Source organism: Heterocephalus glaber, unplaced genomic scaffold (assembly GCF_053883595.1).
Source record: "Heterocephalus glaber isolate CG9 unplaced genomic scaffold, H.glaber_assembly_v1.0 deba00001610, whole genome shotgun sequence".
NCBI lineage: Eukaryota > Metazoa > Chordata > Mammalia > Rodentia > Bathyergidae > Heterocephalus > Heterocephalus glaber.
The window spans coordinates 29,869,087-30,106,458 of NW_028258381.1; the positions used below are offsets into that span (position 1 = coordinate 29,869,087).

The 237,372-nt window shown below is 40.4% G+C and overlaps 1 protein-coding gene across 7 annotated transcripts; it reads left to right on the forward strand.

Moving 5' to 3' along the window:
• The first annotated feature begins 10,833 nt into the window (after window positions 1-10,833).
• Amph (amphiphysin) lies at window positions 10,834-226,957 on the forward strand. Of its 7 annotated transcripts, none has more exons than XM_087195818.1 (22): window positions 10,839-10,983; window positions 112,356-112,436; window positions 139,072-139,126; window positions 146,130-146,224; window positions 149,224-149,319; window positions 157,425-157,532; window positions 159,448-159,533; window positions 172,028-172,103; window positions 172,677-172,759; window positions 175,601-175,739; window positions 177,160-177,288; window positions 184,817-184,933; window positions 188,593-188,616; window positions 190,522-190,545; window positions 190,789-191,310; window positions 193,229-193,261; window positions 197,326-197,379; window positions 201,552-201,677; window positions 218,174-218,383; window positions 219,618-219,851; window positions 220,552-220,653; window positions 225,722-226,947. In XM_087195818.1, exons 1-22 carry the CDS (start codon window positions 10,915-10,917, stop codon window positions 225,827-225,829), a joined length of 2,571 nt encoding a protein of 856 aa, XP_087051944.1. In that variant the 5' UTR covers window positions 10,839-10,914; the 3' UTR covers window positions 225,830-226,947. The 7 variants fall into 7 exon arrangements, with proteins under 7 accessions (XP_004840321.1, XP_087051944.1, XP_004840323.1 ...); XM_021254557.2 differs by lacking the exon at window positions 190,789-191,310 and adding an exon at window positions 21,815-21,853 and having other exon boundaries at window positions 10,863-10,983; window positions 225,722-226,957; XM_004840264.4 differs by lacking the exon at window positions 190,789-191,310 and having other exon boundaries at window positions 10,834-10,983; window positions 225,722-226,957.
• Window positions 226,958-237,372: the final 10,415 nt, after the last annotated feature.

Genomic DNA, 237,372 nt, shown 5'->3' on the forward strand with positions numbered 1-237,372 from the left:
ATAAACTCTGGTATATGTACCCTGTAGAGTGTGTGAACCAGTGTTAAGCAAGAAGAATGAGGAAAATCTCATTGACCTTAAAGAAAGAAATTTCTAGAATATATCTTAAGTGAAAACTAAGAAGGAATTCATGTAGTATGTTACCTTTTGCAAAAGAAAGAAGAGAAAATAAAACATAAGCATGCACTTATAATCTTGCAAAAATGAATAGGAATGATGACACAAAATGTGATGAAGCTGGTTACCTAGGGGAGGAAGATGAGAGCCGAGGGTTGGGGGCTGGGGAAAGTGTGACCTTTCACTGAGGATGCTCCCCCACCCCCAATTATTTTTGCAGTTCTTGGGATTTAGCCAAGACTTTCATACTAAACTACATTCCCAGTCCTTTTTATTTTTTAAATTTTGAGACAAGGTCACATTAAATTGCTGAGTTGCCCAGGATCAGCTCAAATTTGTGATCCTCCTGTCTCAGCCTCTGGGAGTACTGGGATTACAGGTGTGCATTACTATGCCCCAGCTGAGGATGCCTTTCTATACAACTCTGACTTTTGAATTCACGCTAATGTACCATTAAAAAATAACAAAGATTGGGGAAAATTCCAAACCAAATGCAAAGAGTAAATAAAGAAATCTGTCTCAAATGAATAAAGTAACTTTTCTGGGGAAATTTTGAAATTTTTTACTTAGGTAGAAATACATACTATATAATTTACCAGTTCTACCATTTTTCAGTGCGCAGTTCACTGGCATTACATACATTTTCATTGTTGCATAACCATCGCCATCACTCCCCTCCAGAAATCTTTCCCTCTTGAAGAGCTGAGACTCTGTCCTTACTGGAACACAACCTCATGTTCCCAGTCCCTTGCAACCTCCATTCTACTTTCTGCTTGCATGAATTTGACTAGTCTAGGTATCTCATATAAGTGGAATAATGCAATATTTGTCATTTTGTGACTGGATTATTCCACTTAGCATGTTTTAAAGGTCATCTACATTGTGAAATGCGTCAGAATTTCCTTTAAAAACCTAACTATATCCCACTGTATGTATGTATTACATGTTGTTTATCTACTCATAGACATCAAGGGTGCTTGTATCTGCTACTGTGCATAATGCTTCATTGAACATTGGTGTGCATGTATCTCTTTGAGAATATGCTGTAAATTTTGAGAGGTGTATACCTCGAAGAGAAACTACTGGGTCATATGGTAGTTCTACTTTTCAATATTTTTTGAGGAACTGCTATACTATTTTCCATAGTGGTTGTAACATTTTATGTTCCCATCAAGAGAGCACAAGTGTTTCAGTCAGCTTTCCCATTCCTGAGACACTATACTCAACACTACAACTTAGACAAGGAGAGGTTTAATTTGGCTCACATTTTAAGGGGATTCCACTCATGGTCTCTGGGTGCAAGGTAGAAAGATCACGGCAGAAGGACTTGACAGAGTGAAGATGGTTGTTCCTGATGGTCAGGGAGCAAAGCAAAGAAACAGGGCCAGCGAGGAAGGGGCCAGGGACCAGACACAGACCCCCAAGGCACACCTCCATGATACACTTAGAACCCCCAGAAAGGTGCTCCACCAGCCCTCAAGCCAATCAAGTTGACACTCCACCCGGGCCACCGCAAGAATTCCAGTTTCACTCTATCTTCACCGACTTTTCTTTTTTAAAAAAGAGTACCCACTGTAATGGATGTGAGGAGGAGGCTCTTTATGGTTTGATTTACATTTCCCTGATTAGTTATGTTGGAGATCTTTCTGTTGTTTCCAATTGCTTATTGGGACTTTGTCTATCTTCTTTGGAGAAATGTTTATTCAAGTCCATTGCCTATTAAAAATTGGGTTGTTTGGGTTTGTTGTTGTTGTTGTTGAGTTGTAAGAATTTTTTAATATATTCCAGACAGTAATCCTTTATCAGATGTATGATAAACAAATATTTTCCTCGATTGAACAGTTTGCCTTTTCACTGTGGTGACAGTATCCTTTGATGCACAAAAATCTTTGGATATAATGTAGTTCCTCCAAATTTATTTATTCTTTATTCTCTGCGCTTTTGCTGACATACCCAAGAAATCATCGCCAAATCCAATGCTGAGAAGCTTTCTCACTGTATTTTCTTCAAGAGTTTTATAGTTTTAAGTTTAGGTCTTTGATCCATTTTATCTTAATTTCTGTAAATGGCATAGGTAAGAATCTAAATTCAATTATTTTCATGTGGATATCCAGTTTTCCCAACACCATTTGTTGAAAAGATCCTTTCTGCTTGAATTGGCTTGGTACTCTGGTTGAAAATCAATCAACTATATATGTAATGGTTTATTTGGGGGCTTTTTATTCTATCTCACTTAGTTATACATGTTTTTATTCCAGTACTCCAAGTAGTAAATGTTGAATGAGGTACAGTGGTGCCTTGGTTCACAAACACTTTAGGTTCACAAACAAAAATGTTTGGCAAAATTTTGTTTTTGTTTGCAAACTCTATATTGGGTGAGAAACATAACCAGGGGCATCTTTTCCCCACAAACAGAAATGTGGCCATCTTTTCTGAAATCATAGAATAAATTGAGTTCATGAACTGAGGTACCACTGTACTTTAATTCAGCCTAAAGAATCAAATAAAGCTGCAAACAAAACTTGAACTGTCCTTCACAGGCTTATTTGTTATAGTGGTCTGACTACTCTGGATTTTTTGGTGGGTATCATAGAATTGAGCAACTGAGTGAATTTAATAAGATTGCTGAGAGCCAGAGTAATATGGAAGATGTGAGACATACATATAGAATAGGAAGGTAAACCTTTGATGGATTCAAATTAGAGGCCTCAATATAAATTTAGTATATGTATATTATAAATTTATTATCTATGTATGTAAAGATGTATGTAAATATACACTATGTCTTTTGGAAGATCTAGAAACAATGATATTCAGTATCATTGAGCAAACCCAGAGCCCAGCACTTGGATTCTAAATAATATTCTGTACCAAAAGGAGTTAGGGGCCCGTGGAGATATGGCTTATTTAAGGGCTGGGGTAGGGAAAATACAAACAGCCTGGACTACCTTGTTGTGCTAGAAAATAAGTAAGAATGCCAAAAATGAGGGCATATAAAAAATTGAAGGGGGTCTTACTGGCAAAATCTGTGGTAATTTGAGCATCATGGCAATAAAAACCACGATAGATTAAAAGAAAAAGAATCCATAGCCCCATACTGATGATAAATATAAAATAAATTAATAAATACATGGGAAGAAGAGGAAATCTCTTCCATAGAGTAGAATGATGACTAATCAGTGCAGTAGCACTGAAGAAATTAGAAAAAAAATTAAAAGCTGTCGTAGTAAAAATAGATTGAAGCAACAGTCATCATGCCTGCTCCATTGGAGTAATGTATGGCAAGAAACAGGTAGACTCAAAGTGTCTCCCTGTAAGTTTCTTATTTATTATAAATGGAAAATGGTAGTTATACATTGGAGAAAATTGCTGACACAGGGGACTGTAGTGAACTTCACTAGGCAGGGGCCAATGGCCAAGTTCAAAGGTAAAAGCCTGGGTTTGAGAACATGGCCAGGTCAGTAATAATATACCATCAGAGCATTTCAGTGTGGGCTGGAGGCATGAAGATGTGGGCAGAAGATCTTGTGGAGAGGAGAAATCGGGAGCACTGCCTACTTCAAGAGCTCTGCTTCTGGCCTCAGAGAGTAGGAGACTGGTCACTGACCATATGTCCCTTCTGCAACCTGCAGCAGCCACCACCTGCCCGCTCCTTCAAGGTGGACTCCAGAACAGAGAGCTGGGGATCACCTTCACATGGTCCTTGGCCAGCATGCACCTGGTAACTGGTGGGCAGGATGCAAAGATGTCCCCGCCTGGGGACAGCTATGGGCCAAGCTTGGCATCCTCTGCCTAACGTGCCTCCTCCCCTTCCCTCTCACAGGCGCACTCACTGATACCTAATCATCCTGCATCCCAAACTATGTCTCAGCCTCTGCTTCCTGAGAACTTACTCTACAACACACTCCCTGCAAAGCTGCTGGTTTTCCCACTCAATCAAGAAGGAAAATAAGGGCAAATACATTTACAAAAAGACATTGTTTCAAAGGAAAGCAACAGATGAACACAGGGTGTTCTGATTAATGAAGATCTTGTTTTAGAAATCTATTTGTCACTCCTTTGGACTTCAGGGTAAATTATCTGAGATGAATCTGTGTTGGATTTCAAGGGCTGCTGTAACAAAATAACACATCCTGGGGCCTTAACACAACAACGGAAGTTTCTTCTGGGCAGTTCTGGATGTCGGAAGTGGAAGACGGTGGTGTCACAGGGGCAGTGGCTGTGTGCACCCCTTAGAGTTCCTGAAGAAACAGCTTCCTGTGCTCGCTTCAGCAGCACATATTCTAAAACTGAAACAGCTTTCTGTCCCCAGGTTCTGCTTCCGTTATCACATGGCCATCTTCCCTCTGCATCTGTCTTTACACGGCCTTTTCCTCTGTGTGTCTATCTCTGTCTTTTCTTCTTGTAAGCACATCATCCTATCAGACGAAGAGCCCACCTTACTCCTGTATAACCTTGTTTTAAATTACATTTTTTATCTGTAAAGATCCTAAATAAAGGATCTTTCTAAATAAAGTCATATTCCCATGTACCAAGAGTTAGGACATCAATATACCTTTTTAGGGGACACAATTCTATCCACAAAAGATTTGATTCCAGATGGGCCCAGTGAAGCCTGTGGTAGCCTGAACTTTAACCCTGATCTACTGCCATAACAGCGAGTGAATATTAATAGCATCGATGCCTGGGGTCCTCACCCAACTCCTTTGACTTCTATGGACTTGACTCCAAGAACAGCAGGCCGAGGTGCTTTAGGGAAGAGCAGGAAGGGGTGTGAGGAAAGTTGGGATGTGACAGCCAGTGGAACGTCCTGTGGGCATGGAGAGGGAAGAGATGCTCTGCAGGAGAGGGGGTAGGGGACAATGGAGAAAATGACAGTGAGTTCAGGCCTCCTGCACACGGGATCCTGGCCTAAATGGGATGAGGGCTGACAGTGAGCTGGCCTTCCCACTCAGGCTCTCAGCTGGAGAGACACTGCATCCAGGGCCGTCACAGTCAAGGTGATCTCTCCTCTCCCAGCAGCCACAGCTCCAAGAGCAGCTTTGGAAGAGTCCTTGTGTTAGATGAAGGGGAGAGAAGACAGCATTGAAGGGGCAGGTGCAGTCATGCAGCCAGAGGTGGGAGCATGGGGATAACTAGATGCATATAAAATCCACGTATGGATACAGGGAATCAAAGGAGTTTCCTTGAACCATCTCTGCCAAATCCAGACAGTCCTTAACTTAAGAAGGTTCAACTTACCATTATTCTTATTGTTATTCTTTTTTTTTTTTTTTTTGGTACCGGGGATCGAACTCGGGTCCTTGCGCTTGCGAGGCAGGCGATGGAACCACTGGGCTAAATCCCCGGCCCTGTTATTCTTATTCTTATTGGTATAGGGGATTGAACTCAGGGCCTCCATCCTGAGCCCTATGCCCGTTCCCTTTTTTATTTGAAGATAGTATCTTAGTTACTTTTTCATTGCTGAGACAAAGTACCCGACATCCAAAGTTAAAGGAGGAAAGGTTTATTTTAGCTCAGTTTGTAGAGTTTTCAGTCCATAGCTAGTTTCAAGGCAGGGCAGCCTGGGAGAGGGGCATCACAGAGGAGAAACAGTTCCTGGTGTGGTGGCTAGGATGCAGAAAGCTTTCGTTCTTTTTTTCCCTTTTTATTCTATCCAAGCTCTACACCAGGGTGTGGCTTCCTTCTTCAGTAAATCCATCATCCACACCCAGAACTACACAAAACCAATCAATCCAGTAGCACAAACCCATGATCCAGTCACCTCCTCATATCCCCACCTACGAGCACATGAGGCTTTGAGGGGACATCAAGATATAAGGCATGAAAGGTAGGATTTTGCCAAGTCCCCAAATTGCCCAAGTTGGGCTCCAACTTGTCATCATCCTGCCTCAGATTCCCAGATTTCCTATGTTGTGGCAAAGCAGAACGGCTCAGTGCTATAGGTAAGTGTTACAGCTTAGTGTCACAGCTCAGAGTCACAGCCAAATGCCACAGATCTGAGGCACAGCTGAGTGTTACAGCTCAGTGTTACAGCTCTGTGTTGCGGCTATCGAAATGTGAAGACTCAAGAATCTGATGGTCACTGGAAGAGGTGGAGAAAAACCTTTATTACACTGGCGGGCTCCAGTGAGAACCTTCTTAGCTACAGGTAAGGTAAGCATGCTCACTGAAGCAGAGGGGCGGAGTTACAGAACATTCCTCAAAGGGGAGGTGCTAACAGGACATTCCTGAAAGGTCACACAGTTCCAATAGTCACAAAACATTTTGATACATTGGGCAGGAGCCTGCCCAGCAGTACAAACTGTTACATTTCTGGAACAAAACATTTTGTGGGAAAAAAAACCATGGAGGCAAGGCAAGGGTCTGTCCTATTGTATAGTGTTGCTCTATCACTGAGATTACAGGTGTGTGCCACTATGCCTGGCTACTTAAGGTTTTTGACTTTAGGATGATGTGAAACTGTAGACCGAATTTTGAATTTGGATCTTTTCCTGGGCTAATTATGTATGATCCGCTGTCAAGATGCTGGACAATGACAGTGAGTCATAATTCCCAGGTGGCCCCAGATCAGGAGAGGAAACCATGGAGACCCTGCACTGCAGTGTTGCTAAGCTTCGATGTTCTATAAATTAAGGGGATTGAATGCATTTTCAACTCATGGTATTTTCAGTTTATGATGGGTTTATCCGGGGATATAACCCCATTGTAAGTGGAGGAGCACATGTGTATGATAAAATGAAGTAATCGTAAAGATTTTGAAGTGGACCATTGTTACAAAGCTGGGGTTTGTTTGTTCAAGCTGATAAAAATTGGCTCCTGATACAATTATCAGGCTACAAAAGCAATTAAGAAGGTGCTCTCAGTAGCACAGAGATGCTGATTCCTGCGTCATACATGGCATTTTTATAGCTTATTTGTACATGGAAAATAGTATATAATATTTGCAGGAACTTGTCTCCTATTTTCAGAAAGAATTGTGGTTAATTAGAATTTCTACTTTATTTCATTCCCTGACCTCTCAGTTGGCTTATAAGCTAGTAAGTGATGTTCTAGTAATTTGTTGGAGGGCAGAGAAGTTGTTTTGCATCTGTTTTGCATAAAGGCATCAAGCACAGTGTAACAATACATTGAAGTTATTAGACAATACGATGTCATTGTTTCCTGTAGTGGCCAATGGTTCTGTGTAAAACAAAGCTCTTGCCTCCTAATTGGCAATTTTGGGATATATTAGTGATGCATTATTAATGTAGCTAGGAAGTTGTTACTTTTAGATTTGGCTAAGTTAGGAAAGAGAAAGTGTCGTCATATAATAAAAATGTAGTAAAAATACATGGAACAACATTATAGATCCCTCACCTAATGTGAAGAGTTGACTTGGAATCAGTGCTTGACTCTTCACCTGAAATGTGTAAGATTGCCAAATTATTATTATTATTTTTAGAGATCACCCTAATTTTACAACCATGTTAACATTTGTGGAAAAAAATGAAAGTCAGTATGAGTTTTCAAACAAACAGGTAAGTATAAGAAGTAGTCATAATTTGAGACTAAAATTCCATTTAAGCTCAACTAAGTGTTTAAAGGGAATACTTCCTTGATTGTGTATCAAATGACATAAAGAACTCAATTAGAAAGCAGTTGCAACAAATTAGAATGTTTTAATATATAAATCACATTATATATGATGCTGTATTATAACCCTTATAAGTTTTAGCAAAGAGTTAGATATATTAAAATAGATCTAGGCATCTCTTTCCCTAAGGGTCTAAGATGGACTGATAGGAGATAAAGATAGGAGAAACTAAACATCTGCACCGTTAAAACGTGGTAACACAGGAGTAATTTGGGGCTTATTTCAGCCATTATCAAAACTGTCATATTTCACATTTTGACTCATCAACCAATTAAAAATACAGTTTAGAAAGAAAAAAGGTGAATCAGAAGTAAAAATTGATTCAGAAATTCTGCCTCACATGGATAAAGATCTGGGGCTGGAGTAGTGATGCTTTTGGTGATCCCTGGCTGAACCGTATTAAGTATTATTTGCTCTCTAGGCTTGTTCCAGAAATCGGAGAGAATTGTGGCTCTTAAGATGGATGGATGGGATGTGTCACATTTTTCCTCAACTGACTGAGGAGAAAAATAGAGCAGACAGATGAGGTACAAGCAGTTAAGAAATGGCGGACATGCCCAGTAATGTTGGGGAAGGGAGTGGACACAAAGCACAGTCCTACTTTTTTGGAGTTGGACAAAGCCACTGAGGTCCTCTTGTACTCCACCTCGTGCAGGGGGTTCTGTGGCTTGGCAGTGGTCTCTTAGACACCCATGGGACTCGTGGCTGGGCAGCCAGCACTCCTCAATCACAGACACTCAAATGATTAATATATTTAGGTCCTACCTAAGATTTTGTATGAAAAAAGACTCTACCAAATGGGATAAAAATGTTTAAAATCATTGTTTTTTTTCTCATTGTTTGTTGGTACATTTTAGGTATACATTATGATCACATTCACCATTGGGAATTTGTCCCTGTACATGATATATCTTGGTTCTTGTTTTTTCCCCCTTCCCCTTCCCTCCCTTCAACCCCTCCACCCCTCCCTACTTACAAAAAAACTGTTTCCATTTTTTCCTTCTTTTCTCATATTTTTTTTTCCCTCCTTTCCTTTCCCCTACCCTCCCCCACTTCCTCTTCCCCTGTGGACCTTAAAATCATTGTGATCACCCCCACCTCAACTCCCTCATCCCCGTCCCAGCAGCATTACTACAGACTTATGGGAAGAAACAAAGATCTGACAAATAAGCTACTTTGGCACATGTTTCAGGGATCTAGTCTATCTGCTTTCTCACGTTTGGTAAGTTATATTCATCTGCTCTGTTAGCATCTATACAGCTCCAGCAGGCCAGGCTTTCGTTTTTAAAGAGCTATGGGGGAAGTATTTATGGATCCTAGCTTGTGCTGGGCAGGATTGGTGCTCATGAGCTAGTCTCAAGCCTGTGTGCATTTCCAACAAATATTTGCAGAACATCTACGAAGTAACAGCTTAGTCAATGTTCCAGAGTGGCTAGAACGAACCACCTGGCAACCTGAAAATGGACACAGATTTACCCTTAGTAATGAAATGATTTGATAGTGGTTTGCACATAACTTTTTTTTGGTACCTGGGATCGAACTCAGGACCTTGTGCTTTTGAGGCAGGCGGCGGAACCACTGAGCTAAATCCCCAGGCCTGCACATAACTTTTTAATATGCTTGCCATGGCTTCCAAATAGAATTATCCAGAAATGACCAAACTCTCCTTTTCACTCACATTCTAGAACTACATCTGGGCATCTGAATAATAAGAAAAGCTAATCATTTCCAATTTCATTTCAAGAGATATTTGTTGAGTTCTGCAAGTGTGGGGGAGGGTATAACTGCAAGAGAGATAAAAACCCAGCCTGTTGGGAACTGATGGCCTGGGCTCCATAGAAGCAGAGGAAAAATAAATCTGCTTCTTGGAATGCCTGCTCCTGGCTTACCACAGTGGGGCTGTAGCTAGCCCATTGCCAAGGGAAAGAGGACTCTGGCCCTCCTATCATGAGTGATCAGGGACAGATATGTTGCAGAACATTCTGGTATGTTTCAGCATCTCAAGCCCTGAATCCTTAAGGTCAAGATTCCAAGGCAGAGAGAGCTAAGATTCTGAAGTCCCCAACTAGGGGGAGTTGACCCAAATTCCTGGTTTTTGAGCAGTCTTTTCCAGTGAATGTTGATCAAGGGAAAGAATCAAGTTTCTCCTGGCTTCTCTCTGTTTACAAGACTTCTGTTTACTAGGGATGTTGGAAAGCGGATGACCAACTCATTCTAGAATCAGGGAGGCGCTGCAAAGTACAGAAGAGTGATAATGGGGTGGCGGCTGCCAGGGTACCTATGTCCCTCAGGAAAACAGAGGGCCACTCCCTGGAACTCCCCCTGACTCAGGGGCTCATTCTCATCTGACCCGTTTCCTGCCTCCTCACACTGACAGGACAACTAAATGTGAACAGTTTGTCGTTGGTCAGAGCCTTCTAGAGCTCTGGGTAGGTGCGGACAGGTTCGTCCCTGTCACTGGTGCTTCTGCCAGGCCTGCGGAGGCCCCGGGTGCCTGGCAAGGCTGCTAGCGGGTTTGTCAGCAAGCAGCTGGTGAGGGCTTGGGTGGGCCAGTGGCTGTCAGGATTGTGGGTTTTTCGCGTGCCTCCTTTCTGCTGTGCTGGGACTGCAGAGGGGCCAAGGCGCAGTGCCTGCTGCAGGAGGAGGGTCTCTTCCTTCTTCTCTTCTCTTCTCTTTCTTTTTTTTTTTTTTTTTTTTTTTGCTCCAAAGGATCAGGACCCCCTGGGTCTGCCCCAGCGCATCTGAGCTGCTTGGGTCCTGCGGCTGCTGGGTGGCTTCTTTCTCTTTCCTGGCAGACATGGCCTGGCTTCATCCATTCATTCATTCGGTATTGGGGACTGAACCCAGGGCCTTCGCACTGAGCTACATCCCCAGCTCTATTTTTAATTTTGAGACCAGGTCTTGCTGACAAGTCACTAAACCGCGCAGGCTGGACTCGAATTCGCGATCCTCCTGCCTCAGCCTCCCATAGCGCCAGGATTACAGCCCTGCACACCACCGCGCCCGGCCGTCCTTGTTTCTCGTCCCCGCCCCGGGCGTCCCCGCCTCCGCTCTGTCACTTTAAGCCTCGTGGCCGCCCCTCCCCGCCGGCTCCGCCTCCTCCGCCTCCACCGCCGCCGGCCCCGCCGCGCGCTCCACGGCTCCGCGCTCCGACCGCCGCCATGGCCGACATCAAGTCCGGCATCTTCGCCAAGAACGTGCAGAAGCGGCTCAGCCGCGCGCAGGAGAAGGTCAGCGGCGGGCCGGGGCCGGGGCCGGGGCTGGGGCGTGGGGGCGCCCTGTCCTCCGCCAGGCCACTGCGGCACCGCAGACCTGCGCGGCTCAGCCGGGCAGGTGGCGGCGCGGAGCGCCGGCGCCTGCATTTTCCCGCCCGCACCTCCCAACCCCTCTCCCCACCCGCACCTCCCGCACCTCCCGCACCTCCTCGAACCCCCGTCACCCCGCGCCTGCACCTCGCCACCCCTCATCTCCCCCGGCCTCGCCCGGCTCCTCCATCTCCCCGCGCCTGCATCTTCCTGCCTCAGCATCCCCAGGCACCGGCTCCCGCAGGCGGCTCTTAGGGGTTTGGGCCGCACATCCGGGCGGGAGATTGCGGCACCTTCCTCCCGAGGGGATTTCGTGTGGCTGCTTGGGTGAGGTGGGAAGGATTTAGCAGAGAAGTCACCCCCAAAATTTCAGTTTGGACCAATGGAACTGGATAGCAAACAGCCAGCACCTTTAGACCGCGCTGTCCTGGGACCTGGAGTTCAAAACAGAATACACACTTTTGTTGTTGTTGTTGTTTTTGTTTTTGGCGTGTGTGTTTATGTCCCTTTTGATGTCAGTGTCCTTCTCTGGAAGGTCAAAAAAAAAAATGATGATCTGAACCTACCAAAGCTCTGGAGATTTCTGCACAGAAGAGTTGTATTGCATTTTTTAAAGAGAGCATGGTTTGGGCCCGTGTCGTTTTGCAAGCCCCTTGGTAACGTGGCGGTGGTAATTTATTTTTCTCACCCGGGGACATGCATAGAGGAAACCTAGGTCCATAGCTGGAGCAGTTGGAGGGTACTGTGCAGTTGCTGGGCTGGCCTGGATTTCCGGATGGTTGCCCCATGTGACAATGCCAAGGTCTTCATTTGTGTCCCAAGCAAAGGACATTTGCATTGTAGCTTGAGCACTGTACTTGAAAATGAACACGGCGGGTTGAGCCCCAGGATCACTGTGGTTGAACTGTGTTCTCTTTCCCGTGGCAGTAGTTTCTGTGCCCGGGTTACCTACAGGATGTTTGGCATTTTCTTGCTTTCCTGTCAGATTTGCAGTGTTGCTTACAGTAACAGTGGATTGGGTCCCCCTTTAGACACCGCTCAGGCTGCCTTCAGTTCCAGCCACCCTGGGGACACTGATCAGAAGGGACACTGATTCCTTTCCAGTCCGGGCCCAGAGGCTTGGTGGCTGCCGCTAGCCTCATTCTCTCTGCACACTTGCACACGCTGGATGCAGTAAGAGGATTGTATTTCTTTAAATATCTCCCAAGCTCATCCTGAACTCTGGGAGCCTCCTCCTGCTGCTTCGCTCTGTCAGCAAGCCGCTGAAAAACCAGGCTTTCTGCTGCCCCTTTCTGTCCCTGCCTGCTTGTCCAGAAAATAACCAGGGCTATCTGCTGGCTTTGGGATTGGGGCTGGATCTTTGGCATCATTTTCCATGGGCATCTCACCACTTGTAATTATTTATTCACCCCACCCCTATTAATTCCTTAAATCTTTGTTCTGAAGCTTGCTGCTGAATCCACTTTCCATCTCTAAAGGAATTCAGTGTTATGGTCTGCCTTTTCACATAGTAAATTATGCCTTAATCTAGGTCACCAGCTGTTAAATATGCCCAAAATAAATGAAAAGAAAATGTCATTTCTCTGACAGGGCAGTCAAGCCTGTATGAAGCGCTGCAAACTCGCTGCGGGCATGGTTCAGGTCAGGGGTGTGAGCTCTGCAGTTGTGGCTGGTGCTCTTTCTCCCAGGGAGGTGGGGGTCTAAGAGAGATCCTCTTGGGGCAGTTGAGTGTCCCACTGCTTCTGCCGGGTAGATCCTAGTACCCTGTTCCTGTTGCTCCTAGACTGGGGATTATGGAGAATGCAAGCCCAGTACAGTGTTCTTGGGGCCTCATCAGACTGCTCCCTGATGTCCCCTCTTTCTGCTTCTTCATCCTCTTCCTCTTCCCCGGGCCAGACTCTGCATGCAACAACTATATGCTGCGAATGTCTTTGTCACCCCTTGCTTCCTGTCCACCCCCTTTACCATCTTATCCCATCTACCCTACTTAACGGCCTAAGTGCATTTTAGCTCCATATGCAGGGCGGAAATGAACCTTTCAGGTGACTTAGGGCTTTTAATGAATTTCAAATACATGTTTCTTCTTATAGAAAGTCAATCAAGGTTTGTTGGAGAAAGAATGAAATATACATCTAAGCAAGAAAAAAAATCCAACAAATTAGGAATCTCATAATTCTACTTCTCAGAGCTTTGGCTATCACTTGATGTGTATTCCAGTATATCTTCAAATATATATATATATATATATATATGATTATACTATGTTTTTTGGTTATCTGTTTACCTCATTTAATAACCGTGATGAGCTCTTTATACTTGTACATATTTTTACATCACCTTTTAAAATGACTGAATTGTGTTGGAATGTGTAGATTTTAACAAATCCCCTTTTTTGACACTCATTTCTCTATATAAACTTAAGTCAGTGAGCAGACTCACAGGAAAAATGTCCGCACATGCCCGCAGTTATATCCTGACAGAAATTCCTAGAAAGCGTTATTGGTCAAGGGAATGCTTATATTTATTAGTGCTAGATTGCTTTCCAGAGAGGTGCACTGATTTCCATTCTCACTGGCCAACGACACACTTGCCAACTCTGAATGATAAAATTTAAAGCACTTGGTAGGTATGCCATTGGAAAAAAATAATTCTTGAATCATATCCTTTGAGTTTTGGAAAAAAATAAACATTTTTTGCATTCTTATTTTTTTCACTTGTGAATCATGGTGTTTATGTTTTGCCCCTTTTCTGTAATATCTCCAGTCTTCTTGCCTGTAAGGGCAAAAACTTTGTGATAAAGATTACAAACTTTTTTCTTCCTTTCCTATTTACTTTTTAAAGTATTTTTTCCTAATAAAGAAAATGTTTATGTTTTATGTATAGTTGCTTAAATCTATTGATTGGTTTCATATGGTTTCTCTTTTTGAGTCATTGAATCAGTCAGATCCTACAAGTGTCAGAAAACTCAAACTGGCTTCAAGAAAAAAGGAACTTAATCGCGAACAATTAAGTTAGCTGATAACTTATATTTGGCTCTTGCCTATTAAATTTAAATGCATTTAAATATATTTATATTACATAACAATCTACATATCTATATTTATATTAAATATATTTAATTATTACATATATTAAACTATACGTCTCTCTTCTTACCTATATAAATACACGCACACATGTGTTATCATCTGTCTTCCCTTGTTTCATTCTTTGAGATAGGTAGTCTTACTACCCTCATTCTATAGAGGAGGAAGAAGTTAGTGACATCCTGGGGTCACACAATAGGTTGCAAAGCTGGAGTCTGAACCCAGGCAGTCCAGTGCTTCCCTATGATATGAAACGGCCTCCATGATTTTTTTTTTTTTTTTTGGTACCAGAGATTGAACTCAGGACCCTGTGGTTGCAAGGCAGGTGGCGGCACCACTGAGCTAAATCCCCAGCCCAGCCCCTTGTGATTCTGAGAAGGCCACAGTTAGAGAAACTTCAGGCCTGTGTGGAATCGGGGGCTTACCCAGGTATCAGGGCCCAAGTGCTTCTCCCTGCCTCTCATCTGTGCAATGTGTATCCACTCAGCCCCAGTGCTCTGCCTTGTGGTGACAAGATGGCCTCCAGCAGCTCCAAGCCAGAGCATGTCTTCCCTTCAGCATTTCTACACAACTCTGCTACAGCTATCATTAGCCCGTATTGGACTTTGAGCCTGACCCTGGAAGAAAAGTCCCTGTGACCAAGGTCTCGGACCTGGATTGAACTGGGCCTGAGTCACAAGCTACTGCTAAAATTGAGGATGGAAGGGTTCCCCTGGGCTATAAGGACTCAAAGGGTGTTGTGGGTTAGATCTGGACTGTTCCAGAAGGGTCACGTGTCTAGAGACATGGCTTTTGGAAGGTGATTGAATCATGGGGCATTATAGCTGGCTTGCTGTTGGGAGGTGGGGCCTGGTTTGAGGCACCTCGGGTCACTGGGGTGTGACCTGGAAGGGTTTATTCTTCCTCCCTTTGCCCACTGCTTCCTGGCTGTGGGATTGGGCAGCTCTCCTCCTCTAGGGCTCCACTATCATGCTGTTTCTGCCTGGGGCCACCTGACCATGGACAGAGCTCTCTAAAAACCGTGAGCCAAATGATCCTCTTCTCTTTCCGGTTGTGGGTGTTTCTTATTGTGTCCGGTGACAGCAAAGTGACTGAGATAGAGGAAGGAGAAAGAAAACTAGAGTACAGAAGGAAGAGTGTATGTTGGGTAGCAAAATAAAAGATGTCTGGGTGGCATCCCTAAACAACCTTTTCCATCTGCTATCTATATAAATAACCACAATAAGGCAGTGACAGCAGTTGAGTGTAGCTCTTACCATCTCATGAAGGAGCCTGAACCAAGGCTGCACTTGTAACTATCCTGCTTTTTGTGGGGACGTTTAATTAACAGCCCTCAGAATAAAAATGTCTCCTGGGCCTCTTCTACATATGGGAGCTTTCAGGAATCTTTTCTAGCATTATTTTCTTTTATTCCCCCACTCGAGATGGTCCTGTTATTAGCCTTTTTCTGGTCTTATTTTTAAGGAAAAACTTGAGTAATGCTTTGGAACGTGGTGTGGCCCCAGGAGCCGTTGCCTGTTGCCTGTGGGGGGGATTGGAGACGGGAGCAGGGGTGGTTGCTGGCTGTCATCCCATGACTTTGGATAACAGTGCCTTCCTTTAAAGCTCTTTATTACCAAAAAAACCCCCACATAATTAATAATTTAATATTTATTTAAAATTAATGTATACACAGTTTTAAAAAATCAAATATTAGTACAAGGCTTATTAGAAATAGCAATCCCCTGCTCCTCTGTCTTCAGCCTCCAGTTTTGCTTACTAGAGGCAACTCTTTTTAACCACAGATTTCTTAGAAATATGCCTATATAGGTATTTATTGATCTATGTATCCTTTTCTGTTTACTGGACATAGGTAAAGATTTAGTTCTCTTACATTCATCTACTTCCCCTCCCCCAATATTATCATCAAAATCAATGATTGCTGAGAATTACATTTTTAAAGGGTTGAAATACACTTTTTTATTGAGTAGAACAATGATGGCGAAGCTTTTAGAGACCGGGTGCCCAGACTGCAATCCACAACCCACTTATTTATGGCAGAATGCTAACACTGCAATTAGATTATACCTGAATGCTCAGCGCTGAGGCAGTGTTGGGGAACTTGGCTCACACGTGCCACAAGTTTGCCACTATGGGACCAGAATATGCAAATAGTAGGTATTTGGCTGATGAGTTTCTATGCACATGGGTATCTGCAGAATTACCACCAGCTTGAGTTACAGAACATTTCTGTCATACCCATCAGTACCCTTGCCTCTCCTGCCCTTTGTCTTTTGAATATTAAATATTTTAAAATTTCGAGACACAGCCTTCCTAAATCACTAAGTTGGCCAGCTAGACTTGAACTTGTGATCCTCCTGCCTCAGCCTCCCGAAAGTACTGGGATGACAAGTGTGCACCATTATGCTGGATTTCAAGCTTTTTAATTCCTTTGCTGTCATTTTCCTGATAAGCACCTTTCCTGTATTTACTGGTAATTTTGTTTTCTTTTTTAGTGAAGTGTGTTACAGTCTTTTGCATGTTTTTTATTTGCGTTGCTTGCCTTTTTCTCGTTGATTTGTAGAAGATCTTAGTGTAGTCAAGATTATGAGTCTTTGTCAGACATTTTGTATTTTCTCCCAGAGAGTGGGTTGCATTTACCCATTCTTAATGGTTCCTGGTAATGAGTGGCTGTTTCAAACTTATGAAGTCCTGTCTGAGGATTTAGTACCTACCACTTTTTGAAAAAATTTTTTGAAATGGAGTATTGCTTATTATGGTTGGTCTCAAGTGACTCTCCTGCTTCAGCCTCCTAAATAACCAGTACTACAGGTATGAAGCTCTCTTCCCTGGACTAGCTTTTTGTTTTCTCTGGTGTTAATAATTGCCTTTAAAAAATTTTGCTCTTTTTCTTAGGAATTATTTAGAATTTTTTTTTGATTCATTAGATCTGTCAAATGCCTATCAATATTGTTATCCAAGGTTCCATAGATTAGAAATGAATGTAATTACTGTTTTCTCACCCTGGAGAAATCCCTTTTTGGAACTTCTGCCCTTTTGCTGTAATCTGGGATTTTTTTATTTTTTGTTTTTCCTGGTACTAGGAGTTGAACATAGGACTACATCTCCAGTCTATTTTTAATTTGAGACAGGGTCTCATTAAATTGCTGAGTTGCCTCCTGCCTCAGTCTCCCAGAATGCTGGGATGGCAGGTGTGCTCCGCAACACCCAGCAAGGAGTGATTTTTGTCCTAGACACACAGGTGTCATTCTGGGTCTTTCTTTGCCAGGGTTGAGGTTGAGGAAAGGCGTTGAAGTGTCAAGTCTGCTGTGACTTTTGGCCTTCAGGTGTCCCGTGTTGTCAGTGCTAGGTCCCAAGTCTGAGTGTGTGTGTGTATCTGTGTGTGACTGCAAGGAGAACTGGCTACTTTTCCATTGGTTGCTCCTGCATGGCCACTGTTTTGGGTATTTTCCTCTGATCTGATTTGTTTGCATACCTCCTGTTCTGTTCCCATTATTTGTAGCCAACTCTCCCATCCACTGATGCTGCTTCCCCTAGTTTTTGTGTGTTCATAAATTTTTATTCCTTTCCTGTTATTTTAGTTAGGATTTGGGAAGAGATGGAAATAAATACATGCATCAGTCTGTCATGTTTAACCAGCAGCCTTTTTATTCAAATATTTGATCCCCCTGGATTTATTTGCCCCCCGTCTTCTTCTGTCTGTAAAACCCAGTGACATTTATTTGGTCTTAATCCTCTTGACTGTAATGCAATATTTAAATCAGTGAAGCACTGCCATTATACATTTTCTAACAGGAATCAGGTAGCAGAGCAACTTTAGGTATGTGATAATACTGACCTCTCTAAGCATTAAGTTTTTTAAATAAGGGAGTTAGACTATTTAAATAATTCTATGGACCTTCCCAGTTTGATGTGCTCTATGTCAGTTTTTCTGTCCTAGGTGATTATTATATAATAATCTTAGGTGGAATTATTTTCATGCAATATATTTTCCCAACTAAATGGTGGGTGCATCAGAATAGATATCAAATATCTTGTGAATTGTTTTTATTCACCAATGAATATTGATGTGGCTTCCTAGGTTTTTCCTTGTTTATTTTCCACCCCTGGAATTGAATTGTCTTAAAGAATCCTCCCATGTTTTTCTTTCCCTGACTCTTGTGATATATGGTATCATAAGGGTTTCACTGTCACTTGATTTGTCATTTTTTGAAGGTAGTACATTAGAGGTAAACATTCTTATAGGTTCTGTACATGGTAGAAACAATATAAATATTAATTTGAACTGGGTGGAATTGTCATTTTTGGAAGTCATTCAAATATTGGCAGCATCATGTGGTTTAACCCCATACTAATTGGGAGGAATGGTCAGAAAAATAAGTTGTCTCCTTATGTATGCCTAGTTATGTGACATTTGTTAGTTTTTTGAATTGTTGGTTCATTGATGCTCATTCTCAAGGAGAAATGTGGATGGTGTGTGTGTGTGTGTGTGTGTATTAGGGTTCTCTGGAGGAACAGAATTAATATAAAATAATATATAAGTATACAAGTGTACAAATATATAAGGGGGTTTATTAAGTAGGCCTATAGGAACAGAAGCTAAGATTCATAATGGCCACCTGTGAGACCAGAGATGGAAGAATCCAAAATGGTGGTTGGTGGAGATCCAGAGGATTCAGTAGCAGTTTAAGGTTGAAAGCCTGGAAGCTCACTATAGTCCCTGGTGCAAATCTATGTTGTAAGCTGAAGAGTTTGCCTTGGAAGGCTGAAGAGACTGGAGACCATTGTCCAAGAGCAGTTATAAAGACCGGAGCTCCACCCCCAAAAGGAGCACTTCTTTCTTCCTTCCCTTTTCATTCTTTCCAGGCTATAAGCCTATTGGTTGGTGCCACCCACATACAGGGTGGGTCCTCTACCTTAGTTTGCCGGCTTGCATGTCAGTCATCCATAGATAGCTTTACAAATCTGCTAGGTGGTTCTTACCCAAGTCAAATTAGCATATCACCATTAACCATCACAGTGTGCATCTGTGTGTGTGTGTGTGTGTGTGTGTGTGTGTGTGCGCACATGTGTATATACATATGCAGGAAGAATGAGAGAAGGAACACCTTTGTATTTAGCAGATCCTGTCTGGGCCAGGAGCTTTGTGGGTAGAAGGGTAGCTTGTGTGACTGTGTTTATGTCTGAGGGCGCTTTGGAGACTGAGGCTCTAAGGCACATCAGGGTTTCCCCTTTTCAGATCTTCTGATCTTCTCATTTTACAAAGCTTATATTTTCTTCTGAGGTCTGGTTCTGTCCCCACAACAGCATTTGTTGGAAACTTAACCCTCAGTGAGGGCGTTGGGAGGGGTGGCCTGCTGGCAGGTCTGGAGGGCCTCTCCCTGTGAACGGATTAATGCTGATTCTGCAGGGGCTCCCGGCTGCCCATTCCATCTCCTGCTCTCTCTTGCCTTTCATCAGGGGATAACCCAGTCTGAAGGCTCTGGTCCTATCCAAGCCCCTCGATCCTAGACTTCCCAGCCTCCAGAATTATAAGCAAGAAATCTCTCTTCTTTATAAAATACTCACTCTCATATATTCTGTTATAGCAGCATAAACTGGATGAAAATACCTTCTGTACCACTAAGATAATTTTATTTTGTTGTATTAGAAACTGTCAAAAATAAAAATGAAAGTTAGGAGGGAATTCTTGGAAGAGTAAGGTTTCATTCTTCCATATAGTTTTCACACAAATGGACTTCTTTCTCCAGAATGAGCACAGTAGGGAATCGGAACTATAGGAAGCTCAGATTTTAACATAATAAAAGTTAACATTCTCCATTACAGCATCCATGGTGTGTGTGTGTGTGTGTGTGTGTGTGTGTGTGTGTGTATGTGTGTGTGTGTGTTTCATAAATCACATTTTAAAAATCAGCTTTTCAATGGGCCAGTTCATCTTATAGTGGCCCGCTTCACTAGGGGTATAAAATTAGGCCTCATATGATTGAATGTTCAAGTTACAGTATCTCTGTCCTATCCAGTTATTATGACAGTCTCTCATGGCTCCCTGGGGTTCCTATCTCTTGTGAAAAGTTTGGAAATATAGGAAGTTTCTCCTCTTTACAGGAGCAGTGGTTTTTCTTTGGCCTCACGGACAAGGGTCCCCAGAGGGCTCCAGCATTCAGATGTCATACTTGCCCCCGGGTGAATACTGCAGAAGACGGGGAGCAAAGTAGTACTCTGGGCTGGGTCTCAGGGAGACAGTGGGGCCAGGAGCCTCTGTCTCCAGGCTCAGCCCAGACTGGGTGCCTGAGCTCCAAAGGTGTGAGCCCCATCAGTGAGAGTCTTAGTGGCTTCCTCTTTACATGGAGCTCCTCTCTTCTGGAAAACTTGCCCATCATGCCAGGGTTCTGAAGTTAGGAAAGCTCAATCCTCAGCATGTACTGTGCCTGGCCTTTTCTATTTCATTCCATTCTTCCACTTTGAAGAAAATTCTGGTTGAGACGTACTAAATTGATTCGAAATATTTAATCTGAAAGACACTACCCTAAAAGACCAGTGATACTCATTCCTATAAGTTGACTTTCTTTTAGGTGATGTCAGTCCATTTGAAGTTCTCTCTCTCTCTCTCTCTCTCTCCAATGCTACATATATATGATTGTATATGTTCACATAAACACAAATGGTAAAGATTCAAACGAAAGAATACCGTACTGCAAAGCACCTTGGGAGAGGATGAGTAGTGAAGGGAAAGAATATTTTTTAAATGATATATTGGTCTGACTTTTTAAATTCTGGAAGTTTCCACCTTATTGTTTAAACACAGTTTTTAAATTTTTCTAGCCACTTCCAGTAGGAGTCCTCCGGAAGGAACTCCCAAGGAAGTAGGCAGGCTGGTGGGCTCCTGGGAAGGGGCTGAAGGATGTCAGCATTTCTTGTGTTGCAGGTGTAATTTCCTGGACATTCTCAGCAAGTGGCTAAAATTCATATAATGAAAATGCTGTTAACAGAGAGTTCAAGAAATTTACCCATGAAGGATGATAATATAGCATCATGCAAAATTAAAGCGATGGCAATTGCGATTTTTTGAGAACACATCCATTGGGCTGACTTTCAAGATGAAAATGCTGAGATTTCATTCTCATTGACTCAAAAATCTAAATTTAAGCATTCTCTTTGGCTGTACTTGTACTTCCTGCACAGATACTGAGCAAATCCCTTATTTGGAATGATTTTGTAGGAAGCCATAGATAAGATCTTAGTTTTAAAATATTTATTGTACCATAATTATAAACCAACTGTGATTACCCAGAAGCGACTTAGAACATGTACAAAAATCAGAAAACCACCATTTGGGACATTTTCATGTTACTCTCTGATGTAGTTATTTGGTTTCAAACTTAGTCTGTAAGTGGGACAAGCTTAAAATACAGTAATCGAGTGTATTAATAAGTATATGTGTGTTTTTTTTATGTTGAAGTGCCTATAATGACTTAAAATACTCATGGACCCACACGTAAATGGCACCTAACATTTGCTGGGTAAACGATGCTAGATTTGCATACTCTAATAGTTATCTATTCTGTTGTCTGGTAGAATTCATTCATTCATTTAGAGACAGTTATTGAGAATCTAATATGAGAAAGTCACTTGCAAGATAAAGACCTACCTAATTTTATTGCCTTTCACAGATACGTGTATTTTAGAATTGAAGACTTAACCTGTGTGAGGTAAGTCTTGTTACCATTTTACCAACAGCTTGGATGCAACCAAGCTGTCTTGGTTCCACATACAGAGCAGCAGGAGTTAGTGGAGAGATAAATCTTTGCGCACACTGGAAACTACATAGTTATTCATCAAACAGTCATCATAATGATTCTCTAAGGGGAAAATATGGCTTGGTATGGAACTGGGGAACTAACCTAGAGAGAGAAGAGTGGACACCTTTGCCCAAAGTTAGATTTTAAGGTGAGATCCTAAGGCTGCACCAAAGCCATCAGACAAGAGGGCTAGGGTAAAGATGGGTGAATTCAGGAGCCAAACCTCTGGCTTTTTGCCTGTATTCATTGTGCACCAGTAAGAGTGGTAGTGTAAAATATAAAAGCTATAAATATTTGCCTGATATGTGATATCTTCCATTACTTGGATATATAACTAGGCAAAGGGGATCCTAATTAGAATGGCTTACTGTAATAGCAATGCATCTTTATTGTGTTTATAGTTTACTGCCACATGTTGAAGGGCCCTTCTGGGCATACTGCCCCTGTGACACAGAGTCAGGAGGTTGGTTCAGCTCTGACCCATCCTCTGAATTGCCAGTCATACAAAAACCCCTTTGTACAATAGCAGTGAACTCCAAACCTGCCTATGTTCATGAGTGTGTTGAATGTCTCTTACTCCATCAGAATTTCAAAAAAAATGTGAAAATCTTTATGAAAAATTCTTTTTCGCCTCCTAAAATCCTTTTATTTAAAAAATGCATCTAGCCAAATCTGCCATTCTGTGGGTGGGAAGTCGTCTGCAGGGCCCTCTCCTCCCTCTATAAAAAAATTCTTAAATGTCACATATCTAGAAAGATTCTTGTCTTTAAAAGGTTTGATTGCATTTGGATTCTTCATATTTAACTCACACTTAATTAACTTATTATGGGCAATTATGGGCATGGCTTTGATTATTTTGCAGGAAGTGGTCCTGGACTTAGCAATAATCAGCTTGAGATGATTTGAAGCATAGGAAGAGTTTTAAATTGGAGAAGAGACTCTGGTTGTGGCAGAGCATCTTCTCTTCTACCTAATATTGATTTCACACTCTTAAACATGGTCCAAGCCTTGGAAGGCTGTTTGCATTCATGGTAGCATGGCCCAGAAGGGAAGGTGAAGAAGAGTGTGATACCTTTTACCCTCTTTATAATTTCTTAATACTTGAGTCATATCTACAAGAAATCCTGCCTCTGCTTTCAGATTTCTGTAGCCCAGGATCTACTTCCTTCCTGTTTTCTCTGTTCAGTGGGTTCTTCTTTATGTGTCTTTAGGAAAACAATTTCTGGACTTTCTTTGTAAAATGGTTGTACATGAGGGACCACTGCTGTATGGGTTGGGAACTGAGACCTATATTGCAGAACTGTCCTAGGGACCTACATTGGTCCATATTTACTCCTGTAAAGCATAGAGGAGGAATCTAGAAATCGAGTACTTCCAGGGCCCCTGTGGTTGGGAATACTTGGGGAGGGGACCAGTTAAAATGCATATTCCGGAGACTAGTTACAAACTTAGCAAATCAGAATCTCCCAAGACTTGAGGACTATATTTGAAACAAGTTTCTCATGTGGATCTAAGAGAGTGAAATTTCCATAGCACACTACTTTCAAGAACAGTGTTTGGTTGAGTTTTTGTAATGGTTATGAACTTGTATAGCTTCTTCAGTGTTATAACATAGTGGGGACAGAGGGGGAAACAGCAGTGGCTTACATAGGATTCTTTAAAAAATGCTTAAGAAGGGCTGCCTAAATTTCAAATAATTAGTCAGTTTTCTGGAAATAGAGAGCCAAATGGCTTCCTTCTTAGGAATGTTATATAGCATGGAAGGCTGTATTCCAAGTCATCTGATTCTATAAAAACCATTATAATTTTAAAGTAATGCTGGTTATGCAGCAGTAACAAAAAGTGCAGTAACATGAAATAATTGGCATAAAAACAGCTGTTTATTTTTGATAGGTAACAGGAAGAGATGGGGAAGTTTAAAGGACTTATTTATAATTGAATTGATTTTGTATACGTTATTAAAGGATGACTGAATAGTAATTAGATTGCTTAAAGTTCTTGGTGGACAGACTGGTCAAAACTCAGAAGATTTTGATATGGTATGGAGGAGCTCCTTTTCCTAGCAAGTTGAATTTTCTTTTCAATATTTTCTTGGGATTTAAGCGCCTATATTCACAATAGATATTGCTTCATAGTTTTCTTGTAATGTCTTGTTTGGTTTTTGAATCAGTAGCAATGTCCATGTGGTGTGAATGGGGAAGTGACCCCTCTTCTATTTCTTAGAAGATTAGTATTAATTCTTTTTTAAATGTCTAGATAATTCACCAATGAGTCAGTGTTGCCTGGGTTTTTTATATATGGCAAATTATCCATTGTTAATAAAATTTCTTGTGGTAGGTCTTTTTAGATTTTCTGTTTCTTTTGGAGTAGGGATTTGGTAGTTGTGTCTTTTCCATCTTATCTAGCTTGTTTGCTCAATTTGTTGGCATGTGATTGTTCATGGTTTTTCTTTATATTCCTTTTTACTTCTGTAAGGTCTGTAGTAATGCCCCATTTTATTCCTAATTTTAGTAGTTTAAGTCTTTCTTTTTCATTTTTTGGCCAGTATAGCTAAAGATTTCTCAATCTTTTCAGAGAACCAACTTTTGGTTTCTGTTTCTTCTTTCTTTATTTTTTTTTTTGTAGCTTTAGCAACTGTTTTAGTACACATACATATAGAATCTTAATCCTTTTACTTCTGCTTCCCCTCCCCTTCCCTTCCTCTCTCCTCCCTCCATTCTTAGATCCCTTTCCCATCTGCAAAAGATCTACCTTTCTGTTTCCTATCATCTGTCTTTTAATTTGTTTTTTAAATTATTTATGCTTTAGTTTTCTCATATAAAAAAAACTATGTGATATTTAACCTGTGTTGGATTTATTTCACTTAACATTAAGGTCTCAAGGTGCACTCATTTTCTACAAATGACTCAAATTTATCTGTCTTTATGGTTGAGTAGTTGTTATCTGTTGTTTTTTATTCTCTAGTCCATTTATTTCCAATATAATCTTTATCATTTTTATCCTGTTCTTTTTGGGTTTAATTTTTGTTTAATTTAACAAGAAGCTTAAATTATTTGGGGACTTTCTCCTAATATAAGTTATTTATGGCTCTAAATTTCTTGTTAAGCACAGGGTTAGCTGCATTTCAGTTTCTTGCGTATTAATTTCCCTTTATCTAAAAGTATATTCTCCTTTCTCTTGTGATTTCTTCTTATTTATTTAAGGGTGTTGTTTTATTTCTATGTATGCATTTGTTAATTTTCCAAATTTATCTTGTTAATGATTTCTAATTTCATTCACTAGTAATTGGAGAACATACTTTCATGTGAGTTCAATCCTTTTAAATTTATTGAGGGTTTTTATAGTCTAATATATGATCTAGCTTGTAGAATATTTCATGTATAGTCAAAGAATTGTATTCTGCTGCTGTGGGGTGGAGTGTTCTATAGATGTGTGCTAAGGCTAGTTGGTTTACAGTGTTCAAGTCTTCTGTTTTCTTCTTGTTCTCTCTAGTTCTATTATTAAAAAGTAAGGTATTGGAATTTTCTGTTTCTTCAATTCTGTCAGCTTTGGTTCAGGTATTTTGGTGCTGTTTTATTAGATACATATTTATTATATCTACTTTTTAGATTGACCTTCGTGCCATTGTAAAGTATCTTTATTAGTTTCTAGTAACAGTGGTTGTCTTAAAGTCTGTTTTGTTTGCTATTAGTGCAGTATTAGGTCACTTTTGGTTACTGTTTGCATGCCATATCTTTTTCATCTTTGTGCTTTCAACTGATTTGTGTCTTTGACTCTAAATTATATCTCATGTAGACAGTCTTTAGAGTTTTAAAATCTATTTTGCAAATTTCTACCTTTTAATTGATCCATTTAATAAGTGTACCTTTAATGTAACTACCTAAAAGATAGAATTTTTATCTGTTATTTATGTCTTTTTTCTTTTTGTTCCTCAGTATGGCATTTTAATCCCCTTGTTGTTCCTTTTAGCACATTTTTGAATTGTTTTCTTTGTGATTGCCCTGGGTTACCCTTAACATTGTAATTTGCAACAACCTACTTCAGATTAATATTAACTTAATTTTAGTAGTATACAAAATTTTCTCTTCTATAGCTTCATTTCCTTTCCCCTCTTTTGTTCTGTGATTGTCAAACAAGTTATATCTTTATATATTATATATTCACCAACAAGATTGATAACTATTGTTTTATGCAGTTGTCTTTTACATCAGATGGGACTAAAAATGTGTTATAGAAAAAATATCTATTTCTGCCATTTTCTACTGCATGTTTCAATAATATATTTTTCTTTTGAAAGTAGGTATATTAAGTAATAATTAGCTCATTAACTCAGTTAAAATGGTAAAGAAAAATTATTAGTAGAAGATGTCTATTGCTATTAGCAGACTTTCAAATATGATCCAAGTGAAAGCAAATTATAAAGACTTAGTGTTTAGCCTTACTGTAATGAAATGTACACTTAATTTTGTTAAATGGGCTAGATTATTGACAGGAGGTTTTACACTCCTCTTAATAGTTTTATAGTTCCTGGTTAGGAGCTATCAAATGTTATATATGACACCTCCAAATATGTGCAATATTTTATGAATGTTTTGAGACCCTATGGTTTTTATTAGATTTTCAGAAAAGAACTGGACCTTACAAAGCTTAAACATCAATGAGTCTTAATTACTAAGGGAATTTGTTTTGAGCTTAAACCTTTCCACCAACCTCCCAGAGGAGCAGGAAGGAGAATACAGTCACGAGTGCATGGTAGATCCATGGCACCAGGGTCAGTCTGGTTTTGGTCATTGTCCTTGTCCCTTGATGACTCAGGGTATCTGTATTGCTCAGGATTTAGTATTGTGATTATTTTCAACATGAACACGTGGTACATAGCCTCCACCACTCCAGGGTCCTCATCACATACCTTTACCATAATTATTTTTATCTGTTATTTAAGGGATAGTTAAATTTCTTAATTTAGTCCTTGAGTTTAATCCTCAGTAGGGCCTAGTGTTTTCCAGTTGTCCACCTCCACTGTAGGTGGAGATCTCTGTGTAGAGGTTGCCCAGGTGTAAGAGGAGGAAACTTCCATTAGAGGTGGCCAGGGAGAAGTCTCCACCCATCTCCACTGTGCATTCGATGAGACTCCCTAGGTTTGGCTATAGTGCAGCCTCTTTGGGGGAACACGGTAATATTGATAACCCTCCTGTCACTACTAGAGATTGCTTCTGTAGACTGAAACAGAAATACTTTTCTTGGAGCTTTTAGAATGAGACGAGACCTACATGGATTAAGTAGTGACTTTTCTTGTGGTGGCCACTTTCTAATCCTAACTCTGTAAGTTAGTTTCATTTCTCTTCTTGTGCTTTTCACAGTGTATATGAGACCATCTGCACCATTATCTTCCCAAACTCCACCTGCCAACCTACACACACTATCTATGCTCTGCACACTTCCTCTACACACCTGAGTTGTATGTGAGTTAAAAGTGGTGACCACACCATATCAGCCCCTCATTCAAACACCAAATGCTGATGGGTTCCTGAGAGACAACCATCCCTATCATAAACAGCCCTAACAATCAGTGGAATAGAAGATGCAGAAACAACTCCAAACGCACTCAGCCACCTTACCTTTGACAAAGGCACCAAACACCTTCACTGGAAGAAAGACAGCCTCTTTATAATAAGTGGTGCTGGGAAAACTGGCTTTCCACATGCCAAGATTAAATAGGAGAGAGAATAATTGGGATGTTCTTTCTTGTGTCTCTTTTCCTCTTATTTGTGGTGAGAAAGACTTTCTTCCTCATTCCTTTGTTCCCCTGCTGCAGGGCTTGCCAGGCTGTCCGGGAGGAGGGGGCAACTTCTTATCACCATAGGAGCAAGGGCTCTGTATGGGCTTCCTGGCTTTATTTCCTTCTATGTCCTTTGACATGTTAAAGAGAGAAAGAAAAGGTGATGAAAAGTTTGTACTTGAGGCATCATCTTGTGCAGTCTTGTTTGCATTAAGAAAAGCGTTAAGATAACATTAAGAATTATTATCTTTTAGGAACCATTATGAGCTGTTTGTACATATTAACCCATTTAAACCTTGCAAAAAAACCTATGAAGTAGGTCTATAATTATCTGTCATACAGAAGAAGAGATTGGAAAAGGCTTTAGAAAGGAAAGGGTTAAAAGGCATTAGCTTGAGATTACTTAGTTAAAGGTGCAGTTTGAACTTGATTTTCGAAATTTGGTTTCAGAGAGCTCATAGTTTCTGAAATGACTTATGACTTCACAGTGCAATGTTCATGGTGGCTTTTTTTGGAATGCTAACAAATTCTGAGTGTTCTGGTCCCCCAAACGGTCTCAGTTTTAAGTTCTAGCATATTCTGGATGGTAGGTTTTCTTTTCTGGTGCTAGGGTTTGAAATCAGGGTCTTCTGTGTGGTAGGCAAGCCACTGAGCTACACCCCAGGCCCGTGGGTAGTACTTTGCTACTGGAGAGTTGTGTTTGGTTTTCTGTGGTGGAAAGGGGAGCTCTATTACTTCTACTCTGGCATTTTGATGCCATCACTCTTAGGTTTTATTCCTTTCTACGTCTTTAATTGCTTTACATGTCTTGTGAGTTGTATCCCTGGAATCTCTGAGTTACCCCTGTCTTAACTTTACAGGGTTTTTAGAAAAAACTATTGAATTTTTATAAAGTGGAACAAACTAATGTGACAACCATTTCTTTTTAGTATTATGGTAGTTTTATTAAAGCAGCTTTAATAACCATGACCAAAGTCTTTCAGGATTTGGGATGATGAAACACTAGTACCTTGGGGTCTTGGTGTCTAAAAGGTGTCTTGGAAAAATCATAAAGAGTTTTTGAGATCTGAATTCATTTACTTTCTTACAAGATAAGCATCTTATAAAATACTTATGGCTCATCCTATATTGAGCACTAGGATGAGTAAGAGAAAGTTGTGCCACCAGAACACGACCTCACACACTGAGGGTGGGAGCATAGATGTGTGTGCCCCACCCAACTGCCCAAGAACAGATTTCTACAGGGGCAGATGTTTCCTAAGTCATCAGAAGCCTCAACCTGGTCTGTATTTGCCTCTTAGCAACTTGCAAATGCCAAGAATTCGATTACCACCCAATTTAAGGTTACTTCAGTAACTCTATTCTCATCTTCCAGATGTTTGTGCCTGAACTGTTCAGTCAGTTTTACAAGGGCCATCGTAGAAACCCTGTAGCCTTGTGTGATGACTCCAGTTCTTTCCCTTGCTACATAGCAGAGGTGGCAGTTGGCTTCCCAATATTAATCACTGTCTTTTCACTAAATAACACAAGGCTAGTTCTTGCTGAGATATGGCTCTCCAACTAAAGTTGATGTTTTCCAGCTCACCTGCAGCTAGATGTGGCCTTGTGACTAAATTCTGACCGACGGGAAGATGAAAATAGAGGTGCAATGTCTTCTAGGGCTTGCTCTTCTCCCTGCTCCACTGTCTTGATGTGGATGCCCTGGCGGGAGGTGGGCCTATGATCTTGACTGGGGGATGAATTCCTGCCATCCCATATGTTACATGTAGCAGGAAGGTGAGATAGGTGGACATAGGTCCTCTGTACCTTGGAACTGTTACGGCCTTTTGGGCTACTTTCTATTGCTGCAGAAGCTACTCTCTATGTAACTTCATTCCTGAAGCTAAACCTCTCGCCTAAGGTTTAGTTTGAACCATTCAAAATTGCCATTTTTTGGTCCCTCCAAAATTGTTAAATAGCAGTTTCATGCAGTTCAACTTAAAAACACGTATTCATGTATTTACGTGTTTTTTCATTGCGTTTCCAGCCTACTGTCTGAGGTGGCATACTGTGGAAGTAGATGGGAGTTTTTGGGAGTTGCAGAGATGACCCAGACACAGCGGGAAGATACTCTTAATTCAGAGCAGGAGTTGATGAGCAGATGCTTGATCACTGGAGATTATCCGTATTATCTTCGGAAAAGGTTGATCTCTGTAGATAAGACCTCTTTAGGCATTGGCAGGTATTTTTGTTTGAATCAATTGGAAGGCAGACACCTCAGCAAGACAGTGTATCTGTGTGGGTGGCTTTGAGGTCAGACTCTATATGGTATTTCCTCTTAAATTGTGATGTGAATGGTCCACCTGTATTGGGACATATCAGGTATGATAAAAAATACAGCGAATGTTTAAATTTAAAAAAAGTTGTTACAGTAAAAGTCACATTACCACTAATCCCCTTCAAAATACTCTCCCTTGCTTCAGACACACATCATTCTTGCCACTTTCTCAAGCAGTTCTGGAAGTTCTCTCCCTTAAATATCTTTCCTTGTACTCTTGTGGCTGCCTTGATGCCCCAAATCAGTTCTAAACATTGGCCTTTCATGCTCATTTTGATTTGGGGAAGAGCCAGAAGTTGCACAGTGCCAGATCCCATGAGTATTGTGGGTAAAGACACACCATCATGTTCTTACTTGACAGACATTGCCATAAATGAGGAATGATCATATGATACAGTGAATGTTTAAATTAAAAATTTTATTTCAAGGCCGGGGATTTAGCTCAGTGGTTCCGGCACCTGCCTCGCAAGCACAAGGTCCCAAGTTTGATCCCTGGTACCAAAAAAACAATAAAATTAAAAAAAAAAATTTATTTCAGTAAAAGATAACACTCCTTGAATTTTCTTCAAAATACTCAAGATACTGTCCCACTTAGCCCATCATTCTTGGCAATTTGTCTTTTACTATAATACATTAAACATTTTTTTTACATCTTTCCATCACCACTTGTATACCAAGGGTAGGTGGTGTGGATGACATGGTCAGGGGTCTATGTGGAGTTGGCCAGGGCACTTAAAAGGTGTCTTTGATAAAGATAAGCAGCAAGAGGATTTTGTAACAGTGTGGAAAGAGTTCTGGTTGGTAGGAAGAGCTTTGGCATTGGCCGGTGATGGATTTGAATCTGAACTTTCTCATTGCCTAGCTCTAGTCTTGGGCAAGTCTCTCTGAGTCTGATTTCACAGTAAAATGCAGAATGAGATGCTACTTTTTTTTCATCCTGCACTGAGAATCAGAGCTAATATTTTAAGTGTTGGCACAGTATGTAGTATTTCCATAGAATGTAAATGGTAGCTATTTTTATTTCCGTTGGATTTCAGTGTCCTTCTCAAGGTGGCAAATTTGTGCTATATTTATAAGTTTTAAGCCTTCCTTTAGAATAGATGACAAAAAAGAGGCTCTAAGTATATACCCCCCACATCTATGTGGGCCAAGTGAGGCAGCACCTTGTTTAAACTGAGACAACCTGGCACATAACACATGTTTCATTTGGCCACACTCAGGTCTGCTAACAAGGTGCCCTAGACCCACAGGTAGAGACATTTACCCTTAGCTATCTGCCCTCAGGGACCTCACAGACAGCGGTAGCCCTCATCCTCAGTGACAGACAAAAGACCAGGAGAACCTTTTAAAAACCGATTCCCGTTCATGTAAAAAAACAGTTTTAGGTTAGATCGAGATAGAAAGATGTGTCTTCTCTCTTCTCTCAAAGCTTTCTGCATATCAGTGCTTCCGAGGCCCACAGGAAAAACTGTTCAGACTGCAAGAAAGGATTTTCTTGGGTGGGTGAGATTTAAAAAGCTATGTGTAATGGTCCACACCTGTAATCCCAGTACTCCAGGAGGCTGAGGAGGAAGGATAAAGTTTGAGCCCAGCCTGGGCAACTGAGTGACTTAAGGGATGTTGTCTTAAATTAAAAAATGGTTCAATCCGTGGTACTACAGAGAAACAAAAACAAAACCAAAAAAACCAGATACCAGCTTTGCCCTCTCTTCAATCAACAAAGTCCCCTTTGAGACATGAGTAGCATTTTCATAGTGCTTACAACAAAAACAAAACAAAACAAAAAATCAATCTTACTAGAGTGTTTATTGAATTTAGGCTCAGAATCTTAGGCCTGGAAGGGAAATGAGAAATCAGATCTGTATCCTTAGGCTGGGTCACTTGTTAGCCAACTTTATTCAGTTGTGTAGACAGACTGTTTGGGATGTATTCTATTTACAATCCTTGGGTGTCTTACCACTTTCCTGTTGCTTGGACAAAATTTCCGACACTTGCAACTTAAAGGAGGAGAGGTTTATTTTGGTTCCTGGTTTTTAGAGGATTCAGTCCATGGTTGGCTGACTCCAAGGCAGGAAGGGCATGGTGGAAGGGTCTGGTGGAGGGAAGCTGCCCACATCATGGCAATAGCCAGGAAGCAGAGAGAAAAGGGAGGAGCCGAGGAGAGAGACAAACTCTTCCAGGTAATGCTCCCAAATGACCCACCTCCAACCTGGCTCCGCTTTCTAACATCTCATTCAGCTTTGAACTTTTCAGGGGTTGAATCCACTGATGACTGTAGTGCCCCATAATCCAATCACCTTCCCCAAACCCCACCTCTGAACACGTGAGTCTTCTTGGAGGACATTCTAGGAGGACTCATTTCTTTTCCTGTGATTTGGCTATTTAATAGTAAAATCAAGGGTTTATTAATTAGCTTCTAATACTGATATTTATGAAATTGGGAATTGAACTCTGAGTTCAGTGCACAAGAAAAGTATTTGAGATACCCGCAGGCAAGGTCAGCTAATTTAAGCAGGTAAATTTAAGTGAGACAACCTGTGGCCAGGTGGAAATAAGCTCTGATTTTAATATCTTCTGGGCTCATGTAAATAACAGGTGTAGAATTTTGTTTAATCCAGGGTACAGAAGTCAAAAGGCTATTTCCTCCTATGCCTGTGCCTTCCTCAATAGAGACACATGGTTTAGGAATCAGAACTGTACACAGGATTAGTCAGATAGTCATAATTTTGTAGAATAAATTTGGTTCCACTCCCAGAGAAGCTCACTGCCTTTAAAAAATATTGTAAGAGCTAGTAACATGAGATGTATCCTCTTAACGCATTTTTAACGTGTACAACAGTATTTTTGCCAGATTTTTTTTTTCTTTTTTTTGGTACCGGGGATCGAACTCAGGTCTTTGTGCTTGTGCAGCAGGCGGCAAAACCACTGAGTTAAATCCCCGGCCCACAACAGTATTTTTGACTGTAGAAAAATTGCATAGAAAATTCTAGAATGGATTCATCTTGCTTAACTGAAAATTTATATTCATTAATTAGCAACTTTACATTTCCCTCCCCTCTCTCAGCCCCTGGCAACCACTGATCTATTCTTTGATTCTGTGTTGGAATATTTCAGATGATACCCCGTGTGAGTGGACTCTGGCTATATTTGATTTTTTGTGTCTGGCTTATTTCACTTAGCATCATGTCCTGAAGGTTCAACCATAGTCTTGAATATTGGTGAATTTCCTTTTTAAAAGGCTGAGTCATATTCCCTTTTGTCGTAGTTTTCTTGTTGCTGAGACAAAATACCTTGACACCCAAAGTTAAAGGAGGAAACGTTTATTTGGCTCTCAGTTTGTAGGGGTTTCTATCCAAAGGCAACTGGATCCAAGGCAGGGTGGCGTGGCTGAGGGGCATCACAGGAAAGAAAGTTCATGGCAGGCAGAAGGCAGCAAAACAGTGAAGTAGCAAGCAGCAAGTGATGACAGCAGCCCTCTTTCTGTCCCTTATATTTTATCCAGGCTACATGCCCTTAGGGTGGGTAGCACTCACACCCAACTTGGGCCTTCCCATTATCCAGACTCAGGACATGCCAAAACAATAGTGTTCCAATGTAGTAATCAAACATCCTTGATCCCAGCACCACACCCATAATCCCAGCAATCCACACTCTAGACCCAGCCACCTCAGAAAAGCCCCACCTATAACTGCATGAGGCTTTGGGGGACATCTAGACACAAGCCCTAGCACCTTGTTTTCGTATACCACATTTTCTTTATCCATTCATCTTTGTGTGGACTTGTAGTGGTTTCTTCTTTCTGCCGATGTGAATATGAACTGTGCTGAACATGGGAGTGCTAGCATCTTTTCAAGATCTTGTTTTCAGTTTCTTTGGATAAATACTTAGAAGAGGGACTACTTCATCAGTGAACCCCATATTTAACCTCACTCCATTTTTCTTCCTTTCTGCCCTCTCCTTCTGCTTTGTGCTTATACTCTGTTATTCCGTTCTCTTTCACTATATGTGATAAAACGAAGTCACATTTTCTATTTGCTGTATGATTGAAATTTTACATTCCCTTTCATTTATTTTTTTCTTTTCGTTTATTTTCAATAAGGCAGGTATAGATGGACACACTCAAGGTTTGAAATATGCCTCTTCCAACTACTTGTTGGTTGGTTGACTGTTCATTTGTAAATCTTATAAAACTCCAAGAATTATTGAAAAGATTAGTGTATAATGCAAGCAAAATGTGTAAAACTGTGTCTGTAAGTTATACTAAGTTGAAATAAGTTCTTAGAGGGCATGGGGGCACAGCCTGTAACCCCCATACTCTTGGAGGCTGAGGCAGGAGAATCACATGGTTGATTCTACCATGGGGGAACTTAGTGAAATCGTTTCTCAGAATAAAATTTTAAAAAAAGGGCTTGGGATGTAGCTTAGTGGGAAGGTTCTGGGTTCAATCCCTAGCACTGCTAAAAAAAATAGTTCTCAACACATAGTAGGTATTATATTTTAAATCATGTAAGTCTAATATTTTATATTATTTTAGAATAAAATTTTAACTAAGTTGACTTTTTGGTTATGTGTCCTTCTGTGGATTTTTATTTTTCTTCAAGACACTAGACAGACTCCTCTTCACTGGATTTTCAATAAAGTAAGTTTTTAGAAAATGATTATGGAATAGATGAACTAAAGATTATGAGTTATTTTTAATGTTATGTGAAACTGAACTTCCATTTTTAGGAATAGATACTTTAAAACTGTGAATACAGCACATATTTATTATTAAATAGCATCTACAGTCTATTGCTTGAGTAACCACTCTTTATGTGTATGTGAGATTCATACCATAGAACTCCAATTTTACTGAACAAGACAGAGGTATCAAAAATAGAGATTGCACGGAACACAACTTTAGACCCAGGTCCTTCTGCTCAGCACCCTGTTCCTGGCTCAGTGCCCTTGGGGGGTGTGGCTCTTGGCCACTGTTCCAGGCAGATTCCTCACTGATGATCTCCTGGGATCCTAGGATGACATCAGGCACTCTGCAGGGCGCCAGCTGTTCCAATAAACACCTGGCAGGCAGCGGGCACTGTGGCTGAGTTTGGGTAGGAAGATTTTAGGTCTAATCAAGCAGCAGGGGAGGCCAAGCAGGTGCCTCTTACATTAGCTTCATGGGGCTTTAGGTGTACCTGAGTGAAACAGAAACAAAAGACAATCTCCATGGAAGATGGAAGCCCTTTTCCCAGCTGGGGCTGCAGCCTGTTCATGATGCACACACATCCCACCTCTCACTCTGTTCAGTGGCACTAAAAACAGTTCCTGTTTGTTTGAGCCAAGCCTAAAAGGTGAGAGCTGATTTCTGCAGCCTGCCCTGCTCAACCCTGTAATCTGATACTCTGCCCCCTCTCACCAGTGGGACTGGGCCTGAGAGCCCGTTGGTCCTTAAGCATTAGGCTTTTCCTTCAGCTTTGCTTCAGCTTCTGCCTCAATGATGATTTATTATTGCCTACTTAACAGTAACAAAAAAGACCAGAGCATATTTAATAAACTGCTGGTTGTGTTGCTCAGAAAACACTATCTACTTCATCAGCTCTTCTGCAGGATCATTGTGAATATTGGCTCTCCAAAGGGAAACAGGTGAGTTGGAAGAAACAGCCCTTCCCTGTTTTGATTGTGGGTGCAGGGTGAGCATGTGGGTTGGAATGCTGAGCTGCTGAGGCGTTTTTTGTCGTGCTCAGGAGAGGCAAGCAGAAGACGTTTCCAGACTGCTCCATGTCACAGGTGACACATGCAGTGACCAGCCTCCACTCCACATGTCTCTGTAGGAGCCCTCGGGTCTGTTTCTCTTGAAGGGTATCACAGCTGATAATTGGTTTCACTAGTGGCAATTAGCCTCAATATACTGGGAGATATTGGACGTTCCTAATAACCAGAATTATCAGCTTTTCTTCTTTCAAATTTTTGGCGCTTAGGAGGACTGATCAGGATAATTGTTTTGCTACGAAACCCAACAATCCTAGACAGAGGTCAAAGTGACCTTTAGGAAGGCAGGGAGCTACTCAGTGAAGGGGAAGGAAAGGAAAGTGCCTTTGCCAAGCTGTTCTTTATTGGTCTAAGTTAATCTTCACCACAATAGTGAGAGACAGAGCTTTGCCCTTGATTTTACACAAGAGGACACCCAGGCACAGGGAGATAACGGTGGTGGGAAGCAGAATAGCTGCAGAACATCGGGCAGTGACTGTGTGGCCCAGGAAGCTGCCTGGGGAGCCATGCTCTTCTGATGCCCATCATCCTGCCCACCTCCCAGGCCCTGTCCTTAGGCACAGGCACAGGCTCGCCCATGACAGCTCCTACGCGGGGACTCAGGAGGGGCCATAAAAACTGCTGACTTACAGCAGCCCTGCACGAAAGCGAAAAGTAAAAGAAAATTCTGTCTTGTAAGTAATTTTCATACGGCTTGACAAATGGAATTTTAGATAGACTCAATGTTTATATCATCAGCATCAGTCCCCAAAGGCCTGGGTGTTGGGAATCTTAGATCCTATTTTCAGTACCCCCAGTAGTCTATGCAATGCAGATTACAATCCACTACCAGAAAACTTATACACGGTTTCTGGTGTTCATCCTTGGGCTGTCTAGAGCCTCTATATTTTGCTTTATGGAGCAGCCATGGAAATACGACTTAGCAGAGATTACATTGTTTTCTGATGAGAGAAATATCCCCTCTTGGCTTCTATCGTCCCCTTCCTCTGCTCTTTGGTGGCTCTGCGTTGCTTCGCTGGTGGCCTCACAGGTCATCTGAAGGGCCTCTCAACTTTCCACCTTGGACACCATACGCTCTTTGATGGTAGCTTGATACATCAGATAATTGAAACACACCCTTAATGCACAACCACATATACATTTACTTACATTTTAGCATTTTGCAGATTTCACTTTGAAAATTTAGTTAAAAGAGAGTTCATAATTAAGAAAATAAGGTGACTTGAAGTGCTGATCAGAGGCTTTGGTATTAGTGTTTGCAATATAATTATTTGAGACCTCCAGAAATTGGTAATGAAATTGAGAAAGCTTTAGTGGGGATAACGTAGGTCATTTCTCAGTTGCTGTCTGCATGAGCAAATACTTTAGGAGCCTCACTGAATACCCCCGAAGCTTCGTAGTTTTCATGGGAATCAGTCCCACTTTGGAGTGGGACAGTGTAGTGCTTGTAAGCATGGGGTTTTCCCAAAGGCAGTGAGAACAGGTGTTCAAACAAAATTGTATACAGTCTTCCCTCTGTGTCTGCAAGCTTCACAACTCTGGATTCCACCAGCTGCAGATTGTGTCTGTATAAAAGATGTGCAGATTTGTTCTTTCCTTGTCATTATTTCCTAAACAATACAGCATAACAGTTACTTGCATAGTGCTTGCATTGTGTTGGGTTTTGTAAGTCACCTAGAGAGGATGTATAGTACAGGGGAGGACGGGAGGTATGGAAGTTCTATGCAAATATTACGCCATTTTGTATAAGGACTTGGAAATCCACAGATTTTGGTATCTGTGTGTGGGGGGGTCCTACAAGGAATCTCCCATGTGTACCAAGTAATGATAATATTTGAATGTTCATGACAGCATCATTCATAATTCCTAAGAGTGGAAACAGCCCACATGTCCAGACCCTGAGGAATGGATGACAAAATGAGGCTAACCATACATGGAATACTATTGGGGCTTAAAAAGAAGTGATATTTTGGTACACACTACAACATGAATAGACTGGGAAAAATCATGCTAAGTGAAAGGAGCCAGATGCCAAAGAGTGTATATTGCGTGATTTTATTAATATGAAATACCTAGATTAAGCAAGTCCATAAGTACAGAAAATGGAGCAGGATTTGCTGGGCAGCAGGCAGTGAAAGGGACTCACTACCTAATGGATACAGGATTCCCTTTTGGGGTTATGAAATCGTTCTGGGTCTATACAGTGGTGACGGTTGCAAAACAAAGCAAAGGTACTAAATTCCACTGAACCGCACATTTAAAAATGGTTAAAATAGTAAGTTTTATATTAAGTTTCATCACAATGTGAAAAACAAAAAGCAAAAACAAAAGACAATACGAAGGCCTCATAAGCATATGGGATAGAAGAGACTGACCTGGCCTTGACTCCAATGTCTCCCATTAGTATGAGTTTCTCCATCTCTCTGAGTTTCTCTTCCAACGTAATGTAAGGAGAGTAGTGTTCTTTATACTACACAGTCTCGAGGATTAAGTTCATATAAGGAACCATGCTAAACTCCTGGTGATGAGGTTTTTTCTCTAGTAAGTTTAAGGACTCACAATAAAATCATAAATCCCAAATGGATATTGAATCAATTATAAAATAAGAAAAATTAAGTAGATGCTGCCTTTAAGTTTTCCCTGGAAACAAAGGGTGACCCTTGGAAAAGCCTTAGGAAGGTTTCTTTTTTTTGTTGTTTTTTTGTTTTTTGGTACCGGGGATTGAACTCAGGTCCTTTCGCTTGCAGGGCAGGTGGTGGAACCACTGAACTAAATCCCCGGTCCCAAAGGAAGGTTTCTTAAGGAGGGAGCAGAGGGGAAACATATTGAAGGCTATATGGAATGTTCTAGAAAGGCTGTTCATCTCTCCTATTCCCCATCATCCCCATTATCATGGCAGCTTGGCTCCCTGCAAACCCTTTCCCATCCTCTTGCCTTTGCTTTCAATACCCAAACTTCAGTTCACGTTCTTCCCTTGGCCCCTTCTGTCCCCTTTCCTGCACTGAGTAGCCCCTACTTCTAACTGTGCCTCAATTCCACCTGGGTCCAGCCCTTTCCATTCTGAGGCTCAGTACCCACTTCCATGAGAGACACCACCACAGTCCTCAGCCTTCTGTGAAGAAAAGCTCAGAGTTTTGTCTCTGTCACAGGAAAGTTGTGCTTATGTGGCAAGTGTTCTTCATTAATCTTCACAAGCTTCACAATGAGACACCTGGTCCTCCTTTGTCATTTTTATGAAGGAAGGGAAATACAGAAGTTTTTTTTTTTTTGGTGATATTGGGGATTGAACCCAGGGCCTTCACACTGAGCTACATCTCCAGCCTTTTAATTAATTAATTATTTTTTAAAAATTTTTGAGACAGGATCTTGTGAGTCACTAAACTGCCCCAGGCTGAGCTCAAATTTGCAATCCTCCTGCCTCTGCCTCCCAGAATGCTGTGATTATCTATTTTGACTAATTACCTTTTACTTCCAAATAGAGCCTTTAGTTAAAAATGGAAAAAAAATGCTGTTCTATGGAGAGCATGAGTAGAAAGAGAAAGGACTTTGAATGGGCTTTATTTGCGTCAGCTGAAAAAATCAGTTCCTTGGAGGCTGAGGAATGAATGTATTTTATTTGGTGTCCAGATTTTATTTCAGGTGGGATTCCCCGTAATAATTCTGACTGCTGAATTTCAGTACTCAGGAACCTCAGGAAGCAGTTACCAAGAAACTAAGGCTCTGGGAGGTGCAGGAATCTGTTCGCTTCCTATGAGCCAGGAGTGACCAAGGCAGAATTCTAACCCCCAACCTTGAGCCCACATCCCCTCCACTCCGCCCTGGGCCTGGGTGAAGTGTGCCCACCTCCTTCCTGCCTGTCCCCTTTCTCAGCCCCATAGCGGCACACTGGCCGAGCCTCATTCCCACATGCTGGAGGTGCAGCCCTTGCAGAAGCTCGGGTCTGGGAGCTGCAGGCCTTCCTACCCCACCCTTCACTCTTTCCACAGTTTCTGTCTCATTATCCTTTGGCAGTTAGAATTCAGCTGCCTCCCACTGGGTTATTATTCTTCATTTTCTAGGTCTGTTTACTGTGTGTATTTTGTCTGTGTGTGCTTTGCTGCAGACAGTGCAAATACCTCCTCTTTTACTTAGAAAGGTCTTCATGCAAATCCTGAGGCCACTTATCTTTCGCAGCTGTGGTCACCACACAGGACCACATGGGCCACCCCCGAGGGACACAATCACACTGATTTGCCTGTTTTTGAGATACTGGAAATTCATTCACCAGTTTAATCTGTACAGAATATAATTCTCCTGCTGAGTTAATTCTTTATGCCGGATAACCTAAGCCCTTTCTGCTCTGTTGTGTGTCCACTGAAGAGGAAAGACATTGCCTGTCATGCACTGCACACACACACACACACACGCACGCACGCACACGCACACTTGGTCAGATTTGTCAAACCTGCATCTCTGCTCCTATTTTTGCTTCCAGGATTCAAGCTGGTCCTGGCTGCCCTGGGTGCATTTGGTAGCGCTCTGCACTGCCCCAATGGGAGCCACCAGCAAGTCAGCCTTAGGCAGGTGTCATTCAGATAGATGTTCGGCTTGGAAAGCCAGAGAGCTGTTGCTGTGGAACGCAGGGTCCTAGCACTGAGCTGTTGCCCTGGGTTTGATGAGCCTCCAGGCATGTTGGGTTCCAGAGCCTGCATCTCTGGTGACAGATGTGCAGGGCTGGCTCTTTCCATGGCTTCAGTTTTTCCAACTGTATTGTCAAAGGGCTTTGGAATCCAGACACTGTCTTTTTAGGTCACCGTGAAACATGTACATTTGTAGCTGTAACTTGTGTTTAGCTTAGTACTGAAAACGTTTATGCATCAGGAAGAATTTGGCTCCCATTGGTGTCTGAAGGAGGCTGAAAGAATAGAAGAGAATTTCAAATCTGGTTCAAGTAGCTTCCTTATTTGCCTTGGACTTCTGAGATTTGAGAACTGTAGTTTGCTTTTTTTTTTTTTCCTTTTCTGGTACTAGGAATTGAGCTCAGGGCCTTTCCACTGAATGATATCCCTGGCCCTTTTCATTTATTTATTTTTAATTTCTGAGACAAGGTCTACTAAATTAACCAGATAGGGCTTGACCTTGAAATTCTCCTGCCTCAGCTTTCCAGAGTGCTGGGATTATAGGCATCCAGCCACTTGTGTCTGGTGACAACTGTTTTTTTAATGTGATTTTTAATGAAGTGTTGTGAGCCTTTACCAACTTCCTATTTTTGATAAGTTCAGACTGATGAAAAAAGTTGTAAAGTAGTTCAACATTCAAAATTGGTAAGTTCATTATGATGCCCTTATCTTCTTGTCTGTAGATCTGATTCAGAATTCAGCAAGTGTGTCACTTATAGCACCGAGTCTTGTTAGCCTCCTTGGATCCTAATCACCAGCCTTTCATTGATTTGGGACATTGACAGTTTTGAAGACCATAGACCCAGTGACTTTGTAAAGCATCTTCACTTTGGCCTGTCTGTTTTTCCATGATTCCATGACTCGGGAGACATGATCTTGGCGGGAAGACCATAGAAGTGACTCAGTGTTCTCATTGCATCCTGCCAAGGCCTAGGAGATTATGGGAGGCAGGATACCAGACCCTCGAAGATATCCCCATCTTAGACCCAGAACCTGTCACTATTCAGCCTTACCTGGTGGAAGTGCCTCTGCAGATGTCATTACATCAAGGATCTGGAGACAGGGAGATGATCCTGGATTAGCTAGTTGGGCTCACTGCAATCATAGGGGTCCTTTGAAGGCAAGAGGGAGTTAGGAGAGTCAGAGAAGGAGGTGTGGCCATAGAAGCAGACTTTGGAGTGATACAGGGCCAGGAGCCAAGGGATGTGGGGAGCCTCTGGGAGCCACAGAGGGCAGTGAAGCAAGTTCTCCTCTGGAGACTCTAGAAGGAGCTGGTGCTGATGGTTCGGTGTAAGACCCATTTCAGAACTTCTAAGTTTAGGATAAATAATAAGTTTGTGTTAAGCCGCACAGTTTGTTTGGATTTGTTGTGGCAGCAACAAACAGAAAGCTGACCTAGAGACCAACTTAGGAGGCTGAGCGCTGAGACACTTGGAGATGGACTGAGAGGACTGTGCCATGGTCAAGATGGGGCTGGAAGCCCTTCTTGTTGGCCACCATGTCATAATCCGATGTAGTCCCCCCTCACATGGCTTATTCCATCATCACCCATGATGACCGGCAAAAGGCAGTGGTGAGATGACCAGGAGGCTTCAGGAACTTTTTTTTTCCACCTTCCTTTGCAGTTTCTTCCAGGTCCACAGAGAAAATGTTCTGGTGATTTTACATCAACACTCACAGAAGTTATAGTTTGTTTGGGGATCTGAGCAAAACACAGGGGCTCAGTAGTTCTCTGGGGCTTGCTGCTGGATGTTACAAAGAGATGAGAGTGGAGACAGGAGAATGCTCGCTGTCTGGGAGGTGTAAGAATTGATGTTTGCTTTCTTCTTAACCACCCTCAGCAGTCTGAAGAGGCAGCACTGTGGAGCTGGGATTTCCAGATGGGTCCCTGTCTTTCCATTTTGCTACCTTAGCTCTACGAAGGAAGATGATGTTACTATTTTAAATGCAGCAAGCATTTGAGGAGCAGAACTGTGCTTGAAAGAATGAGTAGATGGAGCCAGGGATTTAGCTCAGTGGTTTCGGTGCCTGCTGCACAAGCGCAAGGACCCGGGTTCGATCCCCGGTGCCGAAATAAATAAATAAATAAATAAATAAATAAATAAAAAAGAATGAGTAGAAGGATAAGGCGCAATTTGGAATTTTAAACGTTTTATAAATTTTATTATTTGAACACACTTCTGAGTGTCCTAGGCCATAAAAATGCAACCGCTTAATAAAGAAGAATGAAATTATGTTAGCCGCAGGAAAATGGGTGGAATTTGAGAATGTGATGTTAGTGAAATAAGTCAGACACAGAAAATTAAATAGTGCATGGTTTCTGTTATGTGAGAAACACCTGAACTATAAAAAGATAAAAGAGTAAAATAAATGGGAGGTGGTAGGAAACAAAAAGGCAGACTTTTTGGAGATGAAGAAGGGGACCAAGGGAGAGGGGGGAGGGACAGAGCGGAGGGAGGGGTAATGGGATCAGCGGTGTTCAGGATGTGCCACATATATGTAGCAGTTCTCCAGTACGAACAGAGCTATTGTAAACATACACTAGCAAAAAAAATAACCATTCGACTTAAAAGGCCTCCAAACAAAATGGGATTCAGGTTGGACCGAGCAAAGAAGAAAATGAATTTACTTGTGAAAGAAGACAGAAGTCTTAGAGTTCCTCTCCCAAGGGAAGTTGCTTTTAACAGGCGTTATCTTAGCAGATCCAGAGAAGGGAGTGCAGACGCCTGCTTCCTGGGGACCAGGGCTGGCAGCTGGTGTCAAAGTGGACTGTGGGGACAGCAGCTGCAGGGGAGAGGGAGGAGGACCAGTGATGGTGGCTCTGGGTGATGTCTTGGGGCTCAAATGCCTGGGGTTTGCTTTGGTCTCCATGGCACTGGAAGGTGCTGGCTGAGGGTGGCAGGGAAGATGGCCCTGCACACAGTCAGTAGGGAAGGCTGCTTTGGAGCAGGACAGGACACGCCTTGGGTGACAAGGAGCCTCTAGAGAGTCTGGGTTCTCTGTTTAATGAGCTTCCAGAGAGGAGGAGATCGGCGTAGTGAGCAGTCATTTGCAGTGGCCTTTGCAGTATGGTCCCCTGTTTGCCAGAAGCACATGCTGGGTCATTGGCTTAGTGCCAGCACGGATCATGCTTGTTTTTAGTGGTCTCTATCACTTCATAACAATATTAATGTTTTATGCAAATTGACTTAGAACAAAGATCGAAGAAAGAATGTTCAGCCAGCCCAAGCTAATTAATGAGTGTAGATACAAAGTCCTCATATAGAAATATTGACAAAATAAACTTGGAAGGGTGTTACTGGAATTATCTACCATGGCCAGGTAGGATTTGTTTCTTAGTGCAAAGATATTTTAATATTTAACATGTCATTTAATATATTAGATTGGATAATAGAAAATTACCATATTTATAGGTCCAATGGTCAAAGATTGGTATTTTGCCATAATTCAACCTAAAAATATTGCCAATCAATAGGTAATAATTTTAATTGCTGTATCGATGTGTCATGATAAAATTCACTGCCCATTCCTGGTTTACAGAGACACTTTTCCTCACATGGTCAAAATTAATAGGAAGCTTATGATGAACAGAAGAGCAGGGTAATATTTTAGTCATTCTTTAAAAATTTAGGGATATGAAAAGGAGCCGCCCCCCCCCCCCCGGCTGGAGATTTAGCTCAATGGTGCTGCGCCTGCCTTACAAGCACAAGGTCCTGAGTTTGATCCCCGGTACCAAAAAAAAAAAGGGAGCCCCTCAGTATTAATGTTGATCTGGAATTTCTAGCTAGCTCATAGAGGCGTGAAATGGAAGTAGTACATATTATCACATGAATGTGACATGATAAGCAGATACAAAGAAATATTTAAATATTTAGCTAAAACTCATGTGACTAAGTAATTTAAAAAGAAATGTAGTTCACTAGTACATGAGACAAGCAAAATAACTCTTTTCTATTGCATCAATATTTAGAAGATGGTGAGGAAAACTTATTCCATCTGTAATACCCAAAAATGAAATATCAGGCTCTGGTCAGTTCTCCTGAACAATGCATGGGAATTATGTAAAGAAAATTAAATCCCAAGAAGCAGCTATAACTAAATGACATTGTAAGAATATCTGAAGTGTAGAGAAATGTACTGTGGTCTTTCAAAAAGGCTAAGTATTTTTAAAGGACTTCCCAGTTTAACAAATCTTAACAGAAGATTTCTCAGTCTTCTCAATCAGAAGAACTTCTCAGTTTAACAAATCTTAGCAGAAGAAGATGAAAGAAAATACATATTAATATTGTGGTTTCTTTTGTGTTACCAAAGAACTCATTCTCTTGATATTTAATGTACTATACAAGTAAAATAGTTAAGGCTATGGAGTAATTGTTTAAGAAGCCCAGTAGAAGTGTGTTCCTATTGCAGGATTATTTGAACATATTTGACAGTTTAGTTTTGAATACAGACTTCAGGACAATTAGATTTTTCACACAAGGTTCAGTATGAGAAACGGAGGACTTTACAGACTTGTGAAAGGAAGGTTTATCAATAGGAGGTCATAGGAAAAGCAGTTGATTGGGGGAAGACAGGAGTTATTTAAGTCTTTTTGCCTTATATCACAAACAAGAGTATTTTTCAGATAGATTTTTTTTTTTTTTGGTACCGGGATCAAACTCAGGATCTTGCTCTTGCAAGGCAGGTGCGGTGCCACTGAGCTAAATCCCCAGCGCCTTTTCAGATGGCTTTTTAAAAATTAAATCAAGTGGTCTGGGAGTGCAGCTCAGTGATGGAGCACTTGCCTAACATGCTGTTGGTCCTGCAGAAAAATAAGATTAGATATCGAGTTTGAAGGTGATTGTCATTAGTAAATTTGTGATGAGGATGAATTTCTGAGCATAAAACAGCAAAACAATGATCTAATTTTCATCAATAAACATTTTAAAATGTAAGTTTATTAAAAATGTATTAAGCAGTATTTACAGCAAATCAATAAAACACTTTGCAACATACAGGAGTTATTATCTTATTACCCCAAAAGGTCTTTAATTGACTTAAATTTAATTAAAATATTTATATTTTAGCAGAAAAGTATGACCAATGATTGGCTTAGTAGCTCTTAAAATAAGCAAGAAAAATGATCTATAAAGATTTGAAAATTTTCAGATTCATTTGTAATGGAAGGAATGCATTTAAATTGGGATTTCATCTTTTACTTCATTAAACTCTCAAAAGTTAGAAAAAAACTAAGTATTTATTGCTAGGGCCAATTAGAATTTATAATCCTTAAACATGTTTACAGTCTTTGGTTTAATAATATTATTAGGAATGTATTGAAAATAAAAAGATATAAGAATATTTTATATCAATGCTTTATACAGGGAAATTTGTAATGGCAGACTATTGGAACAAATAGTGTTGAAAATAGGAGCTCTATTCATTTATATGAAATTTATTAATTACTGTTACTATTAAATATTTACAAAGTTTAAAGTTTAAATATTTTAGAACGTTTGAAACTCATTTAGTATTAATGAAAAATAGTAACAAGTACGTGCTATAGATTGAATACATAATGTTATGTGTATAAACATAACCAGTATATAAGGATATATGAATATATATTCATATACAAATAGGACATGAATGACTTATCCTGACCTATAAAGTAAGAATATCGTATATAGATATATTTTCATATAAACTGGAGAACACAGGTGATTTATTTTGACTTATAAATTCAGACAGAATATATGCTGTTTTCCAGTGTATTCAAGAATATTTATGTGGGTAATACTATATTAGACAATAAAGATCATCTTCTCTCAGTACATTGTTTAAAGCAGAAATCACAAGTCCACATTCTCTCCACAGCTCAAAGAATAAGAAAGTAACTCAAAAAGTTTATCTTGATTCAACTGCTTGAACAATTGCAAAGAGCTCTGTTAAGTAACTTAAGTCAGAGAGGAAATGAAAACTGCACTTGGACTCTTTGTACAATGAATAGCAGCAAACATATTACCCACAAAGCCATGGGATACAAGCCGTGTTATACTCAGAGCAAAAGCAGTCACTTTAGATGCTTTTATATTGCACAGGAAAGGATGAAATGAAATAAAATGAAGTTCTCAAAAACCCAATAAAGTACAGTCTAGGGACAAAAGGGGAAAGGAATGACGTTAACAGCAACAGTCAAGGAATAGGATGATAAAATAATACAATGAAGTTGAATAGTTAGGGTTAGTTCTTTTAGAAGCCCCATAACCCTTGAATGATGAATTCAAAATAAAAGCGGGAAAATACATCAAGAAAATAAGAAATAATAAAGGGGGTAAAAATAAAACACACACTTTATACTGTATGTTGGAAATTTTAGCAAGAGGAAGTAAACTTTGTTTTATAAGATGCTAAAATATTGCAAACACAAAGAATGAATGACTTTAAACCACCAAAATTTTACTGAAAGGACATAGACTTTGTCTTGTCAGATACTAAAATAGTATAAACATTAATGGATGAATTAGTAGAAATTTAAAGTCCAACATATGTAGGAATTATTCAACAAGTATATTTGTCCTAGTATGTCATCATTTGGGGGAAAAAATATCATCAGCTTTATTTTGTACATTGTATGCAAAAATAGGCTCACAGCTAGGGTGAAGACTATATTGATATATATGTAAGTATTATATTTTTACTGTGGATAATAAAAGAGAATTCAAGCAAATACTTATGAGAACTGAAGGTGGGAAAATCTTTCTGAGCCAGGTACCAAGGTGGATGCAATACCTGAAAAGATCGACAGATTTCATTCCTTAAAAACCAAAAAAGAATAAAAGTTACCATAAACAAGACAAAGAAAGATATTTTCAAATCATAAGACGACTCACAGCATGTGGTACCATTATGTCCTATTGAATTTTTGGGGGTGGGTGTTTGTAAGACTAGTGTTACTTTCCGTGAATATTCAGTATTTGGGAGGAATAATTTCTCCTCCTGCTTGTGAGAGATGCTAAAAATGTAGTTTAGTTGTGGAAAAAAATTAGAAAGATAATTCACCTATGTATGAGAAATATATTTAATTCTGTTTAAGAAGTTGTAGATCATGGATTACTTCAGAGCATAAAGCTTGAATTAGGATATTCATAATTGGCTGTGTAAAAATCACATGTGTTTTACCTGGAGCTGCTAGTTGCAGAGCTGATTCAGAGCTAGCTAGGTCAAGTGCACAATTACCAAAGTTACCTAGTGCTTCATTATGGGCCCTTTCCTATTCTTCTGCTAGGGGAAATACACAAAATATAACTTTGATGATGATGAACTCCTAATAAATGGAAATGTGATGATATATAAATCTGGGTGAATTCCTATGATTGTGTCTCTCATAATCATTTATAGTTTCAGAGACAAGCAAAAGGGATGATTATCAATCTGGAGCTTTTATTGTTCCTTGTATCAAAACCATAGGATGAAAGGGAAGCTCGTTCTTCTCCTTTTGAGTTTACTTTGACGACTGACAAAAACTATACTTTTTAAATATTTAGCTCAGCTGTTTACTGTAAGACCGAAAGTGGAGCAGCACACACAGACATGATCGAAAACAGATTTTTTCTTTTATTCAAGGATGGTTGCAGTTTTGCTGTGGCGAGACGTTGTTGGACTTTGTCTTGAAGTCAGGAGAAGCCTTTGAAGTAGGAGGGGGTGTGAGCAGAACTGAGTGTTTGTAGCGTCTTTTGGGTTGCGTTGAGGGACAAGTAGGCTCAAGCAGAGATGTGAAGAACCAGCCAAGGGACCCACGAAGGTGTGGGCTGCCCAGGGCTGCTGGCAGGGGCTGGACGGAGTGCACAGAATTCAGGGGTCTCTCGGGGTGGAATTGACAGGACTTGGTGTGAAGGAGTAGGTGGGAGCAGTGGCCAAGGACAGTTTTTCATTTCTGGTTTGAGAAAGTTAATATAAGCTGGGCGTGGTGGTGCATGTCTGTCATCCCAGCACTCGGAGGCTGAGGCATGAGGATCGCAAGTTTGTGCTCAGGCTGGGCAGCTTAGAAAGAGCCTCTCTAGAAATTAATAATAATAATAATAATAATAAAAAAAATAATAATAAAAAAGCTGGGCATGTATATCACTGTGAAGGTCCTGGGTTCAAACCCCGGTACGATTTTTTCCCTTCTCTTCTTCCATTTCCGTTTCTCTTGAGCATGTATATGACACAAGGGTCCCCATTAAAGATTTGAGGTGTGAATACTGTACTCTCCTGTCTTGGTTGGTAGGGTCTCTGTGTAACACAGAGAGCTTTAAGCTCCTCCTGTCTTGCCTGGGCTTGATTTTCCCGTCAGGCTCTCAAGTTCTTTGGTGTGCTGCCCTCAGACCAGAGGCTGGGGGAGGTCCCCCTGATGCCCAGTGGACCAGCCGTGCCTGGCTGTTCACACAGCTGTCCCACAGGCAAGCCTCACTCCTTTCCAGCTATTTTCAAACCTTGCACATGCGTAGCTCACACTTCGTCATGTCCAAGCTAAAGTTGGGCTTTTCCAACACCTTGGTTTATGTTTGACCTAAATTTCTTTGTGATGATTCTTACTTTGCTTTTAGTCTGTTCTCTGTATTTGGGCTTCATTGGCCCTTCTGCTGGCCTTTCTATTCAGGGACATCTGAGCCAGGGCCTGTCCTGTTGGCTGCAGAGTCCCCCAGACCGTACTCCATAGCCTATACAAACTTTAAAAAATTACTATATGTTTGTAATACGTAGAATAGTGATGTTCATTTTGTGGGTTTGGTACATATCCTGATCATTTTCAATCCCTTTACTCTTCTGTCCCTTCCCCTTCTCCAAGAGTCTACTTTCTAGTTTCCTCCCTCCCTCCTTCCCTGCTTCCTTCTCTTCCTTCTTTTATCATTTAGATTTCTCATATAAGAGAAAACATGCAATATTTAACTTCATGAGTCTGGCCTATTTCACTTAGCATGGTGGTCTAAAGTTCTGTCCGTTTTTCAGCAAGTGACAAGATTCCATCCTTTTCCATGGTTGAATAAGATTCATATCCATCTATATCTATATATATCTATATCTATATAGATACAGATATAGATATCATGTTTCCTTTATCCATACAATCCTTGTTTTTAAGCATGAACTTTGTTTTCCCTGGCTCCTCCCACCATGAACCCCAGTCCTGGACCGCTTGCCTGTGCCCACCACTTTGCCTGCTGTGGAGGGGAAACAAGAAGCCCAGGGGATGCATGTAGAAGAAGGAGGACACCCGGGAGTGGAGCCCTGAGGAGCAGTTGCTTTCAAGGAGGAGTGCGTGGAGCAGAGTCACCTCTGAGAGGTGCGGCTTCTGTCCCTCTGTGGTCATGGAGTGCATTGATCACTTTCTCATCTCTAGGACAAAATGCCTAAACCCACAATTTAAAGAGAGCTTTATTTGGCTCACAGTTTCCAGTGGGTTCAGTCCATGGTCGGCTAGCTCCAAGGCAGAAATGGCATAGTGGAAGGGCCTAATGGAGTAAAGCTGCTCACTTCATGGCAGGCAGGGGGAGGAGCTATCCACAAAAATACCCCCTTCCAGGTCATGACCCCTTGACCACCTTCAACCAGGCCCCCCTCCTAATGGCAGATTCAGCTATGAACTCATCAATGGCTGCTAGCGGGCTGCCTGTTTCAGTTGCTCTTGTACAGGGCAGAGGCCATTTGTGTTCTTTCTCTCTGGTCCATTTAGTGTATGTAACATACAGAACCATAGATGTAAGCCTTAGCATTCTTACACCTTTTTGGACATGCATGTAATCCCTGCCTTATATTTCTTTTAAAATTTTCTTAGATTCTTTGTTTCTGTATCACTTTAGGATGATTGTTTGAAAAAAATGTTGCTCATTAAAAAAATCTAGAAATAATTGAGAATTAACAGTGCTGATATGTTTATCTCACTAGAATGAGTTGCCCTTCAGGGAAATTGGGGATGCAGGTTTGTTTGGCCCAGATTATGCTAGTTTTCTTTTCTTCCAAATGCAGAGTTAAATACCAAAAGAATCCACATAATAATCTGGATTTCTGATTTCTATGGAGAAATGTGAAGATGTGGCCATGCTGGCTTGGCTTTCCCACCTGGTGCATTGCTAATCTGTGCTGCGTCTCGGGGCTCTTCACTATAAAATAGAATAATAGTCATGACCTCACGGGCTTTTAGCATGGATTATGTCCATTCCAAGCATGGGTTTATATCCATTCCAAGCACCTAGCACAATCCCCAGTAGATGAGCAAGCAGGAAATGTAGGTTGCTGCTCCCCAGATAGCTAGCATTCAGGGCGAAAAGCACTGGTGCATTTTGGGGCCATTGGAAGAGGTACCTGGAAGGAACTTGGGATGCAGTAGGATTACCTGTGTATCTTGTACACCAGCCTGGCAGAAACCTGGTCACCCTAGACTTCTCTCTTTCTTGCCCCACATCCAGTCCATCAATAAATCATGGCTGCTCTATTTTCTGAGCATACAGTACCTGGAACTTGACCATTTCTCATCTCTCTGCTGATCTGGGCCTCCAGCACTCTCACCTGGGTATTGAACACATCTCCTAACCTGGATTTCAGCTTCTGCGTTGGACCCCTTCACGTGAGTGCCAGTCAGTGAATAGGGCCAGAACATGTCATGCTCTTTGCACAACCTTCCGGCTCCCCATTGTCACTGGGGTGAAGCCACCATGCTCGCCATGCTCTATAGACCCATTCCTCCTGGCTCTTGCCTCCTTCTTTGACCTCATTTCCCACAACTCACCCACCTGTCCTCTCTGTTCCTTCTTGTCTAGTTTCCTTATTGCATCGTGAGCTTTCCTAGCATTTAGTGCACTACGAATTTACTTAGGTGTCATCTTATCATTTCTCTCCTCTGTGTCATGCAAGTGCTGGGCAAGGATTTTTGACCGTGTTCACTTCAGTGTCCCTAGGACTCAAAAAAGAGTGTGGCACCTCAGTGGCTGCCCTGTAAATGTCTGCTGATGAAGAAATAAAAGCTAATCAAAGCGTGTCATCAAGCAGAACCTAAGGTGGCATTCTTCTTTCCCAAGCAAAGCCATAGAGTAATGCAGCAAATTAACGCCTGCTATTTTTATAAGAGGCAGTTAGCTCCTATGACAGAATGGAGAACAATAAAGAGAAAATTACAGGGCCTTTAATATTTTTATTTGATTAAACTAAGAGCCACCCAGGAATGCTGCGTGTTATCCTTTGGAGCTGTGGATATAATGTTGGCTAATTCCACAGTGGTGTTCCTTTTGATAACTCATTTATTAGCATGTACTGGGAATCCCTCGAGATTTTGCTTTCTCTTCCTTTTCTTTTTCTTTCTTTTTTTTTTTTTTGAAGACTATCAAAAGTAATTAGTGGAAATGTTCTTACACTGAAAAAAATGTCTGTTTCACTAGAGAGAAGTAGATTCTTTTATAGATACAAAATAATTAAATATTTGGCCTATTGTGAAAATACATTATTGTTTTCATCCTTTAGAAAGCTTTTCATTGTATCATTTAGCCAGCATATTTATTAGGGCCCTTCTGCAGGCCAGGTGCTTCATAAGATCTAAAGGGAAGTACTAAAAAGATGTCTGTACATGAATAACTTGCACTTCACAGGGAAAAGGAGCACAGGTTCACAAGAAACTACAAGAAGACAGGCATGTTGGTGCGTGCCCAAATTCCAGTACTCTGCTGAGTACTCTGCTGAGGCAGGAGGATTGCAAGTTCCAGCCTAGCCTGGGCAATTTAGCAAGACTTTGTGTCAAAACAAATTTTTTGAAGGCGAGAGACATAGGTCAGTGCAAAGACCCTAGGTTTAATCCCTTGTACTGAAAAACAAAGCAAAACAAAAACAACCACCACCAAAACCAAAAACACAACACAACAAAGCAGAACAAACTATAAGAGGAGTGTAAATATGATCAGAGATCAACTTTAGGAGTCACTGGTGACTTAGAGATACCAGACATCACCCTCAGCTTCTCAGAGCTCGTAGTCGTACTGGATCAACTGTGAGGTAGGCATTCCTATTGCCTCTTTATTGATTGGGATACTGAGGTTCAGAGAGCTTAAGTAACCAGTTCAAGATCACCACAGGTATGTAGGATTGCACAGTAGGGAAAACTCAATGCTAATTGAGGTCATTAGACTTCCCCCAAGATCATTATATTCCAAGATTGTTAGGCCCCAAACCATGTGACCCAAAGTCTTTTCTCTTTCTACTCAAACATGGCTGACGAGGGGTCATGGTGCTCAGCAGGAGGAAAAGGTCGTATCTGCATTTAGAGACCTCAGAGAAAGTTGAGTTGGAGGCACTGGCCTTAGAAGGACCTCAAGGGTTAGATTGTCAGTCTCCAGGGACAGGAGTCAGGGCAGTGAACAGAAGACAAGAGGTAGGGAGGGCACATACTAAGTACAACTGTTAGGTTGTCAATAGTTTGGTTGTGAATTTATTGTTGGTAGTGCTTGGGGGATGATGAGTTTTTAGAGAACCCTGTAGAATTGCCCTACTTGTGGACTCTTTCTGACTAAAGAGAACAGGGCTTCTAAGATCAGTAAATTATTCTCTCTTGGTTGAGAAAAATGGGTTGGGATGATTTTTACTTGGAAATTGTTATAGCTTTTTGAAGCTTGGGACAGGAGTCAGAAGATACCTGATAAGTTTGTCCCAGGTTAACAATGCCTGAGACTTAGCCCAAGGCTAAACAATGGTTACTTTTGGACAAGATACTGTGGAATAGTGAAGAACCACTGAGGCACAATGTACAACACCTGCACCTTGAAGGAGGAGCGGTTTCATTGGCTTTTGATTTCAGGGGATTCAGTCCATGGTCAGCTGTCTCCAAGGCAGAAATGTCATAGCAGAAAGGTTTGGTGGAATAAAGGTACTTGGTTCATGGTGGCTGGGAAGCAAAGCAGCAGAATAGTGCCAAGGACCCAATACAGACACAAAGGTTATGCTTCCATGATTCACCCAGAGGCACTGAAGAAGTGTGCTCTACCAATCCCTGGGCGGATCCCAAAGCCAATCAAGTTGAGAGTCTGCCCTAACTATAACAATCACCATGGGTTTTGGACACAAATCAATCTGGGTACTGATTTCCTGTCTTTCAATAAGTAGCAGTGTGCTCTGTTTTGCATTCTCTGCAATGAAAATAATGATATTTTGCCACATTCTCCTGAAGATAAGGAAACTCATGAGATTCAGTCTCAAATCTAAAATTTCTATTCCCCTGTGTATGTATGAATTTTTAAGGCTGTAGTTAAAATATTTAAATGCCAGCTTATATTTATATATTAGTTTATTAATGTATATGTAGAAATCTCACATAAAACTATCTTATTTTAGAGGTAAAACTTCTTACACTTTAGCAAACATTTTTTTATCCTTCCACGTACATCTTTGACCTTGGTGTCCCTGTTCCCAATAAAGTCCTCTTTCAGGTACCCAGCTCAGTTTCCTAGGACACTCTGACACTGTCAGAGTCATTTGAGATGAAGCACTCTTTGAAGGACTGTCCCTGGAAATTGTATCCCGAGCAACAAAAACCCAGTAGTACAGTTTGTTATTTTTGCCTTATCCTGATTGTGATTTCCACCCACTGAATTGTTATCAGTGATCTCCAAAATCTTGGCTGTGACAATATCCTCCTTTTGCAATCATGCACTCATGGTACCCTGTCTAGGTATGCAGCAGGACACTGGCTGAGGTGGTGTTGACCTGACAGAACCGTCTCATTCTCAGGCTATTACTGAGGGCTGTTGCATATGACGCACTGGGTAAGCAATTAAATACAAGGTCTGTATTCTTGGAGGAACAATTTTGTTTGATAAAACCTCATCTTCAAGTTGGGCAGAAACAGTATCATACAAGATTGTTGTCATGAAATAACTAAAAATGGTGAGAATATGTTCTGATGGTGACATACTGTTCTGATTTGGATACAGCTGTTTTGATGCTACAGGACTAGGTAAACATAGTCTAGAAAACAAGCCATCAAACATTCTGATATTTAAAAAATGTTACCTAGGAGTGTATAAAATACTCATTCTTCCTATGTGTAACCTTTAAAGTCACATTAACTCTGAGACGAGAAGTAAGACAAGAGTTGGAATGAGAGATGGACTGAAGAATTCAGTGGGACTCAGACATGGAGGAGTGATGGTGTGAGAATTGGGTATGAGTTGGCAGCTAAAGCATATCTAACCAAGAGTTGTGGGTTGACTATACTTCTTGTTAGCATTCTCTAACAGAATCAATGTAATATATCTAATCTAATATAATGTTTCTATGTCAATATCTATGATTACACAAAGGATTTATTAGGTAGGCTTATAAGGATCACAAGGAGAGGAGACCCATTGGCTGCCTGCTGGGTTTAGAGGTGGAAAAATCCAAAATGGCTATCTGCATGCTGGAGAGCTGGAAGATCCTGTAGCAGTTGAATGTTGAAGGCCCAGAATCTTGTTGTAAAGTCACCAGTGTGAGTGTGTTGAAAAGCCAGAGTCTCTGTTCGAAGGCTGAAGAATCTGCACTAGAAAGTTGAAGAGTCTTCACTGAAAGGCTGAGAAAACTAGGGACCAGTGTCCAAAACCAATGGCCCAGACTAATGCTTCTTGGGAAAAAAGGGCAGACTTCCTTCTTCTTTCCCTTTGCATTCTTTCCAGGCTACAAGCCCATTGGTTGGTGCCACCCACATCCGGGGTGTGTCTTTCTTCCTCAGTTTGCTGGCCTACATGTCAGTCATCTGCAGAAACACTGTTTACTAATCTGCTAGGCAGTTCTGACTCAAGTCAAGTTGACATAGGGCAATTAACAGTCACATTTATTTATTCCAGAAAAGCACAGCAATCATTCTTTACAAAGTGCTCACACTTGCATCTTATATAGTATGAATTTTTGATGGTCTGATTTCTACCTTAATACTGTATTTGATAGTTAAGTTTGGTATCAATTAACCCATTCATTCATTGAAATTAAACTTTGGTTAATAACAGAAATTATAGGGCTTCACACTCTAAAGAATTAACATACCTACTTTTTGCAGATTTTCTTAATTTTTTTTTTTTTTTTGGTACTGGAGATCGAACTCAGGACCTTGCGCTTGTGAGGCAGGCGGCAGAACCACTGAGCTAAATCCCTGGCCCTATTTTCATAATTTCTAACTAAATTTTTATTTCTTATTCTTCTTATTTGACTGAAAATCCATTATGCAGTAGTGATTTGTGGGGCAGGAAGGATTGCAGAGAAGGCTGTTTGACTTTCCTTTGCTCACAAAATCACTAAATTTTACAACTACGGCCACACTCTCAGGAAAATATTTGTTAGTTATTATCACCAGCATCCTTTATAGTGATGGTTTGAAGGTAAAGAAATGATAACCTTTAGAATAGAAGCCAGATCAAGCAGATTTTCTGAAACCATCTGGATTTTACCCTCCTTGATTTCTACCTGATAAATAAGTACACCAGTTGATCCAGTGTAGCCCCCATTGGGAGAGGTGGCTGAGCATAGAATACACTCAGGGAGGGATGTGAGTAGGATGTAGTATCAGTTTTTTTATTACATCATTTGGATGTAGTGCTGTTAGCATATCCGGTGCAGAGAGTAAACCTTTAGAAAACCATTGTGCCATTGTGACCTTTACTTACCCACATCAGTTCACTCAGAAGGGAAAACAGAGTAATGAATTAAAGAATATATGTATGCACGTGTGTGTGTGTGTGCGTGTGCGCGCATGCGTGAGCCTGGGGCTCCTTCTTTACCTTTCTTCTTTTTCTTGTTTGTTTGAGCAGTATTGGGGATTGAATCTTATGCCTTCACACTGAGTGACACCCATGGCCCCCTTTAAATTTTAGACAGGGTCTTGCTAAGTTGCCCAGGCTGGGCTGGAACTTGTAATCCCCCTGCCTCAGGCTTCCAGAGTCCTCGGATTACAGGTAGGCACCACCATGCTCAGCTCTTGTTTTCTCTTTAGGACCCAAATTCAATGGAAAGGATTCAAGATAATAAGGAACTTTATTCCTTGAAGTTAGGAAAAAAGACTACTTGGGATAAGTTAGTTGCTATTATAAAAAGATTATTAATAATCTGTTTTGAAATTCACAGTTCTGAAGCTGAGAAGCTCAGGTGATTACTGGAGACTGTAGAAGGGCTTAATGTTAAGTTGACGATTAGAATTTAGGGCTTAGGGAATGGGCACTGTTGGCTTCACAGTAACTATGAGTGCCTCTGGAATGGGTCAAAAGTGGTGGCACACATGTGGCATAATGTTTTAGTTTATCAAAGCAGGGTCATCCTGCAGCACCTTTTTGTGCTATTTGAAGTTTTCTCATTATTTCAATAATTTGCTAATTAAATATTTTCTTCAAAGAATTAAGCTCAGAGGACTTTGATTTGCATTTCCCAGTCCCTGGTGCATGCCTCAAGTTATAATGTGCAGTGCTCCCCCACCCCCCTTGGAAGCTTTCATTAGTTAACTGTCAAAATCTCTCCAAATCCCCTGCCATTTAATTTCAGAACCAAGTGTTATTTAAGTATAAAAAAGTTTTATTAACTGGTCTAAACTCTGCTGATAACTCATGCCGCCTGAGCTGACAGCTTCCTTTGGAAGCGCTTTCTTCCCAAGCACTTCCAGTGACATGTCAAGCTTGGTCTTTGATGGCACTGAACAGTCACTGTGGCCAAACCTGTTGTCCCACCTGCCTAGGAAATGGCACCCACAGCTGTCCTGTATTGCCAAGGAAGGTCTGAACTACTATAAATGGTAAGGAGCATATAGGCCAGCGTGGCTTTGGCTCCATGATTTGTGTTTTCTCTTAGGGTGATAAAATGGTTGTAAAGCTAAGGTAAGGAACCCCATAGCCTCAGATTTTAAACAGACAACACAGGCATGATTATTCTATCCATTAGCACCCCAGAGATTCAGAATGAGTGTGAATTTTACTAATTTGATTGTGTGTGTGTGTTTATGTTTGGCTCAGTCTACCCTGGAAGCAAAGTGTACTACGGAGAAAAGAATGCATTCTCTGAAGTTAAAAGGGCTTGATTTCTAATTTTAACTCTGCTGAATAAGTCATCCACTCTCTCTCTAAGCCTCTGTTTCTTCAACCGCAAATTGAGGATAAAGAGATCTATCCTGTTGGAGATTAAAGAGATGTGCAAGGTGCGTAGTAATGACAGGATCATGGTAATGAGAAGCAAAACCTGGCGCTGTGACCTCACGTCCTTGCACTGGGACATGTGGCCCAGGTGTGTCCCTTCGTGTTCCTGGCCACAGTTACCTGCTTCTGTTCATTGCTTTGGTTCCAGGCCTCTCCTTCTATCTGGAGCTCATATTTTCATAAGAATGTAGCAGATGTCAGAGAAAAGACTCCTTCACATTGCTTAGAGCTGACTCACTAGCAGTTAGCACTTTCCTACCTGGGTTTGTTGCCTGTGTGAGCTACTATCTAGAGGAGTTCTGAAATGCAACAGATGCTGTTGATTGGGATAGTCTCTGACAGGTACCACAAGATACAAGGTTCTGAAAGAGTTATCTGCACTTTATATCCTGTTGCTACAAAATCAAAATTTCAGACACCAATTGAATTTTGATGTACAATTTGTTGCAAGAAAGATCTTTTAAAAAATTCCTGAAGTGATGTACATGTCATACATGTCACAAGAGTGGCAGAATGCTGCTAAAATGATTGGAACTGTGTGATGTGTACATGGGGATTCATTATACTGTTCTTTCTATTTGTTGTATGTTGGAAAACTTCCACAATAAAAATTTCCCTTATTTATACATATCTGGGGGTAGTTGCCTTTCTGTTGAAATAGTTGGACACAATAAGGCTCTTTTCCATATCTGGACTTCATGCAGTCACCATTTAAGCCTTGTTTAATGTACTGTATAATTATTTGTAGGATGAGATTATTTAAAAGGGTAAAAGAAATGAAAGTTAAATTCAAAAGAAACCTGAGGAAGTTATCTCCATGCAAAGAAAAGAATCTTAGAGAAAAAAAACCTCTCTCTCAGGACAGCTGCCACCCAGCTGTCTTCTGGTGTAAGGATTATGTAAGCGAAATCCTCTGCATATCCATGGCTATGCATACATTTATATTTAATGTTCCCACCAGGAGGAGTAATCAGTGTCGGAGCATTATTGAGATTTAGAAATTCTACCATATACCACACTTAAATGATGAAAGATGTGTCCAAAATAGCCCTTGCTGCATTTAAATAGCTCATTAGAGTCAGCAGGAAAATTCCACCAGCACAGTGGACCATGCAGCTTGTTAATAGGCCCATATATTAAAAGCTTAGGCTAAATTTTGGTCTGCAATGTGTAAAATAACAGCAGAACTGAGTATAAAGCTCTTTTGCTGCATTGTTTCCTCCAAGATCTGTGTGCATAAAAGGAATGTACTTTCCTCAAACCAGGAGTCCGGCCTCAGGATGTGGTATCACAGATGACCTCGGTTATTGTGATCATAGTCAGGTTGCAGCCTCATACTTTGCCACAGTCCTGGGAGCATCCACCCTGCCGTAGTGAACAGGGTTTCTGCCCAGCTAAAAACTAGTGGCCGATTTCCATCCCCTACCCTCTGTCATGCCATCTGGAAAAATGATGTTTGTTTACTTTTTTCTTGAAGAGTGACGGTTTAGTGTATGAGCCTCAAAGTCAGACAGACCTGGGCCTGATATCACCTCTTTATGTCTCTGTGACCTACAACCTCTCAGAGTCTCAGAATCCTCTTCACAAAATGGGAATATTAGTGATATCTACCCATAAGGTGGTTATAAGGGAAAAACAAAATACCGCTCTTCACTTAACTGGCCCCAATGAAATAATAATTGTGTGAATTATTGTTGTTATAATTATGAATCATTGACCTAGAAAACTGAGTGTTTGAACAGGTAGCTTGCCGTTCCCCCAAAATTGGAAATTACCAGCCTTCTTGGTTGTCATGGAGAATTCAGAGGTCAGTGTTTTGTAATTCTAACTTGGAAGGGGCTGGAAATTTCAGTCTAATTTTCAGTCTAACCCCAGAGCTGGGGGAGAATATAGTCCTTGTGGCTACTTGGCCAAATATGCGTATGCCCTTGACACTGGATGCAAGCCCAGATAATTACATAATGGTTTTATTTAGGTGGAAGTCGTGATGATGCAGCTCTCTGCTCAGGTCTCTGCCACAGCAGTGATAGAATCAGGACGACCTCCTGAGAGAGTAGAGAGGGAGAATTTCCAGGAAGCCTACCGCCTGTGAATGTTGATTTCCCAGTTCTCTTATCACAAGCTGCGTTTCCAAATCTCTAGGTCTTTTCCCTTTTCTACCACATTCCCTGGTTCATGGTTAAATGCGGGAGTTACCCAGCAGAGAAGGAACAACATATTTCAGTGAGACGCTTTTGCAGAACATATTTCGGCTTTAGCTTTTGCAGAGTAAGTCCCCTAGGAGACATTCCCTCATGGATGGCACGATCAGCAAAGGAAGGTTCTAGATAGTAATAAAAGACTGAGTTGCATGTAGAGACAGCCCAGGAGTACGGGCACTTCTAGAATGATTCATCCTTCTAATGAAGAGTCCCCAAAGCAATAACATTCATGGAACAGTGACCTATTTCCTGCAAAAAACAACCACTTCCTGCTAACATGTCTTCCTTTCAGGAATAGCTGATTCCATGTGCAAGGAGGAAATGTATGAGATGAGTCTGGATTATGCTGTTATTCCCTAAAGCAACCAGGCCATCAAAAACTACCTGGGGTCTGCATAAGGACACAGATAGCAACGTCAAGGGGTTCCCAGTGGTCTGAGATACCAAATAAGAGCATCAAAAAGATACTGACTAAAATGGACTAAAACACATCAAATATGTAAGGACTAATGAGGTCATAATGACCCTAAAATTTTTTTAAAAAGAAATACACATATGAAAATAAAGAGGTTGTGACCAAGTGTTTTTCATGGATTTAGAAAACATCAGTCTCTTTTCTAACTCTTGTCATGTAAAGCAAAACTCAGTGAACTGAGGATTTGCTCATAGTAATGGTGGGAGAGGGGTTCTTTGGGGACAACTTTCTAGAGTTGTTGCTCACTTAAAAGAAGACAACAGAACTTGGTAGGTAGCAAGGCATGAACAGGCTCCTGCCGCAATTCAGTGTTCCTGTGGCACCCAGAGCATAGACCTCAAAGCTTTATCCCCTGTACCGTAGTTTATCCCAGAGTTTGTTTCTCATTAGACTGTGAATTTCCTAGAGGAAGAGGGACTTTGCTTTATTCTCTTTAATATTCCTATTGTCTATGACTATGCCTGGCACATTGTAATGCTTGCTCAATAAATGCGTACTGAATGAATCAGTGCCCGATAGAATACATCTGTCGTGTAAGGAGGGTTCATGCTTAAATCCTTGGAGGAAACTTCACTATAACTATCCACATGTAAGTATTGTCCCCCAAATCCTTTATTGTGTGTCTGTTATTATGCATATGCCTTAATACTGTTATTTCACCTTTATTAAAAAGTGCATAATTAGCTGGCCATGGTGGCACAGGCCTGTAATCCTAATACTGTGGGAGCTTGAGGCAACAGGTTTGCAAATTTCAGCCAAGTCTTGGCAATTTAGTGACTTAGTGAGACCCTGTCTCAAAATAAAAAAAATAAAACTGCCTGGGGCCGTAGCTCGATGCAAAGGCCACAGGTTGAATCCCTAATACCACATGCCCAGAAAAAAACATATAGCTTATGTTTGATTACTAAAATATTAAAAAAATCCGCCACTTATTTAATATCTATTATTTGCTAGTCTTTACATGACTTGCTTTATTTGATACTCACAAACTTGTCAGATCCCAGTTTTACTAAGTGGAGAATTAAGTCTCAGAGATGATAAACTTGCTGTAGTCTTTCAGCTAGGAAACGGTCAAGCCCAGATCTGTTCAGCTCCAAGAAATATATTCTTTTCACTCCCTTGGGACACAGAGATATAATCTTGGGCTCATCAAATGTTGGGTAAAAGGAAGCTTTGATGACTGTCGTCTTTGGGTATGAATAAACAGGGTGGTGGTGATTCTTTTTTACTTTGGCATTTTTATTAAGAGAATTCCCTATTCCCATCCGTCATAAACCATGAGACTGTCAGTACATTGTCTACTATTATGTATGCGAATCATCCTAAGCTAAATTTCCCCTTAGACAAAAAATCTAAGAAACGTAGAGAGAATTTGAATCTGTGAATCAAATTATGCTTGAGTGTGGGATGGTCGTATTTGTTTTAAAATCTGGCCCTGAATAGATAAGATTGTTTCACATCAGAGCCTTTCAAGTTGCACTTGATAGAGTCTGCTTTTGACAAGGATGCTGCTTGACCTATATATGTCCTTAGAGGCTAAAGCATTGCCATATGCCAACCCCTGCAGCTACTATGTTGTCTCAAGTTCATGCTTGATTGGTTAAGAAATGCACATGCGTGACTTAGACCCTGAGGTGGAGGACCTGGGAGAAGAGCCAGCATGAGAAAAAACATGGAGTGGAACATGGGATTAATTCTCACTTCTAGTGTTTCCCTGTCTGCTTATCTGTCTGTCTGTCTATCCATCCATCCTATCTTCTTCTGTCTGCCTATCAGAATGTCTATCCATCTAATCTGTCTTGTCTATATCTGTCTATCTGTCTGTCTGTCTGTCTATCTATCTATCATCTATCTATCTATCTAATTACCAGTTCTCAAACTTTTTGGTTTTGGAATCCCTTTAGACTCTTAAAATGACCCTAGAGAATTTTGGCTTATCTTCATTATATTCATTGATATGTTTCCATCTTAGAGATTAAAACAGAATAATTTAAAACATTAGAATATGCAGGCACACATTTCAATAGCTATTGGCACAAGATATCCATGCATCATGGAGCCTCTGAGAAGTCATGAGAGAATAAAAGTAAACATAAATTTGATGTTGTGGTTGTACAGAAACGTCTTGGGATACCCTTCAGAGGTGACTGGACCACACTTTGATAATTGCTGATATATATATATATATATATATATATATATATATATACACACACACACACACACACACGTATAGATATATATTTATCTATATATGTATAAATGTATATAAATATACCAATAAATACAAAATATAAATTTATATTTGGATACATATGAATGTTTATATAGGTATGTATAAATTTCTCCTCTTCTATCTTGAACCCACTCTTCTTAGTCTTTCTACCTGACTGTGTCACTTTGACTCCTCTTGTCAAGGTCACCAGGGAATGCCTTGCTGCTTAATTCAGTGGCCAGGCCACATTCCCACCCTATTTCGTCTCTGAAAGCCTTTGACCCAGTGCCTTATTTGTTCACCCTGTGCATACTTTCTTCATTTGACTTCCAGGGTTCCAACTCACTTCTCCCTTGACTGATTTCTTCTTACCTCCCTTGGCTCAGTCTCTGAACTTCTTTACTTTTATATCTACATCATTCATTTGTTGTGGACATGGTCCAATCTCAATTTAAAAAATACCACTTGAGAGGGCTGGGGATTTAGCTCAGTGGTTCCACCGCCTGCCTCGAAAGTGCAAGGTCCTGAGTTCGATCCCCGGTACCAAAAAAAAAACCCAAAACCATTCCCATGCAACCCCCCCAAGCATGTGATTCCAGCCTTGCCCTCTCCTGGGTCCAGCTCTCTATGTCCTACTGCCTACTTGCCTACTTGACATCTCTCCTTGGGTGTCCAAGGTGCATATCTCAGGTCTCCACCACTCTCTTTGGAAAGTATTTTCCTCCTGTTGTCTTCCCCAGCTCAGCAGATACCCATCTTTCAAGTTGCTCAGTCCAAAATCTTGAAGTCATTCTTGACTCAGCTCTTTCACTCTCCTTATCCAGTCATTCAGGCAATCTTACCTGGATCAAATTCTAAAATAGCTCTAGAACCCTACTGCTTTCTGCTTTCTGAGCAGCTGTCAGCACCATAGTCTCCAGCAAAGTTGCTGCAGAGCCTCTTCACAGTCCTCTGCCTCTCCCTGGCACACTACAGGGTCATCTTCCTACAGGATCAGGTCATTTCAGTCTCTCCTGGGTTCCAAATACACCTTTGAGTTTTCATCTCATTCACAAAGGAAACCAGAGCTTTCAGAAGGCCTGCCGAGCCCTGCCTGACCTGCCTGCCTCTTCCATGACCTCATGTAACCCTTCCACACTTCCCACATTGGCATCCTTGTGGCACTGGGCTTTTGCATGTGCAGACTCATTCTTCTAGAGTGCTATCCTTCTGTAGTGTTTTCTCTGTTATCAACCTCAGACCATTATCAAACATTACCTCCTCAAGAGATGCCTTTCTGCATCCCCTCTTTAAGATTATAAGTCTTCCAACACTCTCTGCTTTCTATCCCATTTTATATTCCTCCATGGCATTTTTTTTACCATTTAATATACACTTTATATAGTTTATGTATTAGAAAAATTTTCTTCTGTCTGTTCCCCAAACACACATGGACAGTCCAACAAGATAGCAGTTTCTTTATCTGCTCCTCCCATTGCTCTTTAGTGCTTAGAGTGTGCCAAGGACATCCTAGTAAATATCCATTAAATGAATGAATATGTAGAAGGTGAATTGTTTTATCTCTTCAGATGAGAATTTATTGAACACATTAAAGAAATATAATAAGGTATCGTGGTTACTTTTCTTATTGCTGAGACAAAATACTGGACCCTCAAAGTTAAAGGGAAAATTTTGACTCACAATTTGTAGAGATTTCTGTCCATAGTTGGCTGGCTGCAGGGCAGGGCAACACGACAGGGGCATCGCAGAGGAGAAACTGTCCATGGGAGAGCAAGAAGGAGAAGGCAGCAGGCAGCAAAGCAGCAGCAGCAGCAAGCCTCCCTTTCCCTTTTATCCTACCCCGGCTACCAGCCTTTTGGGTGATGCCACCCACACCCAGGGTGACCCTTCCCATTATCCATACCCAGAACTATGCCAAGTCAGTCAGTGGACTAATTTAGCGACACACCCTTAATCCCAGTATCACACACCCTAGATCCAGCCAGCTCCTAAAAGCCCTGCCTATGAGCATATGAGTCTTTGGCTGGGTGGGGAACATCTAGATACAAGCCATAACAATAGGAATAGCTAATTCTAAACTCCAAGTTTTGCCAGAGTATTCAAAATAATGTGTAATTTAATACATATCTTAGAATAAGATATGACTTTGATGATAGAAAGGTTTTAACTTTATGTTGAGGTTAACAAATGGACTCAGAGCTACATGGTTAGGTGACTTGGGCATAAATTGATTTTGTAGTAGAGAAACTTCAGCAGGAGACTCTACTTTGAGGACAGTACAAATGTTTCAGTCTCCTCAGAGCCTCATGATCATCATCATCAATCTTACTACTTTTTATACACAGGTAATAGCATTGTTATGGAGGGTGACTATCTTAAGCTTGTTAAGCTACTAATAAGGGACAATAATCTCAGCTACAGATCTGGCCCATCCATCCAGGGTATCATGTGTAATATCCCTCTAATTTGGTGACCTCATATTTGACCCTGGAGAATGTATCATCCTGAGTGTGGGCTACAAGATTTGTCAGTATTATTAGGGGGTAGGCAAAAAGGAATACTGTTCAAGAAAAATAATTTGAGAAATAATCACTTAAAAGTTTTTTGCTTTCCCAGGGATATTATTTCACTCTTGTGCACCGTGAATCTCTAAGGAGGAGGAGATATAGAAGACAGGACTTCACACACTTACTGAAATAGAGCCTTTTGTTCTTACAGCATGTCCCTGGGGGAATTCAGGAACAGAGAAATAAGCCTTTACTATTTGTATATACTGAATAATTTTGATCTCTTTTGTTTTGACCCCAACAACAGGAAGATCTTGTAATTAAGCATTTTTTTTTTCTAGAATGGGAACAAGGTCTAGAAAGGTATTTTTGGGGCACAGAATAGGAGCAGTGCTCTATTGTGACCCTGTAAATGTAGGGGAACACTGGGAGTTGAGTGGACATTGCAGAGGTTCATATCTCTTCTTAACTGTCTCTTTGTGAGGGACTGGCCTTACATTTCATGCATTTTCTTGATCCCACATGCTTCTTTTTCCTTAGATACCATTTACATGAAAAGATTTGATGAGAGAGGAGCTCAACATTCAATGTAGGGATTAATGCCTTTATTTCAGATTTGGCTCCAGAGGAAAAAGATATATTTCCATTATCAATTTTAACCATTCCTTTCTAAGGAATACTCAGGGAGTGCAGCTGTTGTCATAATGTCATTGCACTCAATTTTACTGCCCTTTTGTAAGAAGAGTTCCAGACCAGGGATTTCTTAAGTCTTGGGTCATCAAGTTATCCTTTAAACTGGCAGTCCATAACTGACCACTGAACATAAGGCAGTATGCCCAAGCATCATAGCCACCACTCAAGCGAAGGTCTGTATTTGATGGTTGTCATATTAGGAAGAAGCACAGGAAGTGTTGGTTTGGAACTGGAACTAAATATGTCGGTTTGTCATATGTACTGAATTTGAGGCTTAAGAACATTGTTCTCTGAACAGTGGTGCTGGAGGGGAAATAAGAGCCAATAGTGGTGAAGATTCTGGCCATATTTGGGAGACCATTGTCCCAGAGGAGAGTGACCTGCAGATAGTCTGGACTGAGGCCAAGAGTATGCTTTTCTGTCTGTTCCACTGTTGGGGACAACATACCTTGTAGAATATCTAGAACCAGCAGGAGACCTAGAACAGCTGGTTTGGGTGCCTCTGCTGGGTGTTCCCTTGTTTTTCCACCTGTCCATAGTTGACTGAGAGTCTTTCTTCTCCAAGTGGTCCAGAGACTCCTAGGGGAGCCCAGGACCCTTTCAAGGCCTTGTGAGTCCAACATTGATAATAGTAATGTGTTGTTTGCTTTTATCATTTTTCATCTCTTGCAAGAGTGGACTTTTCCAGAGGCTATGTGACATTTGACATTGTAACAGATTGGATGCTGAAGTAGATAGGAGAAGCCAGCTTTCTTCTATTGATTCAGACAGCAACAAGATTTTAAAAAATGTATACACAGAAAACCATAAAAATATGAAGTGTTGTTTATATTGACATGTAGTAGATTGTTGTTTACAATAACTGAAAAACATTTTTGTTTAAAATATTTTTTCACTTCAAATCTAATATGGCATTGATAAGGTATTACTTACATGGACTAATGAATGCTCTTTGGTAATTTGCTTTAGTATTAATATGCCCTGTATGGTATTGCAATGCATTTTAATTTGCTAAATCCAACTATCCTATCTGTTCATCCCTTATATAGTATTTTCAAGGAGGCCTTGCTTCAGGGTTTAGCACCTTCTCTTTAGGAGAAGGGTGGAGAAACTGAAGCTCTTCTCACGTATTGACTGCCAGGTCAGCAGGCTTCAATGGCTAAGGGCACGAGGGGTTATGACTTTGCAGCAGTTGGGTGTGATTTTCTCCTGGGAGGTGTTGAGGGTTACTTAAAGGGCATCATCTGTGAGGGTGCTGGGCCTCCTTGGTTCAGTGCGGCAAAGTCAGCCACTGATCTTGGCCCAGTCACCATCATTTATTACCAAATACAGTGTGGTTGTCTCTTGTCACATGTACAATTGTGTCCGTTTCTAGTTTAAAGCCATTGGGGTTTGCCAAGAGAGGGTCCTAGGGATGACTCTCAAGAGGCTATACAGGCATTAACTCGATCCATTCGTTCCTCCATCTTCCTGTCTTTCCTCCTTCTTTCATCCTTTCCTTCCTTTCTTGTCTTCCTCTTTCTTCCATTTCTCTCCTTTTTTTTCTTTCCTCCCTTCCATTTTCCCCCCAGTCCACCCCTATTTGTTCAACAGCTGTTGGTTGCATTCTGTAGTACGTGAGGCATTGTGTTAAGTGCTGGTTTCAGGAGAAAATTTCAAAGGGCTTGTTCTTGCCTTCAAGAAACTTGACTGGTATTCCAGAATTCTTTGCAATTAACTTATGTTAATTGTGCTCACAAGGCAATGATGCATATAAACCATAATGAAAATGTGTTAGTTTGGTTTGGGGTTAGTCTTTCCAGTGGGTTCCATTTCTCAACATCTGCCTATGGCAAAGACCAGGGCTGGACCAAGAGGGAGGCTGCAGGGCTGAGCCAGTTTACCTTCTCTGAATGCAGTTTGAAAGCCTGCATGCTGCGGGCTACGTTCATCCATATTTGGCTTGTTCTTATCTCTCTCAATTTTTAAAAAATTAACTTTTGGATATCGTTGTAGCAGCATTTTAAAGCAATCATGAAGTTTTCTGTTTAAAGCAACAATCCTTTGCCCATTCCCGCTATGTAAAAATCTCCAAATTTCCTCACATCCTGTAATTTGGTTTGAACATAGACTGGAAGAGACTAAAGTAGATGGCGAAACCCAGGTCTTGCAAAGAGGAAATAGGAATCACTGGTAGTGTCTGAGAGCACATCATGAGCCTCAGATGTGTTATTTCCTGTGGTTTCTCGGAGGAGTCCTTTCAGGTATATATTATCATTTCTATTTTACACCGGAGGAAAGAATTCTAGAAGGCTAAGAAGGGCTAAGCCCAAAGTCACACAATTATTGTGTGACACAGTCCAAATTTGTGGCCACATGAAAGCACAATTTCTTGTGTTAGACACAGTGAGGAGGCAAGTGGCGATAACTCAGGCCTGCATCTGGGGGCACTGTCTCATTTCTTCTTCTTTTTTTTTTTTTTTGTACCAGGGATTGAACTCGGGACCTTGCACTTGAGAGGCAGGCACCAGAACCACTGAGCTAAATCCCCAGCCGCCATTTCTTAACCTTTTCTTTAGAAAATGGAAAAGGGCAGTGAGGAACCTGCCAGACTCCCCTCTTTTGTCTAATATACTTCAAGTTGATGAGTAAGACAGAGATCATGATAGTCTGGGCATCTAATTATGTTGCACATGATTTTCTGGAGGGGCTTGATGGTTTGTTCTAGGAATTCTCAGGTGGATAGGTATGAAAACAAGAACAAAATAACAGAAGACAGAACAACAATGCATCATAAGAAAAATGACAGTAATTTAATATCTGAGGATATTAAATCAGACATTTGAGGAGCTGTCGTGTGAAGAAGGGATTAGCTTTCCTCTGGGGAGATGAACGAGGGGAAACAATAAAGAGAAATTACAGGCATGGGTTGCAGAACTCAGTAGGAGGAAGTTGTTTTGCTGATTAGACTTTGCAAGGCAGTATGGGTCCTTTGGAAGGGTTTGAATTCACTGCCACAGGATGGTCACTTCAGAGGCTTAGTGTGAAGGTGCGTGAGTCGTGTGTCCCTACATTTGTGATCTTGCACAGTATCACAACTCGGCAGCTATTTAGAAACTCTGGTGGCAGCCGGCTCAGTGGCTCAGAAGATTTTTGTCCTTCAGAAGTTTCCTTTTAAGAGTTATCTAGGGATGGTGAACAGAAGCCAACGTGGTGGGTAGATGAGGCTCCAGGCCTGGTCACCTCATCCAGACCAGGTTAGGTGAGGACAGGCACGGCTGCCAGCCCTTCTGTTTGGCTGTGATCCCAGGTGAATGTCCCAGAAGAACAGAGTCCAGCTGGGCTGTGGGGGACAGCTAGGGCCCACCAGGTGGAATGAGTGTCATGTCGGCCTTTGAAGAGTTCCCTGAGGATCCTGGCCTTGGCACATAATGTTTATTCTCCATTTCGTACAACCACAATCATTTCTAAAATGAGCATTTAATTATACAAGTACTCATCACTATATTCTCCAGGTTCAAAAGTTGAACTTCACAGATGAGACTGGAGAGTTGTTGCTTCTGTATCCCCAATGTCCAGTGGCGGGTCTGGGCCGACTGGGGCTGGACGTACACATGTTCACAGGTGAAGGATGTGATGAGAAACCTAGAATTGGGGAAACTCACACTATTCCTGTAGTCATGACCTTACCCGGGTGATAGGAGTAAATGATAAATTTGGAAAGCCTAGCACAAAATAGAATTGGGAAGATTACAAGTTCGAGCTCAGCCTGGGCAACTTAGCCAGACCCTGTCTGAAAATAAAAAATAAAAAAGGGCTGGGGATGCAGGTCAGTGTGAAGGCCCGCTGTTCAATCCTCAGTACCAAACCAAAACAAACCCAAAAAACCTCACCCCTACTCCAACCACCAAAGGTAGTGTTGGTAATCGCCTCTATTATTTTCTTTATTCCATAAATACTTGTTAGTGGGGTTTGTTTTTTCTTTTTTTTTGGTTTCTTACATTTGTCAGGCCAGCTGGTTTTCTCTGTTATAAGGGGAAAAGGTTGTGTGAACATCAGCTGTAATTGTGAATCTCATTTCAGCGTCCTAAATCCTGTAATTAGAGAAATAGGGAGAGCAATAGTTTGGCTGAACTTCCAGTCTTCAGTGTGGTTATAAGTGCCCAGTTGCATCTTGAGAGTCTTGTTGCTTGATTGGGAACACAGGAGAGGCGGACTGGGGGAGAGCTGGTCACATGCCCCAGGAGAGAAGCCTCTACAGGTGAGAAACCCCCTTCTGAGTTGTCTTGGTGACCGAATCTGTAATTGCGGATGGGAATAACAGAGCCTAGCTCCTCCCTGTCACCTAGCACCTGTGTGATTCCGAGGAAAACGGAGGGATATGTGATAAAGTGGACACCACTAACTGAGATGCAGGGATGGCTCAGTAGTGTTGCCAGGGCTGTTTGGTGACTACTCGGGAAAGTGCACCTTAGTTCTTTGTCTTACACTGACCTTCGCATCCAACCCAGAGGCAGGGGGTGCTGACGGGGAGCACAGAGAATCTAGCATGCAAGGTCAGATCTGGGCTTTGCTACTCACTTATTGCCTGTGTGATTTGGGTCTCAAATTACTTCTCTGTCTGTGCCTCTGTTGACCTCTCTGTAAAATGGGGACATCATGGTGACGTCTACTGTAGGGTAGTTGTGAAACTTGAACAAGTTATTTTATTAGTAACTGCTTAGAACTATAATTGAGGACCTCTTTTGGCATAAAACAAGATCTCTGCAGTTGTTTCTTATTATAACTTTTTTCAGTGTAACTAAACCATAAAACAAGCAGGGAGAACTGTACATTAGTATTTATCTGAATTCAAGATTGAAAAAGGCTCCCTATACATGCAATCGATGTTGGAAACCATGAAGGACTGATAGATGTGGTTATCTAAACATTAAGAGTCTATTTTGTGTAAGTCAGTAAGTCAAAACATACATTTTTTAAAGTATCATAAGGTAAATTAAAAACAAGACAAGTAGTTGCAACGTGTCTGACAAGTGTAAGGCGAAGCTTTAAACCCACTGTAGACTGAAACCAAAGCTCATGGCCTGGATTTATGTTATATTTAGGGTTGTCAGTAGCCTGTGTTCAAAACTATGTATGCATGCCATTTGTAGGAGTATAAGAGTGTGTGTACATGATGTGATTAAAAATATGGTGAATGTTCAGATTAAAAATAAAAAATTATCGCAGTGAAAGACACAGTGCCACTTAATTCCCCTCAAAATACCCTTCTTACTTTGAACACACTTATCTCATGGTTCTGGGCACTTTCTGAAGCAGTTCTAAAAGTCCTCTTTCCTAAGTGTCTTTAATTACTTTGTCCTGGCTGCCTTGTTGTCCTAAACTGATTCAAAACATTTACAGTAATTTCTGTCAAATAAAAACATTACAGTGTGTCCTCATCCATCTTATTCATCAGATCTGGCACCATGTGACTTCTGGCTGTTCCCCAAAGTCAAAATGACCATGAAAAGGAAATATTTTGAATCAATTCAGGTCATCGAGGAAGTCAGGACAAAGCAAGTAAAGACACTCAGGAAAGAGGACTTCCAGAACTGCTTCAGAAAGTGGCAAGAATGATGGGATAAGTGTGTTTGAAGCAATGGGGAATATTTTGAGGGTATTCATGGCTCTGTGTCTTTTACTGTAATTTTTAAAAAACATTCACTGTAGGTTTTGATTATACCTTGCATAAATATTTGCATTTTTCCAACTTATCTCATAAATTAACTTATAGTAGAAAAGCCACAAAATAACAATATTGAAAATAAGTAGAAAATAAGTAGAACCAGTGTGAGTAGAAGCGAGGCTGAGCCCGGTCCAGCTGTGATTGACAAGGGGCTTGGGACACCAGAGCATTCCCACAGTCCGTTCACTGTCCAGGAGCTCTAGTCTCCCTCATTACTTAAGGGAAGGACAAATGCTTTTGGTACTTGAACAGAGGGTACGGAATGGTTTGTCACCATTTTGTCAGTAATGAGAACAGGTGCCTTTCATTCTCTTGGTGTAGGCTGATGGCTCCACACCAACATAGATCACAGAAGAGCTGATCCTCGGGCCTAAGGGTGAGGACTGTGATGTAGCTGGGTATCTGGGCTTGCTCACTCTGCATGCTCTCCTTGTCCTGCCTTGGGGGTGCCTGGACCCTGCAGACCCTGTGCCCCAGGCTCTGTGAAGGTGGCTTCAGTGGAATAGGAAACTAGAGTTTGGGTGGGAGGGAATAACCAGGTGGTTCTTGAGCACCTTAGGTGTCTCCTCCAGGAGCCACTTCCCAAAGACTGGGCTTCTATGGTGCCAGCTTCTGTCGGTTACCTTGACCTGGGCTCATTAATAACATCACTTTGTCCCCTGGTCTTCTAGCTTAGGTATGGGAGTAGCTTTGTGCTACATTTGCTGATCTTTGGAAAACCTCACTCTTCTCTTTTGGCTTCTCAGGTCCTCTAACCACTAGCTTATAAAAACTTGAAGGGGTTTCTGTGTTTCTCAATGGAAGCAACTGGATTCTAGGTGATAACGTATCACTTCACTGATCAATAAAATAAACAAGAAGCTTGAGGGTTGGTCTTGCCTTCCTTCCTCGTTGCTAATGTGGAATCCATTACTCATTTTAAAGTTGCTCTTTGTATCTTTGTGTTACTTCCTCTCCCCACCCCCTGTACTGGGAATTGAATCAAGGGCCTTTGCACTGACTATATCCTCAGCTATTTTTTTTTTAATTTTAATTTTTTATTTTGAGACAGGGTCTTAGTAAGTTGTTCAGGCTGGCCTCAAGCCTGGTTCCTCCTGCTTCAGCCTCCCTAGTACTTGGCTACTAACTGGGATTACAGGTGTTGGCCACCATGCTCAACTTGTGTTACTTTTTAAAATATGTTTTTAAATTTTTTTTTCTAAAGAACTCTTCTGGGGTTGAGCCTGAGGCTTTTTTCAGGACTCACCAGGGGAATTTCCAGGCAGGCTACTTTGAACATCCATTTGCAGTGGGCAGTGTTCTGTAAATTTGGGCTGTCAAGGAGAATTGGCATTTAGATGGGAGAAACTTAATTCATTTATTTCAGTAATTTATTTCCAGGAAACTTATGACCTGACAAATGTAACATAATTGAAACATTTTGGTTTTTCTGATTCGTGAAAATTGCTTTCATCTCTGTATTAATGAACTAGAACATATAAATAATACCTTAAAAGGCACACAAATGCCACTGTCCTGTCACCTCTAACGCTGTGGCCAGCCTGCTCAGGACAGTGCTCAGAGCTGACCTGTCATGGTGATCCATCCCCTCCGGGGCATCCCCACTTCACAGACCCCGAGCTGGGAGTCGCTTTTTATCCCGGGACATTTTGAATTCTAACTTCTCTATAATTTTCTTTACAAAAGCTTCTCCATATTTTTATATATAAACAATACTAATGTGTTAGAAAATGGCAGCAGTCCTATCCCAGCCATTATTTTTCTTTATCTTACTTGACTTTTGCTTTTTCTTCCCATTTCCACTTCTGTTTTGCATTAGTGGCAGGTACTTTCTGCAGATGATCCTATTTTTTTTATGTTATGTGGGCTGGTATTTATTTTCTTTAGGTACAAATATGTAATCAGACAAGTACTGTACAGTATTTGTGGTACAGATGGAGATAAATACACATATAAATTTAAGCTGCTTACATTAAAATGTTAGCCAGCACTAAAAATTGCTTAAACGTAAGGTAGTCTATAAAAATTACAGTTTCTGATTGTGAAGTGCATAATGTTGCATCATACTTTACTTAGCAGTTTACCACTTTTAGGACTCTTTATATAATGCATTATGATGAGGGTATTTTTACGTAGTTATTTCTGAGCTTTAAACTATTGCCTTAAGTGCATAAATAATATGTGTTCACATTATACAGATTATATTTATCAGCAAAGATAGATAAAGGCTGGATTATTAAGTGACATTAACATTTAAAAAGTGCAACATTAAAGCACATACCTCCTAGTGGAAATATTTTGCCTGCTAAATGTATAGTTGGGTGAGCATGAACTTGGCTTTCCTTCTGACCCAGGTGTGTGACTTTGGGCTTTTCTAAGCTTCAGTTTCTGCATAACTCAGTGGTAAGAACACCTGGACCACCCATTGCTAGAGTTGGGCCATCAGGCTGTAGCTGGCAGTTGAGCAAATGAAATGAGGTTAGTTAAATTCAGATGTGCTCTAAGTGTCACTCTGCACTTGAAAAGTACCTAAAAGAATGTAAAATCTCATCCATATTTTTTTATGTCAGTTACACACTAAATAATATTTTAGAAGTATTGGATTAAATAAAATATATTAATTTTCTTAATTTTAAACTTGCATCTTTATTACTTTTAAATATATTTTACTGGTGCTTATTAGTTTTACAAAATACTAGGTTTCAACGTGGTATATTTACATGCACATATTGTGATCATATCCATCCACCTGTTGTGCTTCTTTACACACTCCCCATTCATTCCCTTCCTCTTGTCTAATAATAGTCTCCCATCTACTTTCGTTATTTACTTTTTTTTAGACTTTGGATGTTAGGAAAAATGAGATTCTTGTCTTTTGATCAAGTTTTTCCATCAGGGATGCTCAGGCTATCCCATGAGTGGCAGGCCACAGACCCTCTAGTCCCTGCAGTGTATGCAGAAGTCTTGTCTGTTCATCCAGTGCTGTCCAAGCCCCAGACCGCTGCTACAAGCTAGCAGCATCTAAGTCCTAGTCATTCCCCTGATTTCCCACTTGGTTAATAACTTGAGATATTTTGCCTCGAGTACATATTTAAATTTAAAATGCTTAGGGATTTATTTTAATGCACAAGAGAAACCACAGAAACATTGAGAAGAAGCATTATTTTGTTATTGTAAAAGCTTGGAGACATCCTAGGTGTTTATCACCAAGGAAACTGTTGTACCAGTTAATGTGACAAAAATATTATGGGCTGGCTAAAATATACAAACCTTAAAATGTTTGAAGAGGTTATAAATTCTTATGATATAATTTAAAGGAAATTATAACTCCACAGGTTTAAAATTAAAAGCAATTGCAGTGGGAAGGGGGAGGTGGGACATGGTAGTAGTAGTTTTTGCTGATTATTGAAATTATGAGATTTTAGTTTTGTTTCAGATTTTCCATGTTCTGTAACCAAGCATTTATACTTAAATTATAATTATTTCTAAAAACTTTGCGATTATTCTTATTGTCTTAAAATCATTATTCACTTAGAAATGTGAACCATTGTTTTTTTTAGGACACTATGAAATCTTGAGTCACGCGTAAATCTTTAAATCTTTAGCTCAAGAAATACTTCTGAGCCCCCCTAAGAGGAGACAGTAGAGTTACTGCTTCAGAAGTTCGTATTCTGAGAACTCTTGAAGATACTAGCATAGGAAAAGACTTTATGAACAAAACCTCAGTACCATGGGAACTAGCACAAAGGATCAACAACTGAGATCTCATCTTACTAAAAAGCTTCTGCACTGCAAGAGAAACCACCAACAGAGCTAACAGACAACCTACAATGTGGGAAATATTTTTTAGCAGCTGTACCTCAGACAAAGGTCTACTATCTAGAATATATAAAGAACTGAAAAAATCAGATGCCCCAAATTCAAAGACCCAATCCAAAATTGGGAATCTGAAGTGAACAGACATTTCTCAGACAAAGAAGTAAAAGCAGCAAATAAATATATGAAAAAATGTTCAATATCACTGGTCATTCGAGAGATGCAGATGAAAACAACACTGAGATTCTACCTCACCCCAGAAAGAATGGCTGCTATCAAGAAATCAACCAATAACAAATGCTGGTGGGGCTGTGGGGAAAGAGGAACCCTGCTCCACTACTGGTGCAAGTGTAGACTTGTGCAACCACTGTGGAAATCAGTATGGAGATTCCTCAAAGAACTAGGACTGGAAGTCCCATTTGACCCAGCTATTCCCCTGCTAGGTATCTTCCCCAAAGAATTAAAAGAATCATACCACAGTGATACATGTGCACCCATGTTTATAGCAGCACAGTTTGTAATAGCTAAAGCTTGGAAACAGTCCAAGTGCCCATCACCTGGAGACTGGATAAAGAAGATGTGGTTTTTTATAAAATGGACTATTACTCAGTCATAAAGAACGAGAAACTAGAGTCATTTATAGCTAAATGGATGCATATTGAGGCCATACTCTTAAGTGAAATAAATAGGACACACGTGTAAATTCCAAATAGTTTCTCTAGTGTGAGAAACTGAAAGTATAAATAAGGATTAAAATGATTAAAATGAATAATTGATAATCTGAACTAGGCAAAGGTCCACAGGGGTAGGGGAAGTGGGAGGGGAAGGGGAAAGGGGAGAAGGGAAAGGAAAAATTATGAGAAAAGAAAAAAAAATGGAAACGAAGTCTATGTAAATAGGAAAGGGTGGAGGGGGTGAAGGGTGCATAGGTAATGGGGAAAAAATGCAAACCAAGATGCATCATGTACAGGTACAAGCACCCAATGATAAAAGTAAACGTACTGTATACCTAAAATGTACCAATGAAAGAATTTTTTAAAAAAAGAAATTTGTTTTCTGGGGCTCAGATTCCTAGATTCAAATCCCACTTCCATGAATTTTTGGTTGTGTGACTTTTGGTAAATTATTTAACTTAGGCTTTTCTCCTTTTGAAGCTCAGAGCCCCCTGGGAGAAATGTAGTGTGGATACTTACCAAATGCCATGCCATGAAATAATTTGATCATGATGTGTTTATTATTGGTGTTTAGCTTATGAAGTGGGAGAACTATGGAATCTGTTCATTCATTCATTCATTCCTTAATTAACACACATCCGATATGTATAGTGATTGGCCTGAAAAAAGTCTTTCTTTATCAAGGTTTTTAGGAAGGCATTGAAAGTGTCCATGTGTTTTGCTTAGCAGGATTAAACAGCGAGGCTGTTTCTTTCTGTCTAGAGAGGCTGCTCTGTGCTAATCTTGCTGTATTTCATTCACTTCTAACCTCATCCATGAAGTGACCTTCTTTCGTTTCTTTGCCTTGGCTTTCACCCGTCTCTCTTGCCTATCTTGTTTCCTCCTGGGCTTCTCAACTGAGGTCCCACCTCTTTCAGGAGGGCTTTTGTCTTAGCTGGGGCTGCTATAACAAAATAAACCACACTGATGACTTAAACAGGGACATTTACTACTGCCAGTGTTGGGGTCTCATGTGACTCTTCCTGGTTTGCAGATGGCTGTCTCCTTGCTGTGTCAGTGTCCTCATGTAGCAGAGTGGGGAAGCTGTGTCTCTTCTCATGGGATGTAATCCCCTTGGTGGGGTACCACCCTCAGGAGCTTGTCTAAATACTTGAACGCCCTAATTTCCAAATACCAGAGGACCTTGAATCAGGCTATCATCATGTAAATCTTTTTTTGTTGTTTGGATTTTTTTTGAGGCAGGGTCTCACTCTGTAGTGCAGGCTTGCCTTGAGCTCACTATATAGCCCAGGCTGGCCTCAAACTCACAGCGATCCTGATCCTCCTGCCTCAGCCTCCTTAGTGCTGGGATTATAGGCGAGCATCATGTGAATCTTGAGGGATATTGAGTTCCTGGTGTCTCCTTTCATCTGAGTCAGAAGCAGTTCCGCTTTCATCCTTTCTTTAGGGTCACTCTTGTGCTACTATATTCCCTGAAGACCTGATTTTATATTAATTTTTGCTCCAAAAGTCACAGTAGGGCTTATTTTCAGGGAATGTCTTATTTTTTCATGTGCAGCTATCATTTATTCATGTATAAAAAGCTACATTTATTCATATGTAGAGATCTATATTTATTCAGATACAGTCATGTCTTCTTCTGGAACATCATCCTAACTCTCCAGACCCCGAATTCCGGCCTGGATTTCTTGTGACTCCATTTCCTGTAGAACCAGCGACAGAGCTCTCCTAAATGAGAGCTTCCTGTCCGTGTGGCCTGCTCAGAATGCACAGGCAACACAGCTGTCAGTGATTTTATCCTGTGAGTTCTTCACCCAAGTCACAATCTCCTGCAGGGTGGCTTCGCAGCGTCTCCATTAAATCGAGTGTTAATTGAAGACTTAGGAGGCAGGAGCAGCAACAAAAACGATGACAGTTAAGATTGATGGTCTGCACAAAAGCGATGAAAAATTGCCGGCACCAAAACTCAGAAAACATTTCTTATTTCACACGAGTGCATTAAGTGCATCTGTTGCAACACATGACATACTGAATTCTGAAGATTGATATTAGACACAACCATGTCTGTTTGTTATCAAACGCACACATTATTCATGAGTTGTGTCTGTACTGTGATTGGTCATTCAGCATAAGTCTCAAGTTCACCTGTTTACATAGCTGTTTACCTCTCGTCCAAAGGTACCCACGTGGGTATTTACAAATACTTAATTATAATTTATACTATCATTTATTTGAAGTATTAATGTCAGTATCATTTGTTTATATTCAATTACATATTGTTATTTTATAATTCAGTAATCCATTGTGTGTTGCAAAAGGATGTACTAAAAGCATTCATTTGGTTGACAATCTTAAGTTGGGCTTAATTTTGGAGTAGGGCTTATATTATGAGCCTTCTGAAAAATCATGCTATTTAAATACAGGCTTATTTTCTGCTTAGGTCTTATTTTTGGGAAAATATGGTATCATCACACAGCTCTGTGGATTTCTTTTCTTCTCTTCTCTGGAAGTGTAATTAGCTAAAGATTCTCCATATTTTGGCCCAGGCAAATGCCTACCCCAGGCAAATGTACACCACCTCTGATGGTGCTTAGTATTTTTTTTTTATTGGTATGTGTTTGCCCTACACAGTGATCACATTCATCATAAGAAATTTGTACCAGCATATGATATTTCTTAATTCTTTTGTTTTCCCATTCTTCTCCCCTCCCTTCAACCCCTCACCCCATTTACAAAAGCTTTGTTTCCATTTTTTCCTTTCATTCTCTTTTTCAAAATCCCCTTTCTCTTCCTTCCCTTTGCCCTCCCCCCTTCCTTGTTCCCCTTCCATTTGAACATGTTCTTCCTACTTCCCAATATCTATCCCCTATTTTGCTCCTTATTTACCCTTTGGGTTTCTCACACATGAGAAACAATGTGATATTTAAACTTGTGTGTCCAATTTATTTCACTTAAAATTATGGTCTCCAGGTGCATCCATTTGCCTAAAAATGTTTCAAGCTTACTCTTCTTTATGGCAAAGTATTCCATTGTATATAAAAATCACATTTTCTTTATCCATTCATTGATGGGCATATGGGCTCTTTCCAAGAATTAACTTTTATAAATTGCAAAGGCTGCTTGACTTCACTTCACGGGAAGAACCAGCGTTGGTCACTGAGTTAGGAATGTGGATAGAGAATGCAGTCACATGATTAAAGCTGGCAGAGGACTTCATGGCACATGATTCCACACCTTCCTCTTTCCAGATCAAAAAAGATGAACATAAGAAGGACTCATCTGAGATCTCAGGCAGCAATAACCATACACCTGCCAGTGACTTTTTAGCTATGTGGCAACTGAAGGTGTCGGTTACTGGCCCTTCAGATAGGAAGAATCAGGTGCTTCCGAAAAGGCCGAGTCTTATGTTTCAGCAATAACATTTCTTACTGAAACATCTTTGATGAACATACAGGTTTTCAGTTTTCTAACAGCCCAAGTTTAAGAGAACAGTGGTTAAAATAACCTATCAGTTAGCCAACCGCATGGCTAGATTTCAAACCCTCTAGAGAACAGAGCAACCATGCTGTGGCCTTACCTTGGACCAATGCAATCAGAACCTCTGAGGATGAATCTAATGCATTCAGATTTTTATTAGGTTCCTACCAGATGAATCTACTCTGCTATATGTAGGCTAGGGAACCATCCTAGGAGGGCCACTAAATTCAAAGCTTTGGGGGAGGAGATGGGTGGCACACCATACAATACAAAGCCAGTAAACACTGTGGATTTATAACAGGTTCTCTCGAAGAGGCATACTGTATGGAGAGGTGAGTCTTGGATGAGGTGAACACTACCAGGGTCATGTTGCACTGTTGATACAAACTTGTCAGAGCTTTCCTTTCTAAATACTTGGGTCAGCTAGCTGATGCTGTGTAATAAGCCACTTCAAGTCTTGGTGGTTGAAAACAATACATATTTATTATTCATCTCAATTCTGTGGGTCAGGTGGGGAATTTTTGTGATCCATGCTGTCTTGGCTGGGGCTGGGTGGTCTAGCATTGGCCTACTCATTACTCATATGACAAGAGATCGATTTGTTATTTGGCTGGGACAGTGGTGTAACTTGGCTGGGACAGTGGTGTAACTTGGCCACGCGTGCCTCATCAGGCAACGAACTAATCCATGTTTGTCCACAGAGCATGGTAGGCCAGGATTCCTGAGCAAAAGAAAGTACACTTGTGAGTAGGGACTTTCATGGTCAAGGTCAAACTCAAGAGATGGAGAAATAGACCCCGCTTGCTCGTGGAAGGCACCTTGGGACCACAAAGCTATGTGGTAAGCATAGAAGAAAGGGATGGTTTGATGGGCATTTTTGTAGTCATAAGATTTCAGCTAGCAGCACTGGTAAAGCAGAACTGTTTGTAGACACACACTTCATCGAGTGGTTTTTGTACTTCTCCTGGACTCACTGTAACCTGGTGTGGCTGTGTTATGTGATCCCATCCAAGGGTCCACAAATCCAGGTGCCACAGGTGTTAGCAGCACAGAGAACAAGTGGATCCTTGCCTTGAGATAACCCACAAGCTCAGCATCATGCAGCAAGATGTTATTAAAAGCACAGACCTAGCTGCATGTGGTGGCACATGCCTATGATCCCAACACTCTGGGAAGCTGAGTCAGGAGGATTGCAAGTTAGAGCCCAACATGAGCAACTTAGTGACTTGGTGAGACCCTGTCTCAAAATTAAAAATAAAAAGAAGGGCTGGGGATGTAGCTCAATGCAAAGGCCCTGGGTTCAATCTTCAGTACCAGGAAAACAAAACAAAACACAAAAAACACAGACCTTTTAAGCCCTAGCTCTTTTGCTTACTAGTTGTATAACATGGGGAGCATTTCCTCTTTGCACATCAGTGAGCCTCAGTTTTCTCATCTTACAGATGAGACTTGTAGTGGTCCCTGGCTTACAGAATATTTTGAGGCATAAATGAAGTAAAGACTGTGCTACAGTTCTTGGCCCAGTTCATGCAGCTGAAGTTATTCAGACTGGATATCCCGAGTGTCAGCAAGAGGAAGTGGCTATGTATGATAATATGATCCAGGGCCAGCTGGGCCTCTGGGCCTGTTGATATGACAGCTGATGGAGCACATTGCTGAGATCCTGGCTGCCCATCCTATTGGGAGACCGAGGGCAGTGGAAACTATAAACTTGACATTCTTCCAGGACCTTCCCTAGAAGCCAGACTCTCCTTCCCCAGCCTGAAAGTTAGATTTGCACCCTTCTGTCCTTCATCTGTGACTGCTCTGTCATTTTCTGGTGTCCCAGGAAGTATGCTGCTGGTGGAAGTGGCTGGCTACCTGACCAGGATTTCAGGAGGATGCCCTCTGTCTTGGCCCATAGGTTGGGTTACAGAATGCTGGTAGCTGGCAAGCTGGGTATACCGTGCCCACTGGAAAACTCATGAATGATGCAATGTGAACACAGAAAGGGCATTTCCTCCACGATTTTGGTTTTCATTAAGTGCACTGTTCTTGGATTCATCATCTGTGTAATATCATTACATGTCACTCTTTCCTGTATGGAGTGTCCCTGGGAGAAGTTCAGGGAGGGACTTCAAATGGAAGAAGGCCTGCCTGCTTGTGGACTTCTGCATGCAGAAGCTGTATTCTGCACGCAGCTGTCCATTTTAGACACAGAGTCTGTGCCTTGCTTTCTTGCTCCAGCTGCCCTTTCCTGCAGGGGGATGTCCCTGAGTCACTGGAGTCTGCTGTGCCTGTCCAGTGTGTCACAGGACTAACGTGCACCAATGCCCTTAAAAAAAAGAGCAGCTTTCTTTGAGGTGCAGAATTGTTACTTAACATGGTATTTTGCATTTTTCAACCTAAAATACGCCTCTGAAAGAAAACACTTAGTCTTTGTCAGCCGCATGCTTACAAACCACCTCATTTCTTCCTCTCATTGTTTTTTTCTTTCTACCACCTCCAGACTGAAAACGGCATCATCTAACTGTTTGAAACAGTCCCCCAGATCTGAGGACAGTTTGGCATTCTCTGGGCAAGCCAAGAAGTCATTTAAAACTTTGCCCCTTGTTGCCAGCTCAGTGGTCAATGCTTGGCTTCTCCCTCAACAGTCCTGTTACAGATGGGGGGTTCCATGGGGCTCCTTTCCAGGGCCTCAACGTCCTGAACAAAGAATTGGACAAGACACACAGAAAAGGTGCTGAATGTGTACATTTGCTGAAGGCAGAAAAGAGGTACACTCAACAGGGTGAGAGTGGGCTGGTGAACAGACTCACAGTGGCCCCAGGATTAGGGAAAGGGATCTTTTGTGTCCAAAATCCCCAGGTTGGCTTCCCCCTCATGCAGATAAGGCATTGGGATAGTTGTTCCAGTAAAAACTCACTTGGCCTGGTGCCAGATTTGAACTGCTATATGGAAAGAGCTGCAGGGCTTCCCAGTGGATGTAAATGAAGGTCTGAAAAATAGCACTTTCTTGATTGGTCCTGTGAACAGCACCACTGAAAATACTGCTTTCAGATTGGTTCACACAGTGCTTGGGAGCCATAGAGTCATTACGGGGGGTCCTGTGTTCTGTGCATGTCCTCTGGGATTTTATGACCTTTGACACATTGCGCCTGGTCATTGTCTGGTTTGCTCCAGCCCGCATCTACCCAAATCCTGTTTCTGGCCAGGTGTGCCCCACATGCCCTTATCACAAGTGGGTTCTGTGGGGCACACACCTGTCAGCCTGCTCCCTTGTGTAGTGTGGCCTGCAATCCCTTTTCCTGGATGTCTGTCACATGCTGTTCTTTGGAGGGACTTTCTCTGAAATCTTTGCTGAGGAAGTTTCAAGAAGACACATTCTTTACTTCAACAGTGAGGTCAACATTGATTATTCTACAGTTTTGTCACTATCACATTTTCTTGCAGTTTACCTCTTAAATATTTCATGAATCTTTCTTGTTTCTCATTTTTTAAGCTCCAAACACTACTTGGATTATTTTAGTTTTTCTTTTTATTGTATCTTACTAGAGAAAACAAATTCCATTTAGAGAAGGCCTTTGTCTCATTCACAGCTGTGTTCCCAGAGATTAAAGCGGAGTGTGGCATATACTTGAAGCTACAGTAGTACCTATGGCAGCCCCATCTCCTTCCTGCTATAGTCTGAAGGTCACAGAGTTGTGGACCAAATGAATGGATCTGCCTATTACTGCATCTTGGTTCCATCCCATTCTGCTCCTTGCCTGCTGTGGCCACAGCCATCTCAATCACTGTCTTACTTTTCTCATTGCTGAGACAAAATACCCAACACCCAAAGTTAAAGGAGGAAAGGTTTATTTAGCTTACAGTTTATAGAGGTTTCAGTTCATAGTTGGCTCGTTCCAAGGCAGGGTGGCATGGCAGAGAGGTATCACAGAGAAGAAATGGTTCATGGCAGGCAGAAGGCAGCAAAAGCAAGCAACCAGCAACAACTGACAATAGCAGCTTCTTCCTGCCCCTTTTATATTCTACCTAGGCTACCCAGCTTAGGGCGGGTGCCAAACCAATCAGTGGACTGATTTAGTAATCACACACCCTAAATCCCAGCATCAAACACACTCTAGACCCAACCACCTCTGAAAAAGCCCCATCTATGACTGCCTGAGGTTTTGGGGGAACATCTAGACACAAGCCATAACAATCACCCACTCTTCCTTCATTGTCCATGCCTTAATTTGTCCTAGACCATGGGATTCCCTTGTCTACACTTTCTCAAGGAATCCCCGTGGCTCTGGGGTTGTGGTCCTCTGTCCTGACCCATGCCTCCTTCCAGCCTGTCTGGTGTCACAGTCTGTCCATGTCTGACAAGTGATCTGAGGATAGTGCTCTTCGGGGTTCATGTTTCAGTCTCTTGCTTCTCTGCCCTTCATTTTTTTACTCAGTAAATGTATGAAGCCAGGCGTGGTGGCACATGTCTGTAATCCTAGCTCTCTGGGAAGTTGAGGCAGGAGGATTGCTAAGTTGGAGTCCTGCCTGGGCATTTTAGAAAGACTCTGTCTCAAAATAAAAAAAGGGCTGGGGATGTAGCTCAGTGTAAAGGTCCTGAGTTTGATCCCCAGTGCAAAAATCAATCAACCAACCAACCAGTCAATCAGTCCATAGTGTGAGCACTGATTGTGTGCTGGGCCCTGTTCTAGATTTTGAGGGCAGAGCAGCGCCCAAGACAAACCTTCTCCCTCACAGAGATTCTATTGGGGCTGGGAAATGCATCAACTAAGGGACTACTTTAGTGCTGGTGGGGATATTTGCTGTGACGAAAGATAAAGCAGAGGGGCACAGAGGATGAAGGGCTGGAAGCAGTGGAGGGTGGCATGGCTTCTCCTTTGCCCGAAGCTCCCTTCCCTTCCCTTCTGGCCCTGAGTGGCTCCTGTCAGTCATCCTTTCAGATGAGGGCTAGGGCTCATTTCTTCCAGAAGCCCTTCCTTGACTGCTGGCCCGGGTGAGTGCAGTGGCATCCACCGAGTGTTCCCTGTTCCTGGCATGTGAGCCTGTCAGGCACAGCTGAAGTTTATACTTAGGGTTTGAATCCCTGTCTAAGCTGTGAGCTCCTGAAGGCTGGGACTTGGGGCTTACACATCTTGAATTCTCTTCTTTTCTCTTCCTTTTTATTTTTTTGCTGTACTGGGATTGAACCCAGGGCCTTCACACTGAGCTACATCCCCAGCCCTTTTTACTTTTTTTATGTTGAGACAGGGCCTTGCTAAGCTGCCTAGACTGGGCTCAAGCTTGCAGTCCTCCTGCCTCAGACTGCCAGAGGGCTAGGTGTCTCAGAGTTCACTACGGTTACAGAGCTTTACAAGGTAAGCTTACAGTGGTCATCCACAGGGTTAGATGTGGGAGAATTCAGAAGGGCTGTTTGCACTCTGGACAGTTGGCTAATCCAGTCAAAGGTGGAAGACCTGGAGCTCACTGCAGAGTGACATTGGAATCTGTATTGGAAAGCTGAAGGATCTGTGCTGGAAGGCTGAGAGGAGTCTGGGATGGAAGCCTGGAGATGGATGTCCAAAGGAGATGGCCAAGACTGGAGTGCCTCTGCAGAAGCAGAAGGGAGGCTTCCTTCTTCCTGCTCTTTTTATTCCATTCAGGCTACAAGCTTATTGGGTGGTGCCAGCCATGCCAAAAGTGGGTCTTCTCTCTTCAGTAAGGCCATCATCCATACCCAGTACTGTGCTAAACCAACCAGCGGGTGTTTCTTATTCAAATTGATGCCACAGTTAACTATCACACTGGAATTACAGGCATGTGCCACCACACCTGCCTTCTAGGTTTCTTTTATTCCTTACAAGGTCTAGCATACATAAGGTGTCTACCAATAGTAAAAGTAAAAGTTAACACAATGTTCACATCAGTGCTTCTGCTAGAATTTACGTTAGAGGAACCAAACAGTGATGACAGGAGTTAGATCAAATGTTTTCTTAAATGTTGGGATATTTTTCAAGGTGCTTTTGAGAACTTTTGTTCTGATTTGCAAGGTGTATATGCATTGTGTATTATTTTCAAAATACTAAAATTATGAAAAAAGTGAAGAAAACTCATAGTTCTTTCACTGTTGACCTTCAGTCATTGGCACCATATTTGCTGCATGGCCTTCAGCTTGATATGTCTATCTATATGTCTGTTTGTCTGTCTACTTATCTATCCACTTATCCATTTATTCATCTATGTTTGTATGTATGTATGTATCCAGCTTGATCTGTCTATATGTCTGTCTGTTTATCCATCCATCCATCCATTTATCCATTAGTGTATGTATATATGTATGTATGTATCTATTCATTCATCTATTACTTCACAATTTTCTTATTATACAGTAGCTTTTCACATAATTAAATAGCATGACTATTTGCCCCTCTGTTTTAGGTGATTCTGGATGTGTATACATCTGTTATTTGCTTTAACATTCTTTGTTTTAATACTTCTTAGAACCCAGCCCAGAAGGATCTCTGAGGTTGGGGCAGAAGATAAGTTTCCCCAGTGGGGAATTTTTTTTGTCAAAGCCAGGGCCCTGGAGGTGCCAGGACCAGGAGTGCTTTAAATTCAATCCTCTGCCAAGATTCAGTCCACGGACCCCACAGATGGGGGTCTGGACAGCCCCACTGTCACTGGGCAGTTCCACAGTTCTTCCACATACCCTGAATCCAGACTGCATTCAGCACTTCAAGGAATGGTTTCTTTCCATTCTCCAGTGGCAAGGTCACAACAGATGATTTTTCTTTTCTTTTCTTTTCTTTTGGTTTTAGTTTTGAGTCAGTGTCTCACTATGTAATTCAGGTTGGCCTTGAACTCACTGTGTAGCACAGGCTGGCCTCGAATTCATGGCAATCCTCCTGCCTCAGCTTCCCAAGTGTTGGTATTACAGGTGTACGCCACCATTGCCCAGCTGATTTTTCTTATGCTCTTCTTCCTGGGATAGGTATAGTTCTAACTTACAATGACCTTGGAAATGTAGCCCACTGGGATCCCAGTCTTAGGCAAGGGTGGGAAGAAGAGGGTGTGGAGGAAGCTCCCTCCGCTGGGTTAGTCCATCTGGGTTTTATCTCCTGTCAGCCCAAGACAGCTGTCAAAACAGTGGAAACCACCCTCAGGGTAGAGCTTCCCACACCATCCTTTGCCTCCTAAAATTTCTGACTTTTTTTTTCCTGTTCAGCAATCAATTGAAAACAATGCTTAGTATATTTTGTCTGAAAATTGGGGCCAGGAAGGAGGCTCTAGAGTTCTAGCTCACCATAATGTGAGAAAGAGGAATATTGGTAATATATTTAATGAATTCTCTATTTTGGAATATTTAGTTTGTCTCTACTGTTTTGTCATCATAAATAAAGTCACAATGAACATTTTTGTAGTGATATCTTTGAGCATATTTCTGATTAATTCCTGAGTGTATTGATAGAAGTGAAACTGCTGAGATAAATACAGACTTTTTAAGTGTTTTGATAGATGCTGTTAAATTGTGCCACAAAAGATTGAATAGATTATGACCTCACAATATTCATTCATTTATTTTAGGCCACTAGATTATATGACTGTGAATTGTCCCAAGACTTGTACATGGACAGAGAGGAAGGCCTAGGATTCCCCGAAGTTACGCAAGTCTCAGATTGTCTCAGTTCTAGACTGAACATTGGAGGCCATCAGAAATCCTGGTTGACACAAATCCAGAATCAGTCTTGTGCTTCCAAGGGAACCAGACATGAAGGGCTGGAATGAGCGTCTTGCATCTTCTTGGGGTTGGGAAGCCAGTCTTGGCCAAGTGGTGAAGTAGAGGAGCATGGGTAATGGGACATGATGCAGCAGAAAGGATCCCACTGGTTCTGAAGGTGCCCAAGGCCTCCAGCTCCTTGAAGTGCTCCTGTTGGAGGCAGAATCTAGTGATGTTTCAAGACCTGGGCTCTGGGGTTGCAATTTAACTAACAAACTCTGTACTCTGAACAGCTTTGGCGAAACCCATAACAGAGCTGTCTCCTCTGCTGTAGCAAAAACAAAATTATTTTCCAGCCTGGGAGGGGGAGGACTAGACTCCAAGCTTGTGGCTGTTACCCGTCCCTGAGAGTCCTGCTAGGAAAACCACCAGGTCCCAATTTATGTCAGTTCATGTTTGGGAATCTCATTTTATAGAAATCAAATTCTGGCAGCACTCAGGCCCCCATCAACCTTAGTGAAAGCTCACAAGGACAAGATTTGGAGCCTTAATATGAAATATGAGGAAATTTTGCTCCTCCTAGGGCACAAGCTTGGTTTGCAAGCTTTAGAACTTTGTCTCATATATAACGTATTTAAATGCACACTACCTACTATGCAGTAAAATGGCATGTTTGAACCTTACCTATTCGGAGGGACCAGTTTTGTTCTTGGACTATGCATAATTGCTCCCATGTTTTAAAACTGCCATTGAGTTCACAATGGCTCAGTGGAACAGGGCAAGAGATGGAACAGTCAGGAAGCAGATTGTAGCTCAGACGGCTCCCGAGGCTTTGCTGAAAAGGCTGCGGAGGTGTAGAGTGTTAAGGGCCTGACCACCGCATGTTGAGGTTCCCAGAGACCAATGACAACAGCAAGAAGGTGTAATCACTCCTGAGCCTGAATAGACAAGGGAGGAAATGGTACAAATGGCTGAGGACAGCTGGAGTCCTGAAGGAGGGACTCGAGGCAGGTGTGAAGGGACCTAAGTGCTGCCAGCAACAGCTCAAAGCAGGGATGGAGTAAAGACTGACCTACTACTTCCTGTTCACCTTGCTGAGCTACCGGTCAAGGCCAAGAGCCTGGGGAAGAGTCCATTGGATCAGTTCCCAAGGCATGGGGACAGCAAAGAAGGGACTTGGGGCTAACAGAAGGCTAGGTCTTTGTCCTTAAAAGTTCTCAATGTGCAGGTGGTACACTGATGGTTATATTTAATTAGCTAGTTGCCACCTCTGTAGTCAAAGAGTGGTGAAGAAGAAGAGGTAAGAAAGCTTTGGCTTATTCTGGGCACAGCTGGGTCCCCAACCTTCTTTAAATATCTTCTCCTCCTTATTTGAAGCTGGTTTATATTGAATTATTAGCCCAGGGAAGTAAATGATCTTGATGTACATAGCCCAGCACCTGTACATTCAGCTGGCAGGGAATATATTGTAGGGACTCTGGGAACAACGACTTCGGGACTCTGTGTGAGATACACCTTGGTAACCAGATAAAGGGAAGAGACCCACAGAGCCTTGGAGACTTACCTGAGGTTGAAGGGCTCACACCGGGCTAACCATGAAATCCAATTATAAGCTTGTGGCACTGAGACATGGCTTTCTTCTGGGCGATGAGTAAGTTTAGTATTACATTAAAATAACAGATCTTTCAGAGTACTTGAAGGGTTTGCCCAGTTCTGACAAATGAAGGCAACTCTGGTGCTCCTCAGAGTGATCCGCGTGGATCTGCTGTGTCAGAATCCGGCCAGGTCGTCCCGGTGCCATCCAGTGAAGGGGCCCTGTTGGGGAGGTGCAGGGGTCCCCAGCGCTGGATCTCCGTGGTGCTGCCCAGGAATTCTCCCAAGTGCATTTGGTAGAGATCAGTCTTCTAAGTCCCTTGACAGAATAGTTCTCTGCTCAAAAAAGAAATTAGAAAATGCTACATTCTGTATCTCCCTCCCAGAGATTTGAAACAGACGGGGCTACATGAAGTCATCTAGCACCCTGGGTAATTTCAAGGATAACATCCTTAAATTTCCATTCACTTTTGTCTTTCCAGCTAGTTCTGTAAGCCTCTAATTTGGCCTTGACACCCAGGAGAGCATACATCCGGTTCGTGTTCAGAAAGCAAGCCCATTACAGTTGGTCACGCACACATGTGGATGCCTGAGTATGCTGCAGACATTTCTTTACTTTTCCCATTTCCTGGATTTTGTCCCTTTACACTTCATAAGCAGCCTGCTGGATGTGCACCATGTGCCTACTTACCTCTCCTTCCTCCTCCTCTCTCCTTCCCCACAACCCCGCCATTGACCTCTCTCTGCCCTTCTCCACTCAGGTTCCCTTTGACCCATCTCCCAAGGTGCTGGGTCCATGGGCCCTGCAGGGAGAGGCTTGAGGTTCTAGGTATCCATACAGGATGTTTTAGTCTTTCCGATTCTTTAGAGTCATTTCTATGACAGGAAACTTTCTCCTGCTAATTCTGGCCGCCTTTCATGGCACCATTTAAGTATATTTTATGTTAGCAGAGTCTGTTGTGGGACTCCTGATAGAAGGTGAGGAAAGAAAGGAAAATGAAAAGAAGGGCATGACAGGAAGAGTAACCTGTATTTTCCACAATTTTAAGTCCAAAGAAAGCAGTGGTTGTTTCTTCATATTTGCAGAGCAACCGCGGTGCCTTTTCGGGGGACAGTGGGTTGCTGACTGCTCTTGGAGGAAGAAGCAAAGATCAGTGCAGTGTTGATGTTACCATATCACACGAACTACTGGGTTAAAGCCTGTATCTTATTTTATGTCAAAAACTTGCATAGGACATTTGACACAGATTGACTCTTGTTTACAACTATGATTGCCTGCTGTTGAAGCTCCTCGCTTGCAACTTGAGTTGCTTGCAACATTGCTTCTGAAACCCAAAGCCAGAGGCAGCTCATCTGGTTTCAGCTGTTTTTCGCAAGAAAAGGTGCGCTCAGTCATCAGGGGATTGGGAAAGCCAGGCTTTACTTACCATCTTGGGCCCTGGCCAGGACAAATGTCATGGATGTTGCTGTTTCATTTGTGTAAAGTTGTTGACTGTTCCTGAGCCAGAAATCTGGGGGCTAATTCACATATTTTGGACAAAAATGTGACTGATTAGAATGATTTCCCTTCCTCTGGTGTGGTTTGCAGAATCATCCTTTTATAAAAATCTAATTCTGATGGTTTCATTAAAATGCAAATTAAACTATAATCAACCAGAACCCAGTCAACCATTGAGAACCCTCAGCCATTTGTTAATTTTCAGTGCTCTGCTTTAAGAGAATGGGAGAAACATAAAGTGGAGACCATGAGTTCCTTTTTTTAAATTCTGGGGATTGAATCCAGGAAACTACATCTGCAGCCCTATTTATTTATTTATTCAATTTTATTTTGAGACAAGGTCTCACTAAACCTCCCAGGCTGGTTGCAACCTCCTGCCTCTGCCTCCCTCACAGCCGGGATTCCAGGAATGCACCACCATGCCTGTCCATGCCTTCATTTTAATGACCAGAATTCAGAGTTCATTCTGTTATCTGCATAGCTCTGAACTGATTGTCGTTATCTTTATCTGCATGTCCAGAATAATAGCTTGAGTTCTTTGATTTACTTGAGGGCTCAATGTTGAGCTTAGTGTTTAGAGCTGGCTTCTGGTTCGTCAATGCAGATGAATTGCCAGTGGATCCTGCTAAGCTGCAGATTCTGCTCTGGGGATTCGGCCTAAGCACCTGCATTTCTAGCTACTGGCCTGAAAACTCAACACAGAGTGGCGTGGATTTAGAGAGGATGAAAGGACGCCATTAAATAAAAAATCGATTATGCTTATTACTTAACACATTTATCAAGAGGACCAATTCATTCTTGGAAACAGAACTAACAGAATTTCAAAGTGTTTGCATCTTTAAATCCACCTGGATGTTATATCAATCAGATTTCAATATTCTTTTTTCTGACTAGTCAAATGTGAGGGATTATAAATTATGGCTTTAACAGATACACTGTAGTGGGAAGGAAAAGAACCACTGTTTTAGAAAGCAAACCTCTCTGGACCTCTTAAACAGAAGACAGAGAATACTTCTATGCTATTTATTATTACAAGGTGTAGAACCAGTGTATCTACTGGATGTAAAATAATCATCTCAGGAGAACGCTGTCTGGAGAGAGAGTTTGTTGTAGAGACAAGGTTTTTCTACATTGATTTCCATCTTACAACCTCTGTGCTTGCCACCCAAGGCCCGGTGTGGTATTTAATTTCCTCATGGATATAGAATAAGGCTGGTAGGAAGTTAGTTCTTTGTTGTTTTTACTATGCTTACGATTTACAACGTGTCAAAGTCAAGGGCTTTGAATGAAGCTACCTTTCTAGTAAGACAGAAATAAGTCAGTACCTTTTGGCTTTCCATTATGTTATGTTTGGCTTTTGAAGGGCTTGGGAGGGGGATGTAGTGCCTTTTCTTTATTCTTTCTTTAAATAGTTTTGAGTGCTTTGCATCTTTTACGTTTCCATATAAATTTTAGAGATAGTTTGTCAGTTTCTCCAAAAGAGCTTTCTGGGAAAGCTCTTGGTTGTGATTGCCTTGAATTTTTGATGAAGGAAAATCAATATTTTTATATTGATAAAACTACTTTATGTAAATGCTTGTGATTTGGAATCATTAAAATGGGAGGCAGCTTCTGCCCTTTGAAATGCCATCAATTGAAAGCTGAAAACGTCTTACTAAACACACTTGGATGATAATTATCCTTTGCCAACTGCAGGGCTTATGTTCCTGCAAAGCTTGGTAGTTGGCAAAACCCCATTGTTGTGGTATTAGTGCACTCAAGTTTGCTTATGGAGCACATTTTTTTCTGGGAAGGTGAATTGCACTGGTTAGTTTTTTGATGGTTTCTACACTGTTATTATAGACAGCTAGATTAGAAATATTACAGGCAGCCAGATAGCATTAGGTCCTCAAGAGAGGCAGGGCAAAGGTGAAACATCACAACTGTGGCCGGTGATGTAGCTATTGGAGACCAAGCCTCAAGATAAAAATGAGATGATCAGGCCTGTATACTTTCTCAGAAGACAAACACCGGGTCTAATGAAGCCTAGGTAGACATCAGTCACCCTGGTGTGTGACCAAAAACCTCTGGGCCCACCATTTCCTAGAAGGAGTCTTTGTTCTTTCCAAGCACACTTGTCCTATGACTTGTTTCCCAGTTGGATCACTATTACTTAAGCAACTATACTTGTAACCTTATTGGTTAATCATGGCTGTAACCCATGTTGTACCCACGTGGATTTTGCTCTATAAAACTTCCCCGAAAAGTGGGGCTCTCTGTTTCTCATTCAGATCCCTTCCTGCCTCCCAGGAGCTATCCTATCAATAAATATCTTCGTACTCTTAACCTTCATTGTTCCTGGAGTTCATTCTTAGAGAACACGACCTCAGCATATCAGACATCTAACAGGTTGGGAGATAGAATATTTTCACATTTCATCTCCTGTATCACTGTGACAGCAGCAGTACTTTTATTTTTAATTGACACAGAACATGTGTGTGTATAATGCAGTACATGTGATGGTCAAATCAGAGCAGTGAGCATTCCATCACCTGAAACGTTTTTCATTTCTGTGCTCTAGGAATCTGTGAACTCTTCTAGTTTTTTGCAGTCCTGGGGATTGAATCCAGGGCCTTCACACTGAGCTACATCCCTTTTGAGAGAGGGTGTCACCAAGTCACTTGAGTTTTCCAGAATGGGCCTAAACTTATAGTCTTGCTGCCTCTGCCTCCTAGACTGCTGTGATCGTAGGTGTGTGCCAGCCTTCCCGGCCTGGTCTAGCATTTTGTTTTGTTTTGTTTTGTTTTGCAGATATGTAATAAATTGTTGTAGACTGTGGTTGCCTTACTGTGCTGTACAACCACAGAACTGATTCTTTCTGCCTAACCATATTTTGGTACCCATTATTCAAGCTCTCTCTGTATCCCCTTCACCCTTCTCTTTTTTATTTATTAGTACATGTTTACAATACATCATGACTACATTACTCTCTACTTTTGAAGAAGCATGTTGGATTGTTTTAATTCATTATCTCTCATAGTTGAGAGGTTAAAAAGTAGTGGGAGAGTTTGAGCTAGGGATTTGAAGGCACAAAATATATTTCAGGATTCCCTGTGGGGAGGACTCAGGGCAGCCAGGAAGGGGTGGTAAACCCGACATCTCTGGATAAACCCGACATCTTTATGAAGGGGAGAGAGTCATTCTCAAAATTTAGATGGGACAGATGTAATTGTTAGGGGGCACCTGGAAGGGAGTAAAATGAGTCTCCTTGGTGGTGCTGGCTGGGAGGGAGCCAGGGAAACAGCCTATTATGGTTTAGATTGAAAATGTTCCCAGAAAGCTCATGTGTTTAGGGGTGGGGATTCTGGAAGGTGATTGAGTCATGTGGCTCTGATTTCACCAGTGGATTAGTCTGTTGATGTGATCATAATTTGATGGCATTATTAGGAAATGATGGAAATTTAGGAGCTGGGGACTAGTTGAAGGGAGTGGGTCATGGAGGCCTGACCTTGGGGATTATATGTTCTCTGGCCTCTTCCTCTCTGGCTCTTTTTCTCTGCTTCCTGGCTGCCATGATGTGAGCAAGTTTCCTCTACCACACCTTTCCATCATGATATTTCTCCCTTATATCCAACTGCCATGGACTGAAACTTCTGAAGTTGTGAGCCAGATTAAACCTCTTTGAAGTTGTTTACCTCAGGTATTTTATCACAATAGCAAAAGACTAACATACTGCCCCAGTCTTTCCCTCCTCCCTGCCATTTCCCGCTGGCTCTTTCCATTAGTTGACTCCAGACAGTAGGCTGAGGGCCAGTGCCAGATGCCATCCTTAGGGTTCATCTTCCTGGGGGGTACTGAGCAGGGTGAAGAGGTGAGTGTGGATCTGGAGGGCAAATGGAGAAAATGTATCACAGAATGTCTGCCAGCATTTCCAGAAGACAGAAGATATGAACAACCAGTGGAAGTCCCTTCCAGGATCTGTGTTCATTTACACCAGGATTGTGAGAGTATTGCTCGGGGTCTCCAGAATGTGATTATTTTCTTTCTACTCATCTATATTAAATGGTGTTTCTTACATACCAAACTGTGCTTCTTAAAACATTCCCCTGAAGTATTCCTAAGTGGCAAACAGAATCTGGTGATATATCCTGAAGTAACATATTGTTGGCACAATATTTCTGTAAAGTTCCAATTTTATTTTAAAATTTCATGAAAGTTTTGTTTTCTACTTTATAAAATATCCATAGGAACCATGGGAACATAAAAATTCCAGTTCAAGTTGCCCAAATTAAATCTGAGGAATAGAACTCATACAGAAGTGTGCTTAATAAATTCACTTCTTAATAATTCACTGCATGCTGGTTGGTTAAAAAAAAGTTACAGAAAACTGAAAATCAAGGCATAAATATGTGTGTAAAAATAATTAGTGCACCATTCGTTCATTCATTTATTCACTATCCATTCATTCATTTGTTTGGTCTCTCAGTTGCCTGAGGTGTAGGTGAGAAGCATTTTGAGTGTTGAGTGGTTGGGACCTAGGGATCCTGTGCTGTGACTCAGCTCTCAGCTAGCAGGCTGTGAGGAATAGCATCTGTCTGGTACCTTGCATGTCCCCTCTGTCCTAGTGCTCCAGGAAGGTTATGAAGCTGCTCAAAGAATTCCTCCTTGAATATGGTTCTTTGGAACAACCACAGAACAAGCCGTACTGAAAACACTGTCCAGTCCTATAGTAGGAGTCGTTTTCAGAGGAAGTATATTTGTTTTAGACTATTAACAGTCTTCTTTTACTTTTTTCCCTGACTTCCATCCAGATCTATAATTAGTATAAATTTTAAAAAATCAAATTATGGTTATTTTGGGATCAGTACACATCAAAGACAGAACCATTAGAGCTAAAGTTGTCTTTGGGGTCACACATTCTTTTGGATCTTTCTGGAGTCCTTTGTAATTTTGAGCCCTGAGATTTGGGGTATATTATATGGCTTTTGGGGGATCATTTAAGCACCTTTGGAATATTGCTGGTACCCTAGTCTGAGATTATGAAGAACCTTTTTTCAAAAGTGGCACAAGTACCCTGTAGCTTTTCTCTTTTTCTTCATTCACAAGGGCTTTGAAGGTAAGAGGCAAGCTACCAAAGGGCATTGATTAATGAAAAAGGAGGTGAGTTTACGCTGAGTGTGGGCCTCCTGATTCACTTGAGGGCACCAGGCAGGACTGCAATGGTGCGAGGATTTGGGTCACATTATTCTTCCCTCAAAAACAGAACAAAAGGGCCGGGGATTTAGCTCAGTGGTTCCATCACCTGGCCACAAGCGCAAGGTCCCGAACAGAACAAAACAATACAAAACAAAAAATCAGCAACTCTTTTTTACGTGACTTGGAGTCTTGAAAATAAAACCTAAACATGAGGCTGGGGCTGTAACTCAGTGGTAAAGTGTTTGTCTAGCATGTGTGAGGCTCTGGGTTCAATCTCCAGTACAACCCAAAACAAACAATAACAACAAAAGCAAAACATGGACAGAGTATGTTGTTCTTGGGATGGCACTGGATGTCACCCTGAGTCCCAAGGCCCAGAATTTTCTGCCTCCAAGGTTGATTCGTGAGCAAGTCTGATGGTGGCAATATGTCTCCTGGTTTGGGGAAGGATCACGCATGTGGAAGGATTGCATTTCCTGCTATGAGACTCCCCTCAAAGGCTTCATGAAATGTGAAGCCGTCACCATAAAGACATTTCTGGGAACCCAGACAAACACTATGGGCCCTCATAGTTGCACTGGTAATGTTACTGGTACATGCCTGGTTCTTTGGGTTAGAGAATTATTCAAGGTATACTTAAAAGGCTGCAGAAAGAGAATTGGTAGTAAATCATGCTCTGCAAAAGATGGTTCCACAGCCTTTACTGTAGCCCATTAGCCCTAAAGGATCCATATGTATCATAAAAGTTTGAATATGTGACCTTGGCCATACACTTAACTTTCCTGAGAGTCTGTCTCATCCATTGGATCAGTGAACTGGATTGTATCCAATCCAAGGTTCCTGCAGCGCTTTCATATTGAAACTTAATGTAGTGAATATATTTAATAAGGGGAAGAGAAAGAACTCACCACATTAAACACTTTTCAGAGTCTGGCCGGGTGCTTTTGCTGTGTCCTTATTTTATCTTCCCAGAATTTTTCTTCTCTCCATTTCTAAAGATGAGCAAACTGAGGTTAAACAAAGATAACTGTTTTGCAAAGATTTTCCAGCTCTCCAGAGTGATGGAGGGGACCATGTTCGATTTGATTTCACACTTAATTTCTTTCCATTGTATCCATGGTATGGCTTTGAATTCAGAGCAGCAGTTCTTCCTCGACTGGAAGCCAGGAGCCCTCTCTTAATAAAAGATACATCGGTGTCCTATTAACCATAGAATTTCAGGTCACTGCTAAACACCTCAGTATCTATAGAAACAAGATACAGAGACCCAGTCTAGAGAGATGCCAGGATGAGTTTTGCTTTCCTTGAGGAAGACAGACAGCTAGTCTTTGCATTATCAACACTCCAGGTCTCAACAGAAGAGCTGTGTGTGGTTGTGCTTGTTCCTGTAAGTGTGTCTCTATTAAAGAAAGGGAGATTGCCTCTGAAGAGTAGCTGAGCCATCACAGAAGCCCAAGACAGATGTGACTCTTAGAAATCATCCCTAAGTACCTATCTTTGAGTACTTTAAGACTGCTCTGTATTCTGTGTTAGGATGTCAGTAATTCTACTACCATTTGGAACATGTATTACTAGGCATTGAAATAAGACTGTAATGTGTATTGTATCATTTGATCTATAGATCCACACTGTACATATTAGTATCTTAATTCCAGATGTGACAATTGCTGTAGCAAAATAAAGAACTTTGTCCCATTTGGACTCCTAGGAGCGGGCCAAGGACCTGAATCTGCATTGTTGGAAACCACTATCTTCTTTGTCACTCTGGAGTGTTGCTCTCTTCATTCCTTCCATAGGAAATATTTGCCGTTTTTTGTGCTCTTGGAAGTCTTCTTTAAAAAATTCTCTAAAATCAGAGAGTTCACACCATCATGGAGCTTATATCTGAGTGAATCGATCAAAAATTACTGCTCTGCCTTAGTTTTAATTCCTCTCACTCTTAAAATTGGATTATTTTCTCAGAAGAACTCTGATATGAATAAAGAATCTCCTTACAGGTCTTGTGAAGAGTTCAGATTCATATACAGTACTGGACTTGATCTGTAGAGGTAATAAGAGAAGATCTTAAGATTGTCTATCTATCTATCTATCTGAAATTATTCTCCAGATTGAGCTCATGGAATAGTAACCTTGTAAGGTGTTAATGACTGTCAAGTGAACAAAGGTAGACTGATTAGGGCTAGCATTTTTTATTTTTAGTTTTCAAGGCTAATTATTTCCAAGCTAGGTCTTATTTTGGTGGAAACTCAGTATTTTCCATCTCTGTATAAATTCATTTCAGCATTCCTTATCACCTATGAATGTCAGCTCTTTGAATTCTTCTTGGAACTGGGTGTAACATCTTAATGATACTCTCATCATTAATGAGTTAAAAAATGATCCTGGACAAATGATGATTTAAAATCTTTATGAGCACTGTAATGTCCCCCTTTTAAAAAATCCTTTGACAGGGCCGGGGGTTTAGCTCAGTTGTTCTGCTGCCTGCCTTGCAAGTGCAAGGACCCAAGTTCAATCCTCGGTACCAAAAAACAAACAAACAAAAATTCCTTTGACCCAATTCTTTGATCCTTTGTATAAGGGTATATAATATTTGGCATTTTTCAAACATATTTGACCTGGAGGTCTACAAGGCACATATTGGAAAACACTGTTGTAGAGAGACTATGGTAAATCACAAGAATAATTGAAAACTTTAAGTTCTTACTTAAATTTAAAGAACATAAACTTATATCACACTTGCAAAATAGAAAGGGACCAGACCATCTTATTCTGATTGTGCTCCTGTCTAACATGAGGTAAAGGCAGATAAGTAATTATCCTAGATACCTATAGACTGCTCAATTCTGTCTTTTACCAGAGATAGCAGCCCAGGGTCTCCACATGCTACTTTAACCACTTCTTCAGCCATACCTGAATTTGCCTACTTCGTCCTTTCATTACATTTCTTGAAATACAGGAAAAAGACTATTGACAAAAGTAAAACCAAACTTTTAAACATTTTGCTTATGATTTCTGATTAGTTAGTGAAGAGTCTTAGGCATAGGAACTTACAACCCAAACGAGAGGGAAGTTGGCAACCTTTGTTGAAAATATGTTCTGTGATGCAAAGATTCTGGGATGTAGGGAGCTCAGGAAGGTTAATAGTGGCAAGAGGAGGTCTTTGGTGCTGGTAGTCAGAACAGGTGCAATGAGAGGAGCCCAGGCCTGGGCACCTAGTTGCACCCAAGGATGGGGAGGGCTGGGGTGAGCCAAGCTTTGCATCACACCCCTAGGGGTTTACTTCTTGTGCTAATGAGATGATCTTGTCTTGATGTCTATGGGAAGGCATGTGATTGTTTTCTCTTTATTTCTCTCTTCCTTCCTTCCTTCCTTCCGCACCACTTCCTGCTGCCTTTATGAGTCATTTTTGCTGTCTTGGTCTATAATATTAGCACAAGGAAGTGATGTCCACCTTGGCTTTTTGGTACTCGGAGGTTAATTGCAAGATGTTTCTAAGTGAGGGTGGAGTGAGGTGAACACATATTTTGTGAAACTTGCTCCTTCTCTTTGAGGGAATTTGAATTAATGAAATAATCTATTTTGGATGGTGGTGATGTCAGATGGCCTCCAGTCAACAAGAGTATGGACCCAGCAGTTATTACATTAACATTCTGACAATGTGACACAGTCACTGGGGGTGGAATTTTCAAAGGCTGATCAAAAAATATAGTGTGTGCTTAAATAAAAAAGTTACTACAGTAAAAGGCACATTGGCATGAATTCCCTTCAAAATACTCCCCTTCCTTCCAATACACTTATCCCATCATTCTTGCCACTTTCTGAAGCAGTTCTGGAAGTTCTCTTTAATGAGTGTCTTTATAAGATGCGATAAAAAAAATATGGTGAATGTTCCTGTTAAATGCCATCTAAAGGAAAGGTAGGTTCATACAGACATTTTAGTGTGTCCTCATGCATCGTATTTACTGGATCTGGCACTGTGTGACTTCTAGCTCTTTCCCAAAGTCAAAATGACCATGGAAAGTAAATGTTTTGAATGGATTCAGGACATTAAGACAACTGTAGCAGCACAACTAAAGACATTGAAGAAAGAGGACTTCCAGAGCTCCTTCAGAAAGTGGCAGAAACAGTGGGATATGTATGTTTGAAGTGACAGGGAGGATTTTGAGAGTGAATTCATGGCAGGGTGTCTTTTACTGTAATATAATTTTTCAAACATTCATTGAATTTTAGGATCATACCTCATAAAGGGGAGAAAAAGTACTTAATCCTCAGGGGAAAAGTGTGGCCACCAAACTGTGTCTCCTTCTCTGCTGCTGTCTTCAGAGTACTTCAGCCTAGTGGTTAGCAGCTGTCTGTTTTGAACTGGCTCAGTTATACACCAGCCGTGTGACTGTGGTCTGCTCCGTAATCTCTTTAACTTTCAGTGTTGTCATCAGTAAAAGGCAGATAATCATGGCAACCAATAACTCACAAGATTGTTGGGAGGAATTAAATACATTTTAATATATGAGGCATTTAGACCAGTGCTTGTTGTATTTTAAATTTCCATAGATGACAGCTAATAAGGGAACAATGGAGTTCAAAGTGGCATATGTTCACACAAAGAAAAAAATCAGGATATGTTGTCTTTTTTCTTGAGCGCTCCCCTTTTTATCTGTCTTTCTTATCAGGAAGAACAGCCTCCTCTTCCCTCAGGCAACTTCTGGCACTGCACTGATATTTGCATAGAGCTTTATAGACTTATGTTCTACCTGAGTCAACAACTTCATTAAAATCTGTACTGCAGGGCTGTGCTTGCAAATTGTTGATTTACCTTCTCTTGGTACTGTGGGTAGCTGACATCACAGAGAGAGCCTGAGGGATGTGTAAGAAGCAACCAGGAGCACAGGTTCTGGGTGCAGAGCCTCCCTGGCTTCCATGGCCACGTGTGTAGCAGCATCTTTTCTGCAGGATAGATTGCTACCAGGTTGGCAGACATGAGTTTTCTCTCAAACCTCTGGCCAGTGGTAGATGGCAGAACCTGCTCCCGAGCTAAGCAGTCTGAGGATTAATTTAAGTGAACTCAGGAAGGTGGAGGATCATTGCATTAATCTCTGCGATCTTGACATGAGACAGTGCTTTGCCCTTGCAGAGGTCCACTGGAGAGGGAAGACCTGGTCTGTCTCCAGAGCCTTAGGGAGTGCGCTGTAGAGTGTAGAGCAGAACTTCTCTGAATTCTGGTGTACGCATTGTACTCTGGCTTGGATACTAAAGGTATCAGGTGTCAGGAAATGTAGTTCTGGGACAAGGTGACCCAATCCAGAGAGAGGAGGGCCTCAGATACCAGGGCACAAGAGCCATTCATCTCTGCTAGATCGATATCAAATTATCTTTTTCCTATAATACATTTTTTTAAGTCAGAGGACTAGATATACTCAACTTTAAAGGATTGGGGTAAATATTAAAATTCTGAAATGTGATACTGTATGGGAAGACTCATGATTGGAAAACAGCATCGGCAGCATAAGGGACCTAATTCCCAGTTAGTTGCCTTTCTCCTACTTAGGATAAACCTCATGTCAGAGATGTGTAAGCTCTCTCTCGTGTATGTTATTCTCAGACTTTTCAAGTGTAAGTCCTACCGAAATGGTATAGAAGGCTGTGAACATCCCTCTCTCATCTATTTTTGGTTTCCCTCCCAAAAGTATTTCCAGAAGTAGCAGAAAGCCTCATGCCAGCCTGAGAGGCTTTGATGTCGTGACAGCTAATGCACTGTTGAGATCTGCCAGAGTGAGGAACGAGTGCCATAATCCCTGAAGACAAGCTGGAGGTGGGCAGTGAGGACCTCCCATGACAGGTGAACCATACCAAAAGGCTTGGATTCTTCTAGAGCAAATTAAAGGTGCTTCTTCAAGTCTTGAAACCACCCAGAGAGTAGTCAAAAGACTAGTGTCTTAAAGCTTGCTAATCAGTGCAGCAGACCTCGATAGGATGCGGTAGAACAAGGAGCAGTGCTGCACTTACCTCATCTGATGGCCTTTGTCCAGCTCTGCGTGTGGGAATGGGCACCAGATACATGCTGGCTGGATGAGCAGATGGACAGAGGAAAGAATGAGCCACCTGGCAATGTGCAAGGGTAGAAGACCCCTCTTTCTGCATCCTGTCCAAGGAGCCCCTGGCACTCCACGTGGCCTCCTGGATTCAGTGGATAATATATTCACCATTCCATGTGCTCCTCTTTTTTCCCCCTTTTTTTGGTTTGTAAAGACAGAAAGTGTCAAGAGAGGGCCATCTCCTTGTTCAGAGGAGACTAATTAAGCTGTGCAATTCTCTTCTTGACTTTTAAGTCTGGCTGAAGAAATCATGAGTCACTGAGAGCTGGAAGTTTGTCTCATCTGTGTCCTCATCCCTGCACGAATCTCTCTAAGGCAGCCCAGCAGACAATCCTGCCAAGTTCTTTAAACCATTGTTCTTGTCACACTACTAGGCCATGCAGAAGTATGTGTTTCTGACACCACCAAACGGCCTTTGTCTTGAACGTCTTTGTAGTTGCATCTTCTGCCCATGCGTTTAACACCTCTCTTCTGATCATGGGACTCATTCTCTTGCTTGGGGTATCACCTCACCATAGTCTGACCGATCTTTTCAGTTAACAGAAGTTACTGCTCTCTGAAATAGAAGATTGTGAATTTTCTTTTTGACTTACAGTGCCAACTAGTTTTTTGAAAGCCATTGATAGTTTTCCATTTCTAATTTAAAAAATGAAGAGAATGCATTTATTCTCTTACTAATGCAATGGTCAAATTTTTTTTTTTAATTTATGTCAGTAACCTAACTTTATTTATTTATTATTTGGTACTGGGGATTGAACTCGGGACCTTGCACTTGTGAGGCAGGCACTGGAACCACTGAGCCAAATCCCAGGTCCAGCAATGGTCAAGTTTTTTAAAATTTTATTTTTAAATTTCTTTTTTATTAGTATATGTTTATAGTGCATAATAATTGCATTCATCTTGGGGAACTGATACGTAGACACATCACATCTTTATCCTCTTTACTTTCCCTTTCCCTCCCTCCCCTTCCATCTCCTCCCATCCTTAGATCCCTTCTCATCAACAGAGTCTACCTCCCTATTTCTTATTGTCTATCTTTTATTTTGTTCTTTACATTACTTATATTTTGAGCTTCTTATATAATAGAAGCCTTGCAATATTTAATCTGTCTTTTTTATTTCACTTAGCCTATGGTCTCAAATTTAATTTGCATTGGACCAAAAGGAATTAGAACTTGATCAGAATTTCAGCTTAACATTATGAGGAAACTGCTCAAATCAGTTATCTTGTTTTTAGGGACTTTGGGGGCATTTTATGTGGGAGCAATCGCTCTAGGAAAGAATGTGAGATTTGTATCCTTGGGGCAGAATTTGCTGGGGGAGCGACTTTAGAAGACCCTGAAAGAGGGCTTAAAAGGAAATGTTCCAAGTTACTATATTCCTGCTTTTTATTCCCATTTAATTTTTTTATTTGCCTGTGTCATGATGTTTTTTAGGGCTAGAACTTCTGAGCTTGGAGGGAGGGAGAGAGGTTGCGCAAATAGTCCTGGGGAGAAGTTTCCAAATCTCACTGAAAGGAAGCACAATTTGTCGAGCAGATTCAACTTAGTATGTTATTTGGCTCTTGTAAAACAGCAGCCATGAAAGCAACAACAAAAATACTATTGTTCCAAAGTAGTGAAGTGTCAGTGTAAATGAAATTATCTTTGACGTATAAGATCTAAATCCTAAACTAAAATGCAGGAGACACAGAACTTTATTCTTTTTGCCTGGAGGTGGAAGATGTGTCATGTTGTCAGAATCTGAATATCAGATGTGTGACTATATAGTGATGCTCCTGTGATATCAATGGTGCCTTACTGTCCGGGCTGCATTAATATTTTCCTTTCCTTTCCTGTTACCTTCCTCCTTTTCCCTCCTTCCTACCTTCCCTCCTTCCTTTGCCCCCTTTCTTCCCTTCCTTTCTTCCTTCTCTCCCTCCCTCCCTCCCTCCTTCCTTCCTTACTCTTCCTTCCTTCCTTCTTTCCTTCCTTTGCTTTTAAAATTTTTTTCCTTTTCTTTTTGCAGTACTGGGGATTGAACCCAGGGCCTTCCCACTGAGAAACATCCCTATCCCTTTTAAAATTTTTTGAGACAAGGCCTTGTTAAATTGCTAACTGTGCACCACCATGCCTGCCTGGTCCTTCACATGTTTGAAGCTATTTGTACTCTTTTCCCTGGGTCTTATTTCTCTCCCTAGTAATATGCCAAATTATATCAAACCATCCCCCTTATCACTTGGTGGCAGTTCTCTTTGCTTTCTTGGGGCCTTCTTTACGTGCCTCCAGATGGCCACTGTCCCATGTGTTTACCAACTTGTTCACCTCAGGGCACTTTCAGGCTGTTTTCCTGGTAGCTATTAAGCTTTGTTAGTACAGCCCACCATTACATTAGGGGCTGTGGCAGCAGTGTCACTTTGCTGACTTATACTGACTATCTGTTAAAGTAACCATGCATTCATTATTTCTATCCAGTTGCATTTTAGTTGAAAGTCAAGTATGAAAATTTGGACCTTGTACAATTATATCTTTGACCTAAATTTTTTCCCTGTTGAATTGCATCTTGTTAGAGGGTCTTTTGTAAATTTTCAGTATCTACCCCAGAATTCTATCAGTGTAAGCTATACCATTGGGAAGAACCATTCAATAGGTTTAAATGATGATGATGATGATGATGATGATGATGATATAATGGAAGATATCCTATTGAGCATTCACTATATTCTGGGCATTAGCTCAGTATTTCCATGTGTATCCATGGTAGTTCTACACAAGGTTGAGAAGTAGATGCTATTAGTACTAATACAGAATATTAGAAAGGAGCAAATTATCACTTTTAAGCTTACCACACAGAAATAACCATAGTTGACTTTTATACATATTTTGTAGTCTTTTAAAAATATATATGTTTCTTGTGCTTATCAGTTCATCCCTGGCTACAGTGCCCATTTCTTCTAAAAATGCCATGTATTCTATTCCATCTTCCAAAGAGACTCTCCTATAAGTGGTGGGAGATTATTATTTCATACAGTGATTATATACCCTGTTTATATCTAGGTTAGCAGATCCATGTAATTTTTTTTTCTTTTTTGGGGGGGTACTGGGGATTGAACTTGGGTCCTTGTGCTTGCAAGGCAGGCAGTGGAACCACTGAGCTAAATCCCCAGCCGATCTGTGTAATTTTTGTAAAATAAATTTTCAATGAGAAATAACATAGCCTTCATATTATTTATGTTATATTGATTTGTTAATTGAAATCGAGTGACATGGAATAATTGGTAATATTTGTGTGAGTCTCTACAATTTTTAAAAATATCTTTGTTTAATTTTGATGGGGAAAGAAAGGAATAATAGCACATTTTGTGAACAATTATTTTATTTTTCTTTATTTGTTTATTTAATTAATTTATTTATTTTTTGGTACCAGGGATCGAACTCGGGTCCTTGTACTTTCGCAGCAGTGGCAAAACCACTGAGCTAAATCCCCAGCCCCTGAACAATTATTTTTAGAATAGAGTTAAAACAATCTTTTTTACTTATATACTTAGAATATTTACCTTTTTCCTCCAACAAAAATGTATTCTTCAAAGGAATCTATCATCCATGGACTTTGATTCTTAGGTAAATATCTTGATACTCAGGTTTATTTAGAACATTATAAATTGACTCAAGAGAGAAATATATGAGCTAAGAAAATGTCTAGTAAACAAGACATTTTGATTGCTTGTTTTGCTACTCAGGAAAACAGATTTCTCTATTTCTTTCTGCCCTTCTCTTTTAAACACAGCAAGGACAATTTGTTACTGCTGACTGGTAAATCACTTTCCTCTGAGGGACTATTTAAGGTGGTGGTTGTTTCTGCTGTCACATAGGTGCTGTTTTCTTTCTGAAATGCTTCTGATTTTACCAAGAACAGTTCTGATTATCTGAGCAGTGTTGGAGCGAGCTCCCTCAGGACCCTGACCTTTGTTTCCATCCTTGAGTGAGCCTGCAAGGTGGACAGCTCCCTTCTGATCACTGCTTTTCCCTCTTCCCTTCTCTTCTGGAAAGCACTGCTGAACCAAGTACCACTTCCTTGCCCCAGAATGGGCTCCTTCCAAGTGTATTTCTTTTCATTGGAAAAAAATTTAGATCAACAGCTATCCAGGTCATTGCAGTAGTTGGCAATGCAAGCCTTGTAACTGCAACAGATTGGCCTAAGTTTTGTATGGTGCTGTGTCTGCCAGAAGTAGTGGGTCTCTGTCACCTATGCTTAGTGTCTGTGCTTAGTGCCGCACACTAGTGATGTCCATGTTCCTTAACAGAGTGTACATAGCTCTCAACTTGTAGAAGCCAGGTGGCTACAAAGGTGCATAGAGCAAGCAAATAAAAGAAAGATGGTGATGTTGATAGTGGTTAACATTTAACAAACATTTAGTGTATACCAGAAACTTGTCTACATTCTTTGTATAAGTTCTTAATGATTTGAAGCAATTCTATGAAGAAGTTAATGCACTTATCGTTTTTCACAGGTGAAGAAAGACTTGGGGAGACTAACAGAGCTTGTGTAGTGGCATAGACTCAAACTTGGGTCTCACAGGGGTAGCAGAAGGTGGGATTTTAAAACCATTCCGTCATCCCCAACACCCTTTACTCATCCCGACAAACATTTCATCTGATTTTAAAAGTGTGCCTTCTTTGCAAACACAGCTTTAAGAGATTCCCTGAATCTTTCTCCTCTAATACACATTGTCACTTCTGAGTCCATTTATGTAGAAATTTTGGAGATTCTACTCTTTCAAGCCTGTGTTGTTAACATTGTTCTTTGGAAGTTAGGTCAAGTGTTCCACGAAAGTGAAGTATGATGTTATTGACACAGTCAGAGAAAGGGCATAAATCATTGGTTGGATGGTATATACTTCTTGGGTCAGAATCTTGACTCTGCCAGTAACCAGTTCCTTGACCTTAGGAGTCTCCTTTAACTGTGTCCCCTTGTCCTCTGTAAAGTGGGTATGATAATATCTACCCCATAACATTGCAGTGAGAAGTAAATAAGTTAATACATTTAAATCCGGGGCAGGGGATTTAGCTCAGTGGTTTCACTGTCTGCTGTGCGAGAACAAGGACCCGAGTTCGATCCCTGGTACCAAAAAACCCAAAAAAAACCCCAAAACATTTAAATCCTTGGAAAAGAGCCTGGAACACAGTAAATTCCAGTTAGAAAGTTCATTGTTATGGGAATAACTGAAAAACTAGTAACTATAGGAGTTTTGCTACTGATTAAATGGGGAGAAGGTAATGTGGATGACTTCACTTGGACTGGGAGGGCTTCATGAAGGATTTACAAAGCTTCATGGTTAAACAGTGGGAGAGATTTTTATAGGATGGGGATAGTAAGAAGAGTTGATGTGGGAATGAAATGGTGCTTAAAGAAATTCTAGACCCCATCAAAGTGTAACTATATCTTAAGTTATGAATGGCATACAGGTTTCAGCTCACAGGCCAACTTAGAAACTTTTAATGCAAAACTGTTCTGATACAAGTCTAGATTGAGCATAGTTGAAAACAGTAATAAACTAGAATTTTCCAACAACCAATATTGTGATGTGACAGCATGTATGCCAAATATTTGTTCTCCTATTCATAGTGATTTTTGGAGGACAAGGACCTGAGTTTGTTGCCAGTCTTCCAATCACTGTTCTTACTGTCATGTGTTGCCTCCTTTGGTATCTAAGTAGACTGTCATGAGGACATTGGAATTTGGGGCCCCTTTATGAGAAACCAGGTTTAGATTCATGGTCATTCAAGAAACCACAATAGGTGTATTAGCTTTCCTATTACTGGGTCATAATACTTGACACCCAGAACTTAAAGGAAGAGGTTTTTTGGCTCATGGTTTCAGAGGGTTCAGTCCTTGATGGGCTGGCTCCGAGGCAGGAACATCATGGAGGCAGGATGTGGTCGAGCAAAGCTGCTTAGTTCATGGTAGTTGGGAAGCAGAGCAGGGGAGCAGCACCAGAGAGGGAGGGGCCAGAGACCAGATATACACCCCAAGGTCACACCTCCCTGACCTATCCAGACACATTCAAAAGTGTGATTTACCAAGTTGACATACCAGGATTAACAGTCACAGTAGGACTTAAGTAAAGGAAATAACATGTCCAAAGAGGCATGTTAGGAAAGAAAGCTTAGCAACACTGGAGAAATGAGAAGAGAGAGGATGATGGTACAGCAAGAAAGATCTTATTGTTCTTAGGGGTGTATATTAAAAATGTGTGTGTGTGTGTGGTGAGGGAGAAACAGAAAGCTAACACAAAGGAAGTTTTTAGTAATAATCATCATGGTGCTTGGTAGACTGGATATGTGGAAGTAAAAGCAAATAATTCAACAATTGTTATGGTAGCATACCACACCTGTGAACATGTTAAAGATTTGCTATCCATAGAAGTTTGGCATTTAGATTCAGGATCATGTTGTAGGTGTCCATGTTATTGGGTAGATAAGCTCTTGGTGGCACTGTCTTGTGGGGAAGGCACAGTGAGGAATGAGTAGAAGAGTGAGTTTGTGTTGAGTTCTACTAACAGTGAAGGGAATGAGTTTGAGCAGGTTGTACCACCTCTCTGAGTCTCAAGTCCTCCATCTCTAAATTGGGGATGAGCAGACTGCTGTGCAGAGCAGCTGAAATAAAGTACACAAAGTCCCTACTGTGGCCACTGGCATGAAAAAGACCTAATAAAGGCTGAGTCCGTCCCTCTACCCTATGCCTTTCCCATCTCTCTGTCACAGCTACCACCAAAGGTAGCTGGCACCATGTTGTGGGTGTGCTACAACTCAGTGCTCTGGATACTTTATTATTTTCCTTAGAAGAGAAAGTGTGGGCACTGATGTCATCCAATTACCATCCCTCTATCTCTCTTTTACACATCGGAGCAATTTTTGTGGTTGTTTTTGCTATTTATATGATACCATTTTTAGAACTGTGAAAAACAAGGAACCGTGATTTGAAATTTAAATGAAGGGCTTTAGGCAGGGGATCTATGAATGATCCCCACTATTGTAGTTATGCAGCTATAATATGTACCCTTCTTAGGGACACCACGGCCTTCCCGGATTTGAGTGAGAAAATGGAAATAATAGTTCTGATGTGTAAATCCCATTTGCTTCCCATGAGAAGGTAAAGTCCATAGAGGGTGGTGACAGAAGCATCAGGCCAGTTATCAGCTGTGAGTACTGTTTCCTTTGCTGTCACCTGGATAAACTAGGTGCCAGAGAGGAGCAGTGCGAAAACTGAGGAGGTGACATGTGAATGACCTTCTGCAGGGTCAGGCTCATAGTGGGCACTCAGTGAATATTTGTACCTCTTTTCCTCCCCACTCCCTGAGATAGGAGTGCCCGCCATTCACTGCTGTATAAAGTTGTAGAACTGAAGATTAGACTGTGCTAGTTGCCCGGTACAGCTTATAGCCTTCCTTGGCCTTGATTTGCTCAGTTGCATGTGGAGATGCTGCTTTTCAATGACTTACATATTCAGGCGTATCTAAAAATGTCTGAAATAGTGGACTTTGAGAGCTAAGGGGAAAAGGTCATGTGGCAAAGGATAGGTTGCTGGGTGCCTTTCCTCAGTTACCTTCAGGTGTTTGGGGTGTGTGTGTGTGTGGGGGGGTCATTTGTTAAACCTAGACTTAAAATAAATTATCTTTTAGAAGGCACAAAAAGAAAAGAGCAATAAAGTCAAATCCTCCCTTCTTAAAGGCATTATACTTAGAATGAAAATATTGGGGTGGATGGAAGGCCAAGAATTCTGTGTTATTGAGTTTCACTTCTCTTGAAGCCTGATCTCGGTAATTTTGTTTTGCTTTATTTCTGTTACAAGAATAGTAACAAAGTAAGTGTCTTATTTACTTTTCTCTCATTGCTGAGACAAAGCTCATGGTTTGTAGAGGTTTCAGTCCATAATTAGCTGGCTCCAAGACAGGGTGGCAGCAGTTCATGGTTGAGTGGACCCCCGGAAGCAAGCAACAAGGGAGCAAGGGAGGGATCCTGAACAACATCTTTCTGCTCCTTTTATCTTATGCAGACTACTTAGGGCAGGTAGCGCTCACGCCCTTAATCCTATGCCCTTGGCCTAGCATGGCATCATGAATCAATCACATACTCTAGATTCAGCCACCTCTGGAAAAGCCCCAATTAATACTTCATGAGGCTTTGGGGGGACATCTAGACACAAAACATAACAGTAAGAGTACAAAACCTCTGGCTACAAACGTTGGGAATGGTTCCCCAAGCAAAAGGAAGACAGTGGCTAAGATCCCTAAAGGGGCAGCTCCCAGGGAGAGTCTGACATTTTTATCACCTAGCAAACATGACTCTATTTATTTAATTGTAACCTGTATCACTAAAGCTTTTAAAAACTCCCCCCCCCCACTAAACAAGAAATAGATATAACATCGTGCATCTGTGTAATACATTGAAGTTTATTTTTTGAAAATTAAAGACAAAATTCCATATAAAGATAAAATAAATATATGTTAAAGATTTTATTCAACTCAGTTAATGAGACATTCAGTCAGATGATAAAACTCATTTAAAATGTATTTAAGGGGATAAGTATTTATAGCCTATCTAATGAAGGAATTTTAGAAGAAGGGACTATTAATGTCATAAACTCATATTTGGAGTCATCCTCCCCATTGGACAGGAACTGTTTGCATTTCTTCTGGATCAAAACCTTCAAGTCAACCTTTGTGTCTATGTAGTTGTAAAATAATCCAGTCAAGGGGAAGCCAGTGGAAAGGATAAACTAAGCACTATCCTGAAGAAGATCTGACATCTGATATTCTTTCTCAGTTTTATGCGAATTTTGTCATTCCTTGCTTTAAAAGGCAACTTTATTTCTTAAACTTTACTTCATTTTCTTCTCAAATTTTTACTGTATATGTTTGTGATATGTGTTAAGCACATTCATCATGGGGAATTTGCCCATACACATCCTTCAACTTGATTCTTTTTACTTCCTCTCCCTGTTCCTTCTCCCATCTCCCCCATTCTCAGGTTCCCTTCCCATCCTTTCAAGGGACCAATTCTTTGATTTATTGATTCTTTGTATCTTTAAAATTTTTTTTAAGTTTATTGGTACATTTTAGGTATACAATATGATGACATTCATCATTGGGATCCTGTACCTTTACATGATATACTCTGGTTCTTATTTTTTCCCCCTTCCCCTGCCCTTCCTTCACCCCCTCCACCCCTCCCTATTTACAAAGACTTTGTTGCCGTTTTTTCCTTTTCTCACATTTTTTCCTTTCCCTTCTTTCTTCTCTGATGCCCCTACCACTTCCCCTTCCCCTTCCCCTTTGGCCTTTTTCTTCCTATTTCACATTATCCACTATACATTTTGCTCCTCGTTTACGCTTTTAGTTTCTCACAACAGAGAAACTATTCCGTATTTACATGTGTGTCCTATTGTTTCACTTAAGAGTATGGCCTAAATGTGTAGCCATTTAGCTATAAATGTCTCTAGTTTCTCACTCTTTATGGCTGAGTAGTACTCCATTTTATTAAAAAATAACATCTTTATCCAGTCACCAGTTGAGCATTTGGGCTGTTTCCAAGATTTAGCTGTTATAAACTGTGCTACTATAAACAGGTGCTTATATAACATACCACAATGATTCTTTGTATCTTTTTTTAGGCTCAATTTCATCAATTTCCACCCTGCTCTTTACATTTTCTTTCCTTCTGTTAGTTTCAGATGTGGATTGTCCTTGTTTTGCTAGGAAATTTTTAGTTTATTTATTTGGAATTGTTCTGTTCTTTTAGTGTGTGCATTCACCCCTATAAACTTCCCTCTTAGATGTGCTTTTATTGTGTACCATAGGTTTTAACATGTGCTTCCATTATCATTTGATTCTTAGAACTTTTTAGTTTCCTTCCTGATCTCCTCTGTGATCCACTAATTATTCAACAATGTATTATTTAATCTCCATGTGTTTGTGTAATTTCTATGGCTTCTTTTACTATTGGTTTTTAGCTTCACTCCCAGGTCCTGGCTCTCTGTCCCTAAGTGACTTTCTGCTGGGTCTTAAAGAACATTTTCTCCTGGACTCTGTCCTGTGCTCTAGGACAGACAAACTACTTATGTCTAGGCCAGTGAGATGTGGCAGGTTTTCCTGTGATCTTTGCTTGGGCCGCTTCCCTGGGTGGGATGAACTCTGCCAGATTTCTGTCCTTCGGAATTTCTAACAGCACAATGTAATTCACCCCCATGAATCGTTTTCTGAAGATTTCAGCTCAAATCTCTGAGTGTGGTAAGAAAAAAGAAATTATCTAAGTTTGCTCAATACACTTGGTAACCTCCTCAAATTGCATATAGCACACTGTCTTTGGTTTTTTATCTATGGACCTGCCTGGTGTGTTCCACTAGATATGAATTCTGTAGGGTAAGTGCTTAGGACTTCATATATTCATCTCTGTATTTCTGAATAAGCAGTGGTTAGCATGAAGTCTTGTGTATCCCCAGCCTCTTGACTGTATTGAATTGAGGGGAATATCAGGAGATACTTGGGGAGAACTTAGTACTCTTCCTAGGAAGTAGATTAGTACTTTAGTGAAACAGCTTTGGTTCCCTGTTTAGCAAACAGTCCAGTATCTATTATGCATCAAGCATTGTGCCAGATGCTTTGGACAAAAGAACAAATACGGTATGGCTTCTGTCTTGAAGTCATGCCAGCCTCCGGGAGGAAACAGATACATAAATAAATAAATGCTATGTCCTCTGCTCAGATCACACAGCCTGTGGGTGGTGGATCTGTAATTACAATCCAGGTCTGTTTGACTCTAAAGCCATCAAGATGCTTCCAGAACAGAAAAACCAACAGTGCTCATGGTGAATTCTCCTGAGACCCCTCACAGCACAATAACAGCCTTGCTGTGCATAGACACAGTTTAATGAAAGCATCCTTAAATCAAACCATTATGTTTTATTCACAAACCAGGTCCTCCAGAAGCTGGGGAAAGCCGATGAGACAAAAGATGAGCAGTTTGAAGAATATGTCCAGAACTTCAAGAGGCAAGAGGTGAGAGTCCATTTATCCCATTTCTGGAGTGGGAAACAGTTTAATTGTGTTTGTATTGTACTGTATTCCATGGGTTGAATATGATTTGGGTGTTCTGAAAGATTTATGTGGTGAAATTTAATCTCTATTATGTGGATAGTTACTCTGACTATAATGTTTAGAGCGGGAGCCTTTTTCGAGGTCATTAGGATTGGATAAGATTTTCAGGGTGGGGTCCCGTGGCCATGATTGAATCCTGTGGCTTGTAAGAAGAACAGAAACCAGAACAGACACACACATGCTCCCGTCTCTGGTCATGTGATACCTTTCCTGGGTCTCTGCCAGGAAGAAAGCCATCACCAGATGTGGCCCCCTTACTTCATGCCCCTGAACCATGAGCCAAAATAAATCTCTTTTCTTTGTAACTCACCTGGTCCATGGTGTTCTGTCATTGGTAACAGAAAATGAACTAACACAGTTTATAACCAATTGAGTGTTGAGATTGAAGAAAGCTCGGCATTAATTTGAGGCTGACACTTTCTAATTTTGCACACTCTAAGAAAGACCAGAGAAGAGGCAGTAGGGACTGCAGGGAGGGAACTGGGGCTGAGAATCTCAGAAGATAAGAGACTTCACTGCTCTGCACCTCTTCAGTACAGATAACCGATCTAAGATGGCACTTTTTTGATCATTTATATTCCATTATGTATTAGAGAGGCAGTAAACACTTAGGGCACCATGATTGCAACTGTTGCAGGCTTCAAGGTCATCCTTTTTTTTGGTACTGGGGATCGAACTTGGGACCTTGTGCTTGCGAGGCAGGTGGTGGAACCACTGAGCTAAATCCCCAGCCCAAGGTCATCCATTCTTAACTGGTGTTACATTTCCCCCAAGGGGGTGAAACTTGGTTCTTGATGGGTGGAAAAAAATCTTACTCTCTTCATTCATAAAGCACAGATAAACATAGATTAGATACACAGATATATTGTATATGTATAGTATTAAAATTTCATGGGGAACATGGTTAGAAGAAATGTCTAAAAAGACTTATAAGAGAAGGTGATAATGAAAAATAAAGATTGAATAAACACAGTTTATAATGTTTGTTCCTATTTTGGACAGTTAAAGTGTTTAATAGATATAAGGATAATGAAACAAATTATTTGATAAATGACCTGTTTTGATTGCTAAGGCTTGGATAATTGAATAGATTATCACTTTTTTTTTCTTTTCCTAAGTACTTAGCATTGAACCCAGGGCTTTTATACTGAGCTACATCCCCAGGCTTTTAAACATTTTTTATTTTGAGATAGGGCCACCAAGCTGCCTAGGCTGGGCTCAAACTTAGGATCCTCCTGCCTCAGCCTCTCGGAGTGCTGGAATTACAGGTGTGCACAACATTGCTAGGCTTAGAACATCACTCTTTACAGGATATTTGGGCGGGGTTGGGAAGAGAAAGAAAGGAGTTAAGCCTCTGGAAGTTAGAAGCCTCAAATCTGAGTAGAGCCAACAGATTCTAGAATTTGGGGTTTGGACATGGGGCCAGTGGAAGGCCATGGACTTACTTTCCTGTTGTCACTGGAGCTGCCACTGTACACAGAGGAAACTGTGGCCTTGGGACAACTACCAATACCAGTCAGTCATCCCAGGGTCCATCTCAACTCCTTTGCTCCTAACTCAGAATCCTGATCTTGGAGGTCTTCTTCCTTACATGCATCAGGGCTTCTGTTGTTCTCTTGCTATTTCTTCTCCTTATCAAGAGGGGTTATCACTCCAGCAAGGGTACAGACATGTAGACCTGTCTCCACCAAAACGCATTCCTGAATGTCTCCAGCTTCATCCTAAGACTAAGTAAGCATTGACAGACATATACAGTGAATGTGATAGAAATATACAGTGAATGTCTAAATTTTAAAAAAACTTATTATAGTGACAGGTTTCCTGAATCCCCCTCAAAATACTTCCCCTTACTTTGAACGCACTTATCCCATGGTACTTACGCAGCTCTGGAAGTCCTCTTTTGTGAGAGTCTTTAAGAGGGCGGTCAGAAATATGGTGAATGCTGCTGCTGGTTCCGTCCAAGGGGAAAAGACAGGTTCATAAAAACATGACAGTGTCCTCATCCACCTTGTTCACTGGATCTGGCACTGTGAGACTTCTGGTTCTTCCACAAAGTCAAGATGACTATGAAAGGTAAACATTTTCAATCAATTCAGGACATCAAGGCAGTCAAGACAGTATAACTTAAGATATTCAAGAAACAGGACTTAAGACCTGCTTCAGAAAGTGGCAAGAACAATGGGATAAGTGTGTTCCAAATGAGGGGGATTAATGCCATGTGTCATTTACTGTGATAACTTTTTAAAATTTAAACACTCATTATTTTTACCTTGTAGATGCTCAACTTACCACGAATGATGTGCTTGTGTGCCATTCATAAATGATAAAAGAGGGGGTAACTCAGAAAACAACAGTAATGGAGAGAAATTGATCATCTCCAGTTACTGAATCTTATAAAGTTTTGGAGTACTGAAGGTGGAAAAGAGAATCTTAGAGATATGCTAGATCTGGGCTCCACATTGTCCCTCAGTCTGCCTCAGGACAGCAGAGGCTCGCTGTCAACATCTGGCCACCTCTGATGAGTTCTCATACCTCTCATGCACTTGGCCGGCAGGACCTAACCCAAGGCAAACCTGTTAGTCAGTGCTGTGTTTATTTTGCAGTTCAATCTCAGATGTCTGCTGGAAGAGATTGGGTTTACATTGAATAAGTGACTCATGTTTACAGTTTTCCTTGCTTGAGGATTTACACTCTACCCTTTGAAACCATCTTCCTGTCTAGTGTATCCCTATGGAGCCAATTAGTTCTTTGCCCTTGCATTTCTTTTTTCTTTACAACTTCTATGGCATTTTGCGTTGTTAGCATCCCAGACGGCTGACTGGGGAAGCGTCCAGGTCAGCAAGGCCTTCGTATCGAATAAGCACTTCACATTTCTGATTCCAATGAATTTTATTACTAGTTTTTGGACTCTCATGACTGAATGTGGTAGGGATTGTTTTTTTGTCTAAAGTACTAGGGAAAAGGGCAGTTAAATCGTTGGTTATCTCAGTTAACCTCAGTGATCTGTGCCAGTAGGAGAGCAGCGTGGGATGACCTTATTGTGCTTGTCTGCCATCTAATCCTGTCACCTTGTGACATTTTGCAAAAATATTATGGGGCAGATGGCATAGAATCACTCTTGAAAGCCTACACCTTAGTTCTCTCAAGAATATTAGCAGATTTCAAGGTCTGGGTAAAACTTCAAAATTTGGAGAAATTTGAACAGACAATTTTAGTTTATAAGAATGAAGCAAAGCAGCTGGAAGTATAAGAAATGTTACTTTTCAAGGAGTCTCATGAGCCTTTTTGATTCTTTTTGGAAAGTTTTTGCATTAAGACATCTTGAATTTCTACAGCCTCATTTTGATTTCTTTAATCAGAAAGAGTAAATTTACAGTCATTATAGCAAAGAGGGAGGGTTTTCTTGTCTCTGTATTAGAGGAAAAGGAGGATAAGGGTAGATGGGAAAAAGGTGAAGAGATTAATTAACCTTTTATAGAATCATATTAAATGTTGAGAAGCACAGCTTAAGGCTAAGTTATCAGTGTATTACAGAGAGAAAAATCCTTGTACTCTCAATATTTGTTGCTGATCAATTCCTATCCAGTGAATATGCTGAGAGGTGGTACTTATGAAGAAAAGTGAACCTAGGAATAAAGATCTACCAAGATTGTGGTTATCTGTACAAGTTTTATTCTTAGTATTAACATCATGTTGAAACATTACCCTAACAGCAGAAGACATTATCTAAAAGTGTCATGCTTTAAAGGCGTTATCTAACCTAGAAATCTAGATTCACATGCATTAGTTAGTGTTCCCTAGAGCGGCAAATTTGTGGCCCACATTTCAATCATCCACAGACAAAACCAGAACTTCACTGCTCTGGTAGGTGGTTATTACTCAGATCAGCTTGACATACCATAATTAGCAATCATGACATATTTTTCTTATGAATGCATATTTTCCAAATCCCTCATGAGCCTATTGATGGTATCAGTTGAACCATATTTGAATTATTGCATTATATTATAGTTAGTTATCTGTCCATACTTACATAGTGCTTAGTCAAAAGGAGAGCATTCTAGAATGTTTTAGGAAGTATTCAGACATTGTGGTACTTAGTGACCTTGCTTTTAAGTTCCCTTTTATGAAGTCTTCAAGGTCCTTGTGGTTACTGGTATGTTCTCTGCTCCTTGGCATTAGAAAGAAAGGAGGCATTAGAAAGAAAGAAAGGGCCTATGTTTAAATTCTGGCTGATGGCTTAGCTTTAATTTATTCAAAACCCAAATTTTCATTTTGATCCCAAGCCTCTTTCCCAAAAGATGTTTTGTGTGAGACTGATTGTGTCGATAAAAGGTCTGTTTGTACTCTCCTGGTTGTCCACATCATTTCTATGACTCAGATTTCATAGACTGCTTAATTGGGACATGGAGGGAGGAAAATGAGATACAGCAAAGGGTGGCAGAGTAAACTCTTCCACAGAGAACTCAGAATTTTCCATGATGAGAGCTAAGAAGAGCAAGGATTATAGAAATCCAGCTGAGAAAAAAAATCTGATTTTAACTCTTCTTCTCCAGAGAATTTTCCCTGTTTTTCCTGTTGAATCAGAGCTGCTAATGAGTACCACATGTGATCAGTGTTCATGCCAGCTACTTTCAGTTCAGCTGGTTGCCTGCTGATGGACCCATTAATGAGCAGAGAAAAGATCAACAGTGGAAGGAAGGTCCTTGGCTTCTCTCTTCCCATCCTCCTAATAAAATTCCTCAGAAGGTGCCACACCTTTGGCAAGTGTGCCAATTACAACAATAAAATACCCCATGGAGTGGTTGGGTCCAGTAACCGAATATGTACTGAACCACATCTTAGAGAGTACAGACAAGAGGACCCAGTGCTGGCTGGATCGAAGAGCTGTATTTCAAAAAACAAGAAAAAACAGTCTTGATTCTCATGTCTGCGGCTTTCTATTTCATCTTTGAAACATCCACAGTATTCTGCTGTTTCTCTCGGTACCCAGTCTTCAGCAGTGGCCTGACTTAGGGCCATACAGGCCAAGTATCCTTTATCCAACATGCTTGGGACCAGAAATATTTCAGCTTCTGGAGATTTTTGGGTCTGAGAACATTTGTATAGATTACACTGGTTGAGTATCCCTAATCTGAACATCTGAAATCCCCAATTCTCCTCAGTCCAATAGTTTTTGGCTAATATGCCATCATTCAACAAGTTTCAGATTTCAGAGCATTTCAAATTTTAGGCTAGGGATGCTGACCACGTACAAACTAAGAAGAAAAGAAATCTTGGGAACTTGAGATCCTCTCCACCTGTGGGTATTCAGGACCAGAGAAGGGAGGACTAGGCTACTCCCTTGGGTGTTTGAAAGCTGAGCTGACCGTCCTGGGTCAGGAATGCTGTATGGCTGCTTTCATCTTTTATCCCCATGGGACCCAGTGCTTTGCACTGAAGTCTAACACATATTTGCTCAACGTGAAGCTGAAGTAATGGCAGAAGTTATAATTTTGAATGCATTTCTAGAGTGTGCGTTCATTTCTGGGAAGAGTTTTGGAGGGGGAGTTTTATAACATTTTTAAAAAACCTAGTATATACAGATAATTACTAAAAAGAAATAGCTCAGCATAGAACTTTTTGAAAAGCATGAAAATGAGTCTTAATATGTGGGTGAATTTTTTATTTATGATAAATTGTACTTCTGTTCCGAAAATGTTTGCAGTTTGCTTGCATGGCTAAATCTAGCAGATAGTTTTGAGGCATTCTTTAAAGCCACAGACAATGATGATATGAATACATTAGCATCCCCACCTTTCACTGAATATTAATAGTGACCTTTTCTGAGACAGCCACTGCCTTGGCTATATGTGAGCCCATCAGGTCTATTTTGAATAATGGTCCAGTTCTCAAGGGTGGCGTGAGAACTTCAGCCTACAGAGCCCCCTCCTGGACCATTAGACCTTCTGGATTTAAGTCAGGACCTCAGGTGTTGAGTTCTATGCCCACCAGAGCAGCGATGGTCAGCCTTGAGCTACCTGAGAATCTCTGGGAGGCCTTGGTACAGCGCAGAGTCCTAGGGCAAACCCCAGAGTTCTGGATCAACAGCTCTGGGGTGAGGACCGAGAATCTGCATTTATGAAGTGTTCTCGAGTGATGCCAGTGATGTTGGTCTGGGGACGACACATCCAGGAGCAGACCATTATATCTGCTCATCCAGTTTCTACCCAATGCTTCCTCTGCTCAGTTCTTGAAACTTCTGTACAGCAGTGATTCTGGGGACAGTGACAAGTTCCTTCCTCTCACAGTTGGTTTTCAAGAGGAAGCTGCAGACTCTGATAAAATGCAAATACTCCTGCTCACACCTTAATGAGAATGAGTTGAATGAGTTCCTTTGTCTATCATCTGGTTTAGTAGGGAAAAGTCCAGAAAACACTAGAACTCTAGATCAGGAGTCCTGGAGAAAAAAACAAAGAGAATTTATCTGGAGAATCAGGTATGTGGAGCAAATCCAGTAAAAGACCTGGGAAATGGAAGTGACTTTTCCACAAGCAGCTGGAGAAATTTAGAGCATTAAGTGCACACACTAGAAACAAGGAAAGATCTCAAATCCATAACCTTTTCCTGCCCGAGAAAACTAGGGGAAAAAAGTACAAAATAAACCCAGAGCAAGCAAATCAAAGCAAATTGAAAAAAGGTAAGGGCAACAATCAGTGAAACTGAAAACAGGAAAACAATAGAGAAAATAAATGAAACAAACAAGCTGATTCTTTGAAGAAAATCAATAGAATTAATAAACCCCTGGGCAAAAATGACAACAAGATACAAATCGCCATTGTCAGAAAAGAACCAAGGTATGACCCCGTGACCACTTAAAGGACAATAAGAGAATACTGTGATTAACTTTGTACAATACTTAAAACTTTGGCAGCAACAACGGACCAGTTTCTTTAAAACCACAAACTATCAAACCTTAAACAAGGTGAAATTGACAATCTGAATAATCCCATAACCACTAAAGAAAATGAATCAGTAATTTCAAATCTGAAAAACGAAATCTCTGGACCCAGAGGATTTCAGTGGGGAATTATGATATTTAAAGAAGAATTAACATCAACTTGACATGCCCCCCCCCCGCCAGAAAACAGGAATGAGCACAGCTATCTGAAAACACAATGACCTCCAGTTACAATTCAGGAGCTCCTGTCTTATTTGAGCCTCCCCCGTTTGTGTATGTTTACCTCCTTCTTTGAGAGGGAGGAATTTGGTTTCTTCTATTCTCAGTATATGTATTTATTTGTGCTGACCCCTTTATGTAAGCAGCCTCCTGACAATCTCCTGTGTCACCCCAGCCTAGGTTGTCCCCTGCTGCCCAGCTGGGGGCTGACTCATATCCACCGCACCTTCCCACTCCCTCCTCTCAGGACTGGTGGCCAAGAATCTCCACCCACTCAGCGCTCCAGCTGGGATCCTCCCTGGCCGAGAGTCACTGCTGAGTTTTCTCTGCCCCACTTCTGGCACTATGTCTTTGGACAGTTTTTCCCTTGCTTTTATGAACTATGACTGTGCAGCAGTGGAAATACTCTGGTTATTAAATGTTGTCACCCAGCTCAGTTTTATGAAGGTTGTAGAAAAAAATGGATGTTTATGGGACAAAGTTGACCTATGGACTGCACTATACCAAACACATAAGCAATATTACATACGTGACTGTATTGAATAAGTATCATTTGTGTCCTAAGATAAAGGCAGCAGCTAATACAGCCTGTAAATTCACTGGGCAGTCTACTCTGTAGACTTTAGTAGGTATTATGGTTTAAATAAAAAATGTTCCCCAAATGTCACATATTGAGAAGGTGACTGGATCGTGGAGTGCTGTACTCATCTGTGCATTCATTCACCCATTGATGATTTCTTGCCTGACTTGCTGTTAGGAGGCGGGCCGTGGTTGGAGGTGGTCATTGGGAGTGTGACCTGGAAGGGTGTATTCTTTTTATTATCATTATTATTTACTAGCACATGTTTACAGTATATAATGTTCGCATTCATCATGAGAAATTTGTACACGTACACATGACATCTTGATTCTTTTTTCCCTTTCCCCACCCCTCCCTCTTCTTCCCCTCCCCATTTGTAAAAACTGTATTTCCATTATTTTTCCTTCAGTTCTTTTTTTCTTTAAATCCCTTTTCCCTTCCTTCCCTCCCACTCCCTCCATGTCTTGTTTCCCTTCCCGTTTGAACACAAAGTTCTTCCTACTTTCTAATATCTATCCTCCAGTTTGCTCCTTATTTATACTTTGGGTTTCTCACACAAGAGGAACATGTATATCTATGTTTATAGTAGCACAATTGATAATGACTAAACCTTGGGTACAGCCCATCTGCCCATCAACAGATGAAAGGATAAAGAAAATATAGTATTTATGTACAGTGGAGTACTACTCTGCCATAAAAACAGAAGGGTGTATTCTTGTCCCTAGATCCTCTGCTTGCTCTCTGCTTCCTAACTTCCCTGGGAAGAGCAGCTTTCCTCCACAAGGTCCTTACACTATAAATGTTTCTCTAGACGGAATCCTCTGAACCAGGAGGCAAATTAAACCTTTCCTTTTTAAATTTGTAGGTCTTGGATATTGTGTCCCAGGGAATGAAAAATGACCAACACCTGGACAGCAATTACTGGTTAAAAATGCATGATTTGTTTGCGTTTATCCTTAAAGGATGAAATGTTCTTGGGGTTTAGAAGTAGAAGATCCCTGCTTGAGAACTCCTTTGTCTCTGCTTCATGCAGTGAACCTTGAGACCTCAAGCAGCTCTTGGGTAACCAGTGTCCCTCACTTTGTCAGGAAATTCTTAGAAATGTAGCAGCAAATTTCACAGGTGGTAAAATTGCCTGTAATTACTCCTGTTCCATTGTGTCCACTAAACGGAATCACAATAGCATCCTCAATCCTGGGAGGAGGGCTCACTCTTGGCAGGACAGCTCTGGAACAAATGGCAGGTTTGTTATTTATAGAACACATTCCTTCTGTTGCACTTTTATCTAAAATAGTCATTATTCCAGGTCATGTACTTGAGCAAAGAAATAAATTTTTCAGGGTTGGGTAAGTGTAAAAAAATAGAATATTTAAATTATGTTAATATAGGTATATTGGGGCTTTTTAATATTTCAGTGGTCAAAATATCTGGAGTGCCATGTCACAGCATTTGTGTGTGTTCAGTCAGCAGTGTGCTAGTAAGTGTGGGATGAGTTAGGCATGGATGTGCACGTCTGTAATCCCAGCACCGGGGGCCGGGGGGGGCGGGGGGCGGTGCTGAGGCAGAAGGATTGAATGTTTAAGCCCAGCCTGGGCAATGTAGTGGCTTCATCAGACCTTGTCTCAAAATTTAAAAAACAAAAAACAAAAAAACTAGGGATGTAGTTCATTGTGAAGGCCCTGGATTCAATCCCCACCCTCAAACAGAAACAAGCAAAAATATCACTGTGGCTTGAAGTGGTTTGTTGTCTTCATGTACGTGTACTTTAGACCCTTGGGAGAGTTCTTTTAGAGGAACACAAGTCTGAATGTGGCTTCTCTAATGTTTAGACTAATCTTTAAGTTCTTCATGTAATGGGGAAGGCTGTCAAATGGCAAGAAAGGAAAGTGTTTTAATTCTGGGTGAAGACAAACCAAGGTCTTAAATGAATATGGCAAACCAGGCAGACAGAATTCTGGTGACATTTCAGCAAAGAGTGTGTAAGGGAAGCTCCCACCCAAAGCCAAGGCCTCGTGTGACATCTCTGATGGAGAAGGACTGGTCTGTGATACAAGAAAGCAGCAGGGAACTGGGGTAAGTGATAACATTTTCTTTCCTTTAATGAGGTATAATAAGGTAAGAGCTGATGCTTGGAGGTTTGCACTTCACCAGAAATCTCTCTGCTAATAACTTTTGCCATTAAAAAATACCCCTGACTCTACACGTACATTTTGACTTGGAACACTCATGAAAGAGGACTTCCAGAACTGCGTCAGAAAATGGCAAGAATGATGGGATGGGTGTGTTCAAAGCAGGGGATGGGTATTTTGAAGGAGATTCATGGCAATGTCTTTTACTTGAATAGATTTTTAAAAAATGTAAACATTCACTGTATTTTTAGATCACCTTGAGCCTCTTTGTCACTGTGTATACCCTGCTTTTCCTCCACGGTCACTTGCACATTGTCTGCCTCCTTCCTCATTCAATAATAAAGCTCCTTTTGTTGTTATTTAGTCTACTACTTTAGTCATTCTTTTTTTTTTTTTTTTTGATATAGGGGATCAAACTCAGGACCTTGCACTTGTGAGGCAGGTGGTGGAACCACTGAGCTAAATCCCCAGCCCTAGTCCTAATTCTTGGTAATAAAATATTGATTGGGGGTCTGACATAGCCTGGGCTCAATTCTAAGCTGGGCCTGGAGCTGCCCTATTAGTGAAGATGTACTGTAAGTATTTTTTGGCCAGGGCTGGGGATTTAGCTCAGTGCTGCCACTGCCTGCCTTGCAATTGCAAGGTCCCAAGATTGATCCCCGGGACCAAAAAAAAGAAAGATAAATATTTGTTGGCCAGTACAGTATTTTCAGTCTTCAGAGAACTTCACATGCTTCTACAAATTTCATACTTTTACAGATGCTTTTCTTGTCCTTGAATCCCACTGATGCTCCCTGCTTTGTAGTTTTAAATTTTTTTTTAATATACTGTATTGTGTTTTGGAGAGAGTTCACTGTTTTTTTCTGAACTGAAAATACTTTTATTACAAAGCATTAATACATCTAATTGATATCTGTGAATTGCTTCTGAGGGAATTGAGGGATTTATTGCCTGAATTTACACTGGGTTTCTATTAACATTTAAATTCAATAATCAGACAGTAAAATAATTAGTGTTTGTCTAGAACTTTTACCTAGAAGTATTCTCAATTCTAGTCTCTGTGGTAATTCTCTTATATCAGAAACCAGCTTAGTGTGCAGATATCTTACAACACTATTTTTCTAATACCAACTTTCCAAGTAGTTTTTAGGTTACTTGATAGGTGTTATTATGGGGAGGTCTATTTAGAACAAAAGTTTGGAACTACTTACACATCCCTGGACCAGAAAGTTATGGATTGTCTTATATATGCTGAGAACAGATCTAAACCATAGCGAAACCACAGCAAAACAGAGAGCCCACGTCATTGCCATTGCGGGTCTAACATTCCAAGATGATAAACAGAAGGCCAGAAGTGAGTAGATTGTACTATCTTCTGGAGGATGCTAAGGAGAGCTATGGGAAACAAGTAAGGAAGAAATAGAGCAAGGTAAACAGTATTAGGAGGCTTGAAGAGAGCACACTTCAAGTTTTGCTTCAAAGGGGAGCAAAGAAATAAGGCTATACCTAGGAGAGAAAATGAGGTCAAGGAAACATTTCTTAAAAGGTGGAAAGGAAAATATGATGATCCCTCAGAGAAAAGGGAAAACAGCAGTTTTTTTCCTTGAATAAGCAGGAGTTGGGCTGTAGGACATAATGGTGGGACTGGCTTGAGCTGGGAGCAGGGCATTTTGTGTAAGGTAGCAGATGAAAGGGAGAGAGCAGCTTTGCTGTGGATATGTGTCTATCAGGAGCATTGCTGACTGACTCAGCACGTAGTTACTGAGGACCTACCATGCACAGGGCACCCTGCACACACCGGAAAAAGTGATGAGCCATTCAGACACAATTCTGATTGGCACCAAATGTGTGCTCTGGCATACAGAAGTCTTCTTTATTTTGAAGGAATTAAAGTGGTGAGAAAAGAAACAGAATCTTTACGTGATGTTATTGTATTTCCATCATTATAACATCATTTGGTATCCCAGTTTCTTCACTGAACTTTAGTGTATGAGTATACTCTTACTTTAACAGGTATTTATAGAAAAAAAAAGATTTCTGTACCTTCACACAATCCTATTTCTGACTATGTGATCCAGGCTCACTGGGTGTCTGGATGTTACTGTCAAGGACCTCACCCTATAATGCTGTTCATCTAATACACTAAATAATTAAGAAACGTTATGTGATTGGTTATGAGCTTCTTAGTTTAACTGATTTATATACAGCTATATTCACTATATGACAGAAAACAAAGGAATTTGGCTACTTAGCTCTCAAGGCTTTCTTTGTAATAGTATCTTTATGGAAAAGATGTGTTTTGCTTGAGTAATTTTTTTGTGTGTGCCAGGGATCAAACTCAGGACCTTGCACTTGCAAAGCAGGTGCAGTGCCACTGAGCTCAATCCCTAGCCCCTTGGTTGTGTAATCTTGATTGAGATCCTGTTTATAATAAGTTCACCAACCATGGTTGACAGTACAAATAACTTCTGGTGGGGACAGGCAGATAGTGGGTACTGGTAGGTATCAAAGGAATATATTGACCCTTCTTCTTAAATGTTTTCTGTATTTCTCTATAAGCTCACTATTTCATTTTCAACACATCCATTAAATCTTTTTGCTCATTAGCAAAATGAGTCAGGCCACTTCATAGACAGGCATGGTTGCTGTCCATGGTTCTGAACAGGAGAAAGAAAACAAAACCTTGTTGGAGAGCCTGTTATTTAGTAACCTCTTTCCTCTTACTTGTTCTGTTCCATTAGCAAGAATATGTTCAGTCCTAGCCCAAAATCAAAAGCTTGCAATCAAACTAAAATTTGATCCAGCCAAACTGAAGATGTTTGAGGCATCGTTGTGCCATTACTTATGGAGCTTGTTCCCAATCTATGTAATCACTCCTAGAAGGGGCTCTTGTTATTTCCCTGAAAGTTTCCTTTGATCTCTCCTATTCTCTTACCTACCTTTAATTGTTTTCTTATCTTACAATATTAATTAACCATACCACCTGGAGAGGGTTTAGTTTCCCATTCTTCAGCCTTCATTTAGAGATGAAATCCATGCATCACCCACTTCCCTGCATGAGATGAGCTCATTCTCTGGTTTGGAAGCTGCTCTCTAAATAAACCTTAGATGGACTGTACCATCCTGGTAATGGGACACAGAGAATTAGGCAAATCTCTCATGCAAGTGTGAGGAGACTCTGAAATGATTGTGAACATCTGTCTAAATGAATTGCAGTTGGTTTGCAGATCTGCATAGGTTTTATTGTTTTTCAGTGACTGTGATTCTCTCTTGTAAATCATACTGTAAGCCTCATGGTTGACTTTGCCATTGAAATAGTAATCTTAATGCAAGAGATGTGTTAGCAGGAATATCTTTAGGTGGCTGAGCTATACATATGTTTAACTGCTTTTTTAAGCAATATATAGTAGACCTACATACTCTAATATGCATCAACATAGTAAGTGTTTGGTAAGTGACGAACAAAGCAAAAAACTGTATTAGAGGTTTCCAATTAACTATCACTTGGAGGTTTTGTTTTCTCACATTCAGAACCATGGACAGCAACCCCACATTTGAGTGAAGCAGGCTTACTCATTTTGTACTAAAAATACAGATCCCTAGCTGGGTTTGGTGGCAGGAACCTGCAGTTCCAGCATTTTGAGAGGCTGAGGCAGGAGGATCACAATTTTTTGACATCCTAGGCAATTTAGTGAGATCCCATCTCAAATTAAAAATAAAACAAAAAATCTGGGATGTAGCTCAGTGTTAGTGCCCTGGATTCACTATCCAGTACTGCAACCAATAAACAAAAAACAGATTTCTGGCTTCTATTCCAGAGTTTTGAATCAAATCATTCACCTGTGTCTCTAAAGGGTCATCCTTTGATGCAAACAGCTTGAATATAGGCCTGAGATTACAGAGATAGAGTAAAGATAAAGGTTTCCTAAATTGCATAGCTATTTGAATATGTTTCCATGCCTGATTATTTATAAGAATCTTCCAAAGAGCTTTATAGTTTCGCAGACTTGCAAGCCCCACCTGATTGCCTTTGACAAAAGCAGTGATATAGTATATTTATTAAAGACTTTCTTCAGGTTGGGCTTTGGCATTTGTAAAGTGTTTGGTAACTGCATTCTTGATTCTCCTAGCGATGCATAATTACCATTATACTTTACCTATGAGAAAACAGTATGTCATAAAAGCTTTCATTTTGGGAGGGAGCTTGATTATTCTTTTGGCTCTTGGTATTCATGCTAGAATTCTCATTTCCCCAGGCAGCAATTTATCATATTGGCTTGATTTTTCTCATATCCATTGTTAAGTGGATAAACTGCTCTTGGGTGTTCTGGGCCCTCTAGTACTGCAGTATTGAAAGGTATAAAAAAACTTTCTGGAAAACTCGACTGTGTGTTTGGTACTTAGAATTACAAATGAAAAATTAAGAAGTATTATATTCCCAAGGAGCTTGTTTCAGGGAAGTTTGTATATTCTTCATGAAGATATTCTTTTACATTATGAGATGTGTCAGGATTTAGCTCCATCAAAATGTTTATGGGGCCGGGGATTTAGCTCAATGGTTTCGCTGCCTGCCTCGCAAGCACAAGGACCCAAGTTCGATCCCTGATACCAAAAAAAAAAATGTTTATGAAGCACCTTCTTTTTGCACAGATTATTATTTTAAAAAGTAACAGGTAGAATACTGATAGCGACATCTAACGTGTGCCCAGAGCAGGACAAGTCCCAGGTAACCTGCTAACCCTTTGCATGTGTTTTTACCCTTAGCTTTCATGGCGGCTGGAGGAAGTGAGTCCTTTGATTGTCCTTATTTTACAGCTGAAGACTAGACAAGCTATGAGAGTTCTGCAATGCTGCGTAGTTAGCGGTGGCAGAGCTTATATTTTAAAGCCAGGCAGTAGGATATTTAGTGCCCACAGACTTAACCCCTATGCAGTGAGTCACATGGAATATACTCTGGGGAAATTGTGAGCTTTTGAGAAAAAGGTGAACATTTTGGTATCTTTTATTTATAGAGAGGGCTGTATCCAAGGCTGCATAGTTAAATGGCCCTCATTGATCCGAGGTTGGTTCTTGGACAGCCTCATCTCGTCTCATCTGTAGCTATGTCTTGACAGCCTGGGACACAGAGACGGCTGGTGAGTGGCTGTGCACATGGGCCCTTGAGGCAGATGTAGGGCTTAAATGATGCTGCCTGCCTGCATTCCACAGCAGGCTTGCTGTCTAGCACATCTGTGACTTGGGGCCAGTTCTCAGCCTCTGGGCCTCAGTTTCTCATTTGTAAAAGGATGCTGACCTCAGCAAGTACTGTGAGACACTGAACAGAGCTGTGATGCTTGCGGCCATTGCCGAAGCACAGTAGCCATTCAGTGAGTGCTAGGCCTCGGGACTCTATTGTCATATTAAAGGTTTCCACGGAGGATGTTGATTAATCATGGGCTCCACTGTGTTCCACGAAATTCACATGTTGAAATCCTAACCCCCAGAACCTCCGAGTGTGGCTGTACTTGGAGAAAAAGTTTTTGAGGAGGATGTTAAATTGAGGGCGTTAGGGTAAACCCTATTCCTGTAAGACTTGTGTACAGAAAAGAAGAGGGAAAGACAAAAGGCCATTGAGGGAAGGGTGAAGGTGGCCATCTGTGAGCCAAAGAGAGAGGCCTCTCGGAAGATCAAACCTGCCAGCAATGTGGTCCTGGGCTCCTGGCTTCCAGGACTGTGAGATAATCAATGTCCCCTGTGGAAAGCACCCAGTCTGTGGCATGCTGTTATGGCAGCCCTTGCAAGGTGATAGAGACATTGTAACTGGCAGCTTCAGAATCATTCTGGATGTATCATGACTGGAGTACTGACAGACATGGGGCCGCCTTCTCTCTCACTAATGCATTTCCAACCCTTGACATGGTGGGTGCCTATGAGTGCTTTTACTCCTTGCCCAGTTTGTCATGAAAGAACACCATAGCTACAGCTGCCCTCCATACCCACAGGGAGGGACACTGAGGAATGAACCACAGGAAGAAGGGTGGCTGGGGTAGGGCTCCTATTGTTTCCTTTGATTTCTGAGTTGGTCATCCCTCCCCTAATATCATCAGACTGTGCTCTAGGTATTGAGGCAAAGGTGAAAAGAAACTTAAATAGTGCCCCAACGTACCGTATAAGTCCCTTCAGAAACATGTATGCCCATGGACACACACACACACACACTCAGGCATACACGCACATATACAAACACAGGAAAAATAAAGAGGCTTTAAAAGAGCCATAAACTTGGTCACCTAAGAAGCTAGGGAGGCACAGCATATCTTCCAGCAATGGGCAACCTGCATGTTTTGATGAGACAGTCCTAACCAGGCGTTCTACTCTGTCGCACACACAGTGGGCTAACTTTTCCAAAAGATCTGAGTACAAATGGGTATAAATGATAAATTCAAATTAATGTAAGGAAAATCAGTGGAGAACTAGATGTGGTGATTCGCCTGTAATTCCAGCAATCTGGGAGGCTGAGGAAGGAGGATTTCAAGTTGGAGCCCAGCATGGGAAACTTAGGAACTCAGGAAGACCCTGTCTTAAAGTGGAAAGTAAAGACAAATGAGAATGTAGCTCAATGCAAAGGCCATGGGTTCAATCTCCAGTTCTGTAAAACAAACAAAAAGGATGGAGAAACTGTTCAAGTGATTATTAGCTAGCTTTCTAATTTTGTTTTGTTGCAAGGTAGCAAGTATATTTGATTTTTCAGATCCTAGGTGCTCTTGGAGTTGATGACAGAGAGAGCTGAAAATCGGGCCATAAATCTTGGATACGTTCCTGGAAACTGAGATGTTCTCTTTGGTGTTTTTCTCTTTTTCCTTCAATCTTGCCCAGCCTCCCTAAGCCCACTGTGGATTCAAACATCTACTTCTATTTCTTCTCTTTCTTACGTCTTCTGCATTAATATCTACCAAAAAGTTATCCCAAACTCAGAGAAATTGTTTTATGAAACTGTTGCTGAGTCCTTAATGACAGCTCCTATTACTACAAAGAGCTCAACTCAAAGCAAGGAAATGGAAATGTGAATTTCAGAGACTTGACTTTTACCTTTCAAACCTTGTCTTCTAATTTAATAGCCTCGGAACTCACCACAGGGTGTGCCCCATTTCCCAGCATGCCAAGAGGCCCCGGTAGTGCTCAGTAGCCTAATTTCTTTGATCATAAGTGGGTTTGGATATTAAGTCTTATTAGTCATCTTTAGTCCAGGTGCTGATTATGGCTTCATTATAGTGCAGCTCCTTGATAATCTAATTTTCTTCTAAGCTTCAAAAGTTTATTAACATCATTTTCATGATTCCGTCAGGTTGTCTGAAACCTGAGAAATTCAGCCAGTTTTAATTGTGATGTGTTACTTCAGCCATTTTCAAGAGAAAAATGTCAGCAAAGGCCAAAAATAATAACATAATGATGGCGATGTCTGTAAGTTCACACTTCTGGAGAAGACATAACCGCCTTTGTGAAATCACAGCTTAGTGACATCCCGTCTTCTCAGGTCCTGGTTTCCTGCCTCTGTTAGCACTGCCCTCTGGCTCTCCACCTGAGCCCTTTCTAAATGGCACCCTACAGTTTCTGAATCACAGAGGTGACCTCATGGGAAAGTTTTTTATGTCTCTGATATTTTTCTCCTATTCTTCTTTCCCCTTTTTATAACGAGTTAACTGAAACAATAAACCAGTAATTACATTTATCGTATTTTAATAAGATAATTCAAAAAGATCCTGCTTGTTTAACAGATTTATTTAGTTGTTGTTGTTTTTTAAATTTGCAGTCCTGTGTATTGAACCTGGGCATTTGTATTGAGCTACATCCTCAGCCCTTTTTAAATTTTTTAAATTTTGAGACAGGGTCTCACCAAGTTGCTAAGGCTTAAATTTGTGATCTTTCTGGTTCTGGAATTACAGATATCCATAACCAAGCCTGGCTGTTTAACAGGTATCAATCACCTGTTGCCTTGAGGTATTTGCTTGACCTGCATAACCTCCCTGATGATATCTCCTGAGTTTGGGTTTGCAGGTCAGTAAGGCCAACATAATACACAGCCCTGCTCAGATGTATTCTGTGCATGGCATGGTCCTGTGTGGGAATAGTGCTCCTGGACTGCGGAATGTGTGCTGTTGCCATTGTTTAGTTCATCAGAAATCATTACTTCTTTCTTCTATGCATTTTATCAACAACCTAATTGAATTACTGGTTTAATTGTGGCTTCTTTCTTCTGAGCACAAATAGCTAGGATGAAGGTAAACTATTAAAATTAATCCTCCTTATTGATCTGGAAGTCATAGTCATAAGTATTTAAATATCAACATATTTTAACACTTCAAAATTTAGTGTATCTAAACAATAAACACCTCAATTCATTAATTTCAAGTGTCATTTATCACATCTTACTACAGTCCCGCTTTTAAAGCTCAAAACTTACAGACCATCAAGTTCCGTGCTGCTCTTCTTATTAGGGACTTGGCTTAGTTTGGAGACAGTTTATCCATCCCTCTTTTATGTGAATCTTTTTTTCAGCATTGGAGATTGAACCCTGAGCCTTTGTACTGAGGTTCATCCTCAGCCCTCTTTTAATCTTTTATTTTGAGACGGGGTCTCACTGAGTCCCTAAGTTGCCCAGGCTGGGCTCAAACTTGTGATCCTCTGGCTCTTCTGTGCTCTTACCAATATAGCAGATTTTGATGCAGTAGAGTTTGTAGCTGTTCCTTTGGCACCATGGAGATTTAGCCTTTCAATGTCTAGGAACTGAATTGGGGTCCCGACTGTGCAAGGTGCTGGCGACCCATACAGAGATGAGCTGCCCAGAGCCAGGCTGTCCGGGAACCTCTCCATCCACCCCACACTGAGCCCCCTGACATATATGCAAATAATTAAGGAACTGTGTTACTGGGGACCAACCTGATGTCAAACGATTCAGAAACATGGGTTGCAATGTGATTTCTTTGTGTTGAGTAACAGAGATCTCTGAAACATTCTTTGCTAATGTGCTAGGTGTACTGTTTCACTATTTAATTTGATTTTTAACTTCAGTCTAATCCTTACGAGGTGATATGGTGAGAAGTACCCACTGGAATAATGAAATAAAGGAACAGCTTCAAAGTCTCACTCATCAAGGGAATAAAAAGATTTTCGACTGGAGAGAGTGATTCTTAGATCTTTGCAAGGTGTTTTGTTTTGTTTTCTGGCAGTACTGGGGATTGAATCCAAGGCCTTTACACTAAACAGCGTCCTCAGATTTTAAAATTTTGAAGAGGGTCATGCTAAATTGCCCAGGCTGATCTTGAAATTGAGATCCTCTTGTCTCAGCCTCCAGAGTGCTAGAGATTATAGGTGTGTGCCACTGCACCCAGCTTGCCTGTGAAATTTTGATATTTCCTTGAGGAGACCTAAAATGACCTGACTTGTCTTCCAAGAAAGCTATGAAGCAGGCAACTGGGAGAACTGCATCCTTCTCTTACACCCTGAGGGAGTGAGAGCCCATGGGGAGGCGTGGGTGATTCACTTTAATGAGGACAAGAAAGCCTCCACTCCCTCAGGCTGTGTGGGAGGAAAGTGAAGCCTGGAGGACCAGCTGAGCCTCCGTATTGGCAGCTTCTGACACTGATAAATGATTCAATTGAAAAAAATAAAGACCTTCTGACCAATACTGGAGCTGGGTCATTCTGCTGCAGGTCATGGCAGGGCAAGAAGTTCTGTAGGCGGAAGATTCTTCTTGGATCTTGTCCAAAGGGTATCGCTAGGCAATTCAGACAGCTTAATTAGAACAGCCTCTCTCTGGCTGTCCTGTTGTTGTGATCAAGAGAGAAAATACCAATTCAAATTCTGATCTTACTGAGAATGGCACAAAGAAATCAAAGGAAAAAACAGAGGAATGTAGTGTCAAGGGTATAGACCATTGAATATGCTTTCTGCACACACACCGAATACGTACTTCATGGCTGAATTACTGAAATGATAAATTTCAGAGAAATTTGGAGTACACTTCAAATTCAGGGAAATCTGAGCAGAGTGATAAGAATTTGTTAATTTAAGTCAAAGAGAACTGGTGTTTCGTGCTGGGATCAGTGAACGTACAGAGGAAACATGAAAGGGAACAGAGGAATCATTAGGAAAGAGTGGAGGAATGAAAACACCAGGATGAGGTGATGTTACAGAAACAAACCAAGGATGAGCCTTTCCCCAAAAGTGAGGCTTCAGTATAGCGGAAATATAGGGAAAATAGTAAGATGGATAAGGAAAATGAAGAAAAGAAAAAACTGCTATATAAAGACTACTATAAAGTGATGTATGATAATACTAAAGGGGGCTGTGATGCTATTTATTCTTTTCAGAGGAAAAAAATAAGGCTTAGATATATGCTGTAGTAGACATCCCTGCCCAGTACTAGCAGGCTATAAGTGGCACAAGCTTCTTGCTTCTCCATAATTTGGCTGTATAATGAGTCTGACTGAAGGCTTACGTGACTCATATGGGCATGTCAGATGGCAGAGCTGGGTGAGCATAGCTCCTTCACCAGTGGCTGCCATGGAGACCTAAGTCACCCTCTGTGAAGTGGCAGGGCAGCCGAGGACAGCTTTACCCCAATTAAACTCTTTCCCCCTGAATTATGGCTTCCCTTACTGACCTAATGGGTTGCTGGTTAATTACGACCTAGTCCTGGTCCCTGTTTGTTCTCTCCAGCAAGATAAACAGCACCTCCCTTTTGCAGCCCTGCCTGTGATATCTGTTATCACCAGATGCTTCACACTCTATCACCAGATGTCTCAAAGCATAGCCTGCTTTCCTTCTTCCCATGCGTATAATCAATAAATACTGGATGTCTTTGGTGCCTTTTGTCTTATGCCCAGAGCAGCTTGGACCAGCCAAGACCCAGCTTTCTCTTTTAAGATCTTGTGTCTTAGTTCTTTTTAGCTTGTGTCGTACTGCCTTGCAGTAAATCAAGACTTACAGCTGGGGTCCCAATCATTAATGATTCTCCCTAGGTCACACAGCTAACTAATGGCAGAGATCCTGGCATAGTCACAGATGAGTGTCCAGTGCAGATGTATATACACATGAGTAAGAAATTGTTCATTTAACACACCTGTGGCTCACACAGAATTATGATGGTAAGGAAATTTTATCCGATAGATTTTGTGTAGAAGAAACCATTCCCAGCATATTGTAGGTGAAGAATTTCTCTCTAGAGCATTTTATTTTTACTTTTTTGATTTATGCAGAATTTTCAATGAAATTCAGTGTAGTTATGACTGAATGATTTATGAGACCTTCATACTCATAGGGAAATTAAAGATTTTAATAATCAGGAAAGAAGAAAGTCAAGTTAGCCTCTAGTTTATTCACTTAAATTGAACTCATCTATTTAAGCCATTTTTAAAAATTTGAAATTGCTTCCACTCATATGAAAAATCTCTTCTGAGATTCTTATTTCATTTTTTAAAAGCCATTGTTATTTCCCTTTGGCAAGATAAATCTAGTGTATGGATTGGAGCCTGAATTACTTCATTTTATTTCTTCTTTGGAAAGAAGTGGTAATGGTTTAATTATGGCCTTCATTTGATATATTTTGTTCCTTGGATATTTGAGAAATGTATGCCCTTCCCTGATACTCTTTGCTATTTCTAGGTATTCTGAAGAATCCTAGTGATCCCAAGCCATACATTTTCATGGTGGGCTTTGTGTTCCTGTCTGAGGGCAAAGTATCCTGAGTGGGAAGTGAACCTTGTCTTAGCTCAGTGCCTCTTAGATTTTTTCACAGAAAGACCATGCACAGCAGAGCAGACAGCTGAAAACTGGAGATGTCTGTGATACTCTGGAACTCATATCTGTTCAGTCTTTCATTCCACTTCACAGCAGGTGGTTCAATGGTTGTATCAGTCAGCTTCCCCAATGCAAGGGCACAGTATCTGACACCCACAGCTTAAAGGAGGAGAGGTTTAACTTGGCTCACAGTTTCAGGGGATTCAGTCCATGGAAACCTGGCTTCAAGGCAGAAATATGGTGGGAGGGAGTGGTGGAGCAAAGATTCTCAATTCACGGTCACTGGGGAGCAGAGCAGGGGAACAGTGCCAGAGAGGTAGGAACCAAGGACTATATATAGTACCCAAAGTCATGCCTACATGATCCACCCAGAAGTATGCTTTACTAATCTCTATTTTTAAACCAACCAAGTTGACACAATTAGGTATAAACATCACAGTGTTTATAAAATAATGGTATCTCTTTCACTTGATCCCCTCCACTTCAATAAAATGATGTTCCAGAGAGATGCTTTAGGTTTATATGTGGCTGTATGTGCCCTTGCACTTCCAGGGTCCATCCTGAGATACTTTGAGAAATGTAACTTTAGGAAAATTCAAACTTTCTTGATTGTACCATCGAAGCCTCAGACTTCAGATTGACTTGGATCTAGATCTGTCTGGGAAAATCATGTATCAGATTTCAGAGAGAGAGAGTTGTCTCTAATTTATCCACCATCTGATGGGATGGATGATTTTGAGGCTTGGCTTCTCTCTTTCTCAGTTCCATTCCTTCTCTCTTCATCTCTCAGGCTTTCATTGTCTAACCATTCCCTTTATCTTTACTCTTTCCAGTTTGATGTCTTTTCTGCTCACAAATGCCAGTGGGCTTCTTGTTGTTATTGTTGAATTTCAGCCTTCACCACCTATCAGCATTTCCACTATTGGTAATCATTCATTTCATCAGAAAGTATAAATGCAGTGCTAGTGATAGCATGATGGTTTTCTAAATAGATGTTTGTCCTCACTTTTGAATATGTGAGCAACAGTCTGCACGTTCCACTTATTCAGGGATCTGGGTTGGAGAAGTAGCCCCAAGCTGGAACATTGCAGGGCTCTTGGCAGAGGGGAAAAAAAATGGCAGGATTGTGTGATGGCTGTCGAGGCTTTGGCCTGGAAGTAGTGTGTATCATTTCCACTCAAGTTTCACTGGCCAGGTGAAGCCCTCAACCTATAATGTGATGTTATTTGGGGAGGAAGTAGAGTACTCTTTCCCAAACAGATCTGGCAGGGAGGTGCACTATAGACTGACAATAATAAAATCTCTGAAGTCCATGCTTTTCTACCTTTCTCAGGGGGGATACATTCCAAGACCTCCAGGAGATGCCTGAAACCACAGACAGTACTGAACTCAATATGTACTATGCTATTTTTATACCCAAACCTATGATAAAGTTTAATTTGTAAATTAGACACAGTAAGAGATGAACTTCCCATAGATCTCAGCAACCTCAGCATACAATTTTTCTTCGTTAAGTCAAGAATTTTCACTTTTGAACTTAAAGTGAGCACTTTATCTCATTGGCATATCTGAATGGCCAACATCACAGCTGTTGTTAAGTAGAATAAGGGATACTTGAAGACAGTGGCTGCAATTCAGTGACAGTTGATCTGATAATCAAGACAGCTACTACATGGCTGAAGGATGGATAGCATGTACAGTGTGGATACACTGGACAAAGAGATGATTCATATTTCTGGGCAGGGTGGAGCGAGAAAGCACAAGATTTCATCACACTACTAGGAGTGGCCCACGATTTGAATCTTATGAGTTGATTTTTTCCCCCTTTAATGTTTTTGGACCATGGTTGATCATTGATAACTGAACATATGAAAGTAATACTGTGGATTAGAGTGGACTCTGTAGTCAGGGCTTGACATGATTCCTGACATACAATAGATATTTAGTGGGGAAAAGGAGCTTTTTTCGTTCTAAAATTATTTTTTAGTGGTATTGAGGCTCCAGGTGTTCTTAATCTGGATCTTCTTCAACCTCTACTTTTTAAAAAATTGTGATGGGGCCGGGGATTTAGCTCAGTGGTTCCGCCGCCTGCCTCACAAGCACAAGGTCCTGAGCTTTGATCCCTGGTACCAAATAAATAAATAAATAAATAAATAAATAAATAAAAATAAATAACTGAACCGAGGGCCTTCACACTGAGCTATATCCCCATCCCTTTTTATTTTTTATTTTGAGATAGGACCTTGCTAAGTCACTAAGTTATCCAGTCTGGGCTTGAATGTGCGATCCTCCTGCCTTAGCCTCCCAGAGGGCTGGGATTACAAGTGTGCACCAGCATGCCATCCCCTACCTTTTCTCAATTGTTTATCAGCAGCATTTTCTCTTCATTCTCTTGATCTTCTCCCTGGAAATCATTTTCTACTATTTTAGAAATCTAGTACGATTTGTTTTTGTCCCCTATAGTTTGTGGCACTTTGCCTTCGCGTTAGATTTCTGAGTGGCTCAGCGAGACAAGGGAAACCTAGAGTCTTGATTTTCAATCATGTAGAGAACAGAGAAAGGGAGTCGTTCAGAACTCTGATGACTTTCTGGTTTTCCATTTTGAATAGAACTGTTCCAGTTGAAATTTGTCTGTGGCAGCAAATAAATACACCCTGAATTTTTGTCTGGGATGGGAGTAATTTAATTTCCTGAGCTGCAAAAATGGCCATGACTTGACTCAAATACAGACAACCTTACCTGAACTTTACATAGACTTCATAGAAATGATGTCCCTGTACCCTGCACTCTGCCACTTCTATATGGCTACTCTTAGGGGCAAACATTACTTTTCAGAATTTCTTTGTGTTAGTCGTTATTTTCTTAATATGATGAGCATTTTGTCATTGTTTTGTGCCCCGGAACACTGAATGTCTTTGTAGAACTATGAAGTATGATAAAAAACTATGGTGAATGTATAAACGTAAAAAAAATTATTGCAATGAATGATACATTGTCATTAATTCCCCTCAGAATCTTCCTCTTCACTTCAAACACACTTATCCCATTGTTCTTGCCACTTTCTGAAGCAGCTCTGGAAGTCCTCTTTTTATGAGTGTCTTTTCATGGATGCCTTACTGAATTGATTCAAAACGTTTATGGCAATTTCTGTCAATAAAATCACTTGTGTCCTCATCCACCTTCTTCACTGGATCCACCTGAGAATGAAATTTCTACCTCTTTCCTAAAGTCAGAGTAAGCATGAAAAGTAAAAGTTTTGAATTGACTCAGAACATTGAAGCAGCACAGTAGCATAACTAAAGAAGACATTCATGAAAGCGGATTCCACAACTGCTTCAGAAAGTGGTAAGAACCGTGGGATAAGTGTGCTCAAAGCAAGGGGGAAGATTTTAAGGGGGATTAATGGCAATATGTCTTTTACTGTAGTAAATTTTAAAATTTAAACTTTCACTGTACATTTAGATCACACCTCGTATGTGGCTTTGTACCTTGCAGTGCTTCTTTGTTTTTTGCTTAGCTATTTTAGTTCTCCTACTAGACTTTGACTTATTGAGGAAGGAGGTCCCCACACCCTTTCTGGTAAATTCTGACACATACCTGTTGAATTGAATATGGCTATTGTAGTTGCTATCTTATTACTTAACTCAAGATGGAGTTGTTCTCTTTGCACTTTTTGTTCAATGTTTAGTGCAGTTAAAGTGCATGCAGTTTCAATATTTTAGCTGCAGAGCCACAGCAAATACTTTGGGTGCCCTGGAACCCACCTTTTACAAGCCCTTACCAGTCTGACTCTAACTACCATTATTGGTGGCTGCTCTTGGCTACTGGAGGACTGTATCCTCCACCCCCTCCTAGCATTCCCTGACTGATGAGTGACAGGAATGGACAGATAAACACCCAGCTTCCTTCCCCTCCTTCAGAGTATCTCTAGGGTGTTTGGCACCACATTTCTGTGTTCTCTGGTGGGACTGGGTGCCAGTTTTCCACAGGAGTCAGCTTGCTTAGTGACACACCATGTGGACTCTCTTCCCTTCCCTGCCTCCCCCTCCACTCCGCTGTTGCCATTTCCTCGACTGGCTCTAAATTAAATTAATCCAAATCTCCACCAAAGCAAAGTGTTCATCTGTCAAGATTTATGATTTAACAATTTCTCTATTTTTGGAAATACAATGCAGATTGCATATATAATTTAAAATGTGATAAGAGCCACATTTAAAAGAGTGCAAAACATAGGTGAAAATAATTTTAAACTCATACGAAGTGTTATCATTTTAACATGTTATCGTTATACAATGTATTAATGAGATATTTCATTTTTTTGTATTAAGTCTCTAAAACCTTTTGTCTCTAAAATGCCCTGACAGCACAAAACCCAGTGATCTCAGTTTGGAGCAGACATTTGTGCTGTGCCCATGTGGCTGCCATAATGAATAGAAGTGATCAATTCTATTCTCTTGTTCCCCAGGTGGTGGCAAAATTTAGAGAAGAGATGGCTCTGTAATTTATATTTTCTATTCTTAGCAGAATCTTATTTGCCTCCTTCTTTCAGGCTGAATGAAATCTCCATAAATATCTAGACTCGATGGACATAATTACCTTGTTTAGTCTTTGTCCCCATATTTATGTTCTTTCATCGTAATAGCCTCTGGAGACTATTAGGGAACCAAGGGGGAGGGGACAAGAAAAAGCAAGAGGGGAACCTATCAAAATACGTTAGGTCCATGTATGACTATGCCATAATGAAACCCATAATTATGGGTAACTAATACATACTAGGAAAAAAAGAGTGACCCTCTGGCAACAAAAACTTTAGGCTTTATTGCTTCTTAAGTATTTGTATGCAGAATATAGACAAGATGTTTAGCATCTTTGTGCTTGTGTGTTTTGCAGGCAGAGGGTACCAGACTGCAGCGAGAACTCCGAGGGTATTTAGCAGCCATCAAAGGTAATGTGTGTGTGTTGTTTACTGCCTGTTCCCAGGCACAGGTTGTTCTTGGGATTTTCAGGAGACAGGATGGTGTGTTAATTACAAAGCCATTTGGCTCTCTGGCAAGTAGGGTACTTGAACACAGGTGTTCGCCCCGCCCACCTCCAAATTCCCATTGCAGTGATAATCAGGGTATAAGAGGGTGAAATACATCTGCTTTCTTGCTGGGAACTAAGAATAAATGCCACCCACATGTCAGAGATTTCCAGGAAGATTTGTTAGAGTGAGTTTGAGACCTTGTGTAGGCAAAGCTGTTGCTGGCTTACCTCCCAAGGAGGACAGGTCTCTAGTGCAGAACACACAGGGACTCACGTGTAAGCCTTCTTGCTGCAGGGACTGGGGAAGAGGAAGAAGCAGGGGAGGGTTCTGCTGGGCTTGTCTGTGACCCACCCACAGTTGCTTCGTCTGCAGCCCTGTCCATGTGCAACACAATGAACAAGAGGCTCTGGTTTTGGTTTCTGGCCTTTGCCATGGAAGGCAAGGAATGAGGTCAGTGGAGGATGGAGTAGGTAGGAGCGGGAAATGTGCTTGGCCTAAGCCTGTTCTTCATTGATCAGCTGATCACCAACCTCCCTGCCCCAGTCAGACCCAAGGTTACCTGCAAATCTGGTGCTTCATAATAAGGCTGACTTTGCATTGAGTGGAGAAAGGATGGATCCTCTTACAAGGGATCTTGGAAATCATAGAGGACTTCCAAATGATATAAGGAAATACGATAACTCCCAACCTGGGAGATCTCACATACACCCAGTTCATGTTCCCCAAAATCAAAGAATGAATTCTAAGGAACAACGTAGGTTAAGAGTAGGAAATGTTTATTGAGAGGGAGAGATTTTAGCTCCTGAGAGAGATAAGAGGGGACCTGAATGGGTTTCCAGGGACCCCCTTCACAGGGAAAGTTTTATAGAGCAAAATCACAGGGTGGGTAAAATGTGGGACAAAATTATGATTAACCAATAAGATTATAAGTATAGCTGCTTAGGTAACATTGATCCAGTGGGGAAGCAGGTCACACAGCAAATGTATATGGGAAGAACAAAGATTGTTTTTAGGAAGTGTTGGGTCCGGAAGTCCTGGTCACCCACCAGGGTGACTGACGTCTATGTAGACTTTGTTGGGCCAGGGGTTACCACTTATCTCGTCCCTTGGGGAAGTATGTAGGCCTGGTCGTTTCATCTTTGTCTTGATGCCTGGCCTCCAACAGATGTGCCTCCGGCCACACTTGTAATGTGTTTTCATCTTTTGCACTACTCTCTGGACAGTCCAGCCCTATTTGACTGCCTATAATATTTCCACCTAACTTAGCTCTCCATAGTAATAGGAAAACTGGCCAAACAGAAAAAAGTGAGCCCCAAGGTCACACTTTACTCTCCAGAGCCTCTCTGTTTTGTCATGCAGGCAGCATCATAACAGCATTTTGGAGGGGTGCCCTTGGAGAGTTCTGGGTGCCAGGCACTTTGGGAAAAGCATTGAGCCTCTCTGTGGCTCTTGGTTCCCCATTCACAAAGTGCTCGTCTTTCCCCCAAGTCCTGAAACTGAGAGCCTATGCAGTTGAACTAAATGAGGTTCTTCCCCCACTCCCAGCACTGAACTGAGTGACTTTGTGCTGAGCTACATCTCCAGCCCTTCTTTACTTTTTCACATTTTACACGTGGTCTCACTCAGCCATTAAGTTCCTCTACCTGAGCTCCAATTTACAATCCTCCTGCCTCAGCCTCCTAGAGTGCTGGGATTAGTGATGTATGCTACTACCCTGGGCTTGTATTCTTACTATCATTGACCTCTCTGGGTGGCATTCACCTCTGTAGGTCTTTATGATTCAGTGCAATTAATAGGCTAGAGTCATTAGTTAACTGATGTTATTTTTAACTACACAAGGGGCAGGGGACTGGGTCAGGAATGGACCTTCCAAGGAACATATTATTCTTTTTTTTTGGTACTGGGGATCTAACTCGGGTCCTTGCGTTTTCGAGGCAGGTGCTGGAACCACTGAGCTAAATCCCCGGCCCAAACATATTATTCTTCAGTGGACCCAGGAGGAAGGCACAGTGGTGATCAATCAAGTGCTTCTATAAGTGTGTTGTAGAAAGAGGTGGATATTGGAGGGACATTTCAGGTTGGAGAAAAAACCAGGGGGCCAGGAGGCAGGGAGAAGCCTGTGCCCTTTCAGGAATAGATACAGGAGTGAGGTGCAAGCAGATAACATAGCTGCATGAGACTTAGAAAGAGCAGCAGCATTTGTATAAAGAAGGGCTTTATGTATTGTATTAACTTGGAGTTTTATTCTAAAGTGGAGAAGGGTGTCACTAAGTTATTGGAGGCAAGTAAATAAGTCACATGTTCTGAAAAGCATCTTAGAAAATAGAGCTATTGAGACTGTGAGGAATTCAGGCTAGAGAAATTGAAACTGCATGGAACTTTATCAGAGGTCCAGTCCAATAGTTTAATAATAGCTAACATTTATTGAGTGTTAATGTGCCAGACACTGAGATAAACTTTTTATATGCCCAATTTTATGTAATTCTTAATATTGTAGCAAGGACTCTTATTACTTATTGGTGTTTTATACTTTGGAAAACGGTGGTTCAGGATGATTAATAATTTGCCTAAGAATTACACAGATGGTCTGCAGTGGAACCAAGATTTTAACAAAGGCTGGTTGATAGCAAACAGTAGTCTTAATTCTTATGCTGCAGTGACTCCAAAAATATTTTTCATAACGATGGCTGACATTTGATTGTTTGCTGTGTGCCAAATGCTTTGCTAAACTGTTTCCATGGATTAGAGTCCATCTAATCCAAGTAATACTAGATGAGCAGGTAATGCAGGCCAGTGGCAGTGGGAAGGAAGGAAGGGCTGGATTCAAGCATTAGGCAGAATTCATGTGTCTTAGTGACACATTGGCTATGGGAAAATGAACCTGACATGATTTCCAGTTTTCCAGCTGGGTCAGTTGGATATCATCCATGGAGATTAAGAAAAGGAGTAAAAACAGCTTTGGACAAAAAAGTTAGGCGTTTGGGGCAAATGAAGTTTGAGGTCCTGGTTAGGCCTCCAAGTGGTGATGTCCCGGAAGGATTTGGAATTAGGAGTCGTTGCATGTGCGTGGCAGTGGAGGCCAGACACAGGGATGATGAACACACAAGCTCTTTCTCCAAGTGGAGCATGGCCTAGGGGCAATAATTAATTTCTGCTGGTTGCAGTTGACTTGTTATGTGCATATTTGAATGACCTCAGGGCCAGGATGCCTGTTCTTGAAGCACCTCAACATCTGTTTATTTTTGCCACATTTGCTCCTATACTGATTTTTCTCCTTGGGATGTTCCTGCCTTCCTTAGAGGGAGCTGTTGGCTTCTTAAACACCTATCTTCTCAACGATGAGGCAAAGCTGGTAGATACTCGCCATATTTTAGACATTCTTTTCATGGTTTATCACTGCTGCTGGTTATTGTCATAACATATTTGAACTGATGTTATTTTTAACTAGAGCATCTCTCCTCAGGCTATGCAAGCTGAGTACTCATGAAGTTGTGCAATCTATGCAACCAGTCTTGCAGGATGAAAATAGAAGAGCAGAAATTTGGTTGAAGATGGAAATGGGATGTTACATGAAATGCTTTGGAAAGGGTCCAAAATTTTGAAAAGAGGGAGGAAGTTCCTATTCAACAATAATAACTCTTCTACATAGGCTGCTGTGCAGTTGTTTTGCAGTTCTGGAATCACTAATCTTTTAAGAAAATATTGGGTATTACATATTGTTAAATGCCAGAAGCACCTTGCACTTTTAGCATGTACTCTGCTTTAATGTTGCCAGATTATTTGGAAAGAAATTTGGATTTTTATCTCTTAGCTTCTTTTTTTCTATTGTGTTCATTCAGCAGAGTAAGTTCTTAGTTTCTTTTGTGCTTCTGAGTAGTTTATAAAGAAAAGAAATGTATTTGGCTTCTGGTTCTGGAGGCTGGCATTCTGAGATCAGCGCCTACTGGCCACAACATAACATGGTGGGAGGCATTGCTTGGGCATGACACAGTGAGAGATGGGTGAACTCAACCTTTCTAGGGACCTCTTTTTGTGATAATGAACTGACTCTCCCTCAGTGTCAACATAATTCCATTCATGAGGACAGAACCTGTATGATTTAATCAGCTCTTAAAATTCTTAGCTCTGAACAATGATTCATATGAGCTTTGGGAGATACATGCAAACCACAGCAGTTCTCAATTGCTAATAGTCTTTATACCCCTTGGGAGAAAAGCTTGTGCTTGCTCACCTGTTGTGGTGGTTCAGCTTAATTGTGTCAACTTGACTTGGGAGTACCTAGGAGATTAAATAAAGCACACTTGGCGGGGCTGTGGGGAAAGAGGAACGCTGCTCCACTGCTGGTGGGAGTGTAGACTGGTGCAACCACTGTGGAAATCAGTATGGAGATAACCTCAAAGAACTAGGACTGGAAGTCCCATTTGACCCAGCTATTCCCCTGCTGGGTATCTTCCCCAAAGAATTAAAAGAATCAAACCACAGCAATATATGTGCACCCATGTTCATAGCAGCACAGTTTGTGATAGCTGAAACTTGGAAACAGCCCAAATGCCCATCAACTGGAGACTGGATTAAATAAAGCACACTCCTGGGTATGTCTAAGTGAGCCTTAGAGGCTTGTCTTTGGACCCTGACCCCTTCCTCTGTGGGATTGTTTCCCTGCTCTGCTTCCTTGCATCCATGAACCAAGCAGCCTTCCTCTGCCACACCCTTCCACCATGAAGTTCCTGCCTTGGAACCAGCCAACCATGGCCTGAATCCCCTGAAACCATGAGCCAACTTAAACTTCTCCTTTAAGTTGTACATGTCAGGTATTGTGTCCCAACAATGAGAAAACTGATTAATATACCTGAGTATCTCTCAAAATGCTGCCTAAGGAATAGATGGTCCAGAAAGAATTTCTATGTCAAAATGGCTTCTTTCCAAAGTATCCATCGCTACATTTCCACACAATAACTAATGGTTATTTTTGGCTGCTAATGGCCATATTTACTGCAACGTTGTGCTTTTAGCCTCAGTGACTAAAGTCTTAGATAATTTTATTTTAAGCTTCCATCAGTTTCATTATTTGCCATGAAGGTCATTTGTTCTACAGAGCCATCATTTCTATTTTTTGCTCTTTAGACATTGTTAAGAACCTATCAACACAGCTGTTTATAATTTCCATCAGATTCAAGACAAAGATTTAAAGAAAGCTTCAGAAGCCTCTTGGCATCTGAATTATGGAGGGTATCAGCTAGTGCCTAGTTTTTGGCATGAATTTGAGGGGCATACTTTGTGGTACAGACCTGCTGTATACCAGGGTGGGGCTGAATGTGACACTTAGGGTAACGTAGTTGTCACTGCGGTGGTGACCCCATCCCAATTAAGAATATATTCTCACCTGCTTGGATTCTGTGTGCTAGGGGGTGGATGCAGGTTTTTGCATCATCTTTAGCTGTCTCCACATCTTCATAACTGTTTCATCAGTGATTCAGCTCTGTTTTTTCTTGCCTTGACTTTGCAAGCCAAGTCACTTCAACCATATGAACCATTCACCTCACTGCAGGAGCATTCTTCACCAACTCAGTGATGCTCTCTTCAGGGAGAGAAGGGTATAGGCTTTCACACTTACTGTGCCTCTGAGATGCTTTCAGACCTCTGGGCTACAAGGACCAAAAGTATATTTATAATTATTGAGGGAGTGAAGGTTGATGTGTATGACTAGAGAGTGCAGAAGTATGATAAAATATACCAAATTTCACAATGAATTTTATACACATTTTTTCAAGAATGTCCTTCTGTCATTTCAGATTTATTTAATTCTGTTTGTCTCATTGCTGAACCCTGGGGTGACTGCCTTCTGTCCAACAAGCACATGCTTCAGGTTTTAGTTTAAGAAATGGCTTCTATCTTTGAACCACTGGCATTAACCTTTGTCTTCTGTCCCTTTGTCTGGCCCCTTTTGTAACCCCTAATGGCAAAGGCCAAGACACCAGCTTGGCCAGGTCCCACTTTCCAGCTAACAGTGAAAGTCAAGTGTTAGAGAAGCACTTCTCCAGGCCAGTACTTGCCTTTGTGCTGGACTTAGCCATGAACTGTCTCTGTGGCAACCCCACACTTAATACTTTAACTTCCTTGCTTTGGGGGGATGGGGAGCAGAGCCTGGAAAAGACATTAGTGTTACTTTATATCACCATGTCACACTCAGAAATGTTATGTCTTTATTCTTATTAATAGCCATATTTTAGTAACATACCAAATGTGCCTCTAATGACATTTTAAGACATATAGTCTTAAGAGCCCTAAACTTTTTGACAGTTTTGATTTAAATTGGATTTATAGCCTTTAATACTACTAGAAAATCATAAGCTTTTATTTTTTCTTTTTAGTAATTTTAGGTCACTTAAACCTTAATTATTTTTAACCACTTTAAGCATTTTTATTATTTTAAACCACTTAAACACCTTCAGCTCTTATGCCCTAAAATCCTCTTTATTTTCTTTCTAATTACTTCTAACATGGATTTATTTCTTATATTTGAACCTATTTAGGATTAATACTGTTTCTAAAACTCAGCAGTTTTATAGTCTAGTTCAATACAGTGACCATTAGATACCATTTGGCCAAGTGATAGCACAGAGAGGAGGATGGGTTATTATTGTATATTTCAGAATAGGACACAGTGTGGATTTTTTCCAAGACTCAGTATCTGTCATCCTCATGTAAATAATATAAAATATGCAACGTGGAAAGGTGAGTCTTAGAGACCCTTCAGGAAAGTTGTGGACTGCAGATGTGCATGGAAATCTTGCCTTTATAATTTTTCCTTAAATATGTAGCAAGTACTGAAGATGTTCCTTGAACTTTGAAAAGCAGAGTAAGGGAGAAGAGCCTTCTCACTCATTTCCCTGTAACAGGAGTTGTTTTTCTCCAACTCCAGGCATGCAAGAGGCCTCCATGAAGCTCACTGAGTCCCTGCATGAAGTCTACGAACCAGATTGGTATGGGCGGGAAGACGTGAAAATGGTTGGTGAGGTAAGAGTTGGCGTGGCAGGAGACAGGAGGCCTGGCATGGCTTCTCAATGGCTCCCACTGGTGCTGCTCATTAGCCTTATTCTCCAGTGGCCCTCTTCTGACTTCACAGCCTTAATCACAAGGGGATACTATGTGCCTGTAAGGCAGCATGAATTTCTACTGTCTGGATCATCCCAAACTCAGTGAGAGGTGAAGGTAATTATACCACTTGCATAGAAAGCTGTGGGTTAAATATTTTTTTTCCAGATAATGATAGCAGTTTTCTGTCCCTCATTACAGAGCTTAGCATCCCATTTCTAGCAAAACTGGAGCATGGTGTGACTATATGTTGCAATATCCTCCTTTGCCCCAATCTTCCTTTTTTTTTTTTTTTGTACTGAGGATCGAACTTGGGACCTTGCACTTGCGAGGCAGGCAGCAGAACCACTGAGCTAAATCCTTGGACCCTTCCCCAGCCCCTCCCTATCTTCATTTTAACCAGCTCACTGTGAAATCAAGGCCAAGAGCTCAAAAAGGCATCTGGCCCCCTGTGACTCCACTTTGTCCATCAGCCTGCTAAAAGGAGTTTCAGTTCAGGACAGCTTTGGCCTTCGACATATCCTAACATCTGAAATCTGACTTCTAACTGAAAACTGGCTGGGCAGCTGGAAGTGAGCAAATGGTATCACTGCTTTGTGGAAAGCAGAACTCGACAGATGAGAGTAGCTCTGTATGACTGTAGACTATTCTTTAATCTTCTTGACTTCAGTCTCCTCATCTACAAAATGAGAAAAGTAATTGTACCTACTGATAACATACAGGAAGCCTGTGTTTCCATGCCACTCAGCTGGGTCTTAGTACACTAAGTGTGATTCCTGATGTGACAAAATCTCTTACCTCCAAATTGTGTGTTAAAAGGAAGAGCAGCTGTCTGTTCAGTCCTCCACTTAGGGTGAGGTCCTGCAGTTCATTAAGGTACAGAAGACTGAAGTAGTTGTGGCCACCAAAACTTGAGGGACTATCTAGTGTGATGAGCATAATATCTATACAACTTGGAAAAATAGGTTAATTATGGAGTCCTTGGCTGCTCTGTGACAATTCTGACATCCTAACATTGATCTTCATAATCTCATTAGGACTGAGATAGAAATAGAGATTCATTTATGAGAAAAGCTCCTGTTGGCCCTATTATATCCTTCAAAAGCTTTCAGGATGTGGCTTTGTCAAAATGATTTTTTTGCACATCATTTTCAGACACAGTTATTAAGAAATTGCATCTTTTTTTATTTTCTTATGATAGAAAGACACTGTGTGTTTCAACATTGTATTGTTAAGTGCTTAGCTCACTTTGGTGGATTATTAAACATTCAACATAAAAGAGAAATTGTAAGGGAATAAAAGAAATTTCTGTTAATATCTTTTCAGAATACTGCACAATTATATTGTATGTATGGCAAAGGCTGTCACTGTGTTTGAGTCCTTAAGGGAATGGTTGCTGTCCTACCTTGGTCTTTGAGGCTGCTGGGATCCTCAATGGTAGATGCAAATGTAGGCTCTTTGGATGATGATGAAGAAACTTTACAGAATCTACTCACATCAAAAAATGAACCTTTACTACAGTGGATTTAAATTTTTTCATTTGCACAAAATTCTTGGATTGGGGAATTATGACAATTAGAATTAGTTTTTGAAGTGTGAAAAGGAGTTGAAAACAGTATTTTTTTAAACAAGATAGAAACTTATCTCTCCCATAAAGGAATATGCTGCCAAAAGCCCAGGTACAGTATGGTGGACACACAAGTATCAAAGGCTCGTCTTTGCTTCCCTAAGCCTGTCTCCATCAGGTTCAAGAGGCCTTGCTGAGCCCTGTGTATTAGCTCTCATTTCTGCATTCCAGTTAGCAGGAGGGATAAAGTCTAGCAGATGGACTCTCTCCCTCCTTTTAGCAAACTTTGTGAAAATACCTCCCATTGGTCAGAACTTGGTCACATGGCTACACCTAGCTGCAAAGGAGTCCGGGAAATAGAATCTCTATCCTAGGCAGCCATGTGACCAGCTAAAATTGAAGATTCACTTACTAAAAAGAAATAAAGTGTAGAGACAGGGTAATACACGGTCAAGAGACCACAAAAGTAGTAACAAGAGGAATATAGTTACGTGTTTTTGAACACCTGCTATGTTTCTGGGATTCTGTGAGACATTTTACCTGTGTACATGTTTAAATGGGGAAATTGTGATTCAGGAAGGTTCATTTTTCTGAAGTTTCATCCCTGGTAAGGCAGCCTGGTGCAGTGGACAGATCCAGGGCTCTGAACTCAAGGCAATAGACCTGAATTGAAGCATGAATCTTTGATTTATCAACTGTGTGACCTTGACCAACATATATGACATCTTTGGATTTCAGTTATCTCCTCTGTATGTATTGAAAATAACAAGTCTTTCCTGATTAAAAAAAAACTATTGTGAGAACTAAATGGCCTCCATCACACACATATTTAACCCACTGCCTGATATAGTGGTACTAATATTCACTGAGTGTTTTTTCTAGCTGATACTTCCTAAGTGGTAAGGCCATTCCCAATGTGATTGCAAATTTTCTGCTCACTCTGTGAAGGCTTCAGGAAGGGTTTGTGGTTTGTTTCTGTCTGAGTTGATTTCTGATTTCATGAATTACAGTACTTTCGATGAGTAAGTAGTCTCTGTGGAATTGTTGGCAATCTTTTAGCTCCAAAGTCTACCTATAGGGATTCTGGGACCTTTTGAAACTTCTACCTTCCTTGAGAATCAGAAATGCATTTTTAAATGAGCTGATATCTTTGTCCATACTGTTAATTAGCATTGTGGCTAATTGTCTTTAAAATAATTGATTATTCTTAAGTAATCCAGATTCCTTCCAGCATTTACTAGCTTGGAAGGTATTACTCATCTAATTTTATAGTTTCAGGTGGTTTAGAAATTTAGTGGAATATATCCAATTAAAATAATTCAGCATGCATCTCTTTATTTCTCTTTTCTTTTAGAAATGTGATGTGCTATGGGAAGACTTCCATCAAAAACTAGTGGATGGGTCCTTGCTGACACTGGACACCTATCTGGGCCAATTTCCTGACATAAAGGTATTTTACTCTGTGTGTGTAAAGGGAAGAATTGAATGGTCTCATGTAGTTATAGAAACATGAACAAAATGAGGAGAATTAAAAGTCCTTGAAGCAACATCAAAAACAGTTGGTAACTTTTCATTTACTTAAGCATGAGATTTTTATTCTATTTCTATCACTTTGAAATGAAATCTAGTCACAGAAATCACAATGTCCCCTTTAGTGAAGTGCTTCAGCTTTTCTTTCTTTCCAGAAGCTTCTGTAAGACTGTAGATACAAAATCGTAAATCAGAGGTGCCAAAACATTCCAGTATTCTTTGCAGCCAAACCTTTTACTACATAGCATCAAGCAAGGATTTTCAATAGAATAAACAGTAATTATAAGGATGAGAAAAACTTCCATGTAAATGTGAGAGCAAACTCTTATCTGTCCTCATGTACTGTTTATTTTTTATGTGGTCATAGTGCAAATAGATATTTTTCCTCTCATTGAAATTTTCAGGCTCAAATTGCTATATTAAGATATAAGCCTTTCAAATACATTTGCATCTGGGCCAAAAACTATCTCCTCTAGAGCATTTATCTTATTTGACACTTGAAACCACTGGAAGGGTCAATATAGAAATGAAGGTGTGAAGACTATGGATTTGGAACTGACACTGGAGGTAAAGATGGTTTTTAAACAAATGTTAGGTTTGATGCAACAGATGGGTGGTTTGCACACCCTCTACCCATTTGTTTTCCCGGATCAAGATGCAGCACCAGGTAAAGCAGCTGTAGGGTGAGGAATCCATGACCAAGACCCTATAGCGTCCACACTAAGTATCTCTTTAGGTGTCTGCTGATGCATAATTCCACTTTTTTCCTGCCTTTTTTGTCCCCAAGGCCAAAACACCAGAAAATCTTTTGCAGCATTGTGCACTGGTCTTGGCCATGACACAGTGAGGCTTCTTGGCCAAAGCTGTACTCCTGGCAATGACTTTAGTTTTTCTGCTTCTACACATTATGCATAAGGATAGTTGACCGACATGTAAAGAGCATTTTAGGGTAACAGGAGTACTGGAATAGAATCTGAATGGACTAGTCTGGACATATCCAAATGAGGATTGTCAATGTGAACACCATGGAAAGCAGGAAGTGCTTTCCATGTTTCTTCCTTGTCCTTGACTCTCTGAGTTGGTGTTTATACTTTAGACAACAGTCACTTCTCTCAGTGTTCACAGACTGGCCCCATCCAGAGGACCCTCACCTGTCAGCCCAGCCAGAGATGTTTGGAGGCCTTTCAGACTGTCTGCTGGTGGTGTGCATAGTTTGTTCTTAGCAGTCCCTCTCTGTATCTAGAGAAAGCTGGGTCCAATCAGTGGTCTGAGACAAGCCAGACTGAAGCCAGTTTCATAGGCAGACCCCCCAAAACCATTGGATACTTGTCCATGTTTTTCTTTGCAAAGAGAGAAGCTGAGATCTTCCACTGGGCTTGGAGAAGCAGTGACAGTGACTAGTGTGGTAGATCCAACTGCCTTCTCAGTTTTCACTGGCCCGAGGCCTGTAAGTGTTCCAAGACAGAAGCTAGTCTTTTGGGAAGCTCTCGGAAAAGTTGGAGTGTTGAACAGATGGTCTGGATATTTCCTTCCCCAGATAAAAGCTGGGAGCTCATTTATTACCCACTAACTCTGGGATGAGCCAGAGGGGAGAGCTATTTCAAGTGACTTTGTGTTAGTTGAGACCCTTGCAACCACTGATTTGATTTGAGTTTGTCAAAGTTGCAGGAGCTTTCTAACTAGTTTCTGGGTTGCTCACAAAGTTAATTGGTTTATGTGATGCTATTAAATTGGTGTATCCACGGGAGAAAGAAAAGCCAGGGCTTTCCTTCCATCTTCTCCTGTCACCTCTGTTACATGGGAACTCGATCTCCATAAAAAATCAATACCTAATAAGTCAAAAGAGGCCAAAGCAAAACATATTCTCTTACGAGAAAATTCCAAGGCAGCTTACAACTTGTGTAATTACTCATATGATGTACTACTCACAGTGACTCTACCTTAGCAACAGAAAGCTGACTGATGAGAGAAGTAGACACTTGGAAGTCATTGAATTTCAGGAATGAAAGCTTAGGATCACCAGAAACACATGAAGATCTTAGTTGCTATGGAACTGCTTAGAGACAGTTATGTAAAAATAGGAGAGTATAATTTTAGATGACAAACACACTGAAGTACCTGTGCTAAAACATAAAAGAGATAAAAACAAAATCATGATAGATGATATTGGCTTGTCTTTTCAGTTTATTCCATGTCAAAAAGATAAAGTACTTGCTAGAACCCTTTCTTTTGTATTTCTTTTCTTGAGATCTATGGTTGAGTTCTCACCCAAAGATGACCCCTTGGTTACTGAACCACTTAGAGATTTTTGAATAATATCATCTAAGACTTTTGCTAGATACTCTGAAGATGAATTAAATACAAATCATTATGGAAAGAGGCTGAATTAGGCTTGCAGACTGTCTCTCTCTCTCGCCACATTTAGAAGATTGGTGCGTACAAAGAGGTTGTCAACCAAAATAGAGAATCAGGAAACCATGTAATATGACAAAGAATGAGTAAATAGCAATGTATAACTTGAAAAAGAGACAATTTGGAATTGGACAGTGGACACATAGCTGTACTTAATATTTAAAATTTTGTGTATGTGTGAAAATGGATTTAAGCTATTCTATAAGTTTCATTTCATAAAATGAGTGCTGAGTGGCTATGTAATCTTGGGTTACTGATGGAGGGGAAGATTATAATTAAAAATACTGAGTGGAGAATTTTCAAAGCATGGAACATAACTGGCTTCCTTGATTCTCATGAAAATCAATGGGCCTAGTACAGTTAAAACCGCAAATTTCCAAATATTTACTGCAGCCCCTGCGTGAGGGGTATGAAGTACCATTCAGAAACAGATGCTGTTTGGCTTTTCCAGCTGTGACTACCAGGGCACCCTGTGTTATGGTCACCATTATGTATCATTGACATCTAAAATTAATGTTATAATAAGAGCTTGCTTGTCACTAACCCAGGCAGGCTTACAGCTGTGTGCAGTTATTGTAAAATGTAGTTTAGATTTTATCTTGGCAGTCATGCATGAGCAGCTAAGCATAGAGTTACTACACTGTGCCAAAATGAATTCCAATTTGGGGCTATTACTGAGGATTTTTTTTTTAAAAAGTATAATACGTTATTTTCAGTGCACAGTGGGAAATCTCAAGAAATTGTAATTCAATTTATTATTTAAAGGAAGCTCGATATTAACTAAGTTTACTTATTTAATTAAATTTATTATTAGATGAGTTGTATCCTGTTTATTAAAAGTGGAATATGCCTTAATGCTACTTTTATTTATAAGATTTAGTTTTGTTTTCCTCCCAAGTTTCTCACATATCCTATATGAACCGAAATAAGATTGATTTGTTTTCCCAACACAAAAATATGTGTGTCAAAATGAGTGATGGCCTTTGAAATAGTCCCTTCTACCCTGGGAAGCTAGCTTCTGTAATTGACTTGCCGGTGATACAAGAAAATGAGTCACATTGCTTACTTCACTTCTTGTTTTTGAACAAAAATAAAATTACCCAGTGTACTCTTCCACCTTATTCCCAGACTTAGATGTAATTGAATTTCAACTCTTTTCAAAAATCAAATCCATCTTCCAAGAGCCACAATTTACTACTTGGAAGATATTAAAGGTGTCCCCAACCCAAGTCCATGAAAAAAAGGGCTTTTTAGGAGTTTGCATCTGTTACACAGGCCACCACTTCAAGGAACAGGGCTCCTTTGAAGGTAATAGTTAGATGTTTGTTAAAAATAATGAGCCTTTGCACTTTATGGGTACATTGTGCCCACCCTACCTTATGGCAGAGCTTCCTTCTCCCCTTCCCGGGGTTGCTCATTATATCTCTTTAAGCAACTCTGTGTGCCCGTCTGGAAGCTTTTCCCCACCAACTCCACTTGGAAAGGAGAGGTGCTGAAAAAAGTGATCAGAAATAGCTCAGCGGGAGTAGCTGGCCCTACCTATCTGTCACCAGCCCAGAGGAGGCTATAGAGGAATAGAGCTGAATGAGCCGTGGTCATTGTCTAATACAATCTGTCAACAGCAGAGGGCGCTGTTGGAAGGAGCGCTAACTGACACTCAGGAGAAGGATGGGGTGAGGTAAGGCAGCCGAGGGCCCAAGGATGTGGAACAGAAGAAGAAACTTCTGGTTCTTGCTAATCTTGCACTCACAGGATTAGACTCTGAGAGTAGGTGGTCTTACATTTTGTATCCAGTCTCACTATCTTCCACTCCTCTTGGCGCTGTTCAGTGGGGCTGGTTTCTATCCAGTTCGTCTTTAGCCACAGTCTTGCTAAGAAATTCTGGGTAAGTTAGGCTTAATCTTCAGCAACTCTAGATTCCCTACACATAAAAGGGTGATAATACCTGCCACACCTGTGCTTAGTTGCTGTAAAGATCTATGGATATGACTGTATTTTGTAAACCATACATATTTGTATTCTTCTTCTTCTTCCTACCATTTCAAACTTAATAGTTTTTAAAGTGCTTCTTCCCACAGTAGTTCTCATGACTAGACCAGCTGGGCATAACTGGACCATTAGGAATTTTTTAAAAAGTAAAGATATGTATACCTTGTCTCAGATTAATTTTTATGTACCAGGGATTGAACTCAGGACCTTGCACTTGCGAGGCAGGCACTGGAACCATGGAGCTAAATCCCTAGCCCTGTCTCAGATTAATTTAATCCTAATCTTGGTATGGGGCTCAAGTCAGTATATCTTACACTACTTGGTTATATCACTCTCTTTAATGTAATTTTTAGTATTTATTCTATTATTTATAATGTACATCTTCAAATTAACATGTCTAGCCTCAAAAAATTAATACCATTTTCTGCTTTGTCTAAGACCCTTGTAACAGCATGCTTCTAGTTCTATTCATCTTTGTGCTATGATTGGCATACATTTCTGTTTACATATGCCATAAGCCCTGTAATACAGTGTTTCTCTTTTTTGCTCCAAATGATCAATAATCTTTTCAAGCAATTAAAAATAAGAAAAGACAATCTTATATATCTACCTTGATTTTTATACATTCTTGCACTAACTTCATTTTGTAGCTCCACTTGGTATTAAAATTTTTATGCTGGTGGGCTGGGGGATTAGCTCAGTGGTTCTGCCGCCTACCTTGCAAGTGCAAGGACCTGAGTTCAATCCCCGGAACAAAAAATAAATTTTTTTTTTTATGCTGGCAATGAATGCCCTTAGTTTTTATTTGTCTGAAAAATAATATTTATTTTACCTTTATTTTTGGAAGATATTTTCACAGGATGTAGAATTTTGAATTGGCAAATTTTTTTAGTACTTTAAAGGTGTCTTTCCATTATGCTCTATCTTGCATAATTTCTGAAGATTAGCCTGCTGTAATTCTTACCTTTATACATTATGTTTTCTTTTATTCTTGATTTTAACTATTTTGACTATGATTATATCCAGATGTGTATTGTGTATTTTTATTTTCTGAGTTTCTTAAACCTGTGTTTTGATGTCTCTATCAGTTTATAAAATTCTCAGCTATTATCTCTCCAAATATTTCTTTTGACTCACCCTCCCTTCTCTTTTGAAGACTTCAGTCACCTTATGTTAAACCATTGTTATTGTGTTATATGTCTTGTGCACCTGATTCCCTGTATGTTTTCCCAGTCTTTTTTACTCTTTGTGTTTTAATGGAAATAATTTATTTTCTCCTATCTTCAAGTAAACAATTTTTTCCTTAGCATGTTTTACATCTAAGAATGGACCCTGTGTTAATCACCTGTGCATTGCTGGGACAAAATACCTGACATATACAATTTAAAAGAGGAAAGATTTATTTTGGTTCACAGTTTCAGAATTTTGAGTTTATGGTAGGCTGCTTACATTGCTGTGGGCCTGAGGTGAGGAAGACAATCATGCCGGGAGGGTGTGGCCCTTGCTAATCCTGGGCTCATGGTGGCCAGGAAGTAGCATGAGAATGAGAGAGCTAGAAAAAAGTTACTCCCTTTGAAGTCACACCCCCAGGTAGGCCCTTACCTTCTAATAGCCCATACAGCTATGAACTCTTTAGTGGGTTGATTCTTGATGAGATTAGAACCCTTACAGGCCAATCACCTCTCTGGATGTCTCTTAATCCACTCAAGTCAGCAATCAAGATTACCTGTCATAGGCCCATCCAAAAATTTTTACTGATACCATTTTTTAAAAAAAATTTCTATCCTTTCTATTTCATTTTAAAATATCCACATCTCTGCTGAAGTTTCCCACCTGTTTTATATATGCTGCCTACTTTTTCAAACTAGATATTTTAACATAATAGCAGTTATTTTGTTTTATTGTTTGCTAGGATTATAGGTATGGGCCAGCACACCCTGAAATAGGTGCAGCTTTTAAAACTTTCATTTTTATTAGTACATCTTTGCAGTACATTATGATTACATTCATCGAGGGAAGTTGATACGTGGAAATTTAAAAATTTCTACTCGGTTACTTTCAGCATGTGAGTCACACCTGAGACTGGTTCTGTTGATCACTTTGGTTTTTTCCCCTATTGGTTCCTTTTCTTTCTTTTTTTTTTGTGTGTGTATTTTGTCATTGTTGATTAAATGCCAGATATCATATACAGGATAGTGAAGACTGAAGTAATATTTTATGCCTGGGAAAAGGCAAGTTTGTTTCTCAGGTTAATGATGTGGGAATTAGAAATAATCTGATCAGGATATGAGCTGGATTGGGCTTTTGTTGTTGCTACTTGCAGACTTTTCTAGAATTGGGCTGCTGATGCCTTGCTTATGTTCTAACACCTATAGTAATTTTAGACTTTTGGGCTGAAGTCTACTTTTAGCTTCTCCTTTGACTCTAATATGGTGGGCTCTTGGGTACTGGAGGACTTAGCTCAGTATTCCTGGTCCCTATCAGATTTCAATTGTCCTGCATGCCTGTATTCTGTACGGTAGGCAGCTATTGCTTGTTTTTCAGTGCTGGGCTTTTATTGGAGGCAAGCTATGGAAAGCTATCCTTTCAAAGCCTTGTCTACGGCAAAGTCAGCATCATATCTGTGGTTGATCTTGACTAGGAATTTCCTTACCCTGCCCAAGTAGAAGAACTGTGGTTCTTATAGAAGGCAGCTCTTAGCCTAGGAAGGTTTGAGGCCCCTTCCCTGTAAGTTGATACTTTTTTCTTCTACCCATTTTCAATGTCAAAGTTATGTTGGCCTATATCCCAAACACTAGAGTGAGTTTTGTCCTCATCACCCCAATACCAGCCAGATGGGTTTCCCTTTTACTCCTCCCCCAGAAGCAACAAGTCTTTGTCTTGCCTCTGTGGGAAGGAGGGCTTGATGTTTCCTCCTCAAGCAATTTAGAGCTTGTGTTTGCCAAGAGAAGATGGTTCATGGTGATGAGCTGGCCTTAATGTCTCTTCCCTGGCAGCCACGATCAGTTTGTTGTGCCCTGAATGGCAAGGGAATGTCTTGCCCTAAACTTTCTAATTGCCTCCAGTGGAGCCCATGGGAAAGATTTAGCCCATGAGAGCTTTGTCCCCTCTGTGTTGGACACCAGCTCAGGTGGCTCCGTGAACCAAGGATTGAGACATGCTTGTAGGAGAAGGGTTTTCTTAGGAAGCAAATCTGTTTTATAGAACCTCTGTTACTGTGTTATTAAAATTATAAAACCAGTTTTAATGTAGTTTCCCACTGTGTTTATACTGGAACATTTTAAGGTTTAAAGTAGAGACTAATGGAGAGTATAGGTTTGCTCACTCTCTCAAACCAACCTAAATTTTCCTGGTCTTAGACTGCAACCTTTGCCTTCAGCTGTTCATGATTGACTGGTCTAATTATTGTCAGAAGGGAAGCTAAATCTCTAATGGTTTCCACACAGAGGATGGAAGGTGGTAGTCTGACTTCCAGGGGTTCTTTTATCAACTGAAATTCCTTCTTACACCCATCTCCAGTCAAAAGCCTCAAGTGTTCTGGACAAGGAATGCATTTTGGCATTTGACAGTCTGAGAGACTCCAACTGCGTCTCTTTCTGATTCTGTGTGTTCCCCTGTTGGCAGAATCGCATCGCCAAGCGCAGCAGGAAGCTGGTGGACTATGACAGTGCCCGCCACCATCTGGAAGCCCTGCAAAGCTCCAAGAGGAAGGATGAGAGTCGGATCTCTAAGGTAAGGGTCGATCCCATGGACAGATTTAAACTGAAACATGGTAGAGTGGGGTGGGCTCTTTTCCATCATTTTTAACTAAAATAAAGCTTTTCATGTTATTATAGAGTTCGCATGGGTGACACTGACTCCCACATTTTGATGAAAATAAACTTTGGCCCCATTCAGTATTGCAGGATCAAAGAAAGTATTAAGCATGTTTGCTCTTCCTTCCACACTGTGGTCCATGATCGAAGCTGAAATGTGTATACATGCGGATGGAACACTAAGCTTGAAATTTTCAGACATAATTTATGATTATCTCAGAGGACAGACATATGCTCAACTTGCATAGGTTTAATTCTCTTTTAGAAAACCCATTTCAGTAGCTTTTATCATGTGTGTCGGCAATTTACAGATGCTAGCTAGTTCATGTCACCTACCCACTACTCTCTTTGATTTCAGTCATGCTTTCTCGTCTCTGCCTACACACAGCTCCCCCACAGTGTTTCTACATCACACATGTACATATGTTTCTCTACTGCTAACTTCTCTTAATGATTTCCAGTCCCTTTAGGAAAAAAATCTAAATTCCTGAGCATAGGATGTAAGACCTTCACGGTTTGATTATTACTTACCTGTTCAGTCTCATCAGCTTTCAAATCGTTTCCTCCTCACTTTCATTTGTCCGTACATACAGCCTAAGCAAACCTCAAGGCCTACACACGAGCTTTTGAGCAGCCATAACAGCTGAGAGGCCTCAGAAATGCCAGTCACCCTGTTCAGCACTTCCTTCACATTATCTCTCCTTCATACCACAGCCTGAGAGGTGCAGAGAGATGAAGGATTCTAACGGGTTCACACACAGGCTGAATAAGCAAGAATTGCATCCCAAGGATCCCCACCCTAAGTATTGTGATTTCTTTAACAGCACCATCTTTAGCAAACATTTTTTGATGGTACTAGACTCAGTTAAAATATCACCTCTGTCTGTGGAAACTTCTCTCTTCTGTACTCATCTTTCCTATAGCATACTCCATTACAGATTGCAAATCCCTCTTCAAAATACATCTTGGATCATTTAGTGTTCCCAGTAAACTGGCACTTTCTTGAGAGAACATCCACATCTAGTATCTAGAGCAGAGCTGCCTATATGGCAAGAAGTTAACAAAGTTTTCTTAACAAATGATCCAGTGTATCTTATTACTATTCTCATGGCTGAGACAAAATACCTGACATCCAAAGTTAAAGGGGGGGCCGGGGATTTACCTCAGTGGTTTCACTGCCTGCTGTGCAAGCGAAAGGACCCAGGTTCGATCCTCGGTACCAAAAAACAAAAACAAAAACAAACCAAAGTTAAAGGGGGAAAAGTTTACTTAGCTCACAGTTTGTAGAAGTTTCAGTTCATAATTGGCTAGCTCCAAGGCAGGGTGGCTTGGCAGAGGGGCATTGCAGGGGAGAACCGTTTATGACACCCACAAGGTAGCAAAAGCAACAAGGAGCTTTAACAGCATCTTTCTGCCCCTTTTATCTTATCCAGACTACTGGGCAGTGCCAAACCAGTCAGTGGACTGATTTAGTAATCACACATTCTTAATCCCAGCATCACATACTCTAGATTCAGCCACCTCTGAAAAATCCCTATGACTGCATGAGGCTCTGGGGGTCATCTAGACACAAACCATAATGCCGTGAATTTATGAATCAGCCAGAAACTACAAGAATAACCATTATAATCAATCCAGTTGCCCGTTTAGTGAGTCTTAATGTTTCATGTTTAGTTGAAAAAAATTAAACACGGTGTGGAACTTACCTAAATGTCTTTCCTTCCCATTTTTCTAGGATGCTATAAACTTTTTCTATTTTACAGTAAATGATGCTCTTGAGTATAGATGTGGCTTGTTTTCTAGTGTAAGCACATGTTATATATCATTTCTAGGCAGAAGAGGAATTTCAGAAAGCGCAGAAAGTGTTTGAAGAGTTTAATGTTGACTTACAAGAAGAGTTACCTTCATTGTGGTCAAGGTAAATGTGTTTCTGTATAGAGCATGCGTGCCCCCTTTAGATGCTCAAGAAGCGTGAATATCCCTTACTTTGTGTGTATCATCCAATAGAAATCCAGTACTTCTACTGTCCAATAGAAGTGCTGCATACCTACTCTTGCCAGTGTGGTAGCTCCTTGGTACATGTGCCTGCTGAGACTCTGGAAGATGTAGTGTAACTGAAGAACTGAATTTTAAGTTGAATGAATTTTATTTAAATTTTTAGGGTTTTTTATTTATTTATTTATTTATTTATTTTGCTTAAATTCTTTTATTGGGACATTTTATGTATACAGTACGTTTACATTTATCAGTGGGTGCTTGTCCCTGTACATGATGTATCTTGGTTCTCACTTTTTCCCCATTCCCTGTCCTCCCTTCCCTCTTTACAAACATTTATTTACATTTTTTCCTTTTCTCATAATTTTTCCTTTCCCTTCTTTCCTTTCCCCTTCCCCTCCCTCTTCCCTTATCCCTTTGGACCTTTTCTTCCATTTCAAATTATCAATTATTTGTTTTAATCATTTTAATCCTTATTTACACTTTCAGTTTCTCACACCAGAGAAACTATTTGGTATTTGCATGTGTGTCCTATTTATTTTACTTGAGAGGATGGCCTCAATATGCATCCATTTAGCTGTAAATGTCTCTAGTTTATGGTTCTTTATGGCTGAGTAGAACTCCATTTTATAAAAACCCACATCTTCTTTATCCATTTTCCAGTTGATGGGCACTTGGGCTGTTTCCAAGCTTTAGCTATTACAAACTGTGCCTCTATAAACATGGGTGCACATATATCACGTGGTATGATTCTTTTAATTCTTTGGGGAAGATCCCCTGCAGGGGAATAGCTGAGTCAAATGGGACCTGTAATCCTAGTTCTTTGAGGTAGCTCCATACTGATTTCCACAGTGGTTGCACCAGTCTGCACTCCCACCAACAATGGAGAAGGGTTCCTTTCTCCCCACACCCCCACCGGCATTTGTTATTGGTTGATTTCATGATAGCAGCCATTCTTTCTGGGGTGAGGTGGAATCTCAGTGTTGTTTTCATCTGCGTCTCTTGAATGACCAGCGATGTTGAACATTTTTTCATATATTTATTTGCTGCTTTTACTTCTTTGTCTGAGAAATGTCTGTTCATTTCAGATGTCCATTTTTGAATTGGGTCTTTAAATTTAGGGGTCTGATTTTTTCAGTTTTTTATGGATTCTAGCTAGTAGCCCTTTGAGGTACAGATGTTAAAAACTTTTTCCCACATTGTAGATTGTCTGTTAGCTCTGCTGGTGGTTTCTCTTTCAGTGCAGAAGCTTTTTAATAAGATGAGATCCCAGTTGTTGATTCTCTGTGCTAGTTCCCATGCTACTGAGATTTTGTTCATAAAATCTTTTCCTATGCCAGTGTCTTCAAGAGTTCTACCTAAGTTATCTTTCAGCAAGTTTAGTGTTTCTGTTTTAGTATTTAGATCTTTAATCCACTTTTATCCATTGTGATAGATACAGGTCTAGTTTTAATTTTTGGCAGGTTGAAATCCAGTTTTTCCAACACCATTTATTAAATAGGCTATCTTTCCTCCAATGAGGGTTGTTGGCTCCTTTGTCAAAGATGAGGTGGCTGAGTATGTCTGGAGTTGTTTCTGCATCTTCTAATCTATTCCACTGATCCTCAGGTCGGTTTCTTTGCCAGTACCATGCTGTTTTTGTCACAGTAGCTTTGTAGTATAGTTTGAAGTTGGGGATTGTGATACCCCCTGCCATGTCTCTGTTACCTAGAATCGCTTTTGCTATTCTAGGTCTCTTCTGGTTCCAAATGATAAATTCATTTAGTTTTAAATGAACATGAGTCCAACAGCTGCCATATTGAATATACTTCTCAAGTGGAGACACAAAACTTACTTGGAAGCATCCAGAGAACTGCCTTTAATTGTAAATTTTACAATAATGGCGTTTTAGCTTCTTAAGGAGCTTCCTTTATTATACAAGCTCATCTAGCCTTTTGGCTTTGATGCCAATCCTTCTACTTTTAGCCCTCACCTTTTAACCTGGGCTCCATGTCTATTTCAGGCATTAAATATTCTTATTTATAGGTATTCTGCATTTTTCATCGCATTAGTTACAATTTTAAGTTTTTTCTAATTTTCCCACTCAGTGGCAGTACTGAAATGTTATTGGGTGAAGTGAGGCCTGATGTTCCTGTTTCCGTTAGCATCCCCATGACACCATGCCAATAAACAGAATTGTGTTTGCGGTGCCATATTGGTTTAAGTAAACTCCTCTATCCTTAGCTTCCAGCCAGAGGATTCCCCCTAAGGCCTTCCTTATACCAGTTCTAGAGCTACTTATCCTTCAAGCCTGTAAGCATTTGAACGTCTAGCCTGGAGTTTGTCTATTTTTGTGATCATCCTTAGTGCTCTAATTTTTTTTTGTTTGCCAATAATACATACTTAGTATTAACTTTTGAACTATTGAAATATCCATATTAAATTTAGTTAGTTCATTTTAAAATTAGCTTTTACACTAGCTTGGGTAATGGATAGGACATGTATACCAATCCAGTGAAATTATCTCATTGATCACCTAAATTTACTAATTTTTTCAATATCTGCTTTTCTCTTTTTTCAGTTATCATCATTAGCAAGTGTACTGTATAGGTATAATTTTTAGCTAGTTCACTGTAAAATTAGCCTTTTGGCCTAGCTTGGGTGATGGGTGGGACATATTTACCTCAATATGAGATAATGAAATTACCTCATCAATCATCTGGATTTACCCTTTCAACATCTGCATTTCTTTTTGTATCATTCCTCCTAGGCTCCCAAGACTCAAAACTTTATAATTGTTAACTATGGAAACCATAGGGCCATCAAAGGAAACAATCTATCATTTTTCAGTATAGTTTCTGCATGAGTTTCTACTTCTCTGTTCTCACTGTGACCACCCAAACTTCATCGTCCTTTTGGGCATTATGGTAGTGGTCTTGCCCTCACATTTTCTTCAAACTCCTCCTGTAATCTTCTTCTTTCAGAATGTCCATCTGGTTTAGGACCTTACTGCCTATGATCAAAGACTTCTCCTATTCCCCCAAGGAGGATTTTGTTCAACCTGAGTAAATAAAACTTGCAGGCATGGAGATGAGATGCATATCTATAATTTGAATTTGTTTATTCATATCTATTTGAAATCGCAAACCATATGGAATGATATGTTTTTTTAAAAAGAAATATAACCCTTTTACATTCACGTTTCATGGAGCACCATTATCCCAAATTTTTACATACATCTTTGACATTAGTATCTGCGCTGAAGATACTCAACAAATCATCCAGTGGTTCTCCAGAGCGTATCATCATCCTTAACAGATATTCTGTCCCTAGTTGTCATTTGCATACAATAAGGCAATTAGGCAATTATTCTTTTTGTTTCCACTGTAAAGGAATTTTTGTTTTCTACAGTGTGATTGCTCATGCCATTGCTTTTTAAACTGACCTTGCATATAGCTGGCCATCGTGTACTTGGTGTGTATACCTGTGATTGCAGCTATTCTAGAGGATAAAGCAAGAGCATGACAAGTTCAGGGCCAGCCTGGGTAACAGCATGACCTTGTCTCAAAAATAAAAGATAAAATATTTTTTAAAAAAAGGCTGGGGATGTAGCTCAGTAGCCCCTGGATTCAATCCCCAGTACCACATAGAAAGGTCTTAGATACCACAGTGTTCAGTACTTTCAATTATGAGGTAATAGCCCTAGTTAATAGACAATTGACAATTCTGAAATAATGCCTTTGAGGAAATTGTCCAAATTGCTGAGACAATTGCATTAGTAACTAATTTTTTTTCCGATAATCTCTGTATGCATCCCCAGCTAGCACTGACTGATACTATTTTAGGCTTGTGTGCTCTTCCCAACTAGTATTTGATTATTCAAAGCAAAGTAGTTGTCAGAATACCTTATAACATGAACAACTTTGTAGGCATTTTAAAACATAGGGAATATCTGAGAGATATTGGAAAGGAACCTTTCCCCTTTTGTGGTCATATACAGTATAAATGTTTCAGTGCTTTCCAAACCAATGTAATTTATCATTTGGTCACTCAGGACTATACTGTCTTTTGGTCAATCTAGATCCTCTCTTTTGATCAAAACCTGTTCTGAGTCTTTCTTTCTATATAGTGTGTTTCTTCAGTAAATCAAATTATTCAACCATAAGAATTATGTAGTGTGTGTGTGTGTGTGTGTGTGTGTGTTGTGTGAGAGGTCATGCTTTGAATACTTTCTCTATGTTATTTACTTACATGGCCTCTCACTATCACCATTACAGATAGCTCCATCTTACAGATGAGGCAGCCAAGTACTGTGCTGGTTAAACTCTTTGTCTAATATTGTGAAGCTTATAAATCCCAAAGCTGGCATTTAAAAAGTCTCTTGTGACTCCTCCACCCCTATAAATCACACTAACTGTATCTAGATCTTTATCTGAAATGAGATTTCAAGCAGTCACAATTTTTCAAGTTATTTCATAAGGGCATATGTCATTTTCCCAGTTGTTTTGCTCAGATTTGAAACTGAAGTTAGAACTTTGAATCTTCTGTACCTCTTATGGTGAAATGCATAGTACTGGCCATGCAGTCATGAACATGTATCAAGTGTTGCATGCATGAAACCCTGCATCGCTGTTCATAACCACTCAGAGTGTGAGGTGGAATGATCTTTGTACCTGTTATGTCCAGTTGGAATATAGTGTTGTTCACATCCTCCATTTCCCTACCAATCTGCCTAATTGTCCTGTTCATTATAGAATGTGAGCTATTGAAGACCTATATCTCTCTTCAATTCTGTCAGCTTTTGCTTCATATATTTTCGGATTCTAGTGTTAGATAAATATACCATATGGTTGTAATTGCTGTATCTTCTTGATGGACTGACCATTGTATTTTCTCAAATGTCTCTTTGTCTCTAATGAAAATTTTTGACTATTTCATCTGATCTTAATCTACCCACTCCAACCCTCCTTTGATTATTCTTTGCATGGAATATCTTTTTTGCATCCTTTTACTTTCAACCTACTTGCATTTCTGAATGTAAAAGGTGTCTTTTGTAGACTGTATTAAGTTGGATGGTGTGTGTGTGTGTTCATGTGTGTTCTATTCATTCTGACAATCTCTGCTTTCTGATTGGTGTGCTTAGTCCATTTACCTTTCATGTAATTTCTGATAAAGTAGGGTTATGTTCACCATTTTGTTAATTATTTGCTAATTGTTGCTAATTGTTTTGCTAATTGTTTGCTAAAGTATGTCTTAAGTCATTTTGTTCTTCTGTCCTTCCACTGTTACCACATATAGAAACTTATTTCAAAAGTTTGCATGTATAAAGAAGAGAAATGAGAGGCTACTTAGAGGAGGATGTAGGCTCAATTGCAAAAGAGGAAAGAGTAGGATATGTTTATATGTTTTAAAGGAGCTTATAATTCATAAGAGAGGATGGAGAAATGTTTTAAAGAGGAAGGATCCCAAAGGGAATACTTGAGCTACATCTTTTAAAATGAGTAAAGTCAGCATTTGGTGAAAAGAATACCCAAAGCTGCTGAGGAGCCTGGATAAAGGCATGAGGATAGAAGCAGATTTGTGGGTCATTAATTAGTTTAATGTAGTGAGAGATCAGAATGAGAGGGCCCAGGAGGGACTTGTGGTCAAGAAACATGAGAGAGGCAGGGGTAGATTCACTCATTCATCAAATATTTATTGACCACCCACTGTGTGCCAAGTTCTCTTTGAAGTACTGAAGATCCTCCACTTAAAGTTTTTATTTTCTTAGAGCTCATATTGAAGGTTGGGGTTAAACATTTACCAAGAAAAGAAATTTTAAAAAATGAAATGTCAGGCAATAAGTTCAAAGAAGAAAATAAAACAACATGATTCAATAGAGAGTGACATCAGATGGATAACCAGTGCCACTGAGTGGCCATACGATGGATGGGGGAATTTTCTCTCAACACAGATAATATATAAAGCAAAGGACATTTTGAAAAAATACTGGGTTCCATTCTTTATATGCTGTGTCAAGAATTATTAGAAAATCCAAAAGACTGTGCCTATGAAATATGATCAAAACATATAGTGAATGTTTAAATTTAAAAATTACAATAAAAGACACCTTTGCTGTTAATTACCCTCAAAACTCTTCCCCTAACTTGGAATATGCTGATGCCATCATTCTTGCCACTGTCTGAAGCAGTTCTGGAAGTCCTCTTTTGTGTGTCTTTAATAGTGGTGTCACGGCTCCCTTGATTCCAGAATAAATTCAAAGCATTTATCTTTCATGGTTGTCTTGACTTTGAGGAAGGAGCAGAAGTTGCATGGTGCCAGATCTTATGAATAAGATAGATGAGGACATACTGTAATATTTGTATTTGACAGAGATTGTCATAAATGTTTGAAATCAATTCAGGATATTGAGGCAGCCATGACAGCTCAACTAAAAACACTCATGAAAAAGAACTTCTAGAACTGCTTCGTGAGTGTCTTTAGTGGCAAGACCAATGGGAAAAGTGTTTTTGAAGTGAGGGAGGATGTTCTGAGGTGACTTAATTGCAACCTGTCTTTTAGTGCAAAAAATGTTTTAAATTTAAACATTCATTGTGTATTTTAGTTATTCCTTGTATGGAGCTAGGTATAAAACTGGAAAAGAGAGTTGGAAGTCATTCCTATATGAGTGGCAATGATGCTGTGAGAGTTAATGATTTAGGTAGCGAGATAAATTACATGGCAAGGTGAAGGCCTTTGAGACCCCCAATGTTTAAGGAATATGCAGAAAAGCATGCCGTAGAGAAACCTAAAAAGAGATAATCATAGACATACAAGGTGTCTGGGGAGAGTTGTATTACAAAAGCTTAGAAGAAGGAGAATTTTACTGCCAAATGCATCATTTACAGTAGAAACATCAAGATGAAAGATGGTGAAGTTCCAAAGATGATCCAGTTGACGGTGGGATCAGAAGCTTGAGTATAGACACTGGAGCCTCCATGGGAGATGAGAAAGCAGAGGCAGTGAATCTTGACTGTGACGGGGACAAGGAATAGTGGCTGCAGATCCAGGAAGGTGATAGGCAAAGGGAAACCTTTGGAACATAGCTCTTGTCACTTTGAGAAGATGGCAGTCCCAATGGCAAAGGTGGAGGTTTTAAGACTAGGAATGTGTGGAGCAAGGAGGGGATAAGGACAACGGAGGAGGATGTTGATGGGACAACCCAGAGAATGTTGAGGGCTGTGCTTCAGGGCCCACACTTGACAAAATAGGAGCTGGACCTGAGCAGGGCGATGGGCTGGAAGAAAAAGGGCAGGAGACTCACAGAGGTTAAAGCAGGCTGTGAACAGGCAGGTAGAAATAAAGGAGAGAGGGGTCTCATGGCCTAGGAAATCAGCTCAGTGAATGCCCCTGGATCATCCTATATCAGAGTTGTGAATGATGGTGAGATACAGGATGTGTATGACAGGATGTTGGGATCATGAGCTGCAGGCTTGTTTTTCGCTTGTGTAGTCATATGGATGTTGAGATTTGCTGTGTTAGAGTTAGAATGGGGTGCGGGGGAGAGGGAAGCCATGAGAGGTGCTGTTGTGCTCAGTGAATGGGAAGATGGGTGCAGCTAAAAGCTGGTGTGTGAGCTCCAGGGAGGCAGTGACCCTGTCCTCCAGGAGAGACAGGTTTTCTTCAGTATCACTATAGTGAAGAGACTGTTCTGGCCTCCTTGCTGTGGCTATGATAAGCCTAGCTATTCTTTCCATTGTTTCCCAGAGCGAGGAAATGTCTAATAAAGAAATTCAGTTCATTTTGACAGCTAATCAGAAGGGACCTGGTGATGCCATGGAGAAATCCTTTGGGGGAAGTGATAATGTCTCAGGGTACTTGTTTAGGAAGAACTTGTGAAATGAGTCTTCCAAGCACATAATATCGGAACCCAGAGCCTAATACTCTTGTGTATGCATATTTCACAGCTGGTAACACTTGTCTTTTACAAACCAGGTGTACATCAGATGTTCTTTTCCAATGGAATGAGTGCTAAGTTCATTCATTCATTCATTCAGCCTCCATCCATCCATCCATCCAACCATCCATCCATCCATCCATCCACTCATTCAGCCATTCATCCATCCATCCATGGAATATTCACTGCAATATTCACTGTATGCCAAAGGCTGTATCAGGTGATGGCCTGTGATAATGAACTGGTCAAAAGTAGTCTTTACTTCTGAAGAGTCTTTGATTTCATAAATTGAAGAAAAATCATTATATGATAAGTTGCTTAAAAATTGAATACTTATTTTTCTAAATAAATGCATACTAGTTAATTTAATTTCTAAATTCTACAAAGAAACAGTAAGATATTAGAAAGATACAGATGGTTAGTTATTCTAAAGTATTTCTGGTACTATACCAATTATTTCTCTAAATAATAATTGATATAACAACTTGAAATATGGTGTACATCAAAAAATAATTCAAAATTTATATATAGAAGAATAGGGGTTCTTTTTTCTGCTAAATATATCCAAATTTTGATATGTCTACTAGAAATGTCCTTATAGATCAATAAATAAGAAACCCACCAAGAAATAAAACATACAAAAAGGTGATTCAGAATAAATGCAAATGATAAATAAACGAGCAAAATGTGTTAACTTTAATTAAAGTAATATAAATTTAGAAGTAGCTCTCAAACTTACAGAGGTTGCATATAAAGCAATATTAAAAGTTCAGTAACTACCAGTAGCGTAGCCAGCTAGAAAGTTTAACAGTGTACATCCAAGCTCATTAGGCCTTTCACCAGCATCTACATACAAGAAACCTACATTAGGGAAATGAGAAAGCTGTGAATAAAGTTTTAATCATAGATATTTATTAGGATTTTGTTTATTAAATTGAAATTATCAACTAGGCCTGCTTTCACTGTGTCCCCTAAGTTCAGGTATGTTGTGTTGTCATTATCATTTAATTGTAGAAACTCTCTGATTTCTTCTTTAATTTCATCTGTGACCCATTGGTTGTTCAGGAGCGTGTTATTTAATGTCCATGTGTTTATGAAGTTTTTGTGGTTTCTTTTGCTGTTGATTTCCAATTTCATTTCACTATGGTCTGATAATATGCATGGGATAATTTCATTTCCTTTGCATTTACTTAAGCATGTTCTATGAGCTAGTATGTGGTCTGTTTTGGAGAACATCCCATGTGCAGCTAAGAAAAATGTATATTCTGATGTTGTGGGGTGGAACATTCTGTAGACATCTGCCTGGTCCATTTGTTCAAAAGTTTGGTTCAGTTCTAATTTCATTGTTGATTTTTTGTCTAGTTGATCTGTCTATTTGTGACAGTGAGCTATTGAGGTCCCCCATTACAACTGTATTAGTGCTTAAATGATTTTTCATGTCTGTTAATATTTGTTTTATATAGTTGAGTGCACTAGTATTTGGTGCCTATATATTTATGATTATTATCTTCCTCTTGGATTGTTCCCTTTACAAGGATATAGTGACCTTCTTTGTCTCTCTTAATCAGTCTTGGCTTGAAATCCACTTTGTCTACAAATAGAATAGCTACCCCTGTTTTTTTCCAGGTTCCTGTCGCATAGAATATTGTTATCAATTAAAATAATATGTGTCAGGCATGGGGACTTAGCTCAGTGGTTCTGGCGCCTGCCTCACAAGCGCAAGGTCCAGAGTTTGATCCCTGATAGCGAAAAAAAAAAAAAAGAAAATAATATGTGTCAATAAGCTTCAATAGCCTGCTCCCCATCTATACCAACCTTCTGTTTAAATGCAGCATGTCCTTTGGGAAACCTCAGCTTGTCCACTATAGCAAGTGTTTGCAGCTGGCTCCGGGCCCATTAGTCCCTTCTCTCAGCTCCTTTAGCTGTTTGTGCCTATAGTCACACATTTTTGATATTTAATCACATATGGTCTTCGGCAGTAGCTAAACAGTCACATGTGACTTTATAATTTGCTTCTGTGTCTTTCAGTTTAAATCCATTTTAAATATGGACAAGCATGTATTTGTTAATAAGCCCTCTGGGTTCTCCTCCAACTGGATTGCATGTCCATAGGTGTTAAAATAACTGTCTCCACTGACTGGAGTTATAGAGAATTGCCACTTACTGGGCCCCTGAAAGACTTCTCTGCAATCAGTATAATGAGTAGATTCCCCATATGCGATGTGGTCAGGAAGCCTTCATTGTCCCTCGTTTCTCATCCAGCTGCTGTGTCATTTGGTTCCTCAAATTCAGACACAAGCTCTGTCCTTTCCCCCATCTCAAACATGCCTAGGCACTGCTCACTCCCTGCAAATAAACATGGCAAGGGCCTCTGCTCTTGAGTACTATCTGCCTTACCAGTTCCCATTTCACAGCCTCTGGTCTGATCCTTCTAAGTACTTATATATACTAAGCACACTGTGCCAGGGATTTCTTTGTTAGTATGTGTCTGTATGTGTATGCATATGTATTTATGTAAATACATACAGTTGTCCCCAGTATCTGCGGCGAATTAGTTTTAGGATCCCCCCACAGATACCAAAATCCACAAATGTTCATGTCCTTTATATAAAATGGCATAATATTTGCATATAATCTACTCACATTCAGATAGAGAAGGAGTGGAGGGGGAAGAGAAGAAAAAACAATTAAGATGCATTATGTACATATATCAACTGCCCACAGTGAATATAATTATTGCATACTACAAACATGTACTAATGAAATTTTTTTAAAATTTTAAGTAATGTCTTAATTACTTATAATACCATGCATAGTGAAAATACTGTGTTGTTTAGGAAATAATGAGTAAAAGAAAGGTCTGTGTATATACTTAGTATAGATGCATTTTCCCCAAAATTTTTGATTAATAGAGAGCCAGCTACATGCACACACCTCTGTATGAATAAGTACATTATTTGAAATCTGTTAAAAGCAAAATACATGAAATTAGGGTCATATGTTCACTGTGGTAATAAGAAATTAAGATTAAATGTAATATGGTAGGAATTTAAGGAATAGGTAAGCCATGGAAGCAGTCTTATTGGTGGATTTACTGCTCAATTATTTTGCTTCTGAAGCTCTAAATTGGACTAAACCACTTAATTCCAGCACAAAGCTTGCTGGCACTAAAATACAAAATTCATCCTTACACACCATTTCTCATCAAATATTCCATGATTTTCTATTGTATTTTCTTCATTTTGGGTTCAAATACTGGCTCTCCTTATATCAACTGCATCACTTTAGATAGTTAACCCTTCTGTGTCTTAGTTTTGCTGGTAAAATGGGACCACCACCACAGGGGGTAAGTGAAGGAGCATATAAAAGTAGCTAAACAGCTGGTTCTGTTAGCTTTGATAACAATGGCAAATTCATCCACCCCTGCATATTGGAGTCCTTCTCATTCCAAGGTGCAGCTCATCTAGAGGTTCAGTTTCTTCCTTTCCTTTTATCTCATGGGCGCCCCCTTTGTACAGGCCTATCTCATGCCTGAACATATTATAAACTCTCTGAACAGGTGCTATTCCATATGTTAGATCTACCTAATGCTTCTGATAACTAAGTCCTTACCTGATTCTCCATTGAGATTTAGAATCTAATGAAACAATCTGGGTATTGGGGTTATTTTTGAAAATTCCATTGAAACAAGAACATGAATTAAAGTAGTAATTTTCTCAGATGTATTCAGAAAGATTGTGTTAATATAGAGTGCAAAGATCTCTCACTTAGAGGCACAGAGCGTTCCAGGCTGAATCCACGTGGCTGGTGGACTTACTCTTAGGCACCTAAAATTGAAAAGTGTTGTAACTTCGCTTCTGTGCCGCAACATCCCCCACTGAGTTCCTGTCACAAACATGTTTGAGATACTGTCAGTGGGCAGCTTGTGTTTTTATTTTCTCAGCGATAGCACATTATGACTTTTGCCCAACAATTGCAGCTCATTTATGTGTTTTCTATTTCATTCTGTTATATAGAGTTGGGAGTTCAAGTATGTAATACTGAAGCTAAATCGCCTGTGTTTTACAGAAATGAAAAATAATTTTCTCAATCTCAGAAGTTTCAAGACACATACCTAAAATAAAACAAATTCTCAGGATGGTTCTTCCAAAAGTGTTAAACCAGCAATATCAGTATCACCTAGAAATTTGTTGGAAATGCATATTCTCAGTCTGCAACCTCAGACCTACTGAATCAGAAACACACTCTCTTAACGTACACCAAAGTTTGAGAGCCCTTGTCTTAGGGTGTTAACTGAATTTTAGGACAATCCATGCTCCATGCCAAAAAATGTTTTTCTGGTCATTTAAAGATAAGGAAAAGTTGTGCATATTCTGAATTGTCTTATTTAATCCAGTGTTATTCAAAGTTGCATAAAGAAAACAAAATGTTTTATTGCCATTAAAATCTGCTTTTGCTAACTGATCTCTCTTTGCTTCTCTCTTTGTATTTCTGCTTGGTAGCCGAGTTGGATTTTATGTTAACACTTTCAAAAACGTTTCCAGTCTGGAGGCCAAGTTTCATAAGGAAATTGCAGTGGTGAGTAATGCTGATTATTTTTCCATATTGAATATAAAGGAAAATTTATTTTGGAAACAAGTGAATTGGCTTAGCATTATCCCAAGTGTTTTTCCTTTAGCATGTGTCTTGTAGTAGTGGCCCATTTACTTTCTGAAGTATTTGTATAGTTTTCTGTAGTGACTACATAGTTTCTGTTTATCTTGGAGATTATTGTTACAGACCACAGTCCTGTTTTCCATTTTAATCTGTTTGTAGAGTCAGAATTTCAAGTGGTTTCTTAGGCTAGTGAAAAATTAGTTTCAAAATATTCAGAAAATCAACAGCTGTATTGTGGATTGACGTTTTTTAGTTCCATAGGGTAGTTGTGGGGCTGTTTCTAGTGGAATCAATATAAGCAGCAGGCTTTTGTTTTGTGCTAAATATATTGTGATTATTTAAAAAGTTTTTATGTGTTTAGTTTTATTCCAAGGCCACCATAATTCTCATAAGAGTCTTAGTTTCTCAATAAACTGCTTCTTTCTTGGGGAGGATGTGCTGTATTGGCACCAAGATGACTTGCAGCTAACAGACAAGTGGCCTCTGTCCCCTTAGCTTTGCCACAAGCTGTATGAAGTGATGACAAAACTGGGTGACCAGCATGCTGACAAGGCCTTCACCATCCAAGGCGCCCCCAGGTAAGCCATTATTCTTCAGAGCCAACTTGATTTCCATACACCTTTAACACGATGCTGGTATATTGGTTGAAATTTCTGCATTCTGTGGATAAGGTTCTACTATCTTAATTTGATTTTCTTCATCAGTAAAAGTCTAAAAGGAATCTTTCTGTCTAGTGATTGACACCAACCTTAAGTCAGTGTTTTCACATTTACTTCTGGCTCTCAGATATGCCACAAGGGTTCTTGTGGTCACAACAGAATTTATTCTCTCTCTCTCTTCCTCTCTCTCTCTCCCTATCTATCCCTCTCTCTGCCTCTCTCCACCTCTCTCTCTGTCCTTACCCCCTTTGCTTTACTGGGACCAGAGAGTAATAATTAATATATAATTTCTACTTCCACACATGTTACTTTCTGTGAAAAAGAAAAGAATTCCCCCAACTCATGGTACTCAATACTTGTTCTTATTGTGAGTGCTGATGTTTGTGACAAATCCATGTGAGGAAAGTAAAGAAGTAGGTGAGACCCTGCCAGCATCTTACCCCGGCTTTGTTATTGCTTCATTGCTTGTGGCTGCTGTGGACATGCCATTCAAAGACACTGGGAGCCCTGTGACCCACAGATGAGTTGTCCACCTTGCCAGGGTTTGGCTTTGTACCAGCTTTCTCCTGTGATTTTGTAATTGCTTATATTCCATCTTCTCAGGCATTGTGTACTCAAGGAAAGCAAGTTAGCACATCCTGGGGTGGAAAAGATCCAGCTTTCAGTTTTATGACTACAGTTAACTTGCTTTGTTTTTCTTGAGTAAATCCAATAACCTCTCTGGTTAAAGATCTCATTATTTTCTAATCAGTAAAAAAGCAATATACTATTTGGCTAAATAAATTTTAAGGTAATATGCAGTCCTGACTTCCTATATTTGTGATTTTAATATCAGTGCACACACTTATACGAATGCATTTATAGGAACACACATAGTCATACACATGCCCCAACATCCACCTGGATTGGTGTCTGGATGCCTCTGGGGATTGCTAGTTTCCTTATTCTAAGACTTGTAATCTCTGCTATGCTTGCACTGCAGAGGACAGTAAGCATATCTTCTCCCTGTAAGAGTAAGAGCACTGTCTAAAAGAACACATGAAAGGAGTCAAGTTAATGATTCAATAAGGTTATTTCAATACTGATCTAAGAGCAAAGGAAAGGTTAGAACAGGAATATCAAAATGACTTTGGGATGTTTGAAAAATGAAGTACATTAAAAGTTAAGGTTGCTCCTTTACATGGCAATGCAAAGGGTGCGTTTAAAAATTTCAGTGTTGCTGAATCAGATAAAGTGAGGAAAAAGCAAGTCATGGTCACTTAACAAACGTTCCTTTAATTTTTTCCAATGTCCTCTGCAGAACGAGGTGGTGAGTGACTTGGGGGACTCTCTATAGAGCATAGATTGGGGCTATTTTCCATCATAGGCCCTGACTGCTGACACATGGCCTCAATCATGTGGCCTGTATATTCTTTGAAGGACCCACTTCCCTTGCCACTTGGATATGTAGACGTACTGCTGTGCATCTGTTCTTTTATTTTAGGCTTGAGAGTCTGTTCCTTCTAGCTGTAGACTTTAGAAATTCTTAGAGAGTAAGGTGTGTCCTAGGTTCTATCTTAGTCATGGTGCTTAGCTGTCCCTCAGCCTCTGGCCCAGTGCCAAGAACATAGTGGCTTCTCAGTAAACATTACTGAATCTCATTAGCCGAAGGATGTGTTTGCACAGTTCGAGGTGGCCAAGTTGTCATTGCTTTGTACGGTGCAAAAAGAAGTAATTAATGAATTTATTTCCAAATGATATCAGCAAGCACACTCCTACAAAAGCTTTGCTTATGTTTTTCTAAGACACCTTTGAATATAAAAAGTATAGTTTTCTGAGTAGGTTTTTCTGTAGCTTATAACATGCCAAGATTCTCTTGTAGATCAAAAGTGAAACTGGTTACATCAACTCAGTTTAGGCTGGTAAGATTCTTTAGTGCTTGGTTAGCATAGTGGAGAGACAAGAATTTTGTATGATTAAGACCTGAATTCATATCCATTCAATCAGTAGTCCCAACCCCCTTTTTTTCTTGTACCAGGGACTGGTTTCATGGAAGACACCTTATCCATAGATGGGGGGAGGAGATGATTTGGGGGTGGTTTAATTGTGTTGTATTTATGGTGCATTCAAAGCTTCTTTGCTAATGTTCATCTGTGTTTGCAGCTGCTCCCCAGAGTTAGCATCACCACCTCAGCTCTACCTCAGATCATCAGGCATTAGACTCTCAAAAGCATCATGCAACCTAGATCCCCATATGCACCGTTCACAGTGGGGTTCCAGCTCCTTTGGAATCTAATGCCCCACTGTTCTGACTGGAAGTGGAGCTCAGGCCGTGATGAGGAGCCACTGCAAATACAGATGAAGCTTCTCCAGCTTGCCTACCACTCATCTTCTGCTGTGCAACCCAGGTTACTAATGAGCAGTGAACCTGTACTGATCTGTGGCCCAGGGACTGGGAAACCCTGCACTAAATTACTGAGGGATTTTAGGGGGGTTTTTTAAACCTCTTTTTGCTCCAGTCTTCTTCCCTGTAACTGGAGATAATGATGCATAGCTACTATGAAGGCAGATAATAGATGAGCATGATCTGGCTCACAGGGTACAGGAAGTGGCACCATTTATCAGTATCTCTGTGTCTAATGACCAGAATAAACGAGAATTAGGGAGTCAGGTAACAGACAGTACCTATTAAGCACCAGGATTTCTCTGTGATCGAAAAATCCCAGATCAAATGAGTCCCATTTCTCAGAAGACTTCTTGCTTAATTCCATGTTCATGTAGTGATTCAGGTCCTCTACGCATCGCAAAGACGCCGTCACCTCCTGAGGAGCCTTCACCCCTGCCCAGCCCAACAGCCAGTCCCAATCATACGCTAGCACCTGCGTCTCCTGCCCCAGCACGGCCCAGATCACCTTCACAGGTAAGGGGAGAGCACATGTACCAAGGGAGTAGGGGAACTCACTGTGATTGCCATTAAGGTATTCGTCTGTTTTTCTTATTTAACTTTTATATTTCTAACAGTGCTCAATGTTTGAATCTTTTGGGATTTAACATCTCAGCTGCCTCAGACTAGCATGCCTACCTCCTCTCATTTCTTGCTCTCAAGATCTTCTCTTTCAGAGGCTGAAGGTGTAGCTCAGTGGCAGAATCCTTGCCTAGGATATATGAACCCCAGGGTTCAATCTTCACTACTGGAAAAAAAATGTCGTTCAGTCTTTTAAGATTTCATGAAACCTTTTTTTCTAGCACTTTGGTTATACTTAGGCCAAAACCCACCAAGAAAAATGAATATTTATGTGTCATTTAACATTAGTAGCCACTTGGTAAAATTATGTGGAACAAATGATTGAAAATGAGACAGTGGAGGCCAGGCAAAAGTGACAAAGAGAAAAATTTCCCATCCGTATTTTCCCTACTTTGGATGAAAATAAAATTCTTACGGGAAAATCTGAAGTTCCTAATCCAGTGAAAGTTTTCATGAATACAGTAAACTCAGGAGAGTCATAAAGAGAAATGTGTAATAGATAGGCCTGTTTTATCTCAAAATTCTGAGTGGGAAATAGGATGGAAGTTGCCTAAGTTGATCTCAGTGATTCAGAAGAAAAGTTGCCTGATTTTACTTATACAATTCTAATTTGTTGCTGAAAGGAGAAATCATTTTCAGTGTATTTCAGTGAAGGTATTGCTTTAGCATAACATTAAAAGCCCTGCAACCCTGTATGTGCTTGTGCTGAGATAAATAGACTGCCATATCATAGATTATTAGTCATTTTCCAATCACTAGGACAAAATAGCCGACGCTCACAATTTAGGAGAGGTTTATTTTGGTTCATGGTTTTCAGAGGGTTCAGTCCATGGTTATTGGCTCCAAGGCAGAAATGGCGTAGTAGAAGAGAATGACAGAGCAAAGGTGTTCATCTCATAGTACGCAGGAAGCAGAGAGAGGCTCAATGGCAAGATCCACTCTTTTAGGTTACACCTCTGACCAGACCCCACCTCCTAACAACACATTTACTTATGAACTGGATGAACCCACTGATGACTGTAATGCTATTATGATCCAATCACCACTCACTTCCGAACATATGAAACTTTTGGGGGGAATTCTAGATCTAAACTGTAGCACATAGCCTGAGATCTTCCTGTGGGACCATAGCTTATCAGTAGTCAGGGAGCTGCCCACATAGATAGCATTCTTGAACTGAATCCAGTAGGATCATTTCTGCACACAGATCTAAGTTTCAGAGTTCAGTATGTCTATCCAGCCCTCTTGACATGACATTTCTTCATGCCTCACTTGTTCTTTGGCTGCTTTAATGTTTATATTTGGTGCTTCCTAGACAAGGAAAGGGCCACCTGTCCCACCTCTGCCAAAAGTCACCCCAACAAAGGAACTGCAGCAGGAGAATATCATCAGTTTCTTTGAGGACAACTTTGTTCCGGAAATCAATGTGACAACACCTTCACAGGTGAGTGTCTGGTACAGAGACAAGATGCCCTTGACAATATCATGGTGGCCTAGAATCTCAGCACTCTGGGAGGCTGAGGCAGGAGGATTGCAACTTTGAGCCCAGCCTGAAACAACTTAGCAATTTAGTGAAATCCTGTCTCAAAATAAAAAAGGACTGGGGTATTGCTCTGTCCAAAGGCCTTGGATTCAATTTCCAGTACCGCAAAAAGAAAGAAAGAAAAAGAAAGTTCCATGGTGGAGAGATAACTTTTTGGGGACAGCTCTAGAGAAAGTGGCAGATATTAGAGCCAGGAATATAATTTTAATTGTCACTCAAGCTTGCTTTAATTACTTTGTATGTCTAAAGCATTCTTAAATGGGACATATACAGAATTTAAATATTCTTATTTTTATTAAGAGTAGTCTAAAATATTCATAGAAAATTGAAAACATGTTGAAAAGTATAAAATGAAAAAAGTGTAGTAATCATTAAATACACTTCAGTTTACTTTGTTTGAAACTTTTTTCTCTAAGTACTTACCAATTTTGTACCATAAAATTTAGATTGTATTGTTATGGAATTCTGACTTTTCTACTGAAGTTCTATCAAGATTTTTTTCATGTTGTAATAATGTCTTTGGGAAACCATACTTAACCATGGTATTCCTATGGCCTGGATGTGCAAACCCCCGATGAGCATTGTTTCACAGGTTACTTCCAGTTGCTTTGTTACTTCCCAAGAACTTCGATGAATCTCTGCATATATGTTAATTCTTGTTTGCTCCTTCTATTGTTTCTTTTATATTGGCCCTGTAGCAGGGTCCTATCATTTATATGACTAGGAAAATGGGAGTGCCAGAATTCCCACTGCTTTTGAAGACATCTGGGCCACCTTTCCTGCCTTTGCCACCTGCGGACTTATCCCTCTAGCAGGCTGTGTTGTCTCATAGACCCAGAATAGTTATGACCTCCAGAACTGTTCCTAATGCCACCAAAACCATCTCCTTATTTTGAGTGAAACTCCCCAGAGATGTCACGCCAATATCATTTTCTATAGGGTCAGAAGTAATATTTACATTTTTCAGGAGATGCTAAGACAATACTTTATTTTCCTGAGCACGTGAATAGTAACACTGTGTTTAATGTCTTGGTTGTAATCACATCCCATTGATAACACCCAAGGTAGTCAATTAATAATAACAAGAAACTCAGAAAATCAAAACTCAGTGGTAAATCATGATTCTTCATCACTTTCAAGGATATTTATCAATAGATGCAGTGTTTTGAGCCATTGTTTATCTTCTGTTGTTATACAGGATGCTTAATTCAGTAAGTCAACTAAATTATAAAGTATGGATTAGCAGCTTCTTTGAGAAGGGGGAAATTGTATGTTTATCAGTGCATGGGCAAATTGGATGTCTGTGATAGTTGTGTTAGAGCCAAATGATCTTGCCCAAAACTGGCCAGTTGCCCTGACACCAAACTTAGCATCTTTAATTTCCAAGTTGTGCTGTCCCAGCTTCATTCTCTTTTTTGCTACATGAATTTTCACAGTGAATATGTGTTAGGGTGATAATGCCTTTTACTTGGTTGCTTTTTCCTGGACCCGCCATGAGCACCCTCTCAGTTCCAGCACAGCTAGAGACTTTGGTCCTCTCAAGTTCTGTGTACTTAGCTGAGGATCTCCTCACTTAGGAGATAGGGCAGCTGAAGTGGCCAGAATGTGGCACACAGACTATTTCTGAAGTAAAGACAAGGTTCACAAGTGTTCTGTCTTGTTAAATGTTTTTATTTGAAATTTGCTGGCTTCCGGATAAGGACCCTTCATGTTGGGAGAGGGGGCAATCTAAGCACTTTGGAAAATTACAAACTCGGGAGAGTGCCCTAAGGCCTTCTGGGAGCATTAACTTTTGCTAGTTTTGCTGAGTAAGGGCAGTGGGGACAGTTAAGATTGGGGGGGTGGCGGAGGGAGAGGAAGTCTTTCAGAAGGGTAGCAGCATTTTTCACTTGGGCTTCACTGGTGATTTGTTCAGGACCCCAAGGTGCTTCTCCACCTGCGCCTTTCATAGCTTACTGCTGCTTGTCACATCTGTTAGTCTGCAGCCGAATTTGAAAGATCTAATGAGCAGAGACTCTGTGCATCTCATTTAGGGGACCCCACTTTATTTGTATTCTTCTCTTTTAATCTGGGAAGGATGCAGAAGTGGTATTTGTTATTTTTCTGAATTTGAGAATCACCCTGGTTTCAGCAGCTAGACCACAGAGTGTGACCTGGTGTTTCCGCTGACTAAATGGCCACACCTCATGTCCATATTTGCAAACTGACAGGGAGGGCAAGGTTCATCTTGTCAGGTAAAAGGGCCAAAGACCAAGACCAGACCAGGCCACAATAAGCCTTTATTAGGGGAATAGATCTTCCCGGCTATCTCTGAGCAAAGGAGAGACAAGAGCAATATGGCCGGGGCAGGCGGAGTCTTTTATAGAGACTGGGGTGGGGTTTGTAGGGGCTGAGGTGGGGTTGAGGGAGGTAGTGACTAGGGAATGGAGGAGCCTGTGATGTCACTAGGTGGTAGGAGGTGAGCGAGTATTAGGTTACTCTCTAGGCAGGAACAGGGGCATGCTGGGAAAAAGGGTTTGTTCTTTGGTGGGAGCAGCCATCTTGGCATGACGTCACACAGGGGCGGGGTCAAGGCACGATAGAAGAGGGCAGCTACTATACATAATAGCTGCTGAGGTGGTGGGAGACCTATCACATCTTTAGTTTTTTTCTGTCTTATTGAATGAGATAATATAGCTTTATTTAAACATATCAAGGTGCTATTCAGTGGCTTGTTCCTTGGTAGCTATAAGTAGCTATTGTGTATGACTTCAGCCCATCCAGAAGAGCTGCTGATCTGCAGGTGTGAGGCAGGATCAAGAATCTGCATCTCTATATAGCAAGCTCCTAGGTGGGGCTGATGGGACCCAGTCCCCAGTGTGGGAGCCACTGTGTTAAACTGTCAGGATTCCACATGGTACAAACCCGTGACCATCAACAAAGTTCCACAGTGAATTCACATATTTCTTCCAGGGAAATTGACAGCTGAACCATGTGTATCTTAGGATTGATGATTAAAACTGTCTCATTTAAAAATAGTGTGACTTAAAATGCTCCATATTTGGGTCAGTTAGACACCATACATGTATATAAATGTACTTATAATATTAAATATGTTGAATGGGTTGCAAGAAAACATTGGCTATTATAAATGAAAGGATTGTATCATCTTGGTCATAATGATATGGAAAAGTTTTAGATAACTTAATAGATTGAATATTAAGGTAGCTGTAGAAGCAAAATAAGTAATGTGTTCTTTTAAGATTTGCATTTCCTGTAACTCCTTGTTTAAGGTGACCATTATCTGACTAACAGTAACTTCAGTAACCTAACAAAGTTACCATGCCAGAGTGAATTTACAATGTTTATATGCCTGTCTTGTGTCTGTGACTTGTAAATAGGAACTGGAATTGTATTTACACATCAAAGACCACTAGGGATGAGATAATGGCTAAAAAGGATATAAAAAGGGAAATGCTGAACAAAGGGCAGATACTGACCAGACTGGTTTCTGGCATTCTGCCAGCTCCCGAGAAGAAATTTTATTATTTTATCCGAATTCTGTGTCTCTGTGTATTTCTTTCCAAGATTTCTGCAACAATAATATCTGGCCATGGATAGATAAATGGATAAAGGAAAGGGCTGGGGATTTAGCTCAGTGGTTCAACTGCCTCCCAAACGCAAGGTCCTGAATTCAATACCCAGTACCAAAAAAAAAAGTTAAAAAAAAAATAGATAAAGGAAAATAATAGCAATTCTTGGATAAAATGAGATGCTAACTGCAAACTAGAAACTAAAAAGCTGAGAAGTATCTGGAAAGATTCTGTCTGATATGTTAATATAGGATGATCCATTTCAATTTTATTTTCGTATTATTATTGAAGAAGTCCAGTACGTTACTAATAAGCAGTATCCCTAGCAGAAGAAACCTCATGAATCAGCACAGAAGATTATTGTATTTGGCCATATTTTCCCATTGGATAAATACCCCCACTGTCATTTACACAGCTACTCAACTGTCTTAGGAATACATTCCAGGTCATATCTTTTAGACTTTTGATGGTAAAACAGTTCTGAAGATCAAGTTCCCTAAAAACTTGATGAACCTCAGATCTACTCCAATGGTGAGGAAGATGGAAGGGATGGGAAAAGAGTAGTTCTATCTTGCTGTGTTTACAAAATTAAATCTCACTGTGTTTTATCATACAACGATAGTTTTGAGTACTTGTCTGCTTTATTAAATAGGAATCTCACATAAACAGGCAAAGCCTTTTTGTAGCTTTATCAAAATATTTCTTAATATATGTGCCTAAGGGACGCCTCTCAAAAGTGAGGGGGTAAAAGTAAGAAAAGTTAAACCTGAAGGAGCTAAATGCACATTTTGGAGACAGTCAAATGATTATGGATATTTTATAATAGTAACTTTATAGTTACAGATAATGCGTTGCTATTAATAATTCGTAACATTTGATTTTATTTTGAGCTTTTCCTATATATTTGCATACATTTATTGCCTTTATACTCATGGCAGTTCTACTAGGTATTATTATCTTCATCTTATGAATGAAGAAAATGGTGCTCAAAAAGCTGAATTCATTGCTCAAGAGACACCTAGTAAGTGGCAAAACTAGGAGTACCCCCAGACTAATCACAATCAAAATTTGAGTACAACCCATTATTATTAAATGCCTCTTTTCATTGTTGATCTTTCAGTTTTCATTCAAGCTTCCTTAAGGGTATCTGTTATGCTCAAACAGAATGATTGGCATAATCCTGTGGCCTAAATTTTCATGCTGAGCTTACAGAACTCGGAATTCTTCTGCAGATCCCTGGTGTTCCTGCTGCAGAGATGTGAGACCAGAGTCTCAGTGGCTGCTTGTGAAGGCACAGGGGTCAGCAGCATTGGGCTGCAGTCCTGCCTTTGGCACTCTGCGCCTGGAAGACCCACAGCAATAAAGGCTCACCCTCATTGCTCCTAAGGGGGCAAGTGATAACATCTCTCCCTTTATTTTTCGGAGAGATTAGGCAATGCAAGTGAAATGCAGTTTGGAGAACACAGTGAAGTCCTGCTTTGAAGCCAGCATTTTCATCATCAGACAGCACCAACAGTGCATTAACCAACCTGCCTAACTCATATGTGCCAAATTCTTAGAATAATTCCAAACACATTCTAAGTCCTATATAAATTCAGTAATATAACTTACACCAGTACAAAAGTTGGTGAACAACAAAACTCATGCAGATTTTGAATAGAGTACAAGGGAATCAGTTCTGTGATTGTTAAATATTAAAGAAAGAAGAGTTCCCAAAAGAACATTGTCCTTATGAAAGTTATAAAAATCTTTTTTGTGTGTGTCTTGAGTTGCACTCTTATGGGTGCCTCAGTGTCCTGAGTCAGTTAAAGCATTTACCTTTCCTAGTCATTTTGACTTTCAAAAGAACCAGAAGTCACACAGTGCCAGATCTGGTGAATAAGGTGGATGAGGACACACTGTAATGTTTTCAAGAGTCTGCCTTTCTGTTAGATGGCATTTCACTGCATTTTTAAATCACAACTCATAAAGACATTCAAGAAAGAGGACTTCCAGAACTGCTTCAGAAAGTGGCCAGAATGGTGGCTTAAGTGTGTTTGAACCAAGTAGGTATATTTGGAGGGGGATTTGTGGCAATGTGTCTTTTACTGCAACCAATTTAAAAAATGTGTACAGTCACCATTTTTTGATCACCTCTTGTATATGAGGAATAATCATGCTGAAAAATAGAAAACTCAAGGCTAATAGCATGATGTATAAGCAGCTTTCTTTCTACAATAAGGGTGGATGTACTAGGGGAAGTACTATTACACTCTTACTGCAGCTTTTCATGCATTTGAAAGTTTGGAAAAGTTTATGCCTGCCTATGACTAATATTAATGAAAATATCTCCTGTTCTTTAAGATATCGCTCCAAATAGCTATAATTTCATGTATTATTTTACCCATTGGTATGAATTTTCAATTTCTAGATAACAAAATGTTCAAGAATAAAGCTTCCATCAAATACCAAAAATGTATAATCTGAATTGTGTGAACCTGACCCCAGTTCTCTTCAGTGTGGTATTATTTATGAAGACTTTGTCTCAGTTCTGCCCTTTATGGAGTAACTGGAGCCTGGGTGAGCCCAACCTCAAGCCCATGTTGTTTTCCTATGAACAGAGATTAAAGCTTAGTATTATAGATTTTTTGTTATTATCATAGCACAGCTTTCCATGTCTCATTTGGCTTATGTTTTTTCTAATCTAACAATGTTATTAAAGAGAAGATCATTTTACAGCCAGTGTTGGGGGACATGGCACTCTCTGTCCTGTCTCCCTGTCACTATCCCTCTCACTTATAAACAGTAGAAAAAATAATAGTATTCATGAATAATGGATCATGTGACAGCTAACTCAAGGGAGAAAGTACACTAAGGGGGAGCCAGGTGAAATGTGGTCAGCAATACTTAATTTGTCCCTTCTCTTTTAAATTTTAGCTTCCAAGAGGAACATCACAGCGGTGGCCTACTCTAATGGGTCCAAGTGTTGGTGTTTTTGCTTTTAAACAGGGTTGCATTGTGTAATACAGACTTGAACATTCTATGTAACTTAGGCTGGCCTCAAACTCACAATCCTCTTGCTTCAGGCTCCCAAGCGCTGGAATGATAGACATGCACCACCACCATGCCTGACATCTTGGCCCCTTTTATCTCTGGTCATCCGTAAATTTCTGATCTGAGTTCTCTGAGCTAATACAGAAGGTGTGTTAGCAACTTTTCTTGTTGCTGACACAAAATACCCGATACCCAAAGTTAAAGGAGGAAAGGCTTATTTTGTCCCAGAGTTTGTAGAGTTTTCAGTCCACAGTTGGCTGGGTCTAAGGGAGGGTGGCATGGCAGAGGGACCTCATAGAGGAGAAACAGTCCATGGCAAGCAAGCAAGCAAGCTTGCCTTTATATTCCATCCAAGCTACCCACCCTGTGGCTGGTGCCACCACACCCAGGTCAGGCACCCTTAATGCCAGCATCGCACCCTAGATCCAGCCAGCTCTGAATAGTCCCACCTGTGAGTGCATGAGGCTGTGTGGGGACATCCAGATACAAGCTATGACAGGAGGAGATTCTTTGCACCCAGGTGGCATTAGGACACCTCTCAAAGACAGTCTTTGTTGGGTGGACTTATAGCTGTACCAAAGACATGAACTGGAACCTGGGACCTGTTCCAGGGACACTCTGCTTATATTTGGCCAGAGTTGGTTATTTTCCCTCTCCCCACATTTAGTTGAACTCTGGAAGTGTGTGGATGAGCCGCTTAAGGGGTAAACTGTCAGAGCGCACTTGGGGCATATTGCCTAAGGTTATTAGAGGGTTTCAGTGTGGGATATTCTATGCAGTCTTGTCACATTCAAGCTAACGCATATTTTGTTTTGTTTTAACAGAATGAAGTCACTGAAGTGAAGAAGGAGGAGACTCTGCTGGATCTGGACTTTGACCCCTTCAAGCCAGAAGTGACACCTGCAGGTTCTGCTGGAATGACCCACTCACCCATGTCTCAGGTATCAAATGATTTTTGGATCTGGATAATATTTCAGAACCCTTGATAAGCTCAGTGGGGGTAACTGATGGCCTCAATGCCTTTCCAGTGACTATTGTCTACTTTTCCTTTTGGTTGATAATTATTTCCTAAAAGGAAGGAGGGGTAGAAAGAGGACCTTTTTAACTATTAGAAATTTCCCCATTTTATTAGCTTTTTCTTCCCACAGAACTGGTTTAATCATACCTTCTTGTTTGTGCAGAAATTGTCTTTTGCAGGGTAATTATCAGTGCCATCATTTCCTTGTGAAGGTCTCCAGGTCCAAATGATATGTAGTATGGCTTCCCCCAAGGAATCTCTTTCTTTTGGCTTTGAGGTTTGTTTTCTTCCTGTCTTCTCTGCTTTTCTTCCCCATACTTGGTAACTTAAGGCATCTTTAAAATGATCACAAGACTCTACCTTAACAACAATTTCTACAACCTCGATTGTTCTGAACTCAGGGTGGTGCGCTCCTCTTCCATCTTGCAGAAGCCCCCTGCTGTGATCCTGGGGTGTGTGTGTATGTGTGTGTGTGTGTGTAGTATCAAGCTGACCTTGCTCTTCTTGTCCATCCCTTCATCCCTTTGTCTCTCTCAGCATTTCTCCCATGCCAAAAGTGATTGCTATGAGGTCTCTGGCAGGGAGATGCTTATGATAGGTGCTCTAATGATCTGTAGAATATACTGAGTTTATCCTTTTCTATGCTAGTGGAAGGAAATTGACTCACAATCTATCAAACTACAAATTGCTTTTATTAGTATTTCTGAGGTATTTTAGGACCTCCTGTATGAATTTGGGCAAACCTAGAGATACTAGAATACACTATAAATTAATTAATGCAAATGTATTGTAAAGCCCAGCTTTGAAGCCATGTTGATACTTTACAGTAAACCACTGGTAGCAATCTGCTAAATATGAACCTCAGTAAACAAAGCTTCTTTCTAATCTCTTCTTTATTCTAGAATGCGACTGGGTTTCTATAGTCCTCTCTGTTTAAAATAGGAACAATAAAAGTCTAATATGTCAGTAGGTAGGAAATTAAGTAGGCTGGACACAAGCCTTCAAGTGCTTTGCGAATCTAGGTCTTGTAGGTAAATATTTCAGGAAGCTGTCTCTATTAACTTTTCTTGGAGATTCACAATTTATATACAATATTCAGGGCTCTAAGAGGTTATGCAGTTACTTTTAAAAAACTATTTATATATTTTTAACTTAAAGTTTCCCAAATTTGCTTGACTGCAGACATCTGTTTTAAATGCAAATTTGTCTCAGTATTCACTGGAATATTCTCTAAGAAAGCATATTTTGGTAAATGTTGAAGTAGACATTGAGAGCAAATTTGAGGGCTCTGCTCTACCTAGGCATCCCCCAAAAAGTAGAAAACAAATGTCTATGTAATTCAGCATTCTTTGTGAGAGATTTGTCATTGGGAGCAGCCAACAGAATTCATGGGACTTTCTCTGCCGTAATCTACATAGTCCATTACTTTCACGGAGGATGTTAAGTTTCCCTGGTAAATGAAATGTCTAGTGGGTAAGAGATTCCACAGCATTTATGTGTGCAAATTTGAATCAAAGGAATAATTTTATATCAATTCATGATTGAATTAATCTGTAAACTGTACAAATTTGTGTGGATTTAAAACTAAAGGATTTTGTGTGTGTGTGTGTGTGTGTGTGTGTGTGTGTGTGTGTGTGTGTATCTCTATGTTGCCTAGGCTGGGGACTGGGGACTCCTGAGCTTGGGTAATCTTCGTGCCTCAGTCTCCTGTGTAGCTTAGATTACAGACCTGCATCCCTGCACTTGGGTTAAAGGATTCTTTCAAATCAAAACAAAGTTTTTTTAAAAAACTTGATTATATCTTCCAAAGTATGCATTCTGAAGGAGACACAGTGCGGTGGTTAGGGCCAGCTCTGTGCATCCCTGTTTTTCTCCAGAGCCAGGTAATAAACTCTGATGGGCTCCTGGTGGTTGTAACTGAGTCACCTCACTGCAGAGCAGTCCCAGCTCCTGCTCCCCTCTCTCTTGCTGTGCTGAGAAGAAAGTCTTGGGCTGCATGAGAGACCACCCAGGCTGTTATATCCCATAGCCTCTTTTGCCTTCACTCATAACCATCTCCTTTACCCATCACTGACCCCTCCTTTTCAGTTTATGGTCTGCCCGCTAGCAGAAAATAGACTTGTCTTGCGATCTCACAGTGTCCACATGAGCTAACACATCCTTTCAGGATCCTGTGGAATGATAAACACTCGTTTCACATTGCTGCTTTCCTTTGGAGAAAATGTGTGCTGTCTGAATTCTGTGGAGATGTGTGGTTGCTTTTAGGATCTGTGTTTCTTAAAGGGCTGTCAGGCAAGGACACAGAAACCCATCTGGATAATCAGAAAAGGCATAGTAGATGCCAGAGTAGCCCATGTACAAAACAGATCTGTTCTGCCCTCCTGTCTTCATTATCTTCTGGGAGAGTGCTGAGTAGGAGGCCAGCCACCTGCACAGAGATACAGGGCTAGCAGTGCAGTGCTATTAGGATCAACCCAGGCTAAGTGGAGGGACAACAGAACCACAGGCCAAGCTCTCTTTACTTCACAATCCAAAGGTAACATCTGCACTCCCCCCTGGAAATGGTCATAATTTAAAATGGGGACTGCCAGGTTCTCTCATTCACTGTTTACATTCAGTGACTTAAAACAAGTGGGTGGGACCGGGGATTTAGCTCAGTGGTTACACCACCAGCCTCAAAAGTGCAGGAACCTGAGTTCAATCCCCGGTAACAATAAAAAAAATTTAAAAAAAAACAAAAACAAGTGGGTGAACATAGATCTAGTCACAGAAACATAAGCTTTTAGCAGCAATTTTCAATCACAGAGAAAATAAGAAAGATAGATCTCCCCTAGTCTTCCCACCAACAGTAGAAATCCCGTGGACCATCCAGATTCATTCTTCAGGATCAATAAGATTTATAATTGAAATCCCACAAGTAAGTATAATTTATTCATATGTCTTAGTGAGCACCCTTATAATTTGCATAATTACCAATCAATGGAGTTGTGTGGTATCTAATTCAACATATTGAAGAACTACTTTTCTGGGATTCATTTATCATCAGACTGGTCATATGATTTCCTCTTCAATATGATAGGGGAAGGAATAGCATTAACAAAAATTAGTATCTAGTTTCTCAAAGATGTGATAAGCTCTAATATCCAAACACTTTATTTTAATACTGTGTATATTAAAGCAACCCCATTCATCATATTTCAAATATAGTTTTTTCCACTTACATAGCAAAAGGCAGATTGATTAGAATTGTCCTATCCAATATGGTAGCCACTAGCTACATGTGGCTGTTTAAACTTAAAAGTAAAATTGTGTGAGATTTAAAATTTGATTTTCTTATACGAGCCCATTTCACGTGCCCACTAATCACTAATTGCACATGGCTAGTGGCTATCATATTGGATTACAGACGAAAGATTTCTGTCACCAAAGAAAGTTCTGTTGAAGGATATTGTACTGTATTAAAAAGGTTTACAGTGACAAAAACTTTCATCGTTTCTATGTATTTTTGCCACACGACCCCCCCCCCCCGTATTTTTAAATATTTGGCATTTGTATAATAGGAGCATTTTTGTTTTGTTTCAGACATTGCCGTGGGACTTATGGACGGTAAGACCTCTAAGAACTCATTCTTTTCATGTATCTTAATCTATAAAAGTTTGGAAACCATATTATATTGTTATTCATGTGTTATAGAAGGGAGACTTACACATTTAATGATAGTGTTTTCCCTAGAACAGTCATTAGCCCCTGAAAGTTCTATGCATATCTAGCACCAGGAAATTCTTGTAGAGAATAGTGTGCCAGTGGCCTGGACTGCTGGATGACTAGATGCCGAGAATGTGGCACTGTGCCCCTTTGGTTCTTTCTAGGAGGCTGGGTGACCAGAGCACTTGTAATAAAAGGGATACATCTATGTGCTTGCTTTTAAATAGAATATAAACAAAGTGTGCATAATAGGAACCATTATTTCATCTTTATGTTCAGTGAAGCTTGTTTAGCAACAATTTGAACTTCAGAGCCAGAAAGCCTGGATATGAGCCCAGACTCTAATACTTCCAATCTTGTAACTTTGAGCAGTTTCTAAAACTCTCTAAGCCTCAATTTTTCTCATAAAATAAAGAGATGCCTACCTCAGAGGATTGTGGGAAGATTAAATAAGATAATATTTGTAGAGTATGTTTCAATTAAAGGTATTGAAGTGAGGATGTTTCAGTAAAAAGTAGATATTATTGCTGAGGTTATCTGTTCAACTAAGCTGTCATTCAAGGATGAGTTATTTCCGGAATTTGGAGTTAAAAAAGACTTTGTGGTGCTCCATCGGTACTGTAAAATTGGGAGACTGGTGGCACCCATTCAAGCCTCATGTCCCTCAGGTAGGGACTTGGTCTTAGAAAAGCTCTAGTCCAACTTGAGTCTCATGCTGCCTTCTCTTTTTCATAAGACAGCAAAACGAAAGTGGGTCTGGTCTTCTGAAATGACACTGTTGCTTTTCCTTCATAAAACAAAAAAGATACCCATCTGCAGTAGTAGATTTATACTGAATTCTTGAGGATTCTTGAAGCATCACAAAAGCTTTCCAGAGAAGAGGTGAACATGTTGAAACTCCCTATGACTAAATGTGCCTTTTATAGTGAGTTATTTGCTTTACTTACATCTTTATAACAAGGGTTTGAGGGATAGACATTCAGAGCATTTGAGTTCTATCCTCAATTCTGTTGATTTTCTTGGAGATTAAAGGGACAGGGCTAATTTTTAATCATTCCAACATTTCTTACCTTACATTAGAGCTATAAGACATTTTTGTGCCCTAGCTGGAAAGGGTATGGTGAGAGTGGATGTATCATTTAGAAGGAGCTTTTGATATTTCAGAGGACAAACTTACTATGAATTATAACAATAACAACAATGTGTAATAATGACTTTCTGGCCATAACTGCTCACAGTTCTTAGTCATTGTAACTTCCTGGGTTTTTATTTTTTCCTTCTGTGCCGAAGTTGGCTCGTAGGTTGAGGGCAGAGTATTAAGAGAGCTCTCAGGCCAATCAAAGTGGTTCACATCAGCTCATCCTCCATCTGAACCCTATCTCAAAGGTAGAACCCAGGGAAGGATGAGTTTGGGACAGATTATATTCTGATTCTGCATCACAGCATGTGACAGTGTGTAATTTCTTGACCTCTATTGCTGGACATTATGCTAGTATTCACAGACTGGCTTATTTATTTGGAACTTTGCATTTCAGAGTCTACTAATGCAGAAGTTATACACTAGCCTTAAAACATCATTGACAGAGGCTTTCTTTGTGCTAAATTGTGCCTTTTCTATAGTAGTCTTAAACAATTTTAGAACAAAAATTGCTCCTATCACAAAATAAGTTGTAAAATTTAACCCTAAACCAATAAAAGTCACAACCATTAATGGAACCTTGTCTCTGAACAGCATGAGATTTTAATGTTCCAGTGAATTTTCTTCCCTTTCCTTAGTAATTATTCTTATTTTTTTTAACCATACAGACAAGCACTGATTTGGTACACCCGGTAGGTAAATATCCAGAAAGTTCTGGATTTTAAAAATACTTGCTATACATTTTCTTTAGAGAGTGTACTTTTCCCCTATTGCATTGCTAGTCACGTATTTAACGTTAAGCTAATTAATTTAAGCACTTTTTAGTTTTTTTTAGCTTGTGCTACTGAAAAGCTTTGTGTTTCTCATGTAATCTTTCCATGGCCTATTTCATCTTATCTTTTTTTTTTTCCTTTGCTCTTCTGCATACTTTAAAGACTGACTCTTCAAAAAGTCTTTCCTTGTGTAACCTGATTATGGAGGAAACTTCAGACAGTGGGTTGGCTGAAGAAATTCAAAGTTCTCAAATTAGCATAGGTGCATTTGCTTGGGGCCTGGTTGCTGTTACAGACAGTGTGAGCCAGGAAATTACCCCAAGTGGATCTCGAGAAGACCTTGTGTGTCTCTCTGAAGCAGGGCAAGACGTGGGATTACCCACTGGAATGCTTCCTTTCACTGACTGGTCCATTGTAGCGGAACAGGGTGAGCATGTCCTGGGACCTCCTCCCCCAGGTGATAATGAACAGCTATCCCCAAAGTCCATGCCTGGGGCTGGAGTTGCTATTGCTACTTGTATAGAGATGGAGCAGCCACATGAATTCCTTTACTCAGAGATGCCAGCCATGGAAACAGCTGGCCTTCTTCGGGAAGGTCATGAAGATGTTAAAAAGTCACATGAAGAACAGGAGAACCAGAAAACAGAAGATTCTGTATGGGCAGGTGTGGAGTCATGTCAAAAGGTAGACATTGGTGCTATTGATATCAAGACAGTAGAAGGTACTAAGGAATCTGAAGAGAAAATATGTGAAACCACAGGAAATAAGGCTGTGGATCTCAAACTTATAGCAGAACAAGACCAGGAGGGCTTTAAAGCTAGTGAAAAGGGAACTGGGAAAGATCTCAGAGTGAGATGCATGGAAAGTATAAAACCCTTTGAAAATTATTTTGAAAAAGCTGACCTATCAGAAAAAGACATGGCAGGTAAATTTGGTGACAGAGACCCAGGTATCTTGAATTTGCCTCTCCAGATTGACTCTGTATCTAACATTGAAGATGCCAATCCTGAGGGATGGGATTTAGCTAAAAAAGACATAAAGAAAAATTTAACAGATACTTCTACCCATATTATAATGTATTACCCAGCGCAGGACAGTGTGGATGCTGAGAAAAGTTGGGGTGAGATTGTGTTAAATGCTCACGGAGCTGACAAGGATAAAAATCAAGCTGTTGTTTTATCAGCAGAATATGAAGTGGCAGTTCAATCTAGGACTGACCTCAGTAATTCTCTGGAAACTAGTACAAACAGAAGAGATAGATGTTCCTGTAAGCGAGAAGATTTCTCAATAGAGGGACTTGAAGGTACAATAACTGAGATCTGTAGTCATTCTGTTAACTTGCTAGGAGTCGCAGAGAGAGAATTTGGGGGGACAGATCCAGATCAAATCTGGTGGCCAACTTTGAATTCAACAGTGAATAATATGGACATATCAGGATTCTCTGGTATACCAGATGGCCAAGCAAGTAGCTCTGCCAATTGGCTGGATTCTGATTACCATTGGCCTATTAGAGATATGGGAGGCTTTGATAATTGCTGGGAACATTCAGATATAGTTGAGAGCAAGGAAGGACTGGAGATAGATTTAAAAGAAGGTGTATGTGGGGAACAAGCCATTGCTAGTTACTTGGAACAAAACCAGGATATAGCTACACCACTGGATCTGGGGATACCCCAGAACACTAGCACTGAGAGTTCTGAGATTTCCCAAGACAATGACATCAACAACTCAGACTTATCTGAAGATGAAATTGCTAACCAGAGATATGGAATGTTGTACCAAGAACCAGAGGCTCATAAAGATGAGGTACTTACCCCAGTTTGTAGCATAGACTAGCCAGACTTCTGTAGGTTCTGTTTTTCCTAATGTCTCTCACCCACTTCATTATCCATCACCATCTTCTTGGAAGCGTGATTATCTCCTAAATAGATTGTCATGTACCTCTTGAAATCTGTTCAAACCAAACACAAATAGGTTGACAACAAATTCCAAAAAGCAGAGTAATTGTGCTAGGCATGAGTGAGATCTTAATTAGATCTGTCATACCATCTCATATTCTGAGCTGATTTTTCTTACTTTTATTTTTACTATTTGGGTGCTAAAACATGCACAAAACCAGGAGAAAAACAGACTTGTTTACTGTTCCCAAAGTGGTTCTACTCCAATAAGAACACACGAAGTGTTTCTTCCCAGACCCATTGAAAGTGTAGACTAGAATCTCATAGGTGCTGCTCCTTTAAGTGATGGGTTACAGAAATGATGGAAAAGCTTTTTTCCAGATTTCATCCATGACCTAAAAAGGAGCTATTTTACTCATCTTGGCTCTTCTTTGGAACCATCATCTTGTTACTGAGAAAGTAGGTGTTACCACTGAGCCACGCACATTAATAATTGTAAAATTAATCTTTCATTTTTTGTCAGCCTATTTAAAGTGATACAGCATGGCCTTTTGCATTTCCTAAGCACTTCCTCAGACAAGCACCTTTTGTAGTATTTTAAGATTTGTGATAGACATTACTCTCCAACTTGTCTAATGGATATTTATTAATTCTGTAAACATGATGGAAAAAAATAACACACTTTGATTTCCATTTCTGTTTAGGCTTCTGGTGGTTCATTCAATGGATTCACCCAGGTAAGAAATTCACTTTCTAGCAAGATTCATTCTGCTGAGAGTACTGTACATTTTTCAGTGCGGTTTTTGTGCCACTGGTCTAGCAAAATGACTAAAAGTGTCAATACAAAATTTGGCCCCACTACTTACAAACTGAATAATAGAGGTGAATAATTGTAATATTATAGGATTATTTTGATGATTAAATGAGAAATGTATACAAGGCAGTTAGCTCAGCAGCATAGCACAATACTTAGTGCTCCAGGACTTCATTTAGCTATTATTAATGTTATTAGCTATACTATGGACTTGTACTTTCTGTGGATTTCTCTACCAGTAATTAGAAGTTGTCCTGACCTAAGAGATCCCATAGACTAAAGTGTTTGAAAAAGGAGATATGATTACTTTGTATTGTAGGGATGAATATTTAAGAAATACGAGATATTTTTAGGGATGTCTTCCTACAGATTCATAGAGGCTCTCTGTTGGGCAAAGCCTTACTTCTGAGTAATTCTCCAGAAAAGAGCCATTGGAAGGTCACAAGCCATTTCTTGGCTCAGTCCAATAAGGCAGTACTATGTTCCTTGGGAATCTGAAAAGGAAGAACCACAGGTGGACTGTTTTGCTCACTGTATAGATCCTAGATGGAACCCATGTGTACTTAGTTACTTTCTTGTTGCTGAGACAAACTACCTGACATCCACAAGTTAAAGGAGGAGGGGTAGATTTGGCCTCACAGTTTGTAGAGGTGTCAGCTGGCTTCAAGGGAGGGTGGCATGGCAGAGGGGTTTCACAGAGAAGAAACAGTTCATGGTGTGGCAGGCTGGAAGCAGGGCAGCCATCAAGGGAGGTGGGGTACCTATATACACCCTTTCAGGCCATACCCACCATTCCCCACCTTTTCCCATCAGGCTTCACCTCTCAACATCGAACTCAATTACAAACCCATAAGTGGACTAATCCAGTATCACATTCCCATGACCACATAACCTCCCAGAAGCCCCACCTATGAGTGCATGAGGCTTTTGGGAGGACATCTAGATATAAGTCACAACACCATGTAGAAGGCAGAGCATGTGGTTTTCACACTCCTGCATTTAGTTCCAACAGCCTCTTCACGGGAGACCTCAAACAGAGGGCTATGACAAATGCTTTATGTTGCATGTCACATACACACAATTTTTAATAATATTGGAATCTAGAATTCTCTAAATAGGCATTTGGAATATATTCATAAACTAAATTCTTGACTTAGAAGTTCTATTATTTTCCTCCTGTTACCTATACAACCATAAAACACACACATTGCACCCAAACACAGATAACCACGGTTTCAAAGACAGACAATACTGCATCTCTTCCAGAAAGCTCTTTCAGAAGCTGGGTCACAGACATTATTATCTTCCCTCATTTTTTCAAATTTGTATTTCTGTCAGAGTTATTGGAATAACTTTCAAAATAACAAAATTTTATGAGGATTTTAATTTAAAAACTTTAGACCATCATGCACACCCTTCATTTCCCGTTTCTTACAAGTAAATTTTCTTACCTCTGTGAGCATATTCTCGTTTTTCCTATCTGTGTGCACAGATGGATTTTTTTTTGTTGTTGTTGTTACCGGGGATCGAACTTGGATCCTTGTGCTTGTGAGGTAGGTGGCAGAACCACTGAGCTAAATCCCCAGCCCAATGCACAGATGGATTTTAAAGCTACTTCTTGATTTTTAAAGCACTATCTATCAATTCTTTTCTCTGGAAGATGAGGACTTAGAGTGTTTTTCTCTCCTACCCTCCCAGTTCTCCCGCTCTCTTCTGCTTCCTGCCATTCCTCTGACCGAATTCCATCATAATAATCAAGCCAATCTGTGGATATACTGTAATGTCATAAATGCTATTAGCAGCTGCATCATGAAGTTTACATTTCCTTTCATGCCTTGTCTTCCTTTAGAGAAGAATTATTGATCTTGTTTGTTTGCCTGTTGATTAGTTTGCTTAGTTTTCTATGTACTTCTCTCCAGATGAACCCTCTAGTTATTTAAAGCCTTTCTTATCTTGGAGAAAATACTGGATACTCAAGCAGTTTCATCTTCTTGAAGAAATCAGTGGTGTGTCCTTCTTGGATGCTATAGTTGGAACTGTGTGCACTGTGACTGTAACTCACTCCTCTCCTGTGAGGTTAACCTTGAGGTTGTTGTTGCCCCTCTGCTTCCCTTCACTGCTTTCTGGATGAAGATCATCCTCATGTGTGATTTAATCCTCATTTGGGTAGAGGACATCCTCCAGGAACTTCCTGAGGAAAATATCCACAGGAGGTATATATTCGTGACTTTACAGATCGGTCTTAGTTACATTCTTGTCTCTGAAACACAATGCCATATACCCACAACTTAAAAGAGGAGTTTTATTTTGGCTCATGATTTCGGTCCATTGTCAGCTAGTTCCAAGACAGAAATGGCATGGTGGAAGGGTGTAGGCAGAGAAAAGCTGCTCACATCATGGTGGCCAGGAAGCAGAGAGAAAAGGGAGGACCAGGAGGGGTAATATATCCTTCCAGGTTTTCACCCATTGTACTAGGCCATTTTAATCTAAAAATTTACATCTTTGGAGGGAATTTTAAAATTATTATTATTTCTCTGATGATTTCTCTCTTTTGTTTTTCTTGTTCACTCATTCTGTAATGTTTCTCCTCATCATATATGGCTTCCTGAGTATAATTACTCTTTTCTTTGGTATTTTCTTTTCTCCATCATTTTCTCCACTGTCTCTGGTCTCTATCTCTTCCAGCTGATTTTTTTTACCATTATTGATTTTCAGTTTCTGAGATATCTTTTTGCTTCTGCATTGTTTTTCAGTAGCATCCTCTTCATGGGTCATGAGTACAATATCGTTCATCATATCTCTGAGGGTGTTAGTAATCATTTTTCTCTTGTAAATTCTTCCACTTGTTTTTTCCTGTTCAATTTCTCTCATTCGTTATTTGAGACTTCTCTTAAATGTCTGGTAATCTTGGCTGAATATTCACATTTAAAAATGTGATGCCAAAAAGCTGACTGGAAACTTGTATAGGTAAATGCTCATTCAGTCCTACTTTCTTAAAATGCCTGCAGGTCCTCCAGTCCTACTGGTACAGCCCTGCTAGAATTAATGTCAAGTCTTCTGCTGGGTAGGAAGGGAACATTCCTTGGTTTTCAGAGCAGGTGAGAGTTTCTCAAGGTCTTACTACTTTTAAATAGGCTTTCAACTACTTCTGTCTGTAGCAACCCTGTGCCTCCTATTTCTAGTGATTACCTCTGCTTTGAATTCTTGACCTGAGAATTCTGAGCAATGAATTGGATTGGTTCTTGGCATTTCTATTTTCACTTTGGGTATGAATTATTTGAATTTACCAAGTTACTTCTTGCTCATTCATCTCCTTTCCATTTTTTTTATTGTTATCTTCTCATTCTTTTCTTCCTTATAAGTTATGTCTTTAAGGTTTTTTTCGTTGTTATTCTTTAGTCTGGGTTCTGGATGTAACAGAGGTGGCTTCACACTGCTCTATCCACCATCTTTAACCAGAAGTTACTGACTCATCTTTGCTGTTTTGGAGCCCTGATGTCAGATTCTTCGGAATTTTTTTTTGAGCTGATGAGATTTTTGGGGAAAGACTCTTTGGTCTACCATCTGGAAGGTACAGTGGGCTACTGGTGTAATAAGAGATTAATATTCTCTTTAAAAATTGTTCCTTTAGATTTCTTTTTCAAGCTGAACTTCTAAATTTCATAAACATGTTTTTAAAAAAAATTAAATTATAGCTCATAAATAACCCATATGATTCCCAGCATTTAAATTTTTTAAAGTTTAAATTTAGAGTTTATAGCCATTAACTTCTAATTTGGTGTCAAAATCCAGAAGAGGAGCTTTGGCCCAAAGATATCTTTGATGCCAATCTTTGATTGTTTGTGTAATCACTCTTAGCATCTTTTCCTGGGAAAGATTTATATTTAGAATAACTCCTGTTAATATTTTTGTATTACTAATTTAAAAAGGGACTTAAAAAATTTTAAGCATTTTTAAAAAAATCTGTGATTTTCTCCCCGTTTTCAGCCCCAGGACACTTCCTTTACAATGCAGGCAGATCAGAGTATGATCTGCAGCTTGGTAAGTTGGAGTTGGTTTGTGTTTTGGGGAAATTGCTAGTCACCACTGAGTGTTCTAAATTAAGTTAGTCATTCTCTTTTGTCTAGAGTTTGAATGTCCAGAGTACAGCTTCTACAGCTCCCTCTTCTCTAGAAAACAGAAGGGAAAGCACCTGTGAAATCTCATTGTGATGCTGAATTTGTTTACTTCTGTTCATAAAGGCATAATCTTAGCAAAAACCAAAGTCTCCTACTTAGCGGGTCTTAGGAAAATACAGTAAATCCATCAAGGATGTGAATCTTTTTTTTTTTGAGGCAAGGTCTTGCTCTGTAGCCCAGGCTAGCCTTAAACTCACTATATATCCCAGGATGGCCTCAAACTCTCAGCAACCCTCCTTCTTGTATCTTATGGTCCCCTAAAACAAGTTGGAATTCCTTTGAATTGCAAACTTTGCTGGAGGCTCAGAGTTGCTCACAGGGCCCTTTACAGTTCTCACTAAATCAGCTCTCCCAGGATGGGAGAGGCAGGACTAAAACATGAGGGCCATATTGGATTCTGAATAGACTCTTAAAGTTTTGAAGAGCATGTAACTGATACAGAATGGTGAGGTTTGTTTGGGGAATTTGGTACATGCATTTAACATATCTGGATCATCCAATCCCATGTCCCTTTTCTCCCTTTTTTCTACCTCTTCTCAATCCTCATCCCACTTAGCAGAAGTTTACCTTCTGGTTTCCTGTCATCTTATCTGTCTGTCTATCTGTCTGTCTGTCTATCTATTTGAACAAATAGATTCTTTTCCATATTTTTTGTGGCATATATTTGCAATATATGATATTTACACTCATTTGGGGGAATTGGTACATATATATATAACATATCTTGATCATTTTCAATCCCTTTCCTCCTTTACCCTTCTTCCTCCCACTTTGCCCATCCCCTTCTCCAAAAAGTCTACAGTACTTTTATTTTACTCTTTAATTTATTTATATTTTGGATTTCTCATACAAGAGAAACCTGAGACATTTAATGCTCTGTGTCTGATTTATTTCACTTAATGTTATGGTCTCAATATCCATCCATTTTCCTACAAAGGACACAAATTAATTCTTCTTTGTGGCTAGATAAAATTCCACATATATATCTAGATCAAGATATATATACAATATATAGAATATATTAATATATCCTATTAATATATTTTATATTATATATGTTATATACATATATACATATCTCGATATATCGTTATATGTTATATATAATATAATATATAGGGCTGGGGATTTGGCTCAGTGGTTCCACTGCCTGTCTCGCAAGCGCAAGAACCTGAGTTCAATCCCAGGTACCAAAAAAACCCCCCAAAAACCCCACAACATATATACTATACATTATATAATATAACATATATTATATATTATAACAATATTTTCTTTATCTAGTCATCTGTTGGTGAGCATCTAGACTGTTTTGTAGAGTTTAGCTATTATCAGTTACTCTGCTATAAATATGGGCATGCAGGTATCACTGCAGTGTGACTCTTACCTTATTCTCCCATGCCATCTGCTCTGCCTCTGCACTGACCTGACTTTTATTCTATCCCAGAACATTCCAGAACATGTGCTCCAAGCCTATACTACTCATTTTCATTTGGAGGAAGAACTCCACTTCTGATTTTCAGAGTTAAACTATCTTGGTATCTTGATTCCACCAATAAATGCAGAGGATCTACATCATCTCTGCATGTACAGTGATTGTTACTCCAGCAAACAATAGGAACTCTAAAATAAGTATAGCATCTTATCAATCTGCCGGCAATCCCTTTGTCAAAGGAGACATCTTGTAGGAAAAAAATAAATGGAAATAAATGGTCGAGGCAGGGCACAATTCCTGCAGGATTATTTTAGATTTTTCCACAAGATGTTGTTCAAGATTTATCTTTGTTTTTCTATCGTAACAAAATATTTACAGTTTTACACTATCTTGGAATTGAAGAGTGACTTATGCTTTTGAATTTGAGTAGCAGATTTTATGTCCAGCAGTGGTTCACCTTTACCTACCCTTCAGTGAGTTACATTTATCTCTCTGTTTCAATTCAAGCTGCAGTTCCATCCCACAATATTTCAGGTGACATCATCAGGTGGTAAAACATGCCATGTCTTGTAGGGACATAACCAATCCTGTTTCCTTTTCACACCACACTATCATTGTTTTGTTTAATTTCAACAAACAAATGCAATTAAGACTCATTTATAAAGTGACCCTAGTTATTCTTGCCTTATATAAAACTTCATAATTTCCTGTCTTGTAAGTAACTCAAACTCTTATGCAAATATGGACCTTTATTTTAAGTTATTTTTGCATTTTTCATACTGTGCAATGATGAATTTATGTGATTTGTGTTGAGAAAGATCTCTTGGATCCTTATCTGCCTTGTGGCTTCCTCCACAGCATGGACTCAGTGTGCTAGAAGGCAGCATTTGCTCATGGGTTGCTTTCTACTTTGTCAGATTACCTTCTGTGTCCTCTGCTGTGGAGGTCATTGTGTACCATATTGTCAGAGCAGATCACCTTGAGTGTTTAGAGTATCTGCTGCTGTGAAGATAATTCTTTTAGGACAATAAAAATGAAGTCTTCCCCATAAAGGACACTTGAGAGCATATTAGAGTGAATTTTATCTCATTCTTTCTTAAAAATTGCATCATCCCACCTCTCGAAGGTTATAAAAGGCTATAAAAAATCAGACCTCTATACACTTGTCTACTAAAATATTCTTTAATTTTATAATACCCCTTAAAAAGATCGGTGGTGTGGTCATGGCCTGCATCACAATGATTGATTGGATGAAAGACCTAAGAAAATTCATTTGTATATTTACCCAGCAGTAGGCAATCCATTATTACTTATTCCCTATTATCTCAGAATAACTCTTCCATAGCTGCTCCATGGAAATTGCCTCAATTTCGGCACTGACTTGGATAAACACACAGGAGATACAGACAGAGCTTTTGGTCACTTGTGCTGAGAGTCTGGCGGAAGTTAATGATTTCTCCAAAATATTAATTGGACACTTTTTACCATTCTGGGAAAACACTTTTAAACTTTTACAGTTTGTAAGTGTTCTGAAGGAAAAGAATTAATGAGCTCTCTAGTGGCCATTCATTTAGTGACATAAGCAAGTAGGTAGTGCTTATTACATCACTAGAGAGTAGAAAGAAGGAATGTTTTCAATAGTGGCAGTAACATGCACTGGCTGTGATGTTTTTAATGGCCTGCTGTTCTTTTATAGTGTTAATTTTAAAACTAAAAAAGATATTGGGTGAGAGATGACAGAGCTGACTCAGCATATAATTGGAATCAGGGTGATGTCCCTGCACAGAGGTTCCGTAGAGACGAGAAGACCTCCCTTTGCCCACACTATTAAAAGGACCTCATTGAGATCATAAAGAATACTGCTTGTAGTTCCTTAAGCAGTTGATTTACTGTATGAGATAAAGTGATGGCTAAGGGCTCTGTTGGAGGAAGAGGGGAAAGGGCCTAAACAGGAACCTACCATAATGTGCTACAATTGTCCATCGTTGTCCTGGTGAGCAGCCACGGAGCTGGCCGCCTCCTCCCAGCTGTGGAAGTATACACAGGCTTCCTAGCGACCCACTGGGCCCTATGGGTCTGAATATTGTGATGACCCCTTGATGTTTTGGTACAAGGCAATACGAATAGGACTGAAAGGCCCCAGAACTGTGTACCCTATAGTTTCTTCCTTACCCCTTCTAGCTGGCAAACGTGGGACCCACTAGAGTGTTCTTCTCTGTGTCTGGCTGTGTAATAAATAGCAGAAAGTACCATTCTAGGATCATATAGAAGTGAGGAGAAGTCTAAAAACGTGAGCAGTCAAATACTGTACTGCCAATAAGTAAAATGAATGGCCAAAATGGTAGGCATTTGGCTGACTTGAAGGGCAATAATTTGTTCTTGATGGTAAGGAGAAGTTTATCCACATTCTCTTCTGAGATGTTTGAGTTCTGTAGAGGTTCATGATGCCAAATGTGAGGATTTATTTTTCCAACACTGATTTAATGAAGTTAATTGCCTATGCAGTGACAGAGATGAATCTCAGTTTTCTGGGTATTCTGTCCTGTTACCTGTTCACATGTTGAATCTTTTTCCTCCAACCCCAAAACAAACACTCCAAGGCTGGATCTGAACGGGCTGCTCCCGCAGAGCCCCAAACAGAGGAGCCGCCTGCTGCCGCCACACCTGCTGTCGGGATGGAGCTTGGGCTGGAAACGCAGGCTGAGGAGCCAGTGGAGGAGGCAATGGTGAGCACCACCTCCTGTCCCCTCCCTCCTCCCTGACCCCAGCCTCTCCCTGTTACCCATCATCTCACGATCGTCTCATGACTTGTCTGTCTCTTCTCATCCGTGCTTCACTTGGGCCAAAGAAGCTCCATATCTTTGTGGATCCCCAGGTTCAAGAAGCCTTCATTACCTTGACAGTGAGACTCCATTCCCGTTCATTTTTTAAAAGGAAGATGTCCATAGAATTGATCTTATGATCTGGAGATTACTGTCATGCCACCAAAGGTGTGGCCTTTTCTGATACTCTCCCTTTTGTGGAAGATGTAGAAGTTAAAAGCTGTGAGGACTCAGTCTTGTTTAACTCCGCTCTACCTGGGATGCCTTTATTAGGTGTCCTTTATTAGGGACCATCTTGTACGTGGTAAACATAAGGATAAGACTGCTGGTTGTGTCGACATGTTGATCACTTATAATACTGGTTTTGTAGGTCGGTGAAAATCCAACAGTAGACCAAAAGTCTGTATTACAAATCTGTGAATCTATAAGGATTTCTATGTGTACAACCATTTGCTCAAAATCAGGTGTGTCAGCTCTTATAATTTGTGGGAGCTGAGGATGTATTTAATGCTAGGATGGGGACCCATCTGCCTGCCTGACTCCTGCTCCTACCCTGATCCACAGAGTCAGAAAAAACACCCGCATTGCAAACTAAAGTGAGCTCTGCTATGCTCTGAGATCATTAGATAACGTAACACCCATGAAAGCGTAAAGCTGAAAATACCATGTCAAATGAAAAATGTTTATTTATGAAATGCAGCAAAATGTCTGCCAAGAATTTCAGTTAGGGTTTTGTTTACTACAGTCTTCACTGGACATGCACACACAGAAATACTAGTCCCCATATTATAAAAAATGATGTTATCTAGGGCCGGGGATTTAGCTCAGTGGCACTACACCTGCCTTATAAGCACAGGGTCCTGAGTTCTATCCCCGGTACTGCAAAAAAAAAAAAAAAAAAAAAAGATGCTGTGTAGATTAGATACCTAAAGAAATGAAAGTTATATTTCATGTTTTTGGTCCCTGAGGCCATTTTACTGGGGAAAGGGTAGGTCATCTGTCAAATCTATAGTTTATTAATAGAAGAGGGAGAAAAATAAATAGTAAAGCAAAATGGAAAATGCTAATTGAAAATAACTCCAAAAAATTATATTTTCCCCTCTAAAGATACAGGGTTGGGGGCTGGGGATTTAGCTCAGTGGTTTCACCGCCTGCCTCGCAAGCGCAAGGTCCCGAGTTCAATCCCCAGTAAAAAAAAAAAAGAAAAAAAAGATACAGGGTTGGACCAAGACTTGTGGGGAAAACAAGAGATGTGTCCAGCTCGGCTGAATCCATCCTCCAAGTGTTCATTGCTTGCCTGGGTATCAGATTGGAGAGTGCTTTGTTTTGGGTTTTTCTTCCTGGAGGCCACTCCTAGACTCCCTAGAGATCTGAACAGTTCAGTACAGACATGACATCTTTCTGTGGTGCCAAATTATAATCTTTTCACCTGCCCTAGCCTTGCAATTTACTTAAACAACAAGAGAAGAGAAAATACAGAAGATTTTTTGACTATTGTTTTTTGTGTGTGTTTTACCAGGGATCAAAGTCAGGACCTTGTGCTTGTGAGGCAGGTGCAGTACCACTGAGCTAAACCACCAGCTCTTTTGACTATTGTTATCATTAATGAAATAATTGATTTTAAAATCAATATGGTGGATGCCAGGGAGCCAGAAAGATACTGACTGGTTTAGGTTTTGAAAAAATCACTCTGATTCTGAAAAGTTCTCACCAAATTCTTATTTTCAGTAACAACACAGATTTCATCTTCACCTCTTCACTGGAGCCTTCAAATTACATTGATCCCATGTCCCAGACTCTTCCATGAGAGGCCTAATGCCACCGTGCTCATGGTTTAATAAGGGTCAGTGTTTGATTTGTGTACACCAGATAGGAGATGGGAAATAGACAAACTAATATGGTAAGGACAGGCATGATTAATTCTCTGTGATCTCATCTCAGACTACCATCATCAGCCTCCCTCACATTTATACTCGTTTTAAACTACTGTAAGTGGGTTTTTGTTTTTTCTTGGACTTCAACTGGTTTTCCAGTGAATAATATTAGTAGTTACCAATTTTAAGGCACCTATTATATAGTAGCTAATCTGTACATGTTCAGTATTCCTTATCTGAAATGCTTGGGACCAGAAGTGTTTTGCTTTTTTTTTTTAATTTCAGTATATTTGCATCTATATAAAGAGACATCTGTACAGGTGCAAATTCCCTACAATGAGTGTTATCATTATGAATCCCTAAAATGTACCAAAAAATGTTTTGCTATAAAAAAGAGACATCTTGGAGATGGAGCCCACATCTAAACAAGAAATTTATTTGTTTCATTTACACCTGAGACACATAACCTGAATGTAATATTATACAGTATTTTCAGTTGTCCTCATATGAGGTCAAGTGTGGAATTTTGGAGCATTTCAGAGTTTGGATTTCCACACCAGGATTCTCAACCTGAATATGATTTATCATTTTTTAACTAAGGTGACATTAAAAATATTTAGCAAAGTATGGCACAAATATTATGTATCCCTGAAACCAAGTTCCCTGATGTTGGATAAGGAGGTATTTGGGAAAAATTCTTTATTCTAAATATACTTTTCTGCTTAAAGCTTATAGATGAACTTTAGAAAATGAAAAACTTCAATTTCTTGTGAAATAAAGGCCATTTAGAGAATCTTTTGAAGTGTTCAGACACCTCCTGAAACCCAGAGGTGTGATATAAGAACAGTAAGTACAGTGTTTGCAGTTTCCAAAGAGGAAAAAAGTTCAAGTTCCTTTCACCATAGGGGCTGAAAACTAATAATAATGGTGTTGGCTAAGAAGGGACAGTTTACAGCAACCCAGTTTGCCTAATCTTACCAAATTGGAAATCCAACTGAAATCACTTTTGCTGCTTAGGAGAATAACATCCAGCTGGATTTATAGCTTCTTTCTGCTGGTCATAATAATTGCACATATTATGGTTATTTTTCTAAAGAAAGCCCTCTGCTGTTGCTAGATGTGTGCTATCTAGCTGTAAAAACATAAAAGTCCACGTGTGACCCTAGCATTAATTAAAGCTGGCTGTGGACGTCATTGTCGGGATTGAACTGACGTGACATTTGGAGGTGTGTGGAAATGTCACCACGCAGTTACGATTTCAGGTTTTGACAGAGTGCATTTTATCTGAAGTGAAGTTTGTGGTGGTTTTGTTGAAAAAATAACTCAAGTGTAATTTCAAAAATAGGAAATTTAATAGTAGTTCTCCCAAACACCTAAGGTTCTAAAGAAAAGTTTAATGACTAAACTTCTGCTTGTTTTATTCTCTACGTATTGTCTTTAATGTTTCCATACAACATCAAATTTGCATCTACAGGATGCATTTTAAAAAGCAACTGTTACTTCACCTTCTCCAGCTGTTTCTGTTATGTGAATAATGCAAATTATCTTTAGGGAAAAATTATTTTGATACTCATTTCAGTATGCACATCAAAGAATTAGGTTAAAAAGGCAGATAAAGGGCTGGGGATTTAGCTCAGTGGTTCCAGCGCCTGCCTTGCAAGCACAAGGTCCTGAGTTCGATCCCCGGTACCAAAAAAAAAAAAGGCAGATAAAGATGAATGTGGGATCAATTCATAATACATTATGTGGTTATAGTTAATCACCATATATATTAATTCTTTTCAGAAAATAAAATTTTGCTTACATTTATTTCATTTCCTAAAGAAAGCCTCCTTCTAGCTGAAAGAGCGCAATGGTGTACACTTGTAATTCCAGCTACTCAGGAGGCTGAGTCAAAAGGATTGCAAGTTCAAGACCAGCCTGGGCCAGCTGATGAGATCCTATCTCATAATAAAAAATAAAAAGGGCTGGGCATGTAGCTAAATGGAACAGTGCCCCTGGATTCGATCCCCAGTACCACAGAGAAAAATTCTTCTAAGAATGAAAGGAAAGGAAGGGCCCCTTCTAATTGTCTCTAAAGTTCTGCCAGCTTCTGTATTTTACTCAAATGTTATAAAGTAGGCCAGTGTCCCTTATTGCCTATTATTTTCAATAGAAATAGTGTGCTGTAATTAATGTTAGCTTTGTTTCCAAAACACATAAATGAAGAAGAGCCTGAGGTAAGGGTATTTTTCGAATTGTTGGAGAACCCTGGAAAGTGAAGCATTACTGATACATTATTTTGTGGACTACTTTTGGTTTCAGTATTTTCTTTTTTCAAAAAATTTCACTCATGTTAAGTTGACTTGTCAAGACCAATTATTCCAACCAATACATAACAGGAGTTATATAAGTCTGTGGCAGCTGAACTTGCTCTTGCTGGGGATGGCTCTGTCTGTGCTCCTTTTCTTCTTGACTCAGCTGAGACGGACGCTTGAATCTGCTGTAGGTGCTGGAGGCTCTGGTCTGGACCTGGAGGATACAGCGATGCAGTGAATAGATAGGGTTCCTACCTCATGGTTTCCATTGACTGCTGGCTGAGATTCCAGAGCTCCAGCACCCTTTCCTGGTGTCCCTTGCAGGGGAACCGGCATTGGCATTTTCTCCTTGTGCAGATATAAACACGACAGCTGGTGTTCCCACTGTGCCTGGAGGGATGGTCTCCCAAAACGTCAGAGAAGACCCTGAAGACCAGAGGAAGCCAGAGAGCTGGATTTACACTTTGGCCTTCATTAACAGAGAATAATCACCTAACCCTAAGTGCTCAGATTAAAGCATGCTTTAAACTAAATTGTTGGGCTATAGACATATATGCATACATAAATACATATTAAGCGAGAGCATTGGAGGTGGATGCACCTTTTACCTTTATCTCTTTCTCTTTCTAACCAGTGGATAGTGCAGTTCTGCACTCCCTTCCTGCCCTTTCTTGTTCTGTCCACACTGCTGGGATAGAAAGGCCTTTTGCTGCTTGGGCCACTCCTCCTTAGATTCCATGAGCACAAACAGCAACCAGAAATATAATCAGGAAAAAGTGTTTGATCTGAAATCAGAGATCCTTTCCCTTTCTCTGGAAAATTGCCTTCTGTTCCACCACAGAGTCTCAAAACAAACAAACAGAAACAAAGAAGCCACAGAAATGATTGTGTTTTGAGTTTTACTAGACTCACATCCGTAACTAATTACATTCTGAGTGGGTCTATACCATTGTGTCCTGCATGGAGCAGAATATGTAATCCATGCCTAGCACATCCTAAATCATTGATTTATTATCTAGCAGTCCAGAAGAGGTCTAAAGCTCAGTCTCTTTGAATGAAACTATTCCTGTGGTCATTTTCTTTTTTTTTCTTTCCACTGAGATACATGAGTTTTGTTTTGTTTTTTCTATTTAGGAGAAACAGGCCACCTTTTGTCATCGAAAGCAGTGCTAATTTTCTCAGTTACTTGACAGTAGCTCTGTGATACCCGAGTCCAAATGCCTGCAATATCAAATGGAGTTAATAATAATCACCTAAGAGCTTTTTTTATGGAGGCTGAGAAATAATACATCTTATTAGTCCCAGTATCAGGCATATAGGAGTGCCAGGATCAAAACTAGTTTGATGACATCATTATTGTCACCATCATGAGAAGTTGGTGAAAAGCAAACAAACAGAAGTAGGTGAGAGACATACTCTGAGAAAGAGAGGGTAGCAGATGTGGAGATACCAGTTCTGTCTCTGCTTTGCCTCCTGTCACAAATGGTAAGAGAGTCTCCATGAGCCTCGATTTCCTCTGGGCTCCTACAGAAGTTGTGTCCCATCAACATTGTCATCTTTTCTAAGGAGACATTCTGTGTTTCACTGTGTTTCACACTGAGTCCCATGATAGGGTCACACTAGAACGACCAGCGCTCTCTCAACTGGATCATCTTCAAGGTGATTGTAGTACCAATTAACTTAATTAATTTTTAAAAAAGGAGAAAGAAAGACAGATGACCTGTACATCCGCGCTTGACACAGTGGTTGGCCCTAGATCTTTCTTTCTACCACTGGACCAAGCCTTAGGAAGAGATGAAGGAAGCCAGGAAGAAGGTGAAGCTAACAAGATGGTAACCAGTGCCTCACGTGTCTTGGAGGAGGTTGCCCTGGCTTTGCCAGCTAGTCCAGCCCCTGGTCTGGGACGTGCGCTGACGTGAAGTAGCTGAGTAGCCAAACACAGAAACCATCTCCCCTGCCTTCTGAGGTTTGATGCTCCAGAGCCCCTTCTACAGTAGGCCTCCCTGAGACATTTGTGATAGTTATTTGTTCACAGTGACACTAGAATTACATGGGAATAGGAACATCAGGATTCAGCTTGTCCTTTCCCTGTTGAGGAGCCATTTATAGATAATAGCTACCTAGTCTTTTTTTTTGGTGGTGGTGGTACTGGTGATTGAACCTAGGGGCTTCACACTGAGCTACATCCCAGCCCTTCATTTTTTTTGAGACAGGATTTTGCTAAACTGCCCATGCTGGGTTTGAACTTGCCATCCTACTGCCTCCGCCTCCTAGAATGCTAAAATTTCAGGCATGAGCCACCACAGTTGGCTACCTAATGATTGCATTTTTAAGTGTTACTTTTGGCCTGTACTTCTTATTGAGGTGATATTCACATAAAGTAAAATTGGTCACTTAAAATGAATATGTCAGTGACATTTAGTGCAGTCATAATGTACAACCGTCACCTCTATCTAGTTCTAAAGAATTTTCATCACCCCCACTTTTAAACCCCATCACCATTAAGCAGTTACTCCCACTGGCCCTCCCCCAGCCCTTGGTACCTGCCAATCTGCCTTGTAGATGAGCTTATCTGGTGTGGGTATTTCATATAAATGGAATCAGACCATCTGTGATTACATAATGGTTTTGTGTCTGCTTTGGTGTATACTTTTTGACACTTAATCTAGTGCTTAGCTTGATGTTGCTAATGTGGCTTTACTTGTCATTAACTTCAGTATTAAAAAACTCATAATCTCTTATTAGAGCATGTTAGCCTTAATTTATAAGCATCCACCGATGACATTCCTAGCCATCAGCACAACTGACTGTTCTGTATAACACTAGGCTCATTTAATGTTAAAAAGAGACAACACTTCAGACAATGAATCCCCCAACCTCCACACCCAGCCCAGTCCTGCCCTGGGGTTACAGTTTAGACTGAGAAGCCTGGCACTCTCGGGCTTTGTGGGTGATCATGCAAAGTCGTCTTTGGTCCGTGGATAACATGTCTGAGGCCCACACCTGTGTGTGGCACAGTTCTGCACCCTCCCTTCTCCCCTTCTTGTTCTGTCCGCCCCGCAACACCTCAGGGCAGAAAGCTCTCTGCTGTTCAGACCACTCCTCCTTAGTCGGCTAGGACCAAAGCAGGAACCTTAAGTATAATTAGCACACTGTGCTTGGTCTGAAATCAGAGACCCATCCTTTCCCCTGGCGAATCACCTTCCTTTCCAACATCAAGTCTCAGCAGCCCCAGTGCCACCTTTGAGAAGTACTGGGTGTGCCCCGCAGTGAAAGTCAGTGTGATCAAAACACCTAGGGAGGTGAGTGTTAGCCAAAGAGCTATCCTGTGATAGTCGGTGCTGCTGAGTGCTAGCATTTCACGTGCATTCTGCCGCCGCAACCCAGGAGATGTCACTACTTAGGCATCACACCCCCACGCCACAGATTAAGGAAATGGAGACAAAGTGGTTTAACCAAAATCACACCTGGAAATTAATGAGGTGAAATTCAAACCCAGAGATCTCCGTCTCCTCACTACTCCAGATGCTGTTTTATAAAAGTAGATGGATGACTAATTTCATGACACATCCAACCAAAGCCATTAGGGGCCGGGAAGGCTGAACTCCCTTCATAATGACCCTGAGATTTCCCACGCCATTCTGAGACCCGAGGGATGTACCTGGTCTGTGACTAACAAGTCAAAATGAACCAGAAACTTTTCTTTTTCATTCTCTTGGGTTTTTGTTGCTTTTTGCTAATTAGCTATGGAGTTGGAGAGAGTCCATTTGTACCTCGCTGTGTAAGCTCACAGGGAAAAGGAACAAAGGGAAACACAAAAGGAATCCCAGCTCCAAGGTACCATTCCTTTTTCTGCCCATTCCTAACTCTAGATCCAACTTGAGCTCTTGACTTGTCTGAAGATCCTGATGTTTTTGTAAAAATACAAGACTTTCTTCAGGATCCATTTTTTTTTTTTTTTTTTTTTTGGTACCGGGGATCAAACTCAGGTCCTTGTGCTTGCGTAGCAGGCGGCGAAACCACTGAGCTAAATCCCCGGCCCCGGGATCCATTTTTTAAAACTGGCTTAAGAGGAAGCTAGTGTCTACAGAACATCATTATGATCCCAGATAAGATTCCCCTACCAAGATACAGGCTGGCGGCTGGTTCTTCTCTTCACATAAATTATACTTCAGACACAGCAGGTCATAATTTCCCTCCAGTGGCACAGCAGGGGTGAGGTCTCCCTTGGAACACCAGGCCCCAGGGCATCCCTTTCAAAAATGGCACCTGGTATTGTAAATCTCATCTGATACATTTATGTACTTCCCTCCTGATAAAGGAATTTAGCAGGAGTTTCCTTCCCTAACCTTCATCTCAATCATCTTTTTCAATCTACTCTCTGAGTCTTGCCTGCAGACCCATCATTAGCGCTTTGCAGCCTGGTCCCAGTACAACTTGGCTGCTGGCAGCACGGTTGCCATGGCAACATCTGTAGGCATTAGCTCCACAACTTCCTTGGAAAATTAAGTTTCCTGCAGTAATGCCAAAATGAATAAATTTTTAGTTAATTTGGCCTTTCCAATCAGGGCAGCATATCCCATAATGATACATATCAGTATTTAAAGGTTTCATTAGTAATTAATATGAAATGTGAATAGGAGAAGTGAACTTATTTTTGATATGAATGTAAATATGGCATATTGTGCTTGCCCCGAGATGGGGAGAAAAGAAAGTAGTTTCTGAGGCAGCTACAGTGGACAGCTCCAATGGGGATGGCCAATCTTTATTAGAAGGGTTTTTTTTTTTTCTTCTTCATTTTTGGGGTGATGGAACCCAAGGCCTCATATGTGCGAGATAAGTACTCTACCACTGAGCTGCACCAGTGGTGTTCATTTGTCTGTTTTTAATGCCTTTGCTACACAGTAAACATTTTGGCCTGCCCGGTTACGCTATCTTTGCTAATCACCAGAAGAGTCAGAACTGAAACTTCATCTTCATCTCCAGTGCTACCCCCAACATGTCATATTTCCTCATAAAATGAGAACATTGGGCCTCTGGGCCTTCCAACTTTGGGGTGATATCAGTGTCTGACTGGTTAACATAGCTATGGCTGTCCAAGTGTCTGAATGTTCTCAGTTGTGCTGCATGGATAGATTGAAGCAAAGATCAGCTGGCCTTTTTCTTATATCCCATGCTGTACATATCTTTCTAGACAATAAAATCTGTAGCACAATTGACAATATAGAGAAATGCTGTCCAAATAACCTCTTATTGATATCTTTTTATTTGTGCAGTTTGCTGTTGATTGTATTTTCTTAGATGCCTCCATAACACATGAATCAAGCAAAATTTGTTTTAAATATTTGTTCTTCATTTTAAAGAGTAGCATTCTCAGAGTGAAAGAAAATGCATGCATTGTATAAGGGTACATTCGTGTTCTGTCATTAGGAACGAGTACGTCTGTAGGAGATACTTCAGGTTTCAGAATTGCTGTAAAACTCCCTAATTTGAAAGATGTGTTTTCTTCTTGGCTGTGGATTGTTATGAAAAAACAAACAAACACAGACTTTAGACAGACTGTCCTAATCTTGGATAACTGACTCTGTCAGCTACTTAAACTCTAAGTGTGAGTTAATTTTCTGTAGATTTTGGGAATAATCTCTACTAGGATTGTTAGAAGAATAGAGTATAATAAATGTTAACCCCTAGGCTAACAACTGCAGAGTTACAGATTCACAGTAAATGTCAGTTTCCCCCGCAGGTTACAGATGTGCATACTATATAAAAACTGATGAGCAGAAGCCCAGCCATGCATCGCAGTTATTATTCTTCATGTTTGGGGTAAACTGGTCAACCTTCAGTGACTTCCCAGCCGGGGTCTCTGCAAGAGGCAATGTCAGGAAGATGGCTGCGCTTGAGTCTGTTACAAATTGTCCTGTAACTGTTACAAGATATCATTGAGCTAAAGTTCAAAATATACAAATCGTATGTTCTTTATCATTTGTGTCATTTACCCCAGGAATATTGTAAAAAACAATGAGATGCATTGTAGGAATGCATAAAGATGGTATGAAAAAACTGAAAACACTAAAACACCAAATTCAGTTTTATCCTTTTTTTCCATTTTATTGATGTTTGCATTAAAGCTAAAAGTGCATTTTTCAAAGTTGAACCTTCTATGGTACTGCAATCCTAGAAACATCAACCAATCCCAGGAGAACTTTCGATAAACAAAAGCATGAGAGTCCTTGTAGCATAATAGGTGAGCTTAAAATGGAAAACATATGTGAGAGTTTCATCCATCCTTGCCCTAGATAGAAGGCAGCTGCCAAGGAGCCCCCACAATCATGGGTGTCCCCTTCAAATGCATCCAGGACTTTGGGATCTGCTGTTCCTATCACGCTAGTACATCCTTCAAACGTATTAGGCAGATTCAAAAAGGTGGTTGTATGTAGACTTGATAAATCCCTCCCCAGCTCCTGATGTGAAAGCAACATTCAGGAGCCTCTTGACGGTGAGCAAAAGAAACCATGGATATGTTTCCATATCTTCAGGTGTTGAGAAATTTGACCTAATTTGAGATAATTAAATGAATAAATATATCCTAAAAAGAACATAGGGCCTATAGAGCACCACAAAAGGAGGAAAGGATTATTTGCTAGATAGACTTTAATTTTTCTCTAGAGAACAAACTGAAAAAACGTGTTATTTTTACTTGGAGAGGACAAAATGGGAAAACTTTCCATTGTTATCTATAAAATTCAAGATGATTTTGATATGTGAAACAGGATGAAATTTGAGATGATAAGGCAGCCACACTGAAAGAAAAAGAGAGAGATTGAGTCAGAAGAAAGGGAGCTCAATGTTGTAAGAATTTTTTTAAGGAAAAGAAATGCAGTGCTAAAAGTTGCGTAAGAAGTGAGAGAGACCAGAAGTCGCTGCATAGAGAAGTGATTTAGTGATACAAGGACCCACGGGAGAGTTCTCCCAGCACACACAGGAAAACCACAGGCAACGCTGATATATTGGGAGGCCAAAGGGAGAAAGTGTAACTCACGAAGAGTAGCTAATCCTAAAGAAGACACTGAAAAGTTTAATCAAAGCAAAGGTAGCCAGTGTGCCCCAGGAAACATGCCTGAGCTGAAATTTCCCTAAGTGAAGGAATAGCTGCATGTAGATCATAGGAAATCACCAACATAAGACAAAACAAGTGAGGAGAGAATAGCATTTAAAGGTGTTCTCTTAATTTTTAAAATTTAAAGTTAGAAAACAAAGTTCTACATGCATCTAGATTGGAAATAAATGAATATTATGAAAGAACATCAATTAGACAGGCCTTAGACTTATGCTTCACAGTCTTCACAGTACAAAATCAGAAGTTACTAGAAAAACATAAAGATTTTGAGCTTAAAAGAAAACACCTTGTAGTAGTCTATTCCAAGTCAATAGTTGTCCATGTGTGAAAGCCGCAGAAAGATACTAAGAGATATGTAAAGAGCCATGAAATCTCCGTACATTTTTCTCAGAAACATGAGAAACATAAATCTTTATGAAGATATATTGCAATCGAAAGGTGAATCAAATTAAGCAAATGTAACAATTCATCAATTGAAGACCCTGAGTGATTGGGGGAAGGTACCTGAATATTCATTCTATGAGTCCTACAGTTTTCTTGTGTAAACTTTTTCATAATGAAATGTTGGTGAGAAACCTCTCAAAAAATCTCAGTGGAGACATCCTAAGTAAAAAGAAAGCAGTGTTGAATACTCAAATCAGTAGCCCATACAGTTGTTTGATTACAAACCAAAGAGCTTTTTCTCACAGTGTTATTTATAACATTTAAAATACAAGTCTTCAATGGTAGGGGAACCATTAAATAAATCACTAAATAGAAAAAGCATTAAAAGTGTTTATATAGCCATTGATATGATTTTTCTAAGATGCATGATCCATATTTTATAGAATAAATAAATATAGCTCTGAATGATTAGAAAATAGATAAAAATACATCAAAATGTATCCCGTTATTTATTTTATTATTTTAAAATCCATGGTGTTCTTTTCTAATCTTATCAGAAAGACCCCTATTCTGAGTGAAAATAACCTGCCTTATACATAATAAGAGATTTCATTCTGAAATGAAGAAGAATCAAAGTCTCTTCAGTTGTCCACATTCAGGAAAGTTGCAAGCAGCTTTTGAGGCACTGTTCAGATTTAATTGTACCACGAAAACAATGGATGGAAGAATGAATGAAGAAAGAAATGACATAATCCTCAGAGGTCACCAGTTCTGTAGCCAGTGGCTACGCTTACACGTTGCAGTCTTGTCCCCGTGGAACCCCTCTCCTGGGAGCCTCTCCTGGAGGGCCTTCTTGTGTTTTTACTTCTCAGGACTGATGCCCTGGTCATTGGTACACTGTGTTCTGGAAAGTCTGGCTAATGCAGTGACTGCTCTTCATGAGTGCTGTAGTCATTATCGCTTTCCTCCAAGGCAGGAGAGAAGCAAGCAGGGAGGTGTGTATAATAACGTGTGAGCCATCACTTGCTATCTGCAACAAGGGCCTCATACTCTTCCTTGTGATTTCTCGGGCTACATTATTTTCCACCATAAACATATTTTTCCAATAGACAGTACCGTTTTGGTGGAGGGATACTGGTGTTTCTCTTAATATTTGGAAGGACGAGGAAAACTGGGTAGTACTAAACATCAAAGGCTTGAGATATGTTCCGTAGTTTCAGTTCTCTGGTCTTTCTGGGTAACATTTAAAAAAAATAAATATGAGCCTCGTACTACAGTGTTTTTCCTCACAAGTTTAACATCTTCTGTAGCAAGCAGAGCATAGGAAATGTGTGTTTCTTTTCTAGATGTATAAATAGCTAGTAAGTTAGATGGAATAAAATCTATAAAAGAGGGAAAATTCTAGAACTGAAAAACCTTTCCACTCTCTCCTCGACTTTGTCTAGAGCTAACACCTGCTTTGACCAAGAGGGTTCCTGTTTTCCATTGTGTCTGTGTGTTGTTCTGTTATTACAGTCACTAAAGATGCGTTAGAAATATTTTGGTAAGAGAAAAAACATGGAACAGATTGCAGACATAAAGGGAGGATGGGGCACTCCTTGGTTTTCAGACCAATGTCAGAAGCAGGAAGTATGAGAAAATACAGACAGTGGATGATCTTTCTCTGTTTATGTAATGCTTTTAAATTCTGTAAAATCAAAGTGTTAATTCAGCAATGTGAACTCATTACCAATAGATTCAGAAAAACACGGAGGAGTGTTCATTTCTCTTCTAGTTAGGTCGTTCAAATTGCTTGTCTCTTCCTATATGGAGTCAAGATGCCAATTTTCTTAACATCTTGCTTTTGCTAGCATTATTAATCTCAATATTTTGGTGATTTTTATTTGCCATCATTTGGTCAATACTCATTAATATATGTTTCCAAAGCATAATATATTTATTCATCATGGGGAATTAGCACATATACATATTGCTTCTTAATCCTTTTTACTTTCCCTTTTTCTCTCCCTCCATCTCCATATCTCCTTCCCATCTCCACAAAGTCTACCTTCCTGTTTCCCATCATCTGTCTTTTATTTTGCTCTTTATTTATATTTTGGATTTCTCACAGAGGAGAAATCATGCATGACTTAGCATTCTGTGTCTGATTTCACATAGCGTTATGGACTCAGAGTGCAGCCATTTTCCTATAAATGACTTAAATGCCTCCTCCTTTATGAATGACTGAGTAGCACTAGAGATCAGGGAAACTGCTGTGGTGCTGAGGCTGGGCGTTTGTTTCTTTGCGGTTCAGGAAAGAGCAGAGTCCTCAGATGGAGCCTTTGGCCTTCCCCTGCTGGTGGCTGGTGTCACAGCAGCTACACTGTCAGGATGGAAGCACATCCAGCCAAATACTGCCTGTTCAAAAATTTAGCAAAAGAAAGGTGATAACGTGTGTATCCTGCTACAGCAAAATATTATACAGCCAGATTGATAGATATATACAGGATATCAGTTATGAACTAACAATAAACACTCTTTGTATGGAACGACTTAAAAAATTACTTTTGGTAACATCACCAATACGTCAAAGTAATTTATCTCTTCCAAAGATGAAGTATCAGCTCAGTTGAGAGGAAAATCCAATTACTAGTAATTTCTGCTTGGCACATAATGTGTGTGGAAGGATTTATGTATCCTCAAGGGGGTAACCCATGAAATAACATAATGCGTTTTTTGATCATAGCAATATGTCAGGTGTGTGTGTGTGTGTGTGTGTGTGTGTGTGTGTGTGTGTGGTATATGAACCCTATTTATCCACACTGTCTGCATGTAGAGAGTCCTTTTGGTTCAAATCTATTGAAATCCCTGGCTCTTCATAGGTGTGATTTATTAGATGCTGAACACATATGACTCAGAAGTATGAGTACGCATACTTCTACATTTGAGCCTGCAAGTTATTGTGTGTATATTGTTTTTATGAATTATTTCCACTACAGAAAAACTTGGCTATGTTCTTAGTGCCCTGGGTAAAGCCTATTGATTTCTTTAGCAATAAAGCTATGAGCATGTCCGTGACATGGGGGCTGTGGATACCAGTTATAATTTGTATCTGATTACAAAAAAAATTTTTTCCTGCATCCTCAAGAGTTTTCATTTAGAACCCTCCCCTTCTGTTTTTCTCTTAAAAGTGACTTAACATCTAGAACATTCCCCCTCAAAGATTTGAAAGTTAATACTAAAATGCAATTTTTTCTACATTCTGACTTCACATGATGAGGTTGCTTCACAGATGTGACTTTCCACCATGACCCAGCCCTGGGCTCCTCCAGTCTCGTGACTCAGTTGTAACCTAGGGCTCATTCTCTGTCATCTGCACTCAGTCAACAAAATGGAAATGGCTTGCAGGTGTGGGGGCCCATACTTACCTTAAAGCTAGCATCTCAGGAATGCCATATGTCACTGCTGCTCCAATTCCATTTGCTACACACGACTTCAAGGAACTGTGGGGTGTAGAAAGTGTGATTAAAGATAGCATGAATATTTACATTTCAAAAATATGTTACATTAAAAGACACATTGCCATGAGTCTCCCTCAGAATCCTTCTCCTCATCTCAAACATGTGGTTCTTGCCACTTTCTGAAGCAGTTCTGCAAGTCCTCTTTCCTGAGTGTCTTTTTAAGGTGTGAATGAAAATATGGTGGATGCTGCTACCCAGTCCCATCCAAGAGAAAGGCAGCCTCATAAAATCATTACGTGTAATGTATCCTCATCAACCTTCTTCTCCAGATCTGATACTGTGTGACTTCTGGCTCTTCCCCAAAGTCAAAATGACAAGTGAAAGGTAAACATTTTGAATCAATTTAGGACATTGAGGAAGCCAGGACGGCACAATTAGAGACACTCAGGAAAGAGGACTTGCAGAACTGCTTCACAAAGTGCCCAGAATGATGGGGTTACTGTTCATGCAAAGGGGGAAGGGAAGTGGGAGGGGTAGGGGAAAAGAAAGAGGGGAATGGAATTAATATGAGAAAGTAGAAAAATGGAAACAAAGTCTTTGTAAATAGGGAGGGGTGGAGGGGTTGAAAGGAGGGCAGGGGAAGGGGGAAAAATAAGAATCAAGATATATAAAGGTACAAATCTCCAATGATGAATGTCATTATATTGTATACCTAAAATGTTCCAATAAAATTAATAAAATTTTTTTTGCCAGAACTATGTGTAAATGACAGAAACTTCACATGTTCATGGTAATTTACTGAATTACTGTCGGGGTGTCTAATTAATGCTGCCATTTAGACAGTTTGAAAATAGGTACTATATTACCTCTAAGGTCTCCATTACTTTTACTATTGAAATCTACCTACCTATTCCTCATATTTACAAAATAGCTTTCAGAAGTTCTGTTAGCTTTTAACTATCCTTTACTTGATTTACAGCTTATTTTGGCCCCTGCTGCTACTTTAATCAAGCATTTGAACATGTGATACTTTTCTCTTATCAAAATGTGTAATCTGTATTGTGACTGGAAAAGCTATTAGAAATTTTAATTTGTAAAAAACCCGAGGTATTATGAGGGTGATTCATGGTGATTCATTTTACTGTAGTAAATTGTTTTTATTTAAACACATGGTAGTTTTCCATCCGACCTTGTAAATTGTTGAGACCCAGGAAAGAAGAGGTGGACTCTGAAGCCTAGTGGAGGTCCTGGAGACACAGGCATGGCCTGTCTGGTTTCTGCCTCACAGGTTGCACCTGGACCAGATGCCGATGTGGCAGTGGGGACCTTGGTGCCAGCCGAGGGGGTCTCTGTGGAAGAGACAGAGGAGGAGAAAGCAGCTGTTCCTGCCGGGGAAGGAGGAGGTCCAGAGGAGGCCACAGTTGAGACTGAAGTCACCGAGGTTTCGGACAGTGACAGACCTCAGGCAGCAGCAGAGATGGAAGCAGAAGCACCTCAGGTGAGTGTCCCTTGAGGGGACTTCCGGGAACAGCTGGCTAGAGCTCAGTCTGTTGGCTTGAGGTGATCGCACATTTGTAACCATTTTGTGATTCCTCATTCCACCAAAAAGATTGTACATCTTTAGATTCTCAGAAAGTGTGATCCCAGGTTCTCAGGGCCTATGACTGATCGGGCTTTGGCACAGAAAGGGGAAAACACCATGGAATAAAGTGGTGGAGGAAAGAAAAAGAAGCGTAGATGATGAAGAAGATGGAAATGAAGCTGGGTGTGGTGGTGCATGTCTGTGGTCTTAGCTCTCTGGGAGGCTGAGGCCGGACATTACAAATTTGTAACAACTTAGTGAGACTTTGTCTCAAAATAAAGAATAAAAAGGGCTGAGGATGTAGATCAGTGGAAAGACCCTGGGTTCAATCATCAGTACCTAAGCGAATAAATAAACAAAATCAAAGATAGAAATTGAGGGAGGAGAAGAGACTATGATACATAGGGCTGTATAAGGAATAAGTCATAAAATGTCCATGCAGGGTTTAGCCCACTGCCAGCCACATGATAAGAACCCATGAGTAGTGAAATCGTATTACTATTATTATTTTTTTTGGTACCGGGGATCAAACTCGGGTCCTTGCGCTTGTGCAGCAGGTGGCGAAACCACTGAGCTAAATCCCTGGCAAAATCGTATTATTGTTACTGCTGCTTTATGCTTATTATCATTATCATTATCGTTATCATTTTTTGAGTGCCCCAGACTCATCGGCAGCTCCTCTCACCAGGAGCCTGTTTCTGGGTTCGGTTCCACGCCCAGGAGGCAACGGCCCCATAAGGAGTCAGAGCAGCGCTGGGACCACACCTCACAGACAGGGACAGGGACAGAATGGCCTCTGCCAAAGTGAGACCAGCCCACTTGAATCGTGCTTGGTTGTCTTTCTCGGGATGGTCCCCAGCCCCTTATGATGCTCTCTCTCCCTCTTCAGCTCAGCCACCGCTCCTTGCCCCACAGAAACCTCACTCTCCCACATGGTGGACTGTGGCGGGGTCCTGACATGAGGCACACTAAGGGCTTCATACTCAGGAGAGACAGAGAGGAGGCCAAGGCCTAGCAGAAGCCCAGGGTCAGAAATGCTGTGGGATTGGGAAACAGCAGTGGGGGGCAGGAGTCGAGGCAGAGCATGGAGGACGGGTCACCACGTGTCCCGGTCCTACTAGAAACCAACGCCACCTTCTCCTTCCCCCAGGAGAAAGTCATCCCTTCTGTGGTCATCGAGCCCGCCTCCAACAACGAAGGGAACGGAGAACACGAAGTAGCCGTGGAAGCAGAGACCCCAAAGGGCCCTGAGGATGTGGCTCCTGCGGGCCCCACGGGCAAGACGCCAGAGCTGGCCACGGAGCCCAAGCCGGGGGAGGACGCCCAGGCCACGCCTCCTGCAGGCCAGGCCTCCCAGGAGCTGCCCCCTGGCTTTCTCTACAAGGTCCTCTCTGGCCACCTCATGGCCACCTGTCCTTTGTTTGCTTTGAGTCCCTTTGGCTCGCACCTGTAGTTTCCCTGCATTTTACTTCTTGGAACAGATACATTCTTTCTCAGAGCTGCTTTTCCTTCCTTCCAACTGCTACCACACAAGCAAGAACGATAGGAATATTTGCCATATTTTCACAAAGAATAAGGTGCAGTCTAGCTACCTCTTTTCTATTACTATCATGAGATACCTAAGACTGGATGCTTTATAAAGAAAAGAGGTTTATTTAGCTCATAGTTCTAGAGGTCCAAGGGCCAGGCATTGGTCTGATGAAGGCCCCCTTATCCGTGTCACAAGGTAGGTAGTGCCATCCAAGAGGAAGAGATCAGAGGGTGAGGCAGGAAACCAGGGTGTAGGGAGGAAGGGCCAGTCAAGCTCCTGTGAGGCTTATATTAATCCTTTTGGAGGGCCATACACCTGATGACCTCTCACAGCCGCTACCCCTTGAAATTCCCCAGTCTCTCACATTGTAACATCAAAACACTATGCCTACAACACATGAACCTTGGGGAAGAAACCACATTGGAACCTTAGCAGGGTTCACTGTGTATCCTAATCTTTTTTTTAATCCCTTTCCAAGAAAGCTTTTAAAAGTACTTGCTTATAATCCAGCAAGGAAAATTAATTTTACATCTTCTTTCAAAAAAATTTTTAGGTGGAAGCACTGCATGATTTTGAGGCAGCAAATTCTGATGAACTTACCCTCCAAAGGGGTGACATGGTGCTGGTGGTTCCCTCCGATTCAGAAGCTGACCAGGTAAGGATTAGATTGGAAGATGCTTCAGGCCACACTGGTTGTTCCTGAGAGACAACCGCACACTGATTTCCCAAAGATATTTCTATTTTCCAAGACGCTAAAAACCAACTCTGAAAAGGGCCACAGCACCTAATTAACTTGCTTTTTAGCTTCCTTTGGGGATGCTGCTGCATTATTTTTATATTATTTTATTTATTATTATTTTTTTCTGGAGAGAACTACTATAACTTCCATATTATTTTAAGAGACTTAGGAGGCTTTCCCCTAAAACATAAGTTTAAGTATTATTGCTTTTGAGATTAAGACTCAGATGTCCAATATTTTGTTCTTTCTTTTGATAGTACAGTTACCAGCATAATCAACCAACAAAAGAGCCTCTGCCATAATAACATTACATTAGAAATTATTTAAAAAATAATCTTTCAAATCTCCAAAAATTAAAAAAATTGAAAATACATAGGTGAAAGAAATCAGATACAAAACATTTCATAATGACCGTTGATTCTAAGTTTTAAGCCTACATAACCATAGAAGAGGACAAGTTAAATAAAGTGAAACAAATGGGAAAAAATAATAAATATCAATGAAATAGAGCCTCACAATAAAGTCAGTAAAGCCAAACATTTGTTCTTTGAAAAGATTAATAAAATTATTAAGATCTTACACTTTTCAAGGAAAATGTGGCAAAGCATAACTGCCAAAAGGGGGGGAAAGTATAAAAATCTCTGCATATCTTAAAAACATTAAAAACCCCATTGTATAATTTTTTTTATTAACTCTAAGTTCCTTTTAAGGAAATGAGAGGAACAAAGGCTAGTCTTTTACAATTAATACCTGTTTACCATTTCACTGTTCTCTATTCCTTCCTATAAATTGGAGTTTCATTTCCTTTCTGCCTGAAAATTTTCTTTTAGTGCTATATTTGTAGTGCTGATAGGCCAGCAACAAATCCTCTCCGCGTTTGTTTAATCTGAAAATGTCTTCATTCATACTCATTTTTAAAGATGTTTGCTCTAGGAAAAGAATTCTGAGATGACTTTTTTCCTTCAGGCCTTCAAAGATGGTCTTCATCTGTCTTCTGGTCTCTATAATTAGAAATAAGCTATTGTTTGTTTAATATTGTTTCTCTGTTTAAAGAGACCTTCTCTATAGTTTTGGTTTTTGTCAGTTTGACTAATGTGTTTTGTGATTATTTACTTAGGGCTGACTGACCTCGGACTTTTAAACTGACATTTATCACTATGTTTGAAGAATGTTTCGGTTTTAAATTGAAGCCATTTCTTTTTTCCTGCCTTTCTTCTCTTTTTAAAAAATTTTTCATTTGCACTGCATTCAGTTTCTTGATGTTTAAGATGCTGCACTTTTTTGATCAATGTATATTTCTCATAGGTGGTCAGGTTGGATAGTTTCTGTTGCTCTGTTTCCTAGTACCATGACCATTTCTTCTGTTACTTTGAATTTGTTATTAAGCTTATCTAGTGACTTTTCCATTTCAGATATTATACTTACACAGTCTACTTTCTTTCTTCCTGTAGTTTCCATTTCTTTGTTGAGATTTCCCATCTATTCTCTTATTATCGCCATTTTCCAATTTAAGTACTTGAACATATTTATAATAGCTACTTTAAATGTTTTACTGCTACTTCCAAGAGCTTGACCACTTCAGGGCACATTTCTATTGATTTCCTTTCATCTTTGGGTCTATATTTCTGGGTTTTCCTCATGTCTCATAATATTTTTATTGATACTGGATATAGTGGTTGTGTAATCCATTGTAGATGGATTCTGTTTTCTATATCTGAAGGTTCTTTCTTTTTGTTCTATTAGGCATTGACCTTACTGGATAATTACCTTGAATTTGTGAACGTTCATTTTGTGTTTTGCTAAAGTGGAAGTGTTTAGTCATAGCATAAATCCCTAGTCCTGAAAAGCTGTCTCTACCCCTAAGACATGGATTTTTGGAGATTTCAGTAGAAATCCTGCAGAGCTTATGAGTCCTCCTAACTCCATGGTATTCAAACTCTCAGCTCTACCCTCCTTCTTTCCATTGGCAGTGCTAAAATCTCTGCTCAGGTTTTCAGTTATTCTGCTGTTGTTTTCCCCCAGGGTTCTTGAGTGTCCCCTTTGAAGACAACCAACCGTGGAGGTCAGCCTAGGATTTTAGAAAAGGTTTTATGCATAGATGGGGATCCTCCCATGCTTCTTTCTTCTTCAAGGTATTTCCCCCATAAATATACAGCTACCCTGTTGGCTCTAAGCTCTGTCCTCTGAATGCCCTGTGTCATATGTATTGAGGATGATCCTCAGGGAAAGGCTGTATTAGAGTAGGTCTTGTCTTCTATAACTCCCTGCTTTCAAAGGTTAAATATCCTCCCCTTGTGCTTACTGCTGCCTGCTCTTGATGCCTTCAAATAGTTATGCTCATGATTTATTCCTACCTTGTTATACATAAACTTATATGTAATTTTATAACAGTTGCTTTACGTATAGATTCATTATACGCACATGTGTATGTAGAAACATATAGCTATTCTAGTATTTATTATTACTTGATACAGAAGCATTTGTCTAGTATAAGTTATTCTGCCATTATCAGATGTGGAAGTCCTTGTCTACCACATGTTTTAAGCATCTTAAATTTAATTTTCTTCTGCTGAAGATGGATATTGGCTAATATCTTTCACTTTACTATTTAAGTTGTATTTCAGAATATATGTGTTGGAATATATCTTGATTATGGGTTTGTGGAAGTCCTTTACTCTTTTTCTTTATTGAAACCATTTTCAAATGCTTGATTCTTCTCGGTCCCATTAAATTTTTCACATCCTGTAAATAAAGACAAATATAGACACTTGTGGGGGAAAATGACCTTTTATATGCATACAAAAGGTTTAGAAAATATTTTGTTATCATCTTTTACTTTAAGTATAACTTTGTCCTTCATATATATGACATTATAATTTTAAAGAGGTCACTTTTCTTCATCAGCAAGGGTTTTACCAGTTACTTTATTGCATCATTTTTATTGTTTTTTTTTTCTGTCTCTAAAAATTGGCCTGTCAGGCACTTATATTTCTTGCCTACATAGCCGCATCATTTTATAGACTCAGATTACATCGAAAGGGAATGTATTCAGTTTCTTCATTTAATTTTTGAGACCTTATTTTATCAGATGTACTTGAGCCCTGTTAGGTGATGGGTAGTGATTAAATCTAGCCATCCCTCATCATAAGCGGGGTCTCTTTCCAGTACTGGTTAACATAATAAAGATAGTCATTTCTCATGAGTTTGACTCCATGCAGTCTGCAGAGTTGCCTCCTGTTCCAACTCAGCTGTTTCCAGCGAGGCTCTGCATCTTCTGCAGGTTAAGGGTACAAAGCAGCTTCTATTTCTCTATTTTAAGTGTCACCTCGAATTCTGTATGACCACCTATGGATGGGTTCTTTAACCTTTCTGTGGCTAAATGTCTTCATTTTTGTGGCTAAATGTCTTCATTTTTGTGATGGCACTTCTATAGGACAAAGAATGCATATCTATAGGATAAAGAAGGCATGAATGTCTCCAACAAGAAGGCCATAACATTTACCTACTCTGTAGTTTATGTAAACTTGAAAACCCGGGTGCTAACAATAACAACAAGCAGAGCAGCATCAGGCAACACGGATCTGTTAGTAGATGATAAGCCCTACAATTCCTTGGAATTGTGATGTGAGCTATGGGACAGAGTACTTTCTTAGAAGCTAGTGACTCAGAATGAAATACAAGACCCCCTATGGCCTCATCAGCATGATATTCTAGTCAGGGACCCTCAAGCCTGAGCTCACTGAGACCCTTACAGTCCTTCAAGCTGTATTTTCACTTCAGTTTCTTAAGACTACTATCATAATGCTGTTGCTGTCAATGCAATACTTTATACAAATGTTTATACAGTGCTTTATACAATGCAACAATGTTTTATATAAAATTAGAATGCTAACTTTAATCTTCAATTATAGTTTGCACAGTAAATATAATGTGTGACAGGAAACTATGGTACATGTTTAAATTTTAAAATTTATTACAATTAAGAACACATTGCCATTAGCCCTCAAAATATTTCTCTTCCCTTCAAACATACTTACTCCATTATTCTTGCTACTTTCTGAAGCAATTCTGGGAGTCCTTTTTCATAACTGTCTTTAGTTATGTTGTCGGGGCTGCCTCGATGTCCTGAAGTGATTCAAAATGTTTACCTTTGAGGTTATTTTGACTTTGAGAAGAACCAGATCTGGTGAGTAAGATGGATGAGGACACACTGTAATGTTTTTACAAGGCTGCCTTCCCATTGGATGGCACTTGGCAGTGGCATTTACTCTATTTTGATCTCCTAAAGACACTCACAAAAGAAACTTCCAGAAATGCTTCAGAAAGCAGCAAGAACCATGGGATAAGTGTGTTTGGAGTGATGGAGAGGATTTTAAGGGGGATTAAAGGCAATGTGTTTTTACATTTTTAATTTAAACATTCTATATTTATATCACACCTCGTGCAAGATTTTCTATGACCTGATCAGCATGATATTCTAACCAGGGTTCCTTATGCCTAAGCTCACTGTGACCTGCATGACAGGTCGTATTCCTGCAAGCTATATTGTCACACATGAGTTCCTTAGTCTTTCTTAATGGCTTGTATCATAATCCAGTTAATGTCAGTCAACAATGCTTTGGGCCGGGGATTTAGCTCAGTGGTTTCTCCGCCTGCTGCGCAAGCGCAAGGACCCGAGTTCGATCCCAGCACCAAAAAAACAAAAAAACCCAATGTTTTAAACAAAATTAGAATGTCAGCACTAATTTTGAGTCAACTATACTTTATATACTACGTAAATAACTTCAAATATGTAGGTTTAAATTATTTTCCTACCAAATTATTTGCGACATGCCTTGCCACCGATCATAGCATACCACTTTCCATGATCTGTGACATGATGGAGAGAACTATAATATTAACTGAACACATTGTGGCTGTAGTTCTTGGCAGTCCCTATGTTTCCATAGTTTTTGGGTCCTGACTACTTGTTGCTGTCTTGCAGGATGCAGGCTGGCTGGTGGGAGTAAAGGAATCAGACTGGCTTCAGCACAGAGACCTGGCTGCCTACAAAGGCCTCTTTCCAGAGAACTTCACCCGGCGCCTGGAGTAGGGCTGCAAATGTTGCAGAAAGAGCTGGACGACTGGGTTTTAAAACCTTCCTGACATCCTGAAGAGTTTACTTTTGCTATATCGCTCTTAACCATTTACAGACTGATGGCTGACAAAGATTGGAAAGATCTATCAGTAGAGCATGTATGCAAAACAAAACAGAACAATACAAAAACAAATGTAAGAGGGAAAAATACACAAATGAAGGGAAAAAGTCCTCACTTTGTTCCCATGGGGTTCATAACGAGTTGGTTTGTGCTTTGTCCAAGCTGTGGACACTCTTGTACTTGACTGCTTTCCCACCAGTTCTAAAGTAGCTTTCTCCAGACTGGACATTAATTTCTCTGCACCAATTGTGTGATATCCAGTGTCTGCCCTGCAGAAGATGTGATGAATTTTCCCTTAGTATAAGTTGATCTTAGTCCCCTCCCCAGGTGTGAGCACGTTCTCCCCCACCCCCCTTTCAAGTTTACTGTGTTTAAAACTAATCTGCTGCAAATGTTTTCAATGGTCTTTTCCAACACACCTGTATATACATATTTATGGACACACAGTAGCACATGCTAGTTCCCCCAACTGCTGGATCTATGTGTATGCAGAAGGCTACATATACATAGTTGCTTTCTTTTGTTTCCATTGTAGCTCTTTGCTGCTTAAGTGTCACTGATACGTGTGTTGCTCTTGCTTTGTCTGGCATTGCAGTTGCAAAACCAGCTATCCCATTGCCAAAACAGTCACCAGTATCTGTGTTTGTCACATTTGGTTTTCAGGATGAGATGACAGCATGTCCAAGCTGCTGCCCTTTTGGAGAAAAGCAAGGCCTTATCATGCAGCTGCCAGCTGTTCTGGCTGGAGGAGGGCTAGTTTGGGATGAGCAGCTGCATGATCTTCACTCCTGCCTTTAAGAGATTGGCTAGAAGATGGAGCATATTAATCCCACCCCAAAGAACCAATTTAAAAAAGCTCCTATATATTCCACCTCTTTCTATTTATGCAACTCATCTTCACAAGTCATTCTAAAAGAAAATAGGTGGTGTATGCTGTATCTACAAATCATCTGTAACAGTTATGTTTTCAGTGCTTTGTCATTCCAAATAAACCTTTGGTAATCTCCAACAATTACCCTAAATCTTTTTTATGAGTCTTTTTTTCCCCCTTTTTGAATCTTGTTTCAATTGGACACACTTGTTGAAACAATTTATATTGGAGTTGTTATTTGTGCAGAAAAACGCTTTTTCCTCCACCAGGTTGTGTTTCATAGTCTCTCTTTACCCTTCTCCACCTTCATTCTGGTCATTGCTGGTCACTCTGTCCCTGATGACCAGCAATTACTGCAGCACAAATAACAGCTGTGCAGGGAGATCCCGTAAAGATGCCACTGTGGACTCCTAGTCTGAATTACCGACAGTCTTAGGACCTTCATAATCAGCAATTTCTTCCCATGCCAGCTTCATTTTGTTGGTCGCTTTTCTTTCTGGCATGTTTATGTTTCAGGTACATAAAAATATTATAGCAGATAGAATAGAAAAGTCAATTCATTGGGCCATTGCTGCCTGAACTCTTCAAACAAAAACAATTTCATTTTGACTTGGACTCTTTTCTGCTAATATAATTCTACATGCAGTACAGGCTGACCAAGAATGTGTGTTCTGAGACTTTTAGGTGTGGTATATATTTTTGATTCATGGTTCAAATTCTGGTGGATTATTGACTTTGATGTTTTAAGTGTTAATAGAGAAATCGCTGTTATTGACTCATGAGTTTTCCAAGGGCTAATTTACAAGGAAACCAGGTCATGAATGCTAGCCTAATACAAAAGATAACATACAAGTGCCCAGCAACATCAATAGTCATTCAGCATCTGAATGCAGCAATGTGAGATTTATCAGAGAAGCCATTCTTGACATCAAGAGTACACAAAGGATGCTAAAAGACAAAGCTAAAAAATTTGTCCTAATAAGAAAATGTACCCAATGTTTGACAAAGATAATTGTCACATCTCCTGAAACAGTTACTCTGAAATTATTCTGAAATTCCTGTTACACTCCCAATTTATGTCACCCACAATGAGGGTGGCTGTCATTGTGCAGTTTGGAAGGGCATGGCCAAGATAAATTTCACTTTAAACTTACTAGATGAATGTACCTAAGTGAATCAAAGTAATTCCTGTACAATGGCATGCTTTTAAGTAGCTGTTTAGTCCTTTTTAAAAAAATGTCTTTGTATTTTTTTTTAGCACTAAAGTAATAAGGTTCTGTGTTTCAGGAATTGCCAAGATCCAAGAATTCCAATGTACTGGAATTAATGAATTGGAGGAGGTGGGAGTCAGTAGGGTTATTCTCCAGAAATGGCCTCTGACGTGGAGAAAGCATTCTTTCCCATTGCAGTGGATTTTCTAGGGGATGTGTGAGTAGTGTCAAGGACTCCCTGTGGTTACTAGTATACAAGTCTTTCCACCTCCTTTTCTCAGCCTAATTTAAATTCTTACACCACCAACCCACTATAGGCACATTACTTGATTGTATGTTGGCGAATTTGTATCTATGTTTTATACCAAATGGCCTGGACCCAGCTCTGACTGAGCCTCCTCTCTGTATTTGAAGACTCCTCCTACAAACCAATGGCATGCAGACTTTCAAATAGTTACAAGTCAGAAAAAGAAAGCCTGTGGTTCTTAGGGAATATGCCCCTACCTGACATTCCTCCCATGGCCTCTGATAGTCCCTCTGGTAAATTTGTGTGGTACAGCCAGTACAGGTTGGGATTTAGCTCAGTGGTTCCACCGCCTGCCTCACAAGCACAAGGTCCCATGTTCAATCCCTGGTACCAAAAAAAAAAACATTGTGTGGTACAGATAGCTGGAAAACAGTTCTCTGGGAATAACAATTTGTAACAACATCTCAGGGTGACCAGGGTCCAGGAAAAGCTCCATGTACCATGCCACTGTCACTTCCACCCACAGGTTCTTTCTGGCAAAGCTAGGATGGCTTTTGAGTCAGCCAGAAAACCACATCCATCATGCTGTGGGCTACCAGGCAAAGTGTACAGGTTTAGAATTCTGGGAGCTCTTTTATGAAGTAAAGAAGCCTTTAATCAGGCTATTAGGAAAATCCTACCATCTCCCACAGTGGCTCAGTAGTGACCCATTATAGAAAATACCTTCGGGGAAACTATACAAGTTGTGAAAAACCAAGGAGTCCAAAGATGACTGAAGCTCTGTGTTTTATCCACACAAATGCATGCTGGAATACCCTGAAGCCTTAAAAGTATACTGGTCAGAGACTGACCTCCTTAGGACTCTACTAGGCTTTTCTAAGGGACTCAACTAAGCTTTTTCTCTTGGAACCCAACAAAAAAACCTTATGAACATTCTATGCCAGACTTTGGAGATGAGAGGATTGCACCACTCCTGCACTTGATGGTGTGGCTACTGTCTTCCCAGCATTGACCTCTTCCTAAGACTCAGACACATGAAATTGGATATTTGGTAGCTTCATGGAGAAGACCAACTTAAAAAATCAAGCTCCATGCGGTTCTATTCATCTCTGAGGCAGCCCTGTATCCTATCTCAGGTCTGATGGAAGATTATCCTGTCCTGCAGGGCCAGGCTGAGACCAATCTGCTATTTCAGGAAGATTCTTCAAGGTCCAGAGCAAGGGTTTGAGAAATTGTTCATAAAAGCCAAATAAACAATGCGTGGATAAGCAGACTAGTCCTTTCAGATAATTTGTGACTCATTGGCTATAGTTTATAAAGATTTCTTAGTGGTCACACATATTGACTTTTCAGTTTGAAAGGTAATTGTGACACAACCCTTAAATCTATGCAAATCAAAAGAAAGGCCAGCTAAGTACCAAAGCTCTCTCAAAGGAAATCTAAACTTTCTCTTAGCTTCCTAAAGTCCAATTAGCTCCAAGTCTCTTATGATCTCAGGTCTAACACTCAGATTGCCTAATTCCTGAAGGTCAGGCTAGAGTGGTCTGCTTATTTCTTTTTACTTGCAGCCTCCAGAACAGAGTGTGTGTGCAGCTAGCACTCAAGAAACATGTCCTGAACCTTCCTAAGCTGTGTAAATACAGTCCATTGCCCAAGCACCTTGTCTGTAAGCACACTATCACATGGACAATATCCTTACATCCTCTCCCCATCAATAAACATTGTAGTCCGTGTTGTTATCCTGTCATTCACCAGTGACCACCACCAGATTTCTGTGTTATTTGGTGATGCCATCAAACTAGACTCTCCCTAAGATTCCAACATCCTAATTCTTTACTGGCAACCCCTGAAACATTACCAGAAACCTCTGTAGGAGGCTCCAGTCTCCTGATCAGTGTACAACAATGCAAGCCTGAGGGAAAAATCCCTAAAAGACAGAACTAAGAGAGATGGAAAACAGGGTGCTAGGATGGACGACCAATGCCAGTGCAACTGACAAAGGTGCTCGCCAATCCAAGCCACTGATTCTTATTGATTGGGGTAAAGGCAAACTACATGCTAGGATGAAACTACCTGCAAGGATGCACATTCATGCAGTTTCTAAGAAAGGTTCATAAAGGAAAAGACAAAGCATTCTCAAATTAGGAATAGAATAGACAAAATATATAGTTGTAATTAGAACATTGTCTTTCTAGTTGAAGTTTTAATTGTGGGAATGTAATTTGGGTTCGAGTTACTCTGACCTCTGAGCTCGGCATGTAGGCTTCTGCCAGACTCACTTCTATAAACAAGCCAATTGTGGGGTTAACTCTACAGCCTGCATTGTTTACAGCCTGCTTTGGGCATAATCAGTAGGACAATTCTTATTTTCCTCCCTCTCTGATTGTACCTTCTCTGTCACCTTTACTGGTTTTTCTTCCTTCTTCCAGGGGTGTTGGGAGTGAGGTGTGGAGCCAGGTGATGTCAATCTCTCTCCTTTGGTTTGCATTCCAGCTCTCCAAGGAATGTTTCCATGGGAGGGTCCCAGTGATTGCCTCCCAGTCCACTGTGTTCTTTTCTTCATTAAACATTTTTCAAGCTCTTGCTAAGTGTCAGTCTGTACCCTGGGGCTACATACTGCCAGATTTTCTTAGACCTTGTGCTCAAGGTACCACCCAAGGGCTCCCCATTCTTCACACTCCAAATTCTGCGGACTTGGAAACTTTCTCTTGTGCGTCATTTTCCAGATGACAAACACCTGCCATTGTTGCTGCCCTCAAGACATCATGGTGCTTGGCACTTTGATGCTTATCACCTGAACGATTTGGGGGTCCTTCCCAATTCCAGAGGGAAGATTTTAGTGCTTCTTATCTCCCTACTTCCTGTCTCCCCAGTTTGCCCCACTCCCAAACCCGCTTTATATACCTAACACTGATTCCGGCGAGTTACCATCCCCTCCTTGTCTCTCCTTGTCATACAGACTCTAGTGATGACATTCTAGCTGATGTTGTACATCACATCAAATTGCAGTGCCGTAGCTTGGCCTTCAAAGCTCTCACATTTCCACCAACATTTATCTTCTGCTTCAATCAGATGAATCTCCCCACTTCATCATGTCCCTATCACCATGCTATACCTTTGCTCACGTGTTGCAACATCCCTCTCCTGGGCCACTCCCTCCCTTATTTGCCTCCAATCTCTAGGGCACAGCTCAAGTCTGACCCCCTCACAAAAGCTCTCCCCACCTGCTCACTCCTGTGCATTTACCCACACTACTCTATTGCATTCAGAGTAAATACGATGTTCTTTAGCCCTTCGTTTCTCCCATTAAGTGGTAAACTGTCTATCAACATCCTCTGTATTCTACATCCACCCCAGGACCTTATGCATACAAGTGCACCGAGTGAGTGATTATGGGATCAACTGATTGATTAGTTCAGGACACGTCCAGAAAGCTCTAATCCCAAGATCAGCAATGCAAGGAATTCTGAAAGTAAATATGAGAAGAAATGAAAAATACCTTTGTGATTTGTGATATTGGAGAGTGAACAGATTTCTTATATAATACTGCACAGTGCACAAAGTGTAATGGCAAAAAAAGCAAATCAAAACAAGGATTCAGAGCTTGATCACAAAATTTAAAGTTTCTATTTAATGAAAAGATAGTGGAGATAAAGTTAATAGACAGATGACAATGCAGCTTAATATATTTATCAAATCCCAAACTCACAAAGATAATTATAGAGAATACACAAATCACTCATTCAAGAAGAAATACATTTCAGTAATTACCACCACAATTACATTTATAGTATATATTAACATTAATTTATATATAATATTAATAAACCAATAGGAATGGTGAATTTAATAATATTTGTTGCATATTTATAACTTGTCTGGCCCTTTAAGTATTCTATAGGTTTTAATTCACTTAATCTTCACAAACATATAAGGAACTTAACTGTTTTTACTTATTACAGTTGAGGAAGCTAGGGGACCACGATGGAAAGCAACTTGCTTGGGTTGCATGAATGGCAGTGCCAGGCTATGTATATCCCAGGCCAACTGGCTGGAACTCCAGCTCTGCTACCCAGAGCTGTATATAAAGAACTCAAATAGGCAGGAAGCTGAAGGAAATGCTGCAAAACAGACTAGCCATTAAAAATGACCCTCAGCTTCCTCATAATCATATCACTGCCTATTAAAACAGTGAGATCTTGCTTGACAGCCATCTAGTTGGCAAAAGTTAAAATTCCAGATAATATCATAGCACTGGCAGCACATAGTGAAAAGGAGTGTGTGTATGTGTGTGTGTGTGTGTGTGTGTGTGTGTCCCCCAACCATCAATCCTAGCCTTACATTCCCAGGGAAAGGCTTACACTGGTTGTAAGGAACCTCGTGAGGTGTCTGTCACAGCTCTGCTGGTGACAGCAAAGTACTCATTCTTAGTCACTTTTCTTGTTGCTGGGACAAAGTACCCAACACCTACAACCTTAAGAGGAGAGGATGTTTTGGGCTCACTGACTTTAGAGTTCTCAGTTCACAGACATCTGGCTGTAATGGAGAAGGGCCTAGTGGAAGGGTCTGCTGTGGAGGAAAGCTGCTCACCTCATGGTGCCCAGGAAGCAAAGGAAGAAGGGGAGGCTCAGGGAGGGAGACACATTCTCCAAGGTCACAGCTCTATGACCACCTCTTCCATCCAGGCCCTCATTCCCTCGCGGCACGGTTAGTAACAGTGTGCCATGGTCCAATCACCTTTCAAAAACCCCACCTAGGGCCGGGGATTTAGCTCAGTGGTTCTGCTGCCTGATCCACAACTGCAAGAACCCGAGTTCAATCCCTGGTACAAAAAAAAAAAAACACCTATGAGCACACCAGGCTTTGGAAGAAGAGGATGTAGTGACTGCCAGCTGTGGAGCAAAGCGCTGACAGGAATCCAGACATGAACAGGCAGAAATGTACGCTGTAGACAGGGATTACAAATGTATTATTCACCCATCACACTGAGTTCATTCGCAGAGGCAGAGGCTCTAAGGACATGTGTCAAAGACAGTACAGTGGGCACCCAGGAGGGAAGGGAATAAAGAAGCAATACATATGCAAAACAATAACTATGTAAAACTATACACCATGCCTGGCAAGTGATAATAGTATGCAGTGCACTTAAAAAATATGCCAGAAAAATGGGAAAACTAAGGTTAAAAAAACAAGCAAACAAACATACACCAATTAAATAAAGAAAAAGAAATTTTGTAAAACCCCAAGCAAAACCCAAAAAGAAATCAGGCACTGGTTTCAGGATAACCCATAAAATATCTTGAAGACAACCCTCATATTTAACTTTGAGACCTAATTTTAGACAATCTATAACCAACAAATCACAGAGAGTGATTTCAAGTAGTAAATTAAGATCTGGGTAATCCGAAAGGAACTGGTTCTTTTTTTTTTCAGGGGTCCGTGGGAAATCCCATATTCTCCTTCTTCAGGGAAAAATCTCTGTCCCTTGGATGCCATCTACCATGTGGCATGTTGAGTGCTGTGTGCTGGACTTGGAGGTTTGTCTCACCTTGAAGGCAGCCTTCTCTTTCTGGAATGAGGATGCTATTCCATTTCAAATCACAGGGCCCAGGCATTGATCCAAGCCCTCATGGAGCTTAGCAATATGAAAATGAGAGAAGGGATGAGAATTTAATTTTTAGCTTGTAGCAGACATATCTGCCCAGTATTAGCAGGCAATAAGTGGCACAAGCTTCTTGCCCCTCCATAATTCTGCTATGTTGCATTAGAAGTAGCAGGGGCTTGCTGAGTTCACTTCCAGCCAAGGTCAACTTGACTCCAACTAAATTCTCCCCCTCTGAATTAACCATTTGTTCTCTTTAGTAAGGATATGCTAGTGCTCCTGCCTGTGATGCTTGTTAACAGCAGGTATCCTGAGGCCTGCCCAGTTTCCTCCTTCTCACACTTCTTATGAATAAACACAGGATGTCCTTGGTGCCTCTTGTCTTCACTGCCCAGAGCCACTTAGAATAGCCCAAGACCCAGCTTCTTCTCTCAAGTCTCTGTGTCTGTGTCTTTGTTCTCTCTCTCTTTCTCTTTCTTGGGTTGCATCATATGGTCTCACAGGAGATCAAGACCCACTGCAGGGGTCATCAATAACATTCCCTATATTAGCTAACACATTTCCCAAGCCACAGCCAATGACCATGTCCCTCAGACACAAGGCATATTAAGTACATTGTTAATGCTTGTGATTTTTGAAGCCCATGACACACCAAAACATTTAAAATTATAAATCAATGCAGTTGAAGCATAGAAAGATGGTGCATGTGGATGACAAATTCTAAGTATCCCCAAGATAATTCTACTTCCTGTGCATGTTTATATTTACTAAAAGGTTTTTTTCTTTAGTTTTCTAGACAGAGCATGAGCCAAGTGCCAGTAAGATTCAGCACAGTTCACCTTTTCATATGCATCATAGTTGTGTATGTATGTGAAGACACTTACTCTTTATCTCTTCTAGCTTCGGCACTGCCATCCTTACAGGTAGGAGTTCTGGGCATTGCCTTCATACTGGCCTGTAATGAATTTGCTGCAGTCACCACCTTGTGGAGCAGCCAGGCTGGGCTGCAAAGCCAGTGGCTGCTCAAACATGCAGAAGGCCTGTACCTTCTGCTTATGGAGCCTACTCAGCATGCACTTCTCCTACAGCAGTCAGGAGGAAGCAAGCAATATACATTATTGTTGTATCAAAATTAAAAGACTTTTCTGTTTTCCATTGGTAACACCTGACATTTCAATATCTGGAGCATCCATTCAAGCCACAATTATTAAATTATGCACATTTATCCCAAATTATTAAAACCAGAAGAAATAAAGAACATCACCAACTCCTCTCACTTTGAGACTGGGAAAATCAAGATCATGCAAGGAAGAGCCTCTTGTCTAAGCACATCAGGTATGGATTTGGAACCTGCCTTTTATTTCAGGGCCTTTCCCAGTTTTCTGGCCAAGTCCCTACTTTTGATGTATTTCACTTACTAGAGCTCCAACTCATCAGCAAACAGTATGTATCATACACACCCAGTGGCCAGGAGAGGGTGCTAGAAGTCAGTGTAAGTAACTAACTGGAATCAAACTACTGTGCATTTTAAGCAGGACACACAGAGTTGGAATCAACAAGAAGTATAAAAACATCACATTTTGTGCTGAAATGTAGGACCCTGATTATTAATCCAGAAATCATCAGGGAAGACATAAGTTAATCCTTAAGTCAGAAAGAGCAAAGCAGTTTACTCAGGGCACAAACTCTGGAGACTGGCTGGCTTGTTCAAATTCCTAGAGTGCTTTGTTAGCTAGGTGACTTCAATAAGTTGTTTAACCTAAGCCTTAGTTTCAGCAAGTAACACTTACCTTTTGCTTGCAAGGAAGGAATAAATGTGTTCAGTGTCTGACACTCAAAGGGTGTGTTACCAGTTAATGGATCGAGATCAATCTTTCACAAAAGACCATTAACTATTAACTAAAACTGCCAGGAGAAATTTCTCCTGCTTGTTGAGGGACACCAACATTCAGCCATTCACCAATGGCCTATTCTAGAGTATCCTGTGCTGTTTGCTGAATGGCACCTGAGAGTTATTTTTGAGTTTCTGAGATTGTCTTCATAGTCTCTTATACTTTATCATTTTAGAAAGGAATTCTATCTTAAATTCTATGTATATTAAATGGATAGTGGTTTGGGTTTTGGAATGTGTTAGACTTCGGTTGAAATCCAGGACTCACTGCCTGTTTCTTAAGCGACCTTGAGCAGGTTAACCTTTTTATGATTCCAATTCTCTCACCTGCCAAAGTGGTTGATTATGTCTCCTTTGGTTTATTATCATAAAGATTAAATGGTTATGAGAATTAAGTTGTACTAAAGCCTAACATATTTAAAAACCATATGCTGGCAAAATCTCTGGCATCTCAGAGGTGGTATATCCAGAGCAAGGGTTATTTTTCCCATTCACCCTGACTTTCCCAAGGACACACGCCTCTAAGCACAGCACTTGTACTCCAGCTGTCGTTCTGCCTTTCCAAAGAAACACATCATCGCAGAATCACCAGTTCTCAAGTCAAGTCCCCCAGGAAGTCCCTTGGGGCAGCTCCATCCTGAGCAGTAGCCTGTTCCCTTGAGCACTCTTTATGGGGTGGCATCACCTGCTGGTCATTCCCAGACTGGCCATGCCCAGGCTGTTCACAAGGAGGGAAGTCTGCTGCATGGAGCCAGGGGAGTGGACAGAGGTTGGTCAGAACTGGTCAGAACTGTCCTCATGTTACAGGGCGACAGGACCTGTGGGAACAGCAGGCAGGAAGTAAAGCTTGGGCTGAGGTTTATAGTTCACACTCAACTTCCTGCTGCTTCCAGGGTACCTGCAGCCACCATGAGCCAAAGGAGCACAAACCATGTTGTGCTCCACCTCCACAAAGCATGTTGCCCCTTCATCCACCTCCACTGGCCTTGTCTCTCCTCAGTGGTCAGTTCCTGGTTCCCCTTAGGATCAGTAATGACTTTCATGAGTCACTAGCTCCCATCTATGTTCAAGCACAGATTGCCAGAATGAAAATTCTGTTTATGAACTTCCATAAAAAGAACATGCATTACATAATCCAGCTTCAATGATGCCTGTGTGAAAATCTTCTAAACTACACACAAGATAATTTTCCCCATGAACGTATATTTATTAAGTGCCTCCAATGTTTTCTGCCCCCCACTGAGTGAGTTCTCTCTCTATATATATATATATTTATATATATTTATGTATATTTATATATATATATATATTTTTTTCCTTTTTATTGGTACCCAGGATTGAACTTAGGTCCTTGTGCTTGCGAGACAGGCAGTGGAACCACTGAGCTAAACCCCCAGTCCTCCAATCTTTTCTTAATTTTTTGACAGGGCTCAGTAAGCTGCTAAGAAAACTAGGCTGGGAGAGGTCAAACTTGGAATTCTCCTGTCTCCACTTCTCAGAGTGCTGGGAGTATTTGCAATATGAGGTGTGCACCTCCACGGAGCTCCCAACAAACACTAGTGACTTGTCCTGCAAAATTATGTGGGACTAGGGATGTAGCTCAGTGGCACAATGC

What these genes read in the sequence shown, in the direction of transcription:
- Amph (XM_087195818.1), top strand. Translation starts at nt 10,915, where the DNA reads ATGGCCGACATCAAGTCCGGCATCTTCGCCAAGAACGTGCAGAAGCGG. An exon ending in AGAACTTCAAGAGGCAAGAG is followed by an intron (nt 112,437 to 139,071) that starts GTGAGAGTCCAT and finishes TGTGTTTTGCAG; the next exon opens with GCAGAGGGTACCAGACTGCA. An exon ending in AGCCAGTGGAGGAGGCAATG is followed by an intron (nt 201,678 to 218,173) that starts GTGAGCACCACC and finishes TCTGCCTCACAG; the next exon opens with GTTGCACCTGGACCAGATGC.